This window comes from Phascolarctos cinereus, unplaced genomic scaffold (assembly GCF_003287225.1).
Source record: "Phascolarctos cinereus isolate Bilbo 61053 unplaced genomic scaffold, phaCin_HiC Scaffold_7;HRSCAF=346, whole genome shotgun sequence".
Classification (NCBI taxonomy): Eukaryota; Metazoa; Chordata; class Mammalia; order Diprotodontia; family Phascolarctidae; genus Phascolarctos; species Phascolarctos cinereus.
Window position 1 is genome coordinate 152,040,427 of NW_027556180.1, and position 288,358 is coordinate 152,328,784.

The 288,358-nt window shown below is 38.1% G+C and overlaps 1 protein-coding gene across 1 annotated transcript; it reads left to right on the top strand.

Annotated features, from left to right (window-relative positions):
* The first annotated feature begins 26,949 nt into the window (after positions 1–26,949).
* On the top strand, positions 26,950–214,352 carry CLYBL (citramalyl-CoA lyase). Its single transcript, XM_020964048.2, is given in 10 exon segments — positions 26,950–27,104; positions 30,302–30,348; positions 30,351–30,487; positions 174,221–174,409; positions 178,110–178,211; positions 180,183–180,276; positions 182,050–182,217; positions 186,733–186,857; positions 213,126–213,245; positions 214,226–214,352. Coding segments are annotated over 9 exon segments (1,113 nt in total). The 3' UTR covers positions 213,222–213,245; positions 214,226–214,352.
* The last annotated feature ends 74,006 nt before the right edge of the window (positions 214,353–288,358 follow it).

Here is a 288,358-nt window from a genome sequence, read left to right on the forward strand (position 1 = left end):
TGGATATTCATTATGTTTCAGGAAGAGACAGCAGGAATGGTGGTTGGCCCCAAATGCAGCCCTCTTCAGCACTTTCCTTTTTTCATTCTCCCATTACTAGTATCGAGTAAGAAGGACAGAGCCTTCTTACATCTGTCTGAGGCTAAATCGCTTCTAGTGTTTAACTGGCCAAGGTCTTCAGCAGAGTTTTAGAAATGTACATTAACCCCAGTGTGGGGAGGGCACACAGGGAGGGACAATCTCATCATTACCTATTAGACAGAAACCAAAGAAAGTGCAAGAGGCCATTTTAGTGGGGCCAGAAATTTACTCTGACCGGCCATTGGTGAGACATTGAATTAATTCTTTTTTCTTCTCTTCTCAATTAGCAGAGCTTGATTTTTCTTCCATTAGTAGTTCTTAAGGGAAAGAAAGCTCAGTGAACCTAGGCTTGGAACACCCTGAATAGAGGTTTGTATTATTATTATGTAATATGTAATCATTTAGAGCATATTAATATAAATTAAAATGGTATGTTTGTTATAAGGTACATTGTACAATTGATGTCATATATAAACATTAGCTAGCATGATAATAATTAGTAATAGCAGAACAGGCATCTATTCAGAATTTTTCATGCCTAGCTTCATCGATATCTCTTTCTATTAGAAATATTGATGGAAGAAAATCAAGCTCTCCTAATGTTAGTATTGAAAGTAATCATCATCATCATCATCATCATCATCCTCTTTATAGCAATTGTTATTACAAACTTTAAATGGAGTTTCCCCCAAACAAGCAAACTTAGGGGGGCACTAACTGAAGAGAAGTGATTGCTAGCAAACCAAGTTTTTCTACAGAATTGTCTGAAGTCAAAACATGAATGTAGACAGTGGATTTCAAGGTGAAGCCAGAAGAGCTCAGGAAACATGTCCTCTTGGTTCAGCAACCAGGGTCTCTCCCTTTGCTGCTTTTAATGTATTCCATTTAGATATCCAGGTTTGCCTTTTAAAATTTGACTAGCGATTGTTGTAAAACTGATTGTCGCAATGGTGTGCAAGTGAACTAACAATCTGGCAGGCCCAGCATGGGGCAAGGAGTTGCGTTAAATCGGCCTTAATAGGGGCAGAACCTAGCACCATGCTGGAAAGCTGCAGTGTTAACAATTGGGAGAATTGCTGAGAGCGTTTTGCAGTATTGGCGGCCTTTCTCGTTAGTAAATTATCCAAGGCAACAACATGAAGAACCTTTATTTCAGTTTCATATCTCCAGTGCAACCTGCACCAGGCCAGAGGAAAAGTCAAAGTGACAGTGGACGCCTTGCATTTTTTTCCTGGCTGCCCACCCCTCCCCAACCAGACTAGAGAGAGGCCTGTGAGGTGGGAGGGGGAGGGGCCAAGGGAGAGCCTTTGGCACAGCAATCAGCATGGGGGTGCTGGTGTCACACTGGGTGCTAAAAACCCAGTGAGCTGCAAAGCAAACCAAGAGGGTTCTCTTAAAGAAATTATGGCAGCACTCGACAATAAATGCAGATAGAGTACAGACTTGAGTAGTCGCAGTAGGGAGGTACATTGAAACTATAACATAAAAAGCTGCCTGACATACTGGTGGAGGAATTTTTGGAATAGAAGAACTCTCCAATTGAAATAAATCCACAGCCCAAAGACTTCACTCATACTTCTAGGCTGACTTTAATGCCTAATTGCATAACAAAACACAAAAATCTCAACTAAGAATAAACTCACAGTGAGCTTCTTTGAAGGTTTCCTTGAAATAAAAATTTAAAAAAATTTTAAAGCAGGAAAACCACTTAGATATATTGCGGTTTGGTTGTTCTTTTGTTAAAATATTTTGTTAAATAGCCTGTAAGCACTCAGCCATTGTTTTAAACAAAACTTGAGATGTCTAATATAAAGTGACATAAACTGGACATGGTCAAAACTGGACAAGCAGAATAGACAGGGAGCATAATGTCTGGAGGGTTTTATTAAAAAGCAAATTTTAAAGAAATGAGAGGCTCAGTCCCCTGACTTTTAAAATAAGCCCAGAAGATGATAGAGCTGCTTTTTACTGTCAGGCCTACTAAAGCATGTATATTTGCCTCACAGCACTAAAATCCAGATAACTGCAATATTTCTTCAGAGGGACAGAAAGAATTGTGATTTGCTGGTCTGTGATAAATATTGCGATAAGCTCCATGCTGGCTTTATAGTATGCATCGCTACACAGGGTGCCAGTGAGAAGCGTTGAGGCTGAGGGAAGCAGTGGCAGAACGGCGTGTGTCTCGATATGGGAGCAGTGGAAGGGAAGGGATAAGATGAGGTGGGCAGCGAAACCAGGTGGTGTCTCTAAAAGAAAAAAAAAATCCCCCTGGCATTAAGGAAAGCCAAAGTTGTTATTTCTAATGCCTTTGTTTACTGGATGAATATGCACGATTAGCAGTATGCCCAAAACCAAAATGGTTTTGCTGGTTCTCAGAAACTGGTGCTGGTGCTGACCTCTCTGAATGAAAACTGTCGTTTTATGGCTTCTCAGCTGGAAGTCTGAACTGATGACATAATTTGAAACACAGAAACGGCAGTTCAGATAGGTATAAATGCATAGGAAATGCCAGACAAGACTCTTGTAATTAATTAGAATAGGTTCTGCTGTTCCCTTCCCCCAGCCTCCACCCCTACCCCCACCAATTTGGATCCTTCTATCCCAGTTGTAATATGCAAATACTTTGGCATTTTCCACATAGATTTGTAAATGTCATTAAGTACCTCATGGCATCTTTTTAAAAGTCACTTCCATCCTTTGTACAATGACCTAGACTTCCTATGCTAGACTTCTTAAGCTACTTCATTCAACAAATGGTCAACAGTGATTTTTTTTTAACTTCCAAAAACATCTTTTTGGATAGTAGGAGTAGGATTTGTATTTTACAAAGTGAAAATATCACCTTACCTAAGAGTATGCTTTCATTTTTTAGATTTATAAAAATCTTTTTTTAATGTGAAAACATGTTACTATCATATGATCAACTGTCTCATTACCTTTGCCCTACACTCATGTCAGTCATCAAAGAATACCTAGAGAGTAGAGAAGATAGTGATGTCCAACATTTAGACTCTTCTTTGAAAGACTTTATCTTCCGTTTCTCTTTGATAAGTAGGAGCACATTGATCATTGTCTAAGTGAATTAACAATATTTGCTCTTCTCATTTTAAAATTGCTTTATGAAAACTAATTACGGTCTAGAGAAGAAAGAAAAATAAATGATTTCCCATTTTGCAGACCTGACATCAGTCAGCGGTAATTTAACTTTATCTGTAGAGACAGGAGATGTTCATGTTTGATTCCACGTGACAATTCAGGTCATTATTTCTGGTACTCCATTGAGTAGTCCACCCATTTTCCTCTCAAGAAAGTAGCACTTGAGGGGCAGCTAGGTGGTGCAGTGGATAGAGCACCAGCCCTGGAGCCTCAAGAACCTCAGCTCAAATTTGACCTCAGACACTAGCTATGTGACACTGGGCACGTAATCCAGATTATTTCCTCTAAGAACAGAAAGAAACACTTGGTCTTTTTTGTGATAGTGGATGTAAATTTTCATCTTTACAGTTTTGTAATACTTAATATTACTTTGTAATACTTCAAACCATAATGTAAGAGTGTATGCCATCAACTGAAGATCATGATATGAGTTATGTATCAGTAAGATAAAGCTGTACTGGGGGCTTCATAGGCAATTTATGATAAATTTTGAATAAATGGTACATGCATCAATTTCAAAGTTAGCTTTTAACTCAAAGCATTTTTGCAAAAGAAAATGTATAGGAAGAAATTTTGTTCGCAGTAAAGTTGAAAGTTAGCTATGTCAGAGAAACTTCTGTCTTAATTGTCCCCACAGTTTCGAAACTCCAGTCTTAATCTGAACTTTTGAAACCTGACCCATTTTGTTTTATTGTTGAAATTCCTGTTTCTACTTCCTCCTTTTCCTCATTTGCTTGTTTCTTGTGCTTTTTATCTTATGGGCTACCAGTGTACAATATAATTGTTTTTAACTACTTCCTCATGGTCTGATTAGTCATCCAGGAACACTACTTCATTATCTTCATTATCGATGTGGCTTTCGAATGGGCCTCCATCCCTTCAAATGAAAGGTGAACTAATTTGGAACAATATGGTTTCTTCCCTTATAAAAGGAATAACTTACACTTCTTTGGAGGGGAGGGAAAAAAAATGAATGCTTGCGTTTATCTGAAAAGTTCAATCTGAACTCATTTCACCATATTCAGTTTACCACCAGAGCAGGGATTTAATACCCAGTCTCCCATCACCATTATCTAGAGTTCCATTCATATAACAGGCCAGTGAAAACTTTATGTGTAAAGTCCACTCTTTCCAGTTATTAGTGACCTACATTACTCGCCCCCCCCATGTTTATTATTAACTGGGATGTAACCCAGAATCTCTTACCAGATGTTGTCATGCCATTTTTAAAGGGAGGAAGAAAATTATAATGAATGTTCTGAATGTATTCTACTTTTATTTTGTTCAGACACAAACTGAATGAGCCAAAGAGGTTAAAATCTCTTCTTGTTTCATCTGAGTAGGCATGAAAAACTACAATCCTTAATCTTTTAAAAGAAAAATAACCCTCCTCTGTTTGTGGGATTTCTGATTCATTTCTTCTACCCTGCTCCCTCTCTCTGCATTTTTTTTTTTAGTCAAATACTGTCTGGACTTTTGTAAACCAATAACCTCTCTCCTCACCTCTTCTCAGTCTCCTCCCCCACCCCTACCCTATGACCACACAAAGAGTGTAGAGCCCACAAAAGGAAAAGAGACTGGGTTTCTGGTGTGGGGTGTGTGTGTGTGTGTGTGTGTGTGTGTGTGTGTGTGTGTGTGTGTAAAAGAGGATACTAATATGCTTGATATCATTAGATATGTAAAACTCATCTATCACTTTGCCAAAAATGAATTAATTTGGATTTGCAGAAGTGAGGAGGGAAATAAGGAAGGAAAGATGTTAGAGTTCTAAAAAGCTTGCGTATGGAAACATGTAGAAGAAAATTTGTTTGACTTTTTTGGGTCCCAGAAAATTAAGTGTCCTTCACTGTGGTGGTACTCTGTAAGCCAAAAATTGGCTTTGATAATAACGTCTCACAGATTAACACAGGGTGCGATGAAGATACTTGTAATTGTAGATATTTGTTCTTATGACTATGTCACTAAAGGTTCCAGAGTTTGGGAATCAGGAGGCTACATTTCAGTCTTAGCTCTCGCTTTGACTCACCATGAATTTGGTCAAGTAATTTAATGTCTGTGTGCCTCAGTTTCTGTGTGTGTGTGTGTCTGTGTGTGTGTGTGTGTGAGAGAGACAGAGAGACAGACAGACAGAGAGAATGCCACTTTTTTTCACTGTGGTAAAGAGGGAAGAGGGAAGAGCAAAGACATAATATTGGCAAATTAACCAGTCCCTGTTTTAACCACCAATTTTCTGAGTGGGTGTTTATTAGGAGAATACTGTAGGTAGCTCTTCACCTAACTATAATCTTTCTACTTTTACATTCTTTGTTTTTATTTATTTATTTTGAAGAGCCAGGGCTTCCTGACAAGTGTGGAGCTGAGCTAATATTTTGCCTGCCGAAGGGTTCCATGACACAGAAAAAGTTTAGATTTAGAACCTCTTCTTCAGTGTCTCTCTCTTTTAACACAGAAGAGAAGAGTCTCATATAACTGGATTTGGCATGACACAGTCCCACAGAGGACTTGAATAGTAGAGACTGTCTCACAGCAGAGATACTCTGCCTTCAAATGTCTCACTTGCTGCCATGAAGAGGGAAAATGTATTTGATATAGCTAGATACCAAAATGTCACCTAATCCAAGTAGAGGAAGAGGGAAGACAGAAAACAAAGGCAGAACTCCTATGTGGAGGACAGGTAGCAAAAGAGGAGACAGGATTCTTAAAGGCAACCAGGCCTATGATCTGAAGATGCAAAGATCAGTTTTCCAAGATTATTATATGAAAGGATGTTTTTGTTTTCATTTTGTGTGTGTGTGTGTGTGTGTGTGTGTGTGTGTGTGTGTGTGTCTTATGAGGAGTCGCATGTGAATAGACTCCAGCTAGTACTAAGTATTGGAAGTTCAAGGCAATAGGAAATGAGCTACACAGTAATTGAGAATGAAGTTAAGGGTGAAATTTTTATTGTTAATCAAGAACTTAATTGCCTCTGGGACATTTTAAATAAATGCCATGCTGTACTTAAGGAGCGATGTTCTGCAAATAAGATAGCAAAATTTCTTTAATTAAACCATCATGGACATTCCCTGATTAAAATGTCTTGTCTTATATTAATATTTAAGCCTTAATGATTCATGTAGCAGTTCCTTTATCAGAGATGAATTAAGGGCTACTTAAAAGAACACACAACTGAATGAAATTGATTAAAAATATTTCTAGGCTATCCGTAACGTTATTGTTTAGTTTGATTAGAGGATTGTTTTTTTTTTGTTGTTGTTGTTTATTTTTTGTTTTTTATCCTTGGAACCTTCTCTACTTAGCTATTTTATGAAATCTTATTTTGAAGCCTGTAGAAGACAGATCTTATCAGAGATGAGTGTAAGAGGTGAAATCAAATCCAATTTTTTTTAACAGAGTAGAGAGTGATTTCTAAAATCTGTCATTTGTATTAGTCCTTAAAATTAACCACCTAGCAAGTTGAAGTGCTAAACTAATAAGTCAGTGGGAAATATTCAAGTACCTACCATGTTCAAGGCACTGTATTAGGTTAATAAATATTCACCAATCTCAACAAACCTGAGCAAATCAGGTTCTTCTCTTTAGTAGGATCCTAGTATTGAAAGCACCATTCAAGACCATTGAGTCCATCCACTTCATTCAATAAATGAGGAACCTGATATCCAAAGAACTGAAATGACTTACCAAGGTCACACAGCTGATGAGTAGCAGAAGCAAGAAGAGAAACAAAATCTTCTGATTCCCAGGTTCCTGCCATTTCCATGTTACACTTTCTTACTTTTCAGAGCTTTCCTTTGATTCTTGGATCTCTTTTGCAGTCAACACAAAGGTTTGCTTTTGTTTTGAGAATGAGGAAATAAAAAAGAAAGAGATTCTGGCCAATTACATTAATAACATTTGCAAAATGTAGAGATTGCTCTTTGGTTCTCAAGGTAAAACTCTGTGTTTTCTGTAATTATCTTTTCACTTGCAAAATATCTAACAGTTATTAAGTAAAAATTATTATGTAATATTAATTAATAACAAGTTAATATTAATGACAAATTAAGTGATATAACAACTTTTTGTGAATTGAGTATATAAGGAAAAGATTTTCAAGCTAGTTCTTTACAAAAGAGAATGCTCTCTGTGGGAAGGAATTCAAGAATTAACAGATTCTGTCCCCTTTTAAGTGAACAGGAAAGATTTCTGTCTGCTATCCTGCCACCACATATATCTCTGTATGTATCTTGAAAGTTTTTCTGCTGCAGGAATTTAAAAAGCATTTTTTAAAAATGTTGCCTTTCTTTGTATGTAGGAGAGCTATGTTGTATGCAACCACTGGAAAATTCCACCCAAGAGTTAACACTAACTGTACGTTTGACGGTGCCCCCAAATTAATATAGCTACCAATTTTACATTAGATTTTTATCACATAATCTTATCTTAGTGAGAACCAGAACAATTTACTTAAAACACAGAAAGCATAACAAGAAATACATAAAGAATAAACACGGTCAACATACTCTTGGCTCCTAGCAAACCATCTCACCTCTGTCCAACTCCCTAGGGGCCAATGTTTTTAATTCAGCTGGATTTCTACCCCAGGGGACTTGATCCCAGGCCATGACCAATTTAGGGAAGCTGGAAGTGTTGGGATAACATCCGTTTAAAGGCATTTTTAAGCAAACTTTTTTTTTAAAAAAATTATATTTTACTGCTTATATCATCAGGTTATTTTTCATGAATCTTTGATTTCAAAAAAGATATATTTTTAAAAGAGATTTTCCTTGGCCTAGAGAAATAAAAACTCATCTTTGAAAACTTAAAAGGTAGAATGCAAGCTTTTTATTTTAAACTTTGCCTGGTACTTTGAATATTAGTAATCCTTTTGAACATATTTTGTGTTAAGAACCCTTCATTTTATTTACATGTTCCCTGTGAAAGATTCTTGGATAATCTCAAGAAAATTCCCTGTAGATCATTTGTCAGACTATTGATGGTAAACATAATTAGGACTACCTAGGTTCTGTTTGGTAAAGGTTCTCTGCCCCTAGTCCTTTGCTTATGCAATGTATTCCGATTATGCTTGAGTTCATATGCATTTGGAAGAAGTCATCATTAATGACTATGTGCTAGAATTACCACTTAACAAGCTGGAAACTCAGTATATAGATTCTTCAGCTCACAGACTTGAGACTTTTTTTTTTTGATTCCTAGACAGGTAGCCTATAGACTCTTCCCGGAGGCTTTTGCTGCTTGGGACTCAGATTGTAATCACAGTAATTAGCACTGAATTTTCAAGTCCTGTTCTCAGATCTTGACCTTGCAGCATCAAGTCATCGTGTGCACAGCTGGATCAATGGCAGGAATTGAAGGAGCTCAGTTGTGGTCTGCTCCCTGTAACCTGTCATGGGCACTGCACTGGAGAAACAGAGGGGTGCATTAGAGAAAAGGAGTTGGCAATTGGGGTAATAAAAATATTTGCCAATGGGAATTTTAAAGAAAAGTGTAACTGAATGCAATAGAAAGTTTTTGCCTTCTCTTCTATAACCAGGACAAGGCATTTGTGTACCATAGATTTGAAAAACGATACCCCAGTATGTTTGTAATTTGTGCCCCCCGTTTGTTATTATTGTCCGCCAAAGATTTTGAGATTTCATTATAACATGGATCTTAGAGGCCTTCTGGTCCAGTCCACACCTAACCAAAAATTTCTGTAAACAATATACTCAACTTAGCACATTGAAAACACCTTTATGTCCTAGGGAGTGGACTTTTCTGGCATTGCTATGTATATTTTAAAAGGTCCCATTAAAAATATCTTTCATTGGTCCTTTTGTGTATCATGTCCTAGGTTGATTGTTTAATCTTGCCTACTCCCTAGTCTCAGATTCACAGCTCTCATAAATCATAGATTTAGAATCAAACTTAGAGATCATCCGAGTCTTATCCTTTATTTTGTAGATGAGGCCTAGCATCATACAGGTAGGGACAAACGGGATTTGAACCTGGGGCTTTGGCTTCTGAATTCAGTGTTCTTTCCACTGGGCCACACAGAGTTGTGCTTTTCTTCTCAGGCATCATATTCTGGCAACCTTTCTGAAGCTGTTGTATTCCCTCTTAAAAGTTTATACTTCTTTCCTTTGAGCAAAATTCTTCTGCATTTCTTAATTTGACAGCTTCTGAGCTAAAAGTTACAATAGGTGATGCAGAAAGTTATTTTGATGGCTACAAATAAGTTGATATTTAGAAACCTTTCTTAGTATGTCTTAATGATTCAGTATTAACAAAGTACTATTCACAATATAGGTACACACATGTGAAATAAATCATTTTAAAGGTTTGGCTTTATATTTCATGAGACATAAAATCAAATTCAGAACTTCAACAGGACATTTCCTGATCAACTAGATAATTGTTCCCATTGAACACCTTCTTAAAATCTGAATCAGTATGTAGACTCGTTAACATATTGGAAACCTATTTTTTTTCCCGTGATACTGGTTCCAAGGAGCCTGACATCTCACAATGCTAAAGGTGAAAGACAGATAGATGCATGGTACATGTTAGAAGCATGTAAAGTGAAAATTGAAACTCATTTGCTACTATGGTTCTTATTGTAATCCTGTGACCTTTACATATATCTCATATAAAGCAGCTTTTTTTCTTCAAGATTTCAGATTTTACTAGCATGAGATTTTAAAGACTGAGTAACTAAAGAATAATGAGTTGATTTAACTTACACAATATTTATTCCTTAATATAAACCATTTAAGCACGAAAAGTATTACTTAATATATAATTGAAAGGACATAGTAAAAACATAAAAATAGCAGGGGGATGAAAATATATTCAATTTTTTTTCCTGTCCTATAGTAATTTTTCATTTTTTACTTATCTCAGGTTAACCTCTTCAGGGTTTTTGCATTTTAAATTTTATTCATTTAATTATATGTAATATTAAAGTGCAGCTCTGCTATGTCATTGTAAGAACTTATTGTACAGTAGTTTTATGATTTCATTTTATTATACCCAAATGGCTTTCTTTTCCAATTGCTTATCTGTCAATTGGGATTATGTTTGATGTGCAACTAATCTGTACTTTATCAAGTATTTACAGAATCTTCTTTGAGATGCCCTTTCCATGTGAAACTTACTTACACTTTTCAATGGGCATCTACCCCTCCAGTATAAGGACATTAATATATCATGTATGTATATATATATGTATCTATGTCTATTTATCTAATAATTTTTGGCTTTCTTCCAGGAAGTGTTACATATTCTCTTCCATTCCATATTCTGTGACTCTTTAGAATTCCTTAGAATTTCAACAAGAAGGGAGGACTTCATTTTTTTTCTTTTAAGACAGAAATTCAGTAGAATTTAGGCATGTATTTATTATTTTAACATTTAGTCTTACATCTGTTGAGAATTTGTGCTTTTACTTAAAAAGGGTTTAGCCAAAAATTAAAACCATAGACTTCAGCCTGATTCCAACCTTCTGTTAGACAGAGCTCTAGCAGAGAGAATTGGGGTTTGCATATTTAAAAAAGCAAACAACAAGAAGAAAGCCCCATAACATTAAAAATGTTCATCACTGCAAAAGCCAAGCAAGAAACCAAGAGGGTTAGTTCCCTTAGGTAACATTTGATTCTGTTTTTAGCTATTTGCTTAAATAAGACAAGTTGTGGAAGTTTGCAGTGAATTTCTAAAGTAAATATCACATGTTTTGCCTTTTATCAGTAACTGTGGAATTGGATGCAGGATAAATTTGCTCTGCATTTTCTTAGTAAGTCTGTTTTTCAGAAATACCATATTATGTATATTCCTACAATTCTGCTCCACCTCTGATGGAAGACTGCATGCCCAGTATTTCTACATATTCTTTCTTTTTTTTTCCTCAATGGCAGGAGTTGGGCTGGTGGTTGGGTCCCCCCCTCCCATTTCCTTTAAAGCTTCAGGGTTTTTTTTCCTTTTCCTTTTCTTTCAGTTACTTATATTTTCATTCCTCTTTTAGATTAGAGTTGTAGGATTTTTGTCTCCTCGGACTTTCCTCCTCTTTTCTTTTGCCTTACAATAAGCACTGGGAGAAAGACTTTTTTTTTTTTTTGCATATTCCTTCCTTTCCTCCAAGAGATTTTGTTGCTGACCAAATTTAAAACACTACAGTATTTAGGATCCCTGTAGTGCCTTTTTAAGTATTTGGACCTGTAAAGTGCCCCCAAGCAATAACTACCTGAATTGCTTTTAATTACACAATATAGCTACATCATTTTACTTAAGATTCTTTTTGATTGATGCAGTAAGGCAATTGTAACCATGGATGATGGGATTAAGTGCCTCTTGAAGTGACTTTAGCTTCTTGTGGGAACAAAGAGAAAGAAGAGAACACTTAGTCCCTTTTTGACTGAGCCGGCCCTTTTTTTTTTTTCACTTGCTGTATAAAGAAATACAATTAACAAACATTATCCCCAGAGGTAAATTGAAATGTACATGCAGACAAGAACGGCTCTTGCCTGCAATTAGACATATATGATCTGAGGTATTTTGGCCATTCATTAGTGCTAATTGTTTGAGAAACAAGCCTAGCACAAATGATTAAAATGTTAGCGCCATAACTGGGATTATTAGCGTGTGTGATAAAATGCATACTCTGCAGCTGCACCAATGAAACTCTTTGGGAAGGAGCTCTGATTAGACAAATGCTTGGTTTGGCTCTGTTGTGAGCTGTTGGTGTTTGCACAAGGCCTGCTGGTGTTTATAACAAACAACTTATATCTTTCTTTCTTAATTAGTGGGAATTACTATGCAAATGTTAGTGTTTTGTAACTTAATATCCTTATCCTTTTATTGTGCCTTTGGGTTGCTATTTCAGGTCAGCTGCGCCTGACGGAATCAGGACAAACAGAGCACTCCCTTAGTTCCTTAGTTCTTTTTGCCCCAACTTCTTAAAAGTGAAGCGTGGGTGAAGGCGAAGGAAGGAGATGAAAGTTTGCTGCTTTGTTTGTTTTTTGGATAAAAGGTCACAGGTCTCCTCTGGGCCACAGTTAAAAGGGAAGCTCCCTTGGACTCATGGTTCAATGTTACCTGGCTTAGAAAACAATGTTCTTTGCTTCTAGGCCTAAGCTTTCTCATATTAATTCTGGAAAAGCCCTAGTTGATCTGGAAAAACCATGAATGCAAGTTAACATTCTGCTAGGTACTTGTCACTGAAGTTGCCAGATCTGGGATAGATAAAAGCAGGAAAAAGAGGGTGTGAACCTGTTGAGTCTTGTGTTAAGTTCCAGCAGGCCTTTTAGTGATGGGACCTGTGTTTACCAAGTAAATGAAACCAAAAAGGAGGTGAATGGCAAAAAGGGGACCAATCATAGATCGTGAATGGGCCTGGTTACAAAACTCACAGGATGTCAGAATTAGAAGAGACTTAAGAGGTCATCTATTCTCATAGGTACATGAAAAGGAATCTGCTACTTTATCATCTCTGCCAATAAATAATAATATGAAGGAGTACTTCTTTTCTCTTCACCTTCCCCCACTTTTCCAGCTTTGGACAGCTTCCTGCAAAAATACTAGCAAGGAAAGATGTGACTTCCTGAGCAAAGATTTTAAAAAGAGACAGAAATAAATGGAAAAGGGGCAGGGAAGAAGAGAAAAGGGACAAAGTGTGTCAGTGAGGGACATTTGGGGAAACATATCCAACAAACAAGCAACTGAAATATTTCATTGTCCAGTTTAGTACTGGAACTTCAGGTCACTTTATATATCACTCAGTGTCTTCTTGCCCTCAAACTTCACTTCTTCAGCTTCCATCAATCAGTTCAATCATCCATTGGTTGATTATTCATTTGGGGATGAGAGGATTACCCTCAGCATTTTTTTAATCCAAGGTTGCTTGCCACCCTCACTATACCTCATTTGGTAAAAAGAAATATTAGCCTAACGGAACAATCTGCTAGGAAAACAATTCACTCCAAAGCCAAATATAAATGATAGTTATGTTATTAAACTATCCATTCTACATTATCCCTCCCTGAGCAGGGATAATTGAAAGTCTGGCTACACTGGAAAAATAAGTAGTGAATAAACCACAGTAAGAAATAATTTTAATCAAAGTGCTAGATCCCTGAAAACAAATTGTGGGAAGAGCTTGTCTTCTGATATCCTGATTTCCTACAATTTTCAGCAGAATTGAGGTTAGACTATGTGATATGACGTTTCTATTTAACCAAAAACCAAGTTAATATTTGCACAGGAGATGAAAGAATTTGTTTAGAGGTGAAAATAAAGGTAAAAGAAACAAGTTTCTCACTTCTGAGATTTGTTTTCCCACCTAGTTGGTGAAAAACAACGAACTAATATTGTGTTGCCTTGCATTAAAACACTGAACTAAATCAAACTTTTAAAATTAAAAGTAAGTCCTTCAAAGTCTACATAACTTATTATTAGAATTAACTAGATATTGTCAAGAAATAGTGCCTACTGCATAGTTTTTTCTGTTAGAAAAATTTCTCCTGACCATATCCATATGTTTAGTTTTCATTTTCATCACACTTAGCTATGAATAATTAAGAAAAAAAACCCCCAACAATCTTAGTCTTATTGTAGGTCCCACACAATCAAAGACACACACGTGATTCATGATCACAGCTTGCATTCACAGCTTTCGTGTGTGTGGTGTGGGTCTGGCAATTAGACTGAGAATGTGTTTTTTCTAAAAATTATTCAGTGCTAGAGAGATCAATATTAAAACAAAAACGTAAATCTGAATAATTCAGTGCACTACAGCTAACAAAATAGCAGAATTCCAAGTAATGCCAATTTTGGTTCAAGATAGCTGAGGCTATTGCTTTAGTTTAGAGGATTTGTGTGGGTTCCCAGGGAAAAAAAGGATGTACCATTAATCCACATCATTTTCACATCAGCTATCAAGAAACACTAAAATGTTGGGACAACCGCTTTCTAAAAGTTGTAAAGCTCTTTTCTGGAAGGAAAAAATACGTAGCAATTATTATTTGAAATAAAGATAGCCACTCATGAGCTATACTATTTTCATATATTTAGCATTTTTCTAGCTGTCTTGGGAAGAGCTATGTAAAAGAATCTCTGGGCACATCTGTCGAGTTGACATTCTTCTTTCATGACCCGATAGGACGCTAACAGAGACTTGATCCTTCTAGTTCAGATGGGCTCAGTCACTGCTAAGTCTCTGAACAATTCAATAAATGATCAGCTGAGTTTTAAAGTGTTGGATTGGAGAAAAGGAATGCTGATGGAATCCTCAAAGGTAGAGGTTGAGTGGACATTGCTGGCTGGCATGTGTGTGCTCATTTTGTTTCCCACATTAAGTTCATTGGTTATATAGTTATTCCCCTTTTATGTAAATGTATATACACACCCACCATGTACACATAATGCATGTATAATCATTTGAATGTTAAATCAGATCTTCTTTTGTAGGAATTTTATATAGAAATTTGTTCTTGGAGTTATCACTTAATATTGCTTTCTAAATCAGCTATGAAGATATCAGTGGATAGTCCCTTTGGGAAATATGTGATGTGTAATCTGTTATACTCTGAGTTTCAGGATCTAAAAGCAGAAAAGTGGTTTGTGAAGGCAAAAGTCAGTTTATTTGCCAACAGCTTCAGTAAAATGTGCCTGACGTCTTGCTGCTGCTTCCCATTCTGGGGTTACCCTTTAGTATCTATCAATTCTTTCTAGGAAGATAGGGAAAAAGCAAGTCATCTTAGAATTACTTCCCAGACACGTTACAGTTAACTATTAATGGATAGCATTCTTTGGTTTCTTTGTGTCTCCAGGAGCCATGGGTAGAAGCCATCCGAGAAACAGAATAGATGCTAATCACATTGTCTTCTCATGTGTGTTCAGTGAAGGAGTGCAGGTTTCCCTATTGACCTTAGTGTCACATTAGAGAGAAAAAAAAATCCCTCTAGTCTTCAGATAAACCTCTGCTCCTCCTCCTTCTCCCACCAAATGTCCAGCAGGAAAGTGGGATTAAGGAGAATACCCACTAGCAGCCACAAGTTCTATTATTCCCACTTCAACACAAAACCAGGAGCTTTACAGAAAAAAAAGATCCCTTTCTCCTCTCCTTTCCCCTCCCCCTTCTTTTTCCACCTTCTTGCCTGCCTTTATTACACTTGTACTCAGTCTCTCCCCCTTAGCTGTTCTTTTCCTCCCTCCTCATCCTCTCCTGCTGCTGCCTCTCCTACTCCCCTTACTCCCTTAAACTTTTTCCTCTTTGATTTATCACCACTTCCTCCCCCCCACCTCTTTCCATCCAGAGCTTCTTTTCATCTTCTCCTGCCTCCTTATCTTGACCTCCATCTTTTACCTGAAGTCAGGAAGACCTGAGTTCAAATCCAACCTCAGACACTTACTAGCTGCATGACCCTGGACAAGTCACCTAACCTCTGTTTGCCTCAGTTCTCTCACCTGTAAAATGAGGATGACAGCATCATTCTCACAAGGCTGTGAGGATCAAATGAGATAATATTTGTAATATAGGGCTTAGCACAGTGCCTAGGACATAGTATTATATAAATGCTTATTCTTTTCCTTCCCCTTTATTCATTCTTCAGTTTTCCCTTTAAAGAAGTTTCTGGGGGCAGCGAGGTGGTGCAGTGGATAGAGCACCGACCCTGGATTCAGGAGGACCTGAGTTCAAAAGCGGCCTCAGACACACAACACTTACTAGCTGTGTGACCCTGGGCAAGTCACTTAACCCCCATTGCCCAACCAAAAAAAAAAAAAAAAGAAGTTTCTGGTATACCCTTACATTTGCCATGTGTTGAAATGACTGGCCATATTTTATGGTCATATTTTAAGTTTTTGTAGTCCTAAATTTATTTGTAAGGACTTTTAGTATGGAAGGTACTTCTTGGTTTGATTAAGTGCTATTAAGAGTTACCATAGACTTAACTGAGGTGACAATAATGTTCTCTGTTACTAAAACTTATCACCTAAGTTCCACATAACTATGGAGAGAAAGCTTAAATGCTGTTAGACGTTGTGTTAATGATTCAATGTCAGCTTGGAAGGAGGTCTCCAGTTTGCTGCCATTGGGATCCATGGTGTACCTGAAAGCTGGTACCTTATCTTCAGGTTGACTCTGATTCTTTATTTTTTCTTCCTCTATCCCTCATCAGAGTTGAACCCAACATAGATACACACAGGTGTGAATCTGTTTTGAAATAGTCATTTTTATCATAAAATTGTCATTTTTTTCAACCTGAAATGTTGACGTTAATTGAAACATTGTTAAACTTGCTTCAAGAAAGAATTTGCACTGGGTATAGATTGTCTTAACATCTTCTAAAGCAGATTGTGTGGGTATGTATGTATATGTTTACCACATGCAGCTATCATGAAAGGTACTTCTTGGCCAGTAAGAAAATGCATAGCTTCTCCATTGCTCTTGTAGCCATGGAAAACTCCACCCTTACTGGGTGACTCAGTTACCATAGTAACTGAAATATACTATTCAAATGGGAATAAAAAGGAATTGACACTCAAAAAATTAGGGAAAAAAAGATAGTTATTTGGCTTAAATTAAAGTACATCATAGTAGAAAGCATGATTGGGAATCCTTAGTCACAAATTCTATGTCAGTTGTTCAGTCATTTTCAGTTGTATCTGACTCTTTGACCCCATTTGGAGTTTTCCTGGCAAGAGATACTAGAATGGTTTGCCATATTTTATGGATAAGGAAACTGAGTCAAACAGGGTTAAGTGACTTGCCCAGAGTTACACTGAGGTCAGATTTGAACTCAGGTCTTCTTGACTCTAGGCCTGGCACTGCCAACTAGCTGCCCTATGTCAATATGTGGTATATTTTGGCAAAGTACTTGTGGAACTCTTTCCAAAAATGATATCTTTTGTTTTCATATTACTTCCATTTCCATGTATATTGCTGCTCACTTCCCTCTCTATAGAGCCGTTTCTTGTAGTAAAGAATAAGGTAGAAGGGAACCACCTCAGTAAAACTAATCAATACATTGATTGAATATGACAGTATATAAATTTTTCTGCACCTGTAGTACTTCATTTCTACCACGGAGGGGGAGAGATGCATTCTCATCTCTTTTGGAGGGATTATTCTTGGGCATTATAATTATATAATGTTCAGCTGTTTTGTGGATTTTTTTTGGTTACTATATTATTTTTCTGGTTTTGCTTATTTCATTTTAGTTCAATTTCTATGTCTTCCCATACTTTTGTCTATTTTTATATTCATTCTTTTTTATAAGACAGTAACAGTCAATTCTATTCATGTATCACAATCTGTTTAGTCACTCCCAATTGACGGACATCTGCTTTGCATGTAACTCACTCAGACTACTCCAGTGACTAAGACTTGTCATTCTAATTCCAATCCGTGATCCATCTGCCCTGAAGTTCTGTCTGACAGTGTCACCAATGGACCTTTGGAGGAATGACTTGGCTGTCTTCCATGACAGCCTCAGGGGTTAAGGTAGAGCCCCAAAGTGAATAACATTTGGAGATCAATTAGTCAGTCAATCAATACACACTTATTAAGCACCTACACTGTGCCAGGCATTGTGCTAAGCCCTGGGGATAAAAAAAAAAGGTAAAATAAAGTTCTTCCTCCCAAAGAGTTCAGTCTGATTATGGGGAGACAAAATGCAAAGAAATATGTAGAAACAAAATATATACAGGATAAAATGGAAATAGTCAACCGAGGAAGGCACTAGCATTAAGGGGAATCAGGAACTGTTTCTTGTAGAAGGTGAGAATTTAGCTGGGGCTTGAAGGAAGCCAGGAGGCAGAGATTCCAGGCACAAGAGATAGCCAGTGGGAAATGCCTAGAGTCTGTCTTGTTGAAGGAACATAAAAAAGGCCAGTGTCACTGGATCACAGAGTACATGGAGGAGGGGGCAGTGTAAGATACAGGAAGACTGGAAAGGTGGAGGGGCAGACTTAGGAAGAAAGATGGGAGGGTAGGAAACATTAATTTGTCCACTTAATCATTTTGTCAAAGCATATTTATTTTAACTGTTTTCTATGGCTACTGGAAAATGTTGGGTTTAGTTTTTAAACTCATACTTTCAGCTGCAGGAGCTACAGATTTGGATCTAATTTTTTTAATCTTTTCTGTAATTTTCTACCTCCTGTATATTCTATGCTAATAATGTAATTTTAAGCCTTCCTCTATTAAACAGTTCATTTTATTCCCAGGGTTTTCTATATAAATAGTTTATAAGACAAGATTTGGCAAAAAAACAATTTGTATGGGAATTCTGTTTGCAATTAAACTGTACAAATATCCAATAATAATAATAATAATTTTGCCTGAGGACAATTACTTCTAAGAGTATTCTGAAGATAATAAAATGTGTTCAGAAGGTGCTCATGACTAATTTTAGGAAAAAAAGAAGGAGACTTTGAAGAAAGTGATGAGTGAGGTTAGATTTTAATACTGAAGAATCCATGATTACATTGAGGTGAGTGCTTCCTTTGTTGACACAACAACCCAAGATTTCCTGACTCCAAATCAAGTGCTCTGTTATACCACTGCACTTCCTTCCATAGGATCATAGTTTTAGAACTGGGAGGAATCTTAGAGGCCATCAACTTAGGGTCACACAGATAGTAAGTGTCTGAAGCAGAATTTGAATTCAGGTCTTTGGGATTCCAGGTCTAACACTCTATCCACTATCTAGTATTCCATGGGGTGTGTGTGTGTGTGTGTGGTGTGTGTGTGTGTGTGTGTGTGTGTGTGTGTAATATATGATATTTAAAATGTAAGAGGCACCCAGGTGAAATTCTATCAGTGCAAGTTAGTGTGTTCTCTGTAACTTACGGTCCTTGAGAATTGTCTAGAAGAGAGGTATCAAACAAAGCCCAAGCATTTCTGAGTGCAACCTGAGCCAGATTAAAATGTGATTGGGAAATGTTTAACAAAGTAAATAAAAATACAATAAATTTTAACTAATTAGATATTAATTAATTAGACAGTCAATTAAATAGACAATATTATACTTTAAAATGAAGTCAATATGTGGCCCTCAGGGACCCTTATATACAGAGTAGTGGGCCCCATTTCCATTTGAGTTTGACAGCACTGGTCTCTAGAATACAAATGACTTGCCCAGGGTCACACAGCTAGTATATCTTAGAGGCATTGAACCCAGCTCTTCCTGACTTCAAGTCCTACTCCCTATCCACTATTCCAGGAGGTTTGATTTATTATCTGGACTTTACCTCCTCACCATTGCCATTGTCCATTTCTGTCTACCCTCTTCTTCATCTCCCCTTTACTGGTTCTCTTCCCATTTTGGAATATAAACTCCTCGAGGACACAAGACTATCTTGTTTGCTTATATTGTATCACTGGCACGTAGCACAGTACCTGGAACATAGTGATGTTTACTAAATGATCTATCTGTATCCTCGTCTGTCTTGTCTGTCCGTCTATCTATCTATCCATCTATCTTATCTATCCACCTATCTCATTTACCTTTCTCCATCTGTATTCTCTATTCATCCGTCTTATCTATTTATCTAATTTATCTTATCTTTCTAGATATAGCTCTAGCCATCTATATTATCTATCAGTATATCCTATCTAGTCATCTATCTCATCTATCTCCATCCATTTCATCTGTCTATCCATTTATCATAGCTATCATCTATCTATCCATCCATCCATCCATCTATCTCTGTCTATACTATGATCACACACACACACACACACACACACACACACACACACACACACACACACAATGATCATTATCATTCCATAATACTGCACATCTCCTCTCTCCTCCCCAATATAACTCCAAGCGGATGACTGCTCTACTCTCAGACACTGAGCCCTACAGGAAACTCCTTAGCCTTTCTTAATTTGGAGGGAATATGGCCATGTATATGGTTTAACAGGGTGAGAGTCCATTTGATGCTGAGTGATGAGTTCTAGTGATGTTGCATACTTTGAAACTCAACACATGGCCATCTATAGCCACACACAAAAAAGCTGGATCAACATATCTGCAACTAGGAATTTTTGCACTTGGGTTTTATAGCATGAGACAAGCACCAAAAAATGTGGCTAAAATAAAATAAGAAAAACATCTCCATCTTTTGGAGAAAACAGAGGTGAAAGAAATTGTTGTTTCTTTTTTGTGTTAATAACTAATTATTGTATTGAGAACAAGTTTTGTTTTGTTTTGTTTTTCCCTTTTCTGCTTCCTCATGTGTAAATCAACCAGTATGGGAAATCTTTCTAAAAGACTTACCAAGCCAGAATGGCTGAGATCTTATCAAAGACAGTGAAAGAAATTCAGAAATTCTAAGTTTGGGTTAATGGGTGCATTCCTACTCATTGTGTTTGCTCAGACAGGTCTGGGAAAATGTGGATCCTCCCTTTTGTCAGACAGGTGATATGGAAATTGATAAGTCTCTTTGACCAAGATTTGGGTGAGCCAAGTCGTGTACTCCAAGACCCTCACTGTAATATAGCCCAGCCTCTTGTTATAATATTCATTTTCTTATTACTTGTTAACCAAGCAGAGCTGATTGCCACCCTCAGGAATACTTGCTCTTCCAAGGACATACAAACTGTGAGCCCCCTGCCATGACAGGTCTTTAGTTTAAAGACCAAATGACCATCCTTTTATTAAAATACTGGCATTATTAATAAAATGATAAAAACCCAGAAATTATGTCTCTTAAACTTTTTTAAATGGCACAAAGGAATCCTCCACTAGGCTACCATGAGAACAATGATAAGGAAGTAGCCCTACTTTTCTCCCCTATCTCCAACAAATGGGTCCATTTGGTAGCTTCCTCTTGCAGCAAATTATTCTTGATAACTAGGTGCTAAGATCAACTATTTATTTACACTTAGCATCCAAGAAGCCTGATTACTGAGTTTCCCTTGCAACACATTGACAGATAGTTTTGGGAAGGGCAAAAAGAGAGCCTGAAGCCAACCATGCTCACTTTGTGAACACCATCCCTGAACTTCCACATTTTTTGCTGCCATCTTGTACTTGCTGGGGGTGATCAGCTCCTCCTGTTGTATATATTTTGGTTTCCTCCAGAATGAGAGGCAGTATAGCATAGTTGATAAAGAGTCGGCTTTAGAGGCAAGAAAACCTAGATTCAAGTCCTACTTCTGACCCATGAGGGCTGTATGACCCTGGGTAAGACCCTTAACATCTCAGTGCTCTAAGCAACTCTTTAAACCCATAAGTAGCAAAGGAAATGCCAGTCTGCATTCATAGAGGAGGCTTGATAATCTAGGAATTCCTGATACCAGTGAAACCACAGATCTAATCCCCATCCTGTATTCCCATAAATACCAAATGACAATACTCAGCCCTTTTTCAGGCTCAAAAACTCCTGTTTTGATGTGCTTACAGCCTGTAATGAGTCACCTAATGATGGCTACCTAATCATCAGTTAAATAGCTTTGGCACAGAATGGTTAATAGAGGCACGATGTAGTAAATTACTAATCTGTTATTGACTAGTTAAATATTGTCATAATTATAATTTTCAGTTAATCTTAATGTTTTATCTAAAAGTTATTTCTTTAAATGTGATTTTAAAAGATCTGCTGCAATCATGACTGTGAGTTTTTACACCCAGAGTGCCATAGATAAGCTTGAGGTGCCATGGAATGTGGTAGAAAGAGCCTTCCATATAGAGCATCTGGGTTTAATTTAGGCCCTGGGTTTGAATTCCACTGGGTTGCCTCAGAATCCCTTTACTTCTCACATTTTCATTTCTGTATTTGTAAAAGCAAAGAGTTGGACTAGCTGACCTTTAAGGCCCTTTCCAGCTCTGATTCCAGGGATTCTCAGTTAACAGCAAAATGATTGATTTGACAGGAATTTTCTTTACAGCCAAACTTATGACATTAAGTGAGATAGAACTATTTCACTGATGATGCCAGTAAAATGGGCTCAGGGAAGGAAGGAAAGAGATAAGTAAGGGAAGAGTGTGGGCAAACAGTAGGAGGAAGGGTCCCCTTTCAGCTGACAGGACCCAGAGACCCAACAGAGGGCATCTAAACTACAGAAAGGACTCCCTATAGAGAGGACCCACCATAAGGCTACCAGATATTTTTTTCCCCAGATAATCCAAAGACCTTGTTTTGCATATTGTTTGAATAAATTTACATGCTGAATACCAAGAGGCCCTAACTTCAAATATGTAAGATAAAATAAAATAAGTTATTTCTTGCCACCTACTGCAGTTGTATTCAAACCAAATATCGAGGGCTATACACAAGTGAACACAGAACAGATTTTTAAACAGCCGGAGGCAGGGGAAGGAACCTTGGCTCAGAGCTTCCCTCTTGCTCCACCCCAGTCTTTTCATGACTGGGTTCATCTTAAGTGTTACTCGACTTATTTTTTAACTCAACCACCTGTTCTTTGGACCTTCCACCAACTACTGACCTCACCCCTACTTGGAAATACTCTCAGAAGCCAGACTTAACAAATAGTCATGTAGCCTCCATTTGCAAACCTCCAGTGAGTGGGAGCCAACTACCTTCTATAGGGCCTAGCTGGGTGGTAAAAATTTATTTTATTGAACATCTCTGAATTACGGTTTAATCTGGTTGGGTGGTCAGGAGTTTTGGTATTGCTCTGATCAATGAGGAAGTGTTTCTTTACTTTAAGCCTAAATCTTTCCACTCATAATACACTTTCCCTCTGAGCCAAGCAGAATGGTAGAATCCTACCACAAGACCGATCTTGAAATACTTGAAACAGCTATCTTGTCCCTCTTAAGTTTTATATTCTTAAGGCTAATCATCCCTTTGTACTTAAATTGATTGGTATCTGAATGAATGAATGAGTGAATGAATGAATGAATGAATGAATGAGTGAATGGAAAAAACTACTGATTATGCACCACTGTGTGCCAAGAACTTTGTTAACTGCTAGGGATACAAAAAACATTCAGCTCTGTTAGATGCCCCTCTCAGTTTCATGTCATCTCCAAATTTGGGTTTGGTAAATATACTAGATATGCCTTCACCTAAGTAATTGATAACAATATTAAATAGCACAAAGTTATTATTTAATTAATTAATTAAATAGCATAAAGGGTACCTGTCTTATTCTCTGAGCATTGATATACTTGGTATAGATCTTTCTTCACCCATTCCTCCCTTGTGCAAAATCCCTTTGTAATCTATTCCCTTGATCCCATGTCTGGATCCCTAGGTCACTGGTGTCCCACTCAAATAGAAATGGATCCCTGAGAGGCTACATATTGACTTTTGTTGTTGTTGTTCAGGCTTGGAGTTTTCTTGTTAAAGATACTGAAGTAGTTTGCCATTTCCTTCTCCAATGTGTCCCCATTTTACAGATGAGGAACTAAAATAAATAAGGGTTAACATTTAACCTGGGGAACCTGCAGCCTAGAGGCCACATGTGGCCTTCTAGGTCCTTGAGTGCGACCTTACAACTGAGTCCAAGTTTTACAGAACAAATCCTTTTATTAAGGGAATTTGTTCTGTTAAGTTTGGATTCAATCAAAGGGCCGAACTTGAGGACCTAGAGGGCCATATATGGCCTCGAGGCCACAGGTTCCCCACCCCTGGGTTCAATGATTTGCCTATAAGTGTCTGAGGTCAGATTTGAACCCAGGTCTTCCTGACTGCAGGGCCAGTGCTCTGTCTACTGCACTACCTAGCTAGCTGCCCTTATACCGATATAGAAAACCACAAATTAACGTGATCTATGTTGTATTATATTTTAAAATTTATTTTATTAAACATCTCTGAAGTACGGTTTAATCTGGTTGGGTGGTCAGGAGTTTTGCAGCCTGAGTTTGATACCTCTGCCCTAGGTCACTCTGTATAAAACATTCCTCTGATTTAAAGTCTTCCTGTTAATGACTATATTTGTCCTTTGTCCTTTTCAAAATCCGTCTTATTGTATAATCATCTAAACCACAACTTTCTATCTTGTGCACAAGGATAGGAAGAGACCATTGAAGGCTTTATTGGAAGCTAGGCATGTAGCGTTCATGGTAATACCCTGATCTACCAGTCTGATATCCCTGTCAAAACTAACAAAACAACTTTGGCTCATAAAGTGTCACCTACTCCCTTTGATTTTGTTTAATTGTTTCATTTAAATCTTTATTTTTTGTATGTGTCTTTTTTCTTTATAGCACAATCATTTCTAGTTAATATACCTTCCTTCTCCCCTAAAAAAGGGGAGAGGGTAAAAAAAAAGTTTTACCTTTAACAAAGATATAAAAGGGAAAAAAAATATTCAGAAAAACAGCCAGCACTTGTACTGTGTCTGGTAACACCTGCAAAATTCCACACTAAGTCCTCCACTTGTGCAGAATTTTACCAGCAATTAAAGAAAACCCCTAGACAGGTCTTCTAGGTGGCACAGTAGACAGAGTGCCAGGCCTACAGTCAGGAAAACTCAAGTTAAAATCTGATCTCAGACACTTACTGACTGTGTGACCCTGGGCAAGTCACTTAACCCTGTTTGCCTCAGTTTCCTCATCTGTACAATGAGCTGGAAAAGGAAATGGCAACCCACTACAGTATCTTAACCAAGAATACTCCAAAAAGAGTCACAAAGAGTTGGATGAGACTGAAAAACATCTCAATAACAATAGCACTGACTTTTGTAGATTCTATCCTCTTCCTTTTTACTGTTTAAATTGAAAATCAGGAGGCTTTTTCTTTCTTAAGTACCGACACTTTTCCTTTTCTCTATAATTTGAAGAGATTTGACACCTACAGTAATTATACTTTACCATTCTTTGAATAATCTGAGATGTGGTTCATCTGGGCCTGGTGACTTGAACTCATTGAGCAGGTAACTCATTGGTAACTAAGTGGACTGTCTAATCTTGGACTTTGGCCCGTATTTTTTGTCTGTCCTCTTTCTTTGTGGAATCAATCAAGAAGCATTTGTTAAACTGTTGGTAAGTACCAGGGACTAAATGTTGAAAGTATTTTAGATAGAAATGAAGTTGTTCCTGCTTTCAAGGACCTTAATTCTTTTGGAGAAGGCAGTATGTAGATATAAAAACACATAAAAGCATACATATACAAAGCAAATATGTCAACAATTTGTATTTATTTTTTTAAGTGTTTTGTATATGCCTTAACGTAGGAAAATTGGGAGGAGGCATTAGCAGCTTAGGAAAGGCTTCTTGTGGGGCTTCAGCTGAGCTGGGAGAGAAACTAGGAATTCTAAGAAGCAGAGATGAAGAGGAGGTAGGCAAGGGAGATAGACGGTGCAAAGGAATGGGAAGGAGATGGAGGGCCTTGTATGAGGAACAGAGAGAAAGCCAGCTTGGCTGGATTGTAGAGTGAGTGAAAGGAAGTAGTTCCATATCTTGACTTTCCCCATCTTGGTTTTGATGTATGGCGGGTTGGCATAAGAAATTAAATGGGAATTTGGGGGTAGTTTTGTGGAAGCTGCGGACAACACATGAAGGCTAGCAGGTGACACAGAGCTTGTGACCAAATACTTGACCGAAATTTTACAATAAGGTATTGTAAACACCCCCTAAAAGAAAAAGAAAAAAAATTAGACTTTTTTCTGGTGCGAAAGGAGGGCCAAAAAATTTTACGCAGATTTTTCAGATCACCCTGACCCTAACCCTTCTCGATGTGGAACGTAACTGTAGTGTGTGACAAGTCTAGAAAGGTAAGTTGGATTGATCTCCTGGTTACAGACTTACGTTCAAACTCATGTTCATATATATAGATTCCTAGAGGATCACATGCCTGGCCTTGATCACACGCCCAAATCCCTGGCTGATTCTCAAAATCAGCAGTTAGGCTCTTCTTATCCCTGAGATTATCAACCTAAAAACCAGGTCCATGATGCAGCAATGAACAGAGGAATTGAATCAGGGATGTCACGTATCCAAGAAAACACCTGGAAAATTCTTTCTTTCCTTGGGATCAGACTTGATTGATAAAAGAAAAAGAGAGTGCCCAGCCCCATTCTCTGGGGGAAAACAAAACTCTTTTACCATGAACATGAAAAGGGAAAGTAAGAAATGTCACAGAAGAAGAAATTTAATTCCTATCTAACAGTCTCAGTGCTGTCACCCTTATCTGGTCCCTCCTGCCATCAAATGTCGTTGCTATTGCATTGAAGTAATAGCCTGCATAAGTTCTCCTAAATTGATTTGGAAAGGACTAAATTTTTATTTCATTTCTGGCAGCTCATATGTGATAGGAATGCCTAAGGCTTAGCTCCCAAGTAATATCTGACTGGCAGTCTACATTTATAAAGCATCCACTGTGCTCCAAGCATGGTATTGGTTTTTTGTAGGAGGATTAGTGGCCTGAGTCATCAATTGACTGATTTCCTTGATGGCTCTTTCTAGGAGAGAAAAGCTTAATACAAGGAGTCACAAAGTTGCCAAAAAAAATGTTATGCTGAAACTCTTATTTCACAGTTTCTACTTTGAGCAACTTTCTTTGTTTTACTACCAGAACTGAAATTAGGAATATTTTCATCTAGGACAAAACACAGGGGGATAGGGTTGGGAGGGTAATCATGTTGATGGAAATTAATGATAGTTTCACTGCATAGCAGTCTAGTCCAGTGGGAGACTTAAGGCAAAGTGCAGGGAATTTGATGACTGTAAGGACATCTTTTCATTAGGTAGAAGTGCCTTAATGCAGCACCTCTCCTGCCCATCCTCTCTTGTGACCTGGGGCAACACTCTGCTAGCCATGCTAGATATAAAGTTGGTCATCCGTCAGATATCTATGATGATTTTGAAACACCTGGCCCACATTGTGGCATATTGTCCACCATGCCCCGCAGATCACTGCTTCCAGTTCCTATGCCTAAATTCAGAGAAGACCCAGGTCCTGTCTTTGAGAAGGTATATTCTTGCTAGGGAAAGGGAACCTGTGAAAAAGGCTTAAGAACACCAATAAAAACATTGCAGAGTCTTTTGGAGGTCTGGGGTGAGGATTAGTAAAAAAAAAAAAACTTTGGGGAGAGATTGGGAAGAAGCCTATAGCTTGATAAAGACAGGAAAAGATGGGAATAGGGAACTAGACTCAGGATCAGTAGTATCTGGGTTTCTGTCTTGTGTCAGAGATTTACAAGTTGTATGTTTCTAAACAGATCAAATAACCTCTTTATGCCTCAATTTCCTCATCTACAAAAAAAGGTCGGGGTTGGATTAAATGGTCTCTCAGGTCCCTTCTGGCTCTCTATGATTCCATGATTAGAGTTAAGGGAAAAGATATTTAATAAAGAAACTGAAGAAAAGAATGCATTATGGCATTCAATTCAATTTAGCATTTATTAAGTGCAAGGAACCATGCTTAGTGTTAGGAATGCAAATTAAAAACAAAACAAACCAGTTTGTACCCTTAAGAAGCAGAACATATTGCTTAGGTGGAAGGGAGATAGCATATACAGAGCTGAATGGAGTACAAGGTAGGAAGTGATGGGGACAGAGAGATCAAACAAAGCATTCTAGAACTCTAGGAGAGGGGAAAGAATACTACTAGCTTAGGGGTTTGAGGAAAACCACAGGAGGACTTGCTGCCTGAGCTGAACTTGGAAGAAATATAAGGAACCTGAAAGGAGATAAGGGAGTGAATGACTTACTTGATTGTAACAGTATCTTTGTAGGGGTGCCAATAAAGAATTAGGTTGATGAGATAGTGGGAGATGGGAGTGTGCTGGTAAATGTTTAACATCTGACTATGCAAGAGGAAAAATTGTATGTTCAACATATTTAAGTTTAATCTGCACTGTTTACATTTCTCCATCATTTTCTTAAATCTAGACAATCAACAAAGTCAAGCCCCTATTTGTAACATTTGCCAATTTCTGAGGTATAAGTGATCAAGCTGAAAATTTTGCAATTGGCTCCAGCACACCCCAGATGGGATGTCATCCACTAATTCAAAGGTCATGGTAGCCAGACTAAGAAGATTGAGTATTATAGGCAACCTATTTGATATTATTGGAGATATATACTTATTTCATATTATAGACAATAGTGAATTACTATTGCTTTTTGAGCAGGGACATTACATGATAAAAATGCTATTTGAGAGAGTGTTTTGGCATTTGTTGGGTGAATTGGGGTAGGGGAGAGTATAATTTTAGATAATGATGATGGTGGTGGTTGTTCAGTTGTGTCCAACTCTCTGTGACCCCATTTTGGGGTTTTCTTGGCAGAGATATTGGAGAATTTGCCGTTTCCTTCTCCAGCCCATTTTACAGAGGAAACTAGGGTTAAGTGGTCCAGTCCTTTATCACTTTACTTGTGTACTACTATTGTAATAGCTTTCTGGGTGGTGTCCATACCTCAAGTCTCTCCTGCCTTCAATTTATCCTCTACATAGCTGCCAAAGTGATTTTCTTAAATTACAGCTCTGATCATAACACTCGGACACACATACTCTATAAACTCCAGTGACTCCCTATTACCACTAGGATTAAATATGAAATTCACTGTTTGGTATTTAAAGCTCTTTATAGATTCTAGTCTTCTTATACTTTTATACTTCCCTCCATGCACTGTACAGTGCATTCTCTAGTGGTGTTCACATAGAACATTCTGCTTCCCAGATCCATGCATTTTAACTTGCTTTTCCCCATACCTGCGATATTCTCATTCCTCCCTTCCACTTCTTATTTTTCCTGACTTCCTTCAAAATGTAGCTCAGAGTTTTCTCTCTGCTAGAAGACTTTTCTAGTTTACACTTTTCACCCTTCCCAACCTCAACCCCTGCTACTAAGTACATAGAGCGCTGGGCCTGTAGTTTGAAGTTCAGATCTGGCTTCAAATACTTACTAGCTATGTGATCCTAGACAAGTTGCCTAACCTCTGTTTGCCTCAATTTCAACTTTAAGATGGGGATAATAATAGCACCCACCTCACAAGGTTGTTGTGAGGATGAAATGAGGTAATATTTATAAAGTGCTTAGCACAGTGCCTGGCACATAGTAGGCATTATAAAAATATTTATTATCTTCCTTTCCCTTCCTTTACTCGCCCTTCTCCTTTGAGAGTGCATATATTATATGCGCACACGTATATATATGTATATATATATATATATGTGTGTGTATGTGTGTGTGTGTGTGTAGATATATACGTATATATCTTGTATCTGTACATAGTTATTTTCATGTTTTCTCCCCTATTAGAACATGAGCTCTTTGAGAATAAGACCATGTTTTTGCCTTTCTTTGTATCCCCAGCCTTTAAGAACTGTTGCTGGCATGTAATAAGTACTTAATAAATACTTGGAGTCATGAAACACGTCTGCCCATACACTTGATATGTGACCTTGGGCAAGTCACTTCATTGTTTAATTGGTTGATTATGCCGTTTCCACTTGGGAAAGGAAACTTTTGGTTGGGAAAATAGTATCAAAAACTCCTCTAGTTAGAACTACCACCCTTTGAAGAAATCAAGATGATTTATTTTCTAGTTTCTCTTTTCTTAGCATCATAGGATTGTACTGCTTATTTTAATGTGCATTCTAATACCAATTTCTTCCTTATAATATACTCTGCACTGTATACTGGTACTGAAAACAATAGTTTTTCCTTAAAAAGCACACCACCACCACCACCACCAACAATAATATTATAATTTAAGATTTACAAATCACTGATACATATTACTTAATTACATTTGATCCTCTAGAGTAGTAAATGTTAATATTATTATCCTCATTTTTCATAGAAGATAGCTGAGGCTTTGAGCAAAGAAGTGACTTGCCTAAGGTCATATACCTGGTAGAGGTGTCTTCAAACTCCAAATGAAGTACGCTATTGAGTCAGACTAACCAGAAGTCATACTATCTAGCATTGTATCATTTTTTTTAAAGGATTGTATATGCTCATATTTTTTTAACCACAGTTTAATCAATCTGAGTTGACATTTTCTTACTTGCTTATTCCTGTTGTCATTTTTCTTAATTTTCATTGATCTTTGCCACCAGTAGAGTCACCCATGATTTCTGTTTTACTTAAAGGAAGATTTAACTTCTTGAAGTGAATTAAACATAATTTGGAACTTAAACTTAAAATTTTCTCTTACAGGAAGCTCTCTCTGGCAGTGAACATTTGCAAGATTGATTATTGTTCTTCAGTAATCAAAAGTACACTCCCAGGAGGGCAGTGCTCTATGTTCCTGGAAATGATGAAAAGAAAATACAGAAAGTACCATCACTGAATGTAGACTGTGCAGTGTTAGACTGTGAAGATGGTGTGGCTATGAACAAAAAGGTAATGGAAGTATAATTTCTTATTGGGAAAAAGGTGGGAGAGGGGAATATAAATAAATTCTCCTTTTCTATTGCCAGCATCTTATACTTTTTGTTTTCCTGCACCCCCTGACCCCCTCCACCACCACCATTTACTCACATTTTGCTGATTTCTAATCTTTTTCTGTTTGAGAGCTTGTTCTCAGAGAGGGTTAAGAATTTATGCAGTGAGAAATAGTTAGCCTTTAACCGATTAATTCTTTCCCCAAAAGTTAATGTAATCACAGAAAGCAAAGGGTAGATAACATAGGTAATGATGTATTAACGTGTTAATGAGGCGTTTAACTATAAATATGGTTACCTTGTGTCCCCTTACAAAATATAAAAAAATGTTTCTCTACAATTTAATTGGAAGAAGATCTTAGGATTGGCTGGCTGAAAATTGTTTACACCCTTGGAAGCCATTAGGATAGTTAAGACTCCTAGGCCTGGAGTTAGTCAACATAATTTGAAAGAATTGATGCCATGAACAACTTTGTGGAATATAAGCTCTTCACTTGCAGGGGCAGAGGGGAGGAAAGAGAAGGGAATTTTTTACCTCCTGCCCCGTAATCCATGGCATCTAATAGCTGAATTACTCATCCAGGTTTATAGGGGAAATTTTTTGTACATACTTTTCTTACTGTCCTGTTTTAGTCAAGACCTTTGCTTTGAGCTAATTGTATTTGTGGGCTGATTGTTAAAGGGGAGTTTACCAGTAGAGGCTCATGAACCATGCTTTTAAGAGGTCAGACCCACAGGATATCCCAGAACATGAAGTAGTCACCTCCCTGGAGACCCAGCTTAGTGTGCCAAGTTGGAAGGATGTAGCTAGAAGGATGTACATTTATCTTTTCTCTTAAAAGGGGAAGTTCAATAGCATGTTAGATCCGGATGTTGTCTCTCTATGTGTATATACTTTTACTCTGCTAGATCTGCTCAATGTGTTACTTTTAGGATTTAAGTGAAGAACTTCCAGATTTCTGGTGCAAAATGGTACAATGGAAAAAGCACTAAGATGAGTGTTGGAAATTTAGGTTCAGTGTCCTGATCTGGTACCAACAAATTATGTAACCTGGGCAAATCATTGGTGCCATCTGGACTTTGGATTATGTTTATAATTATATATATAACTTTTATATATATAAATTTTATATATAAATATATAAATTATGTTATATTTGTCAAATATATAAGTATATTTATATATAAATTACCATGGTAATTTATATATAAACATGCACACATATACACAAAGATAGTACTTATATATATGTGTATGTGTGTATGTATGTTTATCTATAGCTATATTTGCATATCTAGATATAGCTATATATCTCTAGGTATTTGGGGTAGCAAGGTGCCTCAGCAGACAGAATGTTGGACTTGGAAGCAGGAAGAACTCAGTTCAAATCCTACCTCAGATACTTACTAGCTATATGGCCCTGGGCAAATCAGTTAAATCTCTCAGCCTTAATTTCCTCTTCTGTAAAATGAGGACAGTAATAACACCTTCCTTCCAGGGTTGTTGTGAGAATTTTGTGTGTAAATCTTAAAGATCTATGTCAATGCTAACCTATTATATGTAGGTATATAATTGTTCAAATCTAGGATTACATCAGTGTAAGGAAGTCCCCAGGGAGCAAAATCTCCTTACTGATGCAGTTCAGTAAATGTTCTGCAACTTGAGGTCTTAGAGGGCTATATGGAGCACTGAGAGGTCGTGACCCCTCCCCCACCCCCAACACACTCCTACTTTTTACTACAACTATAAGGTTATTCCTACTCTTACATATTTACTCAGGATCAGGAAGCTTTTTCCAGACTTCCCTACAGCACTACCTTTCCCTACTCCAGGTGCTATCCGTGAATTTGTTTTTATTTACATTGCATATATCTTGTATCTATGGTTTTCTGCATGTTATCACCTCTGTTAAATTGTGGTCTCCTTAAAAGCAGGGACCATCCGTGCTATTTAGCACCGTGCCTAGTACATTGTTCATTTGTTTCAGTCTTCAGTCATATCTGACTCTTCATGACCCCATTTGGGGTTTTCTTAGCAAAGATGCTGGAGTGGTTTGCCATTCTCTTTTCCAGCTCATTTTGCAGATGAGGAAACTGAAGCAAACAGGGTTAAGTGACTTGCCAGGGTCACACAGCTAGTAAGTGTCTGAGGCTGGATTTGAACTCAGGAAGATGAGTCTTTCTGACTCCAGAACCAGCACTCTATCCTCTGTGCCACCTAGCTGCCCACCCAGCATATAGTAAATGTTTAATAAATGTTCATTGGCTGCATTTCCTAATCTGGAAGTTCCCTACATCAAGAAAATCACAGGTTTAGTCTCTATTATTATAAATAAAACCTGAAGATATAAAGAAGGGAGGTTTATAGGTACTTCTTGGAGAGCCAAATAAGATAATTGGGAGAATTGGTTCTATCATGATCCTAAGAGCAACAATTTTGTGGAACACTTGATTATCTTATAGTGATCATGATGATTCTATGTAAGAGGACTACTGAAACAGTAGCCTATATGTCAATATCTGCTGTAAAAAGGTGAATAAATAGTAGGATTCTATAGAGATCTTGATTAGATCTTCCGTACTAGATCAACATATACCTTAATGCTCAGTATGAAGGCTCGACAAAATTGGGATAATGGCAAAAAAAATTTTGGGAAAATATGATTTGTGTTTTTAAAATAACAAAATCCTTATGTCTGTATATCATGAATTGTTTCTTCAAGAAGGCACTGGACATGGTGAACACTGAATATCATACCCTCCCTGCAAAAGAAGTTTATTATATCCTAACTGATAGGAAATGACTGGTTACAAACATCAGGATAATTTCAGATTCAACTGTGGGTGGTCAGATAATTGACTTTTTAGAGCAAAAGTAAAAATTAACATGAAATTAGGAGAAAAGATAAAGATGAGAAGATACTACGTGTAATTAATACTCCTATGTGAGCCATTTACCATGCTGTTAACTTTGAAAAATGGGAACTAGAAACTCAAGAAGTGTTTATTAAGTACCCATTAGGTTCAGGGAATACAAAGAAACAAAAATTAAACATTTTCCAGCTTTAGAAAGGTTACATGATAAGCATAGATAAGGGGACCACCAAAACAATGGCGGGAAAGGAGAAACATACACGGACATATATATCTACTAATATACATTTATTAGTAAATATAAAATATATCTAAGGTAAATGTAACATATATACAAGGTAAATTCAAAGTATTCAGAGAGTATTAGGAGCTCTTGTGGATCAGGACAGACCTTATGTTGACAATTAAACTGACCTTTGAAAGGAACAAGAGATTCTAAGATGTAAAGATAAGGACAAAAGAATTGAGAAAGGAATACCAATAACAAAACTATTATAGTAGTCTAGGCAGAAAGAAATGATCATCTGAATTATGGTGGTGATTATGTGGATGATGATAGAGGAATGATGAACTATGACGAATACAATGACTATTTATGATTCTCAGGGCATAATAATGAAACATGTTATCCATTACAGAGATGTGATGGATTTAAGGGTTCAGAATGAGCCATTTGTATTTTTGTATACATCAACTAAAGGAATTTGTTTTACTTGTTTATGAGTATTTGTTATAAGAAATTTTTTTTCTTTTAATGAGATGGGCTTTGGAGGGAGAGAGAATAGTTTTCTGTTACTATTTTTTTTTTCATGGAGAGGCAAAGGGTGCTACAGATGTGAAGTGCTGCTTATACTTTTAGATGAAGTCATTGTATTATTAATTTTATATTACATTTTATCCCATTAAAAGAGATTTCTCCTGAAGTGGGAATAATCTATAAATATTTATAAACTAAAACCAAAACATATACATGAAACTTTAAAAAAATACAGATAAAGGGAAGGATGTGAGAAATGTGGGATAAAATCAACTCTTGTTGACAGATTGATAAATGGTTATTTTTGAAGGGATGATAAAGAGTGAAGAATCAAGGATGCCTCCCAAGTGTTGAAACTGGGTGGCTGGAAGGATGGTGATGCTTTCAACAGTAATAGGAAATCGGAAAGAGGGATGGGTTTGGTTAGGGGATGAGGTAAAGAGAATAAGTTCTGTCCCAGGCATGTTGAATTTGAGATGCTTATGGAGCATCCAGTGGGAAATGTCTAGTAGGCAGTTGGCAATATGGGACTAGAGCTCAGGAGAGAGTCAAGGACTACCGGTTATATAGATCTAGGAGCAATCTGCATTGAGATTACAGTAAAACTCATGGGAGCAGATGAAATCAGAAGAGAGAGAGAAGAGAGAGAGAGAGAGAGAGAGAGAGAGAGAGAGAGAGGGTATAGAGAAAGAAGAGAAGAGGACCAAGGGCCCAGGACACAGGGCCCAGGTACACCCACTGTTAGGAACTGGGACATGGATAATAATCTCCAGCAAAGGAGCCTGAGGAGTAAACTAAAGAAGGCCAACAGAGAATAGTGTCACTAAAACCCAAAGAAAAGGAAGTATCCTAGAGGGGGTTGGTTAACAGTATGAAATGTTACGTGTAGAAGGGCAAAAAAAAAAAAAAGATGAGGACTGAGGAAATAGGCCAGTGGATTTGGCAGTGTAGTTACCATTGGCAACATTGTATAAAGCAGTTTCAGTTGAGTGATGAGGTTGAAATTCAGAGTGTAAAGATTTGAGAAGACAGTAAGAGAAGAGCTAAAGAAGTGAAGACAATGTCATTTTTTCTAGTTTTGATTATGAAAGAAAAGAGGAACGTAGGATGACCATTGGAAGGGATGATAAGTCAGGCAAAGTTTCTTCACAAATGGGAGAGACCTGGTCAGGTTTATAGGAAGCAGAGAATGACCCAGTAGATAGGGAGAGATTGAAAATTGACAACAGGAGTTTATTTGGCAGGTAAAGTAGTATAGACTCTAAAGAGTCAGGAAAAGCCATTAGATGTACATTTAGAATAAATGTGCTGGAGGTAACACAATTTTACAGCCAATGAGTGATTGATTTTCATCTTTAAAGCTGTTCGTTTTGTCAATTCTATTCTCTAAAAATAAAGGCTTTCAAGATGATTTGAATTTCTGCCTCAGAAGTTGTATTGAGTTTAGAGGTTTTTAAAAATATGGACATCCCATCAGTTTTCAGATACTTTGTCACCTTTGAGCAGGAATGTTTAAAATTAATAAAATCCAGCCCAATTTTAAGATAATTTTAGTGTAGTAGATTGATCAGAAGACTGAGCCATGAGTTTTATACAAAAAATTTTTTTTTAACATTTGACCCTGAGTTGTTGAGAAAAAATAACAAGAAAGTATTCCTCTTATTTCGTGGTCAGAAAAAGCACTAACTGCCATAAGATTTAGGGCTGGAAGAGACCTCAAAGGCTGCAAGTCCAAACCCTTCATTTTACAGATGGGGAAACTGAGACTCAGAGGAGTTGTTACATGTCCAGGGTCACACAGCTGATAAGTGTCTGAGGCAGAATTCAAACTCAGGCCTTCCTAACTTTAAGTCCTGATATTCTAGCCATTATATCACATTGCCCCTGGGGCCTTTGGAATATAAACCTTCTGAGTTCACTTGAAAGAAATAAAGAAATGGAGGTGGGAAGATTAGAGATTCTACTTTTAAATGAAATCTTGATAGTGCACATGTAAGTTTATGACTGTCTTGGCCTTTTTTCCTATTTGAACACTGGTTAAAATCAGCAATTGATAAGAAGTAAGATATCAAGTGAGTAAGTGAGGTGTCAAAGCAGTGTTGAAAAACGGGATGGCCTCTGCTCTGGCTAAGAAGAAGGAAGAGTGCTAGAAGGCCTCATGGTACAGTGGAAGGAGCCCTGGAATTGAAGTCAGAAGACCTGGATTCAGATTCTGGCTCTGCTATGTACTACCTGTGTGATATCTGGCAAGTCAGTCAACCTCTTGAATCTCAGTTTCCTCATCTGTAAAATGAAGGGGATGGAGTGGATGACCTTTCGGGTCATCCCTTCCATATCTAGATGTATGATTCTACAAACTGAAGGAGAGCGAGGGACTTATAGCTCTGAGATATGTAATTGGGACTGTAATTAACAGTTAAATAGCAAGAAGCCACCAGTGGAAGTCTCTTCCTTGGTGTTCAATACTCAGGTAGATGTCCTGTGCCAGGCCTGCCCTTTCTCCCGAAGAAAGCCCTTGAACCATTTGGCAGATTTATTGAAGGGGCTGACATTCTGCCAGCCAAAGATTTTTTTAATCAGTACCACCATCTGCTCCTAGGGTTTTTCCAGCTTTCCTACTGGAAGAATTCCCATAGAATTTCATAGGATGAGAATTCAACCCATTCTTTTGGCTTTCAGCATCCAAGATCTAACTAGGTTTTCCAAGTGATTACATATTTGCTTTATGTTTTTTCATGCTTTCAAAGACATGCTGAAAATATATTCAGCTAAATTCAGCAAGTATTTATTGAGTGCCTGTTTTGTGGGGAGACGTCACAAGACAGTAACAATACAGACATGGCATAGCATGGCATATTATATACAATGAGTACTCGTGAGAGGAAACTGCTTTAAGGTAATCCTGCTGGGTGGGTTTATAAGCAGAAGAGTCATTAAACATAAGCTCCTTGAGGGAATGCTGTCTTCATTTTTGGCTTTGTATTCCCAGTGAGGAGCCTAGGACACAGTAAAAACTTAACAAACATGTATTCAGTAGAATTGAAGTATTGAATTATTCACTCATTCGGCAAGCATTTACTAAGCACTTATTATGTATAGAGCATTCCACCAGGGGAGGGAAGGATACAAAGTTTAAATCAGACAGTTCTGGTCCTCCTGGAGCTTACAGCTAGTAAGGGAAATGTACATACACACATACATAACTATAATGCAAAATAATAATGGTAAATGCATAAGAAAGATTTAAGAAAAGTGTTATGTGAGATTTGAGAGATGTCATTTTTGACTTGGGGGGATTGGGGAATGCTTACAAGGAGGAGGTAGCATTTGAATTGAGCTTTAAAGAAAGGCTAGAAGGGGCAGCTAGGTGGTGCAGTGAATAGAGCTCTGGCCTTGGAGTCAGGAGGATCTGAGTTCAAATCCAGCCTCAGACAATTAACGCTTACTAGCTGTGTGACCCTGGGCAAGTCACTTAACCCTGATCACCTCCCCCCCCCAAAAAAAAAGAATTGCTAGAAACCCAAGAGATAAAGAGATGAAAGGAAGACAGTCTAAGCTCAGGGAGCATTGTGAGCACAGACAGAGTCAAGAAATCCCAGGATATGTTTAGGGGATGGAGAACTCTAAAACTACTACACTGTCTACAAACCTAAACAACAAATGTCCCAGCTAGGTTGAGTAGTATAGACCAGCAGTTCTCAAAAGTGGTGGGTTCCATGCAGTCAAAACTGTTTTCATTATGATACTGAAATGGTTTAATTTCTTTTTTTTTTTTTGCCTAGGCAGTGGGGTTAAGTGACTTGCCCAGGGTCACGCAGCTAGTGAGTGTTTTGTGTCTGAGGCCAGATTTGAACTCAGGTCCTCTTGAGTCCAGGGCCGATGCTCTATCTACTGTGCCACCTAGCTGCCCCTGGTTTAATTTCTAATACAGTAAATATTGATAGATAAAACCCATTTAAACAAAAGCTCTTGGGAAGTGTTGTTTGCCCTTCATTTTCAGAGGACCAGTGTCATTACAGGGTGATGTCTCAACATGTGTGTGAATTGGATTTAAGTGAGGCGGAGCTGCACAAAATGATCAGCCTTACTCTTTCTTCCTGAGTCATTGAAGTCCAGTGGCAAGACAAAGGTCAAAAAACTGGCAGTGGCCTAGGATACAGTATACGTCATGATTTTTAAGAGTATAAAGGGCTCTTGAGACCAAAAAAAGGCTGAGAATTGCCTGATAGACAATGGGTGTTAGAGAAAAAGTATCAGCGAGGGCAATGATAGTCTCGGAAGATATCATAGAAGAGTGAAAAAGATTTCAGTAGATAAAAGGCAGGGTGCAAGGTAAGAAGGGGACAAGTTGATCCAACCCAAGAGGAAGGAATCAGTGACAGAGACAGTAAGGCAAAGTGTGACTAAAGCAGAGAATCTATACTGCTGTCACTCAATGAATGAATGAATAAAAACATTTATTAAATGATTATGCTAAGCACTAGGGAAGCAAACAGAAAAATATGACAGTCTCTGCTCCCATGGAGCATCTTCTAATAGTGGGAGATAATACATATGTAGGAAGGTCCCAGTTGCAAGTCAGATGGAAAGACCCAGTGGTCTTTAGGGTGCAGCAGCAAGACAGATGCTTATGTATCTTCTTTAGTGTCATTTCCATTAATAAAACCATTATCTGTTTCTGATATTGAACCATCAGAAAGAACTAAGGACTTTGTTTGAAATAACTTTCCTTTCTGGATCTTCAGTAGCTATAACTGCTGAGGAGGTAAGGGCTATAGCACCTGTAGAGGCTGCTGCTAGGTTGTATCCCCAAAATGGTTGCTTCCCTGAATGATGGTTTCTGGGATGGGGCTGGAAGCAGGGGCAGTGGTCCAGTTAATGGGGGAAAGTGCAGGGCTGTTGTCAAAGCTCTTAGATCATGACAAAACAGCTACAGGGTCATTGGTGATGTTGTAGAGACTGAGCAAGTCTTTAACTCAGGTTTAACACAGATAAGCATAGATGCAGCAGTAAATGAACCGCTGAATGCTACATTTCCTCTAATGGAAGGGTTTGTTCTTGAGTAAAATTGACTTAGAAGGGATGGTCATATTTGTGTACTATGTACTTTGTACTTCTGTACTGTGTTCAGACTTACACATTCCTATCTTGACTTTAGGAGGCAGCAGTAACCACATCCTTGTGCTAGGATAAGAGATGGGGAAATGGAACTGGGAAATCAGGGTGCACACCTGACTTCTGCTCAGCCAGTTGCTAAGATGATTCTATTTTTAATGCTTTCCATATGCAGAGTAAAAGAAGAACTTGTTTATCTGGTTATTTTTGTTGATGAATATTTCATTTTAAATGTTTCTAAATGTTAATTATACAGGCATATTCCACATGGTGTTATCCTGGCACAGTAACATTAATAAAGTATACCCAAAGCCATCTATAATATTTCATTTGTATTTATAACATTATTCCTATAGAACTAATTGCATTCTGTTGTATTGTATTACCCAAGAAAATATTTTTGAGAAACTAATCAATAATGTTTGGTGGGATATTTTAGTAAAAATTTACTAGTATTTTAGCAAGATTTCTCCATGTACTACCCCCATGCATGATTGTACCCTAGGACTTTGCCCTATTCTTTATCTCTCTTCTCTCTCTCTCTCTCCTCTCCTCTCCTCCTCCTTCTCTTTTTCTTCTTGTTGTTCTTCTTGTTCTTCTTCCTCTTCTCTCTCTCTGTCTCTTTCTTTCTCTCTCTCTCCTTCCCTCCCTCCCTCTTTCTTCCTCCCTCTCCTTTTCTCTCTCTCATCTCAGTAGTTCTCATGGATTCATCTACTATCTTTATATAGATAATTACCAAATTTACATATCCAGTCCTCATCTCTCTCCTGAGCTCTAGCCCCACGTCTCTAATTGCTTACTTTACATCTTTGCCTGAATGTCCTACGGGCATCTCAAGCTCAACAGGTACAAAATAAAACTCATCATCTTTTCCTGAAGTTCTGCTACAATTCCAAACTTAACCATTACTGCTTAGGGTACCATCATCCTCTCAGTCACCCAGGGTCACAACACTGGTGTCATCCTCAACTTCTCATCCTCATTCACCCCAGAAATCTATTCTGTTGCCAAATCTTTTCATTCCTCCCTTCGCAACACCTTTAGCGTATGTCCCCTTCTCTCCTTTCATACAGGCACCAAGGTAGTGCATCACTCTTATAGAGTCTCCTATTTGATCTCCCTGGACCTATTCTTTCCCTTTCCAATGCATCCTCTACACAGCTACCAAAATGATTTTTACTAAAGAGACAAAGCTGGGAAAGAAAAGGCCAATATTCTTAATGAATATTGATGCAAAAACATTAAATGAAATATTTGCAAAGACATTGTAACAACATATTTAAAAGTTTATGTGCTATGACCAGATTGGATTTATACCAGGAATGCAGGGTTGGTTCATTATAAGGAAAACTATAACTATAATATTAATTACAAAGATAATGAAAGTCATGTGATTATTTCAATAGATGCTGAAAAGTTTTTTTAATCTCATAGCTGTTCTGTTAAAAAAAAAGCGCTAGAAAATATAAGAATAAATAGACCTTTCCTCAATACTGCAAAAAAAAAAAGTATCCACTTAAAACTAAGAACCAGCATTATATGTAATGGAGAAAGGCAAGAGGAATTTCCAATAAAATCAGAGGTAAAGCTAGAATGTCCATTATCACCACCATTATTTGTTATAATTTTAGAAATGCTAGCATAGCCTTATGATAAGAAAAATAAAAGAGAAAACATTTTTTCAGATAATATGAAGAATTGATTGACAATAAATTACAAAAAACAATGAATTCAGAAAAATTACAGAATATAAAATAAGTCTAGACAAGAAAAATCTTTAGCATTTCTGTATATTACAAAAAATAAATCCTTGCAGGAAAAGATAAAAAGAGAAATTTCATTCAAAATAACTACAGAATATCCAAAATATTTAGGTGTCTATCAAAACATACATTGGAACTATATGAATACAACTACAAAACACCTTTTTTTTAATTTAAAATTTTTTTGTTTTTTCCATATGCTTTTGAGTTGAAATTTTTTTCTTCCTTTTCCTCCCCCCAACCCTCCCCAAGATGGCGCACAATCTGATATAGGCTTTACATTTACATACCCATTAAACATATTTTCACATTAGTGAAGTTGCAAGTAAAAATTAAAACCAATACGAGGAACCATCAGAAAGATGAAACAAAACTCAACAGAAGGTAAAAATAAGTGATAGCGATTTGACTTCCATAGTTCTTTCTTTGGATGTGAACAGCATTATCCATCCTGAGGCCTCCGGAAATGTCTTAGATCCTCATAATGCTGAGAAAGGTTCAGTTTAACAATCTTAGTCATTGCATAATGTGGCTGTTATTGTGTACCAAGTCCTCCTGGTTCTGCTCACTTCACTCAGCATCAGACCATATAAGTCTTCCCAGGTTTTTCTGAAGTCAGCCTGTTCATCTTTTCTTATAGCACAATAGTATTCCATTGCATTCATATACCACAACTTGCTCAGCCATTGCCCAATTGATGGGCATCCTCTCAATTTCCAATTCTTTGCTACCACAAAAAGAGCTGCTATGAATATTTTTGTACATGTGGGTCCTTTTCCCATTTGTTTGATCTCTTTGGGATATAGCCCTAGAAGTGCTATTGCTGGATCAAAGGGTATGCACATTTTTGTAGCCCTTTGGGCATAGTTCCAAATTGTTCTCCAAAATGGTTGGATCATTTCACAACTCCACCAACAATGTATTAGCATTCCAATTTTCCCACATCCTCTCCAACATTTAACATTTTCCTGTTTTGTCATGTTGACCAATCTGATAGGTGTGATGTGGTACCTCAGAGTTGTTTTGATTTGCATTTCTCTAATCAATAACGATTTAGAGCATTTTTTCATATGACTATAGATGACTTTAATTTCTTCATCTGAGAACTGTCTGTTCATATCCTTTGACCATTTATCAATTGGGGAATGGCTTGTGTTCTTATAAATTTGTCTTAATTCTCTATATATTTTAGAAATGAGGCCTTTATCAGAAAGACTGGTTGTAAAAATTCTTTCCCAATTTTCTACCTTCCTTCTAATCTTAGTTGCATTAGCTTTGTTTGTGCAAAACCTTTTCAATTTAATGTAATCAAAATTATCCATTTTGCTTTTCATAATGTTCTCTATCTCCTGTTTGGTCATGAATTCTTCTGTTCTCCATAGATCTGATAGGTAAACTATTCCTTGTTCTCCCAGTTTACTTATGGTATCAGCCTTTATAATTTGGATGCTATACCATTTGGTGCATATATATTTAGTAATGATATTACTTCATTGTCTATGGTGCCTTTTAGCAGGATGTAGTTTCCTTCCTTATCTCTTTTGATTAGATCTATTTTTGCTTTTGCTTTGTCTGAGATCAGGATTGCTACCCCTGCTTTTTTTACTTCAGCTGATGCATAATATATTCTGCTCCAGCCTTTTACCTTTACCCTGTATGTGTCACTCTTTTTCAAATGTGTTTCCTGTAAACAACATATTGTAGGATTATGGTTTTTAATCCATTCTGCTATCCACTTTTGTTTTATGGGAGAGTTCATCCCATTCACATTCACAGTTATGATTACTATCTGTGTCTTTTTCTCCATCCTTTCCCCCCTATTTATGCTTTTCTTTCTCCTTTTTCCTTTCTCCCCTTCACTAGTGTTTTGCTTTTGACCACCGCCTCCTTCAGTCCCTTCCCCCTTTTATTATCCCTTTCCCTTTTCTTCCCCTTTAGTCTTACTGCTGCTTCCCTCCCTTCTTTCCCCCCCCTTTTCTTTCCCCCCTCCCTTTTCTTTCCCCTTTTCCCTCCTACTGCCTATAGGGCAAGTTAGATTTCTATACCTAACTGATTATATTATGCCCTTCTTGAGCCTAATCTGATGAGAGTAAGGTTCAAACAATGCTCCCCCCCCCTTTCCCTCTGCTGTAATAGGATTTTGTGTCTTTTCCTGTAATGTAATTTACCCTTGTCTGCCTCCTCCTTTCTCAGTACCTTTTCTAAGATCAGATTGATCCACTTATTTGGATCCATTTAACCCACTTGATTATTTTTTTTTATCATTACATCAAAGTCAACTAATATCCACCCTCTTTATGTATACTCCTTTAACAAGGTGTAATAACAATACAGTTCTCAAGGGTTGCAAGTCTCATATTCCCTTGTAGGGGTTTAAACAGCCCCCCCCCCTTATTAACAACATATTGTATCCTTCTGTCCCATTTACCTTTTTAAGTCCTTCTTGAGTCCTGTACTTGAAGATCAAATTTTTTGTTGAGCTCTGGTCTTTTTATCAGGAAAGTTTGGAAGTCTCCTATTTCGTTGAATATCCACCTCCTCCCTTGAAAAATGATGCTCATTTTTGCTGGGTAATTGATCCTTGGCTGCATTCCAAGCTCCTTTGCCTTATGGAATATCATGTTCCATGCCCTGCGGTCTTTTAATGTAGAAGCTGCAAGGTCCTGTGTAATCCTGACTGTGGTTCCATGATATTTAAATTCTTTCTTTCTGGCTGCTTGCAGCACCTTCTCTTTCATCTGGTAATTTTGGAATTTTGCTATTATATTTCTTGGCATTGTCAATTTGGGATCTCTTTCAGGTGGTGATGGTGGATTCTTTCTATGGTTATTTTCCCTTCTGGTTCTAGGACTTCTGGGCAGTTTTCCTTTATGATTTCCTGAAAGATACTGTCCAGGCTCTTTTTTTCATCATGATTTTCAGGTAGTCCAATAATTTTTAAATTGTCTCTCCTGAGTCGATTTTCCAGGTCGGTTGTTTTACTGATGAGGTATTTTACATTTCATCATCTTTTTTCATTTTTTTGTTTCTGTTTGACTGATTCTTGCTCTCTCATAGAGACATTAGTTTCCATTTGTCCAATTCTAGTTTTTAACAGATTGTTTTCTTCTGTTAGTTTTTGTACTTCCTTCTTCAACTGGCCAATTGTGTTTTTTAGGGACTTGTTTCCTTCAGCATACTCTTCTGTTAGATTTTGTACTTCCTTCTTCAACTGGCCAATTGTGTTTTTTAGGGACTTGTTTTCTTCAGTGTACTCTTCTGTTAGTTTTTGTCCTTCCTTCTTCAATTGGCCAATTGTGTTTTTTAGGGACTTGTTTTCTTCAGTGTATTTTTTTCCAACTGGCCAATTGTATTTTTGAAGGACTCTTTTACCTCTCTCATTTGACTATTAAAATCCTTCTTGAGCTCTTCTAAGAAGGCTTTTTGGGCTTCAGACCAGTTCATATTCCCTTTTGTTGTTGCAGATGTGGGTTTGTTGACAATGTTGTCCTCTTCAGAATTTCTGTCTTGATCTTCACTCTTCTCATAATATGAATCTATGGTACGTTTCTTTTTACTCATGGTGTTTCTTTATTCCCTGGCCTTTAAAGAGATTGAGCTCTCCTGCTGGGGCACAGAGGACTGACATGCGACCCAAGCTTCTTGTATTGGGAGCTAGGTCTTGGTCACTGGCTTTGTGTTCTGGGGCCTCTTATGCTGGGAATTGGAGGCTGTAGGTTTCTGGCAGCTTACCTTGTGTTGGGCTGGAATCAGCAAGGCTGGAACTTTCAGGCAATTCTAGGTTGCCTGCTTTTCCTTTCCTTTAGCTTTCTTCAGCTCCTTTTAGATGGCTGCTGCAGGATGTTTATCTGCCTGGGGCCCCCTGCAGTGTTGTCTCCCTCGGGTTCTGCTAATACACCGGGAGATTCCTTTTCGGTGGATTGCCGATACTCCTGGTGGTTTTCTGAGCTGGTTTCCACCGGTTCCCCCCGCCCTCACTGAGGCACTCGGAGGTCCAGGTGTTGGTGTTTGCCTGCTCTACCACCTGGGCTTCAGGATCTCTTCACAATTGGAGGCTTCAGGGCTCCTAAAGCTCCTGGTGTAGGGTTGGAATCAGCAAGGCCGGGGCTTTAGGAAGCCTTTAGGTTGTTTTCTTCACCTCCTTTCAGATGAATGCCGCAGGGTACTTATCTGCCAGGGGCCCCTTATAGTTCTGCCTCCCTTATTTTTGCTGAGGCACTGGGAGACCAGTTTGCTGGGCTACTGCACTGCTGCTCCTCGTCTCTCTTCTAGTTCAGGTGTTCCAGGGTTTTTTTTCTGGGGTGATATTTTCTGGGTTTTCAGAGGTTGATAGGGGGAGAGTGAGAGCGGCTACCTTTTCACTCCGCCATCTTGGCTCCCGGAAGCGCAAGTCCGGTCAGCTTCATTTTAAAAGTGGTACTTTTCATGTTCCCTTTCCTTAGCCCCATGGAAATCAGACAAGTCAAAACCTGTGGATGTGATTCATTACTAGACAGTGACTCTTCTAGGAGCCAGCCCAGCCTCTACAAAACACTCTTTATAGACATAATGATGGACCTAAAAATTGGAAAGATAGTAATTGCTTATGACTAGGCTGTGCCATTATAAAAATGACAGTGTTGCCTAGTTTTCTTTACTTATCCAGTGCTGTACCAGTCAAACTACAAAAGTTAGAAACTACAGAAAAAATAATAATCAAATTTATCTGGAAGAAGAAAAAGTCAAAAGTTTCTGGACAAATTTTTTTTAATTGAAAAGAAAGGGTATTTAACAATATCAGTTCTCATGCCATGCTATATATCAGTAATAATCAAAACTGTGTGGTACTGATTAAAAATAAAGATCAAATAATGGAATCAATTATACATACAACATGCAGAACAAAATTATCAGAACAGTTCAGTTTTTGATAGACCCAAGGACCTCAATTTTTAGAAAACTGCTCAGAAAACTGACAGTAGTTTGGCAGAAGTTAGGTATATATCAGTGTCTCATACCATAGACCAAGATAAACTTCAAAGGAATATATAACCTAGATATAAAAGGTCACTCATAAACAAATTAGAAGAATGAGGAAAAAATTAACTTTTTAATCTATGAATATGGGAAGAATTCTTATTGAAACAAAGGATAGAAAGGATCACAGAAAATTAAATAAGCAATTTTGATATGCAGAAAATTAAAAGGTTTTCTACAAATAAGACCAATGCAGCTAAATTTAGAAGGGAAACAGCTCAAACTGGGAAAAAAAATCTTTTCAGAGAGCTTCTATTATGAAGGTCTCGTATCCAAGGTATATAAAGAAATGATTTAAATTTATAAGAATAAGAGCCATTCCCCAAATGATATATGAATAAGAAGTTTTCAATGGAAGAAATCTAAGCTTTCAAGAAGGATATAAAAATGTTCAAAATCAATAATCATTAGAAAAATACAAATTAAAATAACACTGAAATACCTCACCTTTATCAGATTGGCAGAGGTTACAAAAAGGAAAATTTGTTGGATGGGCAGCGGGAAAACAGGAACACTAATTTACTTTTGGAACTGTGAACTGGTCTAGCCATTCTGAAAAGCAATTTAAGACTGTCCCCAAAAAGTCACTAAACTGTGTATACCCATTGACTCAGTGACAAGTGAAAGAGTAAAAGGACTCAAATGTACAAAAATATTTATAGAAGTTCTTTTTATTTTAGCAAAGAACTGGAAATTAAGGGAGTGCTCATCAGCTGGGGGATAAACTATATTCTATGAATGTAATTGATTATTATTTTACTGGTAAAAATTATGAAATGGATAGATGCAGAGAAACCCAGTAACACCTGTTTGAACTGAAGCAGAACCAGAAGAATAATTTGTACAGTAACAACATTGGAAAGACAACTTTGAAAGGCTTAAGAACTCTGAACAATGCAATAACCATTCAAGGAATCAATCCCTAGATCTCTTCTAGGCTCAGTTTAAGTACCATCTCCTTTAAAAAGCTTTTCCAGATTCACTTGTTAACAGTTCCCTTCCCCTATCACTGTGAATTTATTTTGATATCTCTTTTATTTGCTTAACTGTTATATGCAATTCCCCCCTTCCCCCAAGCTTCCTGAGGATAGGGATTGTCTCATTTTTGGGTTTGTATTCCCAGGTAGTGACTGCTGAGGAATGCAGGATGGATTGGTTAGGGGCTAACTTGGCAGAATCTATTAATAAATAGTCTAGTTTCCTGGTAGAAATAGAAACTTTAATATGATCAACATAATCTAACTAGCCTGTAATAGGTTAGACTGCTAGCCTCTGTTAAAACCCTCTTTTAAGAGCCTATCCTCCCACAACCCCAACAGCATTTTCCCTCATAGTTGAACTTATTTGTGAGGACTTGATAAGGATTGGGGGGAGGAGAGCTTTGTGTATCTTGACTCCTCAGTCCAGTTAAATTTCCGTATTAGTTTAAGGCTGCAATGCAGAAATATGCCCATTTACAAGTAGGCCTTACCTACAGATTTGGAGAGAAGACCTTTGTAAGTACAGAGAAAATTTTGATTCAGGGCTTAAAATCATGATCTTACACACACACACACACACACACACACACACACTTTTTTTGAGCTTAGACATTGAATTGAATAATAGTGTGTTTTAAAAATGCCCCTTTGTTGCATTAACAGTACATTTGAAATGATATAGGAATAATTTCAGCATTTTTAAAAATTATTAACAGTTGTTTGAAGTGATTTAAAAATTACCACTATAGTTCTTTAAAACCTGATTCAAGCATTTCTTGCACTAAGGTTGGTCACATTTGTCAGGGTAAAATGAACAGCGTACAATACAGTACTAAACCTAAAATGCTATAGGTCCTGTTTCCTAAGAGCTTACCATTTAAAATGCAAATAGAGCAAGGCCAGGTCCTAAACAAAACGTTTTCAGAGCCTCTTGTTCCTGGGTCAGTACCAACTCCACAACTTCAGACACTGAGTAAACCTCATGCTGCCCAGTGTTTCACCTTCCTATGTTTCCCCACTTTAGGGCCCTACTTAAAGACATCGTTCACCCCAGGCCACACTCCATGTTCCATATCATTTCTACTCACATTCTAGTAAATAGTGCATGCCCTTCTTTGGCCCTGACTCATGGTAGTTGTAATGATGTGTTTCTTCTCTTTGGGGACATTTGCATGTCCTTTTAAATACACAACTAGTTAACTCATTGGGTAGCTCCTTTGGGGGTTAGAGGTGATATTTTGGGGTGAGACAACAAATAAGAAGGAACAGCAAGAAGGCTGGTGTTACTGAGCTAGGTCAAAGAAGAGGAGGAAGGGAATTTCTTCTTTTAAGTTTTGCTGTTCCAATTTTTTTTTAAACTTTCTCCTCAGCTATCTGTCCAGGCACAAAAGGAACACAAACAAGCCACTGTCTAACTACCATAGAAAAATAGCACTTCTTTATCCAACCCTTCCTCCAGATATCTTTTTTTTAGGGGGTTAAGTGTGTGCCTAGAAGGTGCTTCTAAAAGAGATGTCACTGGATCTTTGCCTTTGGAGAAGCTGGGGTGAAATTTATCTTTTTCCAGCTACTTTTATTGTTCAGTCATTTTTCAGTTGTGTCCAACTCTTTGTGACCCTGTTTGGGAGTTTTCTTGAGAAAGATACTGGACTGGTTTGCTGTTTCCTTCTCTAGCTCATTTTACAGATGAGGAAACTGAGACAAACAGGGTTAAGTGACTTACCCAGGGTCACACATCTAGTAAGTGACTGAGGCCAGATTTGAGCTCAGGAAAATGATTCTTCCTGACTGCAGGCTCTTCAGTCTATCCATTGTACCACCTACCTGCTCCCTACTACTACATAATAGAAATTTACCTTGTGTTTCTCCATAGGTTGTTTTATACTTTGAATGGGGAAAGAAAAGAAAAGGGAGAATGAGATAAGAGAGAGAATTGTGGAAGGAGGTTGGGGAGAAAGAAAGAATTAAGCTAAAACCGTATCTATGTCTCAAAGTAACACACTCACAGGCACTAAAAAAATCATGCATGTAGACCTATTTTTCAAGAAAAGACCCAGAATGTGACACATTTAAAATGATGTTCCATCCTGGGCAGCAGAAGCAGGAGAGCTGCCAAGAATATCTGACAATAGTAGCACTCAGCAGAAGCAGCAGCTGAGAGCACCTGGGAGGATACAGGGGATTAGAGCAGGAGCCCCTTCCCCAACCACCTGCTCTGACTCAGTAATGGAACAAGGGTTGCCAGGGAGTCCAGCTAGATGCAGCCACTGCCTTCCTGCCATGAAAGCAAAGAGAATTCCTAGTATTTGGCATCCTAAACAATAGCTCCTAATTCTGTGGGACCAAGTAGTCCCTTGAGACCAGGGCACATTATTTATATTCTTTGATGTTCTCGAACCATAGTCCTTTCCCTTCTTTGTCTTTCACATAAAATCCTCCCCCAGGGAGGAAACGGCAAGGTAGATGTGGAGAGATGAGAGTGGGAGGGGCATTGGGTATGTGTAGGGTTGGGGGAGCTGTTAAAGGCAGTTGCCAGGAGGAGAGTAAACCATAACTGTGGTTCAAACCACTCTGGAATTGTCATGACCACTTTGATGCATGCAACACTGGCCTAACTCAGGAGTGGGGAACCTATGGGCTCGAGGCCACATGTGGCCTTCTAGGTCTTTGGGTGCAGCCCTTTGACTGAACCTAAACTTCACAGAACAAATCCCCTTAATAAAAGGATGTGTTCTGTAAAACTTGGGCTCAGATATATTATAATATCTATATCTATGTATCACAGAGTTGTTGTGAAGCTCAAAATGAGGTCATTCAATTGAATAAGCATTTATTATGTACCAGGCACAATGCTAAGTGCTCAAAATATGAAGAAAAGAATGAAAATCTCTCTCCTCAAGGGGCTTATATTCTGCTGGGGTTATTTTTAGGTATAGATATATACACATATATTTATTGTTATATATTATGTGTATTATATCATGTATTATATAATTAGTATATTATTACATTTATTACATTTTATATATTTATATATTACATATATACATATATAGTAGTATGTGGATATTCTATATGATATATACATATATATCTTTATATGTACACATAATATATATGCATATCATATGAAATCCATATGTCATATATGCATGCATATATGTAATATTTTCCCAAGCTTTAAAGTACTATTCCAGTTGTTTTTATTATTGTGAGCTGTTCAGTAAGACTCTACTATCACAAGGATCCTAACCTGGGCACTTGCCTGCATGTATCTGCTTTTCCCCTATCCCCGCATCACCCAGGCCATGACTGATGACAACCTGATGAAATTTTGAGAAATTAGCTCTGCCACATATACCCCAGCAAAAATCAAAAGAGATAAAACACCACAGAGGAAACACTACAAAACAAAACAAAAAATCCGGAAGTAAGATTTTCATCCAATCCAGAACCACAAAATAAGAAGATGATTAAAAGCTAAGAGTGACTAGGAGAGGGGTTTCACCCAAAAAGCCAACCCAAATCCAGACCTGAAACTTGTGTCATACCAAAGGAAAATGAAAGTGAACAGGAAAAAAATACCCATGAAGGTGAGGAAGAAATACTCTGAAGAATCTATCAGTCACCTCCTAAAAGAAACATCCAAATGAAAAGTCTCAGAAACATCATAGCTAAAATCTAGAGCTTCCAAGTAAAAAAAAAAAAATACAACTAGCCAGAAACAGTTCAGGTAATGTAGAACCATGGTCACGATTACACAAGATTAAGCAGTTTTCATTATAAAGGAACAGAGAGGGCAGAATAAAATATTGCAAAAGGCAAAAAATAAACACAACCAAAAATAACCTACCCAGCAAAACTGAGTGTAATTTTCCAGGGAAAAAATTGTACTTTTTCAGGAAATACAGGACTTCCAAGCATTCCTGATGAAAAGACTCGAGCTGAATAGTAATCTTGAACTACAAATACTCATCAATAACAAAAAAAAGAAAGAACAAATTTAAAAAGTGAGCATGCAATTAACAAAAGTAGAAAGGCACGAAATTTTAAAATCTCAACTAAAAACAAAAATAACAAAATTCACAATTCACACAGAAATAAAATTTAAAAATATTGAGTTTACAAATAAAAGTAGAATCTGGTTTTTATGGGGGAAACTAATAATAGACAAAACATTAGCTAGTTTGCCCAAAAAAGAGAGCAAAACAAAAATGCCAAAATCAAAAAAGAAAAAAGGAGGATTTACAACAAATGAAGAGGAAGTGAACATAATTATTAGAAAGTATTTTGCCAAGTTATATGCCAACAAAATTCATAACAAATGAATGGATAAATATTTACAAAAGATTAAATACCCAGATTAACAGACCATAAAATGGATAATTTAAATAACTCAGTTTCAGAAAAATAATTGAACAAACCTATCAATTAGCAAATATTTATCAAGCACCTACTATGTGCTGGATATTGTGCCAAGTGTCAGGGATACAAAAAGAACCAATAGACAGTTCCTACCCTCAAAAAGGGTTACAACCAAATGGGGAGACAACATGAAAACAAATATATACAAAGCAAATCATATACAGAATAAATAGGAAATAATTAAAAGAAGGAAGGCACCGGAATTAAGAACTGTTGGGCAGGGTTTCTTGTAAAAGGCAGGATTTTAGTTGGGACTTAAAGGAAGCCAAGGAGGTCAGTAGTCAGAATGGAGGAAGGAGAACATTACCAACAGGCATGGAGGAGAGCCAGAGAAAATGCCCAGAGCCAAGAAATGGAATGTCTTGTTAATGGAACAGCCAGGAAACCAGTGCTACTGGATTGAAGAATACATAGTGGGGAGTAAGGTATAAGAAAACTGGAAGGGTAGAAGGGGGCTAGATTATAAAGGGCTTTGAATGCCAAACAGAGCGTTTCGTATTTGCTCCTGGAGGCAATAGGAAACCACTGGTGTTTATTGAGTAGGGGAATGATGTGATCAGACCTGTGTTTTAGGAAAATCACTTTAGTGACCCAATGGAGAATGGATTGGCGTGGGGAGAGACTTGAGTCAGGCTGTCCCATTGGCAGGCTATTGCAATAATCCTGGCATGAAGTGATGAGGGCCTGCACTAGAGTGGTGGCAGTGTCAGAGGAGAGAAGGGGGCTTACAGGAGAGATATTGCAAAGGTGAAATCAATAGACCTTGACAGAAGTTTGGATATATGGGAGGTGAGAGATAGTGAAACATCCAGGATAACTCCTAGATTGCAAGCCTCAGGGAATGGGAGGATGGTTTTGCTTTTTACAGTAATAAGGAAGGTAGGAGGGGGAGAAAGATTTTGAGTTCTGTTTGGACATATTGAGTTTAAGATATCTCCTGGACATCAAGTTTGAGATAAAACAACAACAACAACAACAACAACAACACAACAACAACAACACAGGACCTGATAGATTTTCAATTAAATTCTATCAAACACTCAGAGAACAACCAATTCCGTTATTACATAAGTTGTGTGCAAAAGTAGGGAAAGAAAGATTCTACCAAATTCCTTGTATGAGGTAAATATGGTCCTGATAGCTAAACACAGGATAGATGAATCAGAGAAAGAAAACTGTAGACTATGAGAATCTTTGATAAATATTGACACAAAAATATTGAATAAGGTATTAGAAAAGAGTTCACAATAACATATTAAAATTTTTACATATCATAATGAAGTTAGATTTGTGCTAGGAATGCAATGAATTCAATATTAGGAAAACTATAATGAAAATATATATTAGATTAATAAGAAATAATAAAAATTACTTGATTATATCAGTAGTAACAGAAAGCTTTTGACAGAATACAACAGGCATTACTACTAAACACACAAAAAGCATAAGGAAATGGACCTTTCTTTAGGAGGATGTCTTTTTTAACTAAGAATGAGAGAAAAATTCTTAATCAAAAAATAGTATCACAGAAGATAAAATAAGTTTTGATTACATAAAATTGAAAGGTTTTTAATAAGCAAAATCAATGCAGACAAAATTAGAAGGGAAACAGTTCACTGGGGAAGAATCTTTGCTGCAAATTTCTCTGATAAAATATGATATTCAAGTTATATAACAAATTAATTCAAATATATAAGAAAAAGAGACTTTCTGCAATAGATGAATGCTCAAAGTTGCCCAGTAACCCAGGCGCACAACCTAGGTGTCTTCTTTGCCTTTAACTCTCCCTCCCCCTCCATATCAAATATAATGCCAAGTCCTGTCAATTTTACCTTTCTTTCTTTTCTACCATACACCACCTTCTCTCCTCTGACACTGCCACCGCCCTGGTGCAAGCTTTTATCACCACATGCATGTACTATTATACAATAATCTTCTGGTTGGTTTCCTTGCCCTTACTCTAGTCTATCATACCCTCAGCTATCAAATTAATCTTCCTAAAGCCCAGGTCTGACCATGTCATGCTTCCCACTCTCATTCAATAAACTCCCTATCACCAAGATTAAATATAAAATCTTCTGGTATTCAAAACCCTTCCTGTCTTGGCCACCTCCTACATTTTACTCATCTCCACATAGTCTGTGATCATTGACACAGGCCTCCTTGCCCTTCCTCTCAACCTGGTGATTTTCACCAGCTGAAATTCTTTCCTCCTTTATCTCTGCCAGCCTCCTAGCTTCCTTCAAGTCCCAACTAATATCCTACCTTCTACAGGTGGCCTCTCATGCCTGCTGCTAGTGTGTTTCTTCTGTTGATTAGTCCCAATTTATCCTGTATATATCCTGAATATATCTGGTTGTTTTCATATTGTTTCTTTCACTAGACTTGTGAGCAGAGACTTCTTTTTGCCTTTCTTTGTATCCCTAGTACTTAGCACAGTGCCTGGCTTAAAGTAGATGCTTAATAAATTCTTGTTGACCCTCTGAATAAAGCACAATAGGATCTTATATTCTTTAATGTAAAGCGAACCAGAACAAGTCTGTAACCTGTGGGTAGCTGGAGCCAAACAAAGCAGGCTAGTGACAGGAGAGTCAGGAATCAAACAGAAGTTTAATTAATTTCAGAGTGAAGAAAACAGATTTGCAAGCAAAGGCATATGTACCAGAGCCCAGTCCCTAGTAGGGGGGTCCGAGGCTGGGTGGGGAGATCACAATACTTATACCTATGGCCACGCAGTGAGCTGTAGCCCTGATAGTGAGGGGTAACAGCACAGTGTGACAAGTTTGATTCATAGCAGGGCTTCATGACTGGAACATGGGTACTACAGGTGCTTGTCCAAGCTCAGAAACCACCTGATGCTTGTGTGAAACAATTCTGGGATTTTGCTGTGGCTGAGATCATCCAGAGGGGTAGCGCAAGGATTGTTGTTATGCCAAGCCCAGGACACAGCCTGCTGGCTGGGCCTTAGCCCTGGAAAACAGGGTGTCTCCTAATATCTTGACACCAGATATTGTGATAGGATAAAAATTGTTGAAGTGTTGGGAAAACCTGCTTGTGTCCTACTAATACAATCTTTGAGGATGCTCTCCGTTTTTGCAGTGTAAAAACTTGGTCCAATCCAGATGCTTTTCCCTCAGGGACTATGATGTTTTGTAAGGGTGGCTCCACTATCCATAATAGAGAAAACATTTTGTTGAAATAATTTTTGCAAATCTTTTCCATTTTTCTTCTCTTTGTAGTCCTTTTTCTATTTTATCCTTGAAAATTCTTGGCATGGCTTTGTTTATTATCTGAATATCGTGCCAAGCTTTTTAAAATCTGGTTTTACCCTCTAATGCTTCTCTCCACTTTATGGAATGATATTATTCATAATCATTCATCATCCTTCCAAAAAGAAAAAAAAAACATTTTTAAAAGAAGAAAAATCTCATGATACCATAATCTAGATGATTAGTTTATATTTAATCATGTATAAATGCCAGGATTATTGTATTATAATAAGGATCAAAGCCACTTGCCTTTGACCCTATTCATTTTTTGTTACTCTGTAATGTTTATGATGAACCCGCAAACATATGTTCCTTTCTTATTTCCTATATTACTGTGACTCACGTATGTGCACTAATAAGCATATATACATTCATTCCTGTCTGTACTTACACATGTATGCCCATTATCTGTATTCGTGTATCCATTTGGTTAAATTCTAACTTCCTTAGTGCTGCCCCTTTTGTGGAAATAAATGAGTAGAGTAACTAGGTGTATTCCCCCACAGGGAGAAAGCTAACTCATGCACAAAGAATGATTAAATATGTACAGGAGCATGGGGAGCTAACTTCTCTTCAATAGGTATGTGAAATTAGGATGGGAAGGCTTCTCTCCCAGGTGTCTTGCCTTTATTAAAAGACTTTGGAGCTTGGGAGATTGCTTCAATAGGAATTGGGGTATCCATGAGCCCTTTTGGAACAGTGTGGAAAGCTGAACTATGCTTGGGAACTCTGCAAGATCTTTTTGATCCTTAAAGGTTCAGATATGGATAGGTTTTTTATAAAAGTAGTAAAGTGTTTTCAGTCCTTTATTATTCCCTCCATCACCCTAGATAACCTTTCCTTCCAGAGTGGTAATGGTGAAAAATAAAAGTTTTTGTTCCCATTGTTTTATTCTTCAAACTAACCTTCTTCTTAATGCAGTGATTCAGATATCTGCATTAAGGTCACAATAGTCAGCAATTTCCATTTAATAAGCTCAACAAAGTCCTTTAAGTAAAAAATGCAGACTTTAAATTGCCAGTTATTCCTTTTCCTGCGATTCATAGGTATCCAATTAAGTGTGACTTGAGTATGATATATGGTAGGATATAACACACTACTAAAAGAACAGTGTCTGGGCACTGAAACAGATCTTAGCACCTCTGCTCAAACTAAAGTTTTATTTTATTTTGAATCCAACTTATATGAAATGAACCAGGAGAACTGAACACGGAAGTGGAAACCATAGTTGTTTCCATTGAAATACATGTTGAATTAGTTTGGAGAGCCTTATTAAATTCACTTGGTCTGAATTTAAATACCAATTAAAGTCTCCTACCAGTATCATGTATCAATCCACAGGTAATCTTCATAACATAAATACTGATCCTTTCAATGTTCCATAGCTTAGATCTATGACTAATATACAAAACATTTAGGAATACAATAGAAATAGCTGAGAAAAAAAAGCACCATGAAATCTTACAGAGCTATACTTCTTGAAAACAAAGAGCGGTTATTTTCTATCCAAGCTTCACTGTGTCAAGTGGCAGTAGTTCATAGGAGTTAATAATGAAATGCCAAATTATTATTAATAAAGAAGTGATGTACGTGGCATAATATAGTTGAATGTTTTGATTGATAGGATAATTAAGAAAGCAAATATTACTAATGCTATTTGTCTACAACAATGTTTGAGTATTGTTTTATTTGTAACCAGCTCCTTCTCATTATAGAACTGTGATTTAGGATAGAAGAAGCTCTCTCCTGAACTCCAGTCCTGTATTACTGACTATCTGCTGGCCATCTTTACCTGGATATCCAGTAGGTATCTCCAACTCAGCATGTCCAAAATAGAATTCATTGTATTTCCCTCCAAAATGTATCCCTCTCTCAAACTTTTTTTTTAAATAAAAAGCACCACTCATCCTTTCAGGCACCCAGGTTCAGAACCTTTGAGTCACCTATGACTCTTCCCTCCCTGCCTTCTAACCCTCATATTGAGTTACCAGTTCTTTTTGACCCTGCAACCACAGTATCTCTCACATCTTAACCATTTTGTTCAGTCATACAGCTTCTACCTTAATTGAGGTACTTGTCACCTCTCACCTGGACTATTTCAATAACCTCCTAAATGGTCTCCAGTCAGTATCTTTTTTAACATTTAATTTTTACTTCATTTCTCAGTTCCATGTAAACAAAATTTTTAACATTTGTTTTTTAAAATTTTGAGTTCCAAATTCTCTCCCTCCTTGAGAAAGCAAGGAATTTGATGTAGATTGGATATGTGCAATCATGCAAAACATTTCCATATTGGCCATGTTCGAAAAGGAAACACAGACAAAAAAAAGAATTTTTTTAAATGCATGCTTCAATCAGCATTCAGACTCCATCAGTTCTGTCTCTAGAGATGGATAGTATTTTTAATAAGTCCTTCAGAATTGTCTTGGATCATTATATTGCTGAGAGTAGCTAAGTCATTCATAGTTGTTCATTGTACAGTATTGCTGTTACTGTATACAAGATTCTCCTGGTTCTGCTACCTGCACTTTGCATCAGTTCATGCAAGTCTACCCAGGTTTTTTGAGAGCATCCTGCTTATCATTTCTTATAGTATAATTATATTCCATCATACCAAAACTTGTTTAGCCATTTCCCAATTGATGGGCATCTCCTTAATTTCCAGTACGTACAGCTCCTTTTCCTTTTTCTTTGATCTCTTTGGGGTACAGACCTAGAGTGGTATTACTGGGTCAAAGGGCAGGCACACAGTTTTACAACCCTTTAGGCATAGTTCCAAATTGCTCTCCAGAAAGATTAGAGCAGTTCACAATTCCACCAATAGTGCATTAGTGTCCTAATTTTTCCACATCCCCTCCAATATTTGTCATTTTCCTTTTCTGTAATGTTAGCCAATTGAATAGGTTTGAGATGATATCTCAGAGTTGCTTTAATTTGCATTTTTCTAATCAATAGTGATTTTTTCATGACTATAGATAGCTTTGATTTATGAAAAGGAACATAGAATGTTGAAAGGATCAGTATTTATCAGCTGAAAACTGCCTGTTTATATCCTTTGACCATTTATTATTTATTGGGGAATGACTTATATTCTTTTTTGTGTGTGTGTGGCTAGGCAATGGGGTTAAGTGACTTGCCTAGGGTCACACAGCTAGTAAGTGTTATATGTCTGAGACCGGATTTGAACTCAGCCCTGAATTCAGGGCTGGTGCTCTATCTACTGCACCACCTGGCTGCCTCAGAATCACTTCTATTCTTACAAAAAGACTCAGTTCTCTATATTTGAGAAATAAGGTCTCTGTCAGACAAACTTGCTGTAAAACATTTTTTTCCAAGTTTCCTGCTTTCCTTCTAATCTTGGCTGCATTGGTTTTGTTTGTGCAAAACCTTTTTTTAATTTGATGTAATCAAAATCATTTTATTTCCTGTAATACTCTCTATCTCTTATTTGGTCATAAATTCTTCCTCTTATCCATAAATCTGACCTGTAAAATATTCCATGCTCCCCTTATTTGCTTATATCATCCTTTATGTCTAAATCATGTACCCATTTTGACCTTATCTTGGTATACAGTGTGAGATGTTCATCTATACCTAGCTTCTGCCAAACCAGTCAGAATCTTTTCAGGTCCATCTTCTACGCAACTACCAAAGTGATATTTCAAAATCAGATTTGACCATGTCAAACCTCTATCCAAAAAGCCTCATTTGTTCTCTGTTGTTTCTTGTCTCCTATCTGGTATCTAAAGTCTTTCACAGTCTAGCTCCCAACTATCTTTTCGGGTTTATTTCAAATTAATTCCTTTTCACAAGCTACATTCTAGCCCAACTGGTTGTATTTCCAGTTCCCAGAACACAATGTTTAATGTCCCATCTCTAATCCTTTACATGAATGGTCTCCTGTCTAGAATACATTCTTCCCTCACACTCAATTTGTAGAATTCCTAGCTTCTTTCAAAGCATAACTCAGGTGCTGCCTCCTAAAGACCTTCATTAATTCACTCTCCCTCTTGAAATTACCTTTTATTTACATTTGTACATATTTTTCGTTGAATTTTTTTCATAAATAACCTTCTCAATGCATCTAGAACTGTCTCACTTGTGGTTCTATATCTGGTGTAATCCATCAGTCATTTAGTGAGCATTTAATAAGCACATACTGTGTGCTAGGCACTATGCTAAGCAGTGGGGAAAGAAGAAAGGGATTGAGGAAGAGAGGGAGGGAGGAAATATTTATTAAGCACCTACTACATGTAGCACTGTGCTAAGCACTTGGCAAATAATTTTTTCCTTATTTGATCCTCACAATAACCCCCTGAGGTGGGTGCTGTTATTATCCTCATTTTACAGATGATAAAACTGAGGCAAACAGAGGTTACACATCTACTAAGCATTTGAAGCTGAATTTTAATCCAGGTCTTCTGACTGCAGGCCTAGCCCTCTGTACCATCTAGAAGAAAGGCCAAAAAAAAAAGTCTCTGTTCTCAAAAAGCTCACAGCCTAATAAGTGAGACAACTGAAAACAATTATATACAAACAAGGTATAAACAGGATAAATAAGAGAATCAACAGAAGAAAAAAATTAAAATTAAGAGAAATCACAAAAGGCTTAATGTACAAGGCAGGAAGTTAGCTAGGACTTGAAGGAAGCTAGGAAGACCAGGAAGCAGAGAGGAGGAGGAAGAGAATTCCAGGCATGGGGACAGCCAATGAAATGCCCAGAGTCAGAAGATGGAGTGTCTTATGTCCTGCAAGGTCTTATGTACTGTCTTATGTATTGTCAATGGATCACAGAGCATGTGGGGTTCAGTAAAGTATACAAAGACTGAAAGGTAGAAGGGGACCAAGATACAAACAGATTTGAATGCCAGATAGAGAATTTTATATTTATTCTGGAAATGATAGGGAGTCCCTGGAATTTGCTGAACAGACAGACAACATGGTCAGACCTGGCCTTTGGAAAGATTAATTTGACAGCTGAGTGGAGGATGGGCTGGCGTACCAGAAGGCTATGACAAGAATCTAGGTATAAGGTGATGAGGACCTGCCCTAGGGTAGTGGCAATGTCAGAGGAGAAAAGAAAATCATATATTGAGAGATAATAGATTAGATATGGAGGATGAAAAACAGTGAGAAGTTGAGGAAGACACCTAGGTTGTAAGCCTAGGTGACTGGGTGGATAATAGTGCCCTCAACAGTAATAGGAAAATTTGAAAGGGTGGAGGGCTTTAAGAGGGGAAGATAATGAGTTCAGTTTGGGACATTTTGAATTTAAGATGACTACAAGACATCCAGATTGAGATGTCTGATAGACAGGGATGCAAGACTTCAGGTCAAAAAAGAAGTTATGGCTGTTGATCTGAGAATGATGAGCATAGAGGTGATAACCAAATCCATGGGAGCTGATGAGATCATCACATGATAAGTATAGAGGGAGAAAGGAAGAATACCAAAGACAGAGCCCTGGGTGATACCCACAATGTGTCAACATGACCTGGATGTAGATCCAACAAAGGGTGATGAGAAGGAGCAGTCAAATAGATAGGAGAACGAGAAGAGAATGTCACAAAAATCTAGAAAAAACAGAGTACCAAGGAGCAGAGGGTGATTGATGGTATCGAAGGCTGCAGAGAATTCAAGAACAATGGTGACAGAGAAAAGGACATTTGATTTGGCAATTAAGATTAATTAATTGGTAACTTTGGAGGGAGTAGTTTCAGTTGAATGATGAGGTCTACTTATCAGACTACATACAGTTAAGAAGAGAAATGAATGGAAAGTAAATGGAAGCACTGACTATAGATGGCCTTCTCTAGGAGTGTAGCCATAAATGGGAGAAAAGATATTGGGTAGAAAGATAGCTAGGGGGAATGGGTGAATCATGTGAGGGTTTTTTTAAGGATGGTGGAGACAAGAGAGTGTTTGTAGACAATAGGGAAATAAACCAGTAGACAGAGAGACTTGAGAATAATGAGAATAGGAATGATAGAGGGGGCAGTCTGCTGGAGAAGATGAATTGAAACAGAATCCTGTGCATTTAGAGAGGTTAACCTTGGCAAAGAGAAAGACAACCTCCTCATGTAAGACAAGGGTGAAAGAGGAGAATAGTGGTGGAAGGCGACTGAGTGAAGTGAGATGATGAGGAAAAGATAAGAGGAAGCTCAGTTTTTCTTCAGTGAAATATGAGGCAAGGTTCTTAGCTGAAAGGGCTGTGGAGAGGAGCCACAGGAGATTTGAAGAGGGATGAAAGGTTTTGGGAAAGGCCCTAAAGTGAGTAGGAGAGTGATTCTATTAGGAAGGTGTAAGAAGATTACCTTTGACACACCGAGGGCCCACTGATTATGTAAATATAAATTTGTAGTGGATCAGCTTTGCTCAGCAGCACATGGGTAGGAGTAAAGACAGATGATAGTGGGAGTAATGAAAGGCTGAGGTTTGGCAGGGCAAGCTTAGCAATAAGATAAAGGAGCAAAAGATTAGAAATAAGGGGGACAGTGTAGAGTTTAATTGTTTCATCAAAGGGTTAAGATAGGGAAGGGAGATGAATGTAGCCAGTTCAAAGGTGATAACCTGGGAAATAATTGAGGAGAGGAGGAATTATAGGGCACTGTGAGGGCGAAAGTCAGGGTTTAGGGTTGCAAGGCAGAGGGAGAAGTGGAATAACAAGAGATTGTGATTATGTGAGAGAATTTCAGAGTTCATGAACATGGAAGTAGAACACTTGTGGACAATGGGGTACCACCATATATGTGTGTAGCTGAGGTGGAGTGGAGTAAGAAAGAAGTACACTGAAGAACCTAGAGGTTAGGGTGGTTGAAGGAGAATCAATATGTATATTTAAATAATTTTAAGTACATAAAATTAAAAAGTTTTTGTACAAACAAAATCAATGCAGCTAAAATTAGGAGAGAAGCAAGAAATCTGAAAAATCTTTATAGTAAGTTTTTCTGATAAGGTCTTATTTGTAGGATGTATAGGGAACTGATTCAAATTCATAAGAATAAGAGCCATTCCCCAACTGATAGTCAAAGGATATGAATGGGCAGGTTTCAGAGGAAGAAATCCAACATATCCATAGCCATATGGAAAAAGTGTTCTAAATTACTAATTAATAGAGAAATGCAAATTAAAGCAAGTCTGAGAAAACACCCCAAACTTATCAGATTGGCAAAGTAGACAAAAAAGGAAAATAACAAATGCTAGAGGGGTTGTGGGAAAGCAAGTAAATTAATGTGCTATTGGTAGAGCTTTCAACTAATCTAGCCATTCTGGAAAGCAATTTGGAACTATGCACAAAAAGCTACTTAACTGCATATCCTTTGAACCAGTAGTAACACTAGTTCAAAGAGGGAAAAGAGCCCATATGTACAAAAATATTTATAGCAGCTCTTTTACTTTTATATTTGAATCATTGTTGTATTTATTATTAGTTGAGAATATTTTTATTTTTTTGTTTCCCTAAAAATATTTTATTTGTTTTAATCAGCCAAGATCCACCTTCTCATTCTCACCCCAATCCATCTCTCCAATTAACATAAGAAAAACAAAACCAATTAGAAATGTATATAGTCAATCAAAATACATTTCTACATTGGCCATGTCCAAAAAAAAATTTTTTTGTCTTACTCTTCATTCTGAGTTCTTCACCTCTCTCTCAGGAGCTGGGTAGCACGTTTTCATCATTAGTCCTCTGGAATCTTGGTTGGTTTTTACACTAAATATTGAGTATTCCATCACATTTATATATATCATAACTTATACATCCATTCCCCCAATTTATGGACATCCCCTCAGATTCCCAATTTTGCACCTCAAAAAGAGCTGTTAATATTTTTGTATATCCTTAGCGTTTGTTTTGCTTAGGACTAATCTCTCCCTCAATCTAACTCCCTCTAATTTGCCTTTCCTTCTTGCCTTTCCCTCTTATTTCCCTATTGAGTGAAATGTATTTCTTTACTCAACTGTTTATGTATACCTGTGTATATTCTTCCTTCTTTTGCCCAGTTCAGATGAAAGTGAGTTTCAAGTATCAGTTGCTCCCCACCACCCTCTCCTATTTATTTGTATAGATGTCTACTTGCATACCCTTGTGAGATAATTTTCCCTAAACCTTCCATCAATGTATTCCTCTTCCTCTCTCTTTCCCTTCTTTTCCTAAGATCAACAAGATTTAACAGAAACACTCCCAGGACTTGTCTAATTTAAATTCCCTGTATGAACTCAGATTCAAAGTTCAGAGGGGACACATGTATTATCTCCCCATATTTGAATGTAGGCAGTTTATCCTTGTTTAGTCCTTTATCATTGTTCATTGATGTTTCCCTTTTTATGTTTCTCTTCACTCCTGTGTTTGAGCTTCAAAGTTTCTCCGCAGCTCCTGATTTCGTCAGGAATTCTTGGAAGTCCTCACTTTCATTTAAAACTCATTTTTCCCATGTAGCATTATACTTAGTTTTGCTGGGTAAGCTATTCTTGACTATAAGCCCATATCATTTGCCTTCTGGAATGTTATATTCTACATTCTCTACTTCTTTGTAGTGACATCTACTAAATTCTTTGTGATTCTGACTGTAGCTCTTCAGCACTTGAATTCTTTCTGGCTGCTTGCAGTATTTTTTTTTCCTTTGACTTAGAAGCTCAGGATTTTGGCTATAGTGTTCTTGGGGAGTTTTCACTTTGGAGTTTGTTTGTTTTTTCCAAGAAGTGACTGGTGGATTTTCTATTTCTACTTTGTCCTCTACTTCCAAGAGATATGGCCAGGTTTCTTTTAAGATTTCTTAAAATATGTTGTCTAGGCTCTTTTTTTGGTCATGTCATTCAGATAATCCAGATTCTTAATTTTTTCTTCAAAATGTTTTCCAGGTCATTTGTTTGCACTGTGAGACACCTTACATTTTCTTCTATTTTTCAGCCTTTTGACTTTGTTTGAATACTTCTTGATACTTTGAATACTTCATTGACTTCTATTTGGTCCATTCTAATTTTCAGAGAGTTTACTTCTTGGTCAAGGTTTTGTACTTCTTGTTCCTAGCTGTCAATTCCCTTTTCCAATTCTTTCTTTCGTGCTTCTCATTTCTTTTCCATTTTTTTCCTTAAGAGCTCTCATTCCATTTATAAAAACATTTTAAACTTTTTTAAACTCTTGTTTCATCTCTTTCAGAAATTCTAGCTGAGTTTGTGTACAAGTTAAGTTTTTATCTGAGGCCTTGCTTGTAGATGTTTTGGAGTTACTCTCTTCTAGGTTTGTGTCTTGAGTGTCCTTGCCACCATAATAGCTCATAATGGTAGGGTTCTTTTTTTTTTTTTTATCATTCTTTCAGCCTACTTCTTGACTTCAGATTTCATGGCAGGACTAGGTTCTGTCACACTTCTGGAAGGTAGGTCTGTTGCTGCTTTCTTGGGTATCAAGTATTATATTATTCCAGGATCTCAGGGACAGTCTGGGGACCTGCAAGCTATCAGTTCTCCCAAGGTGGTTTGGTTCAGGGCAAAATCTTATGCTCCCCTTTTTGGTCTGGGCTCTACAAGTTTCTAACCAGAATTTGGAACAGTGCAAGAGTAGACTACTAGTGAACTTGGCCCCTATCAGCTATCTGATAAGTTCTTTTGGTTCAGAGTAGCAGAATTGTAGGTTCCCCTTTGTTCTGGGATGCCTGCCATGGTGGTTCCTTTGCAGGCTAGGCTAGATCCTAGAAGAGAGATCCTGCTCTGCTCCAGGGGTCTGAACCACATCTCTTTCTTTTGCTATTGCTAGTTTCTAAACCCTCTTGGAGTATACCAGTTAAGGCTTTCCTACCAGGGAACACCATTCCCCTGGGAAGGTTCCTTTCTTAGTCTTTTCTGGATATGTGACCCAGAACTGGGTAATGGGTGACAAAGCTGTCAATTTGTACCTCTTCCTGTTGCAGTGATCCAGTATGGGTTTTGAGGTGCCCCTTATGAGTCTGGGAGCTCCTCTTATCCTGGTGTATCACCTCTCCCTGAGTGCTTGTTGTTCTCCTGGCCCAATGCCATCCCCAGTATCTGTAGACCTCTCTGCCTACCTCCCTGTGTGGAGCTGGGCTCAATAAATGATTCATTGTGTGACTGTTTCTGGATTTCCCCATCAGGATGTAGTCTAGTACACTTTCTAGATCTGTTTGGAGGAATTTGTGGCAGAGAGGTCAGTGAATTGCTTTCTACCACTTTACCATCTTGGCTCTGGCCCCCTATAGAAAGCTCTTTTTACAGTGGTAAAAAAATGGAACCTGAGGGGATAGCCATCAACAGGAAAATGACTGAACAAGTTTTGGTATATGTGTGTAATAGAATTCTGTTGTGCTGTAAGAAATGATGAAAGGCATGATTTTAGAAAAATCTGGGAATATTTGTATGAACTGATGAAAAACAAGGTGAGAAAAAGCCAGAACAATGCATACAGTTGTATAAATTATACAATACTATAAAGACAAAAAAATTGGAATACTTAAGAACTCAGATCAACACAATGAAACAAACCATGATGAAACATACTGTTCACTTCCAGATAGAGAGGTGATGGATTCAGAGTGTAAATTGAAGTTTTTCTTTCTTTTTTTTTTAAACATAGCTAATGCAAGAATTTGTTTGCTCAGCTATGTGTGTGTGTGTATGTCTGTGTGTGTGTGTATGTATGTATGTATGTATACACACAGACACATACACACACACACACACATATATATATATAGGTAATGGATTTGGGTTTTTTTTTTACTTTCTCAATGGGCAAGACAGGGGAAGATGAGAGAGAGAGAGAGCATTCAGACTGAATATGAAATAAAATTTAATTTTTAAAATTATTTAAGTGCTCTAGTATGAGGCAGTAATTGGGGAAGAAAGAAAGCCTGTGAGCCAGGCACTGGAGGCATTGAGGAAAGGAGATTATCCTCAAAGATGATAGATACCAACTATCAGAATCTTGATTGATTAGTAAATATTAATTGAGTGAGGAAGAGAGGAGAGGTTAATGATGAAGGGAGAGGGAGAGGCCAGAAGTGGTAGTGGAGAGCAAGGAATATTTCAATTCTCCCACACCTTGACAAGTTGGTAGTTGGGAGTTATGAGTGAAAGCAGAACCAGTGCTAAAAAGGTTGGCCAAGGAAGCTGTATGATGTAATGTACCATCCAAAACCTGAGCAAGGGTTAAGATATGCAATTTCTTTAATAAAAAAAGTTCAAGTAATCCCCAAGTTAAAGAGGTCCACAGTACAGTGAAAGCAATTCATAATAAGAAAAAAAAAAGCAGCCTTTCAGTAGATAAAAGCAATCTGCAAGGAAATTGGTTCCCTGTAGTCTGCAGGGCTTCTTAAACTTTTTTCCACTTGTGACCCCTTTTTGCCTTTCAGCAGCTTTCATTGGTGTTACACGTGCAGTACAAATGCGCATGCTTTGTGTTCAGAACCAAGGCTGCAGTGAAGTTGCCAGATACAACATGGGCACACGCTGCCAGAAACACCTGGGATTCATTAGGTGTTTAATTTTTAATTAATTTTTGGTTCTTGTGCATTCAGAAATCTTTTACTGTTGCCAAATTTTTTGCAACTCCGTAAAGGGTCATGACCCACAGCTTAAGAAGTGCTGGACTCTAAGGAACCCCCTGAAAGAGTCTTAGAACTGTTTTATATACCTGGCCCAAAGGCTCCACACCTGGATCTGAGGCATCTACTTGCAAGCAAAGGTAGCTCAAACTTCTCTAGGTCTTCTACAGAGCATCTTAGCTCAAAACAGCCCCAGTTGTTGATAGAGTATGGGAGTTAATTTAAGCCATCCCAGTCCTGCTAATATCCTGGCCCTCAGTTGGACACATCTCACTGATTCATTTACTACTTCGAGAGTACTGCGTAAGGTCTCCATCAGTTTGGTATCACTCACTCTCATTACATTACTGCCCTATCTCCTTTTCTATTTGTCTATTCTTTGTTAATGTCTCCTACACCATTTTTATGCACAAGTCATCTTTGAAAAGATGCTGCAGCTCACTAATTTCCAACATTCCATCCCCCTTTAGGTCACTTACAATTCTATAGCTAGATGTCTCCAATCTACCTTTCAAGACTTACTATATATTTCTCTCCTTCATGGACTCCATTATCCAGCCAAAATGTACCTGTAATTTGTCAGATGTGACATTCCATCTCCTCATTCCATCTCCTCTCTCCACATCTTTTCAGAGCTGTCCCTCTTTTCCTGGAATACACTCCTTCCTCATTTCAGCCTTGTTGGAAATAACTTCTGTTGCCCAAAGAGGCACAGTAAGTTAGACAGACTCAGGATGAGTGAAGCAGGGAAACCTTTAATATACTTCCCGCAGGAAGCAGGTGTGGAACTTGGGATGAGCACACACACACACCCTACAGAAGCAAGAGGAAACCTTATATCCCTATTGCAGGCTGCAAGTCCCTCCTAACTGACTTTCATTGGTAGAAGTCAGCGTAGGTCACAGACTTCCCCAAACGCCCACCACATGTTCCCCTTGGTATATTTCTTCCTCCTTCTTCATATATAAAATGGCGTCTTAACCTGACTAGGAGGTGGAGAAGCTAGTATTCATGAGCCTATTAAGCATGCATACTCTAAGTAAAGCTTAACCTTTGTCCTCTGCCCAGCCTCTTTAATCAAACAACCAGTTTCACCCAATTTTAGTTGGTTCTTGAAGTTCCTGACCTACAGCTATTTTTCTCTCAATTCCTTATATGGAAATATAATTGTTTCTTACTTCTCACAAGCCTCTTATAATCCCTTTCTTCAGAGCCCAGCCCAAGTGCCTCTTTCAGCATGAAACTGTACCTGGTCCTTCTTGATGGTGATGCCTCCCTCTCATCATTACCTTGTATCTATTCCGTATCTACTATGTATACATGTTGTTTCACTTGATAGAATGTAAGACAATAAATAGTCAAGGGGGTGCCATCTGCATGGGTGGAGGAAGTTCCCTCCTCTCAGAGTTCCCTATAGCAGTGAAATCACAGGTCCAGTCCTTATCTTTATTTCATTTAAAAGTCTCCTTTCTCAGCAGGGCCATTTTATGAGTCTCCTACCCAATATCTGTGCAATTCTCTTCTGTTCTCTAATTCATCCTTAGCATGACTGCCAAAATAAACTTCCTAATGAACTATGTCACTTCCTTGTTCCAAATCCTTCAGTGGCTCCCTATTACCCATGAGATAAAATCCAAACTCCTTAGCCTCATATGTTAATTAGGCCTGTTAAGTTTATCTCCAGTTTACATTTCCTGTCCTATTTCATGTTACTCCTCTTTACACATGTTGTAGTTCCACTAGATTGGGCTAATTCCTTGTTCTAATTCTGCCATCTCAAACCTCTCTCTATTCAAATACTCTCCTCCACATCTGGAATACATTGTCTTCTCTTTGCTTATTGAAATCTTTCTCCAAAAAAAAAAAAGAAAAAGAAAGAAATCTTTCTCTTTCTTCAAGACTCAGGTGTCCCATCTTCCGTGAAACCTTCCCATAATTTCCCCCATTAACAGAAAGTCTTATCTTTCACCTCAGATGTTCCTAAAGTACATTTTCTGGATCTGTCTTTTGTCCTATTTTCCCTTGCTTTGGACTTGCTTGTTGTATATATCATATTACCTTAATAGACTATAAACTTCTTGACAGCAGGCACTGTCACCTCCTGCATCCCAGCATCCAGCACAGCACTATACATAGGTTCTTAATGAATAATGTTTTAATGAATTAACCTCTTTAAGTCTAACTGTTGAGTCATTTCAGTCATGTCTGACTCTTCATGACCCCATTTGGGGTTTTCTTAGCAACGATACTGGAGTGGTTTGCCTTTCCTTCTCCAGCTCACTTTACAGATGAGGAAACTGGAGCAAACAGGGTGAAGTGACTTGCTCAGGCTCATGCAGCTAGTAAGTGTCTAAGGCCATATTTGAACTCATAAACCTGAGTCTTCCTGATTCTAGGCCTAGCATTTTATCCACCATGCCACCTAACTGTCCCCTTAAGTCTGACAACCTTTATCAGTCTTTATCTTCTTGACCTTTCTGCAGCATTTGACATTGTTGACCCCTTCTCTTCTTCATATTCTCTTCCCCCTTGGGCTTTCTTTTTTTTTTTGGCTAGGCAGTGGGGTTAAGTGACATGCCCAGGGTCACATCCCTTTGGCTTTTAGGGATACCACACTCTTTTTGGTTTCTTCCTACTTCTCTGACAGCTCTTTCTTTGTCTTCTTCACTAGCTCCTTACCCTTGCCATGACTTCTTAAAGTGGGTGCTCCCAAGGATCTATCATCGGGCCCTCTTCTCATAACTCTCTATTCTCTTTCCCTTGACATTATTACTTCTGTGCAATTGATTCCTAAATCTCTGTCTAATCTTGATTTCTCCTCTGAGCTCTAGACTCTTTAGCTGCCTCCAGAGTAGATCCACCAAGCTGTCCCACTGGCACCTCGAACACAACATGCCCAAAACAGAGCTTATTATCTTTCCCCCATTCTCACTCTTTCTTCTGATTTAACTAAGTCTGTTTGTAGTATCACCATTCACCCAGTCTCTCATGTTCAAAACCTTGGGGGTTACCTTTGACTCTTCTCTTTTCCTTTCCCTTTCATATCTAATTAGTTTCTAAATCCTATTGATTCTTCCTCACTATCATGTCTGTCATCTCCACCTTACTTTTTATTTCCACTACCACCATCCTAGCACAGGGTCTCATTACCACCAGCCTGGACTATTGCAATAGCTTCTCAATGGGTTTTTACCACTTTCTCCCCCTCTCTAATCCATCCTTCAAACTGCGGCCATAATAATCTTCCAAATTGTGAAAAGACCTGTTCATGTTTTCCTACTTCAGAATCTTCAATAGGACCCTGTTACCTACTGAGTAAAGTGAAAATTCCTTTGCAAGGCATTCAAAGACCTCCACAATTGGACACCACCCTATTTTTTCTTGTCTTATCTCTTATTGCTCCCTTCTGTGCCTGCTGTGCTTCAGCCAAACTTACCTATTCTCAGTCTCCCAAACAAATCCTGGCCTCTCTTTCCTCTGTTCCTTATCTCATACTGTTCCTCTGCCCAGAGTTTTGTCCCTCCTGCCCTTCATCTGCTCTAAAGCCCAACTCAAATGTCACTTCCTCTGTGAAGCCTTCTCTGATAACCCATCAGTAAATGACTTTCTAATCAGACCTTACATAGTGCTTTGTTTGCCAATTCTTTCATTCACTTATCCTATAATGTTTATTATAGTTATACCTCTTCGTGTCTTACCCCTTCACTACCATCATCTGTATAAACACAGGGGACAGGATGTTCTCTAAACTTTTTAACATTCCTCTCATCTGACTCAATGATAAGTATATGTTGGGTATTTAATAAATGTTCGTTGAATGGAAAAATGTTGAATAATGTTCAGAAAAAGAACTATCTAGATGATCTAATCCAGAGCCTAGGAAGACAATATAGACCTGGGATCTCCCTGTTTCTACCACTGTGAGGTTCTGGTGGAGACCATGCTGCCTGGGCAGCTATTGCAGCAGAGGGGTTCCTCTCTGCTTCCTCTCCACCTCTCCCACCTCTTTCCAAAGCTTAGTCAGCCTTTATGCATGAACAGATATTTAAGAGGTGGCCATAACAGAGGTATGAGTGGCAGTATTAATAACTACTTTATTAGTGTGGCACATGGGGAGCACTGGACTTGTACTGAGAGCAACTACATCAGTCCCAGCAGACTGGTAGAAAATAATACTCAATCACTCGAAAGGCTAGCATCTTTTCTGATCCTGACATAAACAGCCCCCAACAAAGAACATTTCCATATAGATAACAGAACACAAAAGGAAGATTCTATATGAAACCATGAATCTCCATTTCATACCACAACCTGTTTTGTGCTTCCCCTGAGTTTTCTTCTGTTCTCTTCTGTGAATTAAAAAAAAAAGTTTAAATAAGCCCCTTTTTTCTGCACCACTATTGTTAACTCCCTACCTATCCCTACTCTTCTCCCTGTTGAAAAAGGGGGGAAAATCTTATAGTAAAAAACATAGTCAAGTAAAAAAGAAAACTTATGGTGGACATGTGCAAAAATGGACCTTGAGTCTATCAGCTTTGTCAGGAGGTGGATAACATGCATATAGATCATCTGGAAACATGGTATTTTGGTGATTAGAGTTATTCAGTTTTTCAACATTGTTTTTCTTTTTTTTTCCTTTTAGTCAGTTGGGGTTAAGTGACTTGTCCAGGGTCACGAAGCTAGCAAGTGTCGTTTGGTCTGAGGTCAAATTTGAACTCAGGTCCTCCTGACTTCAAGGCTGGTGCTCTATCCACTGCACCACCTCGCTGCCCTTCAACATTGTTTTTCTTTACAATATTGTTGCTCTTGTGTAAATTGTCCTCTTAGTCTGGCTCACTTCAGTCTGCATTAGCTTATATTAATTAGGATTCCTTGAAAACATTTCTTGACATTTCTTATGTTGCACTAATATTCCATTACATTGTTACATATGCCACAGTTTGTTCAACTATTTCACATTTGATGGGCAACCCTCATTAGATTCTAGTTTTTTGGTTTTCTTTTTTCTTTTTCCTTCTTAATATCTCTATGTAGGATCAAGAACTTTTTTTCTGCTTATGACTCTTCCCTTTCCATATTATCTCTTCCTTTTTAACCCTCCCTGCTTGTTTCCTCGTTGAGTTTAATAACTATGCCACACTAGTTATGTGTATATATGTATTCAACCCTTCTTAGTCCATACTGGATAAGAATGAAGTACACTTGATGCCTACTCCCCTACCCCTTTTTACATGTTTATATTCTCTCTCTCTGTCTCTCTGTATATGTGTTTCTCTCTTTCTCTGTCTGTCTCTGTGTCCCTGTCTTTCTGTCTGCCAGTCTCTCTCTCTCTCTCTCTCTCTCTCTCTCTCTCTCTCTCTCTCTCTCTCTCTCTCTCACACACACACACACACACACACACACACACACACACACACACACACACACACCTATGGGAAATAGGAAGTTCCACCTCCTTTCTGCAGTAATGCACCCCAATTACCACCCCTTCTCTTTACCCTCTTTAAAACCTTAGAATAGCACCATTCATTCTTTATTTTCTTATTCAATTCTCTCAATGCCTTTTGAAGACATTAAGGTTCTTCTCTGTCTGTTAGAATGTTAGCACTGCATCATCATACAGTTTTTTCTAATTCTTCAAATGAAGTGTCCTTTCTAAGTTTGTCTGGACTTTTTCTTATGTTTGTATTTCAGAGTTCTTACTCAGCTCTGGTCTTTTCATCAGAAATAATTGAAACTCTTTTATTCCATTAAAGATGTATTTTTTTCCCTTGTAGGATAATATTCAGCTTTAAAAAAAGTTTTTATTGATTTTTTACATCATTATAATATTACTCAGTTTCCTTTTCCTTCCCCTTCTTCCTCTCAGCCATTCCATGCAAAAAATATTATTTTTTAAAGATAGAAAGAGGAAAATGTTAGCACAGCTGATCAATTGATTAGAAATAGTCCAAAAACATTGTGAACATCCCAGCCTCACAAAGGGATGGCTTAGGGGTATCTTCTTATATCTTTCCATTTGAATCATATTTGGTCTATATAATTTTATTACATTCATTTTTGATTTTTTTGGTGTATGATTGTTCTTTCCATTTATTGTACATATTGTTTTCTTGGCTCTGCTTACTTCACTTTTAGATGATATTCAGCTTTGCAGTGAAAGTTATTCTTAGTTGTAAACCTTTTTGAATACTTTTAGTAGAAGCTGCTAGGTCATCTGTGATCCTGACTGTAGCTCCTTAGTGTTTGAACTACTTCTTTTGGGATATTTGTAATATTTTTTCTTTGACACAGGAGCTCTGGATTTTTTGCTGTGACCTTTCTGGGACTTTTCCTTTGGGGGTTTCTTTGACTTTGCCCTCTGGTTCTAATCTATCTGAGCAGTTTTCCTTTATGATTTAAAAATATATAGTATCTAAGTGTGGGGTTGTTTTTTTATTGCAGATTTCAGGGCATCCAGTGATTTTTTAAATTGTCTCTCCTTTACCTCCTTTCCAGGTCAGTTTTTTATATCAAATATATTATACTATTTTCTATTTTCCCAGACTTTTTGTTTTATTCTAATACTTATTGCTGTTTCAGAATGTCTTTGATTTCTATTTGTTATATTTCAGTTTGTGGGGAGTTCATTTCTTAAGTAAGATTTATTGCTTTCTCATCTAAGAGCTATTTTTCTTTAGATTCTTTCCATAAGAGCTTTTTTTTCCTTTATTTTTTTATCTCCTGTTTTATTTCTTTTAGGACTCAGAGGTTCCCAAACTTATTTGGCCTACCACACCCTTTAAAAAAATTACTCAGCACCCTCCTGGAGTTAGGTTAGGTTAACCCTTATTTTTATTCAACACCCCCCCAGTTGCACCCACGGCTAATACTGTTCCCCTGAATCATTCCAGCGCTGCCCAAGGGGCAGTATCACCCACTTTGTGAACCTATGTTAGGTAATCTAGATCCTTGTGGAAGGCACATTTTTTCACATTTTTTTCCTCCTTTGAGTCTCTGTTTATACTTATTAGTCACTTGCTCCTTTGAGGGGATTTCTAGATCTGCAATAATGCGTTGGACTGGCTAGGGTTGTCTTTGGTTTCCTTACCTTTCCAGCTTTAGTTTCTGAATTGAAGCTTTGTGCTCAGACCAGACTCTTCCACCTGCTGCATTTTTGGGTGGAATTGTTGGTCCTGCTTGGTCTTACCCTGGGTCACCTTGATTCCTGTGCTGACTTCTGCTTCCTGAGGCTAGACACCCCAGATCTTTGAAGTTCAGGGCACTGGATCTTCAGAGCCCTCCGTGGAATCTCAGGACCGATTGGTAGGGATGTCAGAACCCCTAGGTACCTAAGCTTGTCCGGTTACTGCACTGATGTACCACACTGGCCACTGCTATTCCTAGGGGTTTTGAAGGTCCCTTTCCCTCCCCAGGGCTTTCTTGTTTGAGTTTTTTCTGCATCCAGGCACAGAGCCGTCTGGTCTACATGTGTCTCTGGACTATCTCTCATTGCACTGGGAGGTTGCTGGTTTATTTGCCTATACTGGTATCAGCTCTGAATCCGTTTTCTAAGACCCACAGACTCCTTGCTAACTTTTTATGCAATTCTGGGGTGGAAGAAGTCATTAACTGTAGTTTCTTATTGGATTTTTTAGATCATTATCCGGTCTGGTACAAATTTTAGGTTTTTGCTGGAGCAGGTGTGTGGGAGCTGGGTGTTCTACATCCTTTCAGGCAGCCTCATTTGCCAGAAATCTCCAGCAAGCATGTATTAATCACTGCATTATGTGCCAAGTATTGTATTAATGCTACTAGAGGCTTATGTTCCGTGGTAGAGTGAGCATATAAATGTACATATATACAAAATAGATACAAATTCGTGTGGGACACTTGAAGCTATAGAGATTAGGGAATGACTCATGTAGAAGATGGTATTTGAGGTGAGCCCTGAAGAAAATTCAGGATTCTAAGAGGCTGAGGTGAAAAGAGCATGCATTCCAGGCATGGGGAAAGCAAAGCCTGGAGACAGGAGATGGAGTATCATGTATGAGGAATAGAAAGAAGGCCAGATTAGGTGAATCAGAGGGCATGGGAAGGGAAATAATATGTAGTAAGGCTGGAAAGGTGAATTGGGGCCAGACTGTGAAGAATTTTAAATGGCAGACAGAGGACATGATGCAGAAACCTATGAAGAAAACAATGAATGGAGAAATTAGTCCAAAAGAAAGATCATCTTACTTATATAATAATAATAATATTTCAAAGATAAACAACTTTGGAATAAGCAACCACAGTTGCAGTAGACCAATGGTGATGTGTGTGTGACGGAGAGGTGATGGACTCAAGATGAAGAGCAAGACGTGGGTTTTTGAACTTGCACATTTTGGGAATTTCCTGACTATGCATGTTTGTTAGAAGGGTTCCGCTTTTCTTTTTGTCCAGTGCCAAGGGAGGGAGAAGAGAGAAGATAATAAATGCTTGTTAGTTGAAAAAAATTAAAAGGAAAAATCATTTCCAATTGGGATGGCTGTCAAAGATAATTGAGAAAGAAGAAAATAAACGTGGAAAAATCACAGAGGATGACAAATTTCAGTTTGTAGATGAATCCTTACAGTTCTGTTTTGTGGGTCTGGGATACTGAAGCTTAATCTCCTAACAGATCTCAACTTTACATGTGGACTGTGAGTCATTGGCCCAAACCTTTTAAGAACTGCCTCTACAATTCTGGCTAATTGTGATTGCTAAGTGAATCCAAACTGCAGCTCCTCTTTAATTCTCACAGATCAGACTCAAATAAATGGAAGATGGCAATGGACTGGGCAAATGACATAGCCCTTGTGTCCGGTCTCTGGTGTTGTCTTTGGTGATGCCAGTCACTCAGTACCCACAGGTAAAAATGGTTGGACTTCAGCCGTGTTATTTAGAAGCTTGTCAGAAAACCACTCCCCTATTCCAGCCAGCTGTGACCCATTTAGATGAAGAATTAAATATGCTACTAAATTGACATGCTCCTATAAGAAAAAGGAGCACAGACATCTCAGAATCCCAATCCAAAACAAGAAAGTGGCCAAGAGAAGAATGTTTCTACAAAACTCTGTGACTGAAGAAAGGCACTTGGAATCTGAACAGCTACCAAGTACATCAAACAATGTTAGAGAGGCAGAGCTTTCAGACTGGCATGAATTCCTAAAGAAAAACAAATGCCTGAAGAATTGTAGCTGCTCTGTTACTTATGGAGAAGTGGGGGAGTTAAAGGGAAAAACATGGAACGAGGCAAGCCTCAAGAAGAGCTATTTATAAGCTTATCCCAAGTCAGTGGTCCAACGTGCTTACCAAACTAGTCCTACCAAATATTTCAGAAAGTATTTGGCATAATTAATGAAAGAAGCACATTCCAATCAGTCTTTTTTTAACCTGGAATTCTAATAACCTAACTTCCTCAAACATGTAGGATATAGTCCCCTATACCCTGTACTTCTCACCTGCCAATAGTAAGATCCAGGTTCCAATTAGTTTGCTGTTTTGTTGTTGCTGACAATATATATTGATTAACAGTACAGACCTAGCTGCATTTAGAAAACACAAATCATAAATTCTGGTTAAAAAGCTTTTTAAAAAAGAAATTAAGCTTTCCTGATATTTAATATATGGATTAACATGAATGTTCTCACTAAGTACATATGCCAATCACATGTCATGTATAGTATGCAAGGTATCCTGAGGGAATAGTGGGAATTCCATAACTCAAGGAAAGGCTGACAGTGATACTCTTATTCATTCTTCTGCTTTCAGCATTTTTCAGATGTATTTTCGTATTATAAAGTGTTAAATCAAGATGTGAAAAAATAATGAAATATATTCAATCACATTGCTCTCCCTAAAGAGATTATTATAGATAGTATTCTTATTATTAATAGATAATATGATTATAATGTCTTTAGTGGGCATAAAGGGTTTTTTTGGATCATTACAATTAAATAATATATTTGGAGGGGATAGGGGGTAGGTAATGGGGTTAAGTGACTTGCTGAGGGTCACACAGCTAGTAATGTTATGTGTCTGAGGTCAGATCTGAACTCAGGTCCTCCTGAATCCAGGTCCAGTGCTCTATCCACTGCGCCAACTAAATGCCCCAATAAATAATATTTTTAAAATATTGTTTATTTCGTCTTTATCTTTAGAGGTTGCTAGATGGCCTAGTGGAGAGTGCTGGACTTAAAGTTGGGAAGATATTAGTGTGAATTCTGCCTTACTAGCTGTGTGACTCTAGGCAAGTCCCTTGACCTCCTTGAACCTCAGTTTCTTCATCTGTAAAGTGGGGATAATAATAATAGCACATGCTCTACAGGGTGGTTACCAAGAACAAATGAGATAATATATGTAAGCCACTTTGTAAACTTTTAAAATACTATATAAATGTTAGCTATTAAATCAACTTTTAAATTTTTTATGTTTCATAATGTGTACAATATTTAGTAGTACTTCATATAAAATAAATATACAATATTCAGGCTATGTGCTCAAAATTTTTTGGTGCTAGGTAGGGGTACACAGTCAAAAAACCCATGGAAACTATTGATCTATCTAATCTAACCCTCCTTTACCAGATAAAGAGACTGCTTTTACAGAGGACTTTCCTTACATGAGTTAAATCATGTTTTATTATTTCCATTTTATAGATCAATCAGCAAGCATTTATTAAGTACTACTATTAAGTACCTACTATGTGCTAGGCACAGAGGATACAGATGCAAAAATAGATAGTTTCTCTCATCAAGGACTTATTCACTACTGGGGGCAGAGAGAATAAGAGTGGAATGTGAGGTTTAAAATGGTTAAGTGACTTGTCCAAGTCAGGATGTGAACCCTGGCCTCCTGACTCTTAGGTCTATAACTTGTTCCACCACATTACTCTGCCCCCTGATGCCTACTAGCTCATATTATTTGCTTTTAGGGATATGAGTGGGTGTTAATAAGTAGCGCTCTAGACTACTGGAATTTCTAGTACAAATTGTTTTATGGATTATTATCCTTTTCCAAACCTATATTCTTTAGGAATGTACAAGAGGATAAATATAATTATTTATCCTATAAACCAGGTGTCAGGTTTACCTTCAACTTCACCATGAAAGGAATCCCATAATGTCATCTAAAGGGAAATTGACTTTAAATCATAGCATGAAGGGGAAAAAAACATCCCACAAACTAGTGAATATCAGAGGTTGTTCACTTTTCTTTTTGTTTCCACTTCATACTAGATGCATACCTCTCTCCCCAAACTAATATCTGATGCTCCCTGCCTTCCCCTAGTAGGTGTAAAGACAGCCCTGATAGAATTTTCTCCATCTGTTTCTAATGCCCTTCTTCCACCATTTCTGGCCCTATATTTTCACTTCTGCTCTGGGCCCAGTATAGTGTATTGCTTGGTGGCTTGCAGATGAAAGAGAGAATCTGAAAATTCAGTTGTAGCAGAGTTTGGCAAAGATGAGATTTGGCTCTTGTAGCTGCTACAGATGAACGAGTAATTGCATATCAAGGTTGGAGCCAGTAGGGTCTGCAACAAGCTCTCTTTTCTGCCTTTCTCTCTTCTGTCTCTTTCAGGGATAGAATGCATTACAGCAACCACCTGCCTGTCATCTCTGTCTCTGTATCTCTCTCTCCATACACACATACACCCAACACCATTTATCATAATTAATCATAATATTGGCTAAAAGAAAATTGTTGTTTAGTAAGCTGTAAGTGGATACTATCAAATCAATAAGACTTCACCAAATTATGATTTTTTTCAGCTACCTCCCTAGCTGTGACTTCACCTTTACACCTGTGATATCTGTGGGGTCTATTCCATGTGCTTGGATTGAGGGAAACTACCAGTTCTAGGAGAGAAGTATAGGAGATTTTAAGGATCTCATTAAAAAGACACACAATAGTACAGTGAGAACACAATGTGGAAAGGCATTGAAGTTGGTACAGAGGCAAGTAGGGAAACTGGGGACACACATCCTTTGGATTATTTCAACCTTAAGATTCATTCACTAGGAATACCTCAGTTAATAAAATGAGAGACTTGATTGATCCAAAGAATGGCCTTTCTTTGCTTCATTTTGGGTGAATAGCCAACCCTGGGTCCTTAAGCCCCATTTTAAGAGAGTGCAAGCCATAATCATTATAACATATTACTTTACTTACAGCTAAATTCCTAATGGTGGAACAGAGAATTTTACCTACTTATTGATTCATTTTTGTTTAATTGTATGCTCATTTATGTGAATGGTTCTTGCTTTCACAAACTTCACATTTAAAACCACAAAAAAAGAAAGACTACCCGTACTCCCCCCGCAAAAAAAGTTAAAAAACCCCCAGAACCTTCCCTAGCAGCCCACACCTGAGCGCTTGAGGAAAGTGGCCTATTTTGACAGCCCCCTTTAGTACATATATTCCCCATACTTGTTTATTGCCAACATATTTCACATGTATTTGTGGCCATGTGTAACGTGCCTCTGCGACTTGCAAACACCCATACATTATTACAATAATAATTGGGTTTTGATGCTACTGAAACCTCGTACTACAAAGCTGCCAGCATTTCCTTTTGGCTACCAGTATCAGGCAGGAAAATTATAGTCTAACTGTCTTCCTGTTTATTGATAAACAAAGTGGCCAGCCTAGCAATGGGGCCCGATTAGCAGTTTGCACCCTTTGTGAAAGGATAAACAGAACCCTACTGTTTTCTGTGTTTGACTGCAATTTGCATCTTTAAAGAGGTTCGACTGCCCTGAGATTCATGTTTCAACTTCTGAATGCCTGAATATTCTTTGATATGTTACATATCAGCCTTCTTGTTTCCCTTTCCTTCATCTTGAAACAATATTTGCCAGAGGAGCTCTGTTCCCATCTGGCCAGCCATAAGCTTCCCATAGTCACCTGTCTAGAAGGGGAGGGGGGAAAGGGATGAGATTCCATCCTGTTTTTACCACACTCTCAATTTCTGCATTCCCAGAAGGCCCTTTAATGCTGATCCGACTCCATTTTTGACAAGGGAGGAGCACTGGAATGGATAGCCCTGGGCTAAAAAGAGAATCCACTTTCCCTTTTCCTCTTAGTTGCATGATGATTATTTTTCCACCTTCCACTCCCCCCCCCAAATCACTCCCCCAAGGCCTGTCTCACCCTTTTTTTTAACAGCTAAGTGATTTACAGTAATGGAGAGAGATTCATTCCATAAAGCAAGATGTTATAGTATTCAAAAAGAAATTGTATCTCAGGCCCTGAATGTTTCTGCTACCTAATTGGGTTATCAAACTCAATGGTAGAATACCAAATAGTAGACTGACTCATTGCTCTCTGATGGGTTGTTTTTAGGACTAACCCTATAATTATTCTCAAATGGAAAAAAAATGTGAATCATTTTAAGTTAAATTTGCATGATGTAAAAAGGGAGCATTAATACATGTAAACATGGATTAATCCATTTAAATAAACTTTCCCCATAATCCCTACAATATGTAAACAACATTTGATCCGCCTTAGAGATATTGCATGATTGGGCTCATGAGACACCATTTATCCTACTGAACAATTTCCTTTTATAACTTCAAAGGGAATTTTATATATTTATAAGAGGTAGCAGGGTGTTAAGTGTAGCTAGACATAAATTGTACCTCTACTATTTAGTTAGTACCAATAGGGATTAAATTAGATTTTATAGCTGTTAGTAGAAGTCTATTTTGTAGCTAACAAGTGGCATTTTTAAATACTGGAAAGCATAATCCTATTATAAAGCTGGCAGCTGAATTAACATTATCTAGGAAGCGAGTCTTCACGGATTAGCATTTTTGACATTAACAAAGAAAATCAAATACTACAGGGTTATTAGACATGTTTCCCAAAAGTAGGAAGGGAGGATTGTGAATTCAAGACAAGATAAATGACATAAAATATTGGAGCTTAGAATTACCTATTATATATGATACATGCACACACATACACACACACACACTCATATACATATGAAGAGCACAAGATACTAGAAAGGAAAACCTAAATATAGCATTCTCTAGAATACAGATTACATGCTGCACAGGTTTAAAAAAAAATCTGTGGAGATTGCTTGTTTATGTGGCCATTCTCATTTGTACATAAGTATTTGCATAATAACGGCTTGTTATAGTTACCAGAGATCAGAATGAACTAGGGGGAAGGGGAGATGGAAAGCAGGGGAAAAAGTTTATGAGCCAATATGAGTGGAAATCAAAAAGGCAAATAAAAGTAAACATACCTTCAAAATACTTTATTTCAGGAACATGGACAAAATGGTGCCTGTGCTCTTTATGCCACTGACACTAGCTAAATGAGATCAGTGAAAAATTAAAACCCACCTTATATACTCACTCCCTTATACGAAAAAGTTAGGAATAATTTTGTTTATTTGAAATTGGCAGCTCTATCATAATTAGTTTTAGATTATAGAATCATGAGATCTTAGCACTGGGAGTTTAGTGACTAGAGAATGAAATGTGTAATTAGTGAATGGTAACTCATTGCTATTTGCACTGCTTTTCAGGGAAAATTGGAATAGTAAAATGTATTAGGGGATATTTATTCTCTCTCTCTCTCTCTCTCACACACACACACACACACACACACACACACACACACACACACACACACCCAAAACACAGAAACATACACTCTCAGCATGCTGATGGGCTTTTTTATTTTTAAAGAAGAATCTTCTTTAAGTCTTAGAGATTGGTTATCATTGGTGCTGATGAAGGTTATTATTAGAGCTATGCAGAATTTGCCAGTTTTCGTTTGCTTGGATATCATTGTAGCAGATAATCACATGGATATCAATCACTTGCATATCATTATGTTAGATAATTGCATGGGCATCACTCACATGTGCATCTTGGGGTAAATAATCACATGGGAATCAATCCCATATATATCTTGGTTGGTAATTGCATTAGTAGCAATGATGGGTGTGTCCTCAGAGTAGATAATCACATAGATATCATTCACATAGGTATCAAGGTAGATCATCCTGTGCATATTAATTACATGTACTAATGTGAATAATTACATGACTATTGATCACAATCAGCCTTGGGTTTTCTGGAGGTGATTTATATAGGAATAGGTTGTGTTTGCCTGGATGTTGTGGCAATAACAGCTAGAATTCACCTTGTATGTATGCCAGTAAGAGCAACTGGGAAAGCCCCTTTTGCCCAAAAAATACTTCCTGGGATTGCTCAATTACTCCTGAAATTCTTCTATTAGAAATTAATTCCTTTGGCTTAGTCTTTGTCCCCTCTTAAAATGAAAATATCTCTAGAAGGTATAAAATTAAATCTTTTCAGTCATTTATATTGTAGTGTAAGTAAATTTGTTAACTCATTCTCTGAAAATAAGTTTTGAAAGGGGATGGAGTGGGAGTATGAGGGTACTGGGCACCTATAGTGAGGTAGCACCACTGAAAATCTAGAAGGGAAAAGGGGTGCAGAAAAGGTGGACTGAGGGTGTTGATGATAAACATTTCCTAATTCATCATTTTGTTAAGGATTGGTCCAGTGAGTAACATATTTATCTTTTTTTGTAAATATATCTTTTGAGTTGCTTGCCAATTCTTTTAACCCAGAAATTTAAACATAGAATTTAAATTCATGTTGTCAAGATTACTTGTTAAGAGTCTATACCAAAAAAAATTTTTTTCCATTTCTTCCCAATATATCTTGTTTTCCTTTTAAAATATTTATTGACTGTCCATGTGTGCTTGAACACAGTTCAAAGTGTAGGAGCAGCTAGGTGGCACAGTGAATAGAGCTCCAGCCTTGGAGTCAGGAGGACCTGAGTTCAAATTTGGCCTCAAACATTTAACACTAGCTGTGTGATCTTGGGCAAGTCATGTAACCCTGATTACCTCACCCCCCAAAAAAAGTGCAGTAATAAATCACTGTATCTGTATCACTAAGAAGGTTGCTTATACAAAGAATATGCACGCCGGTGTGGGAAACTTACACTGTTCTAAGGAGGTAGTAGAAAAGAGCTATTACTTACTTCCACTTAAGTAGACCCAGTGACTTTTTACATATCCAAATGATGTTTCTGATCATTGTTTGCTGGTCTGGAAATAGCCAGGAGATTTCAAAAAAGAGATAGCTAGAAAGAATATATTTCAGGCAGAATGATATTGCTATCCTGGACAGAATTTATATGCTTTGTTTACACACTTCCATGTGGTAAGCAGCTGGTTCTTGTTTTGGACAATTGTTTTGTATTCTTTCTGTTGATATCATCATTGTACTTCATATGCTGATGTTTGAAATCATTCTCATCCACAATCAAACTATAGCCAATGCTTGCTTTCTCTAGTAGTAGAGAACAAGTAGAATATAAAAGCTGCAAATAATATTGACTCACCATTTTAACCAGTAATTTCAGAATTTCTCTTCCACCAAGCCTTTTAGCAGAATGGCTCAAAGGTGAGAAAATAACATCACTTGAAATTTTGCCACTCTTGTCTTCTTCCCGGCCTCTAGCGCAGGAGTTCTTGCCCCTGCAGTCCAAGGAACTTAGGCCCTCAGTAGGTCCACGAACTGACATGGAGGGAAAATTACATCTCTGTTTTCACTTTGTTTTATGTTGTAATCCTATGTCTTTAATTTTATTCATTTAAAAACATTTTTTCTCTGAGAAGTGGTCCATGACACAAAGAATGTTAAGAACTCCAGCCTAATAAAAGGAAGTGGGAAGTAGTGGAAGCCTAATAAAAAATGAGATAGGAGAAAGGGAAGAGAGTAAGCATTTATTCAGCATCTCCTATGTACCAGGCTAAGTGCTTTGCAAATATTATCTCATTTGATCCTCACAGTAACCTTGTGAAGCAGGTATTGTTATTATCTCCATTTTGCAGTTGAGGAAACTGAAGTTAAGGGACTTGTTCCAGTTCACACAAGTAGGGTCTGAAGCTAGATTTGAACTCAGGTCTTCCTGACTTGACACAGCACACTATCCGCTGGGCCACCTAGCCGCCTCCTAGAGTTAAAAAAAATAAAGGAGAAAGGAATTTCTCAGGTTATTTACAAGCTTCCAAAGAACTGAAATTTGATGGAACTTTTAATATTTTTAGTCAATGATAGCAACAACAATAATAATGCATACATAGATAAAACTGTCTCAAAGATCTTAGTATAGTTTTAAACTTTAATAGCTTAAAATTTGACCAAAACTTTTGGAATGCCCTGTATAAATCTTTAAAGTTGTGAAGTGCTTTTATCGCAACAGCCCTGTGAGGTCAGCAGTACAAATATGTCTTACCCTCATCTTACAGGTGAGGAAACCTAGACTCAGAGGAGTGAATTAATTTGTTAATGATTACACAGTAAATATAGGAGATAGAAGTCAAACTTAGGTCTCCTAATTTCAGGTCCAGTGCTCTGGCCACTACCAAAGCCTGTCTACCAAAGGTACACATGTCCTTACCTAGTGTTGATACATAAATGTAAGCAAACAAGACAATCTCAAGGAGCTTACATTCTAATGGGGGAGGAGGACAGAGAGGGGAGCTAGAAAGTTGGGGAGGAATGACACATGGCATGGAGATGGTCAAGAAGTGACATGGAGTCCTAATCCTGGGCAAGATAAGGCAAAAGCTCACCTAACAGAGTCTGGCCTCCCAAGGGTAATGGAATTCAGAAAAGGACTTCATAGGCTTGAATAGGAAGATAAAGCCAGCAATATGAAAAATAACAGAGATGATGGGAAGTCCTACATTTAGATAGTTTTAGAAAATCACTTGTAAGCGTGGGGCGGGGGGAGGGGGAGAGACCTGATTTCACATGTTTCTATGGAAAAAAAATTGAAGATACTAAGATCTTTGAGACTGTTTTATCTATGTATGCATTATTATTATTATTGCTATCACTGACTAAAAATATTAAAAGCTCCGTCAAATTTCAGTTCTTTGGAAGCTTCATTTAATAAATTGTCATCAAACATAGTGAAAATGAAAAAAATTTTTAAAAAGGGTAATGTGATATTAGAAGTATAGTAGAAGTCCTACTTCTGCTAGTACTAACAGAAGTATGGTATCTAGATTAAGGAAGCTAGTGGTCTTGCACTCTGCATTGGTTGTACTATCTCTAGATATTATGTTCAGTTTTGGAAGACAGACTTGGAGACGTACTGACAGACTAGTTTGACCCATGGCCCAGGGGATCCATGGCACAGACTCTGATTCACCCTCAGGGTCCTGACTTCAAAGAAAGGGAGAGATCAGGCTTCTCATTTCCCTCTGGCTATTGCCCCCACCCTGGAATAAAGCTCTGAGGAAATCTCTAACACACTGTTCAAATATGGCTCATGACTAGAGTTTCCCCAAAATGCAGGCAACAGGATACCTTCTAAACATGGTATTCAATGTACATTATGGGTATCAGGTATATAATAGCTGTTTCTTTCTTCCACCCCAGAAAATGCTTAAGATGCAAAAGATTCATAGCATCAACAAACACAGAAATACAAAGCATCCCAAGTAGCACATGATACTCTCCCAAAAGTTGAAGGTACTTTGTTGGACTGCTGAAGAAGTACTTCACTTTCACCTCAGACTTGGACTATTGGAGCAGCTCATGAGATCCAAATGACCTTTCGAATGAGGCCCTGATTCGGACATTCTTTAGTTGATCAGCTACAGGAAGATATGAGTGGTCATCACCCTCTGGTTAGTTAGCTTCCAATTCTAGAATTCACAACCTAGCCACCAGTGGCCAAAATACCAATTTTACAGGTTGTCAATCATTTTCTATGCCCTGGGAAGAAAGGAGAAAGAAGAAGGTAGTAGCCAGAAACTCAGACTCACCTAACAAGCCCATGTTCCCATTGCCACATGCTTGTAGCTGCCATTGCCACTGGCTAATGAGAAGTGAGAGAAATCCTTCCTCCCTCTCTCTGACCAGAAATCCAAAGAAGAAACTTGCTCACCAAGAGAGTAGCCTCCAAAGACAGCCAGCTGAAGGATGGGGCCTTACTTTTATAGACTACTGAGGGAGAACATTCCTTCACAAGAATTTGTCCCTCGTGATATTTTAGTAGCCAATTATCTTTGATGACTCCCTCCTTCACATGGACTCACAGGGACCAATCGGGACTTGTTATGTCATACAAGCAATGCATACATCCCTCGGCAAGGGGCTAAGGGCCATGTCTCTTAGCTCCATGGAAAGGGTCACAGTTCAGCAGTTCAGGGAGTTCCTCTGATCCCTGTCACTACACTGGAAGCCTTCAAAGGAAGACGACCAGGCTAATGAAGATCTTGAAATAATGTCACGTGAAGAAATCTGAGGGAACTGGAGCTATTTATAGCCTATAGAAGTGAAGATTCATGACAGGACTTGATAAATGCTTTCAAGTATTTGACTAACTAGGACGTGAAAGGGGGATTCTACTTATTTTCTGTTCTGTCAGATGACAGAACCAGGAGTAATAGATGGAAGTTACAGGGAAGCACAAAATGTTGGGTTAATGTAAGGAAGAACCTTTCTAATGACTAGAGCTGGCCAATGATCAGATTGGCTGGCATAGAAGATAATGAGCTCCTTAACCCTGAAAATGATCAAATGAAGCCGAGTGACCACCCATCAAGGAGGATGTAGAGGAGATTTCTGTTGGGGAAAGTTGCATTGGGTGACCTCTTAAGGTTCCCTAATGGATGGATGGAATATGCAATTTCCTAAGCATCTGTTATGTGCCAGGCACTATGCTAAGTGCTTTACAGATAATAATCTTTACAAAAATATTCTTATCTGATCCTCACAACAACCCTGTGAAGTGCTACTATTATCCCCTTTTTACATTTGAGGAAACTGAGGCAGACAGCAGTTAAGTGACTTGCCCAGGGCCATGCAGCTAATAAGTATCTGAGACTGGATTTGAGGGCAGGTCTTCCTGACCCCAGGCATAGCACTCTATCCACAGAATCACCTAATTGACTCTAATGACTAAAATTGAGTACCTGTTTAGTATTTAGCCATGGCCATTAGCATTTTATAGTCAATAGGGCTTTCCTAACACATGGAAACTTTCTTTGGGCTCCAAAAATCAGATCTTTCAGCCATATCTCTTGCTGGCATATGTTTTTCTAACTCTCTTCCTCATCCATTCTATCTCCCTAGTGCTGACCTGGCAGTCACAGATCACTTTCACCTGTTACCCCTCAAAGCTGGTTTCATATTACCCTCAAGTTATCTCCAAGACTGACCCCAGGTGTTTAGACAGAATAGGTGGACATGGGCGCCTGTGTACTGATGTTAGGGGCACTAAAAGGCTCTTTTACCCCGAAACATCTGCCTTTCTTTCCTGCGTGGTTCTGGAAAAATCCAATCATTAAGTCATTCCTTTGGGTTTAGACTTTGCCTCTAGAAAGCCCCTATTAAAAAGTACACGTGTTACATGAATGATGCAATGTATTAACAGGATTGTTGTGAGGATCAAATTAGATTATATTTGTAAAGCACTCAGCACAGTGCCTGGCACTTAATAGATGCTTAGTAAATGCTTATTCCATCCTTCGTCATGGAACCTTAAGAGGTCACCCAATGCAACTCTCCCCAACAGAAATCTCCCCTACAGCATCCTTGATGGGTGGTCACTCAGTTTCTTTTGAACATTTCCAGGGTCAGGGAGCTCATTATCTTACATGCCAGCCAATTTGATCATTGGCCAGCTCTAACAGCTTTTTGTTTTAGCAAAACCAGATTGGTGTGATGGTGAATTCAGAGGAAGAAAAAATTCAGCTTATGAAGTCCTACTTATAGGGTAGGAGAGGGAAAGAGGGTGGAAAGCATTTATATAGCACCTATTATATGCTAGGCACTTTGCTAAGTACTTTTTACAGATATTATCTTACTTATGAGAAGAAAAGAAAATTGTGAGTAAAAGAATACCACCTTTGAAGATGATACTGTTGAAAAAATTCACAATTAGACCAAGGGCTAACCCTATCCACCATTATAGAAATAATAATAATAATAAGATATAATGATGGTGGTGGTGATGATAGCTAGCATTTTCATAGTGTCTTAAGGTTTACAAAACTCTTGACAGATATGTCATTTGGTCCTCACAATAACCCTGGAGGGTAGGTGCCTATTATTATTATTATTTCCATTTTAATGTCATTATAGATTAGATCATACCTAAACCTTTTGGTGTAGGCAAAATAATCCAAACTCCCTTTTGCATATATAATTACCAATGATTATTTTGACTCCTTTTTCAAGTTGCCTTTACCTTCTTACATCTTTTGTTAAATTAGTAATGTTACAGGTTTTTAGGGCCTTGGCTCTTGGTGGCATTCACTTAAATTTTGTAATTGAACTGCCTAATTCACAGGGTTGTTTTGAGCATAAAATAAGATAAGTGAATGTGAAAGTTCCATAAAAACGTGAGCAATTATTATAATAATTTTATTGATATCCTCTAGCTCTTGTTCTGGTGTTATATTTGTGATTTTTATGCTCACAAGGCCCTGATTCCTGCATTAAGTATTATTTTGACCTCTGTTAGGACATGGTTTAGAAGAAGCCACTCTAGACTGGAAATGCTTCAAGAGCAGACACAATTATTTCCTTTATAATTCCCCATGGTGCCTAAGTCTGTGTTCTTTACACAGTGGGCACTTGATAAATGATGTTTACTGACTGGCTGTCCCTAAAGCAAGATTTTTCTTCCATGAGACAGCCCTTTCCTTCAGGAAAACAAACCAGCAGAACATCCCCCACCATGCTGTTGGCCTAAGATCTTGTCCCTGAAGTCCAACAATGCTTCGTTCTGTACAATAACACTAGCTATTTCAAGTGTGGTTACCTGGAATAAGGGAGAGATTGGCAGACTACCGCTAATGAGCTGAATCCCAAGGCACTTTTGTAAGAGTTGCAAAGGAAATTACTTTTCTCTGTGACAGAACATGGATCTTTAAACTGAATTCCTCCCTTTTGGTCTATTGCCTCCTGTTTAGAAAGGATCCTGAAGGGACGTAAGGAAAAGCTGGAGGCTGCTCTCAAAAGACTGGAGATACTTGGCTTTCTTGCTGTTGCTGATGAGTTGTTGTCAGCAATTATGAGTTTCCTTCTAGGGCATAATGGCTGAGACCACAGGTATTGAGATTATTTCCATTGCATGCAAGTGGAATTCCCTGCTGGCTTTCCTTTGGCCTTTGCATGCTGTTTTCATTGGCAATGTCCAAGTTCACCAAGATTATTCTTGGCTTTTTCTTCACCAACATCAAAACACAGAAAGATAGTTCCAGTATACCCACTTGAGGGAGCTGGTAGGGAATTCAAAACAGAAGTGAGATGTATGTAGCCTTCTTAAAAGTGGCAACCCCTGCAGAATTGTTCAGGCTAAGTTTCTTCCCAATGAAAGTTAAAATTGGATTTCCTGCCCAAATGGTGGGTTCAGAGACAATTGAAAAACAGCTCAATGTCGATCATGCTGATGATGGACTTTCAATTCTTGATAAAACTTGGATAGCAGAGTTGTCTTCCAGTGCAGACACTTTCTAGCGCCCAAAATTTATACTACCATAGCATTTCTGGGAGTACTAAGCCAGGGGTTCCATAAATAAGAAGTAGACACATCTGCATGTTCTATATAGGAATTGGCAGTTGCCCAGTAAGACCTATGATGAGATAAAAGAAATGAACACCTTTAGGAGAGCATTCTCTTTTTTTTTTTTTGGCTAGGCAATGGGTTTAAGTGACTTGCCCAAGGTCACACAACTAGTAAGTGTTATGTGTCTGAGGCTGGATTTGAACTCAGGTCGTCCTGAATTCCAGGACCACTGCCCTATACGCTGCACCACCTAGCTGCCCCTAGGACAGCATTCTCAAAAGCCACACATGGCCTTAGAGTGCTATAAAAGAATATTTCTTCAGATTTCCCAAAATTGGAGATGAAGTCATAGAGAGCATACATATAAGCTTTGGTGACCTATGTCAATGGAACTTGGTCAGGATACACTGAAACTGTAATAATGAATCCTTCAATTCATAAATATTCATAGAAGAAAGTTAATAAGGTAAATGTTATTATGGACATTATAGGAACTAAGTTGAGGAGAGAGAGAGAAAGGGGTGAAGGGAACCAAATTACTAAGATCAGAACTGAGAGGAAATTTGTAAAGAATTGGAAGGAATTAAATAAAATCATCAGAAACAACTGTATCCAACTATATGCCAACAAACTGAAAAATTAAATTAAATGAGTGAATATCTATAAAAATATTGAATTATCCAATTGAAGACAACTGGAAATGAAAGCTTATAGCAACCCAGGCTTAGAAAGAGAAATTGAGTACATCATAAATGGACTCCCCAAGAAAAACATTCCTGGTCTAAATGGATTTGCAAATGAATTCTAACTAACATTAAAAAGTATCCCTATTACATACATTGTTCTTGAAAACAGAGAAAGAAGAAACTCTTCCAACCTCCTTTTAGAAATGAATGTGCCAAAACCAACAAGAGAATTTTAAATAAAATATTAGCAAATGAATTGCAGCAATATATTGAAAAAGTGATCAATTATGACCAAATTGAATTTTAACTAGAATGTAACAATGGAAAATTTAGCATAACTAGTCATTAATAACAAAAGCAATAGAAATTATATAAGTACATTGATAGATGCATAAAAAGACTGACAAAATATAGTACTCATTTAGGTTGAAAATGTTTAAAAAGCATAGGAATAAAAGTGATAAAAATTATGACATGATAGAAATAATTTGTCTAAAAGCCAGACCCAGCATTATGTGTTATTTGACAAAATAGTAGAAATCCTAGCAATATCTATAAACCAAGAAAAAGTAATTAAAGGAGTAAGCATAGACAAAGTGAAGGAAAAATTATCTCTATTTGTAGACAATATGATGGGTTTGCTTTGGGGGTTTTTTTAAATAGCATTTTATTTTTTTCCCTAATTACATGTAAAGAAAGTTTTCAACATTCACTTTGATATGATTTTGAGTTCCAAATGTTTTTCTCTCCCTCCCTCCCTTCATCCCTCCCCAAGACAGCAAGCATTTTGACATAGGTTATACATGTACAATCATATTAAACATATTTCACATTAGTCATGATGTGAAAGAAGAATCAGAACAACAGAGAAAAACCAAAAGAAAGAAAAAAAAGGTGAAAGTAGTATGCTTCAGTCTGCATTCAGACTCCGTAATTCTTTCTTTGGATATGGATAATATTTTCCATCATGAGTCTTTTGGAATTGTCTTAGAACATTGTATTGTTCTATCAACTCTATCAAAGTTGATCATCGCACAATGTTGCTCTCACTGTATACAATGTTCTCCTGGTGCTGCTCACTTCACTCAGCATTAGTTCATGTACATCTTTCCAGGTTTTTCTGAGATCTGCCTGCTCATCATTTCTTATAGGACAGTAGTGTTCCATTACATTCATATTGATTTTTTTAAAGAAAACTCTAGCAAATCAACCAAAAACATCAGTTAAGAGAATTAATAGCTTCAGTAGTATAGCAGGATACAAAACTAATCCATAAAAAAATCAGCATTTCTTTATTTTATTAACAAAAGCCAAGAGAAAGAGATAGAAGTAAAAATAACATTTAAAATAACAAGATACAATAAATGTATGAGTTCATATGCCAAAGTGAACATAGAACTTATAGATATGTGTTAGACTGGATTACCTCCAAGGTCCCTTCCAACTCTGAGATTGTGTGATTCTGGAAATGCAGCTACAAAACAATTTTCATATAAATCAGGGAAGACCTAAACAACTAGAGAGATATTCAGCATTCATGGCTGGGGAACATAAATATAATCAAAAATGATGATACCACCCAAATTAGTCTGTAGGGTTTGTGTCATAACAACCAAATTACTGAGGTAATACTTTATAGAATTAGACAAGATTCTATGTAAGAAGAATAAAAGGTCAAGAATATAAAGGAAGAAATGGAAAAAAGTAGAAACAAAGAGGACCTCAAATTATAATACAAAAGAGTAATTATCAAAACTGTCTGGTACAAGATTTTAAAAAGATTACAGGAGCATTATGTTCATTGTGCTGAAAGCTAACAACAATCATTTCTGCTTTCTTGATCTTTTCCACATTAAACCTGAACCACAGTTTTGTCCCAAATTATTATTCTCATTCTTATCTTCCTAGCCCCATCACCTTCCTTTTCAGAACTAAGCTGAGAGCCTGCTGGACACTGTTCTCTCTAATTGAGAAGAAAAGTTATTCATATTCCAGGGTAAAGCTCATAGATAAAAACCACAGAATTTCAAATCCTTCCTACATCTCCTTCAAAAATATTTTTCTGGCATTATAGAGGGAATAGATTCTCCAAGATCCTTTTTAAAACACTGTCTTTCCCAATAAGGTCTTGTTTTCCTGTATGCTTAATGGGGAAAATCCAACTCATCGTCAAAGAAACAGGTAGCTTCAAGCCTGTGCCAACATGAAGAATTTCAGGAACTGATAAATTTTATTTTGAAGAGTTATATACAAACACTGAAATGCTATGGAGCAAGAGGCCTTTCAGAGACAATCTCCCTCCTATACCAATCCCTCTAAAAAAAACACCTAACTCCAAGAATGCAAGAATCCCTGAAGAGATTCAGAGTCAAGCTTCATCCGGAAGCCAGCCAAGCAAGGTTGTATTTATGGGACCCCCTCCCAGCAGCCATTCTAGAAAACAATCACAACAGATGAAAATCCTGCTGAGGTACAGGGAACCCGATTTGGAAACCACAGAGTTGAGTGCCCCTTATTCAGGTAAGAAGTGTGTCCCTGGGAGACCAAAAATGCATGTCAATATGCCAGAGTTGTAAGGGGCTGAAAAAAATCTTTGTGGTCACTTGGGAAAGGAGCTCTTTCTCAGCCAGGCAGTGCTAATAAAACTGGACAGTGCCATGGTGCTGGGGTGGATAAGCAATGTGGGAGACAGACTTCTTCCAAAATCAATGTCCTTGTTAACTTGGGCAGAAGAGAATCTGACAGCTCTGAAACCTGCCCACATGACCAGAAAGAAATAAGAGAAACTGTTGGAACCAGAAGACTATTCTCCCAAGAAAACAGGAGCTTAGGTACTTGATGGACCCTTGGAGGGAAATGCCCAAGAGAACAGGCAATTGCATGGTCCCAGTGGGTTCAGCAGCCAACTCATGTCAGGAGTTTTGTGACCCAAACTGTAACTCATTTCTTAAAAATCTAAGAAATTTATAAAGCAACCTTGGAAGCCTTGGAGTTCTGAGGAAGGACCTGGTTATGGTATAGAGACCATTCCAAATTGTCCAAAGTATGTGATTGGGAAATCAGCTGGGGTTATAAGGCTCAAAATAACCAGAAGTTCTCTTCATAAGATTCTTGTGAAAATTATATCTTTAAAATGATCATCCTTTTGCCAGAAAAAAATTATAATATATCTTAGAACTATGTGTATGCCCACAGTTTAGATAATTCAGAGATTTTTTTTGAGCTCACATTTCCACCTGCTCTGTTCTGTAATGTAATTCTGTTCTTGACTTTTGTAAATCTTTGTTGCTTCTATGGGTTTTTTTTTTAGTTTTTAACTGTATTTTTATAATAATAATTTTATTCATTAATTCCACTAATTCTTTTTTCACTTGTTTTACTTCTCACTTAATTTCCCCTCCTGATTTTCTACTTTCTTCAGATCTTCTTTTATTTGGTCTTGTGATTTGCTTAGCCTTGCCAGTTCTTGCTTAATTTCTTTCAATGTGTCCTTTGGGATATCTCATGTGTTCCTACTCTTCCCTCCCCCAATACCTCCATTGCTTCTGGTACTTTAGCTGATTCAGTAGTCTTTACTATGTTTTAATTGCATTAGCATGTCTCTCTGCTTTGTTCATTTTTTTAAAAAAAATTTGGTTTGTGGTTATTTCTTTGCATGTTTTTAAAACTGTTTCTCTTCTCCTTGCTGATTCTCTGTGGGGTATATAAGGATCCCAGCTCACTTCCATCTTCTCATTCTAATATTTTGGATTTGTTGATAAGAAATGAACAACAGCAACTGATTTATATAGCACATTAAAATTCAAAAGGTTTTTCATGTGGATTTTCCCATTTGAGCCTCTCAATTACTCTATGAAGTAGGTACTACAGGTGTTATTAGCTCCATTTTACACATGAGAAAACTGAGACTCAAAAAAGTTGCCCTTAGCCACATAGCTAGTATCAGAGGCTGAATTTTAACTCGGGTAACAACTCCAAGACTAACATTCTATCTATTACAACTTTATTTATGGAACACCTGCTTTGTGTAGTGTGCTATATTGAACATATATAGGAATTTCAATCTACCGAATTTTCAAAGACTGCTGAACAAAGTGCCTCATACAGTGCTTATGCTATAAGTATGTAATCAAATCAGAATTTTAGAACTGGATGATTGAATGTTGGCAATTCATTTCTTTATCATGGCTTCCTGAGCAATAGGATGGTATAACAAGACAGCAAGGTCTCAATGGCAAGAGTGCAGGGCTTGGAGTCAGGAAGGCAGGAGCTCAAATCCTGACTCACATACTAGCTGTGTGACCCTAGGCAAGTCACTTATCCCCTAAGACTCAATTTATTTATCTGTAAAATAGAGATGATAATAATAGCACCAACCTTTGAATGTTGTTATGAGAATCAAAAGAGGTAATACTGGTAAAGCAATTTGAAAACTTTAAAGCACTCTCTAAATGTTAGCTATCATCGTTATTATGTCAATCATCATCATCATCATCATCATCATTATTATTATTAAAAGAGTGTTGTGCTGAGAGTCAGTAGACTTGGATAATTCTATTCAACAAATGCTTATTAAGCACCCAAGACTCTGTGCTAGGTAGATTCTGGGGATGCAAAGAAAAATGTAAAACAGTCTCATCTCTCAAGAAGGAATCATTCTATTGAAATGATACAATTACATGGACAATCAGAGAGAATATTGATAACTGGTAGAGATTAGGGAAGGCTTCATAATTCAACTCAAACTTGAAGGAAGACAGGAATCCTTAGAAAGTAGAGGGGGACTTGAAGAACGAGTATATTAATTCATGACAGATGGCTTATGCAAATACTCAGAAGAAGGAGATCGGATACTGAGTTCTAGGAGCAGCTAGCAATCCAATTCAATTGAAACATATAGGACATGAAAGATAGTACACTGAAATGGGAGCAGAAAAGAAGGCTGGAGCCAGATGGTGCTTAAATGTCAGGCTGGGTTTGTCCTATAGGGAATGGAGACCTGTTTATGAATTTTCAGCAGAGAAATGACATGGTCAAACTTATGCATTATTTTGGAAGCTGCATAGATGATGGAGAAGAGGATGAAGAAACTTGAAGCAGAGAGACTAATTAGGTAGTTTTTGCAGTCAGAAAGCTAGCCTTCAGCAATATGTGAACTGAGAATTACCAGAAGAGCAAGCTGGTTTACAAAGAGGCAGAGGAACTGGAGACCAAATTGTCAACATTCACTGGATTATGGAGAAAGCAAAGGAGTTCCAGAAAAAGATCTACTTCTGCTTCATTGACTACACTAAATCCTCTGCCTGTATAGATCACAACAAAATGTGGCAAGTCCTTGAAGAGATGGGAGTACCCGATCATCTTACTTATCTCCTGAGCAACCTGTATGCGGTCCAAGAAGCAATAGTTGGAACCGAACATGGAACAACTGATTGTTTTAAAATTGGGAAAGGAGTATGACAAAGGTGTATATTGTCACCTTATTTATTTAACTTATACGCAGAATACATCATGCAAAATTCCATCCTGGATGAATCAAAATCCGGAACTATAGTGGCTGGGGGAAATATCAACTATTTCAGATATTTTGAATATTCAGACAATAATCAGAGATTCAGAAGATGATACCACTGTAATGACAAAAAGTGAATAGGAATTAAGAAGTCTCTTGATGTGCATGAAAGAGGAGAGTATAAAAGCTGGCTTAAAGCTTAACATGAAAAAAACTAAGATCTTGGCCACTAGTCCCATCACTTCTTGGCAAATAGAGAGAGAAGAAATGGAAGCAGTGTCTGATTTTATATTTTTGGGCTCAAAGATCACTACAGATGGTGACTGTAGCCATGAAATTAAAAGACATGTGCTCATTGAAAGGAAAGTTATGGCAAATCTGGACAGCATATTAAAAAGCAGACACATCACCTTGCTGACAAAGGCCATATAGTCAAAACTATGATTTTTCCAATGGCAATGAATGTTTGTGAGAGTTGGATTGTAAGGAAAGCTGAATACCACAGAATCAACACTTTCGAATACTTGTGGTGCTGAAGAAGACTTTTGAGAGTCCCTTGGACAGCAAGGAGATCAAATCAGTCAATACTTACAGAAATTAATTCGGGCTATTCACTGAAAGGTCAAATACTGAAGCTGAAGCTTAAATACTTTGGCCACATAATGAGAAGATGGGACTCATCGAAAAAGACCATGATATTAGGGAAGATTGAAGACAAAAGGAAAAGAGGATGGCAGAGGATGAGAGGGATAGATAGTGCCATGGAAATAATGAACATGAACTTGCATGGACTTTGAGAGATAGTGAAAGACAGAAGGACCTGACATGCTATGGTCCATGGGGTTGCAAAGAGTAAGACATGACTGAATGACCAAACAACACACAAGAGAATGAGGCTTGAAGTAAGATAATGTCCATGGAACCCAATGAAGAAGAATATTCAGGTGGAAGTGTCAAGTTGTAGAGACTTTAGAAGATAATTAGGAATTAGAAAAAAATTTTGAATTTAGCATTTGAGATGGATGAAAATCTTGGAAAGTGCAGTTTCAGGAGAGTGGTAGGGCCAGAAGCTTTACTATAAGAAGTTGAGAAATGATTGGGTGATGAAGAAAAAATATTTAGGATAGAGAACTCTTTCTAAAAGTCTCATAAGTGAAAGGGAGAAATGACAGGATAATAGTGTGAGGCTAAAGTGAAGAACTGGGCATGTTTGTAAGCAGCATGGAAGGAACCAATAGAAAGAAAGACACTGAAAATGAGAGAAGGAATGGGATAATCTCTCTCTGAAATAAGTTCTTGAGGGTGTAGGATCAAGGGCACAAGCAAAAGAAGTTAATATTAAAAAGGAAAAAGGGCTACCTCTTCTTCTGAGGCTAGAGCAATAGAGCAGAGAATGGGAGAAGATATATAACTTTTGACTATAGATTCACGTTGTTCGTGTATATAATAATATAGGTATATTGTCACATTATTTTATTTTTCTTTAATTATTTATTATCATATTGTATTATTAATATAGGTATCTATTCATAAATAAGTTCATGCCATGTGGCCTTGATTTTATTAGGAGAAAGTGATTTATCTGTTGAGATAAATTGGAGAAAAGTTGGGGTTTGAGAACAGAGGAAAAGGTTTTGAATAATCACCGAGAGGAGCAAGATAGAGGAATCAAGGAAGAGTTAAAAGGTTGCCATGCGGCGATGAGGACTCAGTTGTGATTCTATTACATGAATTTTTGATGAATTCAGTAAGCACAATTATCAGCATGGGCTGTCTCATGGAAATGAAAATAGAGAAGGTAGATGGTGGGTGGACACAGAGTTAAAGAACGTAGACTTTGCAGCGGCAGTCAGACAAGGCAGAGGATTTAAGGATAGAGGACAATGCATGGGTGAAGTGATCAATCAAGACTCAGAAGGGAGGAAAGTGAAGATACAGCAGGAGTGATGGATTATTAGAACAGAGAAGAATAAAGGGACTAGAGATCACAGTGCAAATGAGTAGTTTTAGAAGAAGTGAGACAAAGGAGAGATGGAAGAATAAGAGATTATGATTGGGAAATGCAGGAGACCTTTCCCAGTCCTCCTCCCTGACTACCGCCCCTTCCCCCCAGTCCTTTACCTTTGAGATTTCTTTCCATATATACTGTATATATATTGTAAGCACATATTTATCTGCATATTGTCTTCCCCGTTAGAATGTAAATTTCTTGAGGATAGGGACTGTTTTTGCCTTCTTTATGTCACCAGTGCTTAGAAAACTGCCTGGCACATCATAAGTACTTAATAAATCCTTGCTGAGTGACTAATTTCAGAGTTGAAAGGTGATACATTTATAGGAGGTAATACATTTATAAGAAATTATGAGATCTGAGGTATGACTAAGGCAATATAATGTGGCACTCCTGAGAAATATCATCATAGAGAAGCTTCATTCAAACAGATTGGTCAACTGGGATCAGTGTATCATGTTGCCAGTTGAGGAATTAACTCTTGTAGAGCCAAATGTGGTTGAGTGATCGATAAACACAGCTGTACCATACAGTGCCAGTGCTGGCAATGAGTGCCTTTGAGAGAGGTTTCTATTGTGCCAAAGCAGTGACACTGCATTCTGCTGGAAATCTATTTGGCTCAGTTTCATGCATACCTAGCAGATTTACCAGATTGTGAAAATGAATGTTTTCCATGCATGTGGCTGATTTTTGCATGCATCTGTTCACTCATCTAAACCTTAGTTACATGCTGCTATACAAATGAAAGGCTATAATTTCTTCTTTTTGAATCAGGAGTGTTAGATGTACCACGATTTCTGTTTTAAAATCCTGCACTGAAATCACAAAACCACTTGTCTTACTATTGTTTCAGGAAGAAAAAAAAAGAAAGAAAAAAAAGTAATAGGGCCACTACATTTTCTTCTCAGTTTGCATCTAGTACTGACCTTAATGGGAGTTGTGCGTCTCTCTGAATGTAAATATCTAGTAGGACTTAAACATGAATATTTAACTGTGTCATTTTCTTGTGACATTAATAATCCTTTGCTGGTTTGTCACAGTCTTCCATTTTAGATGATGGTGCTTTCTGCAAGTGTCAATGGTCAAGTGCAAGAATAATCATACCTGGCATTTATACAGCACTTTGTATTTCTAGATGGCTTTTATAATCCTTAATTAGTCAAACCACAAATCATTTCTGCTAAGTACATTAGTACTGTAATTCCTGCTTCATAATTGTGAAGAAATAGCACTAAAAAAGGTATAAGTGACTTGCTCAAGGTCACAGTGCAGTGGGTTAGAAAGAGAGCTGGGAGTTAGAGTACATCAATCATGACTCCTCCACTTGTGATTAACCCCAAAAGCAAGTTCATTTCTCTGGAATGCTTAAGTAGAGGGTAAAGAGAGGATGAGAAAAATATGTACATGTGATCACATTAATGCTCTCTTTGTCAGACTTCCAGCCAATAATAACCTCAACCGATAATAACAAACTTGAAAAGAAGCCAGAAAGAAGCTCTCAAAGCAAGCAAAACAGTGATCTTAAAGCTTATATATGGGGAAGCTAGATGGTACAGTGGATGGAGCACTAGCCTTTGAGTCAGAAGGACATGAGTTCAAATCTGGCCTCAGATACTTTCTAGCTATGTGACCCTAGGCAAGTCACTTAACCCTAGTTGCCTCTGAAAGAAGGAAGAAAAACATATTATCCTTGGGCTTCACCAAGAGCTTATTGATTTAGAGCATACATAATCACATATACAATAAGTATAATTGCTTATGAACCTTATGATTCATCCTTTCATTATTTTGTTGTTTTGCTGTGGTGAGAAGATTCCTCTTCTTGCAGATGAGGCTCCAACTTTCTTTCCTTCAAGCAAGTCTTAAAGTCTTGCAACCTACCACTAGAAAAATCTTGCTGGCTTCTTTTGTAGAATGACATAAAAAGGAGATATAACTAACAACTTAGATGGAACAGTCAGGATCCCCCCATACATACACAAAAAAAAAGAGCTTGATTTGTATGAACTGATGCAGAGTAGTGAAGTGAACAGAACCAGGAAAACAATTTATACAGTGTCAACAGGATGGTAAAGACAACACTGAAAAAATTAGGAACTCTGATAAGCATAATGATCAGTCACAATTCTAGATGACTAACGATGAAACATGTGACACCTCCTAAGAAGTGAAGGACTCAGAGTGCAGAATGAGACTTACATATTTTTGCACTGTCCAATGTTGAAATTTGTTTTTCTTGACTTTACATATTTGTAACAAGGTATTTGGTTTTTCTTTCATTCTCAATTAGGATGAGAGGAAGAGAAACCTGCTTTTTTTCTGATAAAAAAAAAAAATACAGTTTAAAAAATATTTTGAAAAGCTGGAATGCTGGGCTGTATTTAATAGATGAAATTTAATAGAGATAGATGTCAAGTTCTACAGTTGGATTCTAAAAATCAACTGTGTAAGTGTAGAAGTGTGGCGGGGGGGGAAATGAGACTTGGCTAAGCAACAGTTTGTAGTAAGTCAGTCAGTAAATATTTATTAAACACCTGCTATGTGCCAGGCACTATGCTAAGGTCTGGAGATACAAAGATTTAAAAGAAAGTCCATGGCATCATGGAGTTCCCCAATCTAATGGGAAAAGACTACACATTGAAAAAAGAGGTGGGGAGAAGAAGGTAGTCAGTGGAGGGACATGATGGAGTCCAGTCCAAAGGAATGAAGGCAGGTGGAAAATGAAGAGATGGTTGATCTGGGAGAGCCCTCTTTAAATGGAGGTTTTGGGAGGAAGACTCATCTTTGTGAGTTCAAATCTGTCCTCAGACAGTTACTAGCTGCAGCCATAAAGAGTCAGACATGACTGAAAAATGACTCAACAAAAAACTTCAGGGGAGTTCTTTGTTTCTCTCTTCAGTCAAGAGGTTGTATGAAAAAGATAAAGGGTTTTTATGGTTTTCAAACTCTAAATGATACCCAAAAATAATCATTAATTTTTAAGCTTTATTGAGATGAAGCAAAGTGTCCAGAGTGAAGGAAGGCTTCTGTGTTACATCCTGGTCAGATATTTGCTCAGTCATTCCAGTTGTGTCTGATTCTTTATGACCCTGTGGACCTCTATCCATGGGGTTTTCTTGGCAAAGGTACTAGAGTGATTTGCTATTTCCTCCTCCAGTGGCAAACAGAAGTTAAGTGAGTTGCCCAGGGTCACACAGCTTGAAAGCTGCTGAGTCAGATTTGAGCTCAGGTCTTCTCGACTATAAGCCCAGTACCCTATCCACTGTGCCACTAGCTGCCTTCCCTGGTCAGATTACATCTACAATATTGTATGGTTTCAAGTGCACTATTTTGGAAGGACATTGCCAAACTAGAACACAAAATGGAGAATTGGCTGAAGCAAATGGAGAATGAGAACTCGAGGAATTTGAAGGATTACCCTATGTAAGAAGGATTAGACCCATTCAATTTGTCCTCAGAGAACAGAACAAGGAGTACTGGATGGAAATTAAAGAAGGACAGATTTAAACTTGATATAAAGAAAATCTTTCTGACAATTCCAGCTACCCATAAGTTGGATGAGCTACTTTTAGAAGATACTGAATTCCCAGTAATAGAAGATCTCAAGTGACCAGTTGTCAAAGATGTTATATTAGAGAGTCATGTTCAGGTATGAGGTGAACTAGATGACTACTAGTGTACCTTTCAGTTCTGAGAGTCTATTCTGAATTGTTTTACCTGTCCATGAAAAAGGAGCCTTCCTACTCTGTTGCACCTCCTTTTAAAAAAAAATTAATTATTGAAAAAAAAATTTAAAAATTAAATTATTTTCAGTGAATAAGCATTTATTTTTTCTTCCATTTCTCTCCTTCCCCATTAAAAAGAAGAAAAAAAAAACCACAAGAAACCCTTGTAACAAATATTTATAGTCAAAAGAGAATAAATTCCTGCATTGGGCATCTCCAAAAACATATGTGTCATTCTACATCTTGATCCCATTACCTATTCTTTCTCTACTGTTCATTGTGATCTTTAGGAATGCATGTGGAGAGGGATTCAGTTTTTGCTTGGCTTTGGAAGGCAGAACCATAGCCAATGCTCGAACGTTACAGAGAGATGTATCTTCGATCAACATAAGGAAAATTTTCCTAACAGTTGAAATTGTAAAAATTTGAACAGGTTGCCTTGGAAGGAAGTCAGTTCCCCACCAACAGAGGTATTTAAGCAGAAGTTGTATAGTCACCTGTCAGGAATATTGTAAAGGAGATTCTTGTTGCAGCTAGGATATCGTTGGACTAGATGACTGACCTTCTAAGAGTCTACATATGAGAAATATTGATGAGTAATTGTTCTGGTATAGCAATCTTGAATAATTTATCTTCCTAACAATAGCAGATTAGAAAAGAATACTGCTGGAAGAGGGGGCATTGACTGCCATAAAAAATAACTAGTATGAGTTGAACACATAGTGGTTTCCCAGTCTGAGTTCCATTTCACTCTTAAGATTCTGTGGTTCTATGATTCTTATTCCTTTCCAAGTCAGTAGAATGTTAGCCCCTTGAGAGCAGAGTCTGCTGTTCATTTAGTCTTTATATCCTAAGCACAGTGTTTCCAAGTAGTATGTACTTTTTAAAATGCCAAACATTCAAGTGGATTGTTAGATTTCTGCCTGCCTATAAAGGAATCTTGTCTGAAACTGAGAGAAAAGAAAAAGGAGCTGGGGAAAAAAAGAACTATAAAAACACAGTAGTTTGGGACAACATAGTGTAGGGGCAAAGAGCTCTACCGAAGCCACTGAAGGCAGTATTATAAAATGTTATCAAAATTTGTGTTCATAATGATAAATTCATTCAACCTATATTTATCAAGTACTTACATATGCAAGGGACTGTGACAGGCATTGTGAAGTAAAAAGAGAGGTGAAAAAAATGTTCCCTATCATCCCACAGTTTACAATCTGATAGATGACCTTGAGTCTTAATATAAGGTTAAGCTATGCTAAGTATATTCTAGATCAGCAGTTCTTAAACTTTTTGGTTGCAGGACCTCTTTATACTCTTAACAGTTATTGAGGACTCCCCAAAGGGTTATGTCTTTTGAAATTTACCATATTAGAAATGAAAACATCTTAGTATTATTGTGAAAGTAGTTTTGACCTCCAGACCCCTCGACAAGTGTTCAGGGTCCCCAGTGGTCCCTGGACCACACTTTGAGACCACTGTTAGGAAATTTTCTTTTAAAATTATTAAAATTACTAAAAATTTTAGCACTTCACTTCCATAGAAAATTCCCATATATAAAAAGCCTAATTTTCTGGTAATAGCAGATAAAGAGGTATACCAAATATGTTTATAACATCCTCTTACTCTTTCCTCTGGCCCTTTCTTAATACCGTTACTTAATGAAGTGTGCAGCATAAGAGAGTGGAGGGATCACTGAAGTTAAAGTCAAAAGATTTAGGGTTGGAGTCCCAGCTCTGACACCTAACAGTGGTGCGACCTTTGGCAAATCAATTCACTTTTCTTGAGCTTCAGTTTCCTGATCCATAAAATAAAAATAATATATTTACTACTATTCTTTATATTAGAATGTCTTTTCTACTCTTTTTTACGTGTTGACTGCCTACCATCATTAAACACCCTAAATGCAACCTCTTCATAAAATCTTCCTCATTTCCCCCTAGTCAGTAACAAACTTAACCCTTCATTCCTCACAAATCACTTTGTTTCTAAAGCAGTTTGTCATATATGTGTTGCACCCCCTCTGGGCAATTTTCACCAACAGGTTGGATCACCAGTGGAATTACTGCTACCTCAGATTTTAAGAATAACCCTGTGAATGACTGCTACTAACAATGTGGCTCATGAGCCCCCACCACTGTGTTTCCTCTTAACAATCAGTCAATAACGTCACTTAGCTTTTAGAAAAGGCGTATACACAAATGGCATAAGAACAGTAGTTAACAAAGCCTTTCCTCCTAAAACCTGGAGCACACTGTCCCACGTATGCTCAGAGTTACGGGGAATAGACAGAAACATAAAGGATAAGGATAGTGTGACACACATGTGACCAAGGCAATTCACAACTCTGGAACCCACTAGATAGGCGGCTTAGTTGGATTTGCTTTCCGGAGGGTGTGACATCTAGGCTGAATAAGTCAGTTTTATGCTGGGCTGAGTTGGACTGTATTTGCTGGACTTCCTTGTCTTACTCTTTGATGGGCAACCAGGGTCTCTAGGCACTTCTAGCCTCTGGCTAAGCTGGTGGTTAACTATTCTCTTTTCATCAGAAGTGATGTTGTGCTCTTTCAGCTACAGTAGTAACTTAGCCTGACATTGGCAGAAACCTCTTCTCTTTGACTCTCTCAAGGCTTTAACTCTGAGGTTTGTCACCTGCAGACAGGAAATAGGAGAGATCTAGCCTTTCCTATTCAACAGTTCTTCCTAATTCAGATTCTCTCAATGGAGAACCACACTCTTACATACTCCTATCCACATCTGAGATTTCTGTTGGGCCATATGGAAATGAGAAGGTGGGTCCCAGGTACTGAGGCAATCTGTGCCTGGGGCAAGTTTATTATCTTCACTGGACTTTTCACTTGCAGGTGAGCTATTCAAGGAATTTTAGACCTAAAGTATATAATGCTTTCTTTACATCTGAAATAATTTCCTCTTACATTTAATAACTTTGTCCCTAAGGACCATCAACGTTATTAACATCTAAATGGAGAACACCTTTTCACATTGTTGTATATTATAATTATTTGTGCATGTATCATATTCTTCTATTAGACTGTAGGCTTCATGAGGGCAGGGACACGTCTTAAATTTTTACATACATCATTGTGTATACAGTACATGCTTAATGCTCAATGAAGTGGATTGAATTAAATGACATTGAAAAGTTATACTGCTTATGTCCTGAGGAAAATTTTTATAAATTTTGAAGTACTTACTATATAAATGTGTGAGTTGTTCATGATTTTAATATAAAACAAAAATATGGTAAATTGGTTGTCTGAGGCTGCTAAGTAAGATAGTACATTACAGAAGAAAAAGCAGTCCATTAGTAATCAGACCTATTTCTAGTCCTAGCTCTACTGCAGGGGCAGGTAGGTAGTATAGTAGATTGAGTACCATGATCAGAGTCAGAAAGATCTCAGTTCAAATCAGGCTTTACATACCTACGAGCTGTATGACCCTGGGCAAGTTGCTTAATATCTGTTTCCTTCATTTTCCTCATCTATAAAATGGGACCTACCTCCCAGGGCTGTTGTTAGGATCAAACAAGATAATAATTATAAAACACTTAGCACAGTACCTGGCACATAGTAAACACTTTATGTTACTTTTATTATTGTTGTGATCATTATTATCATTATTATTCCCACTTTTTAGCTGCACAACCCCTGATGTTGGGAAAGATTGAAGGCAGAAGGAGAAGGGTATGGCAAAGGATAAGGTGGATAGATAGTGTCATGGAAACAACAAACATAAGTTTGAACAGACTTTTGAGGGTGGTCCATGGTCCAGGGGATTACAAAGAGTCAGACAAGACTGAATGACCGAATAACAAAAGCTATGCAACCATGGGCAAGAAATTTAAACTCTAAGCCTCAATTTCTTCATCTGTATAATGGGTGTAATAATATTCTCCTAGCTTAGGAGAAGTCAATGAGATCATGTATGTGGAAGTGCTTTGTTGACTTCAAATTGCTATACAGATGGTAGATATTATTCTAATTATTGGCTTCTGAAGTCTCGAAAAGCTAAAAATCTCAGATGCATCAGCTCTACAAAGGATCACAGGATGTTGAACTGGAAGGAGCATTTGAGAACACTTTGACCAACCCCCTCATTTTAGAAATAAGGAAACTAAGGCCCAGAAAAACAAAGAGATTTGCCTGTGGTCACACAGTAGGGCCACAATTTGAACCTGGGTCTTTGACATGCTCCCCATTAGTGCAGAACTGGTTTCCTGTGCCTCTGTGACACCATGTTGCATTGTCTTGCTATGGATTGAATTCTGCATTACCTACAGCAATCTATCCCCTGATCTTTTGTTGTTCTTGTTAACTGATTCACATTCTGTAGTTACCCTGAGTTAATATATCCTATCTACAAGGAAAAATTTTGCTGTTCAGTCATCTTGGTTGTGCCCGACTCTTTGTGACCCCATTTGGGGTTTTCTTGGCGAAGATGCTGGAGTGGGTTGCCATTTCCTTCTCCAGCTCATTTTACAAACGAGGAAACTGAGGCAAACAAGGTTAAGTGACTTGCCTAGGGTCACACAGCAAGGAAAAATAGAGAAGAAATGAGAAAAGAAAGAACCATAACTAAGCATCATCCCATTCCCCCTACCCCTCACCCCAGCCATTCAGAACCAGTCATACTGTATATCTTTGATTTGGTTACAGTCTTGGTGATAGTTAACAAAATGTTTTCCTCACTGAAGTGCTGTTCCATAGGTACTGGACCTATTTTTTTTTCTTTTTGTAACTCGTATTTTATTTTTTCTAATTACTTGTAAAGCTAGTTTTTCAACATTCATTTTTTATAAGATTTTGAGTTCCAAATTTTTCTCCTCTCCCCCCTCACCGAGATGGCAAACAATCCCATATAGGTTATACATATGCAATCATGCATGGGCCTTTTCTTGATCCCATTTTATAGATGAGGAAACTGAGACTAGAGAGACGAAATGACTGGCATGACCCGTTTCTGAGCTGGGGCTAGAATTCAGGTCTTCTGATACTAAGATCAATACTGTCTAATTTATTCTATACCATTCTGTCTCACCATTCCACCATAGGAAGATGGAAAGTCGGAGTCCTCTTTGGATAGCAAGAACATTCATGCAGAAACATATGGTGCAGCCTAAATGGAAAGAACTTTCATACTATGAGCTATAGCTGGGAATCTGTAAGCCTGTTATAAGGTGCTATTCTTCACCTTTCTCCTTACAGGCATACCCAGCTACTACCTAAACAAGTGATACCCTTTGTTGACAGGCTGACTAGCCCTCAAGGTGACCTAGCCTTACCCATTACTCATTCTGCCCAGCCCAGAGTAGGGGATTTCGTGGCCGGTACAATCTCCCACGTGATTTTTATATTTTTTTAAGAGATCTGAGATGTCAGGGGAAGGAAGCTAACCTTCCAACAATAACACAGGAACGAGAGGTAGAAAACATTTTATCATGCAAGAAGGAAGACTCCTCCAGCTTTTGAAAAAGTCCTGTAGAGGTCAGAGCTATTTAACTTGCAGACAGTGTCTCCACTCCTTTCCTTCTGGCTCCTTTCCTGGACTGGGCTGAGAAACTGATGAAAGCCGGATGGTGCTATTAAAAATGTCCCAAGAGGGCACTTGGCAGGTGCATCATGGGTGAACTCTGACCATAGAGAATTGCTCAGGACCATAAGAGCCATATTGCCAGGGAGGAGCTACAGTCTCAAAGATCTTAGCGCAACAAGAAAGGTCACTGTAAGATTTCACAGAGGAGGAAAATTATTTTCATAGGTAAGTCAAAGTTTCTTTCTGTGGTCAAAATTCTTGTTCATTGACTTCCTATGTTTCCTACCCTGGCCATATACACATTCAGTTCTCTCCTGCCAGCCTCCAGGATGCATTCTTGAGCTATTTGAAGATGATTTGATATCTTCTTTTTGTGAAACATTTGTCATGGCATCACATTAAATCCTAAAAATGATAACAATGCTTCATATTGTTATGTTTGTACCTTTCAAATCTCTTTTCCACATGTTACTTTGAGGGACAATGTTATATAATGGATAGCGTATCAGTCTCAGAATCTGGGGATGTAGGTTCCAATTGATTCATCTATAAAAGAGTAATAATAATAATTATAGTACCTACTTCACAGGGTTGTTATGAAGAAAGTTCCTCGAAAACTTTAAAGCACTATGTAAATGTGAGTTCTTATCTTATTTGAGGTTCATTAAAAAAAAAACCAAAACCTGGCATCATTACACTCATTTTACAGATAAGGAAACTGAGTCCATAATAAGCTAAGTGATTTGCCCATTGTCACACAGGGAGTCAGTAGTGAAGCTAGGACTAGAAGACAGGTCTCCTGCCCCCTTAACCTGCCTTTCTATATAGCACCGTGGTGCTAAACTATGGGATAAGTTTTTGACAGACATTAACAACTTCAAAGGAAAGAAACAGTACAACAAGCTGTATTTCACTAGTTCCTGAGCTATAAGTGGGGGACAGTCTCCCATAAATGGGGGATATACTATATGCATATATAATAGATCTATATATAGTAGATCTATTATATATGTGTATATATATATATATATATAGAGAGAGAGAGAGAGAGAGAGAGAGAGAGAGAGAGAGAGAGAGAGAAATAGATATACTATATCTATCTATAGTAAATACTGAGAGGGATATAAAATTAGAGCAGACATCATTCCTGCCCTCTGAGAGCTTACAATCTAGTAGGGAAGCTAAGACATATGCACAAAAAACTCTAAAAATAGCCTTTTATGTGGAAAGAGTCCTTAAGAGCCTTAAGAGTCACAAGAGACCTGGATTTAAAACCCATCTCTAACACTTACTAAGTGTGTGACCATTGTAAACCATTTAACCTCTTGAAGCCTCAGTTTCTTCATCTATAAAATGGGGATGAGTGCCAAGGTATCCATTTCACAGTCATCAGGTTCCAACAAGATGATACATATAAGGTGTTTTTCAGACCTTGAAGTTTTAAATAAATGTCAGCTCATTATTATCACAGTTCTCTGAGGTTTACAAAATTACACGAAGCAGCGATCACCTTCAGCTAGAGAAGGCTCCATAAAATCAGCGACATTTGTTCTGGGCCTAGTGGGATGGGTAGGATTTCAGGGATGGAGATGACAGGCAGGGAAAAGCATTCCAAGACTAGGGGATGGTGGGAGCAAGGATGTAGAGATAAATGGATCTAGCATTCATCCAGGCTACCAGATATGATTCTGCAAGCCTCAAGTAGAGTCAGCATGAACATGGTTTCCAAACCGCTTAACTTAAAACCAGGCCTCTCAGGAGAATCTGGACTCAAAAACATCTGACCCACGTGAGGAGCAGATCTTTGTCTCCCCGGGTACTATAGGCAAACCACAAAGTCATATTTTTACTATTTTGCTCATTTCTGAAACTGACTCTCCAAGTACTGAGACTTAAAGTTAACTGCTTGTTGATCTCCTTGTTGAAGGCCTTTAAGTAATCATATATACCTCTGTGTTAGGAAAGCCGAGGGATGATGGGCCTAGAGAAAGGTAAATACAATACAACTGTTTTCTAAACTGGAATTGGTTGGGAAAAAAAGGGGAAAGGGAGAGAATTCAGGACATGTACTGCAGGTAATATTTTACACAGAATGCTCCAAAAGTCTTACTCAGTTTTAAGCCCCTGTATAAAATTTTATTTTATAATATCATTAAGCTTTCCTGGCTTAAAACTGCACTAATACTTTTGGAAGGTAGCCTGTATTCTTTTAACCTGTTGATAATGGAATCATGCCTAAAAGTGGGAAAGGGTGAATATAATAAGTGTGATGAAGGCTTATTATATATGCCAGGGGGCACTGTGGTACAATCTTAATGATTCTATCCCTCCTCAGTTCCTGTTTGTGTTGGGTTAATTTTGAGTGTCTGTAGTTATGTTCGAGGATGGGATTTTGAGCAAGGTAGTTTTCTGTAGCAATAAAGGAAAAGCAGGTGAAGAGCTCTTCCCTTACCTATTGGAAGATAGCCAATGCCACAGATTCATATAGTTGTGGGGGATTCTCTCCTCTTCCAGACAAGACAGGCCCCTGATTGTAGCAAGAAGTTCCTGTTGACAGAATCTGGATTAATTCCTGCTAAATATTTACCTCCTAGGAATTATATTCCTAAAGGTTGCTTTTTAGAAGTGTTACTTAAGAAGGTTGATTGATAATATTATATTAATATAATAATATTAATAATATTAAGGATATTATATTAATTATATTAATTATATCATATTATATATAAAATGATGTGTGGGTATAGGCTTCTTCTTCATGGATTTCATCACCCAAGGGATTTAGTTTGCCTATGTGATTTGTATGTGCAAGAAAGAGAGAGGTTTGAGGTATAGGTAATTCAGTTCTAGTCAACAGACATTTATTAAGTGCCTACTATGTGTCAGGCACTATACTAGGATCTGGGAAATACAGAAACAAAAATGAACCCATCCTTGCCCTCAATAAGCTTACACTCTGCTGGGTGAAATGTACAGATAAGTAAATAAAAACACACATGTATGTATATAGTATGTGTGTGTATACACATATTGTATATAATTATGTATATATAATTGATGTTGTTCAGTCGTTTCAATAGCGTACGACTCTTCATGACCCCATTTGGGCTTTTCTTCTTCACAAAGATACTGGAGTGGCTTGCCATTTCCTTCTCCAGGTCATTTTATAGATGAGGAAACTGAGGCAAACAGGGTTAAGTGATTTGCCCAGGGTCACCCAGCTAGGAATTCTCTGAGTTCACATTTGAACTCAGGTGTTCTTGACTCCAGGCCCTGTGTTCTATGCTGCACCACCTAGCTGCCTAAAGTATATATACGTATGTATACATATATACATATACAGGGGTATGCTGGAGCCAGCTCAAACTAGCTCATGAGAGCTAATTGTTAAATTTTCAGAAATCTGAAAACATTGCAAATCAGGGCCAGGCTTATTATTTTTTTTTATTGCCTATCTTAAGAAAGTGATGGAGAAAAATGTTAATAGTACATTAAACTTAAAAGTGTGTTGTTCACACTTTTTTCCCCAGAGAGTTAACATTTACAGGGGGAGGGGGAGGGAGGAGAGAGAGAGAGAGAGAAGAAGAAGAAGGAGGAGGAGAAGAAGAAGGAGAAAAAGGAGGAGAAGGAGGAGGAAGAGGAGAAAAAGGAGAAGGAGGGCGAGGAGGAAGAGGAGGAAAAGGAGGAGGAGGAGGAAGAGGAGAAGGAGAAGAAGGAGGACGAGGAGGAAGAGGAGGAGGAGGAGGAGAAGGAGAAAAAGGAAGAGGAGGAGGAGAAGGAGGAGAAGAAGAAGATATATAGAGATTAAATTAGGAATGGGGGAAGAAGAATGTTAATGGCTGGGGGCATCAGAAAAGCCCTCATATAGGAAGTAGAGCTTCAGTTGAGTCATAGGGCCATAAGGGTTCCAAGAGGAAGAAGGAGGTAAACACTTGAAAACTAGGCTAAAAGTTAGGAAATATGGATTCTATATATAAGCTATAGTACTATTTAAATTTTGACTGTCATTATTATTATTATTATTATCATCATCATCTAGATATGTGGCAGCTAGGTGGTACAGTGGATAGAGTATTTAGAAGTCAGGAAGACCTGAGTTCAAATCCAGCCTCAGATACTTACTGGCTTTGTGAGCCTGGGCAAGTCACTTAATCTCTGTTTGCCTCAGTTTCTTCAACTGTAAATTGGAGATAATAACAGCACCAGCCTCCTTGAGTTGTTTTGAGGATCAAATGAAATATTTGTAAAGAGTTTACTTATCACAATACATGATACATAGTGGCTGCTTTCCAAATGTAGCCATCATCATTATTATTGTTGTTGTTATTAAGCCATTCCATCTCAGTGTTTTTTCATCTGTCCCTACTTACACATATTGACTTTGTGACGTTGGGCAAGTTACTTAACCTCTAAGAGCCCCGTGCAACTGTCTAAGATGGTTAAGTTTCCTAGAAGGTATGGATCTTTATTGGCAGGGAGAGTTCTTCACCAGAAGCTCTCCACATCTATGAAATCATAGGTCTAGTTAAAAAAAAAAAGCAGGGAAGGGATTGAAGGGGAGATTGTATTTTAGAAAGCCACACCTACCAGTAGATAAACTAAAATACAGTAAGTAAACACAGTGATGGTATGTGTTTAAAATGTGGTGTGGATGAAAATATTTTGAAAAGGAAAAAGCGTGCAGACCAAAAGTATTCCTGTAGTGCCTTGCTTTGAGAAAATATAAATCTCTGAAACAGATGTGCTGAATTTTATGAGACAAGTGCCCTGCCCCCTTCATGACCACAACCCCCATATTCTGTTGTTGTACTGACTTGGTTTAGTGGTGCTAAATTTAAGTCAACAGAGAAGCCAGACACAAGACACAACAGCCATTTATTTCAATGTAATTCAACAAGCATTTATTTAGTGCTTACTGTGTGCAAGGCACTGTATTAGTTTCTGGACATAGGAAGGTAAAAATCTGAAGATCATTTCTATAGGCTAAGGGATGGGAGGTGGTGAAAATGGAAGTTGTAAAAAAAAAGAGTAGAACACACAATCCTTTCTCTCAGAGAGCAAATAATCTAGTTGGACAGGAAAAGTAGCACACAGATAAAACTACTAGGTAATAATGATAACAACTTATGAAAAGCATAATAGACATGTGCTTTGAGGCATTTTACTAATAGTGACTATGAATCTGTGTTGACTGACCCCCAGTCTTTCACTTGGTCATCCTTTGCACAAATGGTATATATGCACAAAACAACAAGGGTACAGATCTGTGACTATGGAACAGAAGAGCCAATTAGCCCATTCATCAATCAAACCCATGATCCCATTCTCACTAGTACTATCCTCTAACCTTCTGAACAAGTAAATACATAAGTATTAACGAATTAGGCACATAGACCATAAGCATAGGTCCAGGTTGGAACCAATGGTGCCTAAGGAACCCTACTTCAAATGGAATTCCCATCCCCACACTAAATAAGATTTGATCTTGGACCTAACCTCAGTATTTGGGGATCCTTCCGAGTGGAGATGATTGGGGCTGGTGCAGACTGTCTAGGGCTACTATTCCAGATTGGAGATGGCTCCTCACTCCTTACCAGATTTCCTCATGCATTTCTAGGGTTTTATGGGTAGAGAGATGAGACAGAATTCTTCAAAGTGAACATCTTCCTGAGGTTTTGCAGACATTGAACACTTACAGTGGGGGAAAATTAAATAAACCTAGATAGCTTAATATAAGCATCTTGATAGTATGCCTTATACAGATGCCTTGATTCTTTGAATCTAGATGTTCTCATACTTCAGCAAATATCACTGTTTCTGGTAGATCCAATGCCTGAGAGTACCACATGAAGTACTGTTTTCTTGTAAAGGATGAGAATAGCATTTCTGCTCTTGAGCTCTAAGTTGTTGTTGTTGTTTTAATAACTTAAACATCCTTAGTAACTTGCAAACTAATCCTTTTGTCTACTTCCTTGAATTTGCCTTTACTTACCATTTCACCAGGATGTTTCTCTCTGGAAATGATGATTCCTTGCATAGCTGTGTTTTGCATCATAGATGTTATTAAGCTTAGTTATCATCCTCCCTCTCTTGATTCAAAACAAATACAGAGTAAATGAGCTATTTTTTTCCTGGCAAGTAAAACAGTTAGGTGGAAAAGTATGTTTTAGCGAAGATTGTTTATTAAACACATCTTTGCTGCCAAGATGCTAAAATCCAATTAAATAACATTATCCCTGCTTCCTTGTACATTCCCTTTCCCTATTTTTCTTCCCCTATTTCTCTCCCTTTTTATTCTCTTTCCCTTTTATTTTTCTCTGCATTAGTTTTCTCACAAAACTGCCTTCCCTCTTAAGCTGTCTTTTGCTCCTGTATCTCTCATTTCATCAGGTTATGCTTGACTGAGAAGGTCAGAACTGCTGAGCAGAAATGTTTAATCTAAACCTTGCTATGACCTTGGTTGAAGGAGCCAATGATCAATTAAAAATAACAGCTGAGAATCATATCCTGATTGTTTGTGAGGATATACATTTTTACTTTATAAGAAAAAATTCATGGTCTCCTCCATATCTTAGGTCTTAGTTTTGCAAAAGCTTCACATGACATGACCTCCAGTCATCTCACGATTCTGGACAATCTACTCTGGATATACCTTACCTTGTTAATGATCTTCCTAAAATGTCTCTCATAGAGCTTAACAGAATACTCTAGAAACTGTCTCACTGAGCAAAAGTATTATAGAACTATAACTTCTTTCTGGCTGGATACCACAGTTCCATCAATGCAGTGAAAGTTAAACATTAGCTGTTTGGGCTGCATCAATTAATACAAGGTTTCTAGGGTTTCTCTGAAGCCATCCCTTTTATCATTTCTACTGTGACATTTATAAAATTCAAGAGACAGCTTCTGGATAATTAATAATTTTATTAATAATGCTAATATTATTAATAAAAGGGTCAGTGACACTCTTGAATGCCAGAGATCCCTCATGGAACTCATTTAATGTTTATATACCCTTGGAAGGGTGAGTGTTCCTGAGGGTGCCAATTAACTCTGATTCGTTATCAAGTAATGAGAGAATGAATATTATGAGAGATGGGCTTATTCTAATGAGAGGCTAGACGACTTGACTTTGATTATGTCATTTACAGTTATCCCTTCCACATCAAGACTTTCCCCATCGTAGTTTTGATATATTGTAGATTGGCATAAGAAATTAAATAGGAATTTTTTAGTTTTGCAGAAGCTGCAGATGACACACAAAGGCCAGCAGACAACACAGAAAAGTTTAGAAATACATAAATTTCTATATAGTATTGTATAATATCAACCCAAATTTTACAATAAGGTACTTGTAAACACTGTAAAAGAAAAAAAAATTCAGACTTCTCTGGTATGAAGGGAGGGCCAGAAAAGTATACGTAGATTTTCAGATTTTATGGTACCATGCCCTAACACCCCTCCCCCCAAATATGGAAGGGATAACTGTACTTCCAAATCAACCCCAGCCTTGGGCAATTTAAACAAAGGATCTATATCCTTACCCAAGCCTGAGTAGAACACTACACTGTGGGCCAGGAGTTTGACCTTAGATTAAATTCTTTGTAAAGTTGGGTGGGGTAGCAATACCTAGATTGAGGAGAATGTTAATCCTATCCTTGTCCTTCAGAGGCTGAGCCTTAAAATGAAGACTTTAGAAAAAGGGGAGAAACTCCAAATCTCCCCAAATCATTGGTTACTAATAACCACTTTCCTCACTTCTAGCATAGTAGTATTCCATTTTATTCATATGCCACCAACCATATGAAAAAATGCTCCAAAGTACTATTATAAAAGCACAAATTAGAGCAATGCTGAGGTTCTACCTCATACTCATCAGCAGAACAGTTTTGTCCCCAGTCCCAGCTCTTCTCATGTCTTCCTTCTATGGTCTTCAGCCTCAAATCTATGTCCTCAGTGTGGCTTCTGTGGCTCAGCTCCTGTTGCCCAGGCATGAGAGTCTACTCTAAGGCTAATTGATATAGAGGCTTCCCAAGACAAACACTCCTTGACAGCTTTGCACACACATTTTATCCTATAAGATGTTTCTATCAACTGCCCAATATTTGGTAGGAGTTGTCATGGGTCCATGTCCTCTGGATGCCATGTTATCTCTTGGTTGTGTATAAATTCATTACCTTTTCCAGTCAGACCTGATCAGCTTCCTCAGGCTTTACTGGTCCTCTCTGTCCTAGTCTCTTTAGTGAAGCATTCACAAGAATTACAATGTCAGCGGGCTCTCCCTTTTGTATTGAATGGTAGACCTAACCTAGGAAGCAAACACTCACTGCAGTATTCCCCCCGCACCAAATTGTCTGTCTAGTTTTTGCAAACAGGTTTGTCATGTTTAGGCCCCATGCAAAGCCAACCCTCTGCTTACCTTTTGTTCATCTTTTAAAATCAGAAGCCAGCCAATTCCATAGTGATTCTGTCACCTTTTTTACCCAAACTCCCCATGTTTGCTCCCCATGGTACTTTCCCAGAGAAGATTCCTAACTCAGACTTAAGCTATCCCTTTACTTACCCACAAGCAATGTTTCTCTGCTTCATAACCTAGCCCCCACTCACCTTTCCAGTCTTCTGACACCTTTCTCTCCATCACATACTCTTCAACCTAGGGACACTGACCTCCTTGCTGTTCTACCAGAAAGACATTCCCTCTAGGCTCTAGGCATTTTTTCTGGCTGTTCCCAGGTTAGGACTTCAAGTTCTAACTAAAATCCCACCTTCTACAGGAAGTCTTTCCCAATCCTTCTTAAATTCTAATACCTTCTCTTAATTGATTTTTTCCTCTTTCTCCTGCATATAGTTTGTTTGTTTGTACATATTTGTCTACTTACTGTATCCTCTATTAGATTGTAAGGTCCTTGAGGGCAGTGATTCTCTTTTACTTCTTTTTGAATGCCCAGCACTTAGCAAAGTGCCTAGCACTTATTAGGTGTGTAATTGACTGGCTAGTCCAACCTTTGCCTTACCCACAGGTAGAATAGCTTTCTAACATTGAAAACCTCATTCCTGTACAAGGCTACTCTTCTTGATTTATGTTGTCTCCCAATTTATCTTCTGTGACACTCCTTTTCTTCAGAAATGCTATAGATTTCCTGAATATCTCCTTCTCCCTTAGGGATTTTACAAGCTAATTCCCAGCTCTGCTACGAAGAATTTTTGAGAGGTCTAACAAACCTGACAATCTGCAGAATATATCTCTAACAGTCTCTCATAGTCTAAGAACTATTTTATAGTTCCCTAAGTTCTTAATAGTTCTTTCAACAATCTTATATTATTAGTTTTAATGTCACTAAAGTCTACACCAAGTATCAGAAGACCTCTATGATCCTCCAGACCCTTGAATGACAGTGAACAGGATATTCCAGAGCCTCTATATTTTCAATTGATTGATATATAATGAGAGTATTTAAGCTACTAATAAATTAACTTGATGCATGAAATATGCATGAGATTTTTAGCATTCATAGTATTCACTAACACTGTAAAGCTACTTAATTTTTGTTCCAGCTCGTTGTCTATCCAAAGCACTGGTCTGAGATTATACACATTTATCTATGTACTAACCCAATAGTTTGCCTATCTAGTTGTACTTCACAGTGTAGATAATATGCCCTTTTTATCCACTTTGTTTTTCTGGAATGTGTGGTTAGATAGGTCTTTTTATTTTTTTAATTTTTTTTTTTTAGGCAATTGGAGTTAAGTGACTTGCCCAGGGTCACACAGCTAGTAAGTGTCAAGTGTTTGGTCTAAGGCCAGATTTGAAATCAGGTCCTCCTGACTTCAGGGCCAGTGCTTTATACACTGGCCACCTAGCTACCCCCTTGGATAGGTCTTTTTTAAAAATAACTGTGAATTTCACTAAGGATACTTTAATTCATTTATTCATTCAACAAACATTAAGTACTCTCTGTCTCACTATTTGCAGAATATTATGCTGGGTTAAGTACTGGGCACAATATAAAGTTTAGATAAAGCTGAGATAAGACAGTCTTTGCCTTCATTGAATGTGCATTCTATTAAGGAAATAAAACACAAGAGTTGATAATTATGATTCACATTCTATTGTTAAGTACATTAGACAGCTACAAAAATAAGTACTACATGAGCTCAGAAGGGGAAGATTGTTACTGACTGGGGATCAGGAAAGGGTTTCTTGCAGGAGGTGGCATGTGAATGGAGTTTTTTTTAATGGCTAGAAAATCAATAAAGAGGGAGAGGGGAAACATTCCAGGAACAGGGAAAAAATGTGAGCAAAAACACAGGGGAAATGGTAAGTGGCACATTTGAGAAAGAGAGCAGAGAAAGAAGGCAGCAGAGAAACTTGGCTGGAGCTGGAGACTCAATCAATAGGTATTTATTAAGTGCCTACTATGTGTCAGGCACTGGCCTCATACCTGGGCATACAAATACAAGAAAATGAAGCGATCTTTACTCGGGGAAGTTGGGTAATAATATGAAATGAGGCTGAAAAGTCAGAGTGGTACCAGATTGTGGAAGATTTTAAACCTAACAGAGAAGCTTAAACTTTTGTTGGCACGCAATAAGGGGCTAAAGATTTTTTTGAGTAGAGTAATAGTCTCTGGATACAAAAATTATTCCATACGGAGTAATTAAAGAAGAGACTAGAGACAATGTGAGATGATTTATTGCTTACTGCTATTGAGATAGTCCAGGCAGACATTAATGAGGTCCTTAATCATAGTGATAGTTGTAAAAATGGAGGAGAAAGGACAAATACAAATGGTTGCAAATCACCAGGAATTGATAACTGATTAGATATGAAGTAAATAGAAAAAAGAAGAATCCAAGTTTTTGACACAGAAGATTGAGTAAATGGTGGCATCACAGACAGAAATAATGAAAGGGGAGTTTGTTTAGAGGAAAGATAGCAATCTCCATTTTAGAAATGTTGAGTTTAAAGAACAACTTGATGGACCCCTCCTGAAAGCAGCCAGAGATGAAGTTCTGGAGCTTGGAAGAGAGAGGTCAGAACTGGGTATACAAATATAAGAGTCATCTGCATAGCTGAAGCTTTGGGAAGGAATGAAATTGCCAAGGGAAAAAGTATATAGGGAAAAGAGAACCCACGTGAAGAAAGTGGTAAGAGGATGAATTTAGAGAACCAGAAGGAAAACCAAGAGAATGAGGTCTCTCCAAAGACGAAAAATTATGCAGCAGAAGAGAGTGGTCAACTGTGTCGAAAGTAACAAAGAGCTAAAGGAAGGTTAGGGCAGAAAAAAAGGCTATTGGATCTAGCAATTCAGAAATTATTAGTGACCTTTGAGAAGAAATTTCAGTAAAATTGTGATGGTGGGATTAGTCATACCACAAGGGATTGGTGACATCAGGTGTAGACACTTCAATTGTATTAGCAATGAAGAGGAGAAAAGAGATGGGATTCTACCTGAATAGACTAAAATGGTCAAGAAAAAATTTTATTCAGTTTGGCAACAACTGAGTATGTCTATGCAAATGTGAAGGAGCCAGTAAGAAGAAACAGACTGAAAACACATGAAAGAAGAGGATGATTACATGACTATTATGGATATGTTTTGCAGACATGTATAACCTGTATAGAATTGCTTGCCTTCTCAATGGGGGTGAGGTGAGGAGGAAAGAAGGGAGACAGTTTGGAACTCAAAGTTTTAAAAACGAATGTTAAACATTTTTTTACATGTAAGTGGGGAAAAATAAAATACTAAATAAAAGCTTAAAAAAAAGAAGAGAGAAATATCCTAGTGAAGGTAGGAGGGAATGTATCTTAATGAGGAAAAGAGATACCATTTATTATATGACTAGTGGAAAGGAGATCATGTTGAAAAGTTTTGAGAGATGGAGAAGGGAGACTATGCAATTAGTATGGGGTCATCTTCAGTCAGTCTGCCAGCCAACTAGTATTTATTAAGGGCTTAGTACATGCCAGGGACTTTGCTGAGCCCTGGGGATACAAAGAAAGGCAAAAAAAAAATAGTGCCTTTTCTCAAGGAATTTTTCAAAAACTTCATCAAATGTAGGACATACTTCTTTTCTTTGGACTCTGCACACGCCATTTTCCATGACAGCAACAAATACCTTAGGTGAGCATATGTCTCACACAATGGGATCCTTTATTTTCTACACTTCTCAGTTGTGCGTCTGTAAAGATATGGGCTTCTGGATAAAATCATCTTTGAAAGTCTGCCAGACCCTATCTTATGTTGTGTTTTTTTTTTTAAAGATAGCCTCAATTACATGTATGGTTTACCCAAGATTTCATAGCACTGAAAAAAAAACAAGTTATAATGAATTCATAAGCTGCTGCTATTTCATCAGTCACCTTGTTTTGGAGGGAAGGGAACTAAAAGTACCATTTGTGATCTTTTTCATTCTTTTCATATTTTCCTTTCTTTGAAGTATCTTGAAAATTGATCCCTAAGTGGCTTTTTTTTTTTTTGCAATTGCTTCCAGCATGGATTTCTTCTGTATATATTTGGTCACATCCAGCTGCTGTTTCTGACTTTATCTTCTTGAGTGCTATTACCATTTCCTTATACAGAACATGAGATTACTAACATGGACAAGTTCAAATATGGTGGTTCCATTCTCATCACTGATAAGAACAGATTGCTATAGAAACTCTGGCATATCAGTTCCATTTCACATCTGTTTGTTATCTTTCTGGTTTCATTGACAAAAGTTCTAAGGATGACCTGGTATATCTAGAGGTCATGCCAATCTCTCATTATTTTCCTTATTTTGTTAGATGATATTTCTCATAATCTTGCAATCTTCTTTTTCATAATATTTTCCAAGTCAGCTTATACTCCAAATTAGTGTTGCCCTTTGGTGTTATGCTCTTCTGTTCAGCAAAAAGGTTAAGTGTTCTTTGGCTGAATCAGTATCTAGACTTTCTTGGCCTCCATGTTGGAGTCATTGTTTTGTATCAGTTAAACTTTTCTAAGAAATTATTAGAGCCAGAGTCAATGTCTTCATTTTTGTCCATTTCCCTTATTTCGGAGTCGATTTGTTTAAACTCTTGTCAACACTATGGCTATAGAAATAACAAACTGAGTCAGTACCATGGGAAAGGACAATTTGACCCACTCACCCACTATGACAGGCCCTTCCTGATAAACTCAGTACTGTATCTCTGAAAATGACTGTTTGAGACTGCCCTATCAAGCTCGAGTTTAAGAACCCTACATATAATAGACCAAGTTGTAGCTGTTACTACCACATGTAGCTTCTTTTTCTCATTTTTATACTTTCTTCTCATTTTTTTAATTAATTTTAGACTTTGCTCTGCCTTGTTACTGACTTGTCATGTGGACAGCTGATTTGGAAGTAGCTTTTATGTGTTTCATCCCATTGTTTTCTTATCTGTTAAGGTTATGGTCAATTCTTTTCTTTCTTTCTTTCTTTCTTTTTTTTTTTTGTAATGTCATCCAGTGCTTAACATGGTTAGCTATGCCATTACTGCTGCTTAGCAGTCCTATTAGTCCTCTTTTATCCCATTCAATCAGTCAGTCAAAAAGCATTTATTAATGTCAGGTTCCACTCTAGGCAGTGAGGATACAATTATCAGGAGCAAAACAGTCCCTGCCCTCATGGAGCTTATAACCTAGCTAAGGGTAACAACATGTATCTGTTTATGTACAAGATAATTTTAGAGGGAAGGCACTAGAAATTGGGGGATCAGGAAAGACTTCACATCAAAGGCTGCATTTAAACTCAGCCTTGAAGGAAACTAAAGATTTGAGAAGGTAGGGATCAGTAGGGGATAGTCAATGTAAACACAATGATATAGGACATGAAGTATTTTGTATCAGAAACAGCAAGATGGCCAGTTTGGCCAAACTGCAGTGTTCTCAAAGAGGAGCAATGTGTAATGAGGCTAGAGAAGTAGGTTGGGGGTTACTCTTCCCTCAGAGTTCACATAGTACTTTCAAAAATCATCTTTCCTGAAGTTAAATAGCACAGATTTATAGTGGTCAAAATCACTTTTTGGGTTCATATCATTTTCCATAAGTATATAGCATCTTTGGAGCTGGAGCAGAGAAATCAGATGAGGGTTACAGGGAATTACCTACAGTAATTAGAAAAGCAGGAGTGACAGAAGATCAAGAAGAATGAAGGACTTAGTGTGGTAGCAAGACAATCAATAAAATGGCTAACCATTGAAAGCAAATTCAATAGGGAAGCAAGCAAAGTCAGAATGGTAGTGATAGGCTAGAAGCATTAAGAGATGCAGGGAGGATTTTACTGGGAGGAGGTGCAGGAGGGATTTCATATTTCATTATCTTGAAAGGGTAACAGTTTTGAGTGATGAGGAAACTCTAAAGCAAAACTGGTGCTGAGTAGCTGGAGCAGATTGAAGATGGAGGAAGTCATCAAAATCTTAGAGGTGGAGGACTTGTGAGGATTAGCATATTACAATAGCCACCAACATAGATAGTAAAGCTTGTAAAATTTATCACAGGAGACAAAGTGGTGAAGAACTAGGTGGTGATATTTTTAAGCACTGTAGGCTTTTATGTTGGTGTTTATGGCCAGTAGATAATTGTAATAAAGATAGGAAGAGTGATATAACTTGAGGCCATAAATTTAACAAGATGAGAAATTGTTGAGTCCTCACCAAGGATCAGTGGTCTGGAAAGGACATTGAGGAATTGGATTATGCTTGACTGGGCTAGTAAGTGTTTGAAGAAACATTTTTTTCTTTGGAAAAGGATGGGATATCCTCAAAGAAAAGCCAATTCGCACTGGAAGGCTGATGGAACTTTGGATCAAAGAATTGGTGAGACTAAGGACATAGTGAAGGGGTTAGGAGAGGAAGAGACATGGATGAATTGAGCCGAGAGAGAGAGAGAGAGAGAGAGAGAGAGAGAGAGAGAGAGAGAGAGAGAGTACTGAACCAGGTAGGTATGAGATATTTAGCGGAGATAATGGGAGAATGGATGTGTTTCAATGAAACGGAATTTCCACTAAAACAACGAGCTTTAACAAATGTCCAGTCTAGTCAACAAATATTTATTAGGATCTTTCTATGTGCCTAGAACTGGGAAAACATATACCAGAGAAAAAAAAGATAGTCTCTGCCCTCTAGAAGCTTACATTCTAATGGGGAAAGACAATACATAAAAAAGAAGCTGATGGGGGAGAAGAAAATGAACCCTCATGGAAACATGATGACAAAGTCTGAAGAATAAGAAGCAGCCAGTGTTCCTGAGAAGAGTGGGAGAAGAATGAAGGATATTAGCCTGGGCCCTCCCTCACAATGAAGATTCTGAGAAACTTACCAATAGTGGAAAAGAACCAGGAGTGGAGGGATGATCCAAGGTGATAAACACAGACACTGAAGGAGCTTCCAGGGTGGGAGGGCAGCTGAGCAATCATGGTAAAATATAGAGAGTTAAAAGCAGAGCCAGGAGAAGAATGAAGGAAGGGGGCTTCTGATAGTATAATAGAAGCAATATCCTTAAAGTATTTTCCCATTTAAAAAAAAAGTTTTTAATTTCAGGGTTAGCCCTGAAGCTCTTAAAGCAGATTATGAACCACAAATAAGTCACCATCAGACTATTTAAACCTGGTCAGTACCAGTCTAACTTGACAGAGTTTGGATTGAGTGAATTTTTTAATCACAGATTTAAAGATTTTTTTTTAATTAGCAAATGTTGACTTTATTATTGAGGCCTAGAAATATTCCATTAGAACTATGCTAAGTAAAGCAGAATTTCATTTAATGTGTCTCTTAAAAGACACAAGCTTATGTTTAACTTTTTAAGCAAGTAAGTTTGAAGGAAACCTGAGTCAGATTTTCAATACAACACTTTTCTAAATTTGCATCTTAAAATGAGCCTGGATATTGCAATTTACATTCAAACTTTGCATTTCTACAGTCATGAGGTCTTAATTTTAATGAACACAATTTCTCTACTTCATTTCAGTAGGTGGAATTAACTTTTCCTCATGAACTAGAAATGCCAAACTATAAATGACCTCCCCAAGGTTTTGTTTCCTTTTTTTTTTTTCTTTTTGTCTTTCCTTTTTTTCTTTGTCATTTTCATTTTTTTTGTTTATTTTTCAATTTTATTTTTAGTTTTCAACATTCACTTTTATAAGATTTTGAGTTCCAATTTTTTTCACATCTTTTCCAACATTTATCATTTTATTTTTCTTTCATTTTAGCCAATGTGCAAGATGGTACCTCAGAGTTGTTTTAATTTGCATTTGTCTAATCAATAGTGATGTAGAGCATTTTTTCATATGAGTATAGATAGCTTTGATTTCTTCATCTGAAAACTGCCTGTTCATATATTTTGACCTTTTATCAATTGGGGAATGACTTGTATTCTTATAAATTTGACTCAGTTCTCTATATATTTTAGAAATGAGGCCTTTATCAGAGACACTGGCTGTAAAAATTGTTTCCAGGCTTTCTGCTTCCCTTCTAATCTTGGTTGCATTGGCTTTGTGCAAAAACTTTTTAAATTTAATATAATCAACATTATCCATTTTGCATTTCATAATGTTCTCTATCTCTTATTTCGTCATAAATTCTTCCCTTCTCCATAGATCTGACAGGTAAACTATTCCTTGTCTCCTTCCTAATTTGCTTATGGTATCACCCTTTATGTCCAAACCATGTGTGCATTTTGACCTTACCCTGCTATACAGGGTAAGATATTGGTCTATGCCTGGTTTCTACCATACTATTTTCCAGTTTTTCCGTAAGTTTTTGTCAAATAATGAGTTCTTATCTCAGAATCTGGAGTCTTTGGGTTTATCAAACAGTACTATAGTCATTGACTACTGTGTCTTGTGTACCTAACCTATTCCACTGATCAACCACTCTATTTCTTAGCTAGTACCAAGTAGTTTTGATAATCGCTGCTTTTTAATACAATTTTAGATCTGGTAACAGCTAGGCCACCTTCCCTTGCATTTCTTTTCATTAATTTCCTTGATATTGTGGAACTTTTGTTCTTCCAGATGAATTTTGTTATTATTTTTTCTAGCTCTATAAAATAATTTTTGGTAGTTTGATTGGTATGGCATGGAATAAGTAAATGAATTTAGATAGAATTGTCATTTTTATTCTATCAGCTCAGCCTACCCATGAGCAACTGATATTTTTTCATTTATTTAGATTTGACTTTATTTGTGTGAAAAGTGTTTTGTAAATGTGTTCATATAATTCCTGGGTTTGTCTTGGCAGGTAGACTACCAAATACTGTAACTTTAAATAGAATTTCTCTGTCTCTTGCTGCTGGGCTTTGTTCATAATATATAGAAATGCTGATGATTTATGTGGATTTATTTTATATCCTGCAACTTTGCTAAAGTTGTTAATTATTTCAAAGAATTTTTCACAGATTTAAAGTTTTAAATAATCTTACCACATGTGGGGTTACATATGCCTTTTCCATTTTCTATGAAAGTGCCAAGACTGAGTGTGTTCCATATGAGCATATTGATCACTTTGTTTTATTTCCCCCTCCTAGAATTTTGCCCTGTAATCTGGCTTGGATAGAAGTGGAATGGAGGTAATATGCTTGTCCCTCAGGGGAAGAGTAAGCACCTGGCGCCATTGGACGGAGGTGTCTCTTAACTAACAGAAGCCCTCCTCTGTGGCCCGATCAATGGTCTCCAAAGGATCTCCTCAGCCAGAAACATGGACTCCAGGATGGAGCGTGCATGCAAAGCCAGGAAAAATCCCCAGCCTGTCACAGGACCCCATACATGGGCCATCATCCCTCCAGCCAAAAGAAACTGGACAGGACACCCCCTCGGAGCTTGTCATTAAGCAGCCAGAGGGGCAGCTATTGAATGACTCCAGGCACTCACTTCCACCCCCCACTAACTGCTTCTACCCACTCTTAGTTTCTGCCACCTGGGGAGAACAAACTAGGACCAGGGAAATCAAAGCCTGAGGCTTCTGCATGGTCGTGCAAAGCATTGCCATTAGGCAAGTTTCTGAAATATTTATGTATACACAATACCAGAGTTGGCTTCCGTGACTTCTTTCCTGGCTGGCTCCCCTGTCTCCCTCGCTAGAGGCCATGGCATGCAAGGGATTCTTTACCTTACTGATAAAAGCCTGGGTAGTGTTTTGGAGGGTGCTGTCCAATGCCTCCTATGAGACAGTTAACACCTGACTTACCTATTCTCCAGGTATTAGAAAAGAGGGGAATGAAGAAGGAAATCTAACTTAACAGAGCAATCCCAGAGATAATTGTTTCTCATCCAAGAATAAGAAGCAATCTTGTCAGCATATTTTTAGAAGCAAGCATCTGGGACCACTACCATGTTCTTCATTTACAGGCAAATAATAATAATTATAATTATAATAGTAGTAGTAATACTACTACTACTAATAATAATAAGCAAACAGTCCTATTTTAATTCCAACATAGGTAAAAGTCAAAACAAATCCTGTTAGGAGCATCTCACATTGTTCCATCCCGGGACAGTCTGGATAAACACAATGTATGTTCATTTTGATAGATAGCAGGACTTGTTATTACAAAGCTTCATGTTTCCTTATTATTCATTCCCTTTATAAGTAATATTTTAAGCCAGGGCAGTGGTACTATTGTATCTTAGGAATCTTTTTTATACTTATAAAGAAAAACTGTGCAAATGTACAAATTCTAGCTGTTGTGGTCAACAGGTTTCACCCAGTATGCATGCCTTTCAAACAGCATTTGTGAGGGGTTAGGTAAAGCTGAACACCCTGCTTCCAATGACTTGGCCTAGAAGAGGAGCAGATGGCCCTTTGAGAGCAGCTGTGTTCTCCTACCCCAAACTTAAGGCTTTGGTCAACCCATTTCCTCATGGATCACATTTTACCCTCATGGGAATTATTGTGAAATACTTGAAAATGGTATCATTTTCCTATTTACAAATTATTTGGGTGTATCTTGAAGCTAATTAAGAGGGAAATATCCCATTTTGTAGAAAAAACAGCATTTTTACTTTAAAAAATCAAGATGTTCCCAGTGGGGAGCAGGGTCACATCATTGCCAGTGTTAGCTATTGCTCTCATGCGTTCCAGATCAAAAATCTCTGAGGAAAAATACCAAGGAGAGCGTGTGTGTGTGTGTGTGTGTGTGCGTGTGTGTGATCTTCTATGTGTTCATATGCATATATTCAGAGGAAGAGAGTGTTTTCCATGGAAAAAGCAAATAGAAATCCACATAAACATCTATGATGCTGTTAGGATTTTTCTGCGGGTGGAAAAAACCAGTTTTCTCTTTGCTGTTTTTTTTCTAGCAGCTAGTTATTAGTTATTTCACAACAAACACGACAAACTGGGAGGGCTGCAGAGGTGCCAGGCATCATCACGGTGTCCAAAAATTGGCTTTGTACATATGCTAACTTAGAGATTGGCTGGAAGAAGCAGTTCACAAATCCTACGTTGGCAGTGTTCGACTCATGAGGGAAGAAGATAGGGCAGCAAGCCCAAGGGACCTGCTCAATTGCTATCAGTCCTGCAACATGTTCCCTAAAGCAGTCCTAAGATGAGATCTGCAACCCACTTTAACAACAAACTCCAAATCGCTGTCAGAGAGCCTGTGCTGAGTCCAAACTCTAGTGACGAAGTTACCCTTTCGCTCGCAGGAGGTAAAAGACTAAGCTGACTGGAAGCTTTGTTATTTCTCACAGAGAATCCAGTCTAGTCTCTCTCCATGATTAGAATATTACTCCACTCTAGGAATTGGGGCCCCACATGGACCAAAAGCTTTCTCTTTCTGTAACTGAGAAATAAGCAAACTGCCTTTATAGTTCTGATCCTCTTATTAAAGAATTAACACAGGGAAGAAACATGTTAGACAGCAGGAGTAGATCTTTCTATGCCAAAAGAATCCACCATCTGGGTCCTTTTCTCTCAATGCGTTTCAACCAGAAAGCTCCTCTCTCATTTTATCAGGAATTAGTCCATGGATTTACTGTCCCAAGCAATGTAAACATGTTGGCTTATGAACAGTTAAAGGCTTTGTTTAAAAATAGCTATTTTTTTCTGTCACTTTTCTTGGAGTCTGCATTGATTATATTTGAGAGGGAAGAAGGGAGAAGAGGGAACTACAGAATTAAGAATTGGGAAGGGCCTTAGAGACCATCTAATTTCTAATCCAACTTGTCTGAATAGCACTTGACTTTATAATGCACCTAACAATTGCTTGTCCAGCCTCTGCCTGAAGGCTTCCAATGAAGAGAAGCCCCTCATTTCTAAGCAGCTCTTTCCACTTTTTAGTCAGCTCTAATTGTAGGCCAGTTGCTCCTCTCACCAGGTCTACGTCTCTCAGAAATGCCCACCCCTTTGTTCCTAGTTTTTACTTCTGCAGTCAAAGAAAATGCCCTTCACATATTTAGAGAGTACCATGCCTCCCCACCACCTCCTGCCAAAGTTTTCTCCAGGCAAAACATCCCTAGTTACTTTGACTTAACCCTTGTATGGCATGTTCTTCTTTCATCTCACCATGGTGGGCTATTTCTTTTGGACTTGCTCCAACTTGTCTATGCCTTTCCTAAAATGCAGTTCTCAGAGTTAAACATGATATTCCAGATGTGGTCTGATCAGGGAAGGGTATAACAGAACTCTTACCTACTTCATTCTGGACATCATGCTTCTCCTTTAATGCAGCCTCGGATATGGTTTCATTCTTGTTTTTGTATCAGTAGTGCCTAGCACAGTGCCTGGCACATATTAAAAGGAATAAATTTGCCCTTTTTTTAGGTGCTGTTTATCACACTGAGACAGCTGGGTGACGCAGTGCGTAGAGTGCTGGGCCAGGAGGCAGGAAAACTTGGATTCAGATCTAGTCTTAGACACTAACTAGCTATGTGACCTTAGGAAAGTCATTTAATCTTTATTTGGCTCAGTTTTCTCAACTATAAAGTGGAGATAATTGTCCCTTCCTCACAGGTTTGTTATGAGGGTCAAGTGAGGTAGTATTTGTAAAAAGTGCTTGGCACAGTGAGTGACACATAGTTGACACTCCATGAATGTTTATTCCCCTCCCCCACTAAAAGCCCTCGATATTTTCACAGCAACTGCTGTTGAGCCAAATTTCTCCCTGTGCTCAAGAGCTTCATCTTTTTTAACACAAGCGTAAAATTTTTATATTTACCCCTATTGTGTTTCACCTTATTAAATGCTAACCCGTTAAGTTCTTTTTTGGTCCATACTCTATCAACTAATATGTCAACTATCTCTTTAAGCTTACTGTCATCTGCAAACTTAACAAGCATACCACCTATTGATAAATCCAAGTCATTGATAAAAATATTGAACCACCCCGAAGGGCTTAACTAGACGAGTCTCTCTAAATTGATATCAGCTCATTACTATTCTTTTTCTTTTTCTTTTCTTTTTTGGTGAAACAAGTGGAGTTAACTGACTTGCCCAGGGTCACACAGCTAGTAAGTGTCTGAGGCTGGATTTGGACTCTGCTGACTCCAGGACTGGTATGCCACCTAGCTGCCCTTCTACAATAGTCTCTTTAAACCAGGGGTTCTTAACCTTTCTTGTGTCTTGGACCCCCTTTGGCAATCTGGTGACACCTATGGACCTTCTCTCACAATAATCTTTTAAATGCATAAAATAAAATACATAAAATAGAATACAAAGAAAGTCAATCATATTGAAATGGTTTTCAAAATATTTAAAAAGCTGTTCATGGACATTAAAAACTCCTTAAAGAAAAACATCTTTTCCCTTCTCGGTCCTTTCTACATATGTCTTCAGAATTTTTTTTTCATGAGCTTCCCATCCTTCAAACCAATTTCCACTCAAAAATATTAGTCAGTCAGTTAATAAGCATTTATTCAAAACCTGCTATGTGTCAGACACTGTGCTAAGAGCTGGGGATACAAATGAGAAAAAGAAACAGTGCCTGGCCTCAAGAAGCTTACAATCTATTAGCGAAGATAACACACAAAAGGAAGCTAAAAAGGTAGAATATGGACAAAGTATTCAGTCCCAGGGCAAAGTGCAGTCCAGTCCAAGAAGGGCCTCTGTTGGGAAATAAAGAGCTGTTTAGTTGTTAGGAGGAGTTCTTTGCTCCAAGTATTACAGTGGGTAAAAAAATGAAGGGTTGGCTGGTCTTGAAGCCCTCTTAAAAAGAGGTTTTGGTAGGAGTTCTTTGCTCCATCCTCTGACCCTCCAGTCACCAGGGTAGAGGGTACTGATGAGGTCCAAGTTTCAAAGAAGATGGAATCTTGAAGAACAGTAAGTTTCCTGATGATGAGTTTTCCTGAGAGCATGGTGGAATCTTGTCCAAGGAATTCAGCTGGTAGAAAACAAATATTAGGTCATTGCATCTTCTCTGTCCTTTCTCTGAATGCTTTAAAATGTGAGAAAATATTTTTCTCTTATATTAATAACCAATTATTAAATTAGGATTGAGGTTTTTCCTTTTTATTTCCTCATTCAGCCCCAGGTCATTCAGCCAGTCTCTGAATGACACTGCTGATAGATGAGATTGCCCAAATCCTCTGAGTACATGCTTCTCAATCGTGGGCCAGTTCTTGCCCTTAGGAAATAAGCCTTTGTCCTTGGAACCTTTCATTAGAAGTTAGGGTGACCCAGCTTATGAAGGAGAAAACCAACCAGAATGGTCTGGGTAGAGATGGATTCCTTTGTCCAGACTGCTGGAGGCAGCTGAGTCTCATGATCAAGTCACGTTCTCAGCAGAAGGAACTGAAGGCCTTTTAGCCCACCTTCTCTTTAACATGTCCACTTAGTTATTAATTGTTCACCAATCAGGGTTGATTTTCACCTATCAGGGGCACCTCCTTTTCCAAAGTTATTTAAGCATTCAGGGATGTCCATAGGAGGCAAAGGTAAGGAGGGAGAGCATTCTAGGCATGAGGGACAGTTAGTACAAAGGCATAAAATAGGAAGATGGGAATATTGTATATAAGCAAGGGCAAATAACCCAGGATAGCTGAATTGTATAGTATGTGGAGAGGAAAAGTTTTCAAGAAGACTGGAAAAGTGAGAAAAAGCCAGGTTGTAAAGGACTTAAATGACAAACAAAACATTTAAGTCTGTAAATTGTCAGCCCTTAACACAGTGCATAGCACATAATAGGCACTTAATTCTTATTGATTGATTATTGATTGATATTATTGGAAGGCCTTTCCACACTAAGAGTTCCTCTCTCAAGGTTCTTATCATTTCTACTTCAGCAGGCAGTTTTCCCTTACTGCTCAGAGTCAGGTCCAGAATAGCAGTTCCTTTATGTTGCTTCCTTCTCTTTTTTGAAGGTTAAAATGACCATTCAGGCAAGTCACAAATTTATCAGCTACTCTACTTTTGGCAGAAAATGTGTTCCAGTAAATGCCTGTGTAGTTGAAATACCCTTTCTCTACACTATCATGCTTTTGCATTTGGTTTGAGATCTGTTTCCCCAGCTCCTCATCTAATTCTTTCTTCTGTCTAGGTGATCTGTAGTGTAATTATATAACAGCATTGCTTCTGTTTTTACTCCGGTTTAGTGCTCACTAGCAGGTTTCTCCCCTCAGGGCCATACATTCCCTCAACAAGTACTTATTAAGCACTTTCTACGTGCAAGGCACAGTATCTCATTTCTTGTATGAGTGTATATTCTTAATATATGATAGGATATTCCACCACCCCATTTTTATCTATTTTATTCCTTCTGAGTAATGTATGTACAAATTCCAATAATAAATCTTATCCCACCAAATCCCACCAAGGATACCAACAAGGCCAAATATGAGTCCTTGGATTAGTATCTCTTAATTTGCCCTCTTTATTACCCATACCTGGTACATTTGTATGTTATACACCTTGGAGTCAATAGGTGTTATCATTGGCCCTCTTCTATATCAGAAGCAGACTTCAACTGCAAGGTCAGCCCTCCATCCCTTATACTATGCACTCTGTTGTTGCTGTTGAGTTGTGTCCAACTCTTCACGACCCCATTTGGGATCTTGGCAGAGACACTGGAGTGGTTTGCTTGGTATTTCTTGGCAACGATACTGGAGTGCTTTGCCATTTCCTTCTCCAGCTCATTTTACAGATGAGGAAACTGAGGCAAACAGGATTAAGTGATTTGCCCAGGGTCACACAATTAGTAAGTGTCTGAGGCCAGATTTGAATTCAGATCTTCCTGACTGCAGGATCGACTCTCTGTCCACTGAGCCACTTAGCTTCAATCTCTAGGAGCAGACTTATTCTGGGCTTTTGACATATAATAGCTTGTATGACCATGGGCAAGTCACTTAATCTTTCTCAAACTGAGGCCATTCTGAAACTTTTTCTAAAACTTAGTAGATATAGAACAACATGGGTGGAAGGAGTTCCTAGACTCTTTTTCCTATTGGTTTCAGTTGGGAGGGGTCTCTTTTATACTAAGACTTTTATCCTAATAATACTTCAATGGATTTGTGATCTCACTGATGTGGGTATACCTTCAGTGGTTCAGAAAGGAACCTGTCCCAACCTTCTCATTTTGTACAACTCTTATCCATGTCCTCCAGTAATTCTTTATGGCAGTCCAGAGGGGTCCTCACATGCAAGAGACTTTCCTCTAGATCTCTTGACATTTATGTGGGTACTAGTGGAGGACATGAGCTCTTCCTCCATCTGTTATCCCTCACTCTCACTACATGGCCAGCCTCCTCCTTTCCACACATCTCTTTCAAGATATATGTTTAGAACATTATATGCCCAGTTCATCATTGCTAATAGACTACAGCCCATTTAAACACAGCCTCTGGCTTTCCATGCCTCTTGGGTTATCAGCAAATCTGATCCCTCAGAATTGGCCCATTTCTTATACCAGTATTCATGATAACTGATTTCTCGGGTGTCTATCTATCTTCACTTTGGTTTCAGCTCCCTTACCAGATCCACATACGTAATATTTCACACAACACAAGAATGTCAATAAATTCTGCTGTTTTATTGTAAAATTATCAAACAGAAGAATATCTGTTCTACTAGCCAGAATTTATTGGCCTATTCTCCAAGCCCTGTTACAGTATATCTTTTGATAGTGATTTTCCAATATATTCTTGGCCTTGAATTTCTAACATGTTAATCAATTTGCTGGCTGGCAGTTGGTAGCTGTGAAAGCATAATTTTAGCAAAAACACTGGACTTATGGATTTCTCTGTTAGATCTTTTTTTTTTTAAAAGATAGTGTACTGATCCTTTTTTTTTTTTTACATTACTGTCATTATCCAGTGATCTCACTATTCCACCCTTCTGTCAAGGGGAAGGAAGCATGCCAAGGAGATCTTTCAAAATAATAGCACATTATATTCTTCTTTTTTTGTTTCTATTGTCCATTTAAACCACTTGGGCAACCTTGCATTGCTGAGCAACTTCAATGAAGAAAGTGCTGAAAGCAGTTATACCTTATTGGTCTTGAATACTCTTTAAATCTCTGTGGTTCCAACCCCATGGAAGTGGGCCATTTTTTCAAATTCAGTAAACCTGTAAAAGTGCCTAGGCACTGTGACACATTCCAAGGAATACAGTGACAAAGAAGACACAGTTCTTGATTGACTTAAAGGAGCTAGAAAACTATTTGGGAAGATAAGACAGGTATAGAAGGAAACAAATTTTTTGTAATACCCAATATAATTGCATAGGAGAGGTAAAACTATTAAAAATTCCAGAGGACACATCTGTTCTTGCACATGAGGATCAGGGAAAGCTATATGGAGGAAATAGGGATAAGGACTACACCTATGGCTTCATTGGTATGGAGAACTCCCATGTGAGGAAACTCTCTCCACCAATTCAAATTGGCACCTTCCCTGCAATTTAGAATCTTAGAGGCATTAAGATTATACTAAGATAACATTAAGAGGCTAAGTGGCTTGTCCATGGTCACACAATCAATGTGTAGCAGAGGCAAAATTTGAACCTGGATCTTCCTAGCTTTGAGGACAGCTCTCTATCCTCTATATTGCCTCTCTTTTCTTTAATTTTATGGATTTTCTTCATAACCCAGTATAATAAAAAAGATGATTACAGAAGAAATTGTAAATCTTTTATGTATAGCTTATTATTCCTTTTAAATATATAAAAGTTATCATGTAACTTTTTTCTTTTTTTCTTCCTTCCCACCCCCCAACCCTGCCCTAGAAATGGCTACCATTATGCACAGATAGGGGTGTGTGTGTATATATGTGTAAAATTATTCTATACATACTTCTGTTTATCAGTTCTTTCTCTGAATATAGATAGCATCTTTCTTCATGTGTCCTTTATATTTAATTTGGGTATTTATAATAGTCAAAGCAACTTATTTGCTCAAAGTCATTCTTAAAACAATATTGCTGTTACTGTATACAATGTTCTCTTGGTTCTGCTCATTTCACTCTTCATTATTTCATGTGCATCTTTCCATGTTTTTCTAAGATCATTGAGCTCATCATTTCTTGTAGCACAGTAGTATTCCATCACAATCATATGCCATAATTATATTGCCTCTTAGGGAAAACAGCACCCTTAAACTTAGCTGACATTTCTATAGCTCTCTAATGTGAGCAAAAGGCTTGACATGCATTTTCTGTTTTGAACCTCACTGGCGTCCTTTAAGGAGCTAAGTTTTACTGTAGATAGAGGAAGCTGAGGTTCAGATAGGTTAAGGGACTGGCTCATGGTCATGCAGACCAGTCTAATTCAGATTTCTGTGAGATGCAAGTCATTAGCTTTCTCCTATGCCATGGTGTGTGCATGCGTAGCCAGTCATCTTGACTTCTGTCCTGCCACCAGATTTTGATGACTCTGCAGGAGAGAATGAGGTCGATGACTCTTTGCAACTTTGCCTCACTTAAATCCAGTTCATGCACAAGTCAAGACTTCACCCTGTGATGTCACTGATCCTCTTCTAAAACAAAGGATGAAGAACAACAACAGTGTGTGTAAGTCAGTAAGGGAAAGAGACTAGCAGGAGATGAGAGGGAAAAAGAAGTATGGAGTCAGATCATAAATCATTTGGTTCCAATCTGAAGAGGTTCGACCTTATTTGATAGGCAATAGGGAGCCTTTGAAGGTTTTCGAGCAGGCTAGTAAAATCACTGTGCATTAGGAAGATTATACAGAGTGTATAAGGTGGGTTAGAAGGGGTGGGAGGAAGAACTAGATTTAAAGGGACCAGTGGGGAGGCTGTTGCAGTAGCTATCAATGAGGGTCTGAATTCAGGTGTTAGCTTGGAGAAACTTCCTCTTGTTTCACTCTCCGTATTTCATTACCCTTCAAAAACAGAATTACTCGATCCTCTCTGTAGTTTTACTGCTACTTATTCCTTGTAATCATAGAAAACTGCATGTTGAACTCTAAATAGATAGAGTTGGGCAAGTGTTCACAGAGGTGATGGAAGAACTGGGAAGTACCAGAGGAAAGCATTTACTTCCCAGAGACTTTCCTTTAGCCATCTATCTCCTCAAAAGGGCAGGGCCCACTAACCATCATCATTATCCCAATATTAACTGCGAGTTAGTTTAAGGACAAATTCTTTTTTTCTTCTTAGTCATGGAGTGGGAGTAAAACTTTAATAAAGGCCCCATTTTGCTGAATAAAATGAACTGGTATAAATTGGAATTTTTGCTTTTGCTGTCAAGTTTTGCCAGTACATTAAAGAAAAAAAAAGTAATTCCATTTTAATGGAAAAGTTTATTAAACCTCATAAAAATGGCATAAATGACTTTATTAAATAGTTCACATTTGTCTGTTCTATTACTTATTAACTACATGAAAGGAATATGTGATTAAATAATTCCAAATTTGTCCTCAACTTTAGAATTATTATCTTGCACCATTTTTACATAATGGGCTACAATAGTCACCCAATCCCATGCCAGAATGGTGAACCCAATTTCACCCCAGCTCTTGGAAGAGAATAGGCCCAAGTGCATGTGGGCCCCAGCAGCACAGCCAGCAGGGGGAAACCCAATTACCTCCTAACACTCAGACTCAATTTTAACACTCCCCCCGAACTCCAGCCCTCCCCCTACACATGGGCTCTCTGCCCTGCAACACCCTCTATACACTGTGTGGCAGGAAGGGCTATTCTAGTACTTGCTAGAAGCAACTCCTACGTACAGAAAGGTATGAAGACCTTCCTCTTAGGAATTATAGATGATTCTCTGGGGAAGGTGAGGTCAAGGGCCAATGACTTATTGCTCCATGTGAGGGCATAGAGGAACCAAAGAATTTGCAAAAAAAAAAAAGGGCGGGGGGAGTCTTCTTGCTAGCACTCTGATGCCACTCAGAAAACACTGAAAAAGAAGAGAATCAGTGCATTCTGTGTTCTCTTCTGGGCAGAAGGGATTTGCTAAAGTATTGTAAGAATCACCAGAAGAACCCAGAAGGGTTGCTCTTGCTACTGATAATAATGAGGACTGAACAAATCTAGGAGAACTCAGAGTAGGATTATCTCATCCCTTGCTTAGAAAGATGAAAATGCCAGCCTGAGCAATTTCATTGCATTCTAGGATTATGCTAGAGGAGACAGTGTCGTATAGTAGAAAGCAAAGTAAGCATTTATTAAACCCCTACTATGTGCCAGGGACTGTGCTAAGCACTTTGCAAATATTATCTCATTTGAATGAAAACTGATCAGAAAGTTAAGAGAACTAGTTACCAGTCCTAACTCTGCTATTAACTAGTTCTATGAATTTGGGTGAATCACTCAGCCTCTCAGTCAGTCACCATCCATCAAATAATGGGATGATCTAGATGGCCCAAAACAAGGATTTTTAATCGTTTTTGTGTCATGGACCCCTTTGGCCTGTGGATGACTTCCCAAAATATGCTTTTAAGTGTACAAAATATGATATATAGGATTATAAAGGAAACCAATTATATTGAAATACAATTAATGAGAAAAGAAATTCATGGACCCTAGGTTAACAACCTTTGGCCTAGAAGATCTTTTCCAGCTTTAACATTCTATGTTTCTATTATAGTATACATACATACATATTGGAAGTCTAGATGCATCATAAATGGTTGGTAACTCTACAATTACAGGTAGTTTTAGCACTGAAAGTTTTAAAAGTATTTTCGCACATTGGAAAAATCAACTTCATTGAACATGACATTTAATAGAACAACAGAACGAGAAGCAAACTTAGAAGTGTTTTAGTCAAGCCCTCCACAAAGTATGAATCCCTCCACAACATACCCAATAAAGTAGACATCCATGTCTGTGTATGGTGATTGGGCAACTCATGAGGCAGACTGGTTCCAGGCTCCAGCAACTCTTATTATTAGAAGGTTCTTCCTCTTTGGAAGATAAACTGGGTACAAACTGAGGCTAACGTAATGTGATTTTGAGTCTTGTGAGTGGAGAGAGGGCTGCAGGGTCATTCACTAGCTGTATGACCCTGGGCAAGTCACTTAACTGCTCTGTGCTTGTTGCCCTATCTATAAAAATGAGGATTATAACAGTACCTACCTTCCATGGTTGCTATGAGGATAAAATGAGATGATATATGTAAAGCACTTTGTGAATGTTAAACCACAATATAAATGTTAGCTAATGTTCCTTCTAAAATGAATTCTCACAAATGGATGCAGTTCACCTGATATGATCTGGCCATGGCAAGAAAAAGAGATGCTATTCCTTTTCTCATTCTGGATATGATACTTATCTTTTTCCCTTGGATATTTTCTTTTTTTAATAGTATTTTATTTTTTCCACTTACATGTAAAGATAGTTTTTAACATTCATTTTTTTATAAGATTTTGAGTTCCAAATTTTTCTCCCTCCTTCCTTCCCCTTCCCCCTGCCCAACATGGCAAGCAATCTGATATAGGGTATACATGTGCAATCATGGTAAACATATTTCCACATTAGTTATATTGTGAAAGAAACAGAACAAAAGGGGAAAACCACAAAAAATAAAAGAAGGTGAAAAGTATGCTTCATACTCTATTGTCTTTATTTTTCTTGAGTTTTTTTTTGTCTCTGTTTTCTTTTATAACATGACTGATATGGAAATATTTTGCATGACTACACATGTGTAACCTATATCGAATGCTTACCTTGTCAATTTGGGAGAGGTGAGGGAAGAAGGGAGAGAATTTGGAACTCAAAATTTTAAAATCGAATGTTAAAAATTGTTTTTACATGTAACTGGGAAAAATAAAATACTAAACAAATTTTTTTTTAAAAGAAAGAAAATAATATGCTTCAATCTGCATTTGGACTCCATAGTTCTTTCTCTGCATGTGGACAGCATCTTCCATCATGAGTCTTTTGGAATTGTCTCCGATCATTGTATTGCAGAGAAGAGCTAAGTCAATCATAGTTGATCATTGCGCAGTGCTGCTGTTACTGTGTGCAGTGTTCTCCTGGTTCTGCTCACTTCACTCAGCATCAGTTTATGTAAGTCCAGGTTTTTCTGAAATCTGCCTGCTCATCATTTCTAGTATTCCATTATTTTCATATACCACAACTTATTCAGCCATTCCCCAATTAATGGTCATTTCTTCAATTTTCAATTCTTTTCAAAAAGAGCTGCTTTAAATATTTTTGTACATGTGGGTCCTTTTCCCTTTTTTATGATCTCTTTGGGATACAGACCTAGTAGTGGTATTGCTGGATCAAAGGTAGGCACAGTTTGAATGCTCTTTGGGCATAGTTCTAAATTGCTCTCAAGAATGTTTGGATCAGTTGGATATGATGCTTCTCAGTAGAACCTACAATTCAATTGACTTTTTTGTTGACCATCTCATAACAAGTCTGCAATCAGCTAAAACTCTCCAGTCTTTTGAATGAATTAATTAATGAAGTAATGAAAAAGCATTTATTAAGTGCCTACTATATGGGCTATAAATACAAACAAGTCAATCTTTGCCCTTTAGGTCCTGACAACCCATAATTGGAAGGAGAAGCAGTTCAGGCACTAAGACATGGAATGAGGATAGAAGTGGATTTGCATGAGGCCTTACAAGGATAAGAGAAGGTGAAATCTCACTGGACATGGAGTCATGTAGAGCTAAGTTCAAATCTTGCTATATAACTCTGGGCAAACCACTTAATCTGTCTGTGCTTCAGTTTCTTAATTTGTACAATGGGAGAGTTGTACTCAATGGCTTCTAAGGTCCCTTCCAGTTCTAAATCTATGATCCTACAATCTTCCCTCTTTTACAGGAAATATGGCCTCAAATAGGATAAATAACAAAAATTAAAATATTAGGGAAAAATACTGATTCAGATTACTTCTTGCTTGTAATTCTAACCACATTTCTTTAGGACCTCCTCCACTTCTTGGGTTAGGTTGTCAAAAGAATAGCCAGAGCTAGTCCTCTATGCTCCAAGTCTCTCTAGGAATCAGCTTCATGATTGCAAACCACTTTGACTACTCTAGAGGTGTAAGTGAACCATGCCTGGCTTCCAGTGCACACAGATGTACACGTTAGTCTCTGACTAAGGGAACTGCATCACATGGGCATAGGTGTACAAAGGGCATGGACCAGGTGTGTTAGCACTCGCTGGGGGATCATTCCCTAGGGTAAAAACCATTAGTTTTATAAAATAGCTTGTTCCACCTGGGAAATTTGAATAAGCTATGTAACAAAGTTCCATGCTGGGCAAATTTGAAGCAATGTAAATATAGTTCCAAGGTCACAGAATCAGGTAATCTTAGAATTGGCAAGGACCTCAGAAGCTATGTAGTTCAATCTGTGCCTAACCAAAAATCCCTTTTACATGTACCCAACTCCATTATGCCTGAAGACCTTCATTAAGGGGGGAACGACCACTTCCTACAGCAACCTGCCCCACATTGGGATGGCTCTAATAGGAGCTAACTGACTAAATTGACTTCTACATTTTCTGCTAATTGTTACTAGTTCCCTCCTTTGGGGCCAAGCAGGACAAATCTAAGCCTTGTTTCACAAGAAAGCCCTTCAGGCTTTTTAATTCTTTTATTTATATTGTTTTCATGTTTCTCTTAAGTCTTCTTTTCTCCAGGCTAAAGTTCAGCTTGACCCTTAGGTGCCATGTTTTATGGTCTTTTCATTTCCCTGATTACCATCTTTTAGAACACTCCAATTTGTTTAAATCTTGTCTAACCTGTGAAATATTCTTTCTTCGATATAGAAAGCAGTATTATTTTGTGGTCATTTGGTGACTTAGCCTGAATCTGTCAATCTTCTTGAATTTTTGTGTATCTCTTAAAGCACTACCTTAAAATAATAGCTTTATAGAAAGACAGAAAGACAGACAAAAAGATAGATATTGCCTAAAATGTGCTGTCCAGAATGGAACACAGTACATACTAGATGTTAAGAGACAATATAGTGTAGTGAAGAGTCTAGGATTTGAAGACATATGACCTGGATTCAAATCCCAGTGCTGCTACTTACTGTTTAATCTTGGGCAAATTACTCAATCTCTCCATACCTCAATTTCCTTGTTTAGAAAAGGAGAGGGTGGGACTAGATGACTTCTATCATCCCTTCTAGCAGCTAGATAACACAGTGGATAGAGCACCAGGCCTAGAGTCAGGAAGACCTGAGTTCAAATCTGGCCCCAGACACTTAATATCCCTTTGCTTCAGTTTCTTCATTTGGAAAATGACCTGGAAAAGGAAGTGGTAAATCCACTCCAGTATCTTTACCAGGAAAATTCCAAACAGGGTCAAAAAGATTTAGACATGACTGAAAAGGCCAAAAACCAATAATACCATCCTTTCTGGCTCTAAATCTATGATCTTATGTGATAAGAAAAGCATAGCAGGATTTTCTACCTCTGTTTTGGAGCACTAGGCCTCCTTTAATGAAGCCTTGGATAATAATGGTTTTTTTGGACTGCTCTATCATCCTGCTATCTCATATTAAATGTGAAGGCCACTAAAACCCCAGGCATTCTGCACAAGAATGTTGTTTAGCCATTTGTCTCTTACTCATCTCATATTTGTGTAGTTGACTTTTTGAGCCCAAGGACAGAACTTTGCCATCTTTTTAATGATGTATTCTACCATTCTGCTATAGTTTCCAGGTTCTACACTTTTCCCTTTTAAAAAAAATCAGGACATTTGTTCTTTTTTTCTAATTTCAAATTTTTATTATTTTATTCGGGACTAATAAATTCTAAATGAAATGAGCATTTCCATATATATAATGGATGAGAAGAGGATTATTAAGGAGACTACAAATCTCCACTATGTAGAACTTGCTTTTTTAAGTATATAATAAATTCAGCATGTAATTTTGAAGTTATCCTGCTTGTTTGTGATTCCTTCTGGGTTTTGTTTTTCTTGCCTTCTCAATGGGGAGAGGATTTGAAACGGAAAATAAAATTAAATTAAATTTTCAAAAATACTTAAATGATCCCCTTTTCTTTTTCTTTCTTTTCTTATTCTTTTCTAGCAACCCTATCCCTCACCATCTCCCTCCACTGAGAAAAAAAAAGAAAGAAAAACAAATCCCTTGTAACAAATATGACAATCAAGCAAAACAGATTCCTACATTGACCATACAAAAATGTATAGAACAGTAGTCCTTTTGAAGCTTTTTTGTTCTCCAAGATCTTTCAAAGATTACCACCAGCAGCTCAGCAACCATATCTTACAGTTTTGGGTTTTGACTTTTTCCCCCCAGTACTCCAGGATTTAGTTTGTATAGACTTGATTACTTGAACTCATTGAAGGCAGCTAGATGCAATCAGACCTTCTTCTCACTTATCATGGTTCGTGTGCACCACTAGCCATTTTTATTCCAGGTCCAAATATCATTTTCCTTAGAAGAAAAGATAGAAGCAAAATAATAATTAAGTAGTTCAATCTCATCATCAGCTATTATGATTATCCCCTCTATTCCATTATCTGCTTTGTCCCTATGTTGATCTTCCTCTTGCTCCAAAAACATTTCTATGTAAATAGTATTTTTTCCAATTACATGTAAAGATAGTTTTCAATATTCATTTTTATAAGATCCTAAGTTCCAAATTTTTCTCCCTCCCTCTTTCCCCTCCCCTCTGCCCAAGACGGCAAGAAATCTAATATAGGTCATATATGTGAAGTCATGTTAAACGTATTTCCACATTAGTCATGTTGTGAAAGAAGAAATAGATCAAAAGGGGGAAAACATGAAAAAAACAAAGAAAGTCAAAATAGTATGCTTTGATCTGTATTCGGACTCCATCAGTTCTTTCTCTGGATTTGGATAACATTTCCCATCAGGAGTCTTTTGGAATTGTCTTGGATCATTGTATTACTGAGAAGAGATAAGTCAATCACAGTTGATCATCGCACAATGTTGTTGCTGTGTATGGTGTTCTCCTGTTCTGCTCACTTTGCTCAGCATCAGTTCATGTAAGTCTTTCCAGGTCAAAAATATTTTTTAAAACCATTTTTACTGCCAAGTTCATTTGTTGTCTACCCATTAGAATAAGAGTGATATGCTGCATAAAAATGAATCTTAAAGGCCATGAATAGTACACCCTCAAAATGTGAGATGAACTTGAACTTGGGATTCTGATTGAAGGTAGAATATGAAACTGGATGATTTCCTACAGGAACAGGTCTTGGCCAAGAGGGGGAGGCCAAGTACAGAAGTGAATGTAAGTCATCCTGGTGAAAGTATCTACCAAATCTAACCTGACCCAAGGACAGTGGGGAATCAATGATGGTGGAAAAAAATCTAATTATTACCCCTACTGACTGTAGCTCATGAATATACTTGACACAGCTAGACATACTGTCAGAACTTAGGTCACAGTTAGAGCTTCCAGAAATCTCAGGTGATTAGATGAAAAGTCTTTAAGCAGACTCATGTGACCCACCACCAGGCCATCATAGCCAAAGCAGAGCACTGCCTATAAATCTTTGCCACAAAGAATACAGACATGAGGGAGGAACAAAAGGGAAAATCCCATTTGAAGCCAGTGCTAAGTTAACAGGCACACTCATGCATTATTAGTGGAGTGGTGAATTGGTCCATCCGTTCTGAAAAGCAGTTTGAAAATAAAATTAAAACTAAAACATCCAGTACATAGCCTCAGATCCAACAATGCCACTACTAGGCCTAAATACCAAAGACATCAAAGAAAGAGGAAAAGGACTCATACGTTCAAAATAAAATTGATAAAGGCCTAGAAAATAAGTGAGGGTCCACCCATCAACTGGAGAATGGCTGCACAAATTAAAGCTTATGGATGTAATGGAATACAACTGTGCTGTAATAAATGAGAAAAGCAATGGTTTCAGACAAATGTGGGAAAACTCGTATAAACTGATTCAGAGTGAAGTGAGAAGTACAAGAAGAATAACTTTTATAGTAGCAACATTGTAAAGACAAGCAATTTTGAAAGACTTGAGAAATCTGATCAGGACAGTGACTAATCACGATTCCAGAGGACTGATGAGGAAGGATTCTATCCATGACAGAGAAGTAATGGACTCAAGGGGAAGGATGAGACATATGTGTTTGAACATGGCCAGTGAAGGAATTTGTTTTGCTACAGTAGTTTTGTTTTTCTTTTTTTTTTTATCCCAATGGGGTAGGAGGAGATATGAAGGAAAATGAATGCTTGTTCATTTTTAAAAATTAAACATTTTAAATTTAAGTTAATTCCCCTCCTGTTAGTTTTATATTCTCCCCCTCTCTCCATAATGTCCTCCACTCATTAGGAAAGCAAGAAATATGATACCTTTTATACAAATATAGTCATACAAAACTTATTTCCATATTAGTCATATTCATGGAGGGGAGAGGGAAGGCAATAAAAATAAAGAAAGGAAAAAATATCCTTCATTCTGCACTCTGAGTCCATTACTTCACTTTCTGGAGATGGATAGCATTTTATATCATGAGTCCTTTGGAGTTGCAGTAAATCACTGTGTTGATCAGAGTAGTTAAGTCTTTCATAGCTGATTACATTACAATATTGCTGTTACTGTGTACAATGTTCTCCTCACTTCAATTTTTATCAGCTCATACAGGTCTTCCCAGGTTTTCCTGAAACCATACCCTTCATCATTTGTTACAACTCAATAGTATTCCATAACATTTATATACCATAATTCATTCAGCCATTCCTTAATTGATGGGCATCCCTTACATTTCTAATTCTTTACCACCACAAAAGAGCTGCCTATTATGAATATTTTTGTACATATGGGCCCTTTTCCTTTTTGTTTGATCTCCCTGCCTCCTCTTCTTTTGGATGAAGGCACTATGATTGCTTTCAGAGTAGACAGATAGGCCTGGGTATAGGTGTCCCAAACATGCTGCTATAGATTAACTCATGTCGATTTAGCCAAGATTTCCTGGCTGTAATTTATAGTCTGTACAAGAATCTGTCAGCATGATTGATCCAGTGAATTCTTAGCTTCAGGTTTTCATGACAGCACAATGGCCTACCTATTGTAGTGTGTAGATGATTATGAAATTGAAAGTTCTGAAAAATAATGCCCAGTCAGAATCTCTTATCAGTTGAACTTCTTGGCAGAGAGAATGTGCTCTAGATTGTTATGGTCAGTATGAATAATGACAGGGTGCTGTGCTCCCTTAAGGTAATATCTCTATGACTCCAAGGCAGTTGTAGCTGCAAGCAGCTCCTTCTTCCAGATGATATAGTTGTTGGGTTGTTTTTCTTTTTCTGCATTGCTCAACTTTGAAAAGTACCTAGAGTTGAGGCATTGATAGAGGTACTATGGCCCTGGAAACCTGAGTATGTCCATTTCTGTGATGTGCCATTACTCTACATATCAAGATAATAGCTGAAGTAAACTAGTCTTTAGATTAATAACCTTGCTTTCTTTCTCTGCTGTATACTAGAAAGCCTTAGGGTATTTTAGGAAATTAATGTGAAGTGCCTCAGGGTGAAGTTGGGTTATAAAGCAATGGGTGAACCCTTGATGCAAAGAAAGGACTTCAGGTCTTTCATGAAGACTGAGATCTCCCTTGATAGTAAGGTATCCATCTTGTATGAATCCATACACACTCCTTGATGGCTTATTATGTGACCTAGAAACCGATTCCTCTCCTTAAACTGGAATTTCTCCTGTTGGACAATTAATTGGTGCTTGGCATGGGCAATTCAGGATAATGCATCATGATGAGCAGAATCTAAGGATGAGAGGTTATCATCAAGATAAACCACCAACTCATACAATAGCCTTCAAGACCCTGAGTTCAGGACCCTTTTGAAAGACAATGGTGACCGCTTCACTCCTTTGCAGAGGCAGGAGGTCCACAGGTGTGGAGTATTACATATATGTTAAGACTTTTTTGATGTATTGATTTGTCTCACTGGGGGTTTTTTCTCTTCCTCTTTTTCTTTAAAGAAATTCTTTGTTACATGGGATAGCTCTCTGGGAGACTGAGGGGAGGAAGGACACCGTAAGAAATTTTGTGATATAAAAAAAAGATTAACAAAAAAATATATTTATATTTTTTTAAAAGACAATAAGGGCATTTTATATTTGGAGTTTTATTTTTATATTTATATTTATATTTGGAGTTGTGGTAAATCCACAACTGTGATAATAACTCAAATTTGATTTGAACAGATTTGAACACAGGTCCTCCTAACTCCAGGACCAGTGCTCTATCCGCTATACCATTTAGCTACCCCTAACTCAGTTTTCATATACACTCCGAAAGGCTGCCTTCCATTTGTGGTTCTTCCATCTCCAGACCTGTGTATAGCCCCCAGAAATACATCATCCAGGCCAACTAAACTATTCCATTGGATACTGAGGTTAGGTAAATAGCAATGTTATTCAAAGTTCTATTGTCATTGTAGAATCACAATTCCCCACATAATTCCCCATTATTTTTACCAAGTGACCACAGGGCAATAGTGGAGGAGTTGGAGGGATGGAACTTTTAGTTCTTTTCCAAAAACTTCTTTGGGTTCATTATCTCTGGCTAGATCACTGAGAATATCTTACAGGCCAAGATTGGAGTCCATGGAACTAGACTTATCACGCAGACAGCCTGGATGGGGTCAACTTCACTTCATTAATTGAAGGAAGCACCTCCCTATAAATTCTGAGTCTGGAGAAGGAAAGCTGGCTTAGGATCTAATCTGAAAATGTGACTGAGATCTCCCTTGATAGTAAGGTATCCATCTTGTATGAATCCATACACACTCCTATAGCACTCCACAGATCTAGACAATGCATCCAGCAATATTGGGAGCAGAACTGACCATTCAATTTGGCTACTAAAGAGAGTGAGAAGTAGGTTACAGTCAGCTGAGCACCTACCTAGCACTGTTTCCTCACTGGGATGGATCCACAAGGGATACAGCTAACTAGGGCTCCTAATAATCCCACCACAAGTAAGACTGAAAGCAGGGTCCTGACTGTTTGTTTTACTATTGATTATTATTTGTGTTGTGGCTGCAGCTGGATCTCCACCATAATTTCAACTTGTTTTCTATTTGCCATGTATAAAATATATGGAACTCCACTACAAAAGCCTAAGGGTTTTCTGCCCCTAAACAGCAACCGGTTATTAGCCTAGTCTAGCTGAATGACAAGCTATGTTGAATCCTCAGGGAAATTTTTGTTCTATTGGAATATTTCTTATTTTTTATTTTTGCCATTTCATTTTATTTTACTTTATCTTATTTTATTTCTAGATAGATAAATCACTTCTTAAGCACTTATTATGCACCATGCACTATGTTAAGTCCCAGGGATACAAATACAAGCAAATATGGTCCCTGCCCTCAAAAAGCTTCCATTTTAACGAGGGAAGATATCACATAAGGAGGAACTTGAAAGGGGAAGGGTCAAGGCTGCTGCCTAAAGAGTAGAGAAGTTGACTGAGTGAGTTAAGCCAGGAATGAAGCAAGCATGATTGTGCCCCCTTATGACATGGCAATCCAGGTTTTCTATGTTCCTGGATTTTTCAGCAGATAATAATAGAAAGCATCAATGCATGGTATATGGCACATGTATAAGTCTTAAAGCCCCCAGACAAACATTCCTTGTTTCCCCAAGTAGAATTCCGACTTCAAACCCAGGAGATCCTCAAAGGACTGCCTTCTTTTCTTTTCTTTTCTTTTCCATTTTTAATGGCAATCAAGGTTAAGTGCCCAGGGTCACATAGCTAGTTAAATATATGAGGCCATATTTGAACTCAGATCCTCCTGACTCTAGGGCCAGTGCTCTATCCACTGCACCACCTAGCTGCCCCAGGACTACCTTCTATAAGAGAGTTGATGACCCCACACCGCAAAATAGAGATCCTGGTTTAGCAGAGTTTCAGGTTTAAGTTCCTTCCCAAAGGCACAATAAGACCATAACTCCCGAGAGCTGCTGGAACTATCCACTAGCTTTATTCAGTCATCCAAACACATAATCTTTTGACACCAATGCAGCCTCCAAACATTCCTATCTGAGGTCTTAGAAGGAAGGAGATGGGAAGAGACCCACAGAGCTGGCTATCAGAGCTGGAACAAAGATTTTCTAGGCAAGCTTGGAAAATATCCATGCCCCACTTGAAAATTTTGCCTTCTGTATTTTACTGGCTACTGTCCAACAGAGATTTTGCAATAACACCTGCAACCTGTCACAAAAGGAATAATTACATGCCACGGAGGGTGGTATTTTTCTGGGCATTAAAAATACGTGCAATGAACGAAAGGCATCCTTCTTGAGCCAGTGAAGCCTGTATGAATACCTAGTTATTCCATTTGTTTTGTGCAGTGAGTCCTGTCTTTCGAGGTTTTTTAAAACTTTTAAATCAGGGCTTATGATTTATCTTAACAATATCCTCATATGTTCTTGAGATTCTGTACAACTAAGATATCACAAATATATCCATTTTTAAAATAATATTAGAAAGTATCTCCTATTATCCTCTCTCACCCTACCCCTGCCTGGGTAGGTAGCGATGCCTGCCCTACCTGCCCATAGTGCCAGCTCTGCTATGTCTCCTCAAGTCTAATTTTAAAGGGGGGGGAGAGAGAGACAGAGAGAGAAGGAGGGAGGGAGAGAGAGAGACAGAAAGAAAGAGAGGGAGAGAGGGAGAGAGAGAGAGGGAGGGAGAGAGAGAGAGGAGAGAGAAAAGGAGAGAGAAGAGAGAAAGAGAAGAGAGAGAGAAGAGAGAAAAAGAGAGGAGAGAAAGAGAGAGAAGAGAGGAGGGAGAGAGAGAGAGAGAGAGAGAGAAATGAAGAAGTGATCTTAAATTGACTTCTAAGGCTACATAGCAGCAAAGGAACAACCCAGGATCTTTACCTAAGTTTCTAGAATTCCCTTAACTTCTGTCTACCTCTAGAATAGATTTGGAGAAATATATCTATTCCTTATCAAGGCAGAACTATAAGTGCTTCCCTCACTGTTGATTTCCTTCTCTTGTCATGAAAAGAAATGATAACTCACGTTTACTTAATTTTTCAAGGTTTACAATTCACTCGACTCACAAAAATTCTCCAGCAGAGCGTAGCACAAGTGTTTTCATCCCTATATTACAGATAGAAAGACTGAGGTTCTGAGAGGTTGGCTTGCACAGGTTCGTAGGACTATAAAGTACTGTAACTGGAATTTGAACCCAGTCTGCTGATGCCAAATCCAGCACTCTTTCCATCTACCTATACAAAACAAAGGACTTCGGAATGAAGGTTGCCATACCCCCATGGGGATTATCCCAACCACTCAAGTTCTGTCTTGATAAGGAATGCATTGATTTGTCTAAATCTATTCTAGAGACAGACTGAAGTTAAAGGAATTCTAGAAACTTAAGTAAAGCTCCTGTGTTGTCCTTCCCTGCCGAATAACCGCAAAGACCCGTTGAAGACCACCTCTTCTTATTTCTTTTTCTTTTTTTTCTAAGATTGGACTTGAGGAGAGATAGTAGAGCTGGCACTATGGGTAGGTAAGGTAGGCAGCAGCCTAGGATGCAATATAGGAGGGTGGTGATGGTGGCGGAGGAGGACAATGGGAGATACTTTTTTAACATTATTTTTTAAAATACATTCACTTAGACTCATTTGGCTCAATTTGAATTGGAGAATACAGCCATAAGCCTCACAAGAACAGGAAAGTCACAAAAGACCCTGTGCCAAATTCCAGCCTTCTGAGAAGAAATTATTTGAGTACCAGAAGCCAATTAAAGAGGAGTTCCTGAATCCCTGTCTATATCTCCTTTCAAATACACAAGTAGGCTTCTCTGAGCTTGGCTTTGAGAAGCTTCAGAGCAAGCTAAACAACACATAAAACAACTTTCCACTCATCCTCCAAAAGCAGCCCCTGCTCTCCTCAGGCTCCTAGTTAATCTGTCCTGTTCTTGCCTGAGAACATTCTAACTAAGAATATCACGACACTCTCCTCAAGTCATTCGCCCAACAGGCATTTATTAAGCACTTACTATATGCACTGTGCACAGCAGTGTGGATATGAAAAAGGCGAATGATACTCCCTGCCCTCAAGGAGCTGACAGAGAAATAAGAAACAAAATGAAGACAACTTGTTAAAAATGGGCTATGTAGGGGCAGCTAGGTGGCACAGTGAATAAAGCTCTGGCGTTGGAGTCAGGAGGACCTGAGTTCAAATCCAGCTTCAGACACTTAACACTTACTAGCTGTGTGACCCTGGGCAAGTCACTTAACCCTGTTCGCCTCACCAAAAAAGCAAAAACAAAGAATCAAAAAGAAAAAAACAGGCTATGTGTAGCATAAACTGAATATACGCAAGAAAGGGAAAGCGCAGCATGTAAGGGACTGATCATTCCGCCCCTATGTGTAACTGCTCTCCATATTCCTTACTAGTTTATTCTTAGCTTCCCTCAATTGATATTTATCTCTTTTAAAATTTATTTTGTTTTTAATTTATGGAGTGAAACAATCATTTCCATAACATAGTATGATAAAAAAAAATTACTGCACATGAAACCACAAATCTACTATGCACAACTTTCAAATATACAAGAAATTTTCCTGCAAATTTCTTTTTTATCTAACATTTACCTAACAATCATAATAGCTTATGTTTATGAACGCTGAAAGGAAATTCTGCTTTCTTCAGTGCTTTAAAGAGTCTCAATTTCAGGAGTGAAGGTGTTTTCTCCACCAATTCCACTCTTCGCACTTCAGTAGATGGTCTACATGAATTGCTGTGGTTCAGACACTTCATTACCTGGTACACAGCCTTCTTAGTGAATGGATGAATCTTTCTGAACTCCCCTGGAGAACTGTTGGCTCCCCTTGAGAGCAGAGACTTTATTCATCCTCAACACTTAGCTGAGGCACCCACTAGACATTTAATAAATGCTGATTGATTGATTGATTGATTGATGAGGGAAGTGAATCTTCAGACCACAAATGTACAGGCCATTTTCAGCCCATATTTGAAGCCTTTTCCACTTGGTAGGGCCTGCTAGAACTTGCACTGTCTTGGCATAGCCTTTGAGAACTCATTCATCTCCATGCAACAGTGAAATACTGGAATAACACTTTGGTTGGGGAGAGAAACTTGTGTGCATTAAAAGCTAGGTTGTTGGGTTGGGTTTTTTTTTTCCTGGCAGTCTGTTAACCCAAATGTTTTACTAACTGGCAATCCAAGGCCCATACCCTACATACAATAATGAGATATTTGCAATAACAATTGAGTTACTACAAGATATGAATCAAGTCAAGATTAAACTAGAGATTTCATGTAAAACAGAGATTTCCAACAACTTTGCCTGGTAGGTTTCCAAGCTGATTGCTATCACCATACTCATGTGGCTCCCATTCTACCATTTGCCAAGATTCACAGCAGTAAATAGAGCATAGCCAGTATCAATGCCCCCCTTGTCCCACGCTAGTACTTCACGATCATTTCTTTCTACCCATGGTGATCCCAACACCTTAGGGAAGTACTAAGCTGTTGCTGCTCATAAAAAAGATGGAGGTGGGGGAAGGGGAGACTGTCTCTATTTGCAGCTAGATCATAGGACCTAGAATCAGGAAGGTCTGAGTTCAAATCCTGCCCTAGACACTTATTGGTGCTGTGATTCTGGACAAGTTACTTAACCATTGCCTGCCTCAGTTTCCTTATCTGTAAAATAGTAATAAAAACAGCACCTACCTCCCAGAGTTATTGTGAGGACCAAATGAGATATTTGTAAAGTGCTTTACAAACCTGAAAGGACTACATATGTTATGATTATTGTTAAGTATATTTTATTTTATTCTAATTCTTTAAAAATTAACTATATGCACACTAAAACTCTATGATTTTATGATTCAGGAATCTTCACAAAAGCTGGACCATTTATGGGTATGTTGTCTTTTTCAGGTATGGGTTGGGATTAATTAATCTCATATCTGAGATTTTGTGAGTGCATGATAAATATAGGAGCTGTCAGTTGACTAAAAGACAACATTTGCTTACCCTGACTAATGACAGTTTTCTAGGATCAAGAATTTATAGCTGAAACAAACCTTAGAGGCCATTATAGTCAACCCCATCATTTTACAGATGAGAGAAAACTAAGTCACAAAGAAGTTAAAGGACTGGCCCAGGGTCACACAGCTAGTAAATTCCTGAGGCAGGTTTGGAACTTCAGTTTTCCTAACTCTGGGATCCAGTTCTTTGAATTCCTTGCTCTTATTTTCTATAATACCTATTTGACAATTAGTCACATATTGGCCTATGATATAGCTTGTACTGTTTTAACATTTTTATGTACAAGAAGATTATAAATAGCTCTATCTTGTTGATGACTTCCTAAGGGCCAGATGCTGGCCTACCTGGTCCCTCAAAGTTTCTCAAGGATCCGTTTTCCTGTGCTTTTTTTTTTAACCAAAAAATAAATCCTTGAACTCATAATCTTATATTTGTGACCATAATCACATAGGAGAGTCAGGAGTTGTCATGACAGTGCAATGTAGTGGAAAGAGAGCTGAATTTAGAGGTACAGAACTTGGGTTCAAATTCTGTTTCAATTATTTATTACCTATGTGACCTTGATCAAGCTACTTAACTCTCTTGGGTTTATTTTCCTCATCTATAAGATGAGGGGTTAGACAACCTCAGAGATTTCTTCCACCTCTAAGCTGATGATCTGGTGATCCTATTAACTTTGATAACTGATTACTGATAACTTTTGAGAACTCAGCAGACTCAAAGAGAGGGGTAAGTGGTGGATGGGATGTCATTCCACCAGCATATGTTCAATGGCTTGCCTTGGCCAAACGTAGCCCGATGAGGCTTTTACCTGCATCTTGCATGGGAGGATACAGATTTAATTTGGGTGCCTGGTTTATAGAAACTGTTTAGTGTGCATGCATCTGTTATGCTGGATCACACCTGGTGTCTACATAAACAAGGCTTTGGCAAGGATTCCTACCTCTGGGATGGAGGCCTGAGAATTTCAAGCTGAAAACATGGCAGTGTTGCAAAGATGCTTCAAATAGCCTGTCTCACTAGTGCGGTAAATGAACCTGCTTGTTCTCATGTTAAATGCTTCATGAAGATCTTACTGGAAGCAAAAGGAAAAGGAATCCCTAAATAGCTCGGCATCCAGCACGCCACAAATAATAATGCTGGGAACTTGTAAATGGGAAGCACTTCAAGGAGAAAAAGGTACAAAATAGATGAAAATCCAGCCCCAGTGCCAGCCATTGCCTCCTATTTTGTTAGCATCTTCCCAGGGAAATTGCTTAATTATAAAATATGATTGACATCCCTGGTGTCAGCAAGCTAAGCACAATACGTGACTTTTGTTCCAAGAGTCTTCCCTGCTTTCTTCAAGTTGCATATCATTTCTATAAATTGTAGGATGCCAGCTATTTCCTGTTATTGCAAACAAATAAGAGATAGCTTCACACAACATAACTTGGTCCTTAGAAAGAAAGTCTCTCTTCAGCGCTACCATAGCTTCAGCAATTTACCAGAGCTTGTAAAAAATAAAATAAAATACATTTTCCTAGAATCAGTCTTTCCTTTTTTCCCTCTACTCTTTTTTTTCACAACTCTTTCCATCTCTTCCTTTTTTTTTGTTAGTTTCAGTAAAAGACAAAGCAAATGAATGACACAGAAAAACACTTCCTCTTTAAAACAGGTAGATGCAATAACTAACCACCTAAATCCAAGTTAGATTCATAACTAATTAGATTTAATGTAGTTAGATGTAATCATTAACCATCTACCATCCAAGAAATTGGATTTTTCTCCTGCCTCCAAGTTTCTTTGGGGGTTGCTAGAAAGCCAGGCTAAAATACCATGAAAAAATAAAGTTCAGTGATTAAGAAATCAAAGATGTATTTTTGAGCAACTAGAGAAAATGAGAATGAAATCTATAGAAAACATAGGGTGGGGTGAGGGGAGGGAGTTTCCACCTCCTAATTTTCAAAATAGTTGCATTAAAATAGTTTATGAAAATCATTCTATGTCCTTGCAAGAAGTATTTCTTTGCTTTATATTAGATAGACATGATTGAACATCTCATTGCCCCATTCCTCCAGTGCACTAGTTCATTCATAGCATCCATGACGATTAATTAACACTAATGAATCCTGGTTTGTGGTGTTAATCTGCCACCCAGCCTAAAGCCTCCTCAAGAAGGTGAAAAAAGTCAAAGACTGTACTTTGCAGCCAGTTTAAATTAGTGTTAGCTTGATTTCTTTTAATTGAAAGACTGTGCCTTCATCCTAGATGTTTATATTTCTATCTGTAAACTTTTATAATCTCATACTTGTGGAGAGAAGAGTCTTTGTGTCAGCAGTTTACTGAAAGTGCTTTTGAAGCAGTTGGTACCCAGGCATATTTCAATCAAAATCTATACAGCCTCATTAAGAAGCAGTGCCTATCGATTGGGGACCAACTGAAAAAAAAATGTGCTATATAAAATAGAATGTTATTGTGCTGTGAGAAATAAAGACTATGAGGAATTCATAGGAAAAGGGGAAGACTTGTATGAAATGATGCATGATGATGTAAGCAGAACCAAGAAAACAATATATACAATGATTACAATAACGTAAGTGGAAGAAACACTGAAACATAGCACAGTATTGAGTAATTGTAATGATTTATCTTGGCCTGGTGGGAAGGAAAGAAGAGTTAAATTTCTCCTTTTGGTAGAAAGGTGGGGGATTATGGGTATAGAATACTGGACTTAGACACCAATACTATTGGTTGGTTTTACTTAAATGTTTCCCTGTTTATATTTGGGGAGGGTTATTATGACAAGGAAGAGTTCATGAAAGTTGGAGTGTATCTAAAAAAGGAGGTAACATGGTATATCGATGTAATATGACAAGTCTAGAAAAGGACCACCACCAAGCTATTACATGAAGGAATGCACTCCCGCTCACTAGTTTAGCTTTTGAGCCCTCACTAGTGTGCTTCCATTTACACAAACCAGTCTCTTACAGTGGTGACACTTCTAGATCTTAAACATAACTATTTATTAGCAGTAAGACAAAAAAAAATCACATATTCATATTAAATCAAAGGTAAGAATAATAGATATATCAAAATCTATAAATAAACCAGCATAACCATAACCTGTGTACTTAGTATCTGTGGAGAAGAGTAAATCTTCTCTTTATAGAAACCTATCAGGGAAACACATGTAGGAGAAAAACCCATGTAATTGAGATAACTCAGAACTTGGGACTTCAGGCTTTGATGGTTATTGTTCCATTCAGGGACATATGCACCATACAAAGCCACTCTTTTTTCCCTAACTGCTTGTGTGCTGATCTTTACCACTATCCAGATGTAAAATTCTCTTCTCTTTCCTTTTCTCACCAATTTCTAATTTAATCCTTCAGTCTCCAGTTATGTGATTTTTCGTTTTCTGAGTTTTACCTTCTTGAGTCTTAAAACAGCTACATGCATATGAGCTGGGGTACCATACTGCACTGTAGCTCCAACCATCAGTAAGTTCTCAAAATGGTATTCTTTCATATGCTATGTCCTAGAAAACTGCTTCTCCATACTTAAGCTTTTCAGTTTTTAATAAATAAAAGTTCTTTTTCTGCTCCCTTTAAACCACAGCATCTTAACCTGGGGTTCATGAACTTAAAAGAATTTTTTGGGTAACCATGTTTGAATATAATTGATTTCTTGTAGTCCTCTGCATTTTGTCTTATGCACTTAAAAACATTCTGAGAAGAGATCCATAAACTTCAGCAGACTACCAAAGGGGTCCATGACAGAAAAACAGATGAAGGTCAGAACTGCCGCATTGCTCACTTCCCTCCTAGATTACTGTCCAGTCTGCTTCACTTTCATACCTGTTGCCTTGCCTCTGTATGAATACAATCCCCCTTCCCACTTTCTACCTCCTTTTATGTGTTATGTTCTCCCATTAAAATGTAAGCTTCTTGAAAGTAGGGACTGTCTTGTTTTCTTATTTTTATATTCCCAGCATGTAGCACAGTGCCTAGGACCATAGTAAATGCTTAATAAATATTCTATCTAGCTATCTATCTAAGAATCCATGCTTTAAATCATCAAACTATTTAATTCAAATGAAGCATCAGTCTACATCCTTTACATTGTGATTTAAATCTTTATGTTTATACCCACTTCACTTTCTGTTCCAAACTGCTAAAATTTCATTTGACAACTCTAGTTCTTTATATATATATAGATATAGATAAATAATTATTGGTTTTTATTAAACCAGCTATTTTACTGATCTTTTAGGCATCAAACTGTTTTTCTATGAAAGGGGAAACATCTTCCATTCTCTGTCAGTTTACTGAACACTTTTTCTTTATGCAAAAGTACTTTTTCTGTATGAAGGGAAGTATCTTAAAGGGATAATATCTTGTATTGGAAGAAGCATTGATGCTAGAGTAAGAAGATTCCAGCCTGAGGTTCAAACCCTACCTCAGCCATTTATTACCAGTGTGACTTTGGGTAAATAACCTCATTCCTGACCTTCAGTTCCCTGTCTGTAAAAGGGGAGGGGGAAGCAACTAGGTGCAGTAGAGTCCTGAAGTCGAGAGCCTGAGTTCAAATCCAGCCTCAGACACTTGCTAGCTGTGTGACCCTGGGCAAGTCATCTAATCCCAACTGCCTCAAAAAAAATTGGGGGAAGAGGGTTAGACTGGATGAACTCAGAGGTCCTACATCCCATGATCCTATGACTTTTCAAAAGAATGTCACAGGATGCCAAGTATGTGCCTAAGAAGCAGAAAAGGTTGTTACTTAAAGAATTATCCCTACTTGCACATTTTACTTAGGGCAGGTTCCCCACCCCTGACTTAACGGCAAGACTGTTGAAACATTTGTAAGCTGACAATCCTTTTGAAACTCTACAAATGTCAATGACACCTTCTCAAATGGGTACGCATGTCTCTTCTTAAAAAAAAATAGGAAAATATCTATTCAAAGCAGATGTAATCTATGCAATCTGCATTTCATATATAACCCATGACATCTGAGGCAAAGCATACAATCATAGAATTCTAATCTTAAATGGGACCTAAGAAGTTCATTTGTCCAGCTCTTAGCAGAGCAAGAATCCCCTTGACAACATTCTCAATAATGCCTCCAATTGAAGACTTCTAGTGATAGGAAACTAACCACCTACTAAAGCAACTTTTGGACAGCACAGTCTGTGCTTATAGATGTCTATACTTTATAATTTTACATTTTACATTTTGGAATCAGAAGAGCCTGATTTGAAACCTATCTATTGAGCAATTTGTTTTTTCTGGACCTAAATTTCTTTATCTTTAAAGGAGGGGATTGGACTAGGAGATCTCTAAGGTTCTTACAATTCAAGTGGTCCTAGAATATTTATCTGATCTATCCTAGACAATGATATATGTTAATGCCCCTAAGAAATCAACCACCCAAAGGATCTTCACAGCTTTTATCACAAAACCATTTAAATGTACACCAGTATAACAGCTCAGACTGGAAATTCAGCCTCTCTGATTGGGAGACATTCATTTTAGCTTCAAAAACCTAGTTGATTACAGACCTATTGGATCTGCCTGGTGTTGAACAAAAAAAAAAAGTAGTTGACATATTTCTAAGGTCATGTCACACATGAAATCCATAACTGAAGTTATAGTAATAGAGACAAAATAAGTATAATTCTGTAAGTAGTATGGCCACTTAATGATTTCCTACAAAGAGTACTACTAGCTAAATTATAAATTGTGTGATTATTAACATTCTCTGTTCTCTTTTACACCACTCTGCCATCATTTTGGCAGAAACAGAAAGGGAGATATTTTGTATTTTTCTTTTTTTTTAATGGGTTGCTTTGGCCAAATAATTCATCATCATATGGCCATCCTACAGATTATAAACCCTACAGTTAAAGTGTTTTACATATGTGATCCTAACAAAAATCCTGTGAAGTGAGTGCTACTATTATCCCTATTTCACAGATGCAGAAACTGAGGCTGAGAGGCCATGCCCAAGGTCACATGGCTAATGAGACAAGATTTGAACATAGGTCTTCCTGACTTTAATTCTAACATCCTGTCTGTTTACATCTAACAATCTAACCACTTCATAATTCACCTGAATTTGACTGAGTGAATATTAGTGCTATGAATGAATGAATGAAAAAGCATTTATTAAGCACTTTTATGTGCTCAGTACCATACAAAAGCAAAGACATTTCCTGACCTTCAAGAGCTTACATTGTATTAAATAGACAATATACATAGAGGAGTGGTGGCCAGGCAGGAATATTTTGGTTGGAAAATTGCAAAGATGGTAAGTGAGACCACAGGGACATACCCCAACCAGAAACAATGATAATAACCCATTGATTTTATCATGGTTCTTGGTTCCGGAAGTGGAGAAGAAGGTCAGGAAGGAAAGGGAGGTTGTGGAGAAATTGTGGAAGAAGAAGTAATAAAATGAAATGTAGTAGCCTGGGTCTATACTAAAATAGTGGTCCAGGAGAGAAAATCACCAATCAGGAAATTGAAGGTTCAGGAGAAGGCAGGAATTTTTTAAGGAAACTAAGAATAGATTTCAGAGATGTCATGAACTTAACAGAAAAAAAAATACTTTTATTTTCACTAACATCTAATTGAAATTTAGCATTTCCTTCAATTATTTAAGAACATTGTTCTTAAAAGAGGACCATAGGCATCACAAGACCGGTAAAATAGTCCATGACACACACACAAAACAAAATTAAGAATCTCCACTCTAGGACATGTTCTCTGGTATGGTCTAAAGTTGGGAAAGGGAGTATAGGGGAGGGCTGAGGAGGTTAGCAGAGAGGAGGCAGTGAAAATACTCTAATGAATTTAGTCCTGGGTTTTAGGTCAAAGGGCAGAGTTTGAGTTCTAGCTCTACCACTTATTAGCCACAGAACTGCAGAGAAGGCATATGATCTCTATGAGACTTAGTTTCCTTGGGAATAATATATGTGCCATCTCTACTAGAGGGCTGTTGTAAGGAATGTGTTCTGCAATGACCATGGAAGCTACTTCCACCCGTGACTTACTATGAGTATTATACCACACATGCCTTTCACTTACAGGTTTGTGGAACTGGGGGAAACAAAGTAAGCAGCAGTAAGTGGCCAAGGGCATTTGGGAAAGATGTTTATCTAAATGAAAGGAAGAGCCCAGGAGAAGCAAACAAGTAACCAAACCAGACTTTTCTGGCATGGAGTTGGAGTATTGAGAAAAGTAAATTAAAATCAAAAGGGTGTGTGTGTGTGTGTGTGTGTGTGTGTGTGTGTGTGTGTGTGTAGTTCTTCATTGTTTTCTCTCCCGAACTCCCTTATAATTCAAGTCATACTGTACAAAATGTCTAATATGGAAATGTTTTATATGTTTGCACATGTATAACCTATATCTGATTACTTAACCATCTTAGGGAGGAGGGAGGGGAAAGAGAGAGGGATAGAATTTGGAGCTCAAAACTTTAAAACTTTAAAAAAAATTAAACATGTATTTGGGGGGAAAATGAAATATTATATATTAAAGATTCCCTTGTATTTATACTTTGTATATCTTATATGTACTTATTTATTTGCATGTTTTCTTCCCCTATTCAAATGTGAGCTCCTTGAGGAAAGAGAATCATGTTTTTGCCTTTCTTTATTTCTCCAGTGCTTAGCAAGTAACACTTAGTAAGTGTTTAAAACTAGATCTAACCTTCACCTAAAGACAGGAAGCTTTGGGTTGAAGTTTTATAAATTCTCAACCCATCAGGTTCTAATATTCAAACATAACCACTGAAACATTTTTAAAAAGAAGTAGAAATTTAGGGGTTTATCCACCTAAATGGGATACATAATCACTTTTAAAAAAGAATTTAGCTTAGCTACTGACACAGGAAAAACCAAGTGAACAAAGACTACCTCTTGTGTAGTCAATATCTAAAGCTGGAGGGACCACTCACAGAGGTTCATTAGTATTATATATCTTGGACAAACACTCAAATGGAAAATGGGAGCCAAGCCCAGAATTAAGCAGGAGAAGAAAAAACTGAATTGCTTTTTGGAAATTACAAATGTCTTTTCAATAACCTTACTTTTCTTACTGAAAAACTTGTCCTTTTTTATGATGAACTTAACAATCAACAAACATTCCAAGATATGAAGAAAAAAAGAAAGAGAATTGAATAAGTAACCATAAGTTTCTGTTTCTTAAAGGAATATAGGGTTAAGTTTAACAAAACAATAACAAAATGGCCTTATGTGTCCTTCAGTACTTTTTTTTGTGAATTAAAAAAATATTTTATTGATCCTTCACTGGGGTGAGTGAAAGAGAGTAGTGGAAGATGACAAGGAGGTTGCAAATCTAGTATCTGGAAAGAGGCCAGTGCCCTTGACTGTAATTGAGAAGTTTACAAGGGACAGTTTGGGAGGATAATATCACAAGTTCTGATTTAAACATGTTAAGTTTGAGATGCCTATAAGACATCTAGTTTGAAGTGTCCAACAGGCAATTGGTGATGGGGGACTGGAGGTCAGGAGAAAAACAAGGGATAGATAAATAGGTTCAACAATCATCTCTTCGCAGATGATTCCCAGCACACTTTCTCCATTGGTATCCATGTGATGTCAAGAGAACTACCAGAGAACCCCCTTAGAAGGATTTATAGAAGAACACAAGGAAGAGAGTTTCACAGATATGGATGGCATATGGTTGGTACTATTGAAGAGAATTTCTATATCTGTGAGATCCCATATCTTTCAGAGCATCCCCATTTTAGATTATCCATTCCACTTAAATTCTTTTGAGAGCCTAGAAAGAGAAAAAACTCACCCATTCCTCATTATAATCACTTTATCCCCTTAATGAAGATAGTAATGGTAACATTTTACTTATCTATAGTATTTTAATCCATACAAAGCACTTTCCTTACAAAAATCATGTGAGATAAATAGTGCAAGTATCATCTGTATTTTACAGATGAGGAAACTGAGGCTGAGTGGCCAATAACCATTCCCCTCTACCCATAATTCTTATTTTGCCTAACGTTGCACTCTGTGCCCCTTCTATAAACAGGCTATTGCAAAGCCTGAGAATGCAGGCCCTGTTTCTTCATCCTTAAGTGATGGCTGTATCCCTCTCTGGACCTGAGTTTCTTCATTAGGAAAATGAGAGGGTTGGGTTAGGTCACCTCTGAGGACCTTTCCAGCTGTAATCAATGATCCCTAAAATGGATCTTCTCCTGATGGTTATGATTAAAATTTGTATTACACCAGTGATGGCAGGAAGCCTGTGAGGGACATCTTTATGAATTCCACTCTTTGGAATGACAGACATCACTATAGAAACTGAAAGATTCAATCAGTTATGTGACCCAGTCCAATCACTGATTCTTGGTGCTATATAAATAAACTTTCTAGATCAGGGAAGGGGAATCTGAGGCCTCAAGTCCGCATGTGGCCTTCTAGGTCCTGGGTTCGGCCTCTTAACTGATGCCAAGTTTTACAGAAAAATCCTTTTATTAAGGATTCTGTTCTGTGAAGTTTGAATTCAGTCAAAGGGCTGCACTTGAGGACCTAGAGGGCCACATGTGGCCTCAAGCCCACAGGTTCCCACCCCTATTCTAGATGATGGACAGCATGTTTTATTTCTCATCTGGATATATGCTATCATGTACCATGGCTACTGCTGAAAATAGTGGAAAGATTGTTGCTGAACCACTGTGGTCTCCTAGAAAGACCCTAGAAATCAGCAGAATGATGGTTTAGCCCTAGATCCAGGACTAAACCTAAGAAACTCCATCTATAATCTTGAGCAAATTATTTCATTTCTCTAAGCCTCCATTTTTCTATTTGTAAAACAAAAATTATAATACCTACGAAAGTGACATAAGGACAAACAAGAAATAAAGTGGACACAGCCTTAATTGAAGGAGAATGCAGAACTATTACTATTATTACTCATTATGACAATATTAATTATTACCAATACTATTACTATTAAAAATATCAACAAGTAGCTATCAGTCTACCATAATTAAAGTTCTTGTCCTTTAAAGAAAAGTGAAACCAAAGCATGCAAAGTGTTTCTTGGAATGAGCACTGGCCTTACAGTTCAAGTTTTGGCTCTGTGTGACCCGAGGCAAGTTATTCATTCTCTCTGAGCCTTTGTTTTCTCATCTGTAAAATGGGATGGAATTATACTCTAAGTACCTCTTAGGGTTGTTGTAAAGGAAACTCTAAACCCTGAAGTACAATATTAACATGGAGCTATCATCATCATCATCATCATCATCACTATTATTGTATCTTTTTTGGCCTCTCTGTACCCTTATGACTGCCTAACTTGTGTCCCAGTTATTTGTATTTGTGTCATTTCCTATCTGTCACAAAGAAATGTTCATACAGATAGAAGAAGAATGAGGTGAAGACACAGGCCCTCATCCCCTCATGCCTGGTCAACTGCATTACCCTTCTGGTTGTTCTTCAGATCTCAAGTTCCTTGCCACTCTAGACCATCTTCCACTCAGCTATCAAATTGATCTTCCTAATGGGCAAGTCTGACAATGTCATCTCCCTATTCAATAAATTCCAGGAGCAAATATAAAGTACTCTGCTTGGCTTCCTTTATAACCTGGCCCCTTTTTACCTTCCCAATATTTTCACATTTCTGGGTGGTACAGTAGATAGAGCACTGGGTTTGGAATCTTCCCGAGCCCAATCTGGCCTCAGATGATCGCTAGCTTTGTGACCCTGGGCAAGTCACTTAACTCTGTTTGTCTCTGTTTCCTCATCTGTAAAATGAGCTGGAGAAGGAAATGGCAAGCCATTCCAGTATCTTTGCCAAGAAAATCCTGAATGGAGTCATGAAGAGTCAGACACAACTGAAACAACTAGACAACAATTAACAGTCTATGGTGCAGTGACACTGGCCCTTTTACTTTTCTTTACACTAAACAGTTCTTTGCCTTGACTATGTATTTTCAGTGCCTCCCAGCTCCATGCATTTTCACTGACTGCCACCCCCCCACTCCCACCCCCATGCCTGTAATGCTCTCGGTTCTCACTTCTACCTCCTGCCTTCCCTGGCTACCTTTAAGTCTCAGCTGAAATCCCCCTTCTGCAAGATCCCTTTCTCAGTCATCCTTAATACTGTCTTCCTTCTGAGATTACCTTCCATTTATCCTGTAGACAGCCTATATGCACATGGCTGTTTGCACATTGTCTCCCCAATAGGAATATGAGTTCTTTGGGAGCTGGGGCTGTTTTTGCCTTTTTTTGTACTTAGCCCCATGTCTGGCACGTAGTAACTGCTTAATAAATGCTTGGTGACTAACAGTCATGGGAGCCCAGGGAGGATAAAAGTATCCAGAAGGATTGTGTGTTCCACAGTGTCAAACATTATATAAAAGTCGAGGAAAATAAGGCCTGAGAGAAAAAGCTGTTGGATTTTGCAATTAAGGGTTCACCAGTAAGGCTGATAGGACATGTTCAGGAAAGTGATAGTGTGGTTTGATTGCAAGGGTTTGAAGAATGAGTAGATAGTAGAGTATGCACTGTTCTTTCTAGAAGTGTGTATGTGATGGAACATAAGAGGGTATAGCAGAATCAAGAGAAGCGTTCGGGGAGGGGGGAGCCCTAAGCTTGTTGGAAGGAAGCAGGGAAGGAGCTAATAGAGAAGGATAGGTTGAAAATGAGAAGTAAAAATCAATAGAGAAAGCTCTGAAAGGAGACAAGAGTGAATGAGATCAAGGGCACATGTGGAAAGGGAAGGTCTGCCAAGAAGGAAGATCACCTCCTCTGAAACTGGAGCAAAGGAATAGAGTCTGGGTGAAAAAATACAGAAGTTTTGAGTGTAGAGAATAGGATACAAGGGATAACAGAGCATCCTACACTGACAGGTACTTAATGATTCAACTCAACTGAATCCAAACATGTATTAGGAATATAAAGAAAAAGCTAAAATCCAGCCCCTTCTTTCCATGCTCACATCTACCACTTTAGTTTGGACCCCCATCACTTCACTTAACATCACATCTTAAAGCACATCATCAATCCATACATTCATACACCATAATTTGTTTGGCTATTCCCCAATTAATGGGCACCCCTTCACTTTTCAGCTCTTTGCCACCAATGGAAAGACTTGCTATTAATTATCTTTATATATGTGGATTTTTTATCTCTTCCTTTGATTTTATAGGGATTTAGGCCTAGAATGAGTTAAAATGTGTAAAATGCTTTGCAAACCTTGAAGCACTATATAAATGCTAATCATCATCATCACCATCACTATTACTCCTAGTATAGCTAAGTCAAAGGATATGTATGGTTTTTTTTAACCTTGGGGGCATAATTCCAAATTGCTTTCCAGAATGGCTAGACCAGTTCAAAGCCCCACCAACAGTGCATTAAAGTACTTGTTTTTCCCATAGCTCCTCCAGTATCTGTTTTTGTCAACTTTGCCAGTCTGATGGATATAAGGTGGAACCTTGGAGTTACAATTAATTTGCATTTCTCTAATTATTAGTAGTTTTTGTAGCATTTATATAGGTGACTGTTAATAGCTTGCATATTTTCCTGGAAAACTGCTTGTTCATATCCTTTGACCATTTATCAATTGAGGAATAGTTCATGTACTTATAAATTTGAATTAATTCTTAACATAATTTGGAAATAAACCTTTGTCAAAAAAAAAAACTTGCCACAAAGATTGTTTTCCCCAGTAGTCTGCTTCCCTTCTAATTTTAGTTGCATTGGATTTGTTAGTACACAAACTTTTAAATTTTACATAATCAAAATTAACCATTCATCTTCTCAGATCCTCCCTCTCAAAAGATCTGAAAGGTAATTTCTTCCTTACTCCTCTAATTTGCTTACAATGTCACCCTTTGTGTCTAAGTCATGTATCCACTTGGAGTTTATTTTCCTATACTGCATGAAATGTTGGTCTATACCTAGTTTCTGTCAGACTGCTTTCCAATTTTTCCATCAGTTTTTGTCAAAAATAAGTTCTAACTACAGTAGCTGGCATCTTTGGGTTCATCAAACATGACACTACTATGCTTGGATTTTTCTCTATATTGTATACCTATTCTCTTCTTTTCTCTTAACCAGTACCAAATTGTTTTTATGATTACTGCTTTTCATTATAGTTTGAGACCTAAAACTGCTAGGCCCCACTTTTTAAAATTTCCCTTAATATTCTTGGCCTTTTGTTCCTCCGTATGAATTTTGTTATTATTTTTCCTAGCCCAATAAATTAATCCTTGGGCTTTGGTATGATACTACATAAGCATATTAATTTAGGTAGTATTCTCAATTATATTATGGCTTATCCATGAGTTAATTAATGTTTTTCCAGTGAGCCCTGTATTTCTATAAAGAGTGTTTTATAGTTAGTTGTATTCATATCATTCCTGTGTGTGTCCCAGACTCCCAAGTATTTCATATTTTATGTAGTTGTTTTAGGTGGAATTTATCTTTCTATCTGTTCCTACTGGCTTTTGTTACTAATATACAGAAATGCAGATAATTTAATTGGTTTATTTTTATCCTGTAACTTTGATGAAGTTATTGTTTCAATAAATTTTTATTCGACTCTCTAGTATTCCCTAAGTAAACAATCATATCCTCTACACAAAGTTCTAACTTTGTTTTCTCTTTGCTTACACATATTCCTAAATTTTGTTTTTCTTTTCTTATTACCATAGCTAGCATTTCTAGCACTATATCAAATAGTAGTGACTATAATAAACATCCTTGCTTTATCCCTGATCTTACTGGAACAGCCTCTAATTTATCCCCATTACATATTATACTGGATCTTGATTTTAGATAGATACTGTTTATATTAAGGACAGATCCATTTATTCTGTTTTGTTTAGCATTTTTAATTAGAATAGGTATTATACCTTGTTAAAAGCATCAATTAATATAATCATATTTTTTGTTCTTGTTATTAATGTGGTCTATTACATTGATTGTTTTCCTAATATTGAAGCAACCCTCTATTTCTGTTATAAATCCAACCTGGTCATATTGTATGATATTTGTGATATGTTACTGTAATCTCTTTGCTAATATGTTATTTAATATTTTTGTATCAATATTAATTGCAGATATTGGTCTGTAGCTTTCTTTCTGTTTTGACTCTCCCTGGTTTAGGTATCAAGGTATGTTGTATCATAAAGGGAGTTTGGTTGTACCCCTTCTTTTTCTAGGTTTTTTTTTCGAATGGTTTTTGCAATATTGGAATTCTTGGCTTGATAAAATGTGCTTATAAATCCATTTGGTCACAGGGTTGTTTTCTTTGAGAACTCATTTATAGCTTGTTCAATTCCTGTTTCTGATATTGGGTTATTTAAATTTTCTTTTTCTGTTAATCCGGGCATTTTATGTTTTTATAAATATTCATCTGTTTAATTTAAATTGTCAGCTTCATTACCATAATTTTGAGCAAGATAGTTTCTCATAATTTTTTTAGAGTGGTAGCTACTAAATTTTGTGATCCTGACTGTAGTTCTTTGGTAGTTAAGCCCTTTCTTTATCGTTTCTTGCAGTATTTTTTCCCTTGACCTGGATGCTCTGGAATTTGGCACATGATGTTCCGGGGAATTTCCATTTTGGAGACCAGTGTATTCTTTCTATTTTTGTTTTGCCCTCTGTTCAAGTAGATCTGGGCAGTTTTCTTTCATGATTTCTTAAAATATGATAACCATGCATTTTCTTTGGTCATGATTTTTAGATAGTACAATCATTCTTAAATTCGCTCTCTTTAACCTAGTTTCTTGATAATTTTTTAATATGAAATACCATAAACTTTATTTTTTTCAGTTTTTTAACTTTGTTTTAGTAGTTCTTGTCCCAGGGAGTCATTAACTTCTGCTTGGTCAATTCTAATTTTCACAGAATCTATTTCTTTGGTTATCCTGTTATCCTAAGCTATTAATCCTCCTGCCAAGTCTCTTCTTCAAATTTCTCTTCAAATATGTTTTCTAATTCTTTCCTCTAGCAGTCTGACTTCATTTATAAAATCATTCTAACTCTTTTCTTTAAAGTCTTCTTTCATTTCTTCCAGGAATTCTAAGTGAACTTGTATTCAAGCTGTCCTTTTCTTTGAATCATTCTTTTGGAGTCATTCTTTTCAACTGGGCTTGTGTCTTGAACATCCTGTCACCATAATAGCTCTTTGTGATGGGACTTTTTTTTTTAGTTTCCTCATTATTCCGGCTTTACTTCACAAATTGGAACTTTGGGTTAGGTCCAGGTTCTATGCACTTTCAGAAGACCTCAGCTGCTGAGCCTTGTTTGGTCTTCTTTTGTATTATCTTGGGTCTTGCTGCTGTTTTCTCAGAGTACTGAGTACTATATTCTTCAAACATGGCTCAGGCTAGGGACCTGAAAGTTTTCAGACTGACCAAAGAGTGAAGTATTCTTAGTCTCAGCTTTGCCAACTGCTGACCTTGGTTTGGGTCTGGGTAATACAACTGTAGGCTTGCTCCTGGCTGGAGCTCTTGTAAACTGCTGCTCAACCTGACCACTGTCCGCTAACTGAGAGGTCCTGAGGGTTCAAAGTGACAGAATTACACACTCTCCCTTGGTCTGATTACTCAGCTGTAGCCCTCGGACCTAATACGTTGAAGCCTGAATCTGAGACCCTGCTCCAAGTTCAGAGCTTTACAAGTGAATTCTTCTTTTCTTGCTTCTTGAAGTCTTGGACTGAGACCACTCCTCTAGCTTGATCTACCATTCCTAAAAGTAGATCCCATGGCTACATTTATTTACTTACAATATTTACATTTATAAAAATTTTTATAGCAATTCTTTTTGTGGTGGCAAAGATTTGGAAATTGAGGGAATGCCCGTCAATTAGGGAATGACTGAACAAGTTGTGGTATATGAATGTTGTTGTTGTTTTGGAATGGAATTGGAATTCGTTTTCGAAGAGGAACAAAATAACATCACTATGCTAGAGTCAAGTTTTAGTGTGTCCGACTATGGCTGATAGACCAATATGAGCTTGGAATGTTCTACCACAGGTGGGGCACAAATAGTCCGTGTGAACCTTTGGGGTGGATTCTCTAAGTTTGCGTATCTTGCATTTCTCTTGAGCTATTTCAATTCTGCTTTGCTCACAAAGCACAGTACCTTTTCTGATGTGGGCACGCCATGCTGAGCGTCCTGTGTCAGTGTCTCCCATGTCACACAATCAATTCCAAAGTTCTTAAGAGAGACCTTGAGACTGTCCTTTTATAGCTTCTTCTGACCACCATAGGAACACTTGTCTTGTGTGAGTTCTCCATAAAAGTCTTTTTGCCAAGTGTGTGTTTTGCATTTGAACAACATGGCCAGACAATCAGAGTTGCACTCTCTGAAGCAGAGTTTGAATGCTTGGCAGTTTAGTTCAAGAAAGGACCTCAGTGTGTGGTATCTTATTCTTCCGGTGATCTTCAGAGTCTTCCTAAGACAATTCAAATGGAAGTGATTCATTTCCTGGCATGGAGCAGATATACTGTCCAGGTTTCGCCAGCATACAACAATGAGGCTTTGTAGACCTTCAGTTTGGTAGTCAGTCTAATACCTCTTCTCTCCTACACTTTCCTTCGGAGCTTCCCAAACATATGAATGTAATGGAATACTATTGTGCTATAAGAAATGATGAGCAAGTGGATTTCAGAAAAACCTGGAAAGACTTACATGAACTGATACTGAATGAATGACCAGAACCAGGAGAACACTGTACATGGTAACAGCAACATTATGCAGTAATCAACTATGATGGACTTAGTCCTTCTCAACAATACAATGATCCAGAACAATTCCAAAAGATTCATGATGGAAAATGCTGTCCACATCTAGAGAAAGAACTATGGAGTGGGAATGCACACTGAAGCATACTATTTTCACTTTTTGTTTTTTGCGTTTTGGGCTTTTCCCTTTTGTTCTGTTTCTTCTTTCACAACATGACTAATGTGGAAATATGTTTAACATGATTATATACATGTATAACCTACATCGGATTGCTTGCTGTCTTGGGGAGGGGGAATGGGAGGGAGGGAGAAAAAATTTGGAACTTAGAATTTTATAAAAAATGAATGTTGAAAACTATATTTACATGTAATTGGAAAAGACAAAATACTATTTACAGAAAAAAAAAAGTAGATCCCTTTTTTATTCCACACTTAATCTGAGACCCAGGTCTAGAGCAAAAAGCAACAGAGCTATTGGTTGGCTCCTTCACCAGCTCTCTACAGAGTCTCTTCCTCTCTGAGTCCTCTTCTTGTCCCAGCACAAAGCCTCAGGCTCCAGTTTTTAGAATGCTTCCCATCTTAGAAGGCTTTGCATTGAGTCTTCCTGCCTAGACCTGGTCCCCAGGGCTCCTAGACATCTATTTGTTTCTCTCTGCCGACCTGAGCTGTGAAACATAACTCACTGTGATTTTTTTTCCCTTGGATGTCCCAATCACAACTCAGTCTTATACTCTTTCTAAGTTTCATGGGAGTAATTGTAGGGAAGATCTGGTCTGTACTCCTTTCTCTTACTTCATCTTTGATGATCCCTCAATTGATAAATCTGAGAATCTTTTCACAGTCCTAATTCTTTCAATCTGTCTGCCATATTTGACACTTTCAAGCACCCCCACTACCCAGATATTTTCTCTTCTCTGTGTTTTCATGACACTAGTCTCTTATGAGTCTGACCACTCATTCTCAGGCATCTTTGCTGGTATATACATATCACATCCCCTAAATATAGGTAACTCCTCAAGATTGTCTCCTAGGCTCTTTTCTTCTTCACCTACACTCCCTATTTTGGTAACCTCAGAAGCCAATGGGTTTAACTATGATTTCTATGCAGGTGACTACCAGATCTATATATCTAGTCCTAATCTCTCCCCAGAGTTTCAGTCCTTCATCGCCAATTGCCTATTAGACATTTCAAACTAGATGTCTTGGTGACATATTAAACTTATCTTGTCTAAAACTGAACTCATTAAAATTTCCCCCAAACCCTCCCCTCTTTTGTACTCCTTATTTCTCTCAAAGGTACCAGCATTCTTCTAGTTCATAATCTCAGAATTATCCTGGACTCCTCACTTAACCAATCAGACAAATCCTGCTATTGATACTTTTACACCTCTCATATCCAATTTCTTTTCTCCACTCACAAAGCTACAGCTTTAGCTGAAGCCTTCATCACCTCTTGCCTAGATTATTGCAATAGCCTCTTAATTGATCTCCCTGCCTTAAATGTCTCCCCACTCCAGTCCATCCTTCAAACAATGACCAAAGTAATTTTCCATAAGCACAGATTTTACTCTGTGACTACTCTACTCAGTCAGCTTTCGGGGCTTCCTCTGGAATTCATGCATCTACCTCCCACAGTTGTTGTGAGGATCAAATGAGATAATAATTGGAAACCACTTAGCACAGTGCCTGGCACATAATAAGTACTATATAAATGTTACCTATTTTCATTACTGTTATTATTAGTTCTGAAAGATTATTGATTTTTTGGAGAAAAGCAGAGTCAGAAGGCAACTGAAAGTTTTTCTATCCTAATTTTATGTTTCTGTATTATTGGCTTCATTGTTGTTGTTGTTATTGAAAAACACGTCCCCAAATGCAAATAAAAATAAGCATGAAAAAATTAATTGCCCTCCTAAAAAGTGGGTGAAGTGATGTTCTAGCCATTTATCAGGATATATTCTTTTAATTTTTTTTAATGTCTGAGTACTTCCCCATACTCTCCAAGATTTTTGGTTTCAGTTTGACTTAAGGGATTTGGTTTTTTTTAATTAAGATTTCAAGTGGACATGATAAATATTGCTATTTGACTATCTGTAATGAAAGAAATAGATCTTAAATTTCATCACAAACCTCCACTGTACCACATCAATAAAGGTGATTAACATGTCAAGAAACTTAAATTTGGTTAGCCAAATACATGCTTCTTCAAAGTAATATTCACTTTATTTCTACAAAGATATATTATTGCCCAGTACTGTGGTTTTCTCTTTTCCCAAAGATTTTTTTCCACGCATGCTGGCAAAACAAAATCCTATAAAGCTCAGCCGTATCTTATCCTTTAACCACACCGTAGCCAGGTTGTAGCATCCCTGTATAATTACTTTTTTTTCCCTCCTCAGGACTGACTCTAACCAGATACTCAGTGTTTCTGACCATAATTAATTTTTCAATTCATGTAGAAAAAATAGAGCTATAATACTGATAAACTATTGTGTGTCAAAAGTTTTTCAGTTTTTTAATGTAAATATTTAATAAACAATAAAGCAAGGGAGGGCTCAGTTGGAGAGGCTGTTGTTGGGAAATGCCTGCTAATAAAAACAAAAGGCATCAACCAAACTTTAAAAATATGTAAGACGTAACCAAAATAAGTAATGTATGAGATGAGACATTGCAACAAAATAACTCATGTAATTAATATTTTTTATTTTTGGAAACCTAACATGACCTTGAACTTTTCTTTCCACATTTTTATAATGTTATTACATGCAGCTTATCTGATTCCTCTTTAACCTGTAGTGAAAAATGAAACATAATCATAGTAATAACCCACATTTTTACAGTGTCTAAGGTTCATTAAGTGGTGCCTTCCACCAAAAAAAACCCCATAAGTTAAGTGGTACAAGCATTATTATACCCACTTTAAAAATTGAGGCTAAGAAAGGTAAACTGACTGTAGCTCTTCATAAATATAAGAAAAAAATTTTAAGAGAACAAGTAAATAAAAGATAGAATTTATTAGTAAGTAGTTTTCTAAGATGAGGCAATCAGCAGTGGTTGGGGTGAAAATTGGGTATGTACATACATATGTGTGTGTGTGTCTGTGTATTATATGTGTATATACACACATATAAATACATACCTATTTTTTTCTGACCGTCCAGACATTGTAGTTACATTTCATTTCATTTCTTATGTTAATTACCAAGATTTCAGTTAGACCACATATTTACATTTTTTAAATATCAACTTACTGCTGAACCTGGGTTTTCTAAAATCTACCTCCTGTCCATTGTCACTGAAATTGTTATACATTAACATACAGCTTGGGGGGGAGGGGGCAAGGGAAGGGTGCTAATTCAGATGTTATGAAACTGTGATAATGCTATTATTTAAGGCATTTATTTAGGTGTGTTTATACTTTGTAGTTTTATAAATAAGCCCAAGGGGCTCCTTCTTAGTTGTCACATTCCTCCTTGACACTCGTATTCTGTCTGTCTCATCCTATCCGACAGTAGAATTGATGCCGCTCTAATCCCTGGAAGTTTGGAACTAATGAACTGACTGCTGAGCTGCCGCCACGGAGCTTGGTCCCAAACTATACTGTACTTCACACTCGATTTATTCTCCAGATGGCGAGACTGTGCCGCCCTGCCGCGAGGGACCACCTCTTCCACTGGAGTGTAAAAGTGGACGGATGTTGTTTTCTTTGCAGATTTGATAATTCAGAGATAGAAACTTGCAAGGATGATTAGTTATTAGCTTTAATGGGTGCCAATTGAACCAACTGCATGCATATTTTCTTCTTTAATTTCAGTGTCTGTATGTCATGGTGATGGTTGATTTATCTGCTCTGCTACGTCATGGAGGCCTTCTCTTTCCCAGGTGATGGGAATATAGAGTCACTGAAATCACAATACGCCTTGGTTCCTCACTCAGACAGAGTCAAATATTACAGTGGGTTATGTCTAAGGATGTGTTCATTAGCCACTGGTCCACCATGTAGCCAGCCATAGCACGAAGGATCAATACAAGTTGAAACTTTAACACGCACCAGTTTTTAGAATGTGTGTCTGGGAATAATGTACTGCATGCTCAATTCCATTCTTTTATTCTATGGTCCTTGAAAAGAAATTCTCATTATACATTAATACTGATTTATTATGGAACAGAGTGTGCTGTTTGTTTAATGAGGTATTATTAGAAAGGATCTAATCTAACTATTTAATTCTATTTTTCCATCTCTGCCAATACTGTAGCCTTGTTGGATCTTAAGGAAACAGGCTTTTTCTGCATTTAATACTGTTTACCCAAGCAGTCTTCCATGTAATGTCGAAATAGCATAGTTTCTTTTCACTCATTTTAATATTCTATTTTTGCCTCTAGAATATGAAACAAAGAGTTTATAGTTTTGAATAATTGACTGTCATTTAAAAAAAAAACCTTTTCCTTTATTTTTTAGGGACCTGATTTGTGCTTTCATTTCCTTTTCTTACTTTCCCCAGAAAGCACTTACCTTGTGGTAATCCCATCTGCATGAGCCTAACAGCCATTCTGAGAAGCTGGTGGCTATCAGTCTGCTCCATAGTTAGTAATACACCTAACAAGATCATAGTTGTGGGGCCATAAGGCCAACCATGAGAAGGGAAAAGTGAAAGAAATGTGATAGTGAGATATATGTGTTTGGTTGTGGGTTTTTTTTTTGTGGGGGGACAGAGAAGAGAGGAAAAAGGAGAGATGACGCAGAGATGGAGGTGTCTGTGTATATTTATAAGAGGAAGAGAGAGACTGGTGAGATGAGAGAAAGGTGGGAGAAGACTAGAAGAAAGCAGAAGAGATAGATTGAGAAAAAGAGGTGAGAAAGAATATATTTTTTTCATTATCGAGTGGAATGTGGCTCTCTGGCTGAAACACCCAGAACTAAAACTTAATTGTTCTCAGAAACTGACTCTCTTTTCAACCCAACAGATGGCATGGGTGTGTTTGCTAGCACAGTAACATATTTCACCATTAAAATACCAAAAGAAAAAAACCCAACATGCTTGTTGGTTGGTGTAAATTCAGTGAAGTTGTTGGATATTTTGGGATACATACCAGAGGGATGCACACTTAGTTTATGTAAATTGCAACAAGCAACAGCCTGTTATTAAGGGTGTTGTGTGGAAATATACCTAAAAAGACAGAATTTCTTTTTTTGAAAGGCCCAGGATGGTGGTATGGAGAGATGGCTTGATTTTAATTCTGGGCCAAGGGTTGGGGGGGGGGAGTCTAATAAAATTCTGAGTGTTCACTGTGCATTGTTATAACATGAAAAATACTAATCAGATTATGCCCGAAATTGGAATTGGGTCCTTCATTTGCAGCCAATTTCACAAGGTCTGAATTTTCCTAAGTAGAGCAGAGTGTGCCGAAACCATGGCAATCCGATGTTAGTTAAAATCACAAATGGGTTTAGAGCATGAGCTTTGAACTAATCGTCCACTTCAAATCCAAGTGGAACCTCCAAACGGCTTCCAGGGCAGCTTTTGCTTTCTTGCAACAATAACAATTTAGCAAGTTGACATTGCCAGGAATCCCACATCACTGAGGTTGTGTCTACACATGCAAAGTAAAGTGGAGAAGTGAGACAATTATTTAGATGATTTGAGTTTTAAAAAACCTGCGTTCACCTCTATAGTCCAGATAATTGCCCCAACCCTACATTTCTCTCCGTATAGACACAGCTTGAGTTTGACTTGCTGTAGTGAAAATTAGACCACTAAGTGGAAATATTTGCGACCGAGCACTGAGCCAGTTCAATGTAGTATACTGCACAGGTTTAAGCCATGGACATAAGGGGACCAACTCATGACAAGAGAATTTGTGGAATTTTTCTCTATAGCCCTACTGATTTAGCAGAGTTAACCTCTGAACTTGCAGTTTTATCATAGGCATGCAACACTGTATTTGGTATACAGAATATTGATGGATAGACATCAATAAATCATCAAGCATTCCCGTGCTTACTCGGTGCCAGGTACCGTGTTAGGTGCTAGGACTACAAAAGCAAACATGAATCAGCCCCTGCCCTCAAGGAGACTGTATTCTCTCAGAAGAGATAACACATAGACATATAAGTTGATTGAAAAGAGACAGAGTATATACAAGGTAATGGGGGGAGGAGTTGGGACTGGCAGCTGGGGGGGTGGATCAGGAAAGGCCTCATGTAGGAGGTAGCATTTCAGCTGAGCTTTGAAAGAAGCTGGGAATTCTAAAAGCCGAGGTGAGGAGGAAGTGCATTCATGTCTTAGAGCTTTGGAAAGGCCCAAAGGATGGGGCAGGGCCGAGCCACAGGCCGTTTGATTCAAGTTTGTTAACCTTTCGCTTCATTATGCCTTCTTTTTAGTTGGTGGGAGCCATCCTTCACTACTGTCTGAACTTAGCCTAATTATTGGCAGCCCCAGCCCTGTAAATCAGGACACCACAAGCTGTCTTAAAGTGGTCTTAGAGCCCTTATTCTGATCTGACCTGACAACTGTAAGCTACTGTTTCCTCACAGTTTTAACTCAGGCCACATTTGGAAAGCTTCTGTCTTTCCAGTCACAGCCAGAGACCTACATCCGTCTGGTTTAAATCTACTGTCATGTGTTGTCTCACTGATTAGTATTAGCCTGAATATGGCCTTGGATAATTCTTCTTGCCTTAGGTTTGCCTATTTCCCAGAGAAATAGTGCCGTCCAGATAACTGCATATTGTTTAAAAAAAAACAAACATTCATCAGTGGTAAGGGAGGCTTTAAAGTTTTATTAGTATCATAAAAAACCCTTCCCAAATGAAACTACTTTTGATAAGTGTTCATTCCAACAATGAGAATTTGTTGAAGGCTGTTGGCAAGTTGCAGGAATTTGTTTTGGAAACTGAAATTGGCAGGAAGTAGCAAACCCAAAGCCTTCTTTCTCCTCAAAGCTTCCGTTCCTCTCCACAGTCTCCCCCTACCCCACCCCCAACTCCGTCTTTTCTCCTTCTCTCCCACTGCCACCCCATCTCGGGCAAATTTTTTGTTAAAGTTTCATTTCAGATGTCCTCCCCACCCCACCCCCAGATAAAATTCATATTCTGAAGCAGGCTTTTTTGACCAGTGAGCAAAGTCTCTGTCAATTTCAAGGGAGAAGTATCTTTGCCTATCACTTCTAGGGAGTTTTGTGATAGGATTGCTTTCCAACTGAAATGGTTTGGAGCTTACTCTATAGGACGTGGTGTCAGGCTCGCACAAGCTTCTTTAAATTGAGTGGCAAGATTCAACTCAGTTAAAAAGAGCGAGTAAAAAAAATAAAGATTTTTTTAAAGTAAAAAAAAAAAGGAAGATGTATGTGGAAAAAGAAACTTTATCTCTTCCTATGTGAAAGTATATATGAACAGCCAGAATATTGTTATTGCTGCTAGATTTTAAATGGAAATACCCCATGTTTACTCATTCATTCATTCAACAAATATTTGTTAAAGCATCTACTCTGTGAACCTGTTACTCTGACTTAGGTTCTGGGAAACATTCTTTAAAAAAAAAAAGATGCAGCTGTTTTAAAGTGTTTTTATTGTGTGTTATGGTAGCCATGGTCAGTGTTTTAGTAGCCCTCAAACATTATTGAGAGATATTTGTAGGGAAAATGTCTGAGTGGCACTCTGGTTTGGAAGTGGATATGTTATATTTACAGTCCCATGTGATCCACTTGATGGAAAAATAAATTTAAGAAATACCTCCTGTTCATGACTGTAGGAGGAAGCAAGACTGAGAATAGTGAAGACCCTGGAAGAGTTTGATTTGGGCCCTACCGAAAAGTGTGTAAGGATCAACGCAGTCTCTAGTGGTCTTGCTGAGAAAGACTTGGAGGCCTTGCTGCAATCCCAGGTCCTCCCTTCCAGCTTGATGCTGCCAAAGGTTGAAAATCCTGAAGAAATACGATGGGTAAGTAACCAATGATCTGCTACTATTGTTGCTTTAATGAAAGGCCCAAGACCTAATAAGAACTATTGATCAGTAGTAACATGACTACTTTTATGCCACAGATTGTTAAAAGGCACACATGCAGAGTAGCAAGAAGGAAAGGGACACTTAAGAACTAATGGGACTAAGAAGGCGTCCATTCCATTGATATCCTCCCAATCTGAGCTTTTTTTTCCAAAGTTCTTTGCAGAACAGCTTCAGTGACCCTAAGAAAGAAGCATTAAAAAAAATAATAATAACCTTTCTGCTTTGTAATCAGATTTGTGTTTGAGGGGAATACCTTTCAATACCCTTCAATAGCAGCAGAGCAATCCCGGAAGCCGACTTGCCTGAGAATTTGATCCTTTCTTGCACCCTGCCGGACCCTAAACACACTGCTGCCACCTGAAAGGTCCAGCTATGGAAACAGGCTTTACAAAGATTCACTGGGAATCATAGACAGCAAAAACACACAAGCCACATATGAAAAAATGAGCATAAAGAAGGGGAGGAAAAGGTCACTCCTTAGGGCAACTGGAGGAATAAACAGGAAGCTTTTAACTAGTGTTTTTAATTAGCACAGATATTATTTCCTGAACAGCTCTCTAGTTCTTCCCTTTTTAATTGCTGACAGGTGTGTTTGTGTTTCATGACTGACTTTTTCAGCCAATAAAAACTTGAAATGTAAAATGGCTGGCATTTCAAATTACTTAAGAAAACTTTGAAATAGGCCTAATTATACTATAATTGTTTTAATTGTTAAAAGGGAGTAGATTTTATTTAGGAGGCTGCCCTAATTCTATATCGTAGAAGGAAATCCCACGTCAGTGTGTGGGATTTTGCAGAGAAGGGATGGAAAGGCAGGAGGCAAACTTACCGGCTATTTCCATCCAGCACATCACATCAGTGAGGTGGGAGCACATGGGACCACAGCAATACACATTTCATAGTTATTCTACACAGCAGAACTCCCCCTCCCCTTTCAGAATACATCCAGAAATGCCACATTCTTTCTGAAGACCCCTATTCAGAGACCAAAAATTAATTAAAATCAACTGGAGTTGGCTTCTCAAGGGGTTGCAGTGAAGAAACTGAGAGATACAGGTTGTGGTTTACGGGTGTAGGAAGGGCCTTCATGCAACCAAGCAAATTGGAATGCAATCTGAAGGCAGGCTTCCTGTTTGGCTCCACACTTAACATCGATTTCATTTATTTGAAACACACACACACACACACACACACACACACACACACACACACACACATACACACACATATATACACACACACACCAGTTTTCATTTTAGTCTGTGCCTTATTCAAGATATTTCTCCTTTCCCACTGGCCTAATCCTTTTCTTAATAAACTAGGCTGAAATTTAGATCATCTAATTTGTATTTTTTAATAAGATTCCCTAGTTAACAGAAGTGCTTCTGCTGTTTATTTTTTTCTCTCGTTTTTTATTTATGTGCAGTATAAAACCTCGAGGCTGATGCACAACTAAAAGATGGGCTTACTTGTTTTCTTTTGTCTGAGAATCTCTTGCTTCCCTTTTGTCCCTAGTGTGGGTACTTGTTTGACTGGCATGGCTTATTGGACTATAACAAGCGTAACTCTCCCTCCTTTGTAATGGGACAATTCTCCCACAAATCCGAGCAGTGTGCATTCTTCCCAACACACTATTGGGTGTGCACTGGAATTGAAAGAATTGCTGAGGCCTGCTACTTCTTCTCCTCCCCAATCTCTTTGTGATTTTTCCCCCCTTCTTCTCCTCCCCCCACCCCGTCCCCTCCACCTCACTGAAATGAACACTTTACCAGGCCGGAAACATTTAATCGTCTCCTTTTGAAAAAATTAATTGAAACTTCTCCACTAGTTACCTTTTGTGTTAGTACTTAGAGCAATTTTTTAAGAAAGAGAAGGAGGAGGAAGAGGAGGATGGGCAAGAATATTTAATTAAAAATGTCCTTTTTAATTTAAAAACAAATGGTATTATAAGGGTTTTTTTGTTGTTAAGAACAGAGAAATGAATTTTTGCTTATTTTTAAACTAGATGATTTCTGTGATTAAAACTCCTGCCTCAGATAATGAGACATGTAGCATTTCTCATTTTTTAAACAAAAAAAAATTTTAATATTCAGACATAGTTAACACTAACATCACAAATATTTTAGTACCCAATTTCCAGTACTAGACATGTGATTTAAATATCTGTTTTCTCGTAACTTAGATTAAAGCTTTATCCTGTTCATTCTTACTGTTTTCACTGAGTTATCCCTTTCACTGGAAAAGTTACGAAAGATGATGATGCCTGAAGAAAATGAAGAGGGGTGGGGGTGGTGACAGGGGAGACACAGGACCCTGAAGGAGACTGGGAATAATTCTTCATTACCGAAAGCTGTGATTTATTTTAGCCTAATTGTAAAGTTACTGCAAATTGCTCAAAAGCTTTTTAAAGATCTCAGTGATTAGATTTTTTTTTTTAGGCAGGGGGGTTGGGAATGGAGGGGGGAAGCTAAAAGGGGAAATAACACCTCTAATCCCGCTTCTGGTAAATAGGCTGCCAGCTTTTAAAATGAGTTTCCTTTCTATTAGTCAGAATATTATGCTAAGCCTTAAGCATTAGTTTTTTATGTTGCCATAGCAGCCTTTTTCCTGCAGGGTTGTGACCTGTGATGATTACAGTACAAAGCTTATAGGGTCTTGAAACCCCCTTTGAAGATGAAAAGTCTTTGATGGTTTATATTTATGCAAATCTCTTAGATATGATTTACCCAACTGAGACTGAATGGAGAGATGATTAAAATTCCCTTTTCCTTTGATATCCATTAATGGTTGAATATTCCTTAAATTTAAAACGGATATATATGCTATTTTTGTCTTTATTTACAAAAATATCTTTATCATACCTGTGATATTTTTTCATCTCCCCACAAATTATACAATCTAGATGAACATAATAGATTTATAATTTAGGAGTATTTTTTCCCCTTTTGAAAGGGGGGTAAAAAAAAATCTGTGCAAGAGCTTTTGTATGTTTCCAGATGATAGATTTTGGAATTTGGGCTACCCCACTGGCAGCTCAGAGCTAGCTGTGAACTGGTCTCATGGAAAAAATTGGAAAGCTTTGGTCTTCAAAGAATTAAACTTCCTTTTTAAGGTCTTCCTAGGTAAGCTAAAAAATTATGAAGAAAAGCCTCTGAACAAAGGGTAATGGTGCTGTAATGAATAATATGGATGCCACTTAGAAGGCTGCTGAACAGTTACAGTGATGTCAGTGTTGGGCATGAAACAAAAACAGAATAGCAGGTAGATCAATTGTTCATTGTTTTAAGGGCCTGATGATTTGCATTTAACCAAGCAAGGGAATAGGGGTTAAGTATATCTTTTGCAAAAAAACCTTGAAAACTTCAGAATCTGAGTGTGCTGTAGTTCCAAATCCTAGGCCTCGAACTTGATACTTAGGGTTTTATCATTGAGGCTTGGAGTAGGTCCTTTTTTTTTTCCTGTTTCATGTTTGTTTGGGTTGGGGGGGGAAGAGAACCAAATAAGCCTCGAAGTGGTTGGGGGGAAGGGTTGCTTCCTCAGGTGAAAGATGACAGTGCTATTTGTATGTCTAAATTTCAACAACCTATAAATTGATTTTTATATAATTACCAATGACATTTCTTCTGATTTTTAGTTTTCAGACAAATTTTTATTCCACTTAAAAGGCCGAACACTTGTAGAACCAATGAATTTAATCCCTTTTGTGGAAACTGCCATGGGTTTGCTCAATTTTAAGGTAAGAAAATAATGATATGATTGAAGAGTTAAAATTTTATAAGTCACCTAAAGACAGCTTTCCTTTCACTAATCTGCTTTATCATCTTAAAAAATATTTTCCTATATGGAGTCACAAGCTAGGTAAACATTAATCATCACCTGTTAATTAGGACTGACAAAAAACAGTTGAAAGAGTCTTAGAAAATAACAGAGACTCATTAAGTGCAAAAGAAAAAAACTTCCTTCGTAAAATTCTAAATATTTCAATGAAATGTCTCCTCCAGATACCATGTCTTTCCAGTAATAACTTTTGTCATCCATTCATCTTGTAAATAAAATGCAAACTTTGAATTACTATCACATGCCTAAACTGGTTAAGCAAAACTGGAAAATGCTATTACTCACTTAACTTTTTTAATTCTTCTTTTTTAAAAACCCTACTCTGACTGTGACATCTTCCAGTATGCTTTCACTGAACATGACCTATAGTATTTGTGATGCACATGATGGAAATTAGACAACGTTAACGTTTATGAGTGAATGTTGACATGTGGTTTAGAGCACCTTACATGTTGTTTGCTATGTTAGAACGGGTAAATATGCCCCAGCATATTATATCCCTGCATGCTGCAAGATGTCACAGCTAAAACGTGATTTTTTTAAAAAGGAGAATGTAAAAAGTTAAGTGGGTAACGACATTTTCCAGTTTTACTTAACCTATTTGGGCATGTGATAGTAATTCAAAGATATCCAAAAAATTTCCAAAGATATCAGCATTAGTGGATTGCCTTATTAAATTACCTGCCTTAGCTATCTCATTCTCCCTCAAAAAGTAGGTATTAATAAACTTACCTAAAAATGCCCCATCAATCTAATGGACTTGTACAGCCCTAACATAGCACCCCTTTCTCTGAGTTTCCAGCCTAGGTTTCCATGGAAAGAGGTGGGGGAGGTAGGGGAGTTTGGGTGGGGGTAGAGAGCAGAAATCACTGGTCACAAAGGAAAAAGAAAACCGAATGCCTGTTCTGGAGTGACCATGTACTTGAGAAAATACTCCAAAAGAAAGTTGAGACCTATTGGACTGTGAGGAGTGGTATGTTGCAAGGATTTCCAGAGCTGGTGTAAGGCCTGCCTAGTGGTCAGTGTATTTACATAGCTAAACCACAAATTGTTATAGCCTGTCCTAGATCTCCCTGAATATAATTAAATGCATTACCCAAAAGACACAGTCATCTTGAATACCAACATACATTGACAGACATAATTTTAATCTGTTTTAGCATTTTCTTCAAGTGGACTAGAATCCTCCCTAACAACTAGAAAAGATAAAATGGAATATATCAGGAAATATACCAGATGTGCTCTCTACCCCTTTTTTCATGTACACTTACATCACCATATTTGTAGCATCACAACAAACATTATCAGACCCTGGGTTTGATAGAAAGCCGTTAAAGTATGTTCCCTGTTCATATATATCAGACACAACTTGTTCCACTTTCTAATTTCCTGCTGTGTGTTTACAGGTTTATGAATTGCACTGTCCCCAAAAACAAGCAATAAGAAATCTACTACTGATGTCACACTGGTGACCAGTACTTTAATTTGTTCTTAAATTCCCAAGCTGCCTCCTCAAAATGTTGATAGACAATCAGTCTCTTCAAGCAGGAAGATTTGAGGAAAGAATACAGCCAGCTTCTAGTGCAATCAAATTGAATTTTTAAAATTTTGCTCAAATGATATTAGCTAAAGAATGTGAACTTTGTAAAAGCAGCACCATCAAATATAGGTCTTACATCCACACTAATTGTCTTGTATGTTATTGATGGTGTTGAATACCTTTCACACAAGGAGAGTTAGGGCCGTGTTTTGGGCTGATTACAGCCAAAAGGTGTCAAGATTTAGGTAGTGACATATTACTGTTATATCTCACTCTTTTTTCTGGTGCCGACATTTCTGTGAAAATCACTTTTGTTGTACTCTTTTAAAGGCTGTCTGTGAAGAAACACTGAAGACTGGATCTCGAGCTGGTCTTCATCTAGATGCAGTCGTTTTTGGAGGAGAGGATTTCCGGGCTAGCATAGGTTCCAAATACTCGAATGCATATTAATTTGTATTTTTCAAAGCCATAGTTCAAAAAAGTATTGATGTTCACTAGCCTGCTCTGGTGTGGTCTTTGGTGAAATAATTTTTAGGTGTACTCTAACGTTCAAAATCTTTCTCCCAAATTTTTGGCCATGCATCCTAAACCTCTTTGTAGACCACTGAGGTACTATTATTATCACCCAAGAATAAAGTAACTAATGTAAAATAACTTATCAAAATAGTTTGATGATATTATACAGATCTATTGTTCATATGTTTTTAAGTCTCTGGATTAACTCTACAACTACACAATTTAAAAATAATTTGTTTTCCAGTCTATTTAAAGGCAATACTATGAACATTCAACTATCAGGTTATTTTCAAACATGGATAATTTGTGGTGATTTCCATTTCTCATGAAATTTTGGCTTGATCTATTTAGTGTTTTCCATGTGAAAATAATGGATTAAAATAATTTTAAAATCTCAAATTTCCCCTAAAATATACTGTGTAACACTTTGCATTTTAAATGTCTATTAAGATGCTACTCTGTCCTTGAATTTTTAAAAATATTGTTGATATGTTTTATTTTTACATCATATTATTTGCAAGTATATCCAGGTCCTCTCCCCTATCCAGTGAGCCATTTATTGTACAAAGATTTTAAAGGGGGGGGGGAGAAACAGTTCAACCAAAATAACCGACATAGCCATATTTAACAATATATTCAGTATTCCACACCCATAGTCTCCCACTTCCTACAACATCCTTCACTATTGTTTGTACTCTCTTATAAAATGTGATTTTGAATTATATATAAACATTACTGGGAAAATATGTGTATTTAGAAAATACAATATTGCAAAAAACATTATTTTTCAGACCTAAAATTAGAGTAGACATAAGTGTTTGGACTATCCCAGGCAATTTCATAAGCTACAAAAGAATAGTGAGCCTGGAGAGGAAGGAAACAAAATTTTGTTTAATACTGGTATCCCTATGAGTAGGTTATATTGTCAGGAAGTTCTGTGAACTTTGAGAGAGAATGTCAGAAGTCAGTGAGGCATCCAGTTTTTCCAAATCTTCTATCCAAATAAGTTTAAGGATTTGATACAGGACATCACTTATGATAGGATTTGCAAAGAAAAGCTTGTCATTCAATTCTCAGAGGGAGTTTTAAACTAGTTCCTTAGATGGCTGCAAGACCACCTGTGTAATAGTACTGTTGATTTGATTTGATGGTTTTCAAAAGCAAATAATCAATAGAAGGAAGGAAAGATTTATCAAAAGTCATTGTTGATCTAGATTCCCCTGATGATATTATGTGAGAGAAAAGTGTAACTTTTTGTGTATATAATAAAAAATACCTCAAGATAAATATGGATATAATATATGCACATATTATATATACATATGACAAAAATCTTAGTGCAGTTTTAAGCTTTAATAGCTAAAGTAGCTTTAAATTGCAATAAGACTTTTGGGAGATAGGCAGAAAGAAAGAAAAAAAGAAAGAAAGAAAGAAAGAAAGAAAGAAAGAAAGAGAGAAAGAAAGGGAGGAAGGAAGAAAGGAAGAAAGAGAGAGAAAGAAAGAGAGAGAAAGAAAGAATATTCCTCAGATTAAACTTAGGTTTAAGCCACCCCCTTTCATCTGTATTTAATCATTTTAGTAGCTGTTATTTCACAAAGAAAAATTATGTTTTAATAGTGAAGACTTGTGTTAGTCTTCCAAAGTCAAACATTCTCCTTTGTCTATAATAACCCATTTTCAGGTGCAACAAGTAGTAAGGAAACTCAAGATATTCTCTATGCCCGGCAAAAGATTATCGTTGTTGCAAAAGCCTTTGGTCTACAAGCCATAGATATCGTATACATCGACTTTCGAGATGAAGATGGACTCCGCAGGCAATCAAGAGAGGGAGCCATCATGGGCTTTACTGGTATGGTTTCCTGACCATGGTTTGTTTGGTTTTTTTCCTTTCCTGATCATATTTTTATAGCCGAGTCTAGTTTGATATGGCAGAAATTCTAGAAATGAAAAGACACTCAAAATGTAGCCTTCTAACATGAATAAGTCCCCAAACAACTGCAGTTTTCCTATGATTTTAAACATGGAAAAAAGCTACATTAAGTGAAAAGCATCGATCACACAGGAAAGATTATTTGTTGTTTATGAACTTTTAAAAAAAATCAGCTGCCACATTTTTTTTCTTTATATTAATTATGAACCTTTTTGCCCCATTCTTGACTTTTTTTTTGCTATTTTTATTAGATTTGGGGGATTACAACTGCTAAAATGTTTGAGTACATTATTATTAGATTGGGAGATACACAAGATAGAGGGAAGTTTCTAAGAAAAAAAGGACTAATTCATTTTTTTTAAAGTTATTTTGCTGACATTTTCTGAGATTTGTTTTTCCCTGTGGCTTGTTTTTTTTTTTCTCTCCTCACCCCCTTCTTCTCATCCCCCACTTCTCAGTAAGTGTCTGTGCACCTGGCGACACCTACGGGTACTGGCAGGCAGCAAGACCAGCAGGCTCCTTGCAACTAAGCCCTGTAATGCAGGCTGCTATCCAGTGATTGGTGTACCAGATCACTCAGACACCCCTATGAGCCAGGGTAGCAACCAAAGATTGTGTTTTTGCAGTAGAAATCTATTGTTTGACATATACACAATGGGATTCTATACCTAAAAAAAAAAAAGGAAGAAGGAAAGAAAGAAAAAGAAAGAAAGAGAGAGAGCAGGATTAACTAATATAGGGTTTTCTTGTACTTGTATTAAAAATTAAAAGAAGAAATCAAACTCTAAACTATTTCTTATTAAAATTTAAGTTTAAAACTTATTAGGTAAATATTATTGAAAGAACCTTTTGAAAAATGACACTGAATTAAAAAGATACCCTTGTGACTGATAACTTTAATGCAAAAAAAATTGAAAGAATTAATTCATATTTAAAGTATTTTTTCTCTTTAAGACTTTTGTTTGTAGTCTTTTTATCCACAGATATTTGACAGATATGGTCCCTTATTGATACCATCAAATATGGTCAAATTTCAAGTACTTTAATTCATTTTCACTAAATTGAATGCAAATTGAGAAAGAAAACAGTCGTTCTACTATATCAGTAATGTCAGTTTTGTGGGTGGCCCTATTACACCTGTCTCTCCTCCTGATGGCTAGTTAAGATGAGGCCAAAATTGACAACTTTGGGAAAGATTTCACGCAGTCTGCCCAACAGACATCGATGTTGTAAACCTAAGATGTGTAGGGTTGGCTGCCAAGCAGCCAGATGTTGCTTTGAAATGGAAACTAATTCAATAAAAACAGAAAACAAACACGAAGTCTACAGTGGCCCGTGACATTATCACCCATTATGACCTAGGCTTGCCTAAGGAAGCAGGCAAGCGAATGGCTGGATTATTCAGCCCAAAAAAGTTACAGTGTTAAGAGAAGTTAGTTCCTAAATTCAATCATAGAGAACAAATTGTTTCAGATCAGGTTTAAAGACCTACAGGGGGCACAGGACTCATTAGTATGAACTTGCAGCCCCACCAATGCTGTTCTTAGACTTCAGGACCTTGAAAATCACATAACACAAAAAAAGAAAGGAAAGTGTGGTGTGTGTAGGGAGGCATGGGAGGAAAATGGAGATGGGGGAGGGTGTTGATGTTAGGAAGGGAGGGGGAGAATCAAGGCTAGCCATACTCACACAGGTAGGCCAGTAGGGAGTAAAAATCAGTAACTTTTGACTCTAGAGGCCATGTTACAAAAAGCACTTTTTTTTTAAGTGGGAAAAAAAAGACCCTTGCATATCCCTGCTTTCAGCATGTCAATTAAGGATTTTGTAATGACTTATCTTTTATACCACTTAGGGCTTGTTTATCCTAGCATTTAATTGCTACATGTCTTATCACAAAGAAATAAAATCTCCAAAACAAGCAGTGCAAGTTTTTAAAATCTACTTTTTGACAGAAGAAAAGTGTCCATTGCATGGAATTGGGGAGGGCAAACTCTTCAAGGTTCTCACTTTTAAAATGACATGTTTTAAGTGAGTTATCTCTTCTTTAAGTTTTTATCCCTGGACACAGCCTGGGTAATGTCTCACCACTGGATTGGCATTTATTTTTATACCCTAAATTGTTTTACACAGTCAAAATCCATAGGGGTTGATTTTTAAGTCAATGCCTTATCTATGTCAGTGGTCATTAAACTTAGAATATTTTCTGTCCAAAAGGCATAAAAAAAAAACCCACCAACAAAAATTACACCACGAAAAAGTAAACCTTAGAATAAAGCTTCAACAGTTGACTTTGTTATTATAGTTTTTCCACTACTACATGCTGGGAAGAAAGATATAAATATGAAGTACTATAGGTTTTCTCCTTTTTCTAAGTCTTTTGTGGAAGAAAAAAATGACACCATCATACAGTTACCTAAAAGACTTGACAGGTATTGATTTAAAGCACGATATATCAAGTGGTACTGTAAAAAGGATTTCATGGTCATAAATTTTAATGTCTTCCAATTTTGCACCCTCTCAGTAACTTGTCAATAACAACACTTGAGTATAAAATATTTGCCTCATTCCTGCATAGCATTAAAGGCTATTATACAGTTGTTGGGATACATAAGATATAACCAAAGGGAAACCAACACTATAAAATTCATGTTGGATATTTTCTCTGAAATTTGCCTTCTAGTGTCTCTGTTGATAGGGTTTGTCTGTTTCCATATATCTTAAATATCATTTTCATTTCCAAAATCCAGGGACAAGTCTGGAAACTATTGGACATTAGTCTTAGAATGCTTTATGCAGACTATACTTGTTCTTCAGTTTGAAAAACCTAGAACACATTGCTTCCATGAGATCTGGATCTTTGGACATCGAAATGAACTATGTATACAGGTTTAAAATTCAGTATCAACTCTGAGTGGGAGATGAATGCCAATATGCAACTGGCTCCTGTTCCTAGGAATAGTGTCACAATTTGATTTTCAAAATAAAGTTTTCAGCATCTAATGCTGAAGGACTCTGATATCAAGAACTTTATTTCTTTCCAGAAATTATCTGAATGATTTAATATATATTTACTTTGTTTTGCCCAAATCTTTTTTTATGAAAAGTCTAACAGTCATAGATGGGCAAGAAAAGGTTACTTAAGGTTGTTTTAATTATATCAATTCAAAGAATCATACTTCTTCCATGTGAAATATTGAAATAAACATTTTTTAATACAAATGTCATTCTTATTTTGACTCAAATGTAATGATGACATTAGTGAAGGTGATATTTTATAAAACATAAAGGATAAAAATTATATTTACTAAATGCTAAAAAAAATTAGTGGCTAAAAATACAAATGAAAGAAATGTACCAAAATATACTCACCAGTGTGAGTTATTATTAATCATATATTCATTTTCAATCCATAAACATGAAATCATTTTGTCATGTAATGAAATATAATAGCATCATTACTGTCCCACTAAATTATGTTACATTTTATTAATATGCTCTGATTGGAATCTTTGTTTCCTTGGTCATTTGTTGAACTGCTTAAAAAAATGCCTCTATCATTTCCATTATTTCCTTTGACAGTTTTGATCTTTAGTCAGGTTTTTATTTCTATCCATCAACAAATATAGTAAATATGATATGATCTCAATGTTTTCATCATAGAGAAAAAAGTTCCTTTTGAAGAATGGCATATGGCTAGCTAGCTGAGAAACAAATCAAATCCCCTAATTTCTCCAGTCAAAAAGGGGAATCTGGGTGTCTTGTTGGTTCCTGTGGTCAGAATAGTCTTTAGTAATTCTAAGTCTTTTTTCCAAAACTGCACAGTCTTTTCAACACTTTTTTCTTATTGCAAAAATGTACAGTAAATCAAAGTAAATTATAGATTTGATTGTTGACAGTATCTAAGGTAATTGTGCTGGTCATTTTATTTCTTTGGGCTTTATGGAAGTCAAAATGCAGCTTCTTAAACATATGTAACTTGGGAGAATTCTGCAACGTATAGAAAGAGTTACTCATAAAATGTAATACTCATCATTTAATTGGATTTCATTTCTATTTTAACTCAAAGAAATTTTCAAAAATATCACCATTTAAAGGGGTAGACAGATTTCAATTCCAGTCAAAACTGTGACTCTAAGCATTTGCCCTGGCTATACACCTGTAACTAGAAATAGGAAATTATCTGTGCTGATTGAGTAGAATTGTACTTCTATATGGAAACAAATGCAATTACTCCCATTGTTTTGTTTGTTCTTATTCTGAGATCTAGAGAAAGCCTGCCTACTTGCTGGTCTTTTTTTTTTTTTCCAAGTACTAAAATAATTAGTTATTTAACCTACAGTCTATAAGGCATTCAGGATCCTCGAGTGGTTGAAACATTTTGTTTGAACATCTGTTTGTTGTTTCATGTTTCCAGTGTTATTAATCTTCTTGTAGGTAAGCAGGTGATCCACCCAAACCAAATTGCAGTGGTCCAGGAGCAGTTTTCTCCAACGAGTGAAAAGATTAAGTGGGCCAAAGAACTGATTTCGGCTTTTAAAGAACATCAACAATTAGGAAAGGTAATGGTCTTGTTAAATGCCTTATATATATTATAATATTCAAAAGGGTACTTTTAAAGTATTGAAGATGGTATTTAAGTGTAAGTGGTTTTTTTAAACTGCCCTATATCAATTAATGATTTTCCAGGACAGTATCATAAGTGAAAAGATTTCATGTGGTTGACATTTTTTATTCACTTTCCCCACTTTCCTAAGCAGAATTTTAAAGTCCACTGAATCCATTTTTCCACATTGCATAAGATAGATTGCCAGCACTGGGGAAATATAAAAAGGCTCTTAGTTTTAATGTACAGATATGAGTGAAGCATGGGTATGAGAATAATTTGAAATTGAAGCACGAGCAAATTGTAATGAAATGAACACCGTTTGGCTAAATGTTTCTTGTGGGAGAATAAATAAATTCCAACTCTTTTTTTAATGTGGAAAAACATCTCTTCAGAATTAGTCATTTAAAAGTGGGCGGTTTTATGTGCATTTGTACCAATTTCTGGACCTGAGATTTGGATTGAGTAGAAAGCAAATTAACACTGGAATATGGTTGTTCCTAATTTAGTGCATCATTGAGTCTCACGTTTCCTGCTCTGTGGGTTTCTGCTATGTAAATATTGCAGTGGTGATGCACAATCTGTCTCCACTTTGTGCCAGTAATACTTAAATTAGGTGTCGCCGGAAGGAAGATTTTATGCCAGTTGCAGCATTGTCAGTTAATTATCTTAAAGGTTATTTGCTGTAATCCAGTTTGCCTCTTTTTTAGAGGAAAGAAAAAAGTTGCATCTGTAAATCTGTTTCTACTAGTTAATAGCTCAAGCTGACCCTGGTATGAAGGGATGAAGTTGTGGTAGTGGCAATAGAAGGTTGCTTAGCAAGAGAAAGACCGCTGAAAATTTATTAAGGGACTAATTTTTAAACAAGCAGAAAATACTCTGTAACCCTTTTTCTTCTGTGGTGAAACTGTAGGATAAATTTGACAAGTATCTCTTTTTGCATTTTATACTACCAGAACATAAGGCTTTAAAATCTGAGAGACTTAGGGAAATGGGTGACAGCATGAAATCCTTCATTTTCTGGCCTTACTCTCTTTCTCTCCTCCAATGCCACCCCTGGGATTTAGCGATTCATACACACACACACACACACACAACACACACACACACACACACACACACTTTTTTAAATCCCAGAAGTTGAACTATGCTAAAAATTGGAAAAACTAGCTTCAGTCTGCCTCCCACCTCCTGGTTCTGTGATAGGTGGTAGCAATTTATTTTGAGATGGAGGGACATCTATCTCTGGTTACCTGCTTATGCTTCCTGGAGAACTATTTTTATTTTGGTAGTTAATTTGTTTTATTTCTGCATCTCACTCAGCTCCTCCAGCCCTCATTCAGTTCCCATGAGAAATCCAGTGTAGACTTGAATACATCCTGGAAAACTCATGCATGCAAAATAATTTTATCATTTTCTCTTCTCTCACTCATATCTGCCTGCCTGTGCACACATGCACACTTGCAAAATGGATTTTGGTATCACTGGTGTGTACCTCATGCCAGTGCAGGAGTACTCATAGGGATAAATACTTTCTACCGAAATAATAAGCTGGGGTAAGCGGTTGACCTTAAAAATGACAAAACCTGCAGATCCCCAATCTGGGCTTGCAGTAAACCCATCAACAGCCTGTGTTTGTGTGGTGCTGGATGCCAAGGAATGAGGCCACCAGGCATGTGAAGGAAAGACTGGGTAGTGGGAGAGGTGAACCTAAATTTCAGTTTTAGGAAATAGAATCCAAACTAGAAACATACTATTGAACTGGCATTTAAGCAACTCGAATGATGAAAACAACACTTTTCCTTTGTGTTGGGAAAGTGCTGTTCCTGGGGAAAATTGTCCCAACCTGTTCAAGCCTTTTGAGGGTGGCAGTGCTTGAATGTGAGAGATTATAAAATGTTTTTAATCAGAGGCTCTATCTTGTTGGGGCATAAGTTTTTATAACAGTGTGGCAGGATCTATTTTCTTAGGAAAAAATCATAGAAATTAGAGTAGGGTGGAGAGGAGAAACAATTAGGTCATCTTTACCCTGCCCTGAAAGTGTAGGTTTATTTCTTACAACACATTTTCTGGTTCTTTGTCCAGTTCAGGTTTGAATGACTCAAGTAATGGGGCTTCCAGTTGGGGCACATGGCTATTTTATCCAGTTAGCATATTTTGTTTTCATTTTGCCTATACATTGGTTGGTCACAAAAATTGGGTCTGCAGGTAGGTGACTCTCCATCTTGAGGGGATCTTAGGGTTTAAATAATGTGGGTTCAGTTTACAAAGACTTGGTATAAATAGGTTGTACTATAGAAAATATTGCTTCTAGCCAACAGCTAATCTGTTTCATTTCAAAAGTGAATTGTTAAGAAAGAATAGGAAATCTGTTTTACTGAGTTAGTCTAGAACACAGGTAACTCTCAAAGAAAGGAAAACTGGGGAGTTGTGTCCTAGTGAAGTCCTCCCCACCCACCCACCCCCAAAAAATCCAACATCAAAAAAAACCCTTTTTTTCCCTCTGTCAATAAACCTCTTTTTACTGGTAATGCTTTGAAATGGAATCATCCTGATAAAGCAAAATAACTTGATTTCCTCTTTTCTTCTTTCTGCTCCCATTTCAAATTATATTCTGCTCAAAGATCAGAATTATCTATGAAAATCATTCTGTTGATGATGGCATGTCTTTTGTGCTTTCTTTTTGGTGTTATTAATCAAAACCAGAAGTTCTCTTCTCTTCTGTCCTCTCCCGGCCACCAAAAGATAATAAAATCCTGGGAATTTGAATTATTAGATCAGGGCAGATTAATTATTTTATTTCAGCTGGCATGATCACAAGGTTTTTGATAGGCTTTTTGTTTTGTTCTACTTTTTAATTGAAGTTCTAAGCAAATAAAGTTTGATATCCTCAGCTCAATCCCTAGTGAGCAACATTTTGAATTAAAAAAATAATATTCAGCTCATATAATTTATAACAATTTGGCAAGTAGTTATGGTAGTCTTTGTTTGGAAAAGTTCTGAACTTAGGCTTCTTCAGGCTATTTACAGAATAAAATCCTCAGCACTAGTAAGAATTAAGGACATCAGTTGCCATTAGAGAATTTTAAAGTTCACCTTTGTTTCTTGATATCTGTTAGGGAAGGTAAAAAATTCAATATTCTATCTATCACAGTGATGCTGATATTTTAACTTTCATAAGTAAAATTATTCGTATTCCATTTGTTATCAGTTGTGTGCTATCTGTCCTTACTAAGCCATTCTTGCTTGCTTGCTTCTTTCGAAGAGTCAGAGATGGGGGTTCATCAGTTTAAGGTATAGGCACCATTTGGCTTTTTTTTCCATTCCTAATTTTTTGGAAAATCAATTAACCCATAAAATGAAAATCTCTCCCCTGCTAATGCCTTTTGTTCATCACATGTGGTTTATATTAAATTCACAAAAAATATTTCCCAGTAATTTGATTCTATCTTGGCTCCTTACTAGCTATTACTGAACTTCATCGCACTTTTTTTACAATGGTCTGGGGGAAAAGAGGGAGAACATATTTCATGTGATGATTCTTATCAAAAGTAAATATGTCACTGTAGACTTTATCTAAAATAATGAAATTCTAATTATATTAGAAAATTCTGCATTTTAACCTAAATTCTGCTTACTGAATAAGTGGGATTTTTCTAAAAGTTCTTTTAGCCATTAAACATTTTAATGGATATAAAAAATACTCAAAATGAAAAAAAGCCAAAGATTAATAGGTTTTAAAAGGTATGAAAATGTAAAATAAAATGTATGTATAAAATCCTATAAGATATGTATATATCTTATCCCTTTTATAAACTCCTGTAAGATATATGTATGTCTTACAGGATTTTATACATATATGCACATATGTATGTACTTACATATATATGTAGATATAATATATCTCAGAAATCTGGTACAAACCAGATTATTTCTCCTCCTATTTTTCATCATTTCTAAGACAAATATAACAACTAAGTGGAAAGATTATCACTTTAAAATGATCATTCCCTCCTTTTATTTAGAGAGGACATCATAGCACAAAACTATATGATCACTTTCGGAACACAGAGACTGAAAGGGAAAATATCAAAGTATAGAAATAATAGAATAGAAGAGTATGTATTATATAATATGTGATATATATATATATGTGTGTGTGTGTGTGTGTGTGTGTGTGTGTGTATACATATACAAAGCAACATATAACACAATTATGATTATTGCCAGTGACAGAATGGTTTGGTAAGGTACCCATATCCAAGTCACTAAGGTACAGTAATTTGGGGATTCTTCTAGAATATCCTTCTCTACTGTTTTAGTATCTCTATTGTTCTATTATATGAGTCTGCTTTTAGCATTTCTCACCTTTGATTGTCCTTCACGTTTTATTTTATTCATTACTTCTATTGCTTGGTACAACTGTATTTGAAGGCTTTCTTTGCTCTATTTGTATATTTTGCAATTACTGCTTATAATATTTTGAGGGGTGAGAAGAGAGGAAGAGAAGGTGTTAATCATAGGATAGTTCAAGTTCTTTCAACACAGATAAACACTAACAAATCAAGGCATTACTTAACCTAACTTAACATCTCCTCACACAGACTTCTTCATCATTAAAAAGCTCTAATTTCATTCAGAGGAGTGAATTGAGATCAGTAAGCTACTGCAAAATAATAGAGCTTATATAAGTAAGCAAAAATCTTTACAGGCATATAATTGTAAACAAATCTTAACAAAGGGCGATGGTTCAAGCTAGGGGCATTTCCTCTCGTGAAATAGCACTTGTCATACAGAAAATACAAAAAATAAAATCTCACCCTGCTCCAAATATTGAAAGCAAATGATTTACATAGGTATCTAATTTAATATCACACACCTTTTCTTTGCATTTTCAAAAGCATAGCTTAACCGAAGGAATAATGTGTTATCCAGATGGCCTTGTAACGGGCTCACTGAGAGAACTCAGAATGTCTATCCAGCCAAAAAATATTGTTTCCGTGCATTCCCAAGTCAGCAATCCCACTACCTCTCTTCAACTCAGATCAAAGAGATGAACTAAAGATTGGTATCTTTTTTGTCAACTGAAAAGAACTGTTTCCACTTAGAGACCATAGCACTACTACAGAGTACCCTTCTTTCCCCATCTCCCAAGACTCAGCCACCTTTGGTTAGAAGTCTGGATAATGAAATCAGAAACTGGCATTTCTTAGCAAAAGTGAAAGATGGAGGGAAATAAATCTACTTTTGCAATGTTTTTGCTAACTTCATTCCTCTCCATCCTTTCCATTTTTTTTAGAATTATATGACACAATTTGAATTTCCCAGCTATAATAGTGATGATGTTTACTTCTAAACTGATTTTTCAATGGCCAATTATAAATTTTTGTAAAAAATAAAATCTTGAAGTACTAGTGCTATTTGTATTCAACTTCATCCTGATTTCTGTTGACATGTGGTAGGATCAATACTAGAGGATGAGGAATACCTTTTTAGGTTTTTTCCTCCTATTTTGAAGAACTCTTAGAATGTTAGAGTTTTAAGACACCTGGGAGATCATCTCTTACAGGGATTCTTAACCATTTTTGTAATAATCATTTTAGTAGACTCTGAGTTGACCAAAATGGATCCACTCACTCCCAGGTAAAAGTTCAAAATATACCTGAAACCTGCAAAACATGCAACCACAAACCTACAAAACTTATAAACAAGGGTTAAATAGGGTTGGGAATGCCAGGATATTTTTTCTTTGATATTATCTATCATCTAAGAGGTACCTGACAGCTAGGGGGCACAGTGGATAGAGCGTCAGGCCTAGAGTTAGCAAGACCTGAATTCAAATTTGACCTCACTTAACTATTTTTGCGACCCTGGGCAAGTCACTTAACCCTCTTTGCCTCAGTTTCCTCATCTGTAAAATGAACTGGAGAAGGAAATGGCAAACCACTCTAGTGTTTTTGCCAAGAAAACCCCAAAAGGGGTCACAAAAGAGTCAGATATAACTGAAAATAACTAAACAACAACAACGACATAAGGTTCCTATAAGGACAAAGGAAAGGGAACACATACCTCTGCAGTTTTCATTTATACACACACACACACACACACACACACACACACCTCCCTCCCTCCAACTCTCTTAAACTAGTTCTCTCTCCACTTACCCATTATTTGACCCTCTGCTTAAGGAACATTAGAATATTGGAAAGAAAACTGATCACAGTTATTAAATCTGGATTTGAAATACAATTCTGATACTATCTCTGGAACCATAAACAAGTCATTTTACCTCCATATTCCCTCATTTTTAAAATGGGGATAACAACACTTTCTCCATTAGAAAATGTTTCCTTTTCTGAAAGTACAAAAGGTGATACTACTTTTTGCAAGGCTTAGAGCCTTCAGGAGGAGGCAGGTCTTTCAGCTTTCTTCTGGCTCCTCTAGCAGATGGAGTTGACTAGTAACAGGCTTTGTTTCTGAGGACAAAAACACGACTTCAATTTGTGACATTCCTATACCTATACAGTTGGTTCTTTGGATTTTCATGTTTGAATTTCATTATTAGCACTTGTTAGGTGAATATATCATGTAGTCTCCAACTCTCCAATTCAGTGTATGGGTTTCACAAGCTCCAAAGTTCATATTTATACCTTTGTGAAACTAAAATGTTCCAAACTAAATGGTTTTTCCAGGTTATTGGTAGAAAGGGGGAAAGTGTCATTAGGAACCTGATAAGGCAGATACAGAAAGAGATAGGGAGAGATATAGCTATAATTCAGCAGCTCAGTGGCAAAGTGGATACAGAGTACTAGCCTTGGATTCAGGAAGACCTGAGTTTGAATGCTGTCTCAGATGCTTACTAGGCTGGTTGATTTTGGGCAATAACCTCTCTCTGCCTCATCTGTAAAATGGGGAATAATAAAATAATAATTATTAGTAGTATAATAAAAATAATAATAATAGTAATTCTTCACTGGGTTGTTGTGAGGATCAATGATATGTAATGCCCCTTGCAAACTTTAAAGCATTATATAAATACTAGGTACTATTATTACATGGGTACAGATGCCCAAAAGTTACCTACTTTTTAATTAGGTGGATAACTATAAAGATTTGTTTCTATCTATATAGATATAGATATAGAGGTAGCAGTAAATAAGTACAGATATAGCTGAAATGAATAATATTTCACATTTGTACATCACTTCAAGGTTTTCAAGGCACTTTGATCACAACAGTATTATATGGTAGCTTTTTAAAAAAAATTATAGACATAGATAATATCTAGAGATAGAGCTACAAATATAAAGCAATATATCTATTTACTATTTAGGCAGCCAGATGGTACAATGTATAGAATACTGGGTCTGAAGTCAGGAAGATTTGAGTTCAAATCCAACCTCAGATATTTACTAGCTATGTAAGTCACTTAGCCTCTGTTTTCCTCAATTCTCTCATCTGTAAAATGGGGATAATAATAGCACCGACCTCCCAGGGTTGTTAGGAGGATAAAATATGACAATATTTTTAAAATGCATTGCAAAACCTTAAAGTGCTATAAATTGGTAACTAGTATTATTGTTATTATTATTGCTATTAGTACTAGATACAGTAACATCTATATTTGGACCTATATCTCTACAACTATCTGTATATAAATGTCAGGAATTAATACTGATATATAATTTTAAAAGAAGGTACCTCACAAGGCTTTTGTGATAAAATTTGTTTGGAAACCTTAAAGACAAATGAGGTATTATTCTTTACATCTATATCCATTCATCTGTATCTATATACGGCTATCCCTTCCACGTCATCAGGGTTAGGGTCACAGCACTGTAATATGGAAAATCCACATAAAATTTTTTGGCCCTCCCTTCATACCAGAGAAGAAGTTTGAATTATTTTGGTATTAAAAGATTTTTTTTAAAAAAAAGGTGGCACAGTAGATAGAGCACCAGCCCTCGAGTCAGGAGGACCTGAATTCAAATCCAGCCTCAGCCACATAACACTCACTAGCTGTGTGACTTTGGGCAAGTCACTTAACCCCAATTGCCTCATATTAAAAAAAAGATAAAATATGTTGATATTATACAGTACCATACATATATTTTATACATTTCTGAGTTTCTAAAGTTGTTCTGTGTCATCTGCTGGCCTTCACATGTCATCTGTGGCTTCCTAAAAACTCCAAAAAAATTCCCTTTTAATTTCTTATGCCAACCTGTGATATATCAAAACTGTAATGGGTAAAGTCACGTTGTGGAAAGGATAACTATAGATAGTAACATATCTCCATCTGTACCTACCTCTGTACATAACTTTAAAAGTAAACACCTCATTGAGATCTACATCTATATCCACACACATTAACGTGTAACATCATGTAACTTCTTCCTTTATATTAATATATCAAAATAGTAATGTATATATCTATGGATAGAAATGTGACTATACATATAATTTTAAAAGGAGATACTTCAACAGACTGTTGTGATTAAACTTACTCTGGAAACCTTAAAGTGCTAGACAAATACAGTTATCATTATTCATTTAATCTACCCTACGAAGACAAGAAAGGAGAGGAAGTATTTTGGATTATGCCCATACCTGCAAAAAGACTTTGTGGCCTAAAAGTCCATAGCCACAGCACCCTAGAAGAGAGGTATCAAACACATGGCCCATGTCCAAGTGTGGTTCAAACCAGATCAAAATGTAATTAAGAAGTAATAACAAAATAAATTAAAATACAATAAAACACAGATAACACTAACATGTGGTTTTCTAAGTCAGTATGTGTCATCAATATGACGCAGCAATCCTTATTTAGCAACCTCCGCCATCTCTATTTGAGTTTGATACGGCCTCCCTAGAAAGCCAGAGATGACAATATTATTCCATCAAGATTGACCTCTTTTCTTTCTTTCTCTTTCTTTCTGTATTTTTCCTTTTTCTTCAGATGAGTTCATTTTTACACTTTTGTCACTGTGCCTCTCTCTCCCTTTCTTTGCTTTCTCCTGTTTGTTTTTCCTTTTCTGTTTTTATCTGAGAATATCTTTTTTGTCTTCTTCTCTGTCTCTCTAATTATTTATCCAACTCAACTCAAGCATTTATTAAATGTCTAGTATGGGTAAGACACTGTGCTAGGCACTGGAGATACAAAAACAAAATGAATGATTGCCCTGAAAGAAATTAATATTATACTATTATATTAATAACTAATTATTCATTGTGATCCATTTTTTTCCTTCTATTTTCTCTAAAGGCCTAATTCCTGTTGAGGTCAGTCTTCGAAGAATATGGCTGATTAGTGAGATTACTCTTAGCCCTCAAGGAACATGCCCACCAGTTTTGGGCAGGACCCCACCCAACTAGGAGTTCTAATTTCTATTTAGACTATAAACAGAATCTAGTCCAGTGCTGAGGGAAGGAACCCCTGTCCTTGACCTCCACTCTTAGAGTTTAGGGTGATCTAGCTCATGAAGGAGAAAACCAGCAAGAGAGGTCCGGATGGAAATGGCTTCCCCTGCCCAGATTGCTGGAGGCCACTGAGTCTCACTATCAAACCACGTTCTTGCTTAAGACTATTAGCCCACCTCCTCATTAAATGTCTACCAGTTAAAGTTGATTTTCACTTGTCAGGGGAATTCCCTTTCAGAAGGTATTTAAGGCATTTCAGAGTCTCCCTTGGCAACCTTGGTTACCAAGAGAAACCACTGACCATCAATTTATTGATTGCCGTCTAGCCTAATTAATAGATTATTAATTACCCAGAAACCCTGTCTCTTGGGATTTTCATTCATCCTGACCCTTGATCCAAAGAATTAATATTCTATTGGAGGGATACCACATTAAACAGATAAATATGCTGATGATTCTTAAATCTACCTTCGCTGCCCCAATCTCTCTCCTGACCTCCAATCTTGCATCTCCAGCTACTTTTCAGACATTTCAAACTGAATGTCTTAAACTCATTATGTCCAAAATAGAACTCATTATCTTTCCCCCTAAACTCTCCCCCTCCTACCTTCCCTATTAGTACAGTGGGCAATACCATCCTCCCAGTCTCACAGGCTTGCGGTCATCCTTCTGGATTTCTCACTATCTCTCACTGCTCCCCCTCCCATATCTAAATTTTGCCCAGGCCTGCCGATTTCACTTTGCAATAGCTCTCTAATACATCCCTTTCTCTCTCTGATTCTGCCACCACTCTAGTACAGGCCCTCAATCATCTCATGCCTTGATTGTTGTAATAGCCTACTGGTGGGTCTCCCCTCACTCCAATCCATTCTCCCTCAACCACTAAAGTAATTTTCCTAAAACACAGGTCAGTCATGTCACACATACACCCCCCCGCGCGCCCGCGCAGGCACACACACACACCCCACCCCACACCACATCACAACATTCAATAAACTCCAGTGGCTTCCTATTACCTCCAGGAAAAAATATAAAAATGCTCCATTTGAATTTCAAAGCCCTTCATAGTCTAGCCCCTTTCTGCCTTTCCAGTCTTCTCACACCTTATTTCCCAACAAGTACTCTTTGATGCAGTGACACTGGACTTTTCTGACTGTTCCATGAACAGACACTCCATCACTTAGCTGGCCGTTCTGCATGCATGTAACATTCTCCTTCCTCCATTTTGACTACTGACCTCCCTGGCTTCCCTTAAGTCTCAACTAAAATCCTGCCTTCTACAAGGAGCCTTGCCCAACCTCTCTCAATTCCAGTGCCTTTCCACTGTTAATTATTTCCTATTTATCCTGTACATAGTTTGCTTTGTATATATCTGTTTGCATGTTGTCTCCTCCATTATATTGTAAGTTCTTTGAGGGCAGGGACTGTCTTTTGCCTCTTTTTGTATCCTCATCGCTACTATGTGCCTGGTACATAGTAGGTGCTTAATAAATGTTTACTGAATGAACATGATAATTTGAGGTAGAGGGAGAAAACATTAACAACTAGAGGGATCAAGAAAAGCTTCCTATAAGACATGGCACAAAAGCTGAACTTTGAACCTCGAAGGAAACTGGGAATACTAAAAGGGGTAAGGAAAGGAGGAGGGGTACCTTTCAGGCACAGAGGGACACTGCCAATGTAAAGACACTGAGGCAGGACATGGAATGCTAAGTTCAGAAAACACCTCCCTCTTTCATTCTAACTATCTCTCTCCCTCCTCTCCTATCCAGCAAGCTTTCTTTTATAAGAAAGTTTAAAAATAGTTCAGCAAAACTAATACACCAATCATATGTGATGGCATATACAACATTCTGCATCCATAGTTCCCCACCTCTCCAACAAAAAAAAGAATTGGATTTTCCTATCCCTTCTCCCCAGGCAAGCTCAGTCATTATAATTACACAGCATTCAATTTTATTCTTCTATTTATGTTGTTGTAGCCTTTGTATATATGTGTATATATATTATGTAAATGTCATATATGTGGATATATCATTTTCCTTGTTCTGTTGATTTCACTCTTCATCATTTCATGAATTTCTCATACCTGAAATGTCTTATAATATAATACTATTCAACTTTATTCATGTATTTATTTAGCCATTTCACAACCGATTTGCTTCCTATTTTTTCCAATTCTTTGCAAAAAGTGTGGCTATGAATATCCTGATACATACATGGGCCTTTCTGTCTTTGACCTCTTTGGGGTATATGCCTAGCAGTGGAATCTCTAAGTTATAGTAGTTGGACATTTTAACCACTTTTCCCCCCACATAATTCTAAATCATCTTCCACATTTATTGGATTAATAAAAGCTCCACTAACAGTGTATTAGTGACCTCCTACAACCCCTTGAACTTTCTGACTTTTTCCATATTTGGTCATCTTTACTGTTTTTAATTTTAAAAGTAGATGCATGGAATGTGTTTTTCTATCTCTGCCTCTCTCTTTGTATCTATCCCTCTGTTTCTCTATATGTCTTACACACATACATATGCACACACACACGTACATACATTCAAACACATTTTTAAAGGTAAATTGCTTTTTTACTTGTGCACTTTAAATTGATACCCCCTTCCCCACTTTAGGGAGTCAGTAGTTCTCAAAAGAAAAAAAAGTTTCTTACCTAAAGAGAATGGAAAATATCTTCATTCCCTTTGTATATACCTGTAGCATCTAGTATATTAACATTTTAAAGTGTGCGTTGAATAATTATTGTTTTACTGATTCATAAAGTCCTGACAGGCAGAAAATTCTGAAGTGATTAAGTGCCCTCTTTGAAGAATGGCGCCTTCATCAGGACATGTTATTAACAGAACTGACCTTTTGCCATCTTCTCCTGAAACTAAAGAAGACATGTGACATTTCTGATCAGTTTTAATTGGGAAATGTCAGCATCAGTAAACTGAGGAAACCTTAACTAAGTTCAAAGGAATTTCTATCCAATTACAATCCGTATGTGTCTTACATATAAACAACTATGTATATCACAGAACTAAATATGTCAGTGTATAAAAAAGGTTCAAGGACTTATTGCAACGATCCACATAATTTTCACAAAATATTAGGAGAATGACATTGAAGGAGGGAGCACTTGCACCAGAGAAATCACAGCTCTACCCAGGTTTTACAAGATTTAAAAAACAGGTTTCTTGATTGTAAAGATTTGTGAGAAATAAGCACAAAATTTTATTTTCCAGTTTGTCACCTTTAGATTTTAATATTCCTAAATAAATGGGATTTTTATCAAATACTGTGATAGTATTCAATTGACCATCTTTCACATAATGTTCAGGATTTTTCCCCGAAGAAGCCTTAAATTTGATTCAACAAACATCATGATATACCAACTAACTACCAAAACTAAAGGGAAGCTAGCTCCTTCCCCCAAGGGCATTACCTTAAACACAAAAGCTTACCTGCTTCTACAAAACATTGAGATTCCCCATTATTTTGTTTGTAATAGATAGTTTCCCCTATTTATCACTTTTCTCAGGTATATTCATTCAGCAAACAATTTTGAGTATAAGAATGGAAACAAGGGAAGGAATGTATACAAAAGTCATTGCAGAGATCATTCCACAGATGAAGTTAGCAGGACTTGGCAGCTTATTGGATAGGAGAGTTGAGGGAAAGAAAGGAATAAGGCTGACTTTGAATTTTAAGTATAGGTGACTAGAAAAGGATGATCCCTCAGAAATGCAGACATCAAGGAAAAGCAGATTGTACAGAAGAGATGACGTGTTCAGTTTTTATACCTTGAATCTGAAGTATTGATGGAACAAGGATAGAGACATTCCATGAGCAACTGGAAAACAGAGGACTGAATCTTGGCAGAGAGGTACGGGCTAGACCCATTGATCTGAGTCATTCACATAAAAGTGATAGCTGAGTTTGTGGAAATGGATTGTCTTAGGAAAAGAGTAAAGAGGGAGGAGGAGAGTCAGGTATAGACACTTGGCAAATATTGACACTTAAGATATGGGAGAAGTCAGAGAAGGAGAGATTGGAGAGACAGGCGGGGAATTAGGAGAGTTCACAGAAAGCAAAAAGGATGAACGTTTCAAGGAGGGAATGGTCAGCAGTGGAGAGTTCGAGAAAAGTGAGTACTAAAAAAAAGGCCATTGGATTTATATATTGATTAGATGTCATTAGTAACCTTCATAGAATCATAAGTTTATGGCTAGAAAAGACTTAAGAGGTCATCAGGTCCCACACTGTCATTTCATAGATGAGGAAACAGGTTCAGGAAAAGTAACTGACTTGCCCAGAATCTCACAGCTAGTAAGTATCTGAGGTGGGATTGGGCCTTCCGGACTGCAAATCCAACATTCTATTCACTACAATGGAGCAGCAAGATAGGGGAGTGGATAGAGGCAGGAAGAATCATCTTCTGACCTCAGACACTTAATAGCTGCATGACCTTATATAAGTCATTTAACCCTCTTTGCCTCAGTTTCTTCATCTGTAAAATGAGCTGGAGGAGGAAGTGGCAAACCACTCCAGCATCTTTGCCAAGAAAACTCCAAATGGAGTCATAAAGAGTCAGACACTTTTTAACCACAAATCCACTATGATGGGTTGCCTCCCATCTTCAAGAGAACAGTTTCTATAGCGGTAGAATGATGTAGTAAGAATTTTGCAAAGCACTTTACTTATTTTATTTCATTTGATTCCCACAATAACCCTGTGAGGTAAGGGCTTTTTAATCCCCATTTTACAAATGAAAAAACTGAGGCTGAAAAAGCTTCAGAGATGATCATAACAATAGTATTTATGTTCACTTTAAGGTTTGCAAAGTACTTTATAAATATATCTAATTTTATCCTCCCAATAACCCTAGGAGGTAGGTGATATTATCATCTCCATTTTATAGATGAGGAAACTGAGGCTGAGAGAGTAAGTGGTACTTGCCCAGTGTCACATAGCTAGTAAATGTCCTGAGGCTGGGTTTGAACTCAGATCTTCTGGACTTAACCAAATTGAGTCACAGGATTACAGATTTAAGTGTTAGAAGGGTACATCAAAGCCATGGAGCCTGACTGTTCTTCTAATTTCCTGGAATCTGGGAAACTGATTACTGTCTCTTCTAAATTGCTTCTTTTTACTTTATCTTAAGAAGTTATAAAACACATTCATTGAAACAGCATTTATCCCTCTCCTGTCTTCGCCCCACATGTAGTTTTTTAAAGACAATTTAGAATATGATTTTAAAGAGTCTAGCAGCTAGACTATCCTTTTATTAAGGGGATTTGTTCTGTGAATTTTAGATTCAAAGGGCCGCGCTTGAGGACCTTGAGGGCCACATGTGGCCTCAGGGCCCCAGGTTCCCCACCCCTAGTCTAGCCTGAAAGCAGGAGATCATCATATATAGGAGACCCCACATAATCTCCTGCTGCAGGAGGGACAGGGAAGAAGAGGAAAAGACAGTCCTGTAATCATGGGAACCTTTTCCAAATTCTCTTTTGTTTCTGCTGCAAGGTTACTGAGAAGCACCTCAGACAGGGCAACTTTTCCTATTTCTGTTTGTTGGAAAGTCACAGGGAGGCAGCAGATGGATCCCTGGAATTTTCTCAGGACCGATTTGACCTGGCAGGAGGAATGAGGCTGTCAAGCATACATGACCTCCATTTTTCTGCCTTCCTGGAGGTTGGCATCAAATACCTATTGTAACTTCCTGAGATTCAGCATCAGATATCCTGAGCTGGTATGCCAGTGTTCTAGGGTAAGGAATGGAAAGGAGGGGTGCTTCCCCCAAGGTTTTTCCTAATTTCAAAGCTCAGAGACCATGTATTGCTGCCTTGGTATATTTACGCTAAATCAGTTTAATAATATACCAACACCAAAAGCAAGTTCCCCACCTCAGTATTTTTCCCTGATGCTCTGAAACCTAAAGTTCTGGCATTTCAAGATAATCTTCATGGGCCACAGGATTTTTATAGCCCTTTCCAATGAGCTAACAGATCTGTTCACATCCTTCATACACTCAGGAGGAATTGGAGGTCCTGAATGGAATTCCTAGCAATGTTTTTCTCCTGATGCCTTTAAAGTAGAAGAGGGAGGAACTGTTAGAGCTTAGACTTCCCCATATATACATTGTCACCGCTCACCAAAAAGCTGCCTGCCCATGTAAATTAAAATATTACTAGCAGAGATCCCATGATGAAACATGCTATTTAAAATAAATTTTCACAAGACACATTTTTAAGTTTAACCTTCATTATTGGCATTTTCTCCATCACTTCCTTAAGTATAGACAATCAAAAAAACCCTTGATTTGTAACTTACTGATTTTAAGGGTATTAATGCTCACACTGAAAATTTAAGAATCTACTCAAGCCAGTAGTAGCTGCATCCAGAACACTTCTGATGCTGCCCACCTCCTGACAAAGCAGTGATGGACTCAGGCCACAGAATGAGACGTAGAATTTTTGGACGCAGCCAATACAAGAATTTTTTTTTACTTCATCATGTGTATTTGTTACAAGGGTTTGGTTTTTCTTCTTTTTTTTCCCAAGGGAAAAAGAAGTGAGGGGCAGGGGGAAGAGAGAAAATAACTTTTTGTACATGGAAAAAGTAAAATTTAATTTATAAAAGAATGTTGGTAATGACAGGGGTAATAGCTGCAATGATTTCAGTAGCAGATTTACTTTTTAAACTAAATATAGAGTTAATATAGCCTTTGTTTACTACTTAGGGACAAAAGCAACTAGCTGCTGAAATTAAATTCACACAAACACAAACAAGCAAGACAGTCTGGGTATTACTATGTTACATTTAATAGATACTTTTAAAAACAGGCTAAGTGTAATAGAGATTCACAGTCTGATCTACTCCTTTTTTCTGTTTCTTGAATGTGGAAACATTGATGTTTGTCAGGTTTGTAATAAAAAAAAAGACAATTTTAAACCAACAAAAGATTAACAAATACTAAAGTATTAAACTCCATATGTACCAAAAAGTGAATTCTTTACCTTCAAAAGCAAAAGGAAGACTATGTCACCCTGTCATTTTCACTGAAGTCTTTTTATTTTGCAAGGCTGAGATACCATTCATATGTTCCATTGTAACGACTTCACTCATTAAAAATAATATTTTGCCTTTTTGATATAATAATAGTTTTATTAATAAGTTTAGAAGTTGCATTGGTCTTTTACTCTAACTCCCAAAAGCAACTATAATACATTTCCTTTCTTTTGTGATTTCTCTTTCTAACATTGTTGCATCTCTCCATCTCACTTTTTGAAAAATAATTAACCCAGTGTTTTAGAAAAATAATTATTTGTTGTCATTTAGTCCTGCCTTGCTCTTCATGACCCCATTTGGGGTTTTCTCGGCAAAGATACTAGAATGGTTTGCTATTTCCTCCTCCTCCAGCTCATTTTACAGATGAGGAACTAAGGCAAAGAGAGTTAAGTGACTTGCCCAAGGTCACACAGCTGGTGTCTCAGCTGGATTTGAACTCAGGTGCTGATGCTCCAGGCCCCATGCGCTAAGGGGCACTGTGCCACCTAGCTGCCTGTTGGAGAAAAAAAAATTAACTCAGCTAAATATTCTTTTGAGCTACTGGGTATGTGGGGTGGGAGAGTGATGAGAAAGATGGAGGATGATAGTAAGGGGTAAAAGGACCTCTCATAGCCTATATTATGATGTGAGAAAAAAGATAACATATTATAAAGAAAAAGGAATTTGCTTTAGAGTTAAGAAGACCTGGGTTCAAGTCCTTCTATTTACTCTGTGAATCTGGACAAATCACTTAAAGTCTCAGTGGCCCCCAGCAGCCTCTAGTACTATAAACTACAGACCAACTTGCTGGTCCACATTGACAGAGTTTCCACATCAGGAGTTCCCACTGACTGAACTCACAAGTCTCAACCAAAAATGAGTTTTCATACAAATGATGGAAGAACAACACCCACCCCATCCATCATGGCTAGGGAGCGCTGTGTCACCAGCTTAGGGAGGATTCTCAACTTTCAGTAGCCAGGAACAGGAAGGTACCTCACTGTGGCCACTTCAGATACTCCCAGCTGACTGCAAATTACCCATTGATGAGCTAAGTCTTGACTTTTCCCTCTTGCGGCAACCATAGCTGTATAAGTAACTATGCCCCAGACTATGCCTATGTAGGGAGCAAAATCAGATGGCAATGTATGTGTGAAGTGCCTAAGAAAGAGTGAATGTTATGTCCATGGGTTTCAGTTCAGTTGGTCAAAATAGAGGCCCTGGATAGATTCCAATGGCCAGAATTTTTGTTTTTAGTGTTTTATACCATTTTTGTTACTTGTCCAAGAGCCCTAGGAGATTCTAGATCCTCCAAAGACTGGACGCTTCTTGGGAACAGGGACTGTTCTTGCATTTTCTTTGTATCCCAGTGCTTAGCATAGTGCCTGGCACATTAGTAAAATGCTTAGTAAATGGTTGTGGACTGACTGATTGACAAGTCTCTCCTGACCTGACTCCTCACACACTGATGTGCTTTCCTTTAGCACATACTACCTTTCTATAGCGTCTGTTCTCAGGATGTTTCAAACTAGACCTGAGAGGAACTCCCAAGAGTCACACATTGCCAGGAAAAAAGATAATGCCTCTAACTTAAGTCTCTCCTGGTGCATTTATCCCTTGGTGACCACCAAGTTTGCTAGTGCTCCCCACCCACTGACAAAATTATTTTATCCTGATTTTGTGTACGTTTCACATTTACTAATCTCTACCAGCCGAATGTAAGCTCCTTTACAGCAGAACTGGTTCCTACTGTCTTTGTATCATCAGTAGCACCTAGCACAGCACTTGGTACATAGTACAATTTAATAAATGTTTACTAAATTAGACTGAATTTTAAAATCTTTTTGAGTATATATTTTACATCTCCTAGGTAGATTATGAACTCCTTGGAAGCACTGACCATATTAGGATCATAGATAGACTAAAGCCGGAAGAGACTTAAGAGTCACCCCTTTATTTTGCAGATGAGGACACAAGTAGCAAATATCAAAGGCAGAATTATGAAAACAGGTTTCCATCCCAGAGCTTTTCCACTAAACCATTCTAAAGAGAAATATAAATACCAGTTGGCAAAAGCCAACAGCAGCATTAGTCATAGTACTTTTCTAAAGCACCTAATGGGCAGGTAGGTGGCACAGTGGATAGAGTACTGGGCCTGGAGCCTGAGTTCAAATCTGGCCTCAGACACTTACTGGCAGGTTGACCCTGGGCAAGTCACTTAACCTTGTTTGCCTCAGTTTCCTCATCTGTAAAATGAACCAGAAAAGGAAATAACAAACCACTCCAGTATCTCTGCTAAGCAAACCCTAAATGAGATCACAAAGAGTCAGAAATAACTAAACATAAAAAACACCCAGTGGAGTTGTCAGTCCTCATTGGGTACTTAATAAGCATTGGCTCACTGAACATTATCATACCAAAAACATGTTATATACACGGCACAAAAAAAAAAGTCTTTCAGACAAAGGGGAAGTAGAGGAAAGGTTGGTGATTAGAAAGGCTGAAGTAGGGCTGAGGGGCTTGAAGCAGCCTGGTTTTCCCTCTGTTTGGAAGTGGAACAGTCGGGCATGGGAAGTGGGATAGAATGCCTTACATAGGCAGAAAGGGGAGGAGTAATTGTGCCTTCAACAGCATGAGCCACACACTTCTTTGTGACTATATCAGTCATAAAGCCCCAAGAGGTGCATGGCTTCTACAGCATACTTGGGTATCGGGGAGGGATGAGGGAGGGGAAGAAGCCACATTCACAACAGGTAAGCAGAGATTTTTTTTAAACCTCTTAAAAGAGGTGGGCTGTCTCCATCTAAGCTGAGATACCATTAGAGTGATGTATAGTTTCCTCCAGCTAAGATGAAGCCTACTAGAGAGAAATCTTCATGGGAGAAGCATGAAATGGAATAAACACTCAGAAGACAGGGGTTCGAGTCCCAGATTCCACCACTGACTAGCTGTGTGATAGCAAGCAACCCACTTCAGCTCTAATTTCCCCACATGTAAAATGAGGTGGCTAGACACCACTATTTCTGAGGGTCATCTGGGATGACCTGATTTTAGTTCTTTGATCCTAGAGGAAAAAGGTCTCAAGGCATCCTACTTTTCCTCTGTGTCCCAAAGAGCAAAATATAGAGCCTCAGGAATACAACGTGCTTGAAAACATAGGAAGGATCTAGGTGAGAGGGAAAGTTTGATAATGAGACAAGATAAATGGTGGTTCATAGAATCTTAGCACTGGAGGTCATTTAGACCAGCATCCAGATGAAGCATGAATCCCTTCTATAGCACCTCTCAATATGTCTAACTCCCTGTGTATGTGTATACACATACAAACACACACACACACACACACACATACACACATGCATGCACACACTTACATACAGACACAGGGAATGAGACATTTATATCTATAAAGCTATATATTTATGTGTATTTATGTCTATATACACATATATCTGCATGTGTGCATATATATTTATTATATATTGTGCATATGATATATTATAAAACAACAGTGCAGCAGAGATACAGGTGTTTAGAGGAACAGTCATTATACCAAAAGTTTTCACCTAAAGTTCTCCATTTAACAAATTAAGTGTAGCCTGCTCTCTACTAAACGATGCTAGGAAAAGAGATGACTAAAAATGATTTATTACTTCCTTCTCAGAATGCTAAAACATCTATTATTTGTACTATCCATTTGTGTACTTAATTAGTTACTGTCTTATGTTGTCATTTTGAGTCCAAGTCAGTATCAGTCAGGCAATGAAAAATAGGAAAGTTTTTTGGTTTTGTTTTTTTTAAAACAAGGATACAAACCCCAAGGAACTCACATTTTCCATGACTGTTGAGTATCCCCCCAAGATCTCTATGATGCCCAACATCCCCTTTCCCTGAACCAAGTCATCTATGCTGGTCCACCACAGTGGTTCATTTGTAACAACCCATGATTGTGACGGTAGTCATCTGCATTCCACTTCCAATAACAGCATACCCTGGGGAAGACCTGTACCACTGGTGGACAAATTTCTTCTCTGGGAAGTCAAGTCATCCATTCGTGACGATTGTCCCTGAACCCCCAGAGCACTCAGGAACTTTCCAGGTTGCTCTTGGAATGATCCCAGTGACTTGGTTCAGGAAGCCATGAGGAAGTAGCATGTCCATTAGCCAAGTAAACCCAAACCTAAGCCTGCTGCATAAGTGGTAGCACTCTCCTGACTGTTCCTGTATTCTAAAATACACTGGGGGTCAAAACCCATTCCCCACTACCCCTTTTCCCCATCCTATCCCTTCCCTTCCCATTTCCACCTGGCTCCTTAAATTAAGCAAGCTGTTCAAATGTAGAGGTTTGGTTTTTGTTTGTGTGGGTCTCTGTTTTAAGGAAAACAAAAGCAAAACATAAAAAATGAAGACAGGAAATATGTTTTTTTTTCTTTTTGCTACCCAAATCATGTAAGTGATTTCCAGAAGCCTCAATAATTTTGTTTACTTTGTACTCAACAGAAACTAATACATTTTGAGCAGCCTTCTGAAAAAAATATATGCATATATGTATGTGTATGTAGGTATGTATGTGTGTGTATGTATACGTATATGTACATTAAAATAAACACATATACAGGGTTTTTCTGAGGAATGACTGAAATGTACTGGATAATTGAATTTTTAGTAAATCTGCATTCTCACTATGATAAATCATTTGGAAATGGAATTTTCATAGTCTCAATATTTTCCAAGAAGTCATAATATAGCTTTGCCCAAAACAGTCCCAAATCCTTCCTAGTAACCAGGATCAGGGAAAAAAAAGCATAACTAAGAATTGCAAAGTAATAATTTTCCTTTGTTATGTGCCTTAACCAAATCTAAATTGCTGCCCCTTGGTCTTTTGGGGGGTGGCATATTCTTATTTCCTAGAGCTCTAAGCAAGCCAACATCCTCAATAAGGGCAGTTTAACCTCCTGTGAGATGCATTGGAATAATTTACCCCAGTTCTGTGGTGCCCCTATTATTGGGCCTAGGAGTCCTGATACTCAATCAACTGAGCATTAGCTGTCCATCTTCAGTCTTATGTTCTCTGTGGAATACCATATCTGAATTCAGAGGAAGCCAGATCAAAAGGGATTGATTATTGCTTTTCCAAGGGTCCTGATAGGTAGGTTAGATCACAGGTTAAGAAAGAGGCATTGGCTATCAAAGGTTTTCAAGAAAGAGGGACAGTGAAGCTAGAATTAGCATGGTTTGTGGCAGGCCATGGAATACTGAAGGAGCAGGTGATGGCTTGTCATTAATGAATAAGGAATCATTGCATCATTATAGAAGGTGGGCCTAGGGAATTGGACATGAAGATTTTAGGAAGAAGGTAGATTCCAAATCTCAAAAAGAAATTTGTAAGGATTATGAAGTGGAGATTTCAGAGATTAGCTGGGTTGAGTCATCAGCTGAGAAACTAACTGGAGAACTATTGGAAACTATTTCCATCCTGAAGGAAACAGTGTGATGGCTGGACTTACGTTTTATTATTAATTCTGACAGGGAAGATCTTACCTTAGGGAGCATAGCAACACTGTCATCAGGATATGCGATAACTACATCCTTACATGCTAAAGCTCAAGTAACTTGAAAATAAAACGAATGGGGAAAATATTAGACCAATTACAGTAATCTGAAATTTTTCTGGTTAACACTAGAAAGAATTCCTCAAGGACTAAGCTCCAGAAATGCTAGAATAATTTGGTATATTCCCTATAAACATAGGTATCATCATCATCATCAAAGCTTTAGCTATCAGAAAATAAGTCAAATTCTGTCCAAGAAATAAGTAACTTTTCAGGGCTGGAAAGAGTTAATTGCCAGAGAATTACTGAGGCATTAGGGAGAATAAAGCTCAATATTTACAAAGTTCCCTCCATAAAATGCTTCATAAATATGGACTATTTACATACACATAGTACTCATCAAAGTGAAATTATACTTCAGAGCTTCAATGCTTTCATGGATCCATCATCTCTTCCATGTGGATAACCCTTCCAGTGGTGCCGATAGCAATCTACTAGTCACCAATCTCTTTATGTAGAAGTGGTAGTTGAGTTTATGGGAATGAACGAAATTACCAAGAGAAAGAATGTCGAAAGAAAAGATAAGAGGACAAAAAATGAATTTGTTTTTTTTTATCACCAGTATATCCCATTAGCACTTATTTACTATTGAAATCAATAAAAAAAAAATCTGGACAAGTAAGTATTTACTTTGAATCTTTGGGTTTGTTAAGGTTTCTCCAATGCTACCTCAACCTGACATTTTCATACATGTCATTTTAATGGCATTTTTCTTACCTAAATATATCAAAAACTAAGGAAACATCATCCAAATGAAATGGCAAGTGCTATACTATGAAACTAATACCCAATCTATGATAATTCACAAAGGGAAATTTCAAATTCTCACCAAAAATCTAAGTAGCTTCTTTGCTAAATGCATTATTTTTGCTGATAGAGCTTTGAGATTTGGGGATCACAAAAGTGTATTCTCGAGCTGAACATAAAAGAATCTATGAAACACATCAGAGAATAATTAGGAATCCCAGCTAGGGAAACTGTAAATGAGATAAAAAAGGGCATCTTATAAATATGGAACCTTAAAAGTGGTAAGAATGTGGGAGACATAAAGTAAAAAAAAAAAAAATAGAAAACTGAATGCTCCAGAGTGAGGTCAGTAATGCAAACCAAGTAAAACTCATTCATTGGACAAACTAGGAAATTGCCTCTCTATGTTGAAAAACTATAAGGAATATTCCCTTTTTGATATGCATATGGAACTCTGACTCATGTTGCAGATTCAGGGAACATGGCATATGCCCAAAACTGTCATTTCCATTCCGTGTGCATCATTTTGATTTCATGTGCATCTATGCTAATTTCCTTTCTCCAGCCTATTCTTGAGGTCTTAGCAGGACAGATGTGCTGTTTTACAGGGCAATAATCCACTTGGTGGGTGGATAACCAGGAGGCCTTTGGTTTTCATCATTTACTTCAGTAAGAAAACTAGACTATTGCCTTGTAAAACAGCATGTGTTCCATGCCCTGATTTCACATGTAACCTAACCTATGGAACATCCTCTGTACTGCCAGCCAAATATATAAATGTTTAGGAGGATAAAGAGCAGCACGGATGCATCTGGGTGGGGGGAGATTTTTTTTAATCATAGTTAAAATCAGTGATGTAGTTTTTAAATGTAAATTATTCACAGTCATAGGGACTGACCAAAATTCAGCCCAGGCCTGAAAGAAATCAGTCAGGGAACTTTTTAAAAAAAAAACAAACACAAAACTAATCAAGATAGAAAAAGTGACCAACAATCCAATACTTTAGGCTACTGATGCACCATCTCATCAGCTGTATCGTTACTAGGGCTGGGAAGTATATAAGCACAGCTGGGGAAAATGTCATGAACTGGGTTTTATGGTTTTATGGAGAGGCAGGGTGGTATATGGAAAAGAGCACCAAACTAGGAGTCAGAAGACCTGTGTTCGAATTTGAATTCTATATTCTCTGAGGCTCAGTTTCTTCGTCTATAAAATGAGGGCTGCCAACTTGCCAGCAGGTACTTAACACTACCCTACCTCAGAGAGCTGTGATGAGGAAAGTGGCTTATAAGGAAACTACAGACTATTAAGAAGGGAAATTCTTGACCCACCGGGGATAAGTGAGCACTTTGCATACAGGGAATGTTTGCCTCAGCCCTTTACTTAATGGTTTTCTTTCAAGCAGCTTCTTATCTTATGGGCATCAATAGATGTTTTGTGATAAATTTCAATAGATAAATAAATAAATGTTGTTAAAAATATTGATAACTAGAGCAGAAAGATACCATTGACCATTGATAAAGAACTGTGTAGGATGATCTTATCCGTGTCATGCTTTTCATCAGTATAGTTTAGAAGCAATGAAGGAGAAAAAGGAAGGAAGGAAAGAGGATGAGAGAGAAAGAAAGGAAGGAAGAGGGAAGGAAGGAGGAGAAAGTGCTTTGTAAAGAATTAATATATAATAGGAGTTCTATAATGTGACCTATTATTTATAAGTTGTTTGGTTTGTTTATTTTTAATGTTTAACCTTTCTCTAGGCAACTTCGGCTGCCTCTCAATAGTAGGTAAAGAACTGACCTTGGAGCTAGGAAGATGTAATTTCAAATCCAGCCACTACCACAATTGGCTATGGGATATTTGGGTAGCTACTTAAGCGATAGGTTCATGTGGTAACTCTAAGAATATAAGTTTCAGAGAATGTATCAACATAAGTTGATGGAAGAACCTCTCTCCCTTATGAGTTCCCTATCCCAGTGATCACAGATTCAAGGCTAGTTAAAATTGCCTTTATTCAAAAAGACACCTAACTTTATTATAAATTCAGGATTTTATACCATTATTTTGAGAGCTTCCTCGTGTTGTATAATACTATTCTAAAGACCTCACAAACCCCACTAGGAAGCAAGCAGGTGGGGGGGGGAAAGGAAAGTAAAAAGGTGAATCCTGACAAAGGTGTCCCTCAAACTATTCAATGCAACAATCCCTGATGGAGCATATGGAAATGACTTTAATGTACATATGTACATTATCACCACTAACAGCATATAGAAACCACATACCCAGTCCATGATGACCATTCCCACTCCCCACTCCCACTCTGAATCCTGAAAGTGAGACATTTGGAAAGATAGAGATGAGAAAAAGAAGCTAGCAGGTATACCTCTACGCCAAGATATTTATTTCAGAGTCTAGTCATCTAACCTTTCTCTGGTACAATACAAAAATAGTTAATATTTTCTTCTGACAAACCCTTGCCAAGATCTAAATGTCTTTAGGAGCAACATCACGATCCATGTTGTTTCAGTTGTCATAAGTGACGTGTCAGCTACCTGAATCCTTTCTATTCATTTTACGCTTCAAGCTTTCTCTATATAGTCTCATAATAATCATAATAAAGGACATTCACATAGCCTGTTAAGGCTTACAGAGTGCTTTTACATATATTATCTCATGCAATTCTCAACAACCTATATATTATTTTCTCCAGATGAGGAAACTAAAGCTTAAAGACCTAATTATGCCCATAGCCTCACAGCTAACATAAGCAGAAAAGAGGAAAATTCTGAATCCCGATATCTGTGGACTCCAAGTTCCGTATTCCTTTCCACGCCACACTCCTTACTAATTACTTAAGTGTACACTAACATTGTGTTCTGTTATGGCTCAAAATAAGTATATTCTCCTCTAACCACATGTTTTAAATGAAACTTTTTAAAGCTAATCAATTATCACAGGATATTACTGTTTTCCAGTTATTAAGCAAAAATTTTTCCAAATATTAGGTATAGGTAAAATATGAGACAGAGTATGTTATAACAAAGACCTGTATTCATCTACCTGGCAACTGACTTTGAGGATCAATCTACTTTTGATTTCTTCTTAATATCAAGAGTTAAACTCTGTGCATGTCTTCCCACACATTGTGATTGGGTGTTTTTCATCTTCTTTAAAACCCTGAACTACCCTCCCCCTTCTTCCCCCATTTCCAATCTCTTTGGGAGGAGAGGAAATCAATCTTGCCTTTGTTATTTACTTTGGCCTTCTCAAAAGTCTATGTAAGAAAAGTCAGTATGATTCAGGTGGGATCTAATGTTCTTGTTTCACAAGTGTGTGCAGAAAGGAAGCCTATAATTTCCAAGCATTCTTTCAGGAAGTTTGTATTCTCTGTTTTCCAGGGAGCCTTTACTTTCCATGGGAGTATGATAGACATGCCATTACTGAAGCAGGCACAGAACATTGTTACGCTTGCCACAGCCATCAAGAAAAAATGATCTGCTAAAAGAAACTCTCCCCAGGTGGGCGGAACATATACAGTGGGTTTCTTAAAGAGGGACTGTCACACTGGGGACTTGTTAGTATGCCAGATTGGAATATAATTCCATTTAGAGCTCATGTTAGTTTTTATTTTAGTTAATATACTGGAGCACTTCTCCCAACTACACCTTATCAGAAAGATGGGCTTTCTCCCCTTTGGCCCCAAACTTAGGGTCTCACAGTGTTTTTCCTACTATGATGTATAAACTGGCTTACAATTTCACTGGTCTGTCAAACCAATGGAAAAAAGGGTTTGAGAGGATGCTGAACCTTTTTTCAATCATATACTTCCTAATCACTCTCACTCTGTTAGGAATTGTTCACTTGTGAACTTGTGAATGAAATCACAAGCTATTCTGGGCCCCAAATGTCCCCTTTTATAAAATGTTAGATTAAAAGAATGATGTCTGCTTCAAAAATATGGAGGAAAACAATCAGGGTTCTGGGAGTGAGTAGATCACTTACTCTTATTTACTTATGAAAATATCTTTTTAAAAATAAATATTCCAGGTTGGGTTCTAGGTTTAATAAGAAAAAATTAACAAAATATATGTATACGTGAAAGAGACTTTATCCTGTGTGAATGTTTTGGATCCCTAGTTACAGATAATTAAAAAATAAATTCAAGAAAACTCCAAACTCTATGATGTCACTCCCCCCCTTTATTTCCCTGTTTAACTGTTTGCCATTCAGGCTATTCCCCCCCCCCCAATGTATGGTGGGGACAAGACTCGTCTGCAATAAACTTGTACTCTGAGAAGACACAATACAGCTGAACTGGTGCATATGGTCTCCAGTCCGATTTGCATCACATTAGAGATACTGCTACAGGTCATATGGGTGGTGTGGTTAACGGGCTTAGTAAAGCTGTTTTGAAGAGGTTAACCCAGCTTGTAGTAAGGGTAAATAAACATAACAACCGACCATTGTTCTCTATTCAGCATGTACTCTTATATTGAAGGCTAAAGGGTATTGAAGCCGCCAAGGATCAACTTGTGGTTGCCAGAGGACGCCAAGGAAGTTTGAAACACCAACAATCAGAGATTTTGTTTCTGTTCCTCATTAAATCATGAGCTTTTGTGTCCAGACTCTGAACGACTGTTCTTTAAGAAATTAACAGAATGGGAAGTTTTAAACTCTGCACCAACCTTTTCATGACCTACACAGCAGCAATGCTGATACACTTAGACAAACACCACGGGGAAGGCTGTTCTGTTTATTTAAATTTGTAAATAGAAAACAGTTGTTTTTTAGTTTCATTTTTCCCCAGACCACCCCCTCCTCCTCCCCCATGTCCCTTTTGCATATGTCCTATATGGCCCCTATGACATCTCCCAACCAGGGGCTGATCTTTCTTCCCTAGCTCTCTCTGTTGAATGGCTACTTTAATAATTTTCACCTCAAAGAGGTTTCTGATGGAAACAGAGGATGTGAATAAAAGTTGCAAAATGAACTGAAAGAAAAGATTCATGGATTGAAACTACACACTCCAACACCCACCCCACACAGCTCAAGACAAGAAAGGTGCAACCAGAAAGGACAGGGCAGTAGCAAACAGTCAGAGCTCCACTGGGAGTTTAGTTTGTAGCAACCAGCTCCTGTTCCTGAAGCTGGGATAGAAAGAGAAAACTTCGGGCATGGAAATGATCCAGCTCATTGGAAGCTCTGACCCTTCCAAGCAGCAGGACCAGACTGCCTCCTTTCACCCATTAGCCAACCTTGAAAGAAGTCAGTGCCACCCCTACACCCTTCTGCCCCTGCTCCACCTTAAATTAAGAGTATGAATAAGAATCTTCTTACAAATGAGAATGATTTCCCTAATTCAAGTGGATCAGGAATTCACATCTGTAGGGCTTGGGAGGGTGAAGGAATAGGAAGCAAAGACCCAGACATCTACTGAGTTCCTCTCCAGAAAGGCCCAAAGGAGGACGCAAGAAGTAATCAAAAGGTGTTTGAATGGGGGGGACCAGGTAATGGAGAGGGAATAGGAACCTGCCCAAACACCCTTTATGTTTTACAAACTCAGAAGACACACTCGCCCACTAGGCAACATGGTGTGGTGGATAGAGTGGTGGACTTGGAGCCAGGAAGAGCTGCCTCAGACATGTTTTAACTGTGTGGCTTTGGGCAAGTCACTTAACTCTCTGACTCGGTTTGTCATCTTGTAAAATGAAGGAGCTGGATATGATGTTTCCTAAGGTTCCCTTCCAGCTCTAAATCTGTGATCTTATGAAGTCTCACGAGAGTATCCCAGGTTTTGTACCATCCATTGTGGAAAGGGCTAAAAATGTCTAAAAAGAAAAATAAAGTCCTGGCTCTTAGCACAGCTTTAGAGGTAGCCTTGTAGGAGATTGAATTGGATTTTAAAATCTGAATTTGGTTGGGTTTTGTTGTTGTTGTTGTTTTTGCTGCTTATTAGCTACGTGACTTTGGACAAGTCATATCAATTCCATAGGCCACATTCCCCTCATCTAACAATAATAATAAATAATAGCAGCATTTATATCTGCTTTAAGGTTTACAAAGCACTTTACCAGTGCTTTTGCTTTTGCTCTTCACAACAACCCTGTGAAGGAAATGCTATTGTTATCCCCATTTGCAGATGAGGAAATTGAGGAACTCAGATTAAGTGATTTGCAGAGTCATACTAGTAAGTGTCTGAGGTTGGATTTGCACTCAGCTCTTCCTGAGCTGTCCCACATCTAGTGCCCTATCCACTGCCCCACCTAGCTGCCAGGGGATTAAAGTAAATCATGGCCCCTTCCTGCTTTACATCTTACAAAAGCTGCTCCCTGTGGTGTTAAGATAGGCTCTGGCCATACAAAAGTATTTCCAGAAAGAAGCCAGTAGCCTACCTAACAGCTACTACCACTACCTAGTCTGTCCTTTGTGGGGAAATCACAATCTCTCCTCTAAGCAATGATGGCCCAAAGGAGTGAAATGCCCTATGGATGCATGACATCCAACTATCCAACATACTGGACTTTTGCTCAGGTACAAAGGCATCCTGAATTGAACTTTCAGCTGATCACTGCCAATCTCAGCCATGCTATGGTTTCCAATGATACTACTAAAGCCTCTCTCTCTCTCTCTCTCTCTTTTTTTTAAAGTTAGGCAATGGGGTTAAGTGATTTGCACAGGGTCACACAGCTAGTAAGTGTTATGTGTCTGAGGCTAAATTTGAACTCAGGTCCTCCTGAATCCAGCGTCGGTGCTCTCTCCACTGCGCCACCTAGCTTCCCCAAAGCCTACCTTTCTTAAGGGCCAGAAGTATATGGATCTCTGAACAGACAAACTTTTCAGCAGAACTTTCTAGAAAACCCATGAGAGTGGAACTGATCAAGCATACCAGTAACAGGGAAGAACACGGGTTGACAGGCTAGGATATATTTTATCCTCCTTTTATCTTTAGTTGTACTTTCTTCAAACTGAATCAACGACATCAGGGTGATACGTTGGAAAGGGCATTAGATTTGGAATGAGAGGACCTTGGTTTGAATCTTTCCTCTACTTAATAATACCTGTGTGACCTTAGGCAAGCCCTTTTCATCTCTTTGGGTCCCAGTTCCCTCCTCTGTAAGATGATGGTGTTGGCAGATATACTTTAAGGTCCCTTCTAGCTCTAAAAATTATGTTGCTGTGGCACTGAAATCTTCAGAAATGATAAGAATACACATTTCACTCATAATTCAGTAGTCATTTTCTATACCAGGGCATGAGGATGGGTGCCATCAGAGCCTTTTGAGATTGACCAGAAGATTTAGCAAAATGCTCAGAACCTGAATAAAAGTACCAAACCTAACACAAAACCTTTCCTAGTATTCCAGAAAGAGAACTTAAACCCTTTCAGGAAAAAAAAAGTATTATGTCCTTCCCCCCCCCTTGGTGCACCAATTTCCAGTATCTGGGGTCATGGAAAGACAAAAGACATCCATGGGGTCCCCTCCCATCTTTCCACCCTTGACATTTTGTTACTATCCTGGGTATAAGGGGGCATCCAGAAGAAGAAAGAAAAAAAAAACAGGAAAAATTGCATCTCTAATGTGCATGCCCGACAGAAATTAATACGTTCTATTTGAAAATAAAGTCTTCACCCAACTCCTCAGAGCTAAGTAATGTATTCTAAGAGTAGGACCTTGAGGCTAATCTGATTAATTAAAGACTATACCTGTTTATATTTTCTGTAGCTCATCATAACCCTCCTTTGCATATTACCCTCCTGTTATTAATTCTTGGGTGACTAAATTATGGGTAACACTATTAAAACATTATCAGAACTAATGAGAAACAATTACTTAGAAAATGAGCTGGGACAAGATTGAGTTGAGGACATTGGTGGTGATCACCATAGATTAGTTTAATAAATCATCAGGTGCAGTGCAAGGCGAACTGTATATATTCAAAGCCCTGTCACAGGAAAATGAAAATGAGATTTTTTTTGCATAATTTTTTCATTAATCTCAATAGGACCCGTGTGGTGTAGATTGTTTTATTCCCCTAATACCTCGCCTGAGGGGGGGTTCCCAATAATGTCTTCATTGTTTTACTGAGGTCTTAATGACAATCTGTGACAACCTCATTTTATTGTATGGAGGATTATATCAATACAATCATGTATTATTGAAATGGTGTGAGGAAGGGTACTCTAGCATGTCCACTCCAGACTCAGAAGTTACCAAGTTCCCAGGGAATTGAAAGCACTCAAGTCAAACGCACTCCACATTCCCAAATGTTAAATATAAGGGACAAGTAATATCTGTCCCCCTTCTTGGGGGTTTCTGTCAGACTCTGACAAAAAAAAAGGTGTTCCCTCTAAATAAAAAGTATTAAGATGCTCTTCCTCTAGGTATTGAAGTGTCCTCATTTCTGACTCTGATTTGCATTTGACAGTGACATTGTTTCATGATATATTTTGCTTGCTAGTAAAGGGAACAGACTGACACTCTTTAAAATGTATATGTACAGTATTATTACTAACACCATATGAATTCTTATTAATTTTGTTGGGGAAATTGACCTTTGATGTTTTGGATGTTGGGTTTTTTTTAACGTTTCCATAAGAGGGAAAAATGAGTTTCGTGTTCTTTTCATATTAAGGAAAATTTGTTTTTATAGGCTCAGTTTACCTTAGGATGCTTGAAATGTTTTCTATTTTTTATTCCTTTTCCCCCTAGTGCTAGGAAGGCAATTGATGAAACAAAACAGATTATAAGATTAACAGCAGGATTTTGTGCATATTAATGCTAGCAAGGGGCACCTAATGGGTTTGTAATTGCAGATCTTGTGCTCTGGATTGGGGACTATAGTCCTTCTACAGCAAAGACCCCCCTGTGAGGTTTTCACATTGGAACTTAGGGGAAAAGTGAGGGGGGGAAAAAGTAATTACCAGACCACAACATTTAAATGTTAAAGCCCTTATTCTTTCTTTCAGCCTTCAATTGAGGTGGGGGAGGGGGGAGGAATAGAGGGAAGAACGGGGGAAAATGGAAAATAAATTACTTTCAAATAAGTAGGTTAGCACCTGAATGCTGGGGTGGTGTGGTTAGGTCCCTTATGTGTTTTTGTGGGGCTTTTTATTGCTTGGTTGTTCTTTTCATACTACTCAATATCTGGTAACGTATTTCCTAACGAATCACCTACAATGATCGGTGATAAAATTAAAGTGAGCAGTAAGAAGGGACCGGAATCATCCAAACCTGACTTGTCTGTTAAAAAAAACAAAACAAAACAAAACCGTTATCGAATACGCAAGCCTGTAGTCTGCTGGAGCACTTCGCGATATCTTTTGGAGGTTTGGGTTCTCCCCCAGGTCTATGATATACGAGTTTGTCGATTTCTTTCCCAGAAAAGTAGAGAGAGAGAGCTCAAAACTTTGTCCAGTGCAGCGTACCTTGAGTCCCCGACGTGCCTAGTCGAGTGCACTATATGTGGCTGTGTGCTCCCCGCGACTGGCGGGTGCACTGCAAGGCCTGCCTTGGGCTCGTGGGATCCCCGATGGTTGCGCTGATCCGTCCGGCCAGGTCGCCCGACTGGATTGCCCAGTGGTCCCTCCGCGGAGCTGCGGTGGAGGGAAGCCTAGTTTGTGGGGAACTGCTTAGAAGCTTGCCCGGTTAGGCCCGGGGAGCGCGAGTGCGTGACACCATGTGAGGAAACTCGCGAGTGGGTCCGGGAATCCAGGCAGTTAGCGTGACGAAAAATCTTTAAAATCCTACGCACCTTTCCATGCCTTATTCCAGTGCTAGCAGCCTCTTCTCACCAAAGCAAAGAAATCTGTCGTCCCTCCGTCTTCTCGGAGGAAGAACCCTGCAGGGCCCTGGGTCACCCCTTCCCTAGTCCAGGGAATAGTTTTCACGCCTCCGCCAGCCCGTCATTCCCAGCCCACTGGGTCCTAGGAGTCTGACGGACTCCTGGACGTATTTTTTAAGGAGAGACCCGAAGGAAAAAAGGAAACAAAATCCGCCACACTGGGTCTGGGTTCAACGTGTATGTGCGCCTGTGTGTGTGCTGGTCAGACGGGGACAAGAGCACCTCTCGGCGTTGCCCATGTCGGGTCCCAATCCATTCTGCCCCGTGTGCTCAGTGCAGGATAGAATTCTCCTCCTGGATTTATTTAACAACTCCCCAGGAGGAATCTAGGGTAGGAGAGGAGAAGGTAGGTTGGACGGCTCCAGAGGAGCAGGGCCGAAGTCCCTCTGTTGACAGAAAGAACAGGCTTAAGGGCCTTCTTTGTGTGAGACCCTAACCGGAGCCCCGGACCCCTCCAGGATGCTTGGCCTCTGGTTCCCAAACCCAGGCGTGCGCACAGCTGTTCCTCTTGAGGCTCGAAGGGGCCCTTCAAACCCGTGCGAGCAACAAGCACTCCCTCCCTCCTGGGACCCCAAACATCACGGGCCTGGGGACCCACCAGGACACGTGTGTGAGGCTATGCGCACCCTCCTTTGAGCTTCTGGGTCCCCAGGCTCCCGACTGACATTAGCTTTTTGGTTTGTTTGTTTGTTTTTTCCTCCTGCTTGGGGAAAGGGATGTCTTTTTTGAGGGGAAGAGGCAGGCGAAACACCTGCTTCGCTCCAACCGGCCGCAGGAATTGGGTTCAGGAGGTAAGCGGGCACGAAATAGAGAGATATCGAGGCTACCGCGACCGCTGCCCGTTCCCTGGTTGGCTGCCCTGTGTCTGTGTGTCTGTCGCGCTGTCTGACTGTAATGGTGGCAGATCAAAGGCTGTCCCGTGTCCCCGCGGAGCCCGGGACAATCCCGCGCCTTTGTGCGCTGTTGCTAGGAGCCCAGGAAACTAAAAGAAAGTGTCAGGAGCATGTTAATCAGACTCGTTACAGTGTAACAATAACGTCTCTCTCCGATCTCCCAGGCTCCCAATCACCCCTCAACACACCCCGCACACATGGAGCGTCCGGACACCTGCGCGGGAGACCCCGGATGCCCCTGTTTGGAAAATACCGCGGCGAGCTGCTTTAACTTGACTACAGTTGACATCCCCCTCACCACTCACGCCGACCGGTGCCCAGATTGCCCTTCTTTCTTTCAAATACACCCCAAATATTTTTCTCAATCTGTATCACCTTAACCCTAACCCTACTCGGTCAGCTGAGTCCTAAGGCAGCCTGGCACCTTTCCCTAGCATTTCTGTCTCACTTCCACCAAAGGAGTCGTCTGACTGTATTTCTAGAATTTTTTGAGCCACACTCTCTCCTTATTTCCACAACTGTTTTTCTAGGGTTTCTCTTTCAGACCCACTTTTGTTGGAACCAGACATCTGTATCTTAGGTGAATTTGAGGCAATGATTTTTGACACATTTATTTACAAATATGAATCCTTTACTTGTTTGAAGTAAGCAGAAGAGAAGTAGTAGAAAGGATTTTTTTTCCCCAAGTGAAGATTGTGCTGTTATTTCTGTGCCACACCCCCCCACACACAAACTGCAGGAAAAAAATATTTTGTTCTAATTGTTTATTCTTTTAAAATTCAATTGGGTTGGTGTGAGATTAAAGCCAAAATTTACAGAAAGATAAAAGAGTAAAAAGCATTTCAAATGCTAAAACAAAAATTTTAGCTGGATCTCAAGTAAAATACAAACCACAATGTAGAAATATGACAATGATCCATCACTCCATCAGGAGTACAAGTTAAAAACTAAATGTCTTTGCAAAAATCAGACACCATGTTCATTTTTTCAAATATTCTGAATGCTACTCAAGTTCTTTAGCCACTTCCCACGTACTTCTTTCCTCAAAGTTAGTAAAATAATATCTAAGGGCTTGTTTTTGCCATGCTTTAGGAAACTGAATGGGTTTGTCCAAAGATATGAGTGTTAGATTCATTCTGGTCTTTATATTTGCAAACAGATTTTCAGGTTTGATGATAAAATACTCAATTCTGGACCACACTTTCCTCTTAGCTGTGCATATAGGATTGGGATCACATTCCCTGAATTCAGAGCAGAATGTGGTGGACAATTCAAATTGCTTTTGACAAGTACTCAGTGAAAGACAAGCTTCTGGGGATGGAGGCTGCTAAACCCCACCCCCAAATGAAATCTTGCTCAAGAAATCAGTCCATCCAGAGGGAGGACTGAATGAGCAGCAATTTAGTGATTCACTCATGTCACCAATTAATTTTGTGGGCCCCTTGGGGCCCTCAGAATAGGTAGAAGGTCTTGTTCTCCAGTTATACCTCTGTCTTCTGACTTGGCTCATGTGAAATACATGTGAAGTATTTTGTTTTTTGTTTTTCTACATTCCTTCTGTAACCAACACATACATCTTTATTAGAAGGCTAAGTATATATAAATATCCCAACAATATGACACTGTGTGCCTTATTGTTGTCTTGAAGGTGCTCTGGGTTCTTCTTATTTTGACATATTCTTTAAAATTTAGTAATTTCCCTGTGCTTAGGCTAGGTAAGAATAGAGAGGTTTGATGTGATCAGGTTTATTAAGTGTCACCTTATTAAGTAGTTCCCACCTAAAACACTTTTCCAAACACTATGTTCACTTTTCTATTGGTTTTGTTTATATGGCTAAGTTTACATGACATTGAATTCAATGGAATGAAAAAAAAAATCTCGTTATTTAACATTGTGTAGATGAGGTGTGTCAAACATTCGACCCACCTGATGATGAATGTTTTGGCCATAGTGAGCCACCAAAAAAAGACCAAAATACAAAAATAAAATGGCATTTTACCATTCACTGTATGCACATTAACACATACAGTGAAACTCATTTTCTGGAACAAAATTTTGGCCTTTCTTTGTATCTCCAGCACATAGCAAAGTGCCTAGCACACAGTAAGTGCTTACTAAATGTTTGTTGACTGAAAGATTAACTGACTGATGACATTATTAAATGTAAGTTCTGTTGGTCTACACCAGTGGTATGAAACTCAAATAGAAACAGAAGCCACCAATCCATGCATAAACACCTCTGCTGGCCACATATTGACTTAATTTTAAAATGTAATATTATCTAGGTTTTATTGTATTTTTATTTATTTTGTCAAATATTTCTCAATTACATTTTAATCTGGTTCAGGCTACTCGGGAGTGCTGTGGGTTGCATGCAGAGGTGGGTCGAATGTTTGACACCTCTCATCTACACAATGTTAAATAATGAGATTTTTTTTCATTCAATTGAATTCAATGTCATGTAAACTTAGCCATGTAAACAAAACCAATAGAAAAGTGAACATAGTGTCTGGAAAAGTGTTTTAGGTGGGAACTACTTAGTAAGGTGACACTTAATAAAATTTAGAGAATTATATTAGTGTAAAATTAACTTAACTCCTTTGAGCTTAATGGAAGAAAGTAAAACAAAGTTAATGATTTGGCTGGATGTTCTCCTTCACATGTTTTGAGAGAAACATGCCACCCTCTCTGGCACAGAAAAGAGAAAGCTTCCTTCTCTCTTGAATTATCCCCAGCTACCAGAAGCCTATTTAGCTCCCTCCAAAGGAGCTTTACAACACTTCCTCAAAGTTGGCATAACAAACCTCCTGCCAAGCAACATACCAATAGCCTCTATGCCAGTGGCAGGATTGGTATTCATGTGGAATTGCCAGAGATGCCTTGATCTAGTCCTCTTTCTAGACTGCATGGCGTTGTGAAACAAACTCTAGATTTAGAATCAGAAGACCTGGGTTCAAGTCCCAGGACTTCTGACTTGCTATATGGCTTTGGGAAAATTGCATAGCCTCCTTGGGCTTACTTTTCCTGTTGTAAAAGGAGGGGGTTATCCTTACCTAGATGGTCTCATGAAAGTCCCTTCCAGTGTTAATGCTCTGGGAGTCTCACATAGCAACTGATAAAACTTCACCCCAAACACCCTTTCATCCTTTAAACCAAAGGCTGTCAAGATTCACCTTCAATCCATTTAAGATACAGCCATCATTTGACTGACAGTATGACAGATGCATTCCAGCGATTGGCTGTAAACTGGACATCTGTTAAAATTACTTCAGTCTTCTTATGGTCTTCCATTATTCAATATTCAACAACCATTTATTAATTGCCAGTGGAACACTTAAAACTTGGCCACATTTCAAAGAAGCCAAGCCTTTTTCTTCACTTTTGTCCTGCCACTGGGCGGACTTCAATGTCTCAGAAAGAGAGAATGAGGCTGATGAATTTGTGCAACTTTGCCTCACTGAAATCCAATTCACAAGCATGTCAAGACATCACCATTGATGTCATTGGTTGTCTTCGAAAACCAAAGACTAACAACAATTAATTGCCTACTGTGTGCAATATTCTGGGTAGACACTAGGGAAAACACAAAGATAAATAAGACAAAATTCCTCCCCTCAGTATCCTTAAAACTATTAAATCAGAGTTCTATTCTTATGGGTTAAAAAATAACACCCCCCCCCAAAGGCTTTTGGAAACTTTTGACAAGTAATTAATTATTTTAGATATTGGCACCAAGTGATATCCTTCTACATACTGAGTACTTTTTAGTACTTTCTTGACTGCAGGTTCTCCTTGCCTTAATTTTCCTCAAACCACTGGAGTTTCTCATCTAATTAAGAGACATAGGCTGCAATATAACACTTGGATAAAATTTATGATGTACTCACTACAGAGTAGTATATTTGTTGAATTAACATTACGATAAAAAGTAAACAAACACTGTCATCAATCTCAACCTACCCTAAACTCAGTCTATAACTTTTTCTCATCTTTGTGATTCTGTATTTATAAATGTGTTTGTATACATATGCATATATATATAAAACATTCCTATTTGTATATATGAACATATATTTTTAGACTAGACCTGTGAGTCATTCATATAAGAAACTTCCAATAAGTTTTCTTGTTGGAAAATAGGTTGTAATCTTGGAAAATTAAGAAAACTATTTTCCCATAAGGAAAATCCTTCAACCAGCACAGATGGGTATCTGCTTTGCAACTCATAGTCTTAGAGAGTTGACTCTAGACTTTAAAGAGATTTGCCCAGTCACACAGTAGGAATCAGAGATAGGACTTGGTCTGGTCTTCCTGATTCCAAGGCCATGTCTTTATCCACTTAATCATGCTGCCTCTCACAGGTTATTGTTGTTTTTCAGTTGTTTCAGTCATGTCCAACTCTTCAAGATCTCATTTGGAGTTTTCTTGGCAAAGATACTAGAGTGGTTTGCCATTTCCTTCTCCAGCTCATTTTACAGATGAGGAGACTGAGGCAAGGAAGGTTATGTGACTTGCCCAGGAACACACAGGTAGTAAATGTCTGAGGCCAGATTTGAATTCAGAAAGATATGTTTCGTTCCACTCTATGCACTGTGCCACCTACAGACTTATAAATCAATGAATCAATCAACAAGCATTCATTAAGTATATACTATATGAACCAGGCTCTAAGTGCTAGGTTAGAAAGACAAAACCAAGGAGCAGCTAGATGCTGAAGTGGATAGAGCACTGGCCCTGGAGCCAGGAGGACCTGAATTCAGATGTGACCTCAGGCACTTGACATTAACTGTGTGACCCTAGGCAAGTCACTTGGCCCCAATTGCCACACACACACACACATACACACACACAAAATCACTGCCATCAAGAAGCCTAGATTCTAACAGGGAAAACAGCATGTATACGTGTGTATGTATATAACACACACACACACATACACACACACACACACACACACACACACACACACACACACACACACATATATATATATATACAAAATATATATTCAAAGCAAAGAAAAAGTTAGTTATTTTGGGGGACCAAAGAGAGAGCTGGGGAGATCAGGAAAGGCCTCATGTAAAAGGCGGTACTTGAGCTGACCTTGAAGGAAGCTAGAGATTATAAAATTCAAAAGGGAGAAGGGGAGGACCCCAACCTCCTTTTCCTCCTCCTCTTCCTCATCTCATGAGAAATAAGAGGGCCTGCCTGTGCAAAAGCATTGAATCAAGAAACAGAATGCTGCGTAGGAAAAACATCCAGAAGACCCATTTTGCTGGATCACAGAGTTCCTGAAAGGGAAGATGTTTAGTAAGTCTTAAAAGGCAGGCTGGAACTAGGTTGTAAAGAGTTTAAATGTCAAGCAGAGGAAGTTGTATTTGATGCTAGAAGTAATAGAAAGTCACTGGAGCCTTTCCAGCTGGGGAGTGACAGAGGCAGACCTGTGCTAACTGAACAGCCTTCTAGAAAGTATGTGGAATGTAGACTGGAAAAGAGAGGGATGCTAAAAGAACAAAAGGTTAAGAATCTCAAGGGAAACAATGAAAGAGAGGGGAAAGTAAGGGGACATAGAAGTATCAGATCCCAAACTATGCTATATAAAACATTAATCATCTAAATGAATTGGTATTGCTTGGATCAGTTGGTACTGGTTGGAACAGATTAAATATACAAAATACAGAAGCAAATGAAACTATAGTCTGGCTGCTTCATAAACTTAAAAAGTAGCTACTGTGGTAACAACTAGCTGACAAAAACTGCTGGGAAAACTGGAAAGCAATCTGTAAGAAATTAGATTTAGACCACCACCTCACACCATATATCATAATAAGGGCTAAAGGAATACATGACAGATATAAAAGGTCATATCACAGACAAATCAGAAAAATAAGAAAAATTCCTTTCAAAACTACCAATAAAAGAAGAACTCATGACTAAATAAGAGATAGTATCACAGAAGATAATATGGACAATCGGAATATAAAATTTAAAAATATAAAATTGCACAAAGAAGTCCAATGCAGCCAAGATTAGAAGGGGTATATTTAACTGGAGATGGGGGGAGGGAAATCTTTACAGCAATTTCTTTGGCAATAGTTCCATTTCCAAGATAAATAAATGGTCAATGGACATGAACAGGGTGTTCTCAAGGGAAGGAATCTAAGCTATCTATAACCATGTGAAAAAATGCTCCAAAATCACTAGTAATTAGAGAAATGAAAACTACAGCAACTCTGAGGTTCTCTCACACTCATCAGACTGGCAAAGTTGACAAAAAAGAAAGTGACAAATGTTGAAAGGACTGCAAGAAAAGAGACACATTAATGGGATTCTGATAAAGCTATAAATTGGTTCAGTAATTCTGGAAAGCAATTTTGTTTACGCCTAGAAAGTCTAAACTGTGAATACTCTTTGATCCAACAATAACATTACTAGGCATATGCCCAAAAGAAATCAAATTAAAAGGAAAAGGATCCACATATACAAAAATATTTATCACTATTCTCTTTTGTGGTGGCAAAGAACTGGAAATTAAAGGGTTTTGTAACCATCAGTTAGGGAACGGCTGAACAAATTACGATGTATAAATGTAATTCATATGTAATATGAATGTAATACTATTGTGCTATAAGAAATGATGAAAGGGATAGTTTCAGAGAAACCCGGAGAGAGTTGTATGAACTGCTTCAGAGTAAAGTGAGCAGAACCAGTAGAACAATTTATGCAATAACAACTTTGTTAAAAAAAAAACTTTGAAAACAGTCTGGCAGAAACTAGACATAGACCAACATCTCATACCAAGATCATAAGCAAATTAAGGGAGCATGGAAAAAAATTACCTGTCAGGTCTATGTATAAAAGAAGAGTTCATGATAAAATGAGATTGTGTGAGATAAGATGGATAATTTTGATTACATTAAATTAAAAAGGGTTTTCCACTGTTGATCCTGATAACAAATGACCAAAGAACCACAGTGGCTCTGCAACTGCTATTAACTCTAAAAAAAAAACAAACCCCAAAAAACAGAGAGCTCACACACTTATCAAAACCACAATTAACTCTAAAAATAAAATAAAACAAAATAAAATAAAACCAAAGAGCTAACAGTCTTCTTTATTCCCTTGGAGGAGGAAAACTAGACACATGTTCTAGGGCCCCCTCTAGTAGGAGATCCAAGACAGTAGATGCAAATCTCAATACTTATACCAATGGCTATGCAGTGAGTAGTAGCCCTGATAATGAAGGGACTTTCTGATAAAAAAAAAATCTCAGTTCTCAAATATATGTGGAACTAAGCCAAATTTATTTTTAAAAAAGTCATTCCCCAATTGATAAATGGCCAAAGGAAAAGAATAGGCAGTTTTCAGAAGAAAAAATCAGAGCAATCAATAATCATGTAAAAAATATTCTAAGTCACTAATAATTAGAGAAACTCAAAACAATTTTGAGGTACCATTTTATACACATCATATTGGCTAAGATGATAGAAAGTCAAAATGACATGCTAGAGGGATTGTGGAAAAATAAGTACACTGATGTAGTTTTGTTGGTGCTATAAACCCATTCAACCATTCTAGACAACAATTTGGAACTATTCTCAAAGGGCTATATAACTATGCATACCCATTGACCCCAAAGAGATCAAAGAAAAAGAAGAATCCATACGAAAAAAAATATTTATAACAACTCTTTTTGTGGTGACAAAGAATTGGAAACTGAGGGGGTGCCCATTAATTGGGCAATGGCTGAACAAGTTGTGGTTTATGATTGTGATGGAATACTACTGTTCTATAAGAAATGACAGAGGGGATGGTTTCAAAAAACCTGGTAAGATTTGTATGAACTGATGCAAAGTGAAGTGAGTAGAACCAGGAGAACATTGTACACATTAACAGCAATATCATAATGATAATCAACTGTGATGATGATAATCGACTTGTCTATTCTGATCAGTACAACGAACCATGGCAATTCTAATAGACTCATGATGAAAAATGCTTTACAACTGCAGAGAGAGAATTGATGAGCTCTGAGTGAAGATTGAATTTATATTTTTTTTTCATTTTTAAATTTTTCTTACTTTTTTGCAACATGGATAATGTGGAAATATGTTTTGCAGGTCTTCATATAAATGTGTATCATTTTTTTTTCTCTTCTCAATGGGTGGGAAAGGGGGTAGAGGGAGGGAGAAAATTCGGGACTGAAAATAAAAATTAGACAAAAACAATTTTGAAAAACTTGAGAATTTTGATCAATGCAATCCCTAAACATGATTCAAGAGGACTGATTAAAAAAAAAACCATGCTAACCCACCTCCTGACACAAAGGTGATACAATACTCAGGGTGCAGGATGAGAAATACACACACACACACACACACACACACACACACACACACATATATATGTGTGTGTATATATATATATATATGTATATACACATTACCAATTCAGGAATTTATTTTGCTTGACTTCGCATATTTGTTACAAAAGTTTTCTCTTCCCCCCTCCACTATCTTTTGCTTCTTTTTGTATCCCTAGTGCTTGGCACAGTGCCTGGCAAATAGTAGGTGTTTAATAAATGTTTAGTGATTGATGATAAGATCCTAGCTCTAAAGCTGGAAGGTGATTTATTAACCATCTAGTCCAGCTTCGTCCCTTTAGAGGTCAAGGTGGAGAATGAGATAGGAGGGAGGGAAAATAGATTTTTTTAAAAAATAACAAATAAAAGTAACAGAGACAACAGATGGGGAAACTGCGTGAAATTTTTCACTATTAAAACTAAATCACCTTCCCATTTATGTGAGCATATTGTGCAAGTTCATAGGACAGTGTAAAATTCACTGGCTCTGTAACCAGAAGACCAGGTATCTGGTCCAACACTTACTTATTGTATAACCCTGGACAAATCACACTAACCTCTCAGTGTGCTTAAGTTTTTTCATCTATTCTTGTTTAGTGGTTTCTGTAAAATGGGGTTAATACCTACACTGCTTAGTGCACAGGGTTGTTGTGAGGAAAGGGATCTCAAAGTCTTACAGTGCTATATAAATGAGTTACTATTATTAGGTTGTAATCAGCCTGAGGCCATTTCATAACACCTAATTTACTGTGGGTATGACATTAGGAATTTATTAAGCTTTTTATAAGATGAAGAGACAGGATGCTTTACACAGCTAATATAATACTCATACATCAGAATGTCAATTATGCTGCTAATTATTCAATAAGCAAAATATTACAAAAATAACTTTTGCTTTTCCTAATTGTTACACATTTGGTTGTATTGCCTTGATGTAAGGGTAATTAATATTCTAGTTCTATCAAGTAGGATTTTTTCCATCAGAATATACAGGATGAGATTTGGGTGATGAATTTTTTAAAATTTAATTTCCATCCTAGTGATGGATAATTTAACGTGAAGAAGCTAGATTATTTGGGAGTGTGCAGGATATTTGTGGAAATATGCTTAATAAATCCAGTGCTTAGCACAATACCTAGCATATAATGGGTACTTAATAAATGCCAATTGACTGAAAAATTAACATGTAGTAGTAATAAGTAGACTTTATGATTATGAACTTTTTCTTTCTAATTTATTTTTCATCTTATGCTTTTTAGATTACTATTATTCAGAAAGCTCTCCATGCATCCAAAAAAGAGAAAATTTTGAAAGGTTTAATAAGCCTTTTATTTGGTCCTTTTAGAGAATGTGATGAAATATATACTTCTCATAAACATTTTAACTATCTGAAATTTCAAAATGGAAACTATATTCCGGAAAACATTCAAGATAAAATACTTTCAAAAATGGGTAGCAAGGGAGCCAGTCACTAATTATACATGCACTTAGCTGGAAATAGACACATTTAAAAGGTAGGTAGTTCAAAAGGCACCAAATGGTCTTTTTTCCTCACTCCTCAAAGTCCATGGGCATTAGATCAGTCTTTAGAAAAGATAGCTTCTTTCACACAGGCCCCACTGCAACATTAATAAGGTCAGTGATGATTTGGGGGCCAGTACCTTCATTTTAAAACTTTACCTTTCTTCATTCTTTTCTTTCCATGAAACAAAGAAAGAAAAGTCCCTTTAAGAATTTTTATGTAATCTCTGTAGCATTCTGATTTTCTGACCCTTAGGACGTGGTATAAAACTTTTCTCTTATATCTAACATTCCCCATTGGGCAATATTCTGACTTTTCTTTTTTACAGGTAATTTAAACGGCTGGATTTTATTTAATTATAGTGTTTTGTACCTACTCTTAGAAGTCTAAAATCATGCATATATTTAAGTAACAAATACAATTAGAATTTCAGAAATAACTTTTTCATTAGTGTTACTTAAACTTGTTTATCCATATGCCTAATTATGCTTTTTTAATCCAACTGAAAAAAAGACAAGCCTTTAAATACAGGTAATAGGGATGAGTTAATATAGTCAAATAAACATTAAATGTTCTACTTCTTTAGTTTTACAAGATTAGGCATTGGCTCTGGATAAGGCCTCAAATCCCATTCTTAATGCATACTTAGATGTGTGACATTCGTCACAAGAGTCCCTGAGCAACTGTGATATATAAGCACTATATTTAGTGCTAGGGAAAGAAACAGAGAGTCAGACATGGTTTCTTGTGAAGTTTTAATATCTTGGAAAGAGGGTTTTATTTTATCTGGAGAAACCTGGAAAGAAGTCCCAGCTCAGAAGTTTATTGGCTGTGTGGTCATATGCAATAGTTCCTTATCTTTCAAGGTGGGGATAAAAACTGGACAAAACTAAGCTAACTAAAACTGCACATGTACACAAATAATTATAGCATAAGGTAAAATGTGAAAGGACAAGAAGAGAAGTACAAAGTACTATCATAGAGGAAGGAGGCGATTGTGTCTTTGAATCTTTGAGGCTCATGGGCAGCTTCTTTGAGGGAAGGGTATTTGAGGGAGCCCTTGAAGGCTAGAGCAGTAGAAAAAGCCCTGTTGTGACAGTGGTTTCCAAGCTGATACTAGGGGATGCTGACACTTAGCCTCGTACCTCAAGTTTTAACATGTTCTTCAATAGTGTCCAGGGCACTATTGTTCTCTTTTCCAAAGACAGTCCTCATTTCTTTGTTAATGTCAATAAAAATGTACTGGAGGGTTTCCATTTGCCCAAATTGGTGGGATTCTACCTGTTTTCATGCACTGCCCCCATAGGTAAGTCTTTCCAGACAATATAAGAACCTTTGTCTGGCAACTCACTAACATACTGCTTATGGCATATTCCTCTTAGAATCACTGGCTTTCTTTAAGCCTCAGATGTCACTGGTCCTCTTTGAGAACAAAGGACAACAAAGTTAAAGGGTCACCTCATCAGATCGCCTTTTCCAGTCAATCCACCCCACCACCACCATCACCAGTGCCTTTCCCTCTAAGGCCACCTCCCATCTACTCTGTATTTGTCTTCTATGTTCTGATTTATACATATTATCTCCCCCATTTGAATGTAAGCTCCCTGAGGGCAGAAACTGGTTTTGCTTTGTCTTTATATCCCCAGTATTTAGAACAGTGCCTAGCACATAGAAAGTGCTTAATAAATGCTTGTTGCTTCATTAATGTCATGAATTATATTTTCCCTTACTCTAATAATGTCTAAGCTTCATAAGGGCAGGGATTATAGTTTATTTTAACTTTAAATTACCTCTATCACCTCTCAAAGTGCTCTGCCTTCAGGTGAAACCATTTGTTAAATAAATATATATTTACTACATTGCACAGTCCCAGCTCACATTTACATATCACAGCATTGTTTATATAAAGGGCCTACCTCACAATACACCTTTGAGGTAGGTATTACAAATATTTGGACCAAGAGTTGCTTTCATCTATTCTGAGACACAAGTATCTATGATTCTTTTTAAGTATTTTTTTCTTTGTGTGGCATGCGGGCTGAAGCACTTGAGCGTAAAAAGCAGAAAGTTTTCAATAATCTAGGATGATTCTGACCTTGAATATGAAAAAGCTAAGACACTCAAGAGTTGGCACCATAATTCTGGGGGCAGAGAGGCAAATCAGTGAGTCATGGCAGCAGGAAGCCATACTGAGGAGTGCAGCAATTACAAAGATGACACAGCATTGGGTCCAAGTGGTTGTAGTTGTCTGATCAGGAGCAGAGGACAGCAGCTATAGCCAGTTGGACTCAAGATGCCAAGAATAGAGGATAAAGATAGTGGGATAGTAGAATGCCTTTGGTAGAAGAATTGAACAGTAGCAAGAAAGGAACATGATATATGATAGCAGCAGAGGATCAGGAAAGAAGATGAAATAAGAACAATGAAGCAGGATCCCACAATCCCCTTAAGAGGAGCTGTTAAAAGAAGAACTGCAACAGGTTTTAGTGACCATAGGAAAAGTCTACGAAAGATCAACAAAGCATGGAGCCCCACTGTTGAAGAATGAGCTCTGATTTCACTTCCACTGTGGGAGGCCCCACCCAGGGAGGTACTATAACTCACTGAAATGAATAAGTGCCTTTGAGGATGACCACTGAAAAGGTGAAGGAGATCTCTTAACTCTATCCAGGCTTGCAAGTCTTTTCTGTGTTCTTCACTACATCAATAAAATCTGTCCTAAATTTGATGCCTTGTGAACCTGTGAGCTTATGTGAAGAGCTAATGGCTGTTTCAATGAGAACAAATGATCCAGATATGGAAACTTCTAGGCTTCCCTTGGGTGTGGGCAAATCAGCCAGATTTGTATGATTTCCCACTCCTATATATACACATGTCTATCCATGTATGTACATATACACATATGTATGTATTTATGTATGCCCAAACCCTTTGTGTCAAGAGGGAGTCTCTGACCCAAGAATCATATCTTGTTATCCCATTTTTACAGATGAGAAAACTGAAAATTAACAAAATAAAATTACTTAACAATGTTTATACAACCTGTAAAAAACAAAACCAGCACTTTGAACAAAGTTCCTTTGATTTGGAATCTAGCATGTATTTTATAACACTGCAGTAGGTCTCTAGACCCATGAACCAAAATGAAGCATGCAATTTAGTTTAAAACATGAATCACAGAATAGTGGGGAAAAAACCCTACATCTTCCTACCGAAACCTTACTCCACAAGGTAGAAACTTTTTTCTATCCCCATTTTTAGCCGCTGCTTCTATAACCCTAGAATCAATTGTTGCACTTTCTCTGCCGAGAATTCTACATTCTCTTCAGGAACTCTTGAGTGATACACACAAGTTGGCTTCCCCTGTGCCAGTTTTCAGCCGAGCCAGTAACAGGGCTAGGCAAGGTAGACAGCTATCTAGGACATAACACACAGTGAGGTGCAATGAGGGACATTGTTTATATAACTTTTTGTAAATGCACACCTTTTGAATGCCAAGTACATTTTCCTTGGCACAGAAGTATTAATTTTATGATTACTCAAGTTATACAAGTAAGAGTAAAAGCTCAGAGATTTCTATCGACAGTAACACACAGAAGGGAAGTTTTCAAATGGAAGGGAAGGCTACAACTTGTCAACCTTACCTGGAGTGTGAAAATATTTTGTCTTAGTTCTGAATTTTCAACTACAGCTGTTTAGACCCCAAACACATACTGACATCATATGGATCCTTGAGTACTTTTTATGATGTTAACTAAACCTCTCTTAAAGCCTTGTCAAAGGGTGGTTGTGAACTGAGAGGTTCAGATCCAGCTGTTGGAAAGGGCATTTGGTAAAACACATACACACACGCTCTCTTGCGCTCTCTCTCTCTCTCTCTCTCTCTCTCTCTCTCTCTCTCTCACACACACACACACACACACACACACACACACTCACATGCATATATATGTTGTTGCTGCTCAGTCATTTCAGTTGTATCTGACTCTTCATGACCTCATTTAGTGTTTTCTTAGTAAAGATACTGGAGTGCTTTGCCATTTCCTTCTAAAGCTCATTTTGTAGATGAGGAACTTGAGGCAAACAGTGTTAAGTGACTTTCCCAAGATCACACAGCTAGTAAGTGTCTGAGGCCAGATTTGAACTCGGAAAGATGAGTCTTCCTGACCCCAGGCCCAGCACTCTATTCACTGTGCCATCCATAGATATAGATATAGATATAGATATAGATATAGATATAGATATAGATATAGATATAGATATAGATATAGATATAGATATAGATGTGGATATGGATATGGATATGGATATGAATATAGATATAGATATGATATAGATATACACATACATATACATATACATATACATATACATATACATATACATATACATATACATATAGACATGGATATGGATATAGATATAGATATATGTGTGCATAGGTACATATGTATAACTAACATGAAAATTCCTGGCCCTTTGGGAAACACTTTTATTTTACTGATATCTAATTTTTTTTATATCACCCATATCCAATTTGTTGCCAAGTACTACTGATTTTATCCTTTCAATATCTCTCCTATAAAACCCTTCTCTCCTCTGACGCTGCCATCACCCTGGTACAGGCCCTTATTACCTCATGCCTGGAGTATTTGGGTTAGTTGTCCTCACCTCAAGTTTCTCCCCACTCCAGTCCATCCTTCACTTAGCTGACAAAGTGATATTCCTAAAATGCAGGTCTGATCATGTCACTCCCCTGTTCAGTAAACTCCAGTAGCTCCCTGTCACCTCCAGGATGTAATATAAGCCCTCTTTTTGACATACAAAACCCTTCCCATCCTGACCTCTCCACCTCCATCTTTCCAGTGTTCTTAACACTTTAATCACCCACATGTATTCTGTAAATGGCCTCCTTGCTGTTCCTCTGATAAGTCCATCATCTCCTAATTCTATGCATTTTTGATGGCTGACCCCATGCCAGAAATTCTCTCCCTTCTCATTTCTTCCTCCTACCTTCCTTAGCTCCCTTTAAGTCTCAGTTAAAATCCCACCTACTACAGGAAGCCCTTCTAAATCCCACTCCATGTTAGTGCCTTTCTTCTGTAGATCATCTCCAATGTACCCTGTATATTTTATTTGTACATAGTCATTGATATGTTGTTTCTCCATTAGACTGTGAGCTCCACGAGAACATGAACTGTTTGTTTCCTTTCTTTCTATCCCCACAGCACTTAATATAGTGCCTGGCACATAGTAGGCATTTAATAAATGCTTGCTGATTGGCTGACTGACCGTGCAGTGGACAGAGAAATCTATTCCCCTAAAAAATTCAAAGGAAATGGGATAATTTGCCACACCTGTCTCTATCTCCTCTGAAAGATATTTTATGCTTCATACAATCTGAGCAACTGTGGAGGATACGGAGATCAGGTACTTGTCTCATCTTTCTGGTGCTCAATTCTGCAACCTCATTTCACCCCACCACTCCTGGAATACACATATCCAGAGCAAATTAGACTCTATTCTACTGTCATGGTACAATCCATCAATACCTACTTATAATTCTTCCTCCTATTAGGACTTTTAAGGCAACAGGTCACTGTAGATTCCTATATCAAGGACCTAGCCTGGTGCCCTATACATGTCAGGCACTCAACTCAACTTCATACTATATCCAAAAAGCTTTTGGTGTTGGAAAGAAGGAAGACCAAGCAAGCAGGCTAAGAGATGAAAATCTTCATAGAAGACCAAACTTCACGTGGAGCGTGGTCGCCTTTTCAGTACTCTCTGAATATCTCAATCCCAAAGAGATCAAAAAGAAGAGGAAAAGGACCCATATTTATAGCAGTTCCTTTTTACAGTGGCAAAGAATTGGACACTGGTGTGTGGGGGCATCAACTGGTAAATGGCTGAACAAGCTATGATATATGAATGTGACAGAATGTGCTATAAGAAATGATAAAGGCAAAGTTTTCAGAGAATTCTAAGAAGATGAGTACAAACTGATAACAGAATGAAGGAAGCAGAACCAGGAGAACAATGTCTACGATAACAACAATGTTGTAAAGACAACCAAATTTGGAAAATTTGGAAACTTTGATCGACACAAGGACCAGCAATGATTATAGAGGACTCATGATGAAACAAGCTGCCCACCTCCTGATAGAAAGGTAATGGACTCAGAACACAGATTGTTTTGAACATGGATATCTAGGAATTTTTGTTTGCTTATACATGTCTGTAATAGGAGATTTATTTTCTTGCTTCGTCGGTGGAGGGGGGAGTGGAACTGGAGAGGTGGAAAGAAGAGGCAAATTTTTGCTTGAAAAAAAAGTCAATTTAATAAAATAAAACAAGGGAACTCATCCTTCTGAGCCCTTGCCTAGCTTCTCAGAGTCATCCAAGTCAAAGGTCTTGGATCCATGGTAATCATCAGTCAGGAAACCTGGGCAGAAGTCACTTAATCCACTTTAAATCAAACTCAGAACCTGTGAGAATGGCTGGGGAAGGAGGAGGTGAGGCATATTCTGTTATGAAGGCCAGACAACAAAGGCTTCTCTGTCTCACCCTGGCATCGACTGGTGAAAAAACAAGGCAGGCTTTGCCCATCAGGTCTGTGATCTTGAGCTGTTCTCCTGTCAGTGCTGATTTAACAGGGGACTTCCTGCTCTGGGAGTTACCCTCATTACCCTCGATCGAACTGGACATCAGGATGTGTGCTTCTAAATTATGAGTTCCTGTCACCTCTTTAACTAGGACAATTGTTCCCTAGAGAACCCTACTGTGGCTGCTGCTTGCTCCCATTGCTACTTCTCTTGAACCCAAGCCTTTCCTGCTAGGAATAGATAAATGAGGTTCAGACCAGTGCTAACAGGAGTGCCTGCCCATATTAACAGGAGTTACCTACCCACACTTCAAGAGGAAACAGACCTGTGCTCCTCCGCTCCTACTCATGTTAAAGTGAGGCAAATTAATAAACAGCTGGATTTTAGCTGTCATTTATAGGAAAGTAGCATGAATCTCCACTCTTCCTGACATTAGTAGATGTAGAATTGACTTTTATCTACTGTTAAAGTGACACTACTGTAAAAAATCACACCATGCCACTCTTCCTGAGTAAAATATGTGATTCAGCTACATGTCTATAGGGCACTGAATACAGTGGCATTAGTGTAAAAGGCTCTGTCAACATGTATATTATATACTTCTATTCTGAGAATTTATGACTCACAGAGGTAGGGGGACAGGGGGAGAATCATTCCAGGCAGAAACTTGCTTTACAAGGTCTAAGTATGATAGCAAACCTATGTGAGTAAACTACTGTGAAGCTGTGGGGCTCTTTTTTTTTTGAGGGGGGCAAGGCAGAAGAAGGGGAAGAGAATAGAACCATTAAAATCCTGGCCAATTTAATGTCTACATTAAAAACTAATGTGTTTGAAATGCAGCCTCTTGTTCTAATTGCTACCAATAAATATCTTGGGTGGTTTTAGGACAGACTTTTTGTCTATAGTTACACAGTATCATCTGATGAAACACACGCTCCATATTACTGAGAGGTGCTCTGGGGCATTGTTTGCTGAGAAAGGCGTTATATAAATTGAAACTCCTTTTGCTCAGAGCAGAGTCCTGAAAGTTCATGCAGTGAGAAACATTTCTCACCACGCACAAACTGTGAATTGTATATAAAATTAAATTTTCTGATTAAAATCTCCATTGTTGGGCCTCCTGCTGGCTGCCACCATCTTGCTGAAATAAGATACTATTTGTGGGAATGGCAGCGACGGAAACCTGTTATCATGGATTGTGAGCTGGCTCCACTCCTACTGCTCAAAAATATGGAGAGCTTTATTTTGCAAACATTGCATATTCTGCACAAATATTACCAGCAAAGCTCCAATACTGACTCATAAAGCAGGGTGGAAGGAGGTTTACAATCTGACAGTAACAACATCCCCTATATCACTGTTACCAGATGCTGCTGTGTGGTCATGTTTCAGCAAGGTAGCCAACACCAGCAGGAGACAAGGAAAAATAAATGTAACTTTCTATTGTTTTAAAACAGAGTAATGTCGACAGTTTAGAGAGGATGGTAGGTATTTCTCTTTCTAGAACTATCCTTGATATTTGGAGAAGGTAGGTAAAGAGCATGAGAAGAGGCTCCTTTGAATGGATTTATGAGCCCTATCTCCAACCTTCTTCTTCCTCTCCCACCCATCAACCTCCAATCCCAGATCAGAGAAACAGGTTAGTAAAAAAAAAAACAAAAAACAACTCACATCAGCTTTACAGCATTGCTGCTAGGTAGTTCTAGATCATTAACTTCATTTTTCAAAGTCAGAAACTGAGAGCAAAGAGGGATGATTTTTCCAAGAAAGTATTCACTCAGAGTTGGAACCCAAAGAGGACCAGCTTTTCATCTTTTCATTTTTCACAGCTTTCAGTTCACAGGTTTGCTCTTTCCAAAATCCTACTTCAGACAACAGCACATAAATCTGGTTTTTTATTGCCTCCAAACCATTAGGATAGATTGCCTCCTGTCACTCTGTAAACCATTTTGTTGCCTGATAATACAAATAGTTTCAACTTTCAAAAAAGGAGAGAAAGAAATAGTAAAAGAGAGAAAGAAATAACAATCTGTTTTGAGCCATGCTGTTTCATATTCATGTTTTAAAATATAAAATCAAGCAAAAAGTAAATTTCTTGAATATTCTAAACTGGGCAACACATGGCAATCTTTTTCTTTTTCTTTTTTTTCTTTCTTTTTTTTTTTTTAAGACTGGCTCCCTGTCTCACTCAGGCTAGAAGTACAGTGGACATCTGTGCACCAAAACCCAAAACTAATCAGCATAGAAGCTTTAACCTGCTCTATATTTCAGACTTGGGCCAATTCAACCCTACCTAGGTAGTCCTCGTGGGAGTTTATCATTTTGCCACTGCAATTAGTGTAGGCACCAACTTGGCTTTAGGCCTCCCTACTTCAGCTTCGGAACTCCTGAATTCAAGTAATCCACCAGCCTCAGCCTCCCCAGTATCAGGGACTATCGACGTGTGGTCCCACACCCAGTCTTCAATCTTTTTCTAAGGATAGCCCAAAACTGATGGGTTGGGTGCTTCCTTGAGTATGGCAAATAAGGTTCTGGACCCCTGCTTTGGGTAAGGCAAAGAAAAAGAGGTAGCTCAGTCTTCTGGTGCTAAAATTTTCAAATAACAAAAAACAAAACCTGGGGTTCACAAATACATAATCAGCCTCCGATTCCATCACCAACTAAATAACATGGGACTGCCCTGTTCAAGCTTCATTGCACCTCACAGATTGGCCTTTTGTGTCTTTTTTCTTCTTCAAGGTTGACAGTGATAGTTATTTTTACCTGTATAAAAATCTTTGGAGGAAAGAAATGGAAGTTGTATATTGTGCAGTTAGCCCATGGGAAGCCCGAGTCCTTTTTCTGTCTTCCCTCTCTTCCTGCCCCCCCCACCCCACCAAGCAACAGCTCTACTACTGCCAAGAATGAGAGTCTGGGGTACCACCAATATCCTATTCCTTTTGGTTTCAATTGCATAATGATTTGAATAAATCTAAATAACTTATGCAAATCTGTGATTTAGCTATCTTTTAAAGTTGTCCTTTTAACATTACATTTTCCCCTCTATGCTTTTCTGGCACATACGCTTTCCTGTCCCCTTTTTCTCATCTCTGCAACCCTAACCCCCAACCAGTCTTTACTTACATTCACTACTCCCACACACTCCCTGGAAAGCAGAAGAATAAGAGATAGGCCCTATTCATATACGCTCCACCTCACACTTCATTTCCCACATATCTTCCCAGCCTGAAACAAACACCAAACTAAATGAGAGTCAATTTTCCAACTCTCCCTACATAATCTTCCTTTCTCAGCCAAAGACTTTGCTTGCCAAACCTCTGGGAGCTTTTGACCTGAAGATGAGCATGGGAATTTCATATCAGTAGATTTGGGGGGAAGGGGACAAAATATAGAGAAAATGGAAAAGAAACTCAGTTCTGACTTCTCTTTTGCCAACCCAGAGACTGCACTTCCCTTCCCTACACCACTACCCAACATCACTTCTCCCCATAAAAAAAAATTTCTTTTTTTCTTTTTCGCTATGTGGCTTTCCCGCCCTCAGGACAGGCTCTGTCTTGCTTACTTATAATTGTAACCAACCCCAAAAATTCTGTAGTAATTTTTACCAGTCTCTATCTATGTTGAACCCAGGAATCCCATAATTAAAAATGTACCAACAAATCACATTCCAAAACTCTCCTCCAACTAAGAAACAACACACAGGCATCGCTCATTTTACTGCACGTTGCTTTATTTCGCTTGGCTGATTTTGTGTTTTTTACAAATTGAAGGTTTGTGGCAACTGTGCTTCAAGTAAGTCTATCAGTGCCATTTTTCCAACAGCATGTGCTCATATCATGTGTTTGTGTCACATCTGGTAATTCTCACAATATTTCAAACTTTTTCATCATCATCATTATCATTACTACTGTTATATCTGTTATGGTGATCCGTGATCCATGATCTTTGATGTTAATATTGTAATTGTTTCAGGACTCCATGAACCAAGCCCATTTAAGAGAAAGAACTTAATCCATAAAAGTTGTGTGTGTTCTGACTGCTCCACTGGCTCTTCCCCCACCTCTGTCTCTCTCCCCTCCAGCCTCCCTATTCCCTGAGACATAACAATATTGAAATTAGACCAATTAATACCCCTGCAATGGCCTCTTAAGTGTTCAAGGGAAAAGATGAGTCAATTCCTGTGGCAAATTTCATAATTGTCTTATTTTGAGAAATTGCCACAGCCACCCCAACATCCATCAGCTCGATCAGACAGCAACTATCGACATCGAGGCAAGACCATCGACCAGGAAAAAGATTATTACACACTGAAGGCTCAGAAGATGATTAGCATTTTTTAGCAATAAAGTATTTTTTAATTAAGGTATATATATTGGGAGGTTTTCTTTTACATAATCACTATTGCACGCTTAAAAGACAACAGTTATGGTGTAAACATAATTCTTATACACACTAGGAAACCAAAAAGTTCATGTGACTCATTTTATTGAAATCCTCACTTTATTATGTGGTCCAAAAGGAACCTACAATATGTCCAAGATATATCTGTATGTGTATGCACACATCTATCCCAGGATGATAGTACTTCCTCTAAGTAGCTATTCATTAATTGGAGGATGAATTAGGAAAACAGTCAGCCAGTGGTGTTCACTGAGTTTTCATTATAGGTAATGGAAGAGGAAGTCTTTTCCTATGAGGAACTGCCAATCTAAATAGGGTAAGGAAAATAACAACAGCAGCACAAGGGAAGCCAGGGAAAATGTTTACAAGGGGCAATATAATTAAATTTAAATGAACATAGTACAAACCATATATCCTTTCCTTGGTGATTTCATTCAAAAGCACATTATTCTACAATTCTTTAGGAAGATTTTCAATCTCCCTGAGCCACACTTTGAGAAACCTACATCTAATAGGTGCATTTTAAAAAAATTGTTTCTAGGGATCAATAGCCTTTAAAAAATCTTGTTGCCAAATTTCTCCAAAACACGTCTTCTGCTTTCTGTACCCCGGCACCACCCTGGGCTCTCAAAGGTGAACTTTCACCTTATCTTGCCCAGATCCAAGCCTCGCCATCATCATCACTTTCCAACCATATCCAAATCATGCCACCCTGACCATCCTGCCACTACTCTACCTTGCAGTTAATGTGTGTTATCTTTCCCCAGTGAAGTGTTAGTTCTTTCAGGGCAGGCTCTATCTTGCTTTCTTTTATTTGAATCCCCAGAGATTAGTACAGTGCTTGGCACATAGCAAGCTTTAGCAATCTCTATCTACATTAAGCCCAGATATCTCATGGCTAAACAGATAAAAAAATTTAAGTTATAGAGAGAGTTATATAGTTATATAAAGATAATACATATATATATATATACACACATATATATATATACACACACACACATATACACACATATACACACACATAGACCCAAATATTTATGGCAGCACTTTTTGTAGTAACAAAGAACTGGAATAAAGTGAATGCCCATTGATTTCTGAACAAACTGTGGGAACTGATAAAATGGAATATTATTGTACCATAAGAAATGATTAAGAGGGGGCAGCTAGGTGGCTTGGTGGATAGAGCACCGTCCCTGAGGTCAGGAGGACCTGAATTCAAATCCAGCCTCAGATCAAACACTTGACACTTACTAGCTGTGAGACTCTGGGCAAGTCACTTAACCCCAATTGCCTAAAAAAAACCAAACAAACAAAAATAAAGAAATGATTAATACAAGGAATTCAGAGAAGTATGAGAAGGCTTGTATAAACTAATACAGAGTAAAGTAAATAGAACCATAAAAATAATATTCACAATAACTACAACAATGTACCTGGAAAAAAATTTTTTTAAGAAAGAAAAGAAGCCAAATCCTGTGCAATGATAATGGTCAAGCTTGTCCCTGAAGAGATGAGAAACTATACTTCCCCCAAACAGAGTTTGGGGACTAGGACTGTAAAATGCTGTCAGATTCAACTGATGGATCTATTAGTTTTGCTGAACCACTGTCTTTTTCTCTTTCTCTTTACTATTTCTCTTTTACTATTTGTTAAAGGCATGTCTTATTAGATAGGGAAGGGGGGGAAATGGACACTTTCAGGTTATTATTTGAGTATTTAAAATTCAGAATCAAAAAAACCGAGATTCAACCTCTAGCTGTGTCCTATGTTTGTTGTGTTTTTCCCTGGTGGCTTTTGAGTGGGCTTAAAGTTTTTGGTGTCTTTGTTTTCTCTTCTGAAGAAGATCTAACCCTTACCTTGCAAAGTTATTGAGACACTCATAAGTTATAGGCTCATAGATTAGAAATGGAAGGGACTTTTGATGGAATTTGGCCCAATGCCCTTATTTTATATATGAGGTCGCTGGGGTCCTGAGAAGCTAACTAACTTGACCAAGGTCACACACTTAGTAATTGGCAGCTCCAGAATTGGAACTCAAGTCCTTTGACTCCAAATCTAGCACTCTGAATCATTAAATGAGTGCTCTCCTCATCTACCTTATGCTGTGAGATATAATTCTAGAAAATAGCTTGAGGCTGCTAAACTTCCAGGCAACAGACAATTAAAAACAACTCTCATTTCTATAATGCTTTATAGTTTGCAAAGTGCTTTATCACAATCATAAATAAGCACGCATAGGAAGTGGGTTGAGCATTCCCTCTCATCCTTGGGGAACATTCCCATTAGCCCTTGCTTTGAGGGAAAACAAAGAGCCAATGGCAATGTTTGCCCAGGGTGTGGGGGCATACCTGGTCAATGGTCTTTGTAGTAATATGCCAACAATAACCCGGGAGTGTAGGTTGTAGAAGTACCCTTAGTTCACCCATGTGGTATATTAGGTCCAGAATAGTAAATTAACTTGTTGGGTCATACTGCTAGCAAGTGCTAGCAAGCACATATGGGTACTCTGAGGTTTTATCTCACTCTTCAAATTGATCAATATGATAAAAAAAATGAAAATGGTCACTAGGATAGGAAAAATGGGGAAAAAGACACATTAACTGTTGGTGGAACCATGAATTGTTACAACATCCTGGAAAACAATATGGAATTGTACTATAAAAGTTACTAAACTATCTTTTGACCTAGTGCTCCCACTACTGGGTACATACAACAAAGAAGTGGGGGCAAAATAAAAGGTTATGTGTGTGTGTGCATACACACACACACACACACACATACACACACATATATAATGAATAATATATGATAATATAGGTATATATAGTGGAACAATATAATGTATATTATAATATAATGTATATGGTATATAATATATAATGAACAATATTTATGAATATTCATAATGGATTCATACAGATAGCAAAAATATTGGAAACAAAATGCTATTGGCTAGCAATGGTTAAACAAATTTTAGTGTATAAACATAATGGAATCTTATTTTACAAGAAAAAGCTAATATAGAGATTGGAGAAACATAGGATTGGAGAAATATAATGTACACAATGATTTCAATAATGTAAATCGTAATAGGAAATAGTCAAATAAAAACTGTAAAGAACAACCTCAGTCCTGGAAAACCAGTAAAGAAATATATATACTTTCTTCCTTATTGGTGAGGACCATGGATATGGAATGAAGCCTACACCATCACAAACTGTTTATCAGGCTTTGCCTGAATGTATTTCTGTGTTATAGGGCTATGTTGAACATTTATCTACCTCATCAGTGCTGGTGAATAAGGCCTGAGAACTGGCTTCTTCCCAGGGAAGGACAGGATAGAGCAAAGCTTCCAACAGCAGTGACGTGTAAATCATTTTTGTTGTTGAGTCATGTCAGTCGTGTCCAGCTCTTAGTAACCCCTTTTGAAAAGGGTCTTCTTGGCAGAGATACTGGAGTGGTTTGCCATTTCCTTCTTCAGCTTGTTTTACACATAAGGAAACTGAGGCAAACAGGGTTAAACGACTTGCCCAGGGTCAACCAGCTAAAAAAGTGTCTGAGGCTGGATTTGAACTCATGAAGATGAGTCTTCCCGATTCCAAACTCAGTGCTCTATCCACTTCACCACCTAGTTGTCCATGTAAACCATAAAACAGCATAAAAATGTAAGCTATTTATCATCATCAGAATTATCATCATAATCTACTAGCTGTATTGTCCATAGGTTCCATTTACACAACGCATAAACCTAATTGAGAGAGGAAAATAACATTGGAAATATAACTAAGATTCTTCCAATATACCCAGGTAGTAGAAAGCCCTAGTACCTAAATATAGGTGGCAGGCCACTTCCTTCTTCCTTTGTCTTCCCTTACCTTCTCCTCCTTTCCCTCTTTCTCTTGATACATGCCATTGATTTTATTTTTCAACTCCTTTTTTTTCTGCCTTAATTTCACCTCCGCATCACCCGCTTCCTCAATTCTGGCTCAGATTTTTGTTCTGCAACTACTAGAGCGCAAAATAATTTCAGATACTTGACAGTTCCCATATTCCACCAGTAGAGGGAAGGGTTTAAGAGGACATTCTCATCAAACAATAATTTTTTTAATTGGGGAATTAGCCATCATAGAACAGCCCTCTCTAAAGCATTCTGTGCCAAGGTATTCTGTTCCAGTTGGTAAATAATCTGTTATGAAACTGTTTAAATGCATATTAACTCACTAGACTGCAACACTGGCAAAAAATTTTCCTTCTGGCTGTATTTACCATAAAAACAGTACTTTCCCATGATATAGGACCTCAGACAGACAAAGAGAAACCATACAATTCTAAGGTAAGACCAATGGACTACCCTTTCTCTCATGAGTCATGGACCCTTTCAGATTTTTATCTTAATGAGAGCACCACCAAATATCATAGGCCCACAGATCTGAAGGAAAGCTGGAAGAAGCTAGAGAGCAGCTCATCTAACCTCCTCATTTTACAAAAGAGTAAATTGAGACCCAACTAGGAAAGACAAATGGCTTACTGAAGGTGACAGTGCACTGCAGATAAAATTCATAGGCAGGATTTGAGTTGAGCTCTGTTTAAACTCCAAAGCCAATGACATTCCACCATACCACACTGTTTTCACTGTAAATACCCTCTTGGCTTATATCATTTCACCAATAGAGATATTTTGACAAGAAGATGTTTGAGTATGTGAAACCAAGGAAATCCAAGCAATTGATGTAATGTTCATTTCAATCAGCCATGATTCAAGCAATGCAACGGTAGGAACACCAACTGATAATGTAGCCCTGGTCAATTCCGGGAACTCATGAGAAGAGGAACTCCTAAAGATGCATTAAGTATGTTTCTGATTTTGAGAATCCTTAGGAAATGCCTTTAAAGTATATTTCTTAAACCTGGAAATTCTTACATGAACTGCTGCAAAGTGAAATGAGTAGAACCAGGAGAATACTGTATACAATAACAGCAGTATTGTAAAATGATCAACTGTGAATGACTTAGCTACTCTCAGCAACACAATGATCCAAGACAATCCTGAAGGACTCATGATGAAAAATGCTATCCATCCCCAGAGAAAGAACTGATAGAGTCTGAATGCAGATTGAAGCACACTTTTTTAAACTTTATTTTTCTTGGGTTGGTTTGTTTGTTTTTTGGTTTTGTTTTTGTTTTTTTTTTGTCTATGTCTAGCTTCAAATCTCACCTCTAGCACTTAGTGGTTGTGTGACTCTAGACAAGTCACTGGGCCTCTCAGTCCCTTAAGCAACTCTCTAAGACTATAATTTTCAGAGAAGTTGCCAACCTTCATTGGCACAGAGAGTTTCTTCATCTGGGAGTTTCTGATTCTAATTAAATCACGAGCTCAGTTCCTGACTCTATCCCTAAGTGCCAATAATAATCAGAACACTGGGTTAGAAATTTGGGAAGATGTAAGGATTAGATAATTCATATGAGTCTTTCCCTTCATGGAGCTTACAATCTAACAGAGTATTACAATGCAGATATAAACAGATATAACAAGAAATTACACATGATCAATGCCCAAGAGAGACATAAACTAAATGTTTCGTGTGATCTGAGGAGGGAAGGGATGAGATGGTGAGTAGATGGGATCACGGAATTCATGAAAGAGATGGAATTTGACCTGGGCTTTAAAGACTAGATAGGATTTCAGCAAGAAAAAGAGGGGAAGAGAAGGGCATTTGTGACATAGGGAAGGGTATGAACAAAAGCAAAAAAGAGCAGAATGGCATAGTTGGGGCATGTGTAGATAACAGTAAATAGGCTAATTTAGCTGCAATATAGGGTACATGGCAAGGACTTGAACCCAGTAAGGCTAGAAATGTAGTCTCATCAGAGCTTTGAATGCCAGGCTAAAAGTTTTGAAGTAGAATTTGCCAGACATATTGGATAAGACCATCTAAATTTCACCTAAAGATAACTTCAACAACAAAAAGCAACAAATATATGTTAAATACATGGGGGCAGGGGAGAGGAGGAGTGTGTGTAAATGTTCATAGTAATGAGACTACAGAAACAAACAAGATGATTTGGTTACTATTCTTTGTAAATGCACATATATTTTTAACAGTTAAAAAAAGACATCTGTGGACATAATAAGAGAAGTGATTATTTCTCTCTTATATTAATAACTAATCAAAGTTTTTTCCCCTTACTACTTCCTCATCCAGAAATCAACCAGTGCGGGAAATCTTAGGCAAACACTTAACCTGGCCAAGATCTAATCAGACAGTAAAAGAAATTCTAAGTTTAGGCTAATGGGAGGACTCCCAATCATTGTGTTTACTCAGACAGGTCCAGGAAAATGGGCATTTTCCCTTTTGTCAGATAAGTGATAGGGAAATTGGTAAGTCTCTTTGACCAAGACTTGGGTGATCCAGGTCACAGACCTCAAGACCCTCATTACAATATGACCTGCCTCTCATTATGATATTCATTTTCTCATTGTTAGCCAATCAGAGTTGATTGCCACCCTCAGGAATACCCCTTCTTCCAAGAGCATATAGACTGTAAGCCTACCACCACAAGGGGTCTTTGGCATTCAAGAGGGCCACTGGCCCCTATTTTATTGATAAACATGCTAGAGTTATTAATAAAATGACTAATTACCCAGAAATCATGTCTCTCAAATTTTTTAAACGTCACAATATGTGCTATCATTTATGATCTTTTTTGGTCTTGTTCATTTTTATATTTTTCTTTTGTTTTTGTTTATATACTTAAGCATTTGTATTTGCCAATGCAAATTAAAATACAATTCTCTTTACAAATAAATGAATGAAGATAACTTCAAATCTTTTACTACAATACAAACAATACTTCATTTGTTTACTACATTCATTTACTACAACCCAAATAACATCTCAAGCATGTTCAAGTAAAGCATGGTAAGCAAATTCCCATTACACCAGGCCAAAGTAATAAGCTAACATTATTCTAGATAATAATGTTATTGCTTTTCTATTACTTTTCATTATGAAGGTTCTACAACTTTAACTATTCACTTAGAAATTAAAATATTAGTGCAAATAATTCAATCCTATGACATAGCACATTATTTGAATTTGTACTACATATTTCCTGTAAAAATGTATTTTATTTCTATTAGAAAATAAAGTATATTATCTGCATTTTTATTAGCAAGTATATATGTATATATATACTGACCAAACTCCAGCCCAACATCATAGAAAGAGTTTCTGCCATCATCAAGCCACTCTATCTTAAAGTCTTCTCATGAACCTCCAGAGGCCTAGACGGATACTTGACCAAAGGCTTTCCAAGTAATTTACAATTGCAAAAAAGCAATCCTTCTCTCTAAGGAAAACTGCCCCCAATTTGCAATGAACTGGAAACACAAAGTATGTTTTTAAACGTGCACTTATTTGTACACTATTAGTGACTGGACTGTACTAAATATAATAAAGGACACATGAATACATGTATTGACCTCATGTTCCATGAGCAATGGGAAAGTCTGCCAAGCCTGTCAAAATCACAGAGCTCCTGGGGTTTACAGACTTCACTCAACCACCCGAAGCGAAACCACAATCTCATAAAGAAGTCTTTTCAGTAATACCTTCTCCCATTAACTCTAAGCCAACAAATTAGTTATTCTTAAAATATTTCCAATTTCTGTTAGAACCCTCTCTCTCCCCTCCACCCCCACCTCCCTCTAGAGTCTCTCCACAAGCACCACTCTATGTAATATAGTGTGTTGCTTTAGGAATATTTCTACTGAGGTCTGTCACTTCCTTCCAACTGAAATAGCAGACTGGACCAAATTCAGGAATACTTTGCAAGCAGAGGATAATCTCTGGTTAATCCTATAAAAAGGCAGTAACATCCCTCTCCTTACTTTTATGAATCTTCATATTGAGTGAAAGTATTTGGCCAAATACCTAACAAATACCAATGGCATCTTAATCCCTTTTTTGCCCTTCCCACAGACAAAATTCTAGATCTACAAAAACTGTATTAAGAGCCTCAAGAATGAAAAATATGAAAATGCTATCATGCCTTTATTTTTAGAACATAAATATAGCTTATGTAAAACTTTGTTTTGCTTGATGTGGCAACAATTTAAAACCTCATTAAAGCATGCCTTGCATTGGAAAAAATATATATATTTTCTAGATAAGCATTTTAAGGTAAGAAAGTACATTTTGTCAAAATGAAATCCTGAGTTTTTAATTTGTGGGGTTTTTTCTTTAGTCAAGAGGTAGAGGCATCCTGGGAAAGTTATTTAACAACTCAGGAAAACCCGGGTTCAAATCCTGCCTCTCCTATTTGATTGTGTGACCCTAGCTAAGCCACCTAACCTTTCTGACCTCTCTGAGCAACTCTCTAAGATGGCAGGTTGCAGAGAAACTCCAACAACATTGGTAGAGGGAGTTTTCTCATCAAGAAATTTCCTACACAAATAGAATCAGAGGTTCCCCCTTCCCCATTTCCTACAGGAAAGGATTTCTTAGGTTTTAGTACCTTATCACAACCTTAGCATATATAGTGTCCAGATTGATTCTGGGAAATAAAGAATCATCTACAGCATATAAGAAACACATGGAGAAATACATTCATCGACAGGTAGTGTCTTACAGTCAGTAGGGCTTAGCCTTGGTACCAAGGAAATGACTTGGGGATAAAAGGCAGCCTCAAACCACAGGAAAAAGTCACTTAGCTCTCACTGCCCCAGGTGAATCTGTAAGACTACCAGGAACTGTATATCTTCATCATTGGAGGAGTTCCCCATAACGAAGAAATCACCCCCAAAAAAGCCACAAGCCAGTACATATACAGTTTGTAGCTATACAGGAATGAGACTGGCTTACATATACCAAACTGTCTCTCTGTTTTATAGGAGAAATATTATATGAGACTCAACTTGATTTGCATATCCAGTCCTTTCGGCCATGCACGAGATATTGACAATTACTTATTTTGATGCAAGGAGTGACAAACTCCATATCATGGCAGATATATTTGTTCTTTTGTCTTTAATGGCTTAGCGGTGGTTTGGTTTTCATTGTTGTTTAAGCAAAGTTTGCCTGTTACTTGCTTTTTATTTTTCATGGTGTTTAAAAAAATTCAGTTAAACTTTTTTTAAAATGGCAAATTCCTCTCTTGCCTGATAACCTAAATGAAAGTTGTTGCGTACATGATATTATTAGTGGCAAGTTTCCCACACAATGCTCTGAATATGCTGTTTGCTCCGATAGCCTTGTGAGTGAGTGACTAGGCGATACATACACATTCAGGCTGTCAAATAATCCAAGAGTTTAGCATCATGCAGACTTATCTAAGATCACAACTACTATGTTTTAGTTAATTAACCACACAGGTATTAATTAGTACAGGAAAGATTCCCTGTCACAATGTCTGGCCTAAAACATGAACCCCTAAGTTTGAATGCTGAAGACAGCACTAGAGATAAGCTCCACAGTAAGAAAAAAAAAAGATGACAGTTATTTTCAGGGACTTGGCCCAGATGAGAGTCCTCCCCGCCCCTCCCAGCCAAAATGAAGCCCAGGTTCTCTAAATGCCATAAGCCCCAAGTTACTCTCTAGCTATAACTACACTTCAGAAGTCATCTTTATGCATAAAAAGAGGGAATGAGAGTAGACAAACTCTAAGGGCCTTTCTGTTACATCTTTTAGGATATTTACTAAATAATGACCAAAAGGAGTTAATGCAAAGAATAGTGAGTGCACAAATATGCCTTACTACCTAGTTTAAGCATGGGGACTGTGGAAGAAAGGAATAGGAGGGGCTAGAAAGGCATGGCAGAAAAAAAGGAGAATTGCCCCTCAGGCTTATATTCAGGAAAACTTCCGGGTCTTGGATACGAGGTGGAAGAGACCTCAGACTCTGGTCATTTATGTCCTATTGTTTTTCTAATTTATTTTATTTAAACATTTCCCATTTACATTTTTATCTGGTTTCCACCATGCTCTGGAGTTTTGTGGGCAGCAGAGAGATGGACACCTCTAATCTCCTCGTTTCACAGATAAGGAAACTGAGGTCCAGGTAGGTTCATGAATCACATTTGAGAAACAAATTAAGGAGGTGGTGTGGTGGGGAAGGGGAAGGGGTCACAAATTTATATGTTGGCTAGTATGTGTCAGACACAGTGTTAAGCGTTTTAAAAATATATTCTCATTTGATCCTCACAACAACCTGGGAGGTAAGATGCTGTTATTATCCCCATTTTACATTTGAAGAAACTGAGGCAGTCAAAGGTTGTGACTTGCCCACGGTCATATGGTTATTATCTGGATCTGAATCTGAACTCAGGTCTTCCTAACTCCAGAATTAACTCTATCTATTGTGCTGCCTACTTGCCTAGGTGGGATTCCAGCCTAGATCCTCTGTCATCAAATCTAGGCTTCTCACCCTTACTCCAAGGTAATAAGTAGCAGAGCCAGTATTTGAACCCACAATCTCTGATTCCCAGATCCATCACGGTTACTGCTGGGCCACAAGACCTAAGCATACTATAAAAACTATTAGAATGCTTAATAAGGTAGACCTACTCCAAATGAATAATGAACCTAGATCTATACAGAGAAGTCAGTATAAAAAAGAAGCACACTCTAGTGAACAGAATAATGGATTTGGTGTCAGAAGACAAACAGAAATCCAGAGTTCCTTATAGAATCAATAAATGTTTTAAAAAAAAACTTTATTAAGCACTTACCAGTTCCAGGCACTGCACTAAGCACTGGGGTTACAAGAAAGCCCAAAAAGCCCCTGCCCTCCAGGAGCATACATTCTAATGGGGAAAACAAACAAGTAAATAAACAATCAGGTACTTAGAAGATGGAGATGGAGGTGATCTGAGGGAGGAAGGAATCAGCAGCAAGCAGTACAGAGAAAGGCATCTTTCAGAAGGTGAGATTTGAGCTGAGAGCTGGAGGAAGCCAAGAAAACTGAGAGGCAGAAATGAAAAAGGAGAACAGTCCAAACATGGGGAACAGCCAGTCCAAAGGGAGATAGATGGGAGATGGAGTTCTGTGTGCAAGGAAGATTATAGGGCAGTAATGTGTAAGAAGATTGCAAAGGTAGGAAGGGTCTAAGTTCTGAAGAGTGTTAAATGCTGGCTTCAGTATAGAGGGAATACTGCATGTACTGGGTGGTATTTTATCATGAGGAATATAGAAAGCACTTGGACCTAATTTTGCTTTATATAAAAAGTATTTCCCTTTTATTTCTGATATATAGGAAAGTGCTTTTTTTGGTTTGGTTTTGTTCATTTTTTTCAGTCATGTCTGACTCATTGTCACCTCATTTGGGGTTTTCTTAGCACGACATTGGAGTGGTTTGCCAGTTTCTTCTCCAGCTCACTTTACAGATGAGGAAACTGAAGCAAAAAGGGGTAAGTGATGAACTAGAGTCACATAGCTGGTGTCTGAGTGCAGATTTGAACTCAGGAACTGTCTTCCTGACTCCAGGTGGGATGCTCTATCCACTGAGCCACCTAGTTGTCATATAGGAAAGTGCCATGGGTATTCAAAAACTTCTGGAAGTCTTTTTTCTAATTTTTAGAATTATTTCACTTTGTTTTTAAATTTTATTTACTTGTACAGAAATGCCCAAAATAAAATGCTCCAAACGCAAATTTTGTTTTTGTTTAATCATTTCAATCATGCTTTTCACCACCCCATTTGTGGTTTTCTTGGCAAAGGTACCAGAGTAGTTTGCCATTTCCTTCCCCGGCTCATTTTTTTTCCAGACAAGGAAACTGAGGCAAACAGGGTTAAGTGGCTTGCCTAGATTCATACAGCTAGTAAGTGTCTGAGGCCAGATCTGAACTCAGGAAGATGAGTCTTCCTGACTCCAGGCCTGATGCTCTATCCATTTCACGCCCCCCCCCTTTTTTTTGCCCCAAAAATATTTTTGCCCCAAATGCATATTTTCTTATGCATCACACTGATTCTATTTTCATTTGATATATTGAAAAAAAAATCCTGGACATAACAAGGAATCACAAGAGTTTATTGAATGAAGTTGTGTGTGTATGTGTCTGTGTGTGTGAAATAGGGAGATCCAAGCTTTCAAAAAATCATCTTGACAGCTGAGTGGAAGATAGATTAAAATGGGGAGATACCACAGACCATCAGAGTTGGAAGGGACCTCTATAGTCACATAGTCTAACCTGTCCTTAACAGAAATTGCCTCTACAACATGCTTAAAAAGTGGTGACATAGTTTTGCATGACTACACATATATAACCTATATTGAGTTGCTTGCCTTCTCAATGAGGGTGGGTGGGGAGGGAGGAAGGGAGAGAATTTGGAACCCAAAGTTTTAGAAACAAATGCTAAAAATAGTTTTTACATGCAACTGGGAAATAAGATACAGGCAATGGGGTTTACAAATCTAATCTGCCCTACTGGAAAATAGAAGGGGAAGGAGATAAGGGGGGGAGTGTAATAGAAGGGAAGGCGGATTGGGGGAAGGGGTATTCAGAATGCAGCTATCTTGGGGTGGGGGGAAGGAAGAGATGGGGGGAAAATCTGGGACTCAATCTTGTGGAGGTGAATGTGGAAAGCCAAAAATAAATTAATTACTTTTAAAATTAAAATTAATTAATTAAAAGAAAAGTGGTGACATAGTCTCTCACCATCCATTTCCAGTGAGGAAGAGCTAATTACCCCCAGAGGTAGCACATTCCACTTTGGGACAGCTTTAGTTGTTATAAAACTTTCTTTACTGGGGGTGCCAAATGAGACATAGGTTATTTGGACATGGCCAATTTAGAAATAGGTTTTGCTTGACTGAGCACATTTGTTACAAGAATTTTGTTGGTTTTTTTTTCAATGTGTATGTGGGAATTGGGGGGGAATGGGTTTTGTTCATCTGAAAACAATTTTTTAAAAAATAGAACTAAAATAAGTGAAGATTAATAGGAAACTAAAGAATGATACTAATATCCACTAGACTGTACGCTCCTTGAGAGCAGGGCTTTTTTGCCCTTTTTTTGTATCCTCAATGCTTAGCATAGTACTTGGCACAGAATAGGCACTCAATAAATGCTGACTAATACCATCCTTTTTAAGCAGAACCATGTAAAGAAAGCAGAATAGCTTTATACAGAAAACATTTTACTGAGCCAAAATAAGAAAAAATTCCTTTTGCATTGTGGTTTTTATAGTGTGTGTATCATACACCTCTACATACAGATTCATGCTGAAAAGTTCTTATGGACACTGACTGTTATGGTCCATCATTTGATTGTTGTATTATGTCACTTTCAATTTTCAAAAGCATCTAAAAAAGAAAAAAAAGTTTTCCTTTACAACTAGGCTAAAAAGCTCCCTTTCTGAAACTTTCACCTGCTGTTCCCAGTTCTGACGTAGCAGAACAAATCGGATCCCCTTTCCACATGACAGCCTCCCAAATACTTGAAGACAGCCATCATATTCCATCTACGTCTTCTCTTTCCCAGGATAAGTAATCTAGGTCCTTTAACCAATCTTTATCAAGCTTGTTCTCCAGTATCTTTACTGTCCTTCAGTTTGTCGCTGTCTTTCTGACACTAACGTGCGGAATTGAACACAATGCTCCAAATATAATCTGACCCCTTCTGTTACTCTGGATATTAGGTCTCTGTTCATATAGTTCAGAGGTCTCATGATACAGCCTAAGATCAAACACATCTTACTCTCTGTGTCATTTCAGGCAAGTTGCTTTGTATCACCAAGATTTAGTTTCTTCATTTATGGAATGGTGATAGGTAATAATAGCACTTTAAGGTTTGCAAAGTACTTTGCAAATATTGTTTCATTTGATCCTCACACCAGTCCTAGGAGATTGGTGTTATTATCTTCATTTTACAGATGAGCAAGCTGAGGCAGAGGTTCAGTGACTTTCCCAGAGTCTGGACACACATTTGAACTCAGGACTTCTTGCCTCCAGGTCCAATACTCTAGCCCCTATGCTACTTAGTATCACCTAATATTAATGCATATCTTTGCCTACCTCAAAAGGTTTTAAGGATTAAACGAGATCATGTATATAAAAGCATTCTGTGAACCATAAAATAATGTACTAAGGAAAAGCACTATCATTTTTCAGTAAGAAAGGCAACGTACCATGTGGGAAAGAGAATTGACCTAGGAGTCAAGAAGACTTGGGTTCAAATCCTACCTCTGACACATATACACTGGCCAGGACTTTAGGCAAGTTACTTAACTTCTCATTGCGCAAGCAATTGAGTCTGTAAAGACAAGCGTCTTTAATTTCAGTTCCACAAACCCTCAAGTGATCTAGTGGATAGACTTCAGTGGGTCTATGAATGGATGGGGGGAAAAAATTACATCTTTATTTTCACTAATCACTAACTAAAATTTAGCATTTTCTTCAATTATTTAAAAACATTATTCTACCAAAGGGGTCCATGATATTAAAAAAAAAAAGTTAAGAACCCCTTCCATAATCTATAACTAACTGCACCTCTGTAAAGGTCTGGCCCTGGAGATTTTTAAGATTTAAATGAAATTAAACTACTGGCTAGTTTTGCCCTTCACACACACATACACACACACACACACACACACACACATACACACATACATATATACAATATGCACATATTTGTAGACATATATATCTTTAACTCATTGAATCATGTTGAATGATGAGAGCTTGCCCTTTCTACTCAACTTTATTTTAAAAGGCCTATGAAGAGTTGTAAAATAAGTTATTTGAGAAAGTGGGGTGGCTTTCAGCATAGTCTCCAGATAGCATTTTAAATGAGTGAGTTGCCTTTATGGGCTTAATAAATGTTTGTCAAATTATTTTGTCATTGAGTTAAATCCTGAATCAAACTGCCTGGGCTTTCCCCCCTTCCCCCCAGCAGTGGTATTGTTACTGTTCAGAAGGAAGCAGTTACCTAGCTCTAAGGTCTCTCTAGAAGAGAGATCTCACAAATCTAAATAAAATCCAGAGATCCCGATCCTCTTTAAGAAAATAGTATGAGGCACTCCTCAATAAACAAACTTTTAAGAAATACTCCAAAATCCTGAAGCTAACTGAACAAATAGCCAGGTGTGTAACAGGATCAGTTTGTGTTTAAATGACAGTTTCTCTGGCCTGTAATCTTCAAAAAATCCTACTGTCTAATTTGCACCCTTAGGGAAAGCCTTTGGGGAGGGTTTCAATATAGAAACACGGTGTAAAATCAAATTCTTGTCTATCCCAAACACAAATCAGTGTGGCTCATCTGCTATTCCAACATATTGGCAGCACCTAGGTGTTTAATTTGGGATTTGATAGCTGCCTAAATTTTGCAGTCTCCCACAGGTGTTGAACACAAAGTTGTCAATGGCCACTAGAAGAAATTCTGGGGAAAAGAGTCCTCCTGGATGTTGGACTCGACACTAGCACTCTCATCCCCCACCTCCCTAAGTTGGAGGAGGCTGTTTTGACTTGAATTATATAGGCACAAGTGGACCACCTGCTGTATGAATGTAGACGTGCCAATATAGGCTCCTTTGCTTGCACCCTAGTGGTATTTCAAAAACGGTTATACATATGGGCTGTGTGAAGGGTGGAAAAGTTTCATACCTAAGATGTGGTATTTGTCCGCTGGCTCTCACCACTCACAGGAGGGCTTAACTGTATTCTTCTCCCTCCCTCAGGCTATGCAGATGGAGAGGTTGGACTTCAAGGTCAACCCCCTGGGAACACTAGGGGGAAAGTGTCTTCTCCTGTTTCAGGAAATAATTCAGTGATCTTCTAAGTTTTTTTTCTGAGGCTCCTTCACTCCAACGGTGAGAAGACCATGTGTTCTTATTTGTGCACCCACTAAAACACTTGAAAGTTTGTTTACATATTGACATACAAATAGTACTAAGTGAGGAAACACTCAAGAGCTTCACAGGTAGAAACAACTAAATTACCTTTGGAGGAAAAGTAAAATGACAATAGACCTTGATCTTGCTATTTGCTTTAGATCAGGGGTTCTTAACCTGGAGTCCAAAGATTTTGGATCATCCATGAACTTTAGTGGGGAAAAAATTACATATTTATTTTCACTAACCTCTAACTGAAAATGAGCACTTTCTTCCACTATGAATGTAAGCAGAAAGAAAGGAAGAGGAAGGAAGGAAGGAAGGAAGGAAGGAAGGAAGGAAGGAAGGAAGGAAGAAAGCATTAGTATTAGGCTTCGCTTGATTTCTAGTGGTGTCTAGGACATAAAAGAGATTAAAAACCCTTGGTTTCAATGAAGTGGTCTTGGTGAGATGATGACTGAATGAGAGTTGGAAGAGTTATGACCTGCAACAGTAAAAGACCTACCTACACTAGTAAGGTAGTAGATCTCTTGAATTAAGTATCAAAGCCTGTTATAGCCAAGTCAGGAAATATAATATTCGATATATACTGAAGACTGAATACACAATCCATACCTCCAGTCCTAACTTCCTGCCACTATTTAGAAAAGAGTCAATATACCACCACCATCACAACCCATCATCATCAAAGGACCCTGAAAAGCAGAGAAAACAACTAGTTGGTTCTTAGGACTAGCAAATTTTCACCTCTTACTCCCTGAATCCTAATGACTCAGAGGCATTATATACAGGAGTAAAAAGCTCCCTTCCCCTGCTATCTCCTCCCATTCTCCTATCCCTATCCAACTCAGTCTCATCCTTCCCCAAGCCCTTTCTTCCTCTAACCTATGCCTTTCACAATGAGCCCTCTGAAAGCTTCCTTCAGTTGTTGACAAACTTCCCTTCATCCTCAATCTCTTCTTTTCACAATTTCCATCTTTCTGTACTTATGGAAAAATGGCAATTGCCAGAACACCCCAGGCCACCCTTTCCAGTGCTGCTTGCTCCTTTTCTCATGTCCCCTAACACTGTGGACCAAGAGGAGTTGCAATACTCCTTGCTCCCGACTACTACTTCCAGACCTTTCCTCTGCCACCATCACTCAGCAACCTCTCCTCTTTTCATCCCAGCCATACCACTAAGGATCTGTTCCTATCATCTAGTGACCTCCAGGTTTTTCCTCTCACCTCGGGGGCTCCCAGTCTTTCTCTCTAACACAATTTCTTTAATATGTATGTTGATGTTCCATTAAGTATACACTAAATTCCCATGACTTATACCTTTACCCTACCTCAGGAAGAACAGGACCTACCTTAGAACCTCATTGTCATCCATAACTGCCCCTGTATGATTTTGTACTCAGAAATTCTCCTCTCTTGTCATAATGCTCTTTTCTTCCATTTTTCCCTCTTTCTCAGTCCTTCTAAACCTATTCTTTATTCTGATTCAGGCCTTTTATCTCTGTTTTCCCAGTCCATAACTGCTGCTCTGACCTCACTTTCCTCTCCTTACAGGGCTGACTATACACCTTCTACATCTCTCATGTCTTAACCACCTTCTCTTCTCGAATTGCTGAGCTGCTGAACACTCTTGGAGGACTTAACTCCACCATACCAAGTGAGTTCATTATCAATATATGTTATCTCATCTCAAATGGGTCCACACTGCCACAGAGTAAAACATGTATTCTTCCAAGGCTGATTTTCTGTCGCACTCCCCTTGACGGCTGTTGCAAATCTAAAATCCTCTGTCCTAATGCTCCTACTTCCTCACTGCCTACCAACATCTCAAACTTTTGCAATCTGGCTTTCAGCCCCACAATTTGACTGTAAATGCATCCTCTGAGGTTACCAATGATCTCTTAACCGCTCAGTCTGATGACCTTTTCTGTCTTCATCCTCCTTGAAGCCTTGTTAAATTATAGCTTTTGATATATTGTAACTACCATCTCCTCATTGATATTCTCTGCTCCCTTGACTTCCATAACAACATTCTCCTAGTTTTCCTGTTTGTCTAGTCCTTCTCAGACCCTTTGTTGGATTGTCACCTGTTTACTTAGGTAACTCCCAAGATTCTTCTCTTCTGTCTCTACTCTCTTCATTGCCTAAAAGAATTCCAAACTATTAACAACCATATGAAAGAATGTTCAGAATCACAGGAAGAAAAAGGAATGTAAATCAAAATAACTCTGAAGTTTCGCCTTACATCCAAAAGACAATGAGCAAAGATGACAAAAGTCATTTGAATGCGAATGCTATCAGAAGTTATTGAGTTGGGGTGGCAGCTAGGTGGCGCAGTGGATAGAGCACTGGCCCTGGATTCAGGAGGGCCTGAGTCCAAATTTGACCTTAGACACATAACACTACTAGCTGTGTGACCCTGGGCAAGTCACTTAACCCCATTGCCTAGCACAAAAAAAAAAAAGAAGTTGTTGAGTTGTGAAAAAGTCAATGTTGGAGGAGTTATTGAAAGACAGACACAGAATTGCGTTGTTGGTGAAGCTATAAATTGGTATAACCATTCTGGAAAGCAATTTGTAATTATGTAAATGAAATTTTTAAATTTTTCTACCCTTGATCTAGAGATTCCACTGCTAGGCATATACCCAAAGAGGTCACTGACAAAAATAAAGGCTCAATAATCACCAAAAAATTTATAGCAACACTTTTTGTAGTAGCAAAAACTAGAAATAAAATAGAGATACCCATTGATTTGGGAATGGCTAAACAAATTGTAGTACACTAATTTAGTGGAATATTACTATTCTCTAAGAAATAATTAATATGATGGATGTGAAGAAGCATGACCTGATGCAAAGTGAAGCAAGCAGAGTCAGGAAAATAATATACACATTTACTGCAACAATGGAAAGAACTACAACCACAAGAAAATGGAAAAATGGAAAATAAATATCGCTACATTACAAAGAACAAATGTAGTTCCTAAGAAGAAATATGGGAAGACACTTCCTCCTACTCTTTTGTAGAGGTGAAAAAGGCCACAGATGTAGACTATTTCATATGGTGTCCAATTTTTTTCTTATACATTGATTAGTTATATTGATTTTTCATCTTCTTTTCCCCCTTTTTTCTTAAGAAAAATCTTTAACAGGTCAGATAAGCCTCTGGATGTGGGGAGGGAGAGAGATAACAGGAGGGAATTTGGGTGATATAAAAACAGAATATATCAACAAAAATGTATTTGTAAAAAAAAAATCAAGTGAAAAAAGAAATTATGAACATGGTAAATGCAGAGAATGCTGTTAAATTACAAAGAACAAAGCTGGCTCCAAAGAAGAAGGAGATATAGTGGAAAACATAGGCAATACAGAACCAAAAACTATCAATTAAAAATTTATCAAAATTTAAAGAAATATCACTTTGGCAGCATTGTAAAGATAGATTGGAGAGGGTAGGGAATTCAAGCAGGAAAATTAATTTAGGGCTACTGTAATAATCCAGGTGAGACCACATATCCAGCCCTAATTTCTCTTCCAAATTTTAGTCACGTCTCAAATGCTTTCGGGACATCTGCATCTCAAATTCAGCAAGTCCAAAACAAAACTCACGTTCTCCCTTCCTAAATCTGCCCCTCCTCCACATTTCCCTTCCTCTGTTGATAGCACTGCTATTTTCCCAGTCATCCAGTTTCATAGCTTCAGAATCATCCTTGACTCTTCCCCCTCTTTCTAATCACCCCCATATACAGTCAATAACCAAGACTTAATTGATTCTACCTCCTCTCTCACATCTCTTCCCTTCTCTTCACTAATATGATCACCACTCTATTCTAGGTCCCCATCATATTTCGCCTAGACAAGGCACTCTCCTCTCTCCTCTGTTCTCCGAGAAACTGCCAAAATAATCTTCCCAAGGCTTAGGTTTGACCTCATTGCTCCCTAGCTCCAAAAATTTGGTGAATCCAAGTTGCCTCTAGAATAAAATACAAACTTTTTAATTTGGAATTTAAGGTTCTGCAAAATATGAATCACATCAATCTTTCCAATTTTATTTCATACCACTCCTCTTTACACAATCCACATTCCAGCCACACTGGACTACCAATTGTTCTTTAAACTCAATACTAAACCCTTTAATTACTTATATTCAGATTGCATTTCCAAACTCAGAATTTCCTTCTAGACTCAGCTCTGGTATTCTCTCCTTCATTATGCCTCCTCTGGTTCCACTTTGACTCCCTTTCCCCAACTGCTAGTTCTTTCTCACTCTTCAACTTCCCTGTATAATTATTCATGTATGTGTAATATCCCTCTAACAGAATTTCATCTTCCTGAGGGCAAGGACTGATTCATTTCTGTCTTTGTCTTCTCACTGCCCCATACTGTACCTTGAATGTAGTAGGCACTTGATGAATGTTTGTTGAATTGGGCACATTGGGGGAGGTACTCCACCATTCTTCCCATAAGCAGTTCTTTCTTTCTTTATACCTTTACATCCTCTAATTAGTCATCTTTTCCCTCTGTCTTTCTTTCCCTTCCCCACTCCACCATCATCCCTTCACTAGTAAATGACAGAACCAGACTCATGCTCAAGTATCCTAACTCCTAAATACAGTCTTTTCCCATACTCTTCTGATACTACATGCCACCTCCTAATTAATTGTTAAATAGGAGGAAAAAGTTTAAACTGTTTATAAATCCCTAAAGAAATTAACAGGTTCTGATATTGGCCCGGGTCCACCTCTCTAGCACAGTTGCTGAAATGAAGAAACAAAAGGTGTATTCATTTTAGGCCTAATGAACTGGAAAACAATAAAGTATGAGGATAAAGGTAGTAGAAAGGAAAGGTATAGAAGAAATAAGGTACAAGATCACAGTCATCGTTAGAGACAAGAACAAATTCTAGGAAGTCTGTAAAGGGGGGGGGAAAGGAGCAGAGAGCTGGCAAAGAGAAGGAGGAGGCTTTCTTGGGAATGAAGCCAAAGATTGGGGTGTTAAGATCCAGAAAAATCTTACAAGTCTACAAGAATAAGAGCCCACCAACAGAAAGAAAAATATAATTCTCAGATCCCATCCCCCTCCCCCAAAAAAATAGAGAGAGGAATACTACAAAAGAAAGCGGATTCTTATGCTTTGGATATGGGCCCAGTGATGCAAGCCAAAGGCAGAGATGCGTCATTAGTTAAAAGAACATTGGGAAACCAGAACATTGAGCTAACATGAGCTAACAAAGCACCTCAAAAGTCATACACAGAAGAAGACAATACATTTTAGGGATATGAAATCAGCAGAAACTTCATTACTAAAAATGCAAGAGAGAAAATAAAAAAGGCATATTGCTGTCTGACAGTTCACAAGTAAAGCATATATGATATCTATTGCTTTAAAAGACAGTAGATTACAAGATGTGCTAGGCTTTTTTTCAGGCTATTCATTTGTTGTAGACTTATTTCTATTTTCTCACACAATCTATTTAGGAAGGGTGACCTTTCATTGTGGACATTTTATGCATTGGATAGAACCATTCACCTGATGACTAGCTGCACAAACCTGATTTCTGATTTGCAAAATCTGAAAGATAGTCCCCTTGGCTCTAACATTCATTTACTTATCTGTGAGCTAACCAATATTAATTAAATATTTTCTTGATTAGACTTTCTGGGTTCCTTCATATGTATGGAGATTAATTACTAAAAAAGCTACTAGTCTCATTTCCCCCAAAAGATTTGACTAGCATGTCAAACAGAAGAAAATTTCATTATATTTTATACTCAAAGGACATTTTATTTCTCAGCGACTGAACAGAGTCAACATTTTATATTTAAGATATTCTTGTCTTATGTCTGCCAGACCCATTCTATAGACCATAAACTCTCAGCCTCCCCATCTGTGTGATGGTGATAAAATAATAACCACTTAGTAGTGGTTATCTACAATTCAGGGGACTTTCGAAAAAGAATTGGTTTTTCTGGTTCTTTGAGACCCTTTCATCATCACAAATGCTCAAAAGAAGCATTTCTGGCATTGATCAGCTGACAAGCAGGGTACTTTTGTGGGGGAGGGAGATTATGTTTTAAAATTATCAATGTTGGTGATTTTTCGCTCTTCTGGGTGTTTTTAAAATGAAATAATATGGAACTTTTCTCACGATTACTGAATGGAGAATTTCTTTAGCAATCCAACTAAATTCCCAAAGAAAATCTAAAAAAAAAGCCTGGTATCGTGCTCAACTCATAGGAAAGGATGCTTCCTGATATCTAAAGCATAAAAAGAGCACCCCAGTTTTAGTCAGAGCACCTGGGCTCTACCATTTACTACCTGTGTGTGAGCTAGGTCTTGGTTTGCTAAACTATGTAATTGGAGGGTTGGACTCAGGGACCTCTAGGGTCCCTACCATCTCTATTCTGAGGAGTTCCAATAAAGTGGAGGGGAGAGAGAATCTGAAAGTGTCAATGGGGAGCAAAGGAGTGTGTTCCAGGCATGTGCTAAGTACTGGAGCTACAAACAAGAAAAAGAAAGCCAGTCTCTACCCTCAAGGAATTTACTATCTAATGGGAGAAGACAACCCAAAAAGAAGCTGAAAGAGGGAAAGTGTGGGACCTGAGGGCAAGAAGTTCTAGGTCTGATCTTACAAACAATAACTCGGACTATGGATTTCCTATCAACTAATTGAACAAATATGCCTGTAATCAGGAATAAGGAAATTACTTTGGCAGTATTGTATAGGATGGCCCGGAGTGAGTCAGGGAACTTAATTAGGAGGTTGTTGCAGTAATCTAAGTGAGGGGTGAGAAGGGCTTGAACTTCAGTGGTTAACGGTAGGAGTGCAGAGGAGGGGGGAAGGTGGGAAAATCAAGATTTGTCAGTTTTGGAGGTGTCAAATTTTGAGATGGGTCTGGGACATCGAGTTTGAAATGTCCAGTAGGCAAGTGGTGAGACGGTACTGAAACTCAGGAGAGAGACTGGGGCTGGGTATGTAGATCTGGGAGTCGTCTGCTTAGAGATGGTAATGGAACCCATGGGAGCCACTGAGGCAGAAGTGATTGATATAAAAAACAAAGGCCGTCAACAACACTTCTAAAATTTTAAAAAATAGATAAAAGGTGTATTTGCTGGCTAGAAAAAGAGAAATCATTGCAAACGTAGTAATGCTTGCTGATTGATGAGAAATGTAGACTTTTCCATGAGGAACAGAAGAGGTGGTTGATAGAAGTTGTGAGTACCAGGTAATAGGCTGGTAATGAACCCAGCAGAATTCGCTAATATTGGTGAGAGTTGTGCCCTGCTTCAAAGAACAGCCAAGAAGCCAGCAGTATCGCTGGACTGCAGAGTATGTGGGGGTTGGGGGTAGGAAGGAGGTTTTGTTGTACATCCCCAGACCAGTTATTGTCCTTCATTCTCAAAGAAGATCAACATGACTTCATCATGTTGCGGTCAAGGCACATTGTACCTGACCTGGGGTCCTCAGATCACATAAGATGGAAGCACTCATGTAAGAGATGGCAGAGATCTGCTTCTGGGTGAAGTCACCTTCAGCTCCCCTATGACGTGGGTGGGAGCAGCCTCTTTTTATTGGCTGCATAGCCAGAACAGGCTATATCTTTAAAACTACCAGACTGGAATGGTCTCTCTCTTTGAAGCATATCCAGGGGATAAATGTCCTATTCCCTCACAACATAGACACCATGAACTAAGTGGGGAGAAGGGCTATCTCTGTTCCTCTCCCACCCCCTTTTAGGTTCTGTGGCCCTGGAAAATGGGCTTGGGGCTCAGGACTGCTGTTTGTCTTTTTCCGTTTTAGGTGCAGGGAATGGAGTTTGTGAACTCAGGAGCTGGAGCCATGGCAACCTTTGAGACCAGATTACAGGCCAGATGTTGCTGGCAGCTGAGCAGGGAAGCCCTGAGATGCCAGAGTGCCAGTACTCAAGCCCAAAAGACTTCGGATTTAGAACTTGGTAGCTCTTTGCTCTATAGGAATTTAGTTAATCAGTGAACCTTATCCCCTTCCTCTACCCAGGGACTGAGGTGATATAAGGAGAATTATGCCACCCAGGCATACTTATTACATATACTTATTCCTGCTAAACCTTTGGAGTAAATATCCTTTTTGTAAAAGCTAATCTGACTGAGAAGTGGTTCAATGAAACTGGAGTACAGCAAAACCTTAAAATTAGGGAAAGTCTACTGGTGGCAGTTTGAGCCAATGCAGAGAGACTGAACGGCCCTCAACCCCTTTAAGTAAAAACCCTGAAGGTGGGGTGAAATGAAACATAGCTGGCCTTCAGGGGCCAAGGTAGCCATTGTTAACATTTAGATTTGAACCTGGTGGTCATAGGCAGCCACACTAGTTTATTGAATAGGGATCTGCTTTTTAGTTGATGGAAGAAGATACAGACATGATTCTTTTTTCCTTCATGATAAATGGAACATTTTTTTTTAACCTTGATGGCAACCTCATGTGTGGAAAGTTCCTGAGTTCCAGATTAGGGTGTCAGCTGAGTAAAGAGGGAGGTTTCTGAAATAGTATAATTTTTGGAGAAGGAGATGATCATCCTGTAATAAAGCCAAGGCTGGACTACCAGGAGATCAAACCCTGTGAGATGCTCACATAGTGAAGATCTGAGGTTAATGAAAAATATCTTTTCAACAATTCCACAAAGTCATTTTTGCTTTTGAATAAGTATAATGAATATAATGGTACATTTGATATGTTTTACATTTTGTATGTTTGTTAATGCATGCCTGTGAGGGTTTTTTTTATTTTATACAGTTTAACATTAAGAAACTGCTGCTTGGCCCACCAGGAATGGATACTTCACCCACTCCTTTCTACACGAAGGGGCCCCTTCTTCCTGGACTTATGCAAGTAGTCTGAACTGGGTTCATTCCAGGAAGAGCCTGGCCTCTTTTTCTCACTCCAGCTCATTAAATCTCCATCCCAGTGCCCTAGTGACAATTATTTATAGCTTAGATTAAGGCTTCCCCAAAAGGGGAAGTTAAAAAGATTCTCTTTGAAAAATATGATCAGGTATTGTCCAAGTACTGTATTTATTTCATTCACACAAAAGAAATGCCCAAGTGGAAAAAAAAAACCAAGATGCTCTCAGAAATACAAATTGGCAGTAAGATTTAAACTAAACAAGTTACTATATTTGGCTGGAAGGTGGATACTATCTAACTACCATCTAACCAAAAAGTAGTTTGTAGGATTGCTCATTGGACATCTTACACTTCACTTTGGCTTTGTACTGTTCAAACAACTCTTGGTACATGTTTGCTGCTAAAACAGCCCATATTGTGCCAATCCTCTGGTTAGTGGTCATTTTCTCTAATACAGAAGCTTTTTCTGCCACTAGACAGCTCCATTCATTAGACCCCTGGACCTCTCCAACTCATGAAGTCATCTCCAGTCCTGAAGGTGTTGATGATTCACCTAATGGCAGGAAATAAAAGAGAAAGCCAGAGCCCAGAAACAAGCTAAATCAGTTGAGAACTTTGCTCTAGCTGACATAAAGGCTTGATCACCATGATGCTGGTGACCTTCCCTATCATTCATTGGAAGTTTTAGAATTATACGATGCTACCAGAGGGTCAAAGGGAAAAAAGGGGGGGGAGGGGTTCATTCTTTTTCTGCTGATGGCATGGATCAGAGGGGAGGACCACAGGAGTACTCAGCGTTTGCCACATCATACCAAAAAGCCAAGTCCTTTGGCATTGGGTCACAGCATGGCTAGAAACATTCAAAGAACTCATCAGCTTTGAGAAACCCAACTGCTGAGTCACCATGGAAGCCCTGACTTTAGGCAGCTAAGTGGTACAGTGGATAAAGCACTGGGTCTAGAGTCAGGAAGCCCGGAGTTCAAATCCAGCCTTAGATGCTTACTAGCTGTGTGACCCTGGGCAAGTCATTTCACCATGTTTGCCTCAGTTTCCTCATCTGTAAAATGAACTGGAGAAGGAAATGGCAAACCAGTCCAATATCTTTGCCAAGAAAACCCCAAATGGGGTCATGAAGAGTCGGACACAACTGAATTGGCTAAACAATAACAACTAACTTCCTGACTTCAAGCCCAGCACTCTATTCACTGTACCACCTAGCTGCCCCACTATAAGAAAGAAATAAGACAAAAACAAAAATGAGAGTTAAAGGAAGAAATAAAAAGTTTTCTCATACACGATTTAAAAAATATTTATAGAGAATATATTTCCTAGAAGAGATTCCAGGACCACAACCTGAGGAGAACTTAAACTAAAGCCATATCTAACTCTCATTTTAGAGATTTCCCTAGAGTTATTTTGGGATTGAGTAGAGCAAAGAAGAGAAAAACTGATCCCTTTTTTGGATCAAGGACTCCAGCATTGAAATTGGCTCTGTATGACCACAGAACCTACCTTTATTGTCACCTACCCCTCTAATTATAATAAAGTATTCCATAGATCATGTAGCCATACAGCATTACCAGGAGAATATTCATATTTTTTAAATGAGATTTTCTTTGAAGAAGACTATAGTCATTGAAAGCACTGCATAATTTTTAAAAGGACTAAAAACAGCAACAAAAGGTATTCTGATTAATTGACTAACCTAAATATACCATTCCTTGAATATCCCAATTAATCAAGGTTTTGCTAAACCAAGATTTTCTAATCCTGTTAAAAAAAAACAACAAAAACCAGCGCTTATGTAATCCAGCTAGTAAAATTGACTAGAAGTATCTTCCCTAAGATATGAAACAAGTCATGAAATTTTTTCAGCCTCTGTGTCCTTTGTGTTCAGAAGGAGGGATTCGAATCCTAGATTTCTCAGGTTCCTTCCAGTTCTAAAATTCTCCAGTTCTATGAATGCCTTCATAACCCTCCCTATCAGGTAACTAGAAAAAGAGCCCCACACAGTTATTCTGTGGCCAAAACAGAAAAACAATGTTAATGGATATTTTTCATTGTTCAATAACAAAGAGATCTTTGATGCAGATCAAAGAGTTTAAAGTCAGAAGACATAGTTCCAAGTCCTGGTTCCTCCACTTTCTTACAGAGTCCTTGGGAAAAAATCACTCCATTTCATTCTTCAGTTTCCTCTTTGGAAAAATAAGGTGGTTGGACTTGATAAGTGTCTAAGGTCCCCTTTCTAGTCTAAATCTATTATAACACGACATGCAGATGGAAACACAAAACTCAGCCCTCCTTTGTACATCTAAGTTTGCAGAGGTCTCCGTAAATTTGGCCCACAGCATTTCTAAACTTTAGGGCCCTTGAGCAATTTGTTAGACTTGGAGACAGCTGTGAGGATTGGGGTCAAAACTGGGGTGGGCCCTGGGAGGTGGGAGCTATAATGGAAAGTGCCTTAGACTTGAACCAGCTCTTCTAGGGTGGTGGTTTTGTTATTCAGTTGTGTGACCCCTTTTGGGGTTTTCCCGGCAAAGATACTGGAGTGGTTTGCCATTTCTTTCTCCAGCTCATTTTACAGGCAAGGAAACTGTGGTAAAAAAGGGTTAAGTGACTTGCCCAGCGTCATACAACTAGTGTCTGAGTCTGGATTTGAACTCAGGTCTTCCTGACTCCAGGCCCAGAACTCTATGCATTGCACCACCTAGCTTCCCTTTTGTAGGATTGTGGTTGTGGTAGAGTTGTTGTTGTTGGAGTCATTTCAGTTGTATCTGACTCTTCGTGACCCCATTTGGGATTTTCTTGGCAAAGATACTGGAGTGGTTTACCATATCCTTCTCCAGCTCATTTAACAGATGAGGAAACTGAGGCAAACAGGGTTAAGTGACTTGCCCAGGGTCACACAGGTAGTAAGTATTTTGAACTCATCTGAAGATGTGTCTCAGCCTGGCACTGTATGCACTGCCACCTAGCTGCTCTCTTCTATGGTAGCTCCACCCAAAAATTCCAGTCCTATTTAGAAAGGCAGTACAATACAATGAATTGAATTAACTAGAAATCAGGGAGACCTGGCTTCAAATCCTGCCTCAGGGCACTTGTGTTACCCAGAAAATGTCACTTCACCTCTGGAGATGACAATAATAGAACCTACCTCAGAGGGTAACTGTAAGAAGCCAAAAATAAGGTTATTTAAAGTTCTTAGAGACACGCTCACCACTCTTATTCCTTTGACAAAAAGCAGGTTCTTTGCATTGAATCTCCTGGGATTGGAGGCTTTGTCAGTGGCTAGAGACTATGGAACAGAGTTGAAAGAGTACTAGGTTTGGCGTCCAAGGACCTTGATATGAATCTTGGGGCCGTTACTAGCTGCGTGACCTCGGGTGGGTCATTTTCCCTCTATGGCTCTCAGTTTCCCCCTCAGTAAAATAAGAAGATTGGATCTTACCATCCATCAAACATTCATCATGAAGCTTCTATCATGCAGCTTTGTGCAGAGCATGAGCCAGGAATGTATGTTGGGTTGCACTGGCTCACCTAGCTCACCCTCTATTCATATTTATGACTTTATCTATTTTGTGCAAAGCTCCACGCTCGGCCACTGGTGTTAACAAAGACAAAAAATTAGAATCTCTGTCCTCAAGGAGCATTTATTTCTGATTGTGACAATCTGTAATGTCCTTTCCACCTCTAAATACTATTATTTTGCCCAGGAGGACAGGGTGTTTTAATTTCCAAGCCAGGTAACTCAGAATCCTAAAATGATGCTGTGCTTAAAATCTTCCAACAAAAAAGAATACATGAACTTGTTATTGTTCACGTTTATTTATAAGCATAGTAGATTTAGCTGTCACAGCATACCTGACTCACTAATCTAATGTTATAAATCACAGTCTGTGAGTGGGAAGAATGCCTTCAGAACGTTATGCCCTAGGCTAGATCAATTTCAGCCTCAAAGGTATTAGCTAGGCTTTTGAGCTCAACTTTTGCCAGAGATACCAAAAGGTGAGTTAGGAATAATCACCTAGCCTCACCTGCCACTGTAACCGCAAAGCAATGGTGATTGTTTAATGGAGGTTTTGTTTGAAAGAGCAGAACATGTGAGAGTGGGAACCAATAAGTGTGGCCCACTTTCTTTTTTGATATTCCTTTCTCACTTATGTTTGACTCTCATGTCTCTGTGCTTTGTTTCAGACTAAATATCAAAAGTCTCTTACTTCTGTTATCTCCCTGACAGTCCTTCAGTATTCTGTATTTAAAATCTCCAAGGAGAAAAATTTGCTTTCAAGCCATGTTTAGTAGCTTTCCATCCCTCGTCTCTCTTCATCTCTAAGTCTCTTGGATGCTTTATGAAGCAAAGGAGAAAGGTACCCCCAAAGTGTTGCTTTTGTGTTAAATTTACAGTTCTAACTCCTTTATGTCTTATGTAGTTTTCATTTATTAAAAAAAATCAATATTCCCGTTAGATATGCACGCATTCAGGACCAGATAGCCATATATTGCTATATCTATGTGCACACATTCAACGGTTACATAGATTACACATATTTGCCTCATAATTAAGGCACCCTACCCCAGTTCTTTAAGTGCTTTGCTTAGCCTAAAAACTCTGAGATCAATGTTGGTCTATATTCATCATGTTTTAAAGATATTCTTCTCACAATCCAGTTAACTACGTGTACTACCTGAATTCACTGGGCCCTTGCCAGCTCTCTACTTCACTTTGAGCTCTGTAAACGAGGCATGAAATTCATAGATGTTTCAGTTTCTTAAATAGATCCCTTTTAAACACAGCTGTTAGTCATCAGTCTAATTCTTAGTTTCTCTATGTGTAGAATTACCAAAAATCTGTTAATTTTTCTAAACAGCGGTTTGAAGTTATAGTGCCCTCAGGACAATTCATTAGTCTCAAAGATTGCCTTAAGGATTGAGGTCAAAATTGGGATCAAAACAGGTAGACTAATTTCTAAATAATTTAAGCAGAAAGACAAGAAAGCTTAACAATAAGTGTGTATTCTACATTCTATGATCCAGCATTTTGTACTTAACATGAGAATCTATATTTAGTTTAGACATTTACAAATATTTTCCTAAACAACATGGAGAAAATGTTCCTTTCCTTACCCCTATATTTTTAAAATTAATATTGCCTTGTTAAAAAAAAACAAACAGAGAGGTATATACACACCTCAGGTATTCACCAATGTCTTGGAGCATGGCCTGTGTCCAATCCAAATAAAAGGATTTCTCATAGATAGTGAAATCTCCCAATACTCCTATTCACAGATGACTTTTGCTAATTATGTGGAGTGAGCCCCAGAAACTACAATGGCTCCTTAATGAAAAATGTAAACATCTGAAGAAATCAATCTAATCTATCCTGGAAAAAAGAAATGCACCAAAAAATACAGATTGCTTATACTATAGAGGGCAAAATGGAATTGGTTAGGCAACCCATTGAGACAGATGAGTCATTATAAACTTGTCAATGTGGGAGGACTCTACTGTCTTCTGTGTCCTTGTGCCCATAACTATTTTTCCCAATCATATGTGTGTGATTCTGTGTGGGTAGCTATTTATAGCTGCACTCATATTGAAACCCACTTTTGAGCCCTTGTTCCCTTCCCTTCCATTTCTGTTCTGTAAGATGAACTTATTTTTCTCATTATAGGATGGGTTTTGTGGTAGTGCTGTTTTAGTTTGTCTGTCATTCGGCATATGTGGACAGGTACTGAGCTGGGGGCCTGAATTTTATAGAAAAATAAATTAGATTGCATTGTATTTGGGAAACAGCACAGCACTTTTAATGATCCTAAGCTATTCATTGCCACAAAAGAACATATTTTAATGCCAATATTCTCCTGGTGAAGCCCTAGGGATAGAGATATAGACTAGACCTGTGATTTCATTCAGTAGAGGGAAAAAATGAGGGAACTCCCTCTTACCAATACAAGTCCAATCAATCAGAAAACATTCATTTAGCATTTATTACGTTCCAGGAACCAAGTTAAATCTGAGGATACAAAAAGAGGCAAAAGACAGTGCTTGCCCTAGAGGAGATTACAATCTAATGGGGGAAACAACGTGCAAATAAATGTATACAAAATGAGCTATATACAGGATAAATAGGAAATAATCGAGAGAGGGAAGGCACTGGAATTAAGAAAAGTTAGGGAGTCTTCCTATAAAAGGTGGGATTTGAGTTGAAACTTTAGTATGCCATGGAGGTCAGTAGTCAGAATGGAGGAAGGAGAACATTCCAGGCATGAGGGATAGCCCAAATAAAATGCCCAAAGTGTCATTTTCTGGGAACAGCCAGGAGGCCATTGTTACTGGATAAAAGAGTATATGTTGGGGAGTAAGGCATAAGGAGATCAAAAAAGTAGGAGGGGGGCTAAGTTATAAAGGACTTTGAATGCCAAACAGAGCATTTTCTTTATTTGATCCTGGAGTTCATAGGAAGCCACTGGAATTGGGGGGAGGGGCTGTGGTGTGACTTGATCAGAACTACACTTTAGGAAAACCACTTTAGTGGTTAATTGGAGGATGTATGGAGTGAAGAGAAACTTGAGGCTGGCAGACCCACCAACAGGCCATTGCAATAACCTTGGCATGAGGACATAAGGACCTGTACCTGAGTGGTGGCAGTGTCAGTGGAAAGAAAGGGACATATTAGAGATGTTGCAAAGGTGAAATCTAAAGGCTTTGACAACAGGCGAGAGGTGAGAGCCAGGGAGGAATCCAGGATTACTCCTATATCTACTGGACATCTAGTTCAAGATATCTGGAAATCAATTGGAAATGTGAGATTGGAGGTCAACAGAGAGACTGGAGCAGGAAGGTAGATGAGAATCATCAAACTGGAGATGGTAATTAAATCCATTGGAGCTGTTGAGATCACCAAGTGAACTAGTAGAGAGGAAGAAGAGAATAGGGTCCAGGAAAGAACTCTGATGGACACCAATGATTAGAGAACATGAACTGGAGGAGTATCCAGCATAGGAGCAGTCAGCTAGGTAGGAAGAGAATGGAGAAAGAGTGCTGCCCTAAAAGCTAGAGAGAAAAGAGTATCAGGGGAGAAGAGAGTGATCAATAGTGCCAAATGCTATCAGGAGGTCTAGGAGAATGGGGATTAAGAAAAGGATTTGGCAACTAATAAGCCATTTTGGTAACTTTGGAGGGAGAAGTTTTGGTAGAACAATATGGTTGGAAGCCATATTGTAAGGGGCTAAGAAGAGAGTCAACAGAAAGTGAAGGCACCTATTGTAGATGACCTTTTTGAGTTTAGCTACATAAGTTGAAAGAGATCTAGGACTGAGAGTTAACAGGGGCAGGGTGGATCAAGTGAGAATTTTGACACCTTCTATGCAATTTATAGTCTGAGGATTACAGAGTCAATGTGTATCAGGTAGGATATGAACCTAGGTCTTGCTAGTTCTGAGGTTTTTTTGATATCTACTACAGTCTGCTGAAAATCATGGAAAACCATGATCCCAGAAGACGGTTACTCAAATGACAATGAAATTCTATATGATTGATGAGTGCAAACAGCTGAAGCATACTGATAACATTAGAAATGGGGGGAAAGGCATTATCCGGAACATAAATAACAAAAGGAAGTAGGACCAGTCATGGAGTGAAATCAAGGAATAGCAGATGGACAACCTGAACCCTGTACTGGTATCCCTGAAATATTAAAAGAAACAGAGGAAAGATTCCAGTCCATTGGGTAGATATTTTGGGAGGATTTATGGAAAGACATAGTCCAGTATGAGCAGATACAAGGGAATTTTGATGTGTAATGGTAGAGTGAATACCAATAAGATCACATATCAATTTAAAAAGTATGTCCTTGTTTACCATGCTCTTACAGATTATATTAGTTTAAAACATTTTTTCTCTTGAAGAAAAAAAGTTTTAAAAATTTCCTCGTTTTCCTGATCATTTCCCCTCCCCCAACAAAAATCAGGCTGTACAACATAGGGAGTAACCTGCTCAGACTTCAAAAGCAGGAGTTATCTGTAATATTGTAAATGCTACAGAAAATTTATTATGGAAAAAGCTAAAATTCACAATAGGAAGTTATTATTTCAATCTTGATATGCAGATTTCCAAAGAGTATTAATGGTTGCTCTATTTGGAATCACTTAAAATATTGCTACTTTGATAACCCATGTATTATTCTATGAAGGAATAGGCCAAGCAACAGTTGACAAAATAAATCCATCTAAAAATAAGCACATAAAGCAAGTAAGTAATCAAGAAGTACCATTTCTGTCCAAAATACAATTGGCTTTGGCTTCTCCTGTTAAAACAAATGAAAGGCTGTATGCCTGTAGACGTTTTAACTTTCCTTGTGGTGATAAAAACTGCAAACAAACAAACAACAATACTGTTGTCTTTAAATATATGAAGTCTTGAATAAAATTTGTATAACAGAGTCATCCTGCAGGAATACAACAGGCTTTCATAAGAGAAATAGGCAAGTACAATTCCCAGGAAAGACAACAGAATTTATGTGAAAGATGATTTGATCAAAATTGCAAAAATAGTATAGCGTTAGAAAATCACAGAAAGGGAACCCCAAGAGGAATTCCAGCACAGAGATCCCACAGCATTTGAGTAAGGTCCATCCCACCTTCACTCCACAATTTTGGAAAGGAAAAGCAAGGAAAGAGAATGTAAAAAACAGGCAGGACGTTCATAAGTTTACAAAGCTTTGGGGGTTTTCACACACTGTGGATGCCCATATTGTGTGATCTGATAAATTGAAATCATCTGTCAGCCTGTCTGTTCACATATCTATGCTATTCATAGAAAATGTACCTCTTTTCTCATATAAAACGCCATATGCCTCTTCCCTTACCTAATTAGGTGCAATATATGAATTCTGGGGACCTGTAATGTTTTTTTCAGGCCTCCAGAATAAAGGAGAAGGTAATGTTATGTGACTCAAGTGGTCATTAGAGGTTTTCCTATTAATGCAGGATTTTATATTACTGTAAAGAGCAACAAGGACAATTATTAATTTAAAAAATTAATATTTCTCTTCTTGTCTGATATCATCTGCAGGAATCAGGAAGATCTGTGTATCCCACTACAGCTTCAAAAGGAAAATAAAATTTCTTGGTCTTCTTACTGATGATCTAACATAAGATTTCATAAAACCCCAAAATTGTGTTACCTCAAACCATACAGAAGCAGTGGTATGTATCTTATGCATGGTTATGCAACAGCATTTGCATTAGGAGTATTCTAAAGTTGGAGTACCTTGGTTCAAATCCCAGCTCTGCCATTTACTAGTTGTATGATCTTGGGTAAGTCATTTTTACATTCTCTAGTCTTTCATTTTCTCATATGTGAAATGAGCAAATGATAGCTAAGGACCTTTGCAGTTGATCTATGACCCAATGCCATCCCTTTACATCAAAAATCATCAGGTTGGGTTTTTTTTTTTACATGTGGGAGTGTGGAATAGAAAACAATTGCTTGTTAATTGGGGAGGGGGGACATCAATAGCTCCATATTGCCTACCAAATAAATAATAAATTATCCTGTCATTCAAGGCCCTCCACAACCTAGCTTAAACCCCTGCCTTTGCACTCTAATCTAATACTACTTACTCTGTTTCACATATTTTGTGTTCCAGACACACTGTCTTATAGTCACTGTCCCCCATTACCTTTACTCTTCCTTGACTACAGGCCTGAGTAGACTCCCACTCCACTCTACCTTAGCCTATTGAAATTCTGCCCTTTCTTCAAGACCTAACTTTGGTGCCACTCTTCCAGTAAATCTTCCTTCATCCTCAACCCCTAGCTGAAGGAAATTTTTTCTTTCTTTCTATGATTCATAGTACTTTTCCTAGACCACCCCTTTACAACTCCATTTAACATCATAATTACTAGCGTAGCTATTTTATTCCTTCCCTCCTTTCCATTAGACTGTAAATTTCTTTTTTTTTAGACTGTAAATTTCTTGAGGCCAGGAAGGTGTGATTTCATCTTTGTTCCCCCAATGCCTAGCATAGTATAGATGCCCACTTAAGTATTCCTTGGTTTAGATTGCTGGTATAGGTTGACAGTTATATAGTTAAGAAAGGAAAGTTCTATAAGGCCATTAGAATAGTGATACTAGAGATGAAAGAGAAGGAAGCATCTGTCTGTGAACATGACAGAAAAGCCACTCTGCTCCCAAAGGAAGGGAACAGATAAATCCATTTACAATTGCCCATATTTTTTTTTTACAACAAAGTTAATTTGACCCAGAGATTATCTTGCTGCTAGTATTTTTAATCCATTAATGTCCTCAGGCATATCAGAGAATGTGAATGTAGTTATTAAATAAGATAGGATTGTGATGGTCATGTGTGCACAGATAAAAAAAGGCCTAAGAATCATCAGTCAGGTTTAGTGGGCTAATAAAATGAAATTGCTCACAACTAGACCTTTTCTATGAGCCCCACCCTCTCTCTTCCTCTCTTTCTTCCTCTCCTTTCCTCATCTCTTTCTTCTTCCTTCTCCTCTCCCTTTCCCTCTCTCTCTTGCTTTCTTTCCCAGCCCCAGTAAACATACATTAGAGTTCAGAAATATGTATGCCTGTTGAATTCTTTTAAAGTTTTAAGGGCATAGTCAAAAACAATATTGACCCACACATGGCCAATACATACAAAATGTCCTATCCTTGTTTTTCAAAAGAAAGCAAAATTAATTTATTTTCACCATGTAGTATAATGAGCATTAAACTTAAAACCTTTGGCTCCTATCCTAGATACTCCAATGTTGGGGAGAATTGTGCAGGATTTTCAGGGCATCAAAGTCAGGAAAGGCAGCCAGGGGTAGACCGAATTAATTAGGAATCTCTGTGGCCTATGAAGTTTCAAGAAATGCAAATCCCCCCCATCCCCTCCCACTTCCTCTTCCTTATCCTCCCTCCTGCCCTACTCCCTTCCCCCAGCCCTAATTAATAGAACTAAAGGAGAGGAGAATGAGGAAATAGAAACAACCCAACTTGTAAGTATTCCATTCATTGAAAACCTACTATGTGAAGAGCCTTATACCAAGCATAGGAGAGGCAAATAGCTAATAGACACGAATTCTGCATTTGAGGAGCTCAATAGAGCAGTTTTTCTAGAAATGTCGAGTAAGAAAATGTGATAAATACCCAAGTTGAAGCTGGCTTTGGTCTTCTGGCTAGAGAGTACCCCCTTACACCTGTCTAGTTACATCACTGTCTAGATGTCCAAACTATTCAGATAAAGGTTAGTCCAAGAAAGCCCTTTATTTAGTGAAGGGAAACTTCTGAGATTTAAGTGTAGAAGAGGAACAAAGCAAGGCAGTCTGGAGAGGATGCTTCATTTCCCACGGATCCAAGCAATGACCCTAGAGTGCACTAGGAGGATAAAAAAGTCGACCTCAAGCCCAGGGAGCTGGGGGAAAGCTGGGATTGGGGATGGAGTAAAATAACCTGGGGGAGTCAGAAACTTACTGGAATTGAAAGGAGAGTAGAGGAGAAAGAGACAGAAAGAAAGCAAAGACTGGAAGGATGATGTGGGATAAAAGAAAGAGGTGACTCTGGGGGTGGAGAGAAGAAAAACAAACCTCCAAGGCTAGAGCCATGAGGTACTGTGGGCAAAGAGGCCGGCTGGTGGGCTTGGTTGACTACAGCCCAAAAAAACTTTTAGTGAAAGAACTCGGTTGAGTTTAATGCTCCCTCAGGACTGTGGAGGGGGAGGGGGAAGAAAAGGGAGAAGGGAGGAAAAAACCAAAAGTCTCAAGAGTCTGGAGTTTTTTTGTTTTAAAGAACTACCCTCTTGGGTCTGCCCCTAATTTTCCGGGGTTTGTTCCTGATTTAAAAGGAGAAGTTTTATGTCACCCCCGAGAGTCTGCATTTTTGTGGGATTCAAATATTCCTTAATTGGGTGTTGTCTCTTTACAGAAAGAAAAGACGCCTTTTATTTCATTTTACTTTGCCGTTTTAATTTACTCCCTTTCGTGTTTAATAACTAGGTAGGGGAAATGTTAAACAGCTGCTGTAAAATATTACAAACCCGCTCCCTGGGAACATTCAGGAGAGACTTTGAAGCGCTATCTCCCTTCCCAGAGCGCAGAGAGCCTGAGAGAGAGCACAAAAATTACAGCTTAGATTAGAAGACAAACCAAGGTGGAGGTGGCGTTGGTGGTGGTGTGGGGAGAGTTGTGGTTTCTTTCTTCCATTCTCCCAACTACCACCTCCACCCCCCCCCCCCGGAAATTTGGATTCCTTCCATTCTTTTGGGGGGGAGTTGTTTGAGGAGGTGGGATGGGAGGGGGAGGTTGGTTTTGTTTTGAGTAGAGGGGGTGAAATAGATGGTAATGTTGCCAGGAAACAAACGCCACCTCCACGTGAGCGATTCATTCCCTCCATCAGCACCACTATCTTCTCAGGGTTTTCGATTACAATCCCCAGGGCTGCAAGGAAGTCAGATCCTATGCTAATTCGCGCAGGATGTCGGAATAGTAGAACAATACCTAGTGTCTTCGTGCAGATTAAGAGAGGCAGGAAAACGTCTCGCATTCTACTCCGCTTTTCTAGCACATAAGTGCCATGCCTTCGAGGAAGAACGATTCGTAAACCAGCAGGATTGTTATGGTTGCTTCTAGCAATTTAAGGGGTGCACCAAATACTGTTTCCCGAAATGGGCAAATCAGCAAAGGTCAGTTCAGTTTTCCGCCAACGAATTTGGAATTCATAAATTTGCAAAGGAATGCGGAAAAAAGTTTGTATGAGATGGAATAGTGCCGGTGCGTGTGCGCTCCCTTTCCTGGCAAATGTGCCTGTCATAAAATGTAATACTGACTATAAAACAAATCAGTACTTTGAAACGACTTGCTTCAGATGTTTTAACAAATCCCCGATGGCACATGCGCTGCCTGCTATTGATAATATTAATGTGTTAATAGTTCCGCAGAAAGAGTAGGCATTGGCAGGGCTGGGCACACCCACAGAGAGGGAACAAAGGTGGAGTTTGGTTGAGTCTGAAGGTAAAGAAGTTGTTCAATTGACTTATAATGTCCAGCAGCAACGTAGTCTCCACGAAGTAGCTGGCTTCCGAAGAGAAATGTGATACTCTGAATCTTGGCTGGGATCCAAGCTTTTATTATTGTGTTGCTAATAATAAGTCCTTTAAGCTCCGGCATTATAAAAGTACAAATTATGTGTATATATGCGTCCCACATATACATATATTCATTCATGTTCATAGACATCCATGAGAAGTCGCCGGGCGTTTCTACCCTTCCACTGATGGAAAAGGTCATTCTCACCACTAGGGAATAAAAAGATATGCCCACCTTTCCTTATGGCCCGAGCCTCTGTACTGGTCTTGCAGGAAATCAATACTCCAAATTCAGCCATTCCCAGAGTTATGGAAGTTGTACAAGTTCTAATCTCGGACCGCTCTCCCAAGAAAGTAAAAGCCTTCCTTCAAAGGAGGAGTGAGATTTTGGGTTTGTAAGCCCCCACTGGCGTTCTGGCTTATTCCAGACGCCAGCGACCGGAGAAGAGCCTCCCAGCAAAACACAACCCGGGTCTGAAAAGCAGACTCGGAGGTGCTTCGCTGGAAAAGGTCTGGAGCTCACAGTTTCTCGGGGCTGGGAAAGAGAGAGGGGATAGTGGAGAGGCCCAGGAAAAAGGGTGTTTAAAGCAAGGATTTCGGGGTTTTTTAGCCTCCCAGTAGTCCTGACTTGGGGTAGCGTTTCTCTTGAACAGCCACAGAGACTAAAATCCTATAGAGGAGCTACACTGCGTTTGACTGGCCCCCAGCTCTCTGAGTTATGGGGCGGAGTTAAGATTTGGGATGGAGAGATGTGGAGAGATCCAAAGAGATCGAAAGTGCCGTAATCTAGAAAAAAAAAAAGTAGACTTGGGATAGGGAGAGGTTGTAGTATGGCTTTCTTCTGACCAGGACCAAGACGGATCCAGACACACATGTTTCTATAAATAGTGTCCAAAAGCTAGTGTTTTTAGAGGAACTGATTCCTCAACTTCAACCCCTCCTTTCCTAAAAATTGCCATGGCGTGTTTTCCTATACCCTCAGTCTGACACACACGGGCACACAAGACTCAAGGAGCCCCTATCCCTGCTGTTTGAAGGCAGAGGGCCTGTGCAGTTGTAGCCAATCCTTGAATTCCCCCCCCCCCCAACACACACACCCTTTACGGTATAGATTTGTTAACATAGCTTTGACTTCAGGAGTGTTCCTGATGCAGCCCAAAATGCACGTGAAATATTCCCTGAAGTCCTAAACTGTCTCCTTAACCCACTCATCATTTCCATGACACCTCACCAACCCAAGTTAGGAACAGAGAATTCCTGAGCCCCGCTAGTCACCCCCAAATTTTATTTTCCTTTCTCCCTCCCCACAGTATCCAGGGCCTGGGAGCCTACCTTTCTATTCTAGAACGTGCCACAATTCCAAATATTATTCTTGTTTCCTGAGTGGGGAAGTGACCCAACAGGATCTGAGGGTCGCAGGAAACCGCCTATTCAGACCTTTGAGGACATTTTGATTTGTACGTTTAGGATCAAAGGCCCTTTGGCCAGGACCTCAAGCCAGGAGAAGTCCAGGAAGGCTGGGTCTGGTTGCAGAGGACTAGAACTGGGCGGAGCCTGAGCAAGCACTAAGAGCCAGGCGGATGGGGAGGAGGAGAGGAAAGGGAGGGGAGGAGGGGGAAAGAAGGGGAGGGTGCGGTGGGGAGGGGAGGGAGGGGAGAAGGGAAGGGAAAGAAGGAGGAGGAGAAGAAAGGAGCTGAGGAGGGAGGCGAGCAGGTTGGAGAGGGTCAAAAGTGGTACTGACCTCAGGAAAGTTTCTCTTAAAAAGGCTTAGTCAGAACCCATTCTTTCCAAAAGGAAGATTTGCTAATTTTCAGTTACTGGTCAGAAATTATACTGAGGTGTTTCTGTTAGGTAATAATGCACAATCTCTACACCACTAAGGGAATATGGCAAATAGGTTTTCGGCTGATAATACTGTAATAATGACGACCTTGGAGGAAGGGTTCAGAAGGAGAAGTAGTAAGTATTCATAATACTCACCCAATCTAGCACTTTAAAGTTTTGAAAGCACTCTTCTCACAACAACCCTGTGAGGTAAACTATTCGAGTATTCTTATTTCCATCTTACAGATGAGGAAATTGAGGCCCACAGTCATTTGTTAAAAGATCAGAGTCTCAATTTGAATCTATAACTCAAGTGCCCTTTCCACCTCACTATAAACTATCTAGTGATTACATTTAAATAATTTTAATTGTGTTTTTTATGCCTGTCCTAATTTCTGCCTAACCTTAAATCTGAGCATCTGATAATGTGTATGGCTAAATTTAGGGCACAGTTATAAACCCAAAGCATATGTCAAAATACATATATAATATTCATGTGTATATGCTAGTAGCAGAAAAATGCAGAATGTAGTTCTTAAAGGTTTATAATATATTTCCTTCACAAAACCCTTCAGAAGTAGATGGTACAAGTAAAGACATCTTTTTTCCCCCTTAAGATTAAAAAATAAAAGCTTGTCAGGGTTAAATTATTTTCCTACAGTCTTGAATATTTGGGCTGTCTGACTCCAAGATATGTATGTGTTCATAGAATGCATTCTGTTCAGCAGGTTGTAGACATATATGATGCAAACTAGTCAAATGTATCTACTGTAAAATTACAGAGACAATGTGGTCTGCTGTCCAAGACCAGTAAAAGTCATTAATCCTAAAGTCAGAAAAATTGGGTTTGAATCTAGGTTTTGCTATCCTTCTCTTGTAACAAAAGATAGAAAAAATGAAAAGGTTTTGCACAAACAAAATCAATGCAACTGGGGCAAAGGAAAAATATTTGCACCAAACATCTCTAATAAGGATCTGATAGGAAAGATATACGGGAAACTAACATTAACACATGACCGATCAATAATCATTCCTCCACGGATAAGTGGTCAAAAGATACTATTTTCAAAAGAATTTTGAATTGAATTTAGACTGGATGTCAGAAAAAATTTTCTGACAATTCAAGTTGCCCAAAGATGGAATAGACTGCTTCAAGAAATGGTGGGTTCCTCCTCCTCAGAAGTTTTCAAGCAGAGACTAGACAACTACATATTTGGATAAGTGAATTTCTTCTTTCTTTTTAATTTTTTTTAATGCATGGGTTAGACTAGAAGGCTGCTGAAATGCTTCCAAATCTCAGTTTCTGTGATGCTGTGATGTACTAGTTGTGAGATTCTCTGAGCAAACTACTCAGCCCATCTGATCCTGTTTCCTTATCTGTAGAATACGAACAACACCTGTACTAACTCCCTCAGTGTGTTCTTGTAAAGCCTTAACGTGTTAAAATAAGTACACTTTTGCTAATATTTAGTGAAAGTCAAATTTTGATTAGACCTCATGATTTCATATAGGTAATCATTAGGCAGTTCTTCTTGAACTGATTTGCAGATTGTGTCTAAAAAAGAAGCATGATCCATCTAGACAAGAGGCTGGAGATTCCTTCGACTGTAGGTAACTTTGTCCTGGGGCAGCTAGGTGGTGAACTGGGTAGAGTGCTGGGCTTGGAGTCAGGAAGACTCATTTTTCAGAGTCCAGATCTGCCCACAGACACTTACTAGCTGTGTGACCCTGGGCAGGTTACTTAACCCTGTTTGTCTTAGTTTCCTAATCTGTAAAATCAACTGGAGAAAGAAATGGCAAATCACTTCACTATCTTTTGGCAAGAAAACCCCAAATGGGGGTCACAGAGAGTTGGGCATGACTGAAAAATAACAAGAAAAAAAAATTTTGACCTCCCAAGACCTAGATACTAGCCATCCAGCATTATGGGTACAAGAAAGATAAGCAGGGGAAGGCAAGCTGCAATCTTAAGGCCCTTTTCTTTTTATTATTAGTAATAACTGACAACTATATAAAACCTCACATTTTACAAAATGTTTGACATATACTGTCTTACTTGATCTTCACAACAACCTTCTGAAGTAGGTACTATAAGTATTATTAACCCTATTTTACAGATGAAGAAGCTGAAATTTAGAGTTGTTAAATGACTTGGAGGAGGGAGATGAAATAGGAAAGGAAGAAGGGCACAAGAATTTATATAGTATCTGCTATGTGCCAGGCATTGTACTGAGAGCCTTTTTTAAACAAACAAACAAACAAACAAACAAACAAACATAAGAGGAATGGGAACCTGTAAGTAAGTAAATTTTGGGGGGGATAGAATTTGGTAGAAAGATACATAGTAGAAAAAAGAAGGAAGACTGAAAAATGGATGGAAGAGAAAAGAGAAGGAAAAGATGGAGAAAGGAAGTAGAATGGTACATCCTCTGGAAATCACATAACTTCCAGTAGTTTCTGGTTCATCAGGAGTCTGGTCCAGTGGAGACCCTCTGTTTGAATGGTCTTTCTTTTGTCACAGATTGAACAAGTTGGAATAAATGAATTTCATGCCCAGGTCTATGACACAGACATAAGGTGGCTACAAAGCAGTTCTGGTCAACATGGAAGTAGAAAACAAGAAGAATACCACTACTGCTTCTTCACCCCCAGGCCCACACATACATGCAAGATGCAGCTATAGACTCTCTTTTCTAAGGATACATATATGCCTTGTGACATGAGCTAACCACATTCTTTAATCCTTTCTTTCCCTTTTCTCTCAACCCAAATACGTTCCTCACATATAAACTGTCACAAGCACCCAAAACACATTTATATTCCCCTCCCAGAATCCCTTCTTAGTACAAATGCCTTAACACACAAACACACCCTCGTGGCTTCTAACATAATACACATAATCCAACCAATCAGCCTTTATACCAGTACCCAATCCCTGGCTATTTCATACCAGGTTTTACTAAACTCATAGAGGGATAGGCCTTTACAGCTCTCAGTACCACCTAACTCCTTTTGTTGGGAAAAGCACAGCCTGGGGAGTGGGGGGGGGTTGCAGGGAGTGGACTAGACAATAGGGTGGCTACCCTTTTTTCCAACTATTAAACTGTTATCCTTACTTAAGCGCAGACAGATGCCATCCAGATCTTTTAACAGCAGGGCAACATCATCATAGTTCCTTTCCTCCTCCTCCTCCTGGAGCCATTTCCTGAGAGCTCAGGTTCATTTAGGAAGTTCTGTCTTCCTGAGCTGAGTGACTTTACTAACTTTTAGAGAAGAAATATGGTTTGGATAAAAAGAGGTTCCAGGAGGAGGTCAGCCCATTTTTAACACAGGAGACAAAATCTTAAAAACTACTATGATGTTTTCTAGTATTAACATGTAGGGAAAGATTGTTTACACCCGGAAGTAATCCCAGCTCCTGAAGGAGTCATTACTGGCTTCTCTCCCTATGAGCAGGTTCTGGTGATGTGTTCATCCTCCTCCTCCTACCTGAGGCTCCCATCTAACCCTTTTATTCTCTCTTTGTGGAAGGAGTATCTTGAGCCTTATCCTCTCTCAACCAGTGGCTCCAGCTTGGGAATTCAAGCTCTTTTTTATGTTGCTCATTTAGAAAATCTTCAGTACACTTAGGCTCTTCACTCTAGGTCTCCTTCCCCATCTCTACTTTGTCCTCCCTTCTCTCTCCCCGCCCCCCCCAGCTCTCCTGATGGCTTCCTGGAAGTTTTAATGGTTACAGTAAGCTCACACACACACACACACACACACACACACACACACACACACACACACAGCACATACGTTCTCTCCCTTGTGCACATGCAGGCTTCTTCCCCACCCCCCCCATTCGCTCACATTCTTCCCCTCCCTCACTAGCACAACACACAAGCACCATGCTCTCCGCCCCTTCCCTCCCAACCCAATCGTTTTTCTTTTGTGCGAGGCTTTAATAACATGCTTCCCCTAGTCTCCTGATCTCCTTCCCCCCCCTTTTATTCCCTCCTCATTCTTCCTTCTCTTTCTCCCTACCCTCCATTCTTTCCCTCTCTTATTTCGCTTTCCTCCTATTGCTACCCTGACTCTCCTCCTCCTTCCCTCCCCCTTTTCTCACTTCTCCTCCCCTTCCCCTCACTCCTCTTGCCCCTCTGCAGCTCTCTAGAATCCCTTCCCCCTTCCCTCCCTCCCCTCACAATACCCACAGCCCTTCTCCACTCTCTCTTCGCTAAGAGGCGCCGGGAAGCCGCAACCCAGAGGGTAGAGGGAGGCGAAAGAAGAGAACCACTCCTATGGCCCCCACCAGCCTGAAGACTGGGGAGAGAATCCAGAGTCCAGGGATGCTGGAGGCAGGGGGAGTGAAATATATGTTGGGAATGGTGATATGGAAACGAGGATCGCTTTCGCCTTGTTTGTTTTCCTCTTGCTCCCTGAATACTAGATTGAGATGTAAAGATTACACTTTGATTGTAGAGGCCGAATAATACCCCGAGTCAACACTCAGAGCAAACAAAAGTGTTAGTAGTACACACCGCCAACCCCGCTGGGACCCGGGCTGCGGGCTGCTTAAAAGAAAAAAAACACGCTCCTCAGTGCTAATTACAAATAAATGATGATGTGCTCACTAAGTAATTGATTTAATGAAGTTCCTATGAAACTATTAAACCCGGGTGGAGGTCAGGCCGGAGGCGCCCCAGAGCGCCCATTGTGGGATGTTTAACTCCACCAATCTCCTCGGAAAGACGTCGAAGCTAATAGGTGAAGTCACAGCTGCGCCAGGGCTGACTTCTCAAAGCGTCCCTACCGCCCCAGTCCTCCCTGAGCCGTCCAGGCCACAGGGGACACCCTCCTTTCCCCCTTCTCGTCGGACGGGTCTTCCCCCTTCCCCGGGCCGCGCTCACACCCTTCCCTCCCACTTCTGTACAGCCTCTGGGCCCCGTTCCGTCCCCCTAGTCCTAGCTCCGACCTTGCGAGCCAGCTACTCACAGCAGCCTTCAGCCGCGCAGCCGGCTCTCCTGAGGGCGACAGCCAAAGGGATCCTAGATCTAGTTAAAGAGGGGAAAGTAGTGCAATGAACTTGTCTCTACCACTACAAGTCTGCTACAGTCCACCCTCCCCCCCCAACCCCGTCAACCCACCCTCTCCCTATTATACCCCCTCCCCACCCCCAATACTTCTTGCAGAAACTTAAGCCAGTGTGCCAGGTAGGGTGCTTGCGCGGTTTTGGCAAGGTGCCTGGAGCCTGAGTGTGTGCCCAGTTCTTAGCCTAGGGCTTTAGGCGCTTATGTGGGGTGTGTGTGTGTGTGTGTGTGTTCCTTGATGAAAAGCCACATTTTCTTGCAGCTCCTACACTAGCCTGGCTGCCTATTCAGTCCTTGCAAAAAAGAGAGAAGAGAGAAGAGAAAAGGGGAAGGAAAAACAGAGAGAAGAAAAGGACTGGCAAGGCAAAGGAGGATACTGAAATATTGAACAGGATAAAATAGGGCAGTGGTTTCATTGAGAAAAAGCTGAATTCCTTGTCCACCCCATCAGTTTGCCAAGTTGGCTTCCTTGGGCTATCTACTGAACCTACATGGTAAAGTTGGGAAGAGTCTGGACAAGAATGTTGTATTGTCTCCCACTGTTCTTCGGGCCTGTAGTGGAATGAAATGAGCACTGGGTCTGGAATTAGAGAACCTACATACCAATCCTGGCTCTGCTACTTACTACATGTTCTACACTAGATGTTCGCTCTCTCTGTTGAATCTCCGTGACATCATTTGGGGTTTTCTTAGCAAAGATATTGGAGTGGTTTACCACTTACTTCTCCAGCTCATTCTACAGATGAGCAAACTGAGGCAAACAGGGTTAAGTGACTCACTCAAGATCACAAAGCTAGTAAGTGTCTGAGGCCTGATTTGCACTCAGTTCTTCCTGACTCCAGGCTCTCTATCCACTTTGCCACCTAGCTGCCCATGTGTTCCCTCAGGTCCATTCTAGCCCTAAATCCTAATTCTAAATCCACAATTAAATGATACTATGTCCTACTCTCCTGTGGCAAACCAATGTCCTCAGATTACATGAAGCTTTTCATCCCTCCACACACACATTCCCTACTTTGGGTTAAATAAAATTGAAAAGAAAGTTACAGCATTTATGTACAGTTGGATTTGATTATAGAGGCCATCTAGCCCAACCCATCATTTTACTGCTAAGGAAACTTAAGGTCTAGAGTGAGTAAATGACTTGCCCAAAGTCACACACATAGTAAATGGTTACCTAAGTGGAACTATTTAGTCTGGGGGAGGGGTCTGAAGGAAAGTCTTGGCCCTAGAAGGTTGGAGGTTCTGAGTCCTTAGAAGCTGAGCTAGTCACTGGACAGTAATCATAAAGAAAGTTTGGGCCTAAGTCGTTTGGAGAGTCAACTGCTTCACCTGCTGCCCTGACCTCCTGTAGAAAAAAATAGGACTTTGGAAGGCTTGGGCTATCTTAAAGGTAGGAATGAGTGAAGGGGGGCAAAGAGGACCTGAGTGAAGAAGATGTTGTGCTGAATAGGATCTAGCCCTGGTAGAGAATTAGAGGGCTGCAGCTAAGAGCCAGTTTCAAAGCATAAAACCCTGTGGCCTGGAAATAGGGCATTCCCTTCTCCCTTCCCCTGCTTCAGAGACACCTCTACAAGCCACTTGCAGACAGGACCTAGTTGCCTTCCTATGCCAAGCTCTTTGATAAATGAAGCGGATATAGTATTAAACTGGAGCTGGCTGGAAGGAAAGTAAAGTCTCACTTAACATAGGTCCCTAGGAACTCAAGGGAAACCACACAGCTCTAGTTGGAATATAAAGCAACTCTGTCTAAAGCTAGAAAGAGTCTTAGAAGTGGAGTAAGGAATCCCTCCGAGCTTATACTCTGCTACCAACTCCTTGAGCAAGGCCCTAACTCTTAATTTCTTCATCTGTGAAATGATGAGATTTGGACCATTTGTTTCTTAGGGTCACTAGGAAGTCTATGAGGTCATTCTAAGACAGAACATATATGCTGTGCTTCTGAATAAAGGCTTTCCATCTCATCACCCAATCACACCATTCTTGATCCTCCCAATTCACCATAAGATTGACTTGATAGTTCATAATGTATTTTATTCATTTGAGGTATATCCAGTAGCAGTAGGCAACTAGGTGACACAGTGGATCTGGGCCTGAGTTTAGGAAGATCTGATTTCAAATTTGTCCTTAGGTATTTATTAGCGATGTAACTTTGGACAAGTCATTTAACTTCTGTTTGATGTAGTTTTCTCAATTGTAAAATGGAAATAATAGTGTACCTATTTCAGAGGGTTATTGTGAGGATCAAATGAGCTAATATTTGTAAAGCTCTTAGCTCAGTGACTAGCACATAGTAATCTATAT